This window comes from Phoxinus phoxinus (assembly GCF_949152265.1).
Source record: "Phoxinus phoxinus genome assembly, chromosome: 12".
Classification (NCBI taxonomy): domain Eukaryota; kingdom Metazoa; phylum Chordata; class Actinopteri; order Cypriniformes; family Leuciscidae; genus Phoxinus; species Phoxinus phoxinus.
This window is the reverse complement of record NC_136887.1, coordinates 5,580,779-5,841,027: the sequence shown is the minus strand read 5'-3', so window position 1 is coordinate 5,841,027 and position 260,249 is coordinate 5,580,779. Positions and strand designations below refer to the sequence as shown.

At 39.1% G+C, this 260,249-nt stretch overlaps 2 protein-coding genes across 7 annotated transcripts in view; one reads left to right on the top strand and one right to left on the bottom strand.

Moving 5' to 3' along the window:
* Nucleotides 1-12,260, top strand: part of thoc2 (THO complex 2) — a 119,606-nt gene extending 107,346 nt beyond the window's left edge. For both annotated transcript variants that reach the window (XM_079630205.1, XM_079630204.1), the window contains exons 34-39: nt 6,008-6,136; nt 6,291-6,357; nt 6,593-6,732; nt 9,495-9,565; nt 9,657-9,702; nt 11,532-12,260. In XM_079630205.1, the coding sequence (XP_079486331.1) occupies nt 6,008-6,136; nt 6,291-6,357; nt 6,593-6,732; nt 9,495-9,565; nt 9,657-9,684 (435 nt within the window). In that variant the 3' untranslated portion in view covers nt 9,685-9,702; nt 11,532-12,260. The remainder of the gene's footprint in view (nt 1-6,007; nt 6,137-6,290; nt 6,358-6,592; nt 6,733-9,494; nt 9,566-9,656; nt 9,703-11,531) is intronic.
* Nucleotides 12,261-17,808: 5,548 nt separating this feature from the next.
* gria3b (glutamate receptor, ionotropic, AMPA 3b) lies at nt 17,809-187,941 on the bottom strand. Of its 5 annotated transcripts, XR_013799696.1 has the most exons (17): nt 187,691-187,941; nt 187,096-187,254; nt 152,888-153,127; nt 111,401-111,588; nt 84,670-84,723; nt 83,421-83,582; nt 81,466-81,633; nt 75,969-76,073; nt 72,313-72,420; nt 69,024-69,230; nt 64,403-64,776; nt 56,959-57,157; nt 34,255-34,502; nt 33,384-33,498; nt 27,610-27,724; nt 26,273-26,520; nt 17,809-19,503 (listed from the first exon to the last, which is right to left on the bottom strand). XR_013799696.1 is itself a non-coding variant. In XM_079630206.1 (16 exons), exons 1-15 carry the CDS (start codon nt 187,767-187,769, stop codon nt 26,275-26,277), a joined length of 2,652 nt encoding a protein of 883 aa, XP_079486332.1. In that variant the 5' UTR covers nt 187,770-187,941; the 3' UTR covers nt 17,809-19,503; nt 26,273-26,274. The 5 variants fall into 5 exon arrangements, 4 of the variants coding, with proteins under 4 accessions (XP_079486332.1, XP_079486333.1, XP_079486334.1 ...); XM_079630206.1 differs by lacking the exon at nt 27,610-27,724; XM_079630207.1 differs by lacking the exon at nt 33,384-33,498.
* Nucleotides 187,942-260,249: the final 72,308 nt, after the last annotated feature.

The following is a 260,249-nucleotide window of genomic DNA, read 5'->3' as shown; positions in this document are numbered from 1 at the left end:
ATCACTATTTTTGTTGAATAGATTTTTGTACCTTAACTGGGTTCCTGAGGCAGTTTATAACTGTCGAGAAGCGGAGTTTGATCGGGAGATTATTCCATTACGCTGCATTATTGACATCTGCAGTAGGGTTGCCACCTTCAGTGTGGCAAAATAAGGGACACCCCCCCCCCCCCCCCAAAATGCCACTGTTTATGTGTGTTTTGCATTGTTTCTGATTTTGAGGATGAATTTTGTCAATCTTCTAAACAGGGTCCGACCTTGTCCATCTAAAGTGAGAAAAAATGGGCAAAAATCTTACACTAAACCATGTCAAATTATCCATATCCATGAACGTTAGAAATGTGGGTCTTTTATAAAGTGAATTTGACTTTTTTTTTTACTGTTTTTGTATAAAAAACATTTTATTTATTTATATAGCCTAAATTAAAAAATATATAATAAATCCTCCTAAAACTATATATCCTAAAATAAAAATATTATGTTGTTTCTAAATTACATTTTGTTGAAATAAAACAATTGTGACTTTTTCCCCCCACACTAACATAAAAAACAGATATTATTCAAATTTATTTAATTTTTTTTGTAGATCTAGAAAGTGTTGTCAACCGTGCAAATTCTCACACCATTTGGAAAAAGATAATTTTTTATTTATTTCAGCAAACGTCATTTGGGGAGACCCGACAATGGGTTAAAAAACGTGCAGGTTTACAGCGCATGTTCACGAGACTCAGTCGCTATAGAAACAAAGACGCTAAAATGCAATCACGCAATGAGCTTCTCTACTACGAAATTGATTTCTTTATATTTGCTATTAGTATTATCCATACTGCAAAATCCTTATGTTTTTATTCAACTATATGTGGGCCTAATGTAAAATACGGGACAAATCGCGTCCCTTATTGATTTGATACGGGACGCATCATCTTACTTGTAAATACGGGATGATTCCGTATTTTAATGGTGCGTTCACACCGGACGCGAATAGCGCGTCAGGCGCGAGTGATTTCAATGTTAAGTCGCGCGTGTAACGTGTCTTTGCATTGACTTAACATTGAAATCACTCGTGCCTGACGCGCTATTCGCGTCCGGTGTGAACGCACCATTAGGGACGGGTGGCAACCCTAGTCTGCAGTCGGGTGCTCTCATGCTCGCTGTTTACGTAACGTCAGCTGTTTAGCGCGGTAATTTAGACAATAGGCTGTCGCTGTTGACAGAGTAACGTTAACGTTCGGTTAAAAATGCTTGTGTAGTTGTGTCGAATTGTACGCACGTGTGGGAGTTATATGGTACGTTTAAGTTACTCTGTCTTTTGCAGACAGCAAGATGTAGGCTGTAGGCTTCACAATGTTCACAATGGTATTTTATTAGTTGTTGGTTTAACCATGGATGAGGTAGGTAATGGCTGTTATGTTATTTTCTTTTCAATGACGTTCCTTGTTTCATTGCTGGATTTATGGAAAAACATCAACCAATATTGCATATCCATAATTGTTATAATGGATATAATTAAAGAATACTTACACTATAACGTAAATTAGAAGTGTAACGCATTTTTTTTTTTTTACGCCTATTTTGAATTTTACTCAAATACAAATACAAATACTTTTCCCCCCTCAACAAATACAAATACAGATACAAATACCGACTGCTTTGCACACCCCTAATATATATATATATATATATATATATATATATATATATATGCAATAGAACAAAGAAACAAGATGTAAATGTAAAGTAATCTTCGAGAAATATACTGTATATATAATATATAATGTTTTTGAAAGAAGTTTCTTCTGCTCATCAAGGCTGTGTTTATTTGATCACAAATACAGAAAAACTTTAATATTGTGAAATATTACAATTCACTTTAAAATGTAATGTATTCCTGTGATCAAAGCTGAATTTTCAGTATCATTACTCCAGTCTTCAGTGTCACATGATCCTTCAGAAATCAGTATAATATGATTTATCAATGTTGGATACATAATGTGCTGCTTCATAAATGTTTATATCCTTTAATTCTTTTTTATAACCTTTGATAGAATCTTTGATCAATAAAAAGTTAAAGAGCAGCTTTTATTTATTTTTTATTTTTTTCTAACAATAGCCTATACACTACAGTTCAAAAGTTTAAGGTCAGTCATTTTTTTCTTTTTTTGTTGTTGAAAGAAATTAATAATTGTGTTCATCAAGGTTATTAAGCTGATAAAAATTGATAGTAAAGATTTATGTTAGAAAATATTTCGGTTTTGAATAAATGCCATTCTTTTTAACTTTTGTTAATCAATGAATCCTAAAAAAGGTTTCGAAAAACTAAATATTAAGTATAAATATTTAATATAAATACTAAGCAGCACCGCTTTTTGATAATAACTGAGTAAATCATCATATTAGAATGATCTCTGAGGGATCATGTGACACTGAAGACTGGAGTGATCATGATAAATTCATCATGTCTGATTAGTGATTGAATAATAACCGGTTGTGATCTGGATAGAGTAGTTATGTCTGTAAGTACACATGACTTCTACTGAAGGTGTTTTGAAAGTCTTCAGTCTGAGAGGTTCAGGAAACACACTCGCACCGGGCAGCTGAGCAGAGCTAACGTGAGTGCTCAGGTCATGTGACGAACAACCGTAACGGCTCCAGATTCCTCTCAGCGCCTGCAGCACACACACACACACACACACTTGTCAGCAGAGCATATTTATACCACACGTGCTTCACATAAAGTACTTTTTTATTTATTTTATTAATTTTATTCACTTTTGTTGGCAAGACTTGTTTTGAAGAAATGTTTGCGGTGATCCTCTATTGCTTTATTCTGCATCCTCGGCTCCAGCTGGAACATGGATATGCTGCTAATGATCAGCTTTACAGTATGTATTAGTATTATTATGATGTTATAAGCTGTTTTGAGGAGGAGTTGCGCCGAGCTGGACATGACGTGGGCAGTGCGGTTACGGTCTCATGCGGTTGGCAGCTTTTGTTGTCTTAAGGATAAAATTAGACTATATACTGTCTGCACCGCGTCCTCATTAATGCGCACAGACGCTCTTCACAGCACGCTTATTTATAACCTCCACCTGTCAGCAAACCACAGATCTGCTTTACATTTATGATTCTTAGTTTTATAACATGAAGTTAAGATTATTTTGACAACCAACTAATCTAATGATTACAACGATTTAACAAATATTAGGACAATTTATTCAATGGTTAATAAACGGCTCTTAAATCGACTATTCAGTTTTTTGCCAGTTAAGAGGCATGTACTAATTATAAGACAAAGAGCGGCTGTTTTGAAAATTTATTTAATGATTTTGGAAACGATAATTGAGTGCTTTTTGGAAATGTACATGTACTGTGTTAAGAATATAGGATATTTTACACTTTTTTTTCTCTCTCTCTCTCTTGCACACCGAGTCCCAAATTTGTGTTTTTTTTTTGTTTGTTTTTTTGTATTCGATAACCCTTAACATTCGTCACGCACAGAAATCTTGCACACTGAGTTAATTAATCCATTGAAAAAATTCATAAAACAACACAAAATGCAGTCTTCAAGCAGTGAGGATGATTTTGCTGTTCTCTCTCGTATTAAAAAGAGGAAATATTGGGTCCGTCCAATCCTGAGATTGCGAGTTCCTCCTCCTCATCAAGGAGCTGCGGGATTATCCCGAGAGATTCAAAGTTTACTTCAGGATGTCAGTGGCTCAGTTTGATGGTGATACTGGAGCCACATATTTAAGAACACAGATTTCCGTGAACCAATAGATCCTGAACGGTTCTGGATTTTGGCGTTCGCTTGTACGGTGGCTCTGAATGGTCAAAACGCTTCTCAAAATGCTACAGATGCAAAAAATGCAGAAGATCCAATGGGATTTGGAGGCAGTGTGTGAACGTGATTGACACAACGTGAGGTCATATTTATTTTAAACGTGCATAAATGTCGGACTCCGTGTGCAAGGACTATAATTCTTTGAACTTTGAGCAAAAAAAAAACACTTTTTTTGTAGGGTTGTGTATCGTCAGTTACCTCACTGTCTCTTTTTGGCTGTCATTGTGTATTTGTATTAAATGGAGCACTAATTCATTTTGTGATTACAGAAGTTTCCAGAAGAACTGCTTGTTCTTTAAGAAATTGTTCACTGAGGAAGGGGAAATATGATTTTTTTATTTTATTATTTAAATATATTAATTACTTGGTATGTTCACACTTTGCATGTTTGGTTGGATTAAAACAAACCCTGGTGCGATTGCTCTGTTAGTGCGGTTCATTTGAATGAGTGTGAACTCCCTGATGAAAAGATCTCGCTCCGCTTCCAAACCAACTCTGGTGCGGTTCAGATGAAATATATTAAATGAGATGAGTAATGATCAATCACATCGAAACATTTTACAATCCTACTAGCCCTTTATTTAGATTAAAAACCATTCTCATTCATTTGGTGAGGAACATCGTGTTTTGAGCAGGATTTGCCGACCCTGTCCTGCTGTAGGCCATCACTGCAGCATTAAAGGATTAGTTCACTTTAAAAAAAACTTTTGGTGATAATTTACTCACCCCGATGTCATCCAAGATGTCCATGTCTTTCTTTCTTCAGTCGAAAAGAAATTAAGGTTTTTGATGAAAACATTTCTCCATATAATGGACTTCACTGGCGACCAAACGGTTCAAGGTCCAGATGACAGTGTCAGCGCCGCTTCAACAGGCTTTAAACGACACCAGACGATGAATACGGGTCTTATCTAGCGAAGCGATCACTCATTTAAAAAATAAATAATTTATAAGCACAAACGCTCGCCTTGCTCTGTTCTGTCATGCGCGTTCGTGACGTCACGTAATACGCAATTACGTTGTAAAAGTTGCGCGTCTGTGAAAAGTAAAACATTTCTATCCGGACGAAAATGTTCTTTTAGGCTTTTTAATATTACAACACCCAGGATACGCACACGAGATGGGCATTTTAAACGATAAACTGACACAAAGACATTTGAATATGTGTGTATGGTCCTCCTTCCGCACATCTGTAAACACTGACTCGTCAAGCGTGACCTTTTCAACGTAAATTGCGTATTACGTGACGTCACGAACGCGCATCACAGAACAGAGCAAGGCGAGCGTTTGTGCTTATAAAACTTAAACTTTTGTATTAATTTTTGAAATGAGCGATCGTTTCGCTAGATAAGACCCGTATTCATCGTCTGGTGTCGTTTAAAGCCCGTTGAAGCGGCGCTGACACGGTCATCTGGACCTTGAACCGTTTGGTCGCCAGTGACGTCCATTATATGGAGAAATGTGTTCATCAAAAACCTTAATATCTTTTCGACTGAAGAAAGAAAGACATGGACATCTTGGATGACATCGGGGTGAGTAAATTATCAGCAAAAGTTTTTTTAAAAGTGAACTAATCCTTTAAGGCTAACGATTAATTGATCGTTAATTTAAACGACGATCGATCATGGGAATTTGTGAAAATTGACATCCCTAGTCACGACCCTTACGGCCTTTCACATGAGTCATGTAAACTTCTCCCAATGCATCAATCTGCGGTGTTACATGTATGTACAGGCCGAGCGTCAGTAGCGGTTTTACCTTTCATCCTCTCGTCCTCTGGCCACTGATTTCTAGACGGTATTAGCATGATGTATCGGTATGTGGTGGCTGTCGGTGTGCAAAATCAAAAGATGAACTTCTTCAACTGAGCGAGCTGGTGAAATCCCCCTCATAACACTCTTCACGGGGAGGATTGGCGCTTGTTTGTAGGTGCGCTGAAGCGAGGCCTGTGAAAGGGTTGCGTATACGAGTTCAGCGGGAACCTTGAGCTTTTAATCGAGTGCTTGGACTTCCTGTGGGTGTGTCTGAGAGGTGTGAAGGCTCATGGGAAGGCTGGCGCAGCTCTAATGGAGCATGCTAATGAAGTGGCAGCAAACCGCTGTGAGTGATGTAGCTCTCTTCCTTTGTGGCGTTAACCCCTCGTTTATCTTCTCCTCCAACCCTCAGCACCATCCTAACCACAGCACAGTCCTGTCCAAGAGCAAAGAGAAGGACGACGAGAAGAAAGAGTCTGACAAGTCCAGGGACCGCTCCAAAGAGAGGGAGAAGAAAGAAGACCGGAAGGAAAGAAAACGAGTAAGTGTTTCCGTCGGAAGTGTGTTTTATAAAGATGTTTTCACTCACAACACACACACACGGGTTTGAGTAAACCGCTGATATTGAATGCCTGGTGAAAGGTGAAAAGTCAAACCGACAAGTGTGTTTTCTTGATTTGTGCTTCTTCATCTAGGACTACGCGAACAGCGACCGCGAGATGAGCCAGGAAGCCAAGCGCCGCAAAGATGAGAATGGAATGAGTGAGTCGATAATGCCTATCTTTTAAATTTGTTTTGCCCACTGCCGAGAGCAGGAGAGGCGAGCTAGCGAACCAGAAAGCCCATCCCGTGGCGTCCCGACTCCTGTTATCTTCCTCACATGGCTGCTCTCTCTCTCTCTCTCTCTCTCTCTCTCTCTCTCTCTCTCTCTCTCTCTCTCTCTCTCTCTCTCTCTCTCTCTCTCTCTCTCGCTCTCGCTCTCTCGCTCTTTACACAGACTCCTCCAAACACAGCAAGAGCGCCAGCCCCTCCGAATCGCCTAACGCCAACGACAAGGACAACGGCAAACGCTCCAAGTCCACCAGCAAGGACAAGGGCGATCTGGCCAAACCCGAGAAGACCTCTGGGGGAAAGAAGGTCTGTTCCACCTCCACCTCCACATCTGTCCTGCGTCATTGTGCTTCTGCAAGCCCAGCATCACTGTTGCTGGAGATATTAATGCATTGAACATACCCTAGAATCTATTCAACTTGACTTATGAACAATACCCTCATATCACGATACTGAACTCACGATATGATATTAATATGATACTCCAAGATATATGATAAAAGTTAACAAAATATGTACTGTTGATTAAAACGCTAAATTTGGTTGGAATTTAAATTTTTTGGCTGGAAACCCAAAGCACAGGACAATAGAGACACCAGGATAACAATATTCATGATTCTGAAGATGAAAACACAGAATTATTTTAGATGAATATGCTTCTGTCACTGACTAGATACATTTAAAATAATGTCGGACACTTTTTACTGGTAACATCAGACATGTGGCATTATCAGGACCCACAAATATTCCCCCGTTGCATTATTATACATTATATTCAACATTATATATAGCAGTTTAATGTAGTGCTGACACTAAAACTTCTCAAACATGGGTGAACTGTACATATTGTTGCATTTTTGTATTGCGATACATTGTGATACGATATATTGTTACACCCTTACTTATGACTTATCCTGCATGTTTGTGCTGCAGACATTATTAAATTGTGCAAAAAAACATTCATTAAGTGACTGAGCCATACCTTGAGAGCAGAATATTAGGGCTGCATAACGATTAATCGCAACTAATCGTTTGCAGAATAAAAGTTTTTGTTTACTGTACAAAGTTTACAAGAATACAAAGTTTATGTGTGTACTGTGTATAATAATTATGTATATATAAATACACACATGCATGTATAATTTTAAGAAAAAAATCTAATTATATATTAAGTATTTATAATTATATATAATATAAATTAGATTTAAATATAAAATGTATATAAACATGTAAATATTTTTTCAATATATACAAGCGTGTGTGTATTTATAAATACATAATTATTTTACACAGTACACACACATATATGATGTAAACAAAAACTTTTATTCTGCAAACGATTAGTTGCGATTAATCGTATGCATCCCTAAAGAATATCATGCTCTGCGTTCGAGATCGGACAGCAGTGTTAAGGCGAGACATTTTTTTGTTTTATTAAAATGTCACAGAAATCAGGCCAGGAATGATTTATTAACAAATCCCTCTGAAAATATCTTCAGAATACTGCTAAGTGTATAGCTGGAAAGTTTGGTGTACATCGATGCTACATAGGCTGAGATGTTTCTACTGGAGGATGACAAAAAACTCATTTTGAGTAAAAGGCATTTAAAGATTTGTAACAACAATACAAACCACCTAAATCACATCTAAACTTATAAACACAGCATTTATGGCCTTCAACTGAGCCGAAAAACAGTCAAAAACACACATCTAAATGTCAGAGCGCGTCACGTGATGCATCTGAACCAATCACGTTGTCAGAAATTGACATCAGCCAATGAGATTTCGCTTTTAGAGTTAAATGCCCATTGTACTTTCACGATTGGTTGCTTATAAAAAGGAAATGACCATATTTGGATCTGGCAATATTGTACAGCAGAGAGAGAGAGAGCTTTCCAGCGGTGTGTGTGATTAAAGGAAGCAGACAGAGATCGCGGAGCAGCGCGTTGATTTATAACGCCAACTTTTGAATTTATGAGAAATCTACAGACACAAATAGACAGTGTAGTAAAATAAAGAAATTTTAAAATTATTTTAAATAAAATAAAGATCTGATGAATGACAAAGACTGACAGCCAATCAGAATCCATTCTGCTGTAAAGAGCACAAGCATTTAAAGCGGCAGATGATAAAACTCGCTTAGAATAAACAGAACAACGTTGTTCTTTGGTGTGGATGCTAAATATGGTTATGGTTATCTTTATAGACTGAACAACTATAAATAAATAACAGGGCTCATTAGTAGCTCAGTTTTTATGAATAGATTCTTATTGTTTAAATCTTTTTTTGTTGTTTGAACTTTTAAATGAATTGTTTATGCATTTCTTTTTATGTACAAAAGTGATGTCCGGATAATTGTTTTTAATGACCCTACGATTTCAATTAAACCATCAAAATATGAGGAAAAATATTTCAATTTTTTCATATATTAAATATGAAGGAAAAAACCCTAAACTTGGTTATGGAATTTATTTGGCAAAAAATGCAAACTACTGTTTTATTTTACTATTCAAAAAAATACATTGAAATACAAAAATCTCACAGGAAAAAGCATACATTGACTACAACATAATCAGTTATTAATATATCATTGTTATTATTATAGATAATATTGGTTCTCTCTTGGTTTTGCACTTGTTCATAATTTCTTGGTACAACAGCCTGGCCAAAAATTATGACGTTTCATTGTGTTGACTGAGAGCACTACAAATGCTTACAACATCTTTAATAATATTTAAATAAAGGGTCAAGATGTAAATATTTCCTAGACCACTACTGTAGTAAACTTAGTAAATATTGTATTCAACAAAAATTATACTCCATTTCAGTCATACTAAAATATACAAAAAATATCAAATGTTATAACAAAATATGTTGAGGACATTTTGATCAGGAGGTTCGAGAAAACCTTAGAAATGGTGTAGAAACACACACACAAAAAACTATTTTTAACACTAAAAGACTTCTTGCAGCATTAAAGTGTTAATTGGCGATCCATCATGAAGCGTTTCCTCACGTTCCCTCTGCTCTTGTGTGTCCTCTGGGTGTGTGGGGTTTGATGGGAACAGGAATCCAGACATGACAAGGAGAAATCCGAGAAGAAGAGAGACAGCACTGGCGCTAAAGAAGAGAAGAAACAATATCCTTTGATGCCTTGAGCACAAACTGCAGTGTGTGTACCTGTAGAGATGAGCCAATCAGCTCGCTGCGTTTGCCTTAACATTCACTACCCATAAATCATCAGAAAAGCACAGATAATGTATGCTGACACTCAAGGTGAGCGGATGATGCTTTAACAACACGTTCCTTTAGGGCTGCACGATATCGCGCTTTAGTTTAGCAGCGATATCGACCATGTGCGCAATCCGCGATCGTTACACTCTAAGAAATGCTGGGTCAAATATGGACAAACCCAAACTTTGGGTTAAAAATGTAATTAAAAAATGTAACCAAACGGCTGGGTTTGTCCATATTTGACCCAAAATTTGGTTAAAACAACCCAGGATTTTTTAGAGTGTACATATCAGGATGTGTGATGTCAAGTATAAGGGTCAAAGTTCATCCGTTAAGCGTATGAGCCAGCTGTGGAAAAAATGTAGCCATCATAGAGTGAAAGTTGATCATTTACATGTGTTTATAAGTCGCGTCAGGCAAGAGGACTCGCAGACAGACGGACAGACACGTGAAAGTGTCCTCGTAACACAGTCGGTTGTGTTGTGATCTGATGCGTATCGTTATATTGGATCTGTGCACTCGTCTTAAAGGGACAGCAGCCTAATGACCCCGCAGCTGGTGATCGAACAACAAAACAGAAAATTACATGTAGCTTTAACAAACATAAATTGTTTTAATTAATTAAACGAGTTTTATTTCATTTATACAGTGAAGACTTTTATTTTATATTTGTTTATTTAATATCTGTACCTGGATACTGTTAGGCCGTGTGTCCACCGAAGCGTTTTTAGCCAGCTGAAAACGGAGAGCTATGTGCGCTTGAGAACGTTTTGGCAGCACAGGTTTTTTTCAGTTGAAACGCTTCGTTGCTATGATACAGAATATCCGTTGGTCGGTGTGGTATTAGTCCCGCCCCTCCTCCACTGTGATTGGACGGTTGGGTAAAAAGTGACAGTGATGAGCGCTGCGTTTTACCCAAAGTTGAACATTCTTCAACTCTCGCCGACCTGTAAAAAATGCTCAGCGCTTCAGCGTGAAAAAGACACTCAGCACCTCGTTACGCTCCCATTAAAAACAACTGAAAAACACGCCAGCCGCGTGAAAAAAACGCTTTGGTGGACACACGCCTTAGATTTACCTGAAAAACATAAATCACTGCTTATTTCAGTTATTTCTTTCTATTTTATTTTTCTATGCTTCTAATTAGTTTATTATTGTCTATGCAGAATCACTCCAATTATTCTAGAATGATTAAGAGGGTCATGAACTGGGTTTAAAAAAAAATTATATTGTTGTCTGAGGTCAACTTATGACGTTCGCTTTGTTTTTACTTTCAAAAACATCCAAATGAAAAAGTAATCGGCTGTTTTCTACCCTGGTTTTGAGCCTAGCTCAGTTTTTATGGCCGTGCCGCGTTGAAGACTTGGAAGTGAACGCCCACTGCTGTGATTGGATAACAGTTTTGCATATTATTATGAGTTTCATGTAATGCGTGAATCGGTAGGCGGGGCTAAACAGGCGGTGTAGAAGTAGGCGTCGATCTTCTTCTGTGGAGGCGGGGTTTGAGACCCTGTGACGTCATAGATCCCCACTTTGAAGAACCTGTCGTTCGCTGTGCCTCGTGTCAATAAAAGCTTTAATTGGACTAACAAGGAAGTTTTCCGTTCTGAAACTCACAGGATATTCTTATAGCGTGATGACCTCTTATATGTCAAAAGCTCAAAGATTTCTCAGTTCATGACCGCTTTAAATCTTCTCAAATGGAGTTATTCAAATCATCTGCTGAAATAGTTTTATATCACAATATATATATATCGCAGAAACTTTCCAGTATCGTGCAGCCCTTCATTCCCTGTTATTAGCGGTGTCCCATCACGAGTTGAGAGAATATGAAAGCGCAAGTATTGATTCTCTGCTTCTCAATCATGCAGATGTTTTCCCGGGACCCGACGCTCCTCATCTTCCCGAGCTCTCTCCCGTCTCCGTCTGGGAAGAGGAAGCCCTCGCACACTCACGAGTCTCGCCTGCATCCACACTTCTGTTGTTTTGCCTAGAAACGTTGTAGCTCGTATTTTAATCTGCCATTTTTATTGTGATATTTTCAGTACTTCACTGAAAGTTTGTTTCCTTTAAATATTTAGCACAATGTGCTTCTTGCATCACAAACAGATTCAGGTTGAATTGGTGTCACTTTCAAATGCTTGCGTTTTTATGACCTCGCTCTATTACCTTCCTTTTCCTCGGTTTGTTTTTGCTTTTCTTCCTTTTAAGTGAAAAAACAAAACACGAAAGCTCTGGTTGCCGGAATACTACCTTTTTTTTTTTTTCTTTTTAATTCTCACGTGATATTTAGACTAGGTGTTTGAAGCAGTACAAATGCTCTATTTGTATATTATGTATACAGAAATAAAATGGTTCCGTGTAATAAGACATATTTCCTGTTACTTTCATTTCAACTGTACGCCTCCTGATTTCCTTTGTGTGTTCAATCACGTTTTTAAAAGATTTGTATAAAGAATGGCAAGCTGGAGTTCTCCGTAAATAAGTGGACTAAAAAAAAAAGGAAGCAATTCATGACTTTCCAAATTACTTCATGGAGTTTTTATCTGGCAAAATCTACAGTGTCTGCTTTTTCTAAATAAAATAGTTTTCTTAGTGTATCCCGTGTCTGGTGTTTTTTTATTGGAGACTTTGACTGCGAAAGATTATACATATTTTCTTGGGACATTGATTGATCACATGATTGATCACATGACTGATCTACAAAGCTCTCAGCGCCGCTGCTTTAGCTGTGAAACTCAGCGCTAGCATCTGTGGATGTGCCAGTTTTGATGACACTTGCTCAGTGAAGTGTGAATTTCACTTTGAATGTGTTGTGAATGGGCAGTTCATTATGAAATTTATGTGGGTGCTTATATATATTGCGTCTATGAGAGTAATTTAATTTTACTATTACGGTTGTTAAATATAAATGGCGGAGTATGTTTACATGCACAATTGCATTTTGGCATCCTAACCTCGTGCGAACAATTGAAGGGACAGATCAAACTAATGTGATTAAACTCATAATCGCTTATATATCAGACACATCATGGATCTGCACTTAAAAAGACATTTTCTATGTAATTTATTTCTATAATAAAAATGATACATCTCGCCTTACAAGAAACATGGAAGCAACTTTTAGTTTAATCTTTTTTTTTTTTTTTTTGCATTCAAAATTATTCACAGTAATAAAAAATTATAGATTAAAGATTAAACTATTAGATTAAAAAGTTTACATAACTGCCCAGTAGGTGGCGATATGCACTAACAATGAAAATCACCATTATATATATATATATTAAAAAAATGACTTCGCATCCGTTTCCATGTTGAAAACGGTTGTGTCCCAAATGACAATGCACTTATACACACCCAACTGTGTAGTGTATAAAGTTATTTAGTCATTGAACACCGGCATCTGTTAACCTCCTCCTCGCTGTGTCCCAAATCACCCCTATACCCTTAATCAGGGCACTATTTGAAGGGACAGCCATTTGTAGCGGTGTCTGAAACCATAGATATCATATAATAAAGGCTAGATGTCTCGTCCGCACTGCTGGCCAATGGAGGTCGACGTCCGCACACGGCGGCCATCTTGCCACAGTCAGCTCGCTCACTCGTAGCATTGTGTTTTAATGGGGCATGTACTTTTTAAATAACCATAACATGCTCAATTTTCTACCGATTTTCAAACGAGTTGGTTTGTTATAAACGTCAGAGATGTAGTTATGACACTGCACACTTATGAATAATTATAATGTTATATATTTCAACATGTTCAAGCATCCAGAATTATAGCCACGTTAATAACGTTTGTAAGAAACCAGACCGTTTGTAAATCCGTCAAGATTTCAGCGAGATAAGAGTATTTGTGTTGGTGCAGATCACTCACCTTACAGAAGGCTTCCCTGTAACAAGATGGCCGCCGGTGATGCCGTTCGAGACTCCGCCGTAAGACATCTAGCCTTTATTATATGATATCGATGTCTGAAACCACTTGTTATCGAGTGCACTCATTCAATCCCACAATGCACCGCAATAAGTCTACAACTGGGCTGCGTTCCAGTCCAAAATGGTCATGCCCTTCACTCGCTAACTTACATCCGAGTGAACGAGACGGAGGGATGTCATTGCTTACGTTGCAGGAGTGCCACTACTGGCGGAAACTGCAATGGGCCGAACTGGAACGTCCTACGCCCTTCATCACTTGAAATCAGCTGTGGAGTTGATGTATTATTATTATTTTTAAATCCCTTTAAGAATTTGTTTAATGCAGCATCCAAGTGTGTTTGGGTTGTTTTAAATAAAAAAATATATAATTAATATATCATAGAGTTGTATGTTGTGGTGATTAGACGAGATCTGTGGTGACGTCACAATCGTACTGCATTGTGGGACATATAGGTGCCTGAAGTGTACAAATGAAGTAGATTCGCTCCCTCTGTCAAAATCGAGCGAACGAGGGTCTGTCCATATAAACTTCACGAAGTGGGACGCACTTCAAAATGGCGGCGGGGATTCCCCCGAGGGGAAGTGCTTAGGGAAGTTTGCAAGTGCGTGTCTAAAAGTGGATTAGAACGCAGCCCTGGTGTACGCTCCACCACTAGAGAATACCCACAATGCACTGTGAGAGTCGACGAATGAATTCCTGTGTCTGGCCAGAAGATGGCGCCTGTAACTGAATCATCCATTTCCCAAACCCCGCGCGGGTCCAATGTGGGTACAGCGCATCACACAGGTATAAATTCATTTTTAATTGATTATTAAATTGGTTCATTAATTTATACATGACCGAGTTCAAGAAAAATATTATAGGGGGCGGTTTTGGCCTTCATTTTTTCAGCATTATCTGGGTATTTAAAATACACTTTCTTTTTGGAGGTTTCAGTGTGAACACACCGCTCGTACTATTCATACTACAAAACGTCACAGAATAAGTAGGAGAATTGTGATTCGGGTGAGAACGGGTTTCATACTCCGGGTCGACTGACTCCAGACTGCGGATCCAGCTTATTACCTCGAGTAAGAGTTCAGGGCTGTGTTTTCTGAAAAGCTGTTTTTTTAGTGGATGTATGAAGTCAGTTCTCCTTGAATATGCTCATAATCCACTAACATTTGCATTTCACAACCAATATTTGTGTCTTTGTTTTCACACGTAACAACCCACTTTTATTTCTGTTTTCCTTTGCTTGTGCTTTTGTTCTTTAAATGACGCTCACTCTGATATTACTAACATTTTAAGTGTGGCATTAGTGTCTAAATACATCAGGGTATATGTTGAAGAGATCATATTAATTCTGTTCAAATTCACTTTCCATATTATGAAATAGATTTTATTGTATGTGAATTGGTTATGCGGTCTTCTGAATAGCTCAAATGTTTCATTAAGGCAATAAAGGCTGTGCTACTGTGAGTACAGTCTCGGCTAAATGGTGTTTCATTGTGTTTAATCAGTGTTTTCCAAGTCTATTATCCAAGCGTTTAACAGAACACGAGCAGCACAAAGAGTAGCTTGTTTTAACACATATCAGACGTGGGAAAGTGTCCGGACTATCCAACAAACCATTCAGCCGTCTGTTCATTTTGACTGCAGAATTCATTTTCAATTAACTGCAGAAAAATATTCTTCTAATTCAAAGGTAGGGTAGGCAATGTTTTTCAGAAACACTTTTTGTTAAACTGGTTGAAATGCTCTTCTTCACATCCTGATAACAATCAATAATAGAAGTGGACTGAATGTTACTACTTCTTTTTTTTCTTTTTACATATTCTGTGAAAGTCTCAGGACCAGCGGTCATGTGAACCGAAGATTTTCCGTCATTGACAGATTTTTTTTTTAGCAGTGAAGGAAAAATCTGAAAGCTGTCAGACATTTTGACAGATTACATTTTGTGTGAGATGTATTGAAACTTGTAACTGTAATTCTCATCCTCTCCACTTGGTGGCGAGTGCGCTCTTGCTGACTATCAAGTTATGGTCAACGAATAGCTTTTCTGAGTTTACAAGCTATTTTATTGGCGTCTTTCTGCGGTTGAAACACTGATTGAACGATTACATGAGAGACATCCGGATTTCGGTAAGTCGGACTGTATATCTTTCAACATTTTCTTATGTTCATTTAGATAATTTCGTTCTGTCTTGAACTGTCGCTAGCGATATCTTGCGCCACATAAAGAGCGCCAAAAAGGTATTTATTGTTTGAATTTTGTTTTTAAATGGACATAATTTGAAAGCTGATACTTGTTTCATATCAAAGGTAACAAACTTATTGCGATTTATTGGACACACATTCATGATGAAACCTGAAAAGTGACTCAAGCTATCCAAGTCTGTGTTCAACTTTCTCTTCATAAATAAATGCACAACCTTGTCCTGAATACAAATAAAAATTTGAACAAAAACAGAGCCTATTAAATGTCTTATTATAATTAAAATATGGAAATTAAAATGACTGGTAATAATTATGGAATTTTTGACCCTGTCAATCAAAATGAATGACAATGCGGAAGTTATGACAAACTGTAGTCACCTTACCCTTCCTCAAAGCTCGAGGTATGTTCACGTTTTATTTCCACAACATAAAATACATCAGTAATACCCTCTTGTGTTTTTTTATTTTTATAAAGATTTTACTTGTCTTGTAAAAGGTGGTTGCTTTGTGTCTGAATGGGACGTCAACAGGTAAACTCATACACTTACAAATCTGCTTTCAAAGCCTTGTAGAGCTGCACGATTAAAAGATCACGAGCTCTATTCAAACATGCTCGAGATCATATCTGTGTCTATTAACCTTTGACAAGTAGATCACAGCGATTCACATCTGCGCCGACGCTGCCGTTGATCCAGAGAGAGCAGTTGTCACATGAAACGGTCTTCTCAACCACACGGTTTCATTGCTTCTGTGTTATAATAATTCAAATGATCACAGAAGTACTGGGATAAAAGTTTATAGTTTGGATATAAACACTGATGTCTACAGTAGTGATGAAAGCAGAGTAAATCACCTTTTAAAAGTAACTTGAATAAAGATTGTATCAATCACATGGTTACACCAGTAGGTGGATCATTCATTCAACAGATTTATTCAAAAACGCTGATTCATCCAGTAATGAGACATGAAGTATTAATGAGTGAGTCATTCAATGCTTTCTGATTGTTTAAACAACAAAAAAATAATAATTTTTAATGTACTGCAGCAACTATCATTATGTCAGAACCTCTAGCAAATTAGGCTTCGTGTTATTTTGTTTAGTTGACTATTCAGAATCGTGGGAAAATCATAAACGGCTCTCTCACAAACTATTAACTCGACCTTTCAGGGAAAACGTTTGTCAAGTTGTCGGAAGCTTAGCGAAGTCACGTGACCCGGTTATAGGTTATTTATAGCTTGCGTTTAGCTTTTTACTTCTGGCGATGATTTATTTTTTTTAAAGATTATCACAAATAAAATGTATTACTGTTCGTTCACACCGCTGGCGGCGAGAGCGTCAAATTGGCCGGAAGCCATTCATTTTCAATGAGAGCCGGCGGCGAGGGCGGCGCGGCGCGTCTTGGACGGCGAGAAGAGTTGAAATCAAGTCAACTTTATGGTAATAAGCTATGACGCGGTTCGGCGGCAACCAATCGGAATGTAGAAGTCCTCCGCCTGAGAGGATACCAGAGAACACAATCCTGTAAACTTTGGTTTCGACCACATTAGTTCCTAAGCAAAATAGAGGAAAAGTTCATTATTTCTGTTGCCGGTTTCCCGTTACTGTACGACAGGTCCCTGTTTACATACAGGGACATTAATAAAAAGAACGACGAATGGAAAAAGGTGTCTGAAATTGTTGGTGTTTTGTTACTTTCACATTTAAAAGATTTTAATAGGTTAACTTATACCCTACGTGTGGCCAGTATGTACAAAATAGGATACTGATTTATTTTTAGTTCTTATTTGCTTTGCGGCTCCTTTAAATCAAGTTTTTAAAAAAATCACACATTCTAAAATCTACGTCAGAGCGCCAGAGAGTCCCCGAATCTCACGGCGTCGATGTGAACGTTCGGTTAGAATCATAAGCTTTTGTTAGTCACAGATCTTATTTACGGCAGTAATCCAAAAGCCAATGGAAAATACTATTGAGTTGTTTTTCTCGAAGAAACGTACGAGTTAGCCTACGTCATGACTATAGCTAGCCTCTCTGAAATTGCCTACCCTACCTTTAATAGCCAAAATATCACATATTCCATAAATTTGTTTTATTTGTGTGTGTGATGCTGACTCCATTTGTTTGATTGTGACACATACAAATCCAGGAGTAGACGGAGAATGGCGTTGTTGTTGTGTGGTAATCCAAACCCTTCCCAGCAAAAAAAATAGCCTGCATTAATAATTTGAGAACCACATGAGAGAAAAAAAGCCCCCACACATTCTTCTATACAGTTTTTTTTTTTTTTTTTGGTCTTTATTTACAAAATGTATTAAAATTCTTTGTACAAGGCCTCACTATCAGGGCTGGGGAACGGACGCCCACGCATGCATGTCTTACATCAGCCTGTCGCCCGCTCATGTACTCTGGGCTGAAGAAGTGCAGTTTTACAGGAAGAAACAGGTCAAAATATCAACGCTGAAACCCACTTTCTACCGACCCTCTAGAATCTAATGGAAGTCGCAGGGCTTTACTTGGCAATCACAAGTTTTCGCATGCAGATAGAAAATTTGGGAATCCAGTCACTCGTTTTGTGAATCCTTCACTAGAAATGTACAGTTGGTTTTCGATTCGTTTTCCACGTTGATGTCTTTTTAAAAGCGTTTCGTTATAAAACTATCTGTCCAGGATCAGCGATATCCATGGAGTCACAGTTTGTTTTCCTTCTCTCCAACACAAAAAAATAATAATGTCACAGCAAAATGTAAATGTGCTAAGCTTTCCCGTTAGCTCCGTTTATAAATCTATTGTAAATGTTATTAATCCTAGTCTTGTTTTTCTAAATAATTCACCAAACACTAATAATGCTCATCAAATAAAGACTAAATCTCAAAAAGCTTGAGTTCATGTGCGAATTATATCCGGAGAACCGTGAGGTAATCAAATACTACATCATAAAAGCCATGTCCTTTTTTTTTTGTGGATTGCGGTTTATCTACATTAATGTGATCCGTTTGATAGCTTGGGTTTCTTGTACAGTGTGCCGTGATAATAACTACAAAAATCTTGGAAGTTCATGTCAAGCGTGTGCGAATGAATGAGATCGTGATTTTTTTTTGGTTTTTTGACGCTCACATTATTGAAGGTCAAATGGGGTTTATAGCTTCTGAACTTCTGAGAAATATAGATCATCAGACAAAAGAAAAGCACACGATATACCGCAACATATCCGACCGACTCACGAAGATCCCGATCCGTAATCCGAGAAATCAATACACCGATTGAATGAGTGTGAAAGCAAATTTACAGTAGTACAAGCTCGAGCACAATGTCCAGAGGAGACGTCTCGAGTCCGATCGGTGTGCTAAGATCGCAAGTGATGGCTTTATTTCTCGCTTTTAATTTCACAGATAAGATGATGGCATTGATTGGAGCGATGCAATGTTCCTGCGATGAGTTTGCATCAGTGTGTGAGACTCTGAATATTCCATAAGGCACTGAAGAAATCTATCCCAATTGTGTCGGCGCTCGGCGCGACCGAGGTCTTTGATTGGCTGTGGCGTCTGCGTGGGCGAGAGAGGCTGGAGCTGAGGTGTGTATGGAGAGAGAGAGAGAGAGAAAGAGAGAGAGAGAGAGAGTGGGCGAGAGAAGCATTGACCCCTCCTGTAGATCCAGCCGTCTCTGTAAGGTGTTTGTCGTAATCGTCACACCACGCTGCCAGGCTGTGAGTCTGAAAACACACACACACACACACACACACAATATTAATTAGGGCATTGCATTGACTTTCAATTAATTTTATATCAAAAACATTGAAAATTTGTTTGGTAACTCTTTACTTGAATGGTGTGTGCATAAGACTGACACCTTCATAATCATGACACAACACATGTAATTAATATGAAGGAGGTTTTATGCATGTTTATGACAACTGCCATTAAGTGTCAATCGCTCAATTATGACATTTTTAATGCAAATATGACATTGTCTGAGATGTCTTTATGACAACTTGACATAAACCAATACATCATAACCTGTCAGTGTTTTTGTCATGACAACTTGACATTACTAAGACAACACAACCTGTCATAAATGTCATAAACACGACATTAATTATCAAACTTAAGAAACCACTTAACTTTATGGGTTAACATTACATTAAACTGTCATGTGGTTGGTTTTGACATTGGCTGTCATAAAGCCATTACAACATTTTAATGACAAATTAAATGTGTAGCACTGTAGTTGAGGTCAAGAAAAATATTCATGACAGTTATAATGGCCGCATGACAGCCAATGTCAAAACCAACCACATGACAGATTAATGTAATGTTAACCCATAAAGCTAAGTGATTTTTTAAGTTTGATAATTAATGTCGTGTTTATGACATTTATGACAGGTTGTGTTGTCTTAGTAATGTCAAGCTGTCATGGCAAAGACACTGACAGGTTATGATGTCTTGGTTTATGTCAAGTTGTCATAACAAAGACATCTCAAACAATGTCATATTTGCATTAAAAATGTCATAATTGAGCGAATGACACTTAATGACAGTTGTCATAAACATGCATAAAACCTCCTTCATATTCATGACGTGTTGTGTCATGATTATGAAGGTGTCATGTCAGTCTTATGCGCACCCCTTCAAGTAAAGATTTAACATTTGTTTTACAGACCCCAGATGTAGTGTTATTATGTATGCATTATTTTAGTATCAGTTGGGCTGAATTTAAAAGAAAACAATAATGGTAACACTTTACAAGTTCATTAGTTAATAATAGTCCAGGTGATTTGTTCACTTTTTCATAAAAGCATGAAACTTGGCACTCTTGTAGAGTTTGGGGCCCTGAACATTTTCAGAACTGGAGCCATTGCAAAAAACGCCTCGTGGCGGCCATTTTACTTTCCGCCATAACCAAATTATGTATTTTGTATCATATCTCCTTAATCAAACATGATAACACATAAAATATGATGTCTACCCATATGTTTTGATGGTCGAGGATTACAATGATACCATATACAACATCATAAACTATTCAGGTCAATAGTTAATGGTGAATTCAGCGTTCGCATGTGCATACCGTCGCCATTTTCACAGATTCACGTTTTTAAAGTTTACGCAGAGATGAGAACAGTTTCATTTTCAAGAGCTTGCACTTTGAAACCTATTTCGGGGTTTGCGTTCTAGGGTCACCAGGGCACCATTGTCGTGTGGATGAATGGATTGAGTGCATTGAGGGTTTTCTGTCTTCAGTTGAGAACAGTGTTGTGTAAGTTAATACCTAATGATTTTTACAATGGAAATGAATAAAAAAAAAACTATTTAAGCTGGACAATGATTTTCTCCTAGAGCTGCTGTACGACCAAAACAATCTTTGTTGAATTAATTTTCTATCATCACTGTAAAGCTGCTTTAAATCAATCTATATTGTAAAAAGTGTTATATAAATGAAGGTGACTTGACTGCACCAGTGCATCCTTAGTTGGGGGGATTTGCTCCATTCCTCCTTCCTTTCTTTGTGAACAACTCAAGACGAGCTTGATTGAAGTTGAGTTCGCTGCTGATGCGATCGTAGAGCAGAATTGAGAAGAGCTCAACAATGGAAATGACTTCCTCTGGAATGCTTTTTGGAGCCTTTGACAGAGCCATGAACTGAAGGCCTATGTTGCCATTTCATCTGCATTCCAGGTATCCCATACTGCCTTCTTGCCCCTGGTTGCAAATCCAGAGACTGTGTCACAGCCAGTGAAGGCATGGAACACAGGAAGGGCCTTGGATTTGTCTGGACCCAGAGACTTGGCAATCTCATGGGCAGGTATGTATGCCAGCAGCCATATCACCCTGTAGTCCAAGACCGGTTGTCCACTGAAGCTAAGCAGGGCTGAGCCTGGTTAGTACCTGGATGGGAGACTCCTGGGAAATCCAGGTTGCTGTTGGTAGAGGTGTTAGTGAGGCCAGTAGGGGGCGCTCACCCTGTGGTCTGTGTGGGTCCTAACACCCCAGTATAGTGACGGGGACACTATACTGCAAAAGAGCACCGTCCTTCGGATGAGACGTTAAACCGAGGTCCTGACTCTCTGTGGTCATTAAAAATCCCAGGATGTCCTTCGAAACGAGTAGGGGTGTAACCCTGGCATCCTGGCCAAAATATGCCCAGTGGCTTCTGTCCATCATGGCCTCCTAATCATCCCCATACACTGATTGGCTTCATCACTGTCTCCTCTCCACCAGTAAGCTGGTGTGTGGTGGGCGTTCTGGCGCAATATGGCTGCCGTCGCATCATCCAAGTGGATGCTGCACATTGGTGGTGGTTGAGGAGATTCCCCCCCTTCTATGTAAAGCGCTTTGAGGTCTCAGAAAAAGCGCTATATAAATGTATCAAATTTAAAAAAAAAAATTATTATAATTATGTAGCCGAAGTTCTTGCCAGTCCTAAATGCCGCCCACAACTCCTCAATGTCCAGCTCTGACACATGTGCTATGGCTAGAACCACAAAAGTTGGTCCACAGTGCGCAGGGTGATCGTTTAAAATCCTTTTCTTGCAGCATCCACCGCCTGGAATAGCTTCCTTGTATGTGCCTCTTCATGTGTGCAATGTGTAATCTGATCTGATTCTTGTGGGTGAGATGATTGGGCCCGCATGTGTAAACAACTTGTTTGGTAGTCGACATTTCCTGGCCAGAAAGTTCTGCTCTGTTTTGTTTTTATCCACTCAGGAAGCCGTTGGTTTGTTAACTTGTCTTTTTCCATGCACTCTTGTTCTTGTCCCCTTTCCCCGCTTCTGGGACTTTAAGTGGGTAACTTCATAGCAGTCCCATACAACATCCACTCTGTTGACCATTTCAAGTTTCTCTTTAATATAAGGTATGAAGATCTTGCTGGAAAAGTCATTGAAGGTTTTAGCTTCGCCTGGTTTCAGCATGTTGATGACTGCTGGCCCATATAATATTTAGACCTCACTGTCTGGGGCACTGTTTCGTGAGGCACTGTCTGGGGCACTTCTTATACTGTTCTTTAGGCAGATCAGCCTTGTTTCCCAAGCGTAGTCCACCATGAAGTGAGAGTGATGGAGGGTAGGCCTGATTTCCGTTTTTGAAGAAGTTTTCTTGGTTCCCATCACGGGTCTGACAGGCAATGTAGAGTCTGCACAGTCATTTTTCAGCAAGTTTGGTCTTGGACTGTCCTCTTATCTGAGCTGTTTTAAAAAGAGGGAGCTTGTTCCTCTTCAAATGGGCAGTGATGTGTTTTATGCTCTGCATCCTCTCTGCAACAAAGAGTTTGTACAGCTCTTGTCTTGGCCCATCCTCTGCAACTCGAACAGCGTCCACAACAGCTTGGTCAGCTAATTCTCTTGAGTCCAGCTTCAGAAGGTTGTTGCTGTTCTCTGCGAAGAGGTTTCCCATTTCCTCAATCACGTCAACCAACTCAAATGTCTTGAATTTCAGCTGGACACTTTTGGCCTGTTCATGATGTCTGTTTTCAGAAACACCCTTACTGCTGAACTCCATGACATTCTCAAACGCACTACAAGATATTTGGGGTGATATTGAACCCATTTCACCCCTTCCGACAATGCCAGGTAAAGTCCCGATTATCTTGATGGTTCTACAAATGATCTTATCAGATTTTCCTCTGATGTGAGGTGTGTTAAGAGTGACCGAATCTGCTCGGAAGAACGTCGGAACCGCCACGATCTCGAATCGAATAAGAAATCCTGTTGTGCTGGGGTAACCACGAGGACAAACACGCACATACTCTGGAGATTATCACGTGAAAAAATACCCAATCAGAAAGCGAGCTGATGGAAGACTCACCTCCAGCTCATACTGTAACATGTAAAGTTCATGTTCACACCGTCTCCACGATACCATCTAAATCCAAAGGTGCAGAAAACACCGGAAAACCTAAAGCCCCATTCACAGCGACACGCAGCGACATGATCCTGTTCATTTCAATGGAGCACTGGCGACTTCCGGCAGCGCGAGCGACAGTGACCGTTGGCGACAGAATGTGGGCGTGTCAAGCGACGCGAGACACGTGACAAAAGTTCAGAAATTTCAACTTTATGCAAATGAGAAGCAATTTTCGTGAGCGACAACCAATAGGAAAGAAGACTTTCAGTGGAGCTCATGTCACCGTCTCGAGTGCAGGCGAGACAGAAGAGTTCGAGGGCGATTTCACGGTTTTATATGATTTGACTGTGACCACATACATGGATATAATAAAATGATGCTTGGAAATTAAACTGTCGACAGTCTCAGTGAGTTTAATTCATGTATGTATAGTTCGAGTGTTGTAATTTTATGATGAAATTTTAGCACTGCTGCAGTTCACTTTACAGTTTCACATTATGTTGACTATTAGGGACAAGGGTCAAATTCGAATGATGTTTTAGTAATTTATGACAGTATGAGTGAGTTTAATTTGTTGATTGATCGATCGGTAATCTAGTAAATGATTTAATCCACTGAAAACTGCTGTGGTGGTATATATAAAAACACTATCCCAACAGCATACTGTTTCTTTTGAGCCTAATTCCCAGTCAAATTAAAATGATATCACTTGTGATGATATTTTGTATAGATATGGCCAGATGTGCAGTCTACCAATAACATTAGAGCGATAGCACTACGAACGCCCACAAGCGACTTCACGGTACAGAGACTAGCGACATACAGCGTCAGGTGTGAACGAGGCATAAGTCGGCCGACGCTCAAAAACTGCCAGACCGCCGGCTTGGTGCTTGGCTTAAAAACCAATCTATACACTATTAGCACCATTTCTTCGTGCCAGTTGTCCGCCATGTTTGTTTACTTTAAACTCACGTTTGATGCAAGTGATTTTGCGTGATTTCCCGTGTTCACAGGCGGGACTCTGTTGTCTGTGACTGGAATCTGTTAGTGTGTGGTGTGCTAGTGCTTTTCTTACTATATAGAGGAACAAAACGGATAAATCTATGATTTTTTTTCGTCATGTTTGTGGTCTCTCACATTTATAAAATATTATAACATTTTTAAAATCTTTTAGTGTGGCGCCAGCTTCAGATGATATTCTCAAATACTGCGATTTCATTGTAATCCTTCTCACAACGTCACTGAAGTCACCATTAACTTTTCACCTGAACATTTTATGATGTATTGTAATCCATTTCTGAAAATGTCCAAGTCCGCAAACTGTACATGTGTACAAAGTTTCATGCTTTTATGAAACCGTGAACATAATTTTCACATATAATCTGGACTCATGAACTGACAATAAGCAATACATTAGTTACAGTATTTATTAATCTCTGTTAATGTTAGTTAATAAAAAATACAGCTGTTCGTTGTTTTTTCATGTTAGTTCACAGTGAATAAACTAATGTTAACAAATACAACCTTTGATTTAAATAACGTACTAGTAAATGTTGAAATTAATATTAACTAAGATTACTAAATGCTGTAGAAGTATTGTTAAGGTAGTTAACTAATGTTAACTAAGGAACCTTATTGTAAAGTGTTACCACAATAATAATTGTAATGTCCTGATTTGATTTTAGATGATAATGATAGCGGGTCTGTTCCTCCAATCTTCAACTGTATTGGTTTGGTTTGTCAAATTTTTTTTTTTTTGTCTGTGCCAAACGATACACATGTAGAACATGTATTTCTTTCATTATTTCCTGCCAGAGTACAAATATTAACAGAATGTGTTTCCATCGCAGTCTGACTGATGCAACCGTTTGAAAACAAGCCAGCGTTACGAGAGGAAAAAAATCAGCCAGAGAACGCTGCACTTCTCAATTGATTCCATTATCTGGAATTAATGACATTGCGAGGACAAACACAATCTCCGGCTTTGGCGCACACACACACACACACACACACACACACACACACACACACACACACACACACACACACACACACACACACACACACACACACACACACACACACACACACACACAGAGCCCCTATCCCTAAACCTACCCATCACAGGAAACATTCTGCATTTTTACATTTTTTATAAAACATAGTTTTTTATGTTTTTTAAGCTATTTGAATTATGAGGACTCATGAAATGTTGTAATACTAGTTGTAATACTAGTGTAATACACATGTCATTATACACATTTGTGTCCTCATAAATCACAAAAACAAGAGCACACACACACACACACCAAACACACACTTGTACATCGATCTTTATGAGGACATTCACTGACACAATGCAATCTCTAGCAGTTTAACTAACCTTACCCATCACAACTAAGTGCCTAACCCGAAACCTTACCCTAAACCGACCCTTAACCTCATTATAACCTTATCCCTAAAACAAAGTCTTGACCCTCAAACAGGGCTTTAAAGGGGTCTCCGAAAGTAAGGACCGGCCAAAATGTCCTCACTTTACTCTCTTTGTCCTCACTCCAATGGTCTAAAACTCAAACTGGTTCTCACAAAGATAGTTGTACACACACACACACACACACTCAGGCGGCGTAGAAGCATTACCGTTAGATCTTCACGCTCTCCGTCCCGTACACGTTGTATCCTTCTCGGTACGTGGCAAAGTTTTGTGTGTTGGCTGGCGGGGCCGGCTTATAGCTTTGTGCGTTCTTTTCAAGTTTCAACCGTTTGGCTTCGGCACGGGACTTATAACAGAACTCTATCAAAGCCACCATCATGGCCAGCCCTAGTCCACCAACCAGAATATAGAAGACACCAGCAACATTGCTCAGGCTCAGTGCACTTGTCTTGTCCTAAGAGAAGCGAGGCACATAGTTAGCAAATCTGACAGTGGAAATCATGTGACAAAACACACACTCTACAGCTCTTCTTCTATCAAGCAGGACTACTGACTATATCAAACACAGTTCTACTGCTAAAAGAGGAATCTAGATTCCAATGGAGAATTACATCTACGATACGGCTCGTCTAAAGCTCTAGCTCAATGTAAGTTAAAGTCAATCTGGACCATAACTGGTGAATGTAGATGTTTTCTCTAACCTGATCTTCTCATTGGCTTCTTCATGTATCTGAGGAAGCTGGTCAGTTACGTACAGGTCAGACCTCTGACTTAATAACCTTACTTTAAACAACTGCCTTTCCTTTAACCTTCAAATTAATATTTTGACATATTTTCTACACCAGAATACTGAGTTTAAGAATCAGTCGAACCATTCTGCTGCAGTTTACCCCCCAAACTTGTCCATTAAAAATTTGTCCATTAGTATTACACTATTTGCCGTTTATTATAGAGCTGCATTTCGACTCTTCTGGAAATTCACTTCCTTCTTCACTTTCTAAACAAGACGAGTCCACCTTCGCTCCTCTAATGACGGCGTTCGTGGTGAACGGATAATCGACTGGGCCTTTTTTCTTGAGTAAAAGACAAATAAGTAACAACACTAATACATCAAATTTTAAATTCGAAGTTTGGTGAGTAAGAACTGCAGCATAATGGTTATTGTGTCATTTATATCAAGTGAAAAATAAGCAAGAAAGACAATTGGTATGCAAAAAATCTGTTGATCAATTTGCACTTTTAACTAATTCCCCACCACAAGGTTTATCATTACGGCTTTATTTGAAGGCATTCATTGGATAAAATACAAAAAAACAAAAAAACAAACATAATTTTCATAATTTATCTGATAATGCATGGGGAATAGTGCAAAACTGTAAGCCACATGCCTTGTTTTATTTTTTTTCTTATCTGTGGCCATGAATTATTACATTTACACATGAGTTAAATCAAGCTATTGACTATTGGCTTGTTCTTTGCATATGAACAATATGTCAAAATGCAATTTTTTGTGAATCAGTACAAAAGACCTGCAGCGACTGACCTTACTTCCCGAGTCCTTGGTTCCACATTCACCCTTATCGTACCACCATTTGTTTTTCAGCTTGGCTAAGATGCCTTGTTCACTGAGTTTCAATACTGCAAGGTTTACAGGAGTTCTTCACGTGGGAAATAACATAAATAACATTATATTATGTTATTTTATGTTATTCAAGTCTTAACTACTTCATACTTTACAAAGCGATAAAGCAGGGCTCCTGGCCATTATCAACACACATGTGGCAGGCATTCTGACTAGTACCTTCCATTCACCAGGGCTAATCTAGTGTGCCAGGACCTACCCGTATCGCTTTGAGTAATCGGCATACACTGTTAAGAGAAGAGCGGGCAGGTTTCTGAAGAGATCGCTATAAAAGCAGAGAAGCTTCTTGGTTAATTTGATCATCTGAGAATGTGGATCTCCACTGGAACCCTCGACTGACTGACAGACCAACGAAAACTACCAGTAGTATTTTGCTCAGGCTGAGGAGAGTTGGCGTTAGGACTCTGTGAACGGATTATAGGCGGAGAGTACAAAGAAACCAAACAAGCAGACACACATACAAGAAGTAAACAAGACCGTACACACAAACAGTCAAAGCATTTACCAAGGAACACTTGTGTTCGGGAGTTTAACGCGGCATTAGCCCCCCAAACGCTGCCTGCTGCTACGTTTCGCTAATCGGTGGCTACGGGGAAAGACGTTAGCATTAGCGGCTAACGAAGCTGGGACTGTTGTAAAGAAACAAGTGATCAAAAATGGACGTTTTGGGGTAGTTATACACCGTTAGCATAACGCTAGCAGGTGTTTCAGAGGATTAAAGTCAACATGAAATCAAAATTTGCCTTCATCACAATGGAATAACTTGCTGCACTTCTGTCCACAGAATAAAATCAAAATAAAAAACTTAATTGTGACTTTTTATCTCACAATTCTGATTTATTTTTTCCCCTTGCAATTCTGAGTTTATATCTCAAAACTCTAAGAAATAAAATAAGAATTGTGAGATACAAACCATTTCGAGAAATAAAGTCAGAATTGTGAGAGAGAAAAAAGTAGCAATTACTTTTTTTTTTTTTTTTTTAATGGCGGAAAGAAGCTTCCATGCGGCACAATTGATTTTGGTATACCGTAATGTTGTAAATAAAGACTCAATTTCTTTGTTATTATTTGTGAAATTTACTAGCAATTTCTGAGTGAAAATTGTAAATCCTACACACACGCTCTTCCATAAAATGCAATCAGTTCTTGTTGAATGAAATAAAATAATTTTCTTGTTGAATATCACATTTATTACGGGTTGCGTAATAAACCCGTAGTCATTTCATGTTGACTTTAAGTGCATTGCTAACCTAAATATGAATCGCTACAGAACAACAACAAAAAAAAAAACGTATGTAAACTGCTATGATTGATTTCTTTTTAAACTATAGTAGACCATGTTTACTCTTTCTTAAAAAAAAAAAAACTATAATAGAAAGCCGTGCCATCACTCGTCTAGACATAATTAGTCGCTTAAATGTTCTTTACATTTCTCATGCCTGCTGCTGATTTAGCTTTGTGGTCCTAGCATTTCTTTTAGCTTGGGGAGAGACATTGATTAACAGCGTAATTATCCAGAGCGACTGCAGTGGGGAAGCTATCAGCCGAGAGGAGCACGGGTTGTGGGACTCGTGATGTCTGTTAGCTGCAGGTGGCTTAATGTGGATTTGTCTCCTGCTTTTCTCTCTGTTTGTTGTGTTTTTCCACAGCTGGGTCCAGACGCGCCACTGTAGACTCACTGCATTAGATCATTAGAGCTAGCCCATCCACTGCATGGCGACTAATGGGGGCTTCAAATCACTGCAAACTGCAAAAACAGAGAGCTGGAACAAAGAAGGTGATTATGAAAGCTCACATAACCTTTCACCTTCATCCACAGGCACAATGCTTTGGATCGCACTGAGAAACCTGCTCCCGTGTTGTTAAAAGAGACTTTAGGCCCCATTTTCAGGAATTAGAAAACTATGAAAAAGTTTCCAGAAATGACCATTTAAGTCAACATGAAATCATTATGTTTTCTGGCTGAATACACATTTCTGGTCTAATTGGGCACGGTTGTGTACACAATGTTGAAGACTTGCACGCCTCAGAAACGGCTTTTGTTTTTGGAAGATGTCACCTACAGGCCATACTTATGGAGGCTTGTTTCCGCCACAGAATAAAACATTTTAAAAGATAATTGCGACTTTATATCATGCAATTCTGACTTTATTTCTCAGAATAGTGAGAAATAAAGTCGCAATTGCGTGTTATTAAGTCAGGATTGAAGATATAAGATACCAGATACAGATATAAACTCGCAATTCTGACTTTATTTTTGCAATTGTGAGTTTATATCTCGCAATTCTGACTTTATAACACACAATTGCGACTTTATATCATGCAAATCTGAGATAAAAAGTCAGAATTGTTCAATAAAAAGTCGAAATTACCTTTTTTATTTTTTATTCTGTGGCGGAAAGAAGCTTCCATACACATTTGCTATGAAGGCATGAGCCTTTTTCCAATCCAGGCTCGTTGGGAAAACATGTCTGTTTCACAACACTTTCAAAGTGAAATATCCAGTGAGAGGCGCTGAAAGCGTGTTCAGTTTCATCTGAGATGAATGAATGTGAATCTGGCATCTTTATTATTTTGGTTTTTATATGTTTTTAGCTTTCCTGTGGCTCAAACAGTAGAGCATCGGTGCTTGCAACGCCAAGGGTTCAATTATAATATAATTATAACTGATAATAATGTAAATGTGTACCTTGAAATGCAATGTAAGTCGCTTTGGGTAAAGGCGTCAGCCAAATGCATAATTAAAATACATAAATATAATATATATTCAGAAATGAAATGTGGCGCTAAAAGTTAAAAGCTCTAAAAACTAGCGCTGTGAAATGATTAATCGTGTTTACATAATTTGTGTGTACTGTATATAATTATTTTATAAATATATAAATACACACACATGCATGTATACTGTATATTTAAGAAATATTTGCATGTATATACTGTATATATATATTTATAGATAATTTATATTATATATAAATATTTTTCTTAAATATATACAACATGCATGTGTGTGTATTTTTATATATATATATATATATATATATATATATATATATATATATATACAAAATAATTATACTCAGTACACACATATATTATGTAAACAACACAAACTTTTATTTTGTATGCGATTAATCGTTTCACAGCGCTAGATAATAAGGTATCACCGACATTATCCCGATCCTTAACATAACCAATAGTGTAAACGAAAGCAAACGTGAGATATATGTATGATAGTTTTGCAAATTTTTCCCAATGAGCCTGGGTTAACTTTTTCTGTTTTAAGTATTCCAGCCTTTCTAAAATCTTAGTATGCAATTTTAATTCTGGTAATGTTAAATATATACATATATATATATATATATATATATATATATATATATATATATATATATATATAGTATTAATAGCAAATAACAACAGCCCTACATAGTTGATTTGAACAATCACAAAATTTCACTCAGAAATGTCACATACATATAATGCGGCGAATGCCATTTCATGTTGACTTTAAATCAAATGAAAAACTTCCCAACATCCTCAAAACTGAGATTATACGACGTATTCAAGCACAAATGTTTTTTTTTCATATATTGTTTAGTGGTGAAAAAGCTAGCATTTACAATCCTAAATGTTATGCAAATGTGCACTGAACTATTTTGGTAGATTGCAAGAAATTTCACTTAAATTGAAATGCTTTTAGCGGTTACATAAATCCTTTTTACGTGTCGAGAAAATGTCTGCTCTATATTGCATTTATTATACAAACTACATCCGTGCTCCGGCAAAATTGAAGGTCCTGAAAATGAGGCTTTTAACGCTGCACACTTAAACAAGTCTGGGACACACGTGAACAAGCAGTTAGCCCTCATCATGTGCGTCCACATTTTTACTATTATTCTCAGAATAAACAACAACAGTTCCACAGAAAATGGCCGTCCCGTGTGATGTGACATGACCTGGAGAGTCTAAGAGCAGCACATCGGCTAACCTTCACCTGCACACGGGGAGAGAGTGAGACGCGTCCCCTGCGGTGTGGGTTAGCATGAGGAAAACAGCCGGGATCAGAGGGAGGAATGGATCTCTGATCCGGTGTTCAGATTAATGTGGAGATGGGAATGCTCTTGTACCTGTGCTATTCTTAGCCTCTCCAGACTCAGATCACACCGTGTGTGTCGGTGTTTTCTCTTACCAGCCTTGATGAGACTAAACCTACAGGTTTTTACTTTCTGGCAGACATTAAAGCCGAAGTGGATGTTACGATGGGTTTCCCTCTACATACTAGGGGTGTAACGATACACATCACGATACTGAACTCACGATATTATTGCGATACTCCAAGACATATGATAAAAGGTAATTTTTTTTTACGGTTGCTTAAAATGGTAAATTGGTTTTGTGTGTGTAAATGAATAGTCTTGGACTTGGTGCTGGAAACCCAAAGCACAGGACAATAGAGACGCCAGAATAACAATATTCATGATTCTGAAGATGAAAACACTGAATTATTTTAGATGAATATGCTTTACTGTGTCACTGACTAGATATATTTAAATAATATCGGCCACTTTTTACTGGTAACATCAGATATTTGTTATTATCGGGAGCCACAAATAGTCCCACCATTGCATTATTATACATGTGACACTCGAAAAATTTGAATATGGTGCAAAAGTTCATTTATTTCAGTAATTCAACTTAAAAGGTGAAACTAATATATTATATAGACTCATTACATGCAAAGTGAAATATTTCAAGCCTTTATTTGTTATAATTTTGATGATTATGGCTTACAGCTTATGAAAACCCCAAATTCAAAATTAGAATATTGTGAAAAGGTTTTCATAAGCTGTAAGCCATAATCATCAAAATTATAACAAATAAAGGCTTGAAATATCTCACTTTGCATGTAATGAGTCTATATAATATATTAGTTTCACCTTTCAAGTTGAATTACTGAAATAAATGAACTTTTGCACAATATTTTCGAGTCTCACCTGTACATTATATTTAGTAGTTTAATAAAGCGCTGACAGTAAAACTCATTTTGTGTGAACTATTCACAATACATATTGTTGCATTTTAATATTGCGATACATTGTGACACGATATATTATTATTACACCCCTAGTAGGTTGGAAAGGGCCTTTACACACTTCCACTTTAACGTCTGGCATAATTTGGTGATGAGTAGCACTGTCATTCTACCCGGGTTAAGAAAACTAACTAGCAAGACCAGGTTACCGTCCGCGGACATCCGCCTAGCAGAAGCGAAGCGAGAAGGCAATCTGAGATCTCTCTTCACTGTCTGCTAGGCGGACGTTTCCCCCGACTCCTAAAACACGAACAGTTCACCGGTCTCGGCGCTAATGCGGCTAATGAGCTAGCGCAGCTCCAGCTGCTAACTGACAGCGCTAACATCTGTGGCTGAGCGCTATGCTGAAGGAAGAGCAAAACAAGATCACTTCTCCTCAGTAGGACAAAATCATACTGGTCATTTTCTCTCCTCCGTTAGCCAAGTCAGGGTTCTGGTTTCCTCTCAGATGGCACATTAAAGTGTGGGGTCACTGAAAGCATGTGTTTGTCTTTGGATTTGGTTTGGCTCGGTTCAGGAATAACAGGCTTGCCGATTACTCTGCACTATGGTACCCGATTTCGGTGACATTGAGGCTGACCTTGGAGTCACCTCCCCCGCTGCCGCACTCTCCCTTGTCGTACCACCATTTGTTTTTCAATTTGTCCAACAGGCCTTGCTCATTCAGTTTTAAAACTGCCAGGTTAACAGCATTTCTTGAAACAATAAAACATAACTTGTAAGAAAATGCACAGGTCTGTGAGCAATCTACTGCATTAGCATAGTAGTAGTCATGGTAACGTTACTGAATACGGTGAGCTACTACTACTGAGAGTCAATTATAGATAATCAGAATGGTTGAAAGAGCACAATTTGGTTAAGAATTTCACCAATATGAAGGTAAGAGACGCTCAGAGCAAAGAAAGTGTTAAATAGTCAAGGTGGCATGGAGGGTTACGCTGTCTCAAACTGAAGTGTGCGGGATGGGGACATTGTCATTGAGAAGAGAAGTAACAACAACAAACATCATGCAATTAACATTCGTCACAAGTGACAGCGCAGCTTTTACAAGCTAAATTGAAAAACCGTTGAACTGTTAAATTAAAAGTGACAACACGACAGTCAGGAAGGACAGCCACACGAGAGAGATCGAAGGACAAGAAGGACAGCAGAGAGACGGGAAGGGACGCAGACACACACACACACAGATGAGAAATGATTGCCACTCGAAATGATAAAAATCTGCTTGAAAAACTGGAAAAGAAGACAAACATTTAAAGAAGAGAGCACTGATCAGAAGCATCATTGTGAATCAAATAACAATCAAAATGCATTATACCGTTACCTCTTGTTATAATAGAGGGGGATGGGGGGGGGAGGGAAGGGGGGGGAGAGGAAATGACAACACAGGACATCAGGGTAGGTGGAATACTATAACAACATGGAGAATATTGTTATATTATTCCACCCACCTTAATGCTGAGCCTTTGGGGGTCGCCACACCGTAGCCTTTGGAGTCCAGATTGCCGCCCACTTTCATGGTGTCGCAGGGCTTCCTCTGCTCGATGTATTCGTTCATGGTGGACTCCAGGAGAAAGGCGAATTTGCCCTTCGACTTTCGTACCCGTGCCACTCCGTCAGGCGTGGTCTTGGCGAAGACGGAGGGCTCGGCCGATTTCATGTACGACCACATTTTTTCGTACACCGCAATTTTGGAACGCTGTGCGAAGGAGACAAGAAAACACACACGGCCGTGTGTCATTACACATGAAGGGCACTGAGGTCATGTGACAGCAGAATCATACAGAGTTACAGACATCAGAGGTGGACAGTAACAAAGTACATTTACTTGAGTACTGTACTTAAGTACACTTTTGGAGTATCTACTTGAGTAAACTTTTACTTTAACTTCACTACATGTCATTACACATGAAGGGCACTGAGGTCATGTCACACAGCAGAATCATACAGAGTCAGTTTACTTGAGTACTGTACTTAAGTACACTTTTTGAGTATCTACTTTACTTGAGCATTATTTTTTTCTGGAAACTTTTACTTTAACTTCACTACATTTGAAAGACAAATATCGTACTTTTTACTCCACTACATTTCTGTCAAGGTCCTCGAGTAGAGAGTAGTAATGTCAGGGATGATTTTGGTTGTAAATGAAAGTCTGTTTGACGTCAGAAACCAACGTTGGAGATTAACGTCAATCTGACATTGGATTCTGACATCAACATGATTTTAATTTTCAACGTTGGGTTTGGTCTTCTAAATGTGAATTTTGTCATTGTTTTGGAGCACACTAGCTTATAGATAACAAGGCTAACATGTTCATACTAAAAGCCAAAAAACTGGGAACAGCCATTTGTGTGTCCGAAACCATTGTGGACGTTATTGAGTGACTTATTCAATCCCACGACTGGAACTGTGTTCTAGAAATACATGTGATATTGATATGAGGGAAGGCAGGCAGAGATTCAGAGGCATAAGGTACTGTAAATTGGCTATTACATGCAACAATAAAACATTTACATGTACAATGCATTGGCATTTACTTTTGATACTGAAGTACTTTTAAAAACGAGTTCTTTTACTTAAGTAAAAATCGGTCTTTACAACTTTTACTTGTAACAGAGTAGAATATATCTGTACTTTTACTCAAGTAAGGAAGTTGTGTACTTTGTCCAGCTCTGCTCAGGGTGTAACCCTCGTGAACCCTCACGATATTATTGCCGTACTCCAAGACAGGTTAACAAAAAAATGTACTGTTGATTTAAAATGGTAAATTTGGTTTTATATTGTGTGTGTGTGAATGAATAGACTTGGACTTGGTGCTGGATAATATTTGACACAGATAAACTATTACACAGAGAATATCCTGTATATTTATCTTATACACAAACACGTGTGTGACACACGCTATTATGTGGACACGGTGGCTCAATTTTCAAAATTCAAGCAATTTTGGTTTAATGCGGTATTTTTTATGAATAGTCCACAATTTTAGAGCAATTCCAATATATGATCTGCACAGACCACGGGTCTCAGATCGCCATGACAAAGATGATTCAATACAATGTACATATAAACTGGCAAAGATTTAATTCAAACAATAGTTTCACCGCATTGCTGCCACATGCAAGGGGTTATTCAAATATGTTGGAACGATTCATGGATATTATGAAATATTATGCTGTTTGTTTGCAGTCATGGTTTCAAAGCTTGCCTCTTACCCGCCTGATATATTCTATAATGTTTTAATCTGAGCCAAACAAAACACTGGCAAATTGTTACAATAGTAATGAATGAATTAAAACTAATTAATTAATTAATAAAAACCCTATTCCAAATTCTTATGGATCTGCGCAGTTGCAAAGGCATACTGTACAATTAAATATGCATGTTTTGGGACAATAGAGACACCAGAATAACAATATTCATGATTCTGAAGATGAAAATACAGAATTATTGTAGATGAATATGCTTCTGTCACTGACTAGATATATTTAAAATAATGTTGGACACTTTTTACTGGTAAAATCAGATATTTGGCATTATCAGGACACACACATATTCCCCCATTGCATTATTACTGACACTAAAACTCTGAAAACTTGAATTTCTTCTCACACAGAAATATTCAATGGTGAATTATACACAATATAAGATGTTGCGTAGAAACCGTCTTACATTTGATCTTGATCTCATTTCTCAAATGTGCGTACGTGAGTAATATTGCATTTTGCACACTGTTGGCTAGACGGCTGATACTAATGAACTGTCTACGGTCAGTGGGGTTTTCACATACGTGTTGCACTCACACTTGAAAAGATTAATTTTGGAGTTAGAATAAAACCCGATCTTTTCTTAAAATCTTGGAGCCCATGTTTAGATTACTTTAAGGGGACAAGCTCTGGATAAAACAATTTTAAACGCCACCTAATTAATATCATGAACACATAAAAGAGCTCCAGTCACCGCAAAGTGTGTACGACTTCCACGTAAAAGACTGTTTTTATAAATCAGAAAGCTGGTGTGGATTTTAGCATGCGCACACTGTAAGATATGCATGTTTAATAAGCGAGGCCCTGTGCGTTTAGTTCACAGTACGTTTTAGTAGTATGGTATACTAGCTCTGACTGTCTAGCTCTGAGGTTCATCGTGTTATTTTGTCATCCAGCATCAGATCTGTTTGCCCCAGCCGTTGGCTATGTAATTAAAGCTGTGACAGTTGAGTGTCCAACATTCACACTTTTTAATTAATTTGAAGTGCACTTTTTCTTGTGGGAATTTTCAGTGTGAACACACTACTCCCACTATTTATACTACAAAACGGCAAAGAACCGTGCATAAGTACGCAAACTAGGAAGCACATCCAGTGCATTAGCTTTGTATGCAAACCTCTAACAAATTCAATATGCAATTGTGCGAATGTGAAAAAGAAGTGGATCAAAACACTTTGCATTCATGATGAACACTAGTCTCGAACAGGGAAATCTGCACATGACGGGCATTTCTGGTCTCATGTGTGTTTCCAGTCAAATTAATGTCCCCTTAAAACTCACCTTTGATCACCAAAATGACATATTTAACTAATGTTGTGTTTAAATGTACTTTAGTTATCCAGAAATAGTGCTGAGGTCCGACCAAAGATATGCATGCTAAAGTGAAACTATTGCAAGTATGCTTTAGGTACACTTTAAATATCTTGCATTTAAAGACTGATAATATACAGAGATCATACCATCCTCTCTAATTGTGATATTAAAAACATTTTAGGCTTAATATTAAGAAATGTGCATTGTGCAATAAAGAAGTGCTCCAAATAAAGTTTAGTTATAACATTTATATCAGTAAGTGTCAAGCAATATGTCAGTATAAATATGGATTTGTTGTAGTATACTTAGTGTGAAATTATAATTTGAGTTTTTTTCCCACTCGGGCTGCCCTAATACAGATGCGTCCGGTTTCGAAGCGGAGAGTTTCATCGAGGCCAGACCGTTCCTGAACTGAAGGTGCAATAACTGCAGAATTATTTAATGCGTCAAGGGGAACATAAATAATGACAGCATGTGCCAACATAGACAACTGCATCAGCAGAAAAGTCCTTCCAGAGCACCACCGGGAGCAGATGGGCACTTCGCAGGACCGTTGCTAAATGGCACAATAATAGAGCCTTAAAAATCACCAAAGAACCAACGAAGTTTATGGCAGGGCTGTTTTTCAGAAAGCACTTGTGTTCGGTGCCAAGACACGAGCAAACACACATCTGGGGAATGGAGAATTAAACCTGCGCAACCGAAAGAAAAGTGTCCAATGGCGTTTCTTACATCTGGACTAGTTTGATGTTTAAATAAAGTCAAAGTATGCCTTCAACCCACTGAGTCTGTTGGAAACTGTTAAACGTGATCGTGGATGTGCAACATTATGTGCAGTTTTATCACGGGAGTCGTAATATCAAATGATTGTTATGTGCGGTCATACACCAGCTGAAGAATATGAGGCAGTTTTTACTGCTATTCCCTCATCATATTCCCATATTCCCTCGTATACACATCCGGACTATATATTAAAGACTACGATCTTCTTCATTATTATGTAATCACCGAACTCTTATGGGATTTTCTGGAGCTAAAGCAGAAAAGAAAAATTGCAACATATCAGAATCTGAATATGTTACATATTATCTTGGGTAACAGGGTTGAATGGCTGACATACCCAGTCAACACTACAATTTGTAGAAAAGGGAGCAAATTGTCACTTCTTGGGTTTCACAGTTTAAATTTTGCTAGCGTTCATGCTGTTTATTTCATAAAACATATCCCTCTCCAAAGAAAATAGTATTGTTTCGCTAATAATGGGACACTAGTTTGTAGCAGGTGCCTTCTGTTATACGTGTTCTCCCTGAAACAGATTCATTTAGAGGAAGATCTGAGGAAGATTTAGAGGAAGATCTGACGAAGATTTACAGGAAGATCTGACGAAGATTTAGAGGAAGATCTGACGAAGATTTAGAGGAAGATCTGACGAAGATTTAGAGGAAGATCTGAGGAAGACTTAGAGGAAGATCTGAGGAAGACTTAGAGGAAGATCTGACGAAGATTTAGAGGAAGATCTGACGAAGATTTAGAGGAAGATCTGACGAAGATTTAGAGGAAGATCTGACGAAGATTTAGAGGAAGATCTGACGAAGATTTAGAGGAAGATCTGAGGAAGACTTAGAGGAAGATCTGAGGAAGACTTAGAGGAAGATCTGACGAAGATTTAGAGGAAGATCTGAGGAAGACTTTGAGGAAGATCTGAGGAAGATTTAGAGGAAGATCTGAGGAAGATTTAGAGGAAGATCTGACGAAGATTTAGAGGAAGATCTGAGGAAGACTTAGAGGAAGATCTGAGGAAGACTTAGAGGAAGATCTGACGAAGATTTAGAGGAAGATCTGAGGAAGACTTTGAGGAAGATTTAGAGGAAGATCTGAGGAAGATCTGAGGAAGATTTAGAGGAAGATCTGAGGAAGACTTTGAGGAAGATTTAGAGGAAGATCTGAGGAAGACTTAGAGGAAGATCTGAGGAAGACTTTGAGGAAGATCTGAGGAAGATTTAGAGGAAGATCTGAGGAAGATTTAGAGGAAGATCTGACGAAGATTTAGAGGAAGATCTGACGAAGATTTAGAGGAAGATCTGACGAAGATTTAGAGGAAGATCTGACGAAGATTTAGAGGAAGATCTGACGAAGATTTAGAGGAAGATCTGAGGAAGACTTAGAGGAAGATTTAGAGGAAGATCTGAGGAAGATTTAGAGGAAGATCTGAGGAAGATTTAAAGGAAGATCTAAGGAAGATTTAAAGGAAGATCTGAGGAAGATTTAGAGGAAGATCTGACGAAGATTTAGAGGAAGATCTGACGAAGATTTAGAGGAAGATCTGACGAAGATTTAGAGGAAGATCTGAGGAAGACTTAGAGGAAGATCTGAGGAAGACTTTGAGGAAGATTTAGAGGAAGATCTGAGGAAGATTTAAAGGAAGATCTGAGGAAGATTTAGAGGAAGATCTGAGGAAGATTTAGAGGAAGATCTGACGAAGATTTAGAGGAAGATCTGACGAAGATTTAGAGGAAGATCTGAGGAAGATTTAAAGGAAGATCTGAGGAAGATTTAAAGGAAGATCTGAGGAAGATTTAGAGGAAGATCTGAGGAAGACTTAGAGGAAGATCTGACGAAGATTTAGAGGAAGATCTGACGAAGATTTAGAGGAAGATCTGACGAAGATTTAGAGGAAGATCTGAGGAAGATTTAGAGGAAGATCTGAGGAAGACTTAGAGGAAGATCTGAGGAAGATTTAGAGGAAGATCTGAGGAAGATTTAGAGGAAGATCTGAGGAAGATTTAAAGGAAGATCTGAGGAAGATTTAGAGGAAGATCTGAGGAAGATTTAGAGGAAGACCTGAGGAAGATTTAGAGGAAGATCTGAGGAAGACTTAGAGGAAGATCTGAGGAAGATTTAGAGGAAGATCTGAGGAAGATTTAAAGGAAGATCTGAGGAAGATTTAAAGGAAGATCTGAGGAAGTTTTAGAGGAAGATCTGTGTAAGATTTAGAGGAAGATCTGAGGAAGATTTAGAGGAAGATCTGAGGAAGATTTAAGGCAAGTGCACACTACAGGATTTTAAAACGTCGGGCTGAACTGTGCAGTTCACACTACATGACTTGCTCTCTGTGAAATCAGGAGTGTTCAAGTTGTTGAGCTGTTCACACCACACGACACAACGTGATTGATCCGCAACAGGAGGTAACTCACTACACGAGGTGACAACAACTCTGTCAGCCAACGATTCTATCTTGTCTACAAACCACGTTTTATCACGAAGAAATCACGCGATAAAACGAACCGGAAATGACGCGATACAGCACGCGCGCCACTACCCAGCAAAGAAGAACACAAGTACACAAAACGCGAGTCTATGTTTGAATATGGACGTCAGACAGAAATTAGTGCTGCAAACTGTTTGCGCGATGATTTGCTCTGGAAATAATAATAATAATTCCCATAGACAGTATATAAACGGTATTTTCCCAGTGACCTCAACCCATGCCTTGCTCTGATTGGCTGTAGCTCATGGCATCACATGTGGTTGAGTCGTGCGACAGCTCCAGATATCTAGCATGCTAGATATTTTTCTGGGCTCGGCGACGCGTCCGCGAGGCGTCTGCGAGCGTCTTTGATGCGTTGTTGGCTCTTTCATACTAACAGATTGGCGAGCGTTCATCGGCCGCTAATCCCCCGCGATTTGCACGCGATAACAACCCGACCTGTCGGCGAGCTCAACGATTTGCAAATCGGGCTTAAATCGGGCTTAAAATCCTGTAGTGTGAACTAGGCATTAGAGGAAGATCTGAGGAAGATTTAGAGGAAGATCTGAGGAAGATTTAGAGGAAGATCTGAGGAAGATCTGAGGAAGATCTGAGGAAGATTTAAAGGAAGATCTGAGGAAGATTTAGAGGAAGATCTGAGGAAGATTTAAAGAAAGATCTGAGGAAGATTTAAAGGAAGATCTGAGGAAGATTTAGAGGAAGATCTGAGGAAGATTTAGAGGAAGATTTAAAGGAAGATCTGAGGAAGATCTGAGGAAGATTTAGAGGAAGATTTAGAGGAAGATCTGAGGAAGACTTAGAGGAAGATCTGAGGAAGATTTAAAGGAAGATCTGAGGAAGATTTAAAGGAAGATCTGAGGAAGATTTAGAGGAAGATCTGAGGAAGATTTAAAGGAAGATCTGAGGAAGATTTAGAGGAAGATCTGAGGAAGATTTAGAGGAAGATCTGAGGAAGATTTAGAGGAAGATCTGAGGAAGATTTAGAGGAAGATCTGAGGAAGACTTTGAGGAAAATCTGAGGAAGATTTAAAGGAAGATCTGAGGAAGATTTAGAGGAAGATCTGAGGAAGATTTAGAGGAAGTTCTGACGAAGATTTAGAGGAAGATCTGACGAAGATTTAGAGGAAGATCTGAGGAAGATTTAGAGGAAGATTTAGAGGAAGATCTGAGGAAGATTTAGAGGAAGATCTGAGGAAGACTTAGAGGAAGATCTGAGGAAGATTTAAAGGAAGATCTGAGGAAGATTTAGAGGAAGATCTGAGGAAGATTTAAAGGAAGATCTGAGGAAGATTTAGAGGAAGATCTGAGGAAGATTTAGAGGAAGATCTGAGGAAGATTTAAAGGAAGATCTGAGGAAGATTTAGAGGAAGATCTGAGGAAGATTTAAAGGAAGATCTGAGGAAGATTTAGAGGAAGATCTGAGGAAGATTTAGAGGAAGATCTGAGGAAGATTTAAAGGAAGATCTGAGGAAGATCTGAGGAAGATTTAGAGGAAGATCTGAGGAAGATTTAGAGGAAGATTTAGAGGAAGATCTGAGGAAGATTTAGAGGAAGATCTGAGGAAGATTTAGAGGAAGATCTGAGGAAGATTTAGAGGAAGATCTGAGGAAGATTTAGAGGAAGATCTGAGGAAGATTTAGAGGAAGATCTGAGGAAGATTTAAAGGAAGATCTGAGGAAGATCTGAGGAAGATTTAGAGGAAGATCTGAGGAAGACTTTGAGGAAGATTTAGAGGAAGATTTAGAGGAAGATCTGAGGAAGATTTAAAGGAAGATCTGAGGAAGATCTGAGGAAGATTTAGAGGAAGATCTGACGAAGATTTAGAGGAAGATCTGAGGAAGATTTAGAGGAAGATCTGACGAAGATTTAGAGGAAGATCTGACGAAGATTTAGAGGAAGATCTGAGGGCCAAACCGAGTAAAACCCAACAAGGTCACAGCTGAGGACTCCAATGACATTAAATATAGTGGCTTTTTATCATTATAATTCACAATATGAGTGCTATTAACTGTCAATCAAGTGAACTGAACACAAAGCCCACAGTGTCCACCTCACTGTTTCTATTAATAATGGATACATATCTGTAATCAAACTGCTATTAAAGCCGCGTTTCCACCGAAATTACCCGGAACAATTTGTCCCAGGAACTTTTTTCCCAGGAACTTTTTTTGCCCCAGACCGGTTGCTTTCTGCGTTTACACCGCGGTCCAAAGTACCGGGAAGATTATAAACTGCGCGCGACTGCTGCTCCCAGTCTGCGACGCACAGTAAACAGTTTTGAGCGCCACATTTATAATAAGTATGGAGGAGATTCAAACTGTGCTGTAGTTGTATTTGTGATGTATTGCGGACATTGAATGTAAGACGGGTGGGACGAACGCGCAGAAAATTTCCTGTTAACGTTACACAAATACGCTTAATAAAGCCTGAACCTCGTCATCGTTCCAGCGGGTTTTTTTTTTTTTTATTGTTTTTTTAATTAAATTCCATATTTGCAGACAGACAACTCTTAATGCATGAAGCCACGAACCGCAATAGATTTTTAAAAATGCCGGTTAAAATAGAATGCTGCGTGGAGTCCTCCAGTCAAAATGCGGAGTGAACACAACCAATCAGCATCTTCAGCGCACAAGTCCCACCCCCGAAAGTTCCTGAACTTTGAAAAAGTACTACCTCGCCAGCAGGGACTTTCGGAGGGGGAAATATTTACCCGGAACTTCATTTAGACCCTGGTTCCTGCGGTGTAAACACACCGAGTACCACCCCAAAGTTCCTAGTTCCTGGGGAAAGTTCCCGCGGTGGAAACGCGGCTTAAGTGAGCCTAGCATCACGCTCGATAAACAACTGAATTATCATGAACACACTCAGAAACGTGTTATATATTGCGCTACCGGTAGAATAGCCGACAACTCAATAATTAGACCATATTAATAAACATCACATTTTACTATTAGCACGACACTTAAGCCGCGTTTCCACCGAAATTACCCGGAACAATTTGTCCCAGGAACTTTTTTCCCAGGAACTTTTTTTGCCCCAGACCGGTTGCTCTCTGTGTTTACACCGCGGTCTAAAGTACCGGGAAGATTATAAACTGCGCGCGTCTGCTGCTCCCAGTCTGCGACGCACAGTAATCAGTTTTGAGCGCCACATTTATAATAAGTATGGAGGAGATAAAAATTGTGCTGCAGTTGTGTTTGTGATGTATTGCGGACATTGAATGAGAGATGGCTGGGACGAACGCGCAGAAAATTTCCTGTTACACAAATACGTAACCTCGTCGTCGGTCCAGCTGTGTTTAAAAAAAATAATTAAATTCCATATTTGCAGACGGACAACTCTCGCGCATGAAGCCACGAACCGCAATAGATTTGAAAAAATGCCGGTTAAAATAGAATGCTGCGTGGAGTCATCCAGTCAAAATGCGGCGTGAACACAACCAATCAGCATGTTCAGCACACAAGTCCCACCCCCGAAAGTTCCTGAACTTTGAAAAAGTACTACCTCGCCAGCAGGGACTTTCTGAGGGGGAAATATTTACCCGGAACTTCATTTAGACCCTGGTTCCTGCGGTGTAAACACACCGAGTACCAGCCCAAAGTTCCTAGTTCCTGGGGAAAGTTCCCGCGGTGGAAACGCGGCTATATTGTATTAATGAGTAGCATGTCAATAGTGGTAATCCACTCTTCTAGACTGTTCTTCACTCATCTAAAGTTCAAAGACATTAAAAAAGATGATTTGCTGAAGAGCGGTTTCCCAATATTGATCCATTTCACAATATTACTGTTTTTGTTGTTGTATTTTTAATTAAATAAATGTAGCCTTGGTGAGCAGAAGAGACTTCTTTTAAAAACTTTATAAATCTTACCAATCCCAAACTTTTGACTGGTAGTGTATATGACAAAACTAGTTCTGCATCCCAACAGGCATTTCATCTCTCCTAAATAGTATGCAAGATGGATAATTAGTGCTTCATAAATCATAGTAGGCTACATTGAAAAAAGTTTCAAAGCTGCAGGATATGTCCCGAAACTGTCTTACTCAGAAGTGCACACTTCCCCATGGGTGCTACGAGGAATATAGCAGGAGTACACAGGTATTGTCTTCTTCTTTTTAAACTAGCCTATATCTTTCTGTGGTATACCATGTGTTTATTTATTTGTGTGGGGGACATTTATCATAAGAGTACCATTGCATTCTCTGATGTCCCTTGAGAAAAAGAAGCACACACTTTAAAAAAGTCATTTTAAAAAAAGTACTCTTAAAAAAAGTACTTATTTAGGGCTGTGAAACGATTAATCGCATCCAAAAAAAAAGAAGTTTGTGTTTACATAATAAATGTGTGTGTACTGTGTATAACTATTTTGTATATATAAATACACACACATGCTTGTATATATTTAAGAAATATTTGCATGTATATACTGTATATAGATTTATATATAATTTATTTTATATATAAATATTTTATATATACAAAAAAACACATTTTTCTTAAATATATACATGCACGTGTGTGTATTTATATATAAAAAATAATTATACAGTACACACACATTTATTATGTAAACACAAACTTTTATTTTGGATGCGATTAATCGTTTCACAGCCCTACTTATTATATAAATAATATATTTTAAGTGTGAATTTGATGTAATGTTTTCAGACACTTTATTGCATGTCGCTTTCAATTAAATTATAATGTATTATAGTTTAAGTTTATATTAAATGCAATTAAGTAAGACTTGTACAGCTTTAGTTGTCATTTTATAATTACTTAATGTCTTTGAAATATGGTAAAAGTGTATTGCCGAATGTACTGACAAGCATTGTTATGGTAAACTATAATTGAATGTAATTTCTAATGAAGCTTTTTATGTCATGTATTTAAATATAGGCTATTTACTTTTAATGTTGTATTGAAGAACACTACAGTTAAAATGACAATCAAGTACTTTTATGTTACTGCTTTAGTATGTTAGTTAGTCAACACATGAAAATAAGCATAGACAGAACGATTATTAAAACACAATGATTTAAAATGTACTTTGAAGGGAAACTTTTGCTTTGACATTATTACAAAGTGCACTTTCTGAACACACAAAGTTAAGAAACAGTAATGCAAGTCTATTTAAGTACATAAGCCTTTGACTTCAGTAACATATATTATCTCCAAGACAAGTACAGTTTGAAAAAAATCATTCGACACAAGCACACTTCTTTTTCACACGGGGTTCTTTGAAGGACCAAATAAATATACATTTTTGTACCATGACAAAGTGTTTCACTTGATACATGCTTACATCACGATGTGAGGTCAATCCCAAACTACTGCCTCAACTCTAATGGGAAGCGTTTAAACCTTCCTTCGGCGAGACAGTCCTACAATTGCAATTTGGGTCAAAAGAGAGTTGTTGCTCTGAAACTGTCTCCATTCTACTTCAATATGTCACTTCAGCTACTGAAGATGTGGGAATAAATACTGGGATAGAGGAGTAGAGACAGGGCGACTGCTCCTGACCGACTGCGAGAGTGACGTGAAGTCGAAAGCTCAACCGTCCTCTCCTCCCTTCAGTTTTGTGGAGCATTACCGGAGCCTACATTGTGCCGAGCTAGGGGTCATATCATTCAGCTCGCGAAATGAAAGTGTCACCGCACTGCAGACGCACAGCCTAGCATATAAACTTCACATTAGAGGCACTTGGAAGGGAAAAGAAAGTGTTTACCGCTGCTCTTGCTCTACAGGGCCATGAGAGGTTCAGGAAGACAGGTAGTTTTAGAGAGCAGAATTAAACAGCTCTCAGTGTGAAGACACGAATCTCTGTCTTACGCGGGACAAACCCGCTGCTAACGTCTGCTGTCGCCGGAGCCACTGATGCCCGACAGCTTGAGGATCTTCGTGTTAGGATATCACATTCTTCAACGGCTCTCTGCAGCACTTTACAAAGAACCAAGAACACTTTCCGGCTAAATAAGGTTCTCGAGTTGGTTATTCTGCAGGGTTCTCTAGAGAAAAGTTTTCCATTGAATAGGTGTCAGTTTTTTCATTAAAATTAATTAATGAACAAACTGACAGATAGATAGATTATTTTAAAGCCCCCCTGTGTTGAAAATCCAGCTTTTAATGTTGTTTATATATCTATGTGGTGTTTTTAATCTGCTTTAAGACAAACCATGTGTAAATTCATAAGTCGACAGCATTGCTGAGTATTTTCTGCTTAAAACTGCAGTGAACCAAAGACAGTCTCAAAAACACGGTTTGAAATCGCTGGTGTTTCTGACGTCATGCACTACCTTGTAACCAATCAGATCAACGTGTGATCGTCAACCGTAGCATTTTGAGAAGTGTTTTGACAATTCAGAGCCACCGTACAAGCAAACGGCAAAATCCAGAACTGTTCAGGATGAATTGGTTCACGGAAATTGATGTTCTTCTTTTTAATCTGTGGCTCCAGTATCACCAGCAAAGCATCAAACTGAGCCACTGACATCCTGAAGTAAACTTTGAATCTCTCGGGATAATCCCGCAGCTCCTTGATAAGGAGGAGGAACTCACAATCTCAGGATTGGACGGACCCAATATTTCCTCTTTTTAATACGAGAGAGAACAACAAAATCATCCTCACTGCTTGAAGACTGCATTTTGTATTGTTTTGTGCATTTTTTCACAACGGATTAATTAATACGCATCGGACTCAGTGTGCAATATTTCTGTGCGTGACGAATGTTTAGGATGACGAATACGAAATAACGCATATGAAAATTGCGAGTGGACCTTTACACTCAACCTATTTTAAGGCATGGAGGATTTTTTTCAAGAAATAAACTCTTAAATATGTCATTTTGGTGATCAAAGGTGAGTTTTAAAGGATAAAATCATTACCAAACTCGAAGCCAGGGCTAAAATCACTTGAACTGACCATGAGCCAAACCATGCAAAATGTAATATCACTTAATGTTTGTACATGTAACATGTTTGTAAGATATTTTTTGAACACACAATAATTAGAGTTCAGAATCATAACAACACGGCTCTAATACTGCTCTATTATTGGTGTATTCATCTATATACAGTAGCTGTATGTCCTGACTCCTGAGTGAACATGTTCCACACATTGCAGGCTGCTTTCATCATGCCCTCTCTCCTCATATCTCTGTCCTCACCACCAGCTTATTATGGTGCCGTTCACATCCACCTCATATCTCCCGCTCCATCTCACTCTCCACCACAGCTTTACTTCTGAATCATTTGGTTTGGAGACGGAAGATATTTCTCCCCAGTGCCCAATGCTTTTCTGCAGTGTACTGCGTGCGCTGTTCCTCACCGGGAAGCTTTCCTCCGTGTATGTGTGAATACCATTGCAGTAGATAACAAACTATTTGAAAACATTTCTGGTTAGAGTTATTTTATTTATTAACTCACAACTGTCAGACATATCGGTCTGTGTCTTCTGGAGTTTTTGCCTGAAAGTTCAACCCATGAGGTGCATTTCATTTCATGGCCAGGCATATTGTTCTGTATAATGTATAAGGTTTAGTTCCCCTATCCCATAATTCCTCAGCTGTGAAAGTGTTTTCATGCTTTGGGCAAACATTCTGGATGCAGCTTGTGGAGTTATGCATGATATATAGATTTGGATGCGAAATAATCTATATGCTCTGAGACTTACTGAGCCTTTGCACATTCAACATTAATTTAGCATTCAATTGTTGTAACGCGTATAAAAGTTTAAATACATGGACGGAAACACTGCATGACTAACAGCGCAGTGGACTGGACAGACCACCCAGAAAGGTCAGGCTGTAGATTGATTTATTGCAGCCAGATTTAGAGTTTCACAAGCTGAACCAGACAGCTCTTCCCAGACTCAACATGAACTCACTCGAGAGAGGAGAATAGAGGCTCGGGTGAAGGTGAAGAACACAAGCATAGCCTTTCTGTGTGGTCTGTCCAGTCCAGAGCACTGTTAGTCTTACAGTGTTTCCATATCATGCATTTTAAACGTTTATACGTTACAACAATTGCCGAGCCGCAGAGATAGTGTTCATTAGCAATACGGCACGTCCTAAAGGATGCTCTTCATTCTGGTGTTCAGTGAAGCGCTACTGGGAATCTGCCTCCTGCCATCACACTGTAATGTGCGTTTTCCAGTTTCTCTCAATAGTCACACTTTATTTTAGGTAGCCTAACTACTACTGTATGTACTAACAATAAATACCCACAAGACTGTGCACTCCTACATTTACTGCTAATGAGTTTGAGGTATGGTTGGGTTTAGGAGTAAAGGGTTAGGATTATAGGGGTTACGAGTTTGGTTTTGGGTTAATGGTTGTGTTACAGTCAGGGGTAGAGTTAACAGCGTAAGTACAACTGTTTATTAAATGCAAGAACTTTCTTCTAATGCACATCATTAGTAAGTATATTATATATAATGGTGAAGTGCATAGTAGTCAAGGCCATCTAATATAAAGTATAACCCACTTTATGTTAGGTTTATGTTTTCTTGTTTTCTGTGTTTTTTCCTTTGTTCTCGCTTCTCATTTGTTGTCATAGTTACTGATTTGGTTTCCCTCATTGATTCCGTTCACCTGTGTCTCATCTAGTTTCCTTTGTTAGCCCTGTGTTTAAGCCATGTGTGTTAGTCACTCCTGGTCGGTTCACATTTGAATTTAGTGTGGTTTGCTTTACCTGTGTTCCTACTATTTATTCTCCAGCAATCACATGTAAGTTAAGTTAATTTAAATAAAGACTATTTTTGTTGTTTTTTTTCCAAGTCTTTGTGTGTTGATTCTTCAGAAGTCTTCTTCAGAAGAAGAAGAACCGACCCAGATAAGAATATGGAGCTAGCAGCTATTCACCCACTCACCCAAAACAATAATATATTTAAATATATTTTAAAATGCACCTGCATTGTTTTGCATTTTGTGACTTTTAGTCGAGAAAGAAATGTCCATTCGTGTATGTCGTCGTCAACGTTTTCTTATAAAATATTGTTAAAATATGATCTTGTCTCGTGAGCTATAAGTGTATCGTCAAACCCCTACTTACTATCAATTGTCTAATAAAGGTTGGTGTAAAGCACCTAATTTAAAGTGAAAGCATTTTACTGTTTTAAAATAAGGTATATAGTCAACAAGTTAGATAGAAAGCTCGAACCGTAGAGCGCTGGCGCTTGCAACGCCAAGGTCACAGGTTCGATTCCCAGGGAAAGCAAGAACTGATAAGAATGTAAATGTGTACCTTGACATGCAATGTAAGTCGCTTACAAAGCGTCTGCCAAATGCATAAATGTAAATGTAGAAAGAATAGAAAAATGTTATTGAACTCTTTACATCTGAGCTAATTAAACAATATTAATTTGTTTATTAGTGACAATGAACACAGAAATCACTAGTTGTATATAGCCTATTAATGTATTAACAATGTTGCAATTGATGAACTAAAAGTTAACTAAAGTTTGCTACTTATTTTTAAGTGCTTTGTTTCTGTATACTTATCATAAAGTGTTACCTAGTCCTTCCCCCTCAACAGTTATAGCATGGTACCATGTCCAAAAATGTCATGGCATTCTCTGTTTGTGTGCCCTTGGGAAATCAATGACCTAAATGTCTAGATTAACACTGTGTGACAAAGAAAACACTCTTTTTTACACAGCTCGTTTAACAGATAAAGCAAAAGTAGAACAGTAGTAGTATTACACCTTTATAATGACAGTATTACACAAGTGAAATACTACTGTAGTAGTCAACATAAAATGAAGGGTTTCACTTTATTACGATTGTCTACTTTAAAAACACTCTACTTTGCAACTACATGTCAACTAACTCCCATTAGACTGTTAATAGGGTGTAAAGTTAGGGTTATGGGTTCGGGATAGTCTGTTGGGGAGCATCAAAATAAAGAGTTCAGATATTAAGCAGATAGTCTACTAATACTCTGATGACTGCTAGTTGACATGTAGTTGCAAAGATCATTCTAGTTAGTAGAATGCCTAAAGTGAACTATCAAAGTAAAGTGTCATCAAATGTGAAATTCTGTGTATGAGTGTTGAATGTGGTGAGGCGAAGGCATCTCCTGGGTGAGTCCGCTGCTTTTCTTTATGTGAGAAACAGATGTGAGCACCTTGAGAAGATATTGATCATGGATTACATGCGATCCACAACTGCACCTCACCGCCTGCACACTTTCAATAAAACTGTTTGTGTTTTAGAGGAGAATAAATATATATCAATGTCAAAAGAATCATCTCCATTGTCAGTAGGACAAACTGAATGACACTTCGCTGTTTGAGATTTTGACAAGCTCTCCATTGCTCTAAAAACTGTCAATGAAAAATGGCATTTTAACAGCATCAGCCAGCTCAGCGCAGGAATAACCTGAACCAACTCTCTCAATCATTACAGAGTCCTCAGGGCCAGAGGCACGGTGATGGTTTTAAATATTAAAAAAGAGTTCATGCACCATATCTGCTTTTAATAAATGTAATATTTCATCTCTTCAGGGAGACAGCTTTCAGTTTAATGTGACTCGACCATCCATTCTCGATAAGATAAGCCTGGAGTATCTGAGTGCTGTTCTGTTAAAGGGGCAGTACGTAGAGTAAAGAAACCCTTGTTATTAGCGACACCGGTGGCCGTTAAGTGAACTTAAAGCAGCGTATTGCTCGTGCTCGCACTCGTATTTGAGACTATATACTTTATAGATCTGGCTATGTGAGACTATAGCTTGAATGAATCCCTTTTTACATTAATATATGTTTAAAGGTAACAAACACAATGTACAGGTCATAATTATTTTCCATAAATATGCCAAAGATTAAAAAATACTAGGAAAGATAAATGATGTGTGGAATCGGTGGATTTTAAAAGAAAAAATTATAGAATTTTAGATTTTATTCTATACAAAATTAACATATTATTACAGTTATTATAATCAATAATTCCACAAGCAATTTATTGCATTGCATCATAATACATGTATCAGTACTTTGAGTGCAGAGTTGAGCTCAAAACACCATAATTTCCTGACAACTTTAATTGGAAATGTTGAGTAAACCAACTAAATAAATTAGGTAAATACATGCATATTTGGAAAGGAAATGATAAACTTGGGGGATGTGTCAAAGAGGATGACATATGTCTCGCTCCAAATGTTGCGGATGATTTGAAACATCCAGCTGTTCTCTGCCGTATGGCTCTAATTAAACAGGAATGTGTTTCCTGAAAACAGATCTAAAATAGAGCTTGAATCTCCATTAATCAGGCCCCCCCCCCCCCCTCCCCCTGTCAGGTCTCTATAATCTTAATTAAAAGTCCCTTGGAATAGCCGTTCACACATGTCACTGGAAATCTGAGAGCTGTAGAGTGTAACTAGGACACTCATTATATAGAATATTTGAGATCCCAAAACCCCTCGGTTGTCGTCTTGCAAACCTTTAATGACATCAAACACACACCGCCAAACAAACCTGCAACCGACGGGGTGGTAAACATCCCTCCCGGTGGATGTGTGTGTAGAGCGAGCTGTTTGAGTATTACAGTATCACGCAGATAGTTAATTTCAGCCCTAATTGCAATGTCAGTCTCGATGTGCTCATGGATGTATTGCTTACTTTATTCTCAATATCTTTCAAGTGTACTTTTTGACCCTCTGGGCCGCTTTTCATTACGCTCAATTTGCAGGCCCAGGTAAAGCCACTAATTAGGGTTTTTGAGCTGACCTCTATGGCTATACGTGGGCTTTGATTAGACGCCTGGCTTCAGTCTGACAGCTCAGGCTAACTCAAGGTTGCACAGCAATCATCTCCATTGACTTAATGACTGCTTCATCAAAAAAGGATGCATAACGCAGACCTAACTGATTTTGTTAGCTAAAAGAGAAGAATTTCCCTAACAAGCAGGTGTGGGGAAGAAATGGTTGCAGCTCTTGGCAGAGCTAATGTTCCTCTTTGTTTTTCCTCCAACAACAAGCTCCAGGTGGCCACCCTGCTGTAATGAATTTCCATGATCCAGGCTTACTTAACCGGTGAAGCTGGTAAAGCGACACTACTAAACTTGGAGAGTCCAAGGTACCAGCATCCAGAATGAAACATGGACGAATGTCATTAACAAGTCAATTAACAAGTCAATTTACAAGCCAGGCTCACTGGAAAAACAGTTTCGTTTTATCGAATACAGATAAACGGGATTCTGGCAGCGTTTATTACATCGGTTGTTGTATGCATCATGGCATCTTCGAAATGAAATTTCCGATGAGTGGTGCCAAAAAGTTAATGCTGTATCATGTTTGAAAATAATGCACCACCAATACGAGATGGCCCTCACTGCAGAACACAAAATCAAGGGGGAGGAGTTGGATCCAGATCCAACTCCTCCCACCTTACATATACCTAAACCTACCAATCTCCACCACCTGATCCCTAAACCTGCCAATCTCCACCCCCTGATCCCTAAACCTACCCCTAAACCTACCAATCCCCACCCCCTGATCCCTAAACCCACCCATCTCCACCCCGTGATCCCTAAACCTACCCATCTCCACCCCCTGATCCCTAAACCTACCCATCTCCACCCTGTGATCCCTAAACCTACCCATCTCCACCCCCTGATCCCTAAACCTACCCATCTCCACCCCCTGATCCCTAAACCTACCCCTAAACCTACCAATCCCCACCCCCTGATCCCTAAACCTACCCCTAAACCTACCCATCTCCACCCCCTGATCCCTAAACCTACCCCTAAACCTACCAATCCCCACCCCCTGATCCCTAAACCTACCCCTAAACCTACCCATCTCCACCCCCTGATCCCTAAACCTACCCATCTCCACCCCCTGATCCCTAAACCTACCCCTAAACCTACCAATCCCCACCCCCTGATCCCAAAACCTACCCCTAAACCTACCCATCTCCACCCCCTGATCCCTAAACCTACCCCTAAACCTACCCATCTCCACCCCGATCCCTAAACCTACCAATACCCACCCCCTGATCCCTAAACCTACCCCTAAACCTACCCATCTCCACCCCCTGATCCCTAAACCTACCCATCTCCACCCCCTGATCCCTAAACCTACCAATCCCCACTCCCTAATCCCTAAACCTACCCCTAAACCTACCCATCTCCACCCCCTGATCCCTAAACCTACCCCTCTCCACCCCCTGATCCCTAAACCTACCCCTAAACCTACCCATCTCCACCCCCTGATCCCTAAACCTACCCCTAAACCTACCCATCTCCACCCCCTGATCCCTAAACCTACCCCTAAACCTACCAATCCCCACCCCCTGATCCCTAAACCTACCCCTAAACCTACCCATCTCCACCCCCTGATCCCTAAACCTACCCATCTCCACCCCTTAGATCTGGATCCAACTCCGCCCCCTGGATCTCGTGTACTGCAGTGAGGTGCTACTGACCTTTACTAAACCCGACCCTAAACATAACCAATAGTGTACATAGTTCAATTAAAAATGTAAATTCTGTCATAATTTACTCCCTCAAGTTGTTTCAAACCTGTATGAATTTCTTTCTTCTGCTGAACACAAAAGAAGATATTTTGAAGAATGTTGGTAATCAAACAGTTGATGGTAAATGGTAAATGGACTGCATTTATATAGCGCTTTAACAGACCCATGGCCACCAAAGCGCTATACATTATTGCCACACATTCACCCATTCATTCACTCACTCATTCATACACCGACGGCGGTGTCAGCCATGCAAGGCGCCATCCAGCTCGTCGGGAGCAGCGGTGGTTAGGTGTCTTGCTCATTGACACCTTGGTCAGGTGGAGCCGGAGATAGAACCACCAACCTTCCGGTTTGTAGACAACCTACATGAACCACTGAGCCACTGCCGCCCCGTGGTCCGCATTGACTTCCATAGTTGGAAAAAAATACTACGGAAGTCCAACTGTCTGGTTACAGACCTTTTTCAAAATATCTTATTTTGTGTTCAGCAGAAGAAAGAGATTCATACAGGTTTAAAACAACTTAAAACAACAAAAGCAAACATGAGATAAAAACATATTTGCTGAAGGAACCATGCCATTTCAGCATTTTAGATCCTATTGTGACTCGTTCATGGGACTCGTGCCTGAGCGCTCCACATCTCTAGTGCACTGCTGTACCAGGTGAGCTTACCCAGCAAGTTTACTACAGTAGTACGTCTTGAACATTGTGCTGATTTGGAAATGTCAAAATGTATGAATAGATACGTTTTTTGAGTTTTGCAAAAATGTATTTGCTAAAATGTCCAGTGATGTATGAAATAAGTTTCCCCTAAAACTCACACAGGTAACCTAGCCAGTAAGTCAAGGTTTGGGGGGTTGGCATAGTCTAGATCAGGGGTGCCCAATCCTGCTCCAGCCGATCGACTGTCCTGCACAGTTCATCTCCAACCCTAATCAAACACACCTGCCTTCATTTTCAAGTGATCCTGAAGATCTTAATTGGTTGCTTCAGGTGTGTTTGATTAGGGTTGGAGATGACCTGTGCAGGACAGTCGATCGGCAGGAGCAGGATTGGGCACCCCTGGTCTAGATAGTGTAGACCTTGCTTTCTCTGTTGATGGTGTCGTAATTTGTGAGCTTGAGGATCTTTCTGTGGCGACTCAGAGGAAGGCAAACCAGAACAGCTTCTCTCAGATAGGTCGTTATAATTGGTTCACATAAATCAAAAACAAAAAGGAGGGTTCGTTCTTCTTGCAGTTCAAAAAAGTTATAGGCTCCGACGGCCTACAAAGGGCAAAGAAATACGCACTTCAACTGAGAAGAGTGGTTGCCTCTAAAATCACACACTGTCTCGAGTAGGTACTTATTTTGTAATTAAGTAATTACTTCCATGACTGCTAAAAAAGGATGGTCTAGTATGAAAGTAAACTGGATGTACTACATTCACCATGACTTACAGTGTTAGCAGCGTCATTTCACCGTCATTCAGAAATCCTCTCTTGTGGCCTCATGGGATAGTAAAGTGTCCATCAGATGCACACTTCAGAATCTCACTAGAAGTACTGTAGTAGGTCATCCGGGTACATTTTGCCAACTCCTTTAGGAGTACTGTGAATTCGAACATCCTTCATTTGTCACATACTTTTTTTGCCTACTGTATAGTAAGGAAGTTTGCGATTTTGGATACCAGGCATGGTGTCTCCTACATTGGCAGCACTTACAGTAGCCCCTGGTTAAGTGCCAGTTTGGGGATTGTAGTTCTCTATTGTCGGGGAGTTGTAGTTTAGGTGGAAGGCTGCCAACCACCTTGCTGGGACGTACCTCCCATCTAATATACGACCTCTGGTGATGGTGACAATAGCCAAATATATCATTATATTATGGCAAATGAGTTTTTGAGGGTCTTAAAAGTGTGAAAATGCCGAGCAGCTGCACAGAGATAAACAGCAGTGTTGAGCTGTAGTGTTGCTAAAATAAGGTAGCTTTAAATATAAATTAATTAGCAAGGTACCACTGGCAAACACTACAATTATCTTGCACTACTTCAACAATTATGTTGAAACTGTTCTGTCTGATGTGATGTCCATTTCGTGAATGAATCACTTCCTTGCAATGAATTGAGTTGGTTAGCAAAGTCTCAGTCAGTTTGTGATTCAGTGTGAATCATTCGGACAGCTCACTCACTCACTTGGAGTGGTTTCTCATGCTGTAAAACAACAGGATCCAAATGAGTGCTGGATGAAGTAGATATTTACCCTCAATCCGCTAATACAAAGTCTGCAAAAGTATCGACTCTCAGGAATGAGAGTCTTTATCAAGTTCAACCCCTGCATGTTCAGCTTGTTAATGACTCTTAAATTGAACTCTTGAACGTGTGAATCAAAATTTAGTACACAAAACCACTGCAAATTAATTTGTGAGTGCACTACTGTCATGTGAATTCAAACAAACATTTATTTTGGGGAAATGTTTTGCTTGTAAATTCTGCTTGTACTATGAGTCTTTAAAATAATAGTCACTTAGTTTGTCATTTCATCTAATGCAATGACATTTAGAAATGTTAAATGTGGGCTAAGTGTGTCTAAATCATTTTTTGTGCCACTGTATGCAATTCAACTGTCATGCTGGGATGTGAGCAAAAACAAACATGTAAATAATAATTAAAAGAAAGAAATTTTTGGCAAAGACTGAGTCACTACAAATGGAAATCTTTTTTCTTTGAGTTCTTTGTGATTACCGTAACTCAAAAAACACAGCGGCAACTAAAGGATGGATTCTGATCTGAAAGCTTGCACAGCCATTGACGATTGATGCATTTTAAATCAGCCGAAGATCAACGCAGAAGTGAACTCACCCTAAAGAACTCTTTGGTTGATCCTGAGTCCAAGGTCCCGTATGCGATCTCAGTTTGTTTGGCCAGATCTTCAGCGCTCTCTATGGGAGAGACCATCCTCTCCACTGTGAGGAAAGCAGCCAGGTTAGCCGTGTAGGACGAGATTATGATGAGGGTGAAGAACCACCAGACGCCTCCCACTATTCTGCCCGATAAGGACCTGATGCGCAAACACAAACAATCAGCCTTTGAATACTTTCCTGATGTTTCACACGATTGTAATCAATATATCAACTTCACAAACATGCATTTCTGTGTGTACATTGAAACGGTCACCGTGATTTTGCCAAGTAAGACGTATTTTGTTGATCCTGGAACAACATTCCTGTATGAAAATGTAGTCCTAGGCACTATCCCTACCCCTAAACCCAGCCCAACCCATCACTTCTCCCAAAATCAGAGGGAAATGATTAACAGTGAACAACACTGGTGTAGAAGAACCTAAGCCGGGTTGTAAACCTAAACTTGACATAAACTGTAATCTTGTCCCTCAAATCTGATTGGTTGATTGGAATATTGTTCCAGGATCAACAAAGATGTTGAACACAGATTAAACTAGTATGCATTTTCTTGTATTCATGATTGAAGCCTAGCTCAAGTTAAAGGGATATTCACCCCAAAATTCTGTCGTCATTATTCTCTCACCCTCATGTCATTCAAGTCAAGTCATCTTCATTTGTATAGCACTTTTAACAATGTAGATTGCCTCAAAGCGGCTTTACAGAGATAAACGGATGATTTAAGGTAACATAGATTGTTTTGGCTTTATAGCGGTTCTTGAATAATGATATTTTCCAGCTAAAGTTAGTTATTATTGATTCACTTCCGTCGCAACGATCATTAGTTATTAAATTAGAGGCCGCTAAGACGACACCGTTCTCTCTACACAGACTTTAAACACGAACCTGTGAGAAACGCTGATGGTGCTCATGTGCGCATCAAGAATTAATTCTATAGTTATGCGCATTTGAATATATGTGCGCAGGTTTGTAATTCCCTACAAACCAAGCCTTAACAAACTACTTGTCTGGCTTTAACATTTTTAGACAGAATTGTATCACTTCGGGGTAGATAGGCGAAACCGAAATTATCCCGACAGCGCTTTATCTGTAGAGTGGTAAAGGGTCCATTCCTAACCCATAAGACTTTGGTTAATCTTCGAAACACATTAATATATTATTTAATGAAACCTGAGAGGTTTCTGTCCCTCCATTGAAAGTATAGGTAACCAAAACTTAGAACATCCAAACATTTTGTTAGGCTTTTATTCACATCTAAATGCACATACATGGTGTGCATCATGGATATACCAACCAGGTTTGTTCTAGTGAGTGACACACACACACACACACACACACACACACACACACACACACACACACACACACACACACACACACACACACACACACACACACACACACACACACACACACACACACACACACACAAAAGCTTCTGTGTTTACTAAATGGATATGTATGATCATTGTTTAGATGTAAATAAAAGCCTAAATAAATCTGTTCATGTAAAGCGATAATGTCTCTTCAGAAGCCTTGGATTTGGTTCGTTTACCGGTGCCTTTATGAGCTTTTTGGATCTTTTCAATTTCGGTTAACTGGACTTTCAATGGATGAACAGAAACTTCTCTGGTTTCATTGAAATGTCTTAATTTGAAGATCAACCAAAGTCTTATGGGGTTTGGAACAATATGAGAGTGAATACATGATGAAATAATTATTATTTTTAGAGTAACTATCCCTTTAAGCCTAAAAAAAAACACATTAGATTAGGAAATTTGTAACAAATCATTTTAAAATGTTTTTGGTGAATTTGGTTATCATAGAGGACGAGATTGCAAAGTCAAAGCGTTGTGTCTCATTCTTTGTACAAGTGGTTGATCATCTCTATTCTGCACTATCAAATCAACTTGACATGTTTTATTTCTCACCAGCACCTTCTGCTGTATTTGTTCTACGTTCATCCACTTCGTTTAGATCTATGACTTGCATCCCGTGCTTCTATTTAGCTACATGGAGAAGCAATTTTTTGCAAATGCAAAATATTCAGATGTAAGTGTGGAGTTGTCTTGCCTTGGGCTGAATGTAGGGCAGTGGCCTTTAGAAGACTGCGTTCACTCGCAACCATGCAGGTTTGTGAAGTACACACACAGCATGCAAATAACAAGTAGAAAGTCTAGTGGACTTATGTAATATAATTATCGAATTTTTAAAATTAACACTACTTTTAATAACACTGTAGAGACATTTGAAAACTTGTCTGCAGCAATACAGTCATGTAAGATGTAATAACCAATCAATGCTCCACATAACCAGTGTTACAGACCAGGGCCGAATGTATGGGGTTATTATTGTTGCAATATTCCAAATAAATAGATTAATATTCACAAATAAATGTAAAGAGATTCACAAAAATGTATCGAATGCACAAATGAATAGATTAAGATCCACAAATAAATGTAAAGAGTTTCACAAAAAATTATAAAATTCACAAATAAATAAAATGAGATTTGCAAATAAATAAAACATTTACAAATGTTTTCTTATTTTCAAACACAACTCTGCCTGGCATTTATTTGTGAATCGGTTCCTGTGCATTTGTAAATCGCTGCACACATTTGTGAATCGGTTGCTGTGCATTTGTAAATCGCTGCACACATTTGTGAATCGGTTCCTGTGCATTTGTGAATCCCCTCACGCATTTGTGGATTTTGAAACACTTCTAGCGCAGACGTGCAGAGAAATCCACAAATAGGTGGACTCCACCCACCGCCTACTCAAGCCAATCAGATAACGGCCACATCGAGCTGGCCAATCGTAGCACGTTATCGCTTCAACCAATCACGTTAGGCTTTAAGCTCGGGGCGGGAAGTGGGAACTGACTGATTCTTGCATCAATGAAAGGAGCACTGGAGCGCAGTAGTAGCGCTGAACTGTGTGTGGTAAAAACACTCTGTTTTCAAAAGATTGTTGGAGTTTAAGGCCTCTTTATATTTCCATCAGGATACACTCAGGGAATTATGATAATCAGAGATCCCGAGCATCATGAACAGTCTCTACACCGGCAAGAGGCGCGACACAGCGCGTCAAAAGCAAATAGGCACTTGTCTGTTCACTGCTGCCGCTGCAGTTTCAAATCATGTAAAACTAGCATGTTTGAAATGTTAACACACATTCCCTATGTGACGTCTGCTTAGCTTTATATAATCGTGCTCTTAACGGCTCTGATCGTAGCCTGCTTATTGACTAGTGCTGGTTACTATCATATTTCGTGATAGTGTACTGGACGCGGGGCATTCATTGATAGTAAACGGATGCCCGCACTTCTGATGTAGCGGCTACTTCACGCAATTAGGACATATGTTTTTGCACATTCGCTTTGCCCAGTGTAGATTGCCTCGCACAGGGTAGACACGATGCATGACACTATACGATTTTGCCTTTTAAAGCACAATTGCAGTGACAAATAGCAATAGGATATAAATAAATGTAATGTAGAATACCAAATATAAGCCCAAATGTATAAATACAAAAACATTTGTCCTAATTGCGTGAAGTAGCCGCTACATCAGAAGTGCGGGCATCCGTTTACTATCAATGAATGCCCCGCGTCCAGTACACTATCACGAAATATGATAGTAACCAGCACTAGTCAATAAGCAGGCTACGATCAGAGCCGTTAAGAGCACGATTATGCATATAAAGCTAAGCAGACGTCACATAGGGAATGTGTGTTAACATTTCAAACATGCTAGTTTTACATGATTTAAACTGCAGTGGCAGCAGTGAACAGACTATTGCTAAAAGCACAGCTATTTGCTTTTGACGCGCTGTGTCGCGCCTCTTGCCGGTGTAGAGACTGTTCATGATGCTCGGGATCTCTGATTATCATAATTCCCTGAGTGTATCCTGATGGAAATATAAAGAGGCCTTAAACTCCAACAATCTTTTGAAAACAGAGTGTTTTTACCACACACAGTTCAGCGCTACTACTGCGCTCCAGTGCTCCTTTCATTGACGCAAGAATCAGTCAGTTCCCACTTCCCGCCCCGAGCGTAAAGCCTAACGTGATTGGTTGAAGCGATAACGTGCTACGATTGGCCAGCTCGATGTGGCCGTTATCTGATTGGCTTGAGTAGGCGGTGGGTGGAGTCCACCTATTTGTGGATTTCTCTGCACGTCTGCGCTAGAAGTGTTTCAAAATCCACAAATGCGTGAGGGGATTCACAAATGCACAGGAACCGATTCACAAATAAATGCCAGGCAGAGTTGTGTTTGAAAATAAGAAAACATTTGTAAATATTTTATTTATTTGCAAATCTCATTTTATTTATTTGTGAATTTTATAATTTTTTGTGAAACTCTTTACATTTATTTGTGGATCTTAATCTATTCATTTGTGCATTCGATACATTTTTGTGAATCTCTTTACATTTATTTGTGAATATGAATCTATTTATTTGGAATATTGCAACAATAATAACCCCATACGAATGCTGGTTAAAAGCTGCAGGCAGGATTGCACTGATGGGAAAAGAAACTTAAAATCTATCTAGAGCAAAAACTAAACATAAGTATGATGTGTAATATTGGATGTAATCACATTAATATGAAATTCAGATTCCGAGTATGGATTACTTTTCACCTCAAGTCACTTCAACTTAAATGTATACAAAATTCAAATTTCAATCAATTAATGCGTCACCGCAAATATGTCTTCTGTATGTTATTTATTGAGATATTTTGAATATCTTATATAATATCTGAAATTGAGAAACGATGAATCTTTTTTTATTTTTGAATACTCAATTGGCAGCCGGCAGTGGGGAATATAAGGCACTCTGAACAATGATCTATGACAGCGAGCCGCACAACGGAGTCATTATTAATCAACTTCCTGCTGTTAAACGGGGGAACAATGTGAATAATCATACATCTCCGTCACAGATGCCAACAAAAGTGCTGCAGTAGGACTTCTCAAACAAAAAAAGGAGGAATTCATAGAAAGAACCAAATGAGAATGTTGCTCAGCTAATCCTTTACAAAAGAACAAATTAAAACTAGAGCTGTGTCTGCATATTCTTTCAAACGTGAAATACTGGAATTAGCCTCAGAATTAGAGCTGTAATGTGTTTAATGTGTAAAGTCCCTTACAGAAACGTATTGTGGAGCTTGTGTCATTGATATACAGCACTGAACGACATGTTACTGAATCACCACAGTCATGTACCATGGTATGTGCATGAGTTATCACGGTAACACTTCACAATAAGTTAACATTAATGTATTAATGAACTAACAATGAGCAATACATTTGTTATAGAGTTGAACAATTTTGAAAGAAATCTAAAAAAGTGGTACAAACAAAAGCAGGTTTGTGAACACTGATGGTCTTACACGGTCTCAGCGTTATTTATTATAATAATTTTTTGGTTATTGTTTTATTGTCGTAAAAAAATGCACATTAGCCTTTGGCTTGAAGCCTGTATGTGGAGCATCGGCTGCTTTAAATAGTTTCTGCAGTGTCCCTGCTAAATAAACTAATAATAAAATACAAAATATAGTATTTATTCATTTTTGTTAATGTTAGGTCATAAAAATACAGCTGTTCATTGTTTGTTCATGTTAGTTCACAATGCTTTAAAGAGCACCTATTATGCAAAATTCACTTTTTGCATGGTGTTTTTCACATTGAACACAAATGTGTGTTGGCAGTGTGTGTACACAACCACCCTATAATGATAGAAATCCAACCAGTTTTTTTTTTTTTTTATCCCCATAATTCATAAGCACTGTCTCAGAACGAGCTGTTCTCAGAATCAATGCAATGTGACGTAGAATTGCACAGGCCCCGCCCACGACTGTTGATTGACACTGCAGTTTGAGCATAGACCCGCCCTGAGTGAGCTGGACACAGTCCGCCATTGTTTCGACGCTGTAGAATGTCTCTGAAAGCGATTGAGGTGTTTCGTTTTTTGGATGTTAGAATAAACATAGCCGTCTTCATTTACTCTCGTTGTTACTCGAGGATTGATCAGTACAACTGCTCTCGTGATCCAGCTTACAGTCTCCGGAGCGACAGAACTAAGTTAACGTTACTGATCACGGCAGAAATGAAAGTGAGAGCGAACACTTTATGACGAGTCGTTATACAGATATACAGTTTACCAGTTTATAAAGCACCCACTGAAAAGGTGTGTATATATTTGTTTACTGTTAGTTGTAACGAGTGTTTTGTGTACTTCGCTGTGTAACGTTATGTTCCATGATAATGAAAGGGAGAGAGAGAGAGTGAGTTTATGGATAAGACTTAATGCGCACTTCTTATACTGTGTTTATTCTCACAGTGATTTTCTGCAGTAAAACTAACGCTTCATCATTTGTGTGATGTACAATAAACTTAATTGAACTCATCAGTATATTTTGGTCATCATTCAGACGGGGTCTACCACAGCAGGCTTGTATTAATAGTGGAGCAGATGGCATATAAGTTATAAACGTAATTAAAATAAACATACCAGTTCTATCTCTATTCAGCATTTATTCTCTAGCTCTGTGGGCATTATTGTCCGACTCAAACACCATTACTGTGAGTTTCTGTTTTGATATTATCATCTTTCTGTGAGATGAGATTGTCCTGGCTCTGAGGCTGGTTAGGCTCCGCCCCCTGTGCGTGGAACCGCATCTCATTAACTTTTAAAGGAGACACACTAAAACGGTGCGTTTTTCTCAGCCCCCCAAAAATGACAATTTAAATATGCTGTAAAAAATTATCTGTGGGGTATTTTGAGCTAAAACTTCACATACACACTCTGGGGACATCAGAGACTTTTTTTACATCTTGTGAAAAGGGGCATAATACGTGCCCTTTAAGTAATGTTAACAAATACAACGGTCGATTTTAATTATGTATTAGTAAATGTTGAAATTAATATTAACAAAGATGAATAAATGCTGAAGAAGCTAAGGTAGTTAACTAATGAACCTTACTGTAAAGTGTTACCGTTATCACATATTTTGACTAATGAATTCCCATAGTCTTGTGATTGATGAATATGAAAATCCCAGATTTCCAATCTGGTCTGACGTCGTATTGAAAATCTGGGATGTTTTTCAGTCAGGACCCAAGTGTATCTAAGTATCTGTTCAAAGACACGGTCATTAAACGAGTGTCTGTTCATTGAACTGTGCAAACCGAATTAGTCCATACTGGGACAAAGCCATTTATGGCCGATACTGCGCCAATTTCAGACAATGCCAACATGGAAACCATGGACAAACCCATGTATGGCCCATTCCTCAAGCCCATATCATGCTACATTTGCTCCATCATGGCTGACTGGACAGCTTTTTATGACTATGAAGTGACAGGACGAGGCACCAACCTTGGTGAGATATCACAGCCCTGCTGCATGAAGGCCCCAAGAGAGAACCACAGGCTGTTAAAAATCCCAAAGTCATTAGGCGGGTCTGGAGGGGTCTGGGGGTCTTTGGCTTCATCAGTCTCATCCAGGTGCCACTCGTAGGGGCTAAAGCGGCTCACGAGGAACAGCACCACGCTGACGCCGATGTAGGCGAAAACGATACACATCCAGATCTCGTATGCCAGAGGGTCGAGGAAGGAGAACACACCCGGCTTGGACTTCTGCGGTTTCTTGATCATGATGGAGATGCCCAAGCTCATGAAGGGCTTAGAAAAGTCAATGACTTCCTCTCGCACAAGCGTGATTGTTAACGGTGCAACTGCTATATCTGCTCTCTGGAAAACGGGGACATGAACAAAACGTGTTAGTGCGGAACATGCACCAGTGCAATAAACAAGCAGTGCAATATTACTGTGTATTTACACATCAATTTCTCAGAAGGAAGGCTAGGATGCAGATTCACTTCAAGCTGTATACTGCAAAGGGTCATAACTCTTTCCCCACCATTGACTGAATTTATAAGGTAGGTGGCGCTGTTACGCAACTTCTGAAAGGGTAGAGAATTCCCGGATTAAAACACAGGCAAAAAAAGTAGCAGAAACAAGCGCTAAAAGCATTGTTTATGCACGTCATATACATGATTTTCTCAGCTTTTTGTTCCAAATGTTGCATTTTTTATTTGAAAATGACCCAAATTCAAGTGTTGATAAAAATGAATGCATGAAGCAAGAATACTTTTTTCTTTCTTTAAAGCAAAGGCTCTGTTCTTTCTTTTGATATGTTGCATTTTCAGACATTCAAAATGGGCCATGTAAGTTTTGTGAAAATTATAAAAAATGCTAACATAGACAACTAAAAAAAAAAAAAAACGCTGACGGGGAAAGAGTTTATGGAATATTCCGGTTTCAGAAAAACACTTTTGGTGGCTTGCTGTTGGTTACCACTGACAAACCTCAGTTTGTAAAAACAAGAACCACAGTCACAGCAACATAAAATATAATTTTACCGTCATTTTAGACCAAACTTATGTTATATATAACTTAAATTATGATTTTTTTGTTTTTACTTCAGCGGAATGTTATGAAACTTTTTTCTGAAAATCATTAGAAAACGATAGTTTTAAGATGGTCACATTTGTGATTTTCATGGCCAAAAATTCCTAAAATACAGAGCGATTTTTTTGGGGGTACAATCTTCAAATCAGTCACTATGGACGAAGTAGCATTTGATAATGTCTAAATATGTGTCCAATTGAAAAGCTATTTCCAGTTGCAAGTAATTATATCTTAAAATACTCTTAGAAGTTAATAGGGAACATACATCCCACATAAATTTATATGCAGGGCTATACAGGCATCTAGTGGCTACACCATGGTATTACATAGGATTTTCTTTATGTCTACCACCAGATGGCACCAATCTGCCTTCCATGAATTGGATTTTAAATACCTTTGCTGAAAAAAAATTGAGAAAAAATTGAGAATACATATTTTTTTTTCTCATTTTTGTATTATTTTATATATAAATAAATTGAATTTGAATTGAATTTGAATTGTCTAGCACCATGAAATCCGCTCAAAATACTAAATATTAACAAATAAATATTTGAAAACTAAATAAAGTAGATCCATCCATTCTCCAAAACGGGTATCCTCTGCAGGTCAGGTGCGCGTGGAGTCTATCTCAGAGTCTCAGGCCACAGTTGGGGAAACCCTGGACAGATCGTCCATCACAATATAGTGCATTCATTTCACTGAACAAAAAAGTTATGCGTAATGCCTTTGATCTGTGTTGGGTGCTGAGGGTGTGGACCCTCAATATACAATAGAAGTATTTTACAATGGAATATACAATGGAAGTATTAAGGTGGATTTATACACAGAAAAAAATAATACGTTTTTATCAGTTTTGCTCTAAAAAGTGCATTATTTGAGCTTTTCGAGGTAGAATGAATTTTTCCTTTTTTAATTAATTAAAAAAAATAAGCTTACGTAAAACAATTACCCATCATTTCGCAAGTGCAATCCACTTACATTTGTAAAATGCAGGATTAATTTATCTATATTTTGGGGGGACATATTAAGGTGCATATTTTGGCATTAACTAAAACTGTTTTTTTGAGGAAGATGAGACTAATGTCAAGATATATAACCGTTTAATATAATAATATAGCAGCATATATTTTTATTGATATAATATTAATATATTTTCACCATTATGCTGAAGTGTGGAGCTTTTGCTTAAGTTGAGAGCGGTTACAACAAGAATATGTTATTTGTAGCTTTACTCAACAAGAAATGAGGCTACTATTTAGCATTTAGCATGCTAATCTGATGTGCTTGATTAAATCATGTGTATAGAAAAGTCTGGTAATTCCTGTTGGTGGAGTTTGCTGTATCTCTGCACGTATCATGTTTCCATGTTTATATAGGCTAATCATCACATGATTTTGGAAAAATTGGATATAATTTGCAGAGACAAATCCATAAAGAGATGTTGCGACACTACTTTCAAAACAGTGATTGGTGCATTACTGTACAAGCACCATTTTTTGTTTTTACAAACTGAGAGACATATTCAATTATTTTCTGTAGATGTTGTCCACACTGTGTTGAACCGGGAATATTCTATGAGCATTGGTGTGAATCAATCATATCTGCCACAGAATATTACATCTAGAGCGAGAAAGGCGGACATTTTGTGTTTTCTCAGACTTTGGTGTTTGGAAGGAAACCAGGAAAAGGACTTTCACTGCCTCAGAGAAGCACATGATGCGAGGCGTAACAGAACAGGCTTTTGACCGTGTAGCGCAGAAGTGACAGCTGAGCGTTCACTTGACTAGATAGCAAGAGTCTTGCTAATTTCTGTGACCCCTACACCGCTGTATCTGGACACAGACAGAGCGTAATCGGAACGAGCAGGACACTTTGTTGGGAAATCTTTTTTCAACGCTTCCCTTCTCATGCTTCACATGATGTTGCTGTGGGAGCTGCAGATATGAGGCACAGCCGCTTTCCACTTCCCATAATCCTCAGAGGCACTCTAGCATGAGCATATAATAAAAAGGCAGTGAAAGATTTGATCTCACATGTGTCCTCAGCCAGGAGGACATTAGTTATGCAATCAGGAAGTATAAGGTCACGGAAACTCTGCAGGTGAACGCTGGTTATAAAAGCCTCTACAAATATTAATATCCTTTTATCTTGTGGTTGTAGTGAATGGAACTCCGGTGTATGGTCTCAATAAATCATATAATCATTTGCATATAAATAGCTAATTAAGAGTCTACCAGAAGTGATTTATCAGTGAGGAAGAAATATGCCTCAAAACTCTCAACGTCTACCGCACGCTAGATAAATAATCGCATCTAGCTTTGAAATTAGCCATGTATTGCACACACTTGCACAGGTAAATCCAATTGATATTTAAAAGCAGACCTGTTGATAAAACATGAAAGAAAGAAAAAAAGAGATGAAATAACACTTCCATGTCAACTAATCCACTTATTTCATTTAGAAGAATCCCAGAGGATTCATTTATTTTTTAATCTGCTTGTGGCGAGTAACGGAAAAACAAATCCACGAACGCTGTGTTTCTACATTCGCCTTATAAAAGCACTGAGCTGTCAATACTGTCTGCAAACTTTGAGTCTTGAGATGACAGGAGTGGATCATATGATTATAATTTGATTACATGATTATAGTATCAATCAGTGTTGGGGACGTTATTTGGAAAGTGTTAAAAGCTACTCATAACCCAAAGCGGTTAAACTACAGTCAAGCTATACGCTCTTGAAAAAGTAATTCGCTACACTACAAGCTATTAAGAAAAAGCTTAGCATGGATGACTATATATTGAAAGGCCATTCTGTGAGATAACCTTTGAAAGACTTGCAAAATCAGATAAATATATTTGTCAAAAGGTCAAACGTGGCTGAGAAACGTCGGTCTTGACTATCTGAGCTGAAAGGCGGCACTATTATGCTCGATGGTTCGTTGGTGGGGATATTTTTTCGTTTTATCTCCACATGCAATTTTTTTTTTTTCATTTTGAGAATAATTTGAGTATAATTTCCAACGTTAGCACATCAAAACCAGGCAATCTCTCTGGCTGATGGTAAGGAAATTGAACAGATGAGGTAGCCTAACCCTCATGCATTTTGTATATGGTCTTCATTCTTGAATGTCGGCTCGGGGAATTGGAAGTGATTTCTCTGGGTTTTCCTCCATTTATAGCAGGGGAGCGCTTTGACAAATGCAAAAATGGCGGGCTGCCTGGGCGCACTGTGAAAAGTGCCTTTGAGATCCAGCAGCATTGAGAGGAAATCAAAGCAGTGCATGCTGGGAAGGTGCATGTTTAAGACACAATGTCGCCACCCGCACTGTCTGGCTGCAGTTATAGTTGAATGACACCCAGACATTCCCAGTCAGTTTCCCCACGCTCTCTCCCATGAGCGGAAGACAAAAAGGCAATTGACTTCTTCCAACGCCTTATTTGACAGCAATTTCTCTAAATCATTTATGCAAGGTTCATGAATACAAGAGACAACTGCAGAAGGAAAGGTTAGTGTATCACTACTCACCCCATAGACTAGTTCACCCACCATCCCGTTCCAAGTCTTGGTCTCAGGGTCACGGGCGCCATACTTTCCGTCCATGACTATGGACAGTCTGTACTTAATCCCGACATGTTTGGCAATCTCAGAAGCTAAATCGACACAGTAGCCCTCATACTTGTCATTGCCATCCAGATGCATGTGGTTTTTCTTGTACATCACATATGGTGCTTCCTGTTAACCAAACACACACTCATTTATTACCATCTTTGCTTATTGCTTTAATTGTCTGGTGTCACAGGCACCAGAGCCCACCGACAGCTTATCAGTCACAGGCATGCAGGCATGCTGGGATATTCTTTCCCACCCATTCTCTCACACACATAATCCACCAAACTGGAACACGTACAAGAGGAACGACAGAAGCAGCAGACAGGGAATTGCGGGACATTGATCCACATGTGGCCGTAGTCAGAAAGCTAATCGCCCAGCTCCTTCTAAGGCCCTCTTTACACCTGATATTAACATCTGTCTCGGGTGATCCAATCACGAGTGGCCAACTGAGACGAATCGCTGTCTACACCTGGTGTAGAGTCTGGATCTTGCACTCTTAGTCTTGAGATCTCAAGAAATTGCATAAGCCGCGTTTCCACCGCGGGAACTTTCCACAGGAACTAGGAACTTTGGGCTGGTACTCGGTGTGTTTACACCGCAGGAATCAGGGTCTAAATGAAGTTCTGGGTAAATATTTCCCCCTCCTAAAGTCCCTGCTGGCGAGGTAGTGCTTTTACAAAGTTCAGGAACTTTCGGGGGCGGGACTTGTGCGCTGAACATGCTGATTGGTTGTTCACGCCGCATTTTGATTGGATGACTCCACGCAGCATTCTAATTTAACCGGCATTTTAAAAAATCTATTGCGGTTCGTGGCTTCATGCAATAAGAGTTGTGTGTCTGCAAATATGGAATTTAATTAAAAAAAACACACACAGCTGGACCGACAACGAGGTTCAGGCTTTATTAAGCGTATTTGTGTAACAGGAAATTTTCTGCCTGTTCGTCCCAGCCATCTCAGGGTCAATGTCCGCATCGTCTAATTTTATAGCATTACGAGCTTTCTGAACACGCTTTAGTATCAGTGCTCGTCTCTTTTCTGCCGTTTTGTTAATTACCTCGTTAGTAAACCAATACATCACAAACAACCTCAGCACAGTTTGAATCTTCTCCAAACTTATTATAAATGTGGCGCTCAAAACTGATTACTGTCCGCCGCAGACTGGGAGGAGCAGACGCGCGCAGTTTATAATCTTCCCGGTACTTTAGACCGCGGTGTAAACGCAGAAAGCAACCGGTCTGGGGCAAAAAAAGGTCCTGGGACAAATTGTTCCGGGTAATTCCGGTGGAAACGCGGCTATACATTCTGCATGGTCATGATCTGGGACTTGACTTGTGGCTGTCTGAGTTCCAGCGTTATCATTATAGATAACAATTACATAACTCTTAAGTTGGCACGGTATCTTTTAAAGTACTTACAGAAAAGTTGCAAGAAATTCATGGCCTTGGCTGACTTATATACAGTGGCACAGTGTTAGAAATTCACCTTTTTCTGTTTTGGTGCATTGACAACTGGAAGCCTAGTTCTTAGATGGCTGGGTCTTGGTTTGGGTTTGTGCTTTGAGAGGTTTAGTTTTGATCTTGGTCTTGGGATCAAAACCTTCGAGATGGATGATATCAGGTGTAAACGAGGTTTGAGACCACGAAGAGCATTGGAGACAAATAAAAGTTGGTTCGATTCTGCTTCTCTCTTTCACACGCACACATACACACGGCCGTGGTGCAATATCCCAAGGGTCTGAGATGCATTGGCTAAGTTGAGGGTGACAGGTGAGGTAGGTGAGGTAGGCAAGAACGTATGAAGTGAAAAGGAATCCGATTCATGAAGTAAATGGCAGTGACTGCAGAGGAATCATAGTGTTGATTCTGTTCAAGCACGTTGCACCTATATGCGCCAGAAGCCTTTATCATTCCAACAGAAATAACATTGACCAAAGCCCTGCTAAAAAGACCAGCTTACACCAGCATGAATTTCAGGCTGGTTTATGCCAGGTATTGCTGTTTCGTTCTAGCTGGTGGACCAGCACAGGTCGACTAGCATGGTCATTCTGGTGATGCTGGCTGACGAACTGGTTTAACTATTTACACCAGCACACCAGCGTGTCATGCTGGGGCCCAGCATCCAAAAACACAATATATGGTCTTTTCAGTAGGGAAGCAAAAAAACAAAGCCGTCGTTAGAATCCAAACTCAGAAGCACTTTGTCGACATACAGAATTGAACAAAGAAAATTGTGCAAGCTGGTTTTATCCTCTCTTTCGCCCCCATTTCAAACACTGCGGCAGCGGCTTGCTTTTTTTAAGCACATCATTATTACCAAACAATATGGCTTCTCGCAGAGAAAACGCATCCCATTAGAGTCAGAGACAATTAGGGTACCAGTGGGTTAGCGATGGTTTGTTTGTTCTGTGCTGAATGTATCCTCTCACCTCATCCTTTGTGCGATTGTTTTCCTCCTGAATCCCACTGATGGAATAACCGACAGCTGCTGGTTTAATTGCTCACATCCAAGTCATTTGAAAGACTGACCTTGGTTTTTGGTGAAACAAAACAATTACAAGCGATTGCTGTTTTACATGGGATGATGTTGTGAGCATTGATTTGAATTCCTCAGAGATGTGTATTCGCCTTGCCAATTGGAGGCTGATGCTAAAGCTAACGTTGTTAACTGCGGGAGATGAAGTGATACGTCAGCATTGAGCAGTCCTTCGGTCAATGTAAAGTGGATCTGTGCAAAGGCCTCATCCATGGCCTTGCTCAAATACGCTTGTACTTTGCCAGAGGCAAACCATCGAACCCTTCTTTGGTGCGGTAAGCGTTAGCTTGCTGTTCTAGCTCATGTGTCACTGACCATTTACTTGATGAGTGGAATCAAGTCTTACCTACATATGCATTGAATGTCTACTTTGATGATGTCAATGTAAAACCATCATACCTAATGCCGTTATTGTGATGTCACTGCTACGACAGGCCACTGATATATGGAAAATCAAAATGCTTTGACACCCACACGAATACAGTTGAAACACTCATGCGCCGCTTTTCCTTGCGTTCGACTGTTTCAACGTGTAATGAGTGGATGGAAAGCAACACAAAAGAAATGTACTTCTACCCGCCCAGGACAGAATGTATCAATCTAGGAGTCAACACCATGACCCTGATGGGCAGAAAATGCGACACGTTTAAAACGTCATGGAGCGTGTACCATAATAGTAGTGACCACAATTGTTCGGTTTTCCACTGAGGAGGAATCGTTGGTGAACTGCTGATCCATTATATTAACAAAGCGTTCAAACTCGTTCCAGTATCCGATCTGCAAAGGGAAAACGTTCATGTTATTATCAAACAGCAGATATGTTTACTGCACCAATGCTAACTAGCAACCCCCCAACCCTCCCTCAGCCCTTCTGCTCGGCTAAGGAGCTGTTGTGGATGTGTTCTCTCGTAAGATTGTGCTCATTAAAAAAGTATTAGGTCTCTGTGCTGCTGCGGTTATTGCCTGGAGTTAAACAAAAAAGGCAAATTCTTGGCTGACATTTGTTAAATAGAAAAAAAAAATGCTTATGGTGGAATTTCCAGGGATGCAAAAGCTGGAAGTTACTCTTGGATGTAATTCTCTTCAGCTAAAACTCAACTGGGTTTTGCTCAGCGCATTCTGTTATCAAAAGGTGCAGTGCGTTTTCTCTTTGTTATATGCTCGAGTTGTTTAGTGGTTGAGTGGCATGTGTCAGATCCGTTAGCATAGCACTAGCCACTAGGGCATCACTGAGGTGACACTGCACAGGGGTGCAACACAGTGTTGTACATCACTTCTGACAGTCACTGTCAATGTACGTCTCCTTACCGACCATGACCCCATCTAACCTTAGGCTAAACTACTCTTTTTCACAGAGATTGTTCCTGTGCTTTATAAAGGGCTGTTGCTATTAGCTCACAGGAAAGCTAATGCATACTGGTTATGTTGATTCAAGCTGCTGAAGGTCATTGGTTTGGTAAACTATCTTGTTTGGGAATAGTGGCCTTAAAGGAATAGTTCACCCAAAAAATTTAATTATCCCATCATTTACTCACCCTCAAGCCATCCTAGGTGTATATGACTTTCTTCTTTCAGCCGAACACAATTGGATTTATATTAAATAATATCTTGTCTCTTCCCAGCTTTTTAATGGCTTTAAATAGTGCCCGTGTTTTTGAAGCTCCAGAAAGAGCCTCCATCCAGCATAGATTTATTTAATGGATTATATAGGCGAAAGCCTCGAAAGCGGGCCAAGACCTAAAACTAGCCTCTCCCTATGGAGGATCCCTGTACCACTCTACAGATAAAGCGTTGTCGGGATAATTTCAGTTTCACGTATCTACCCCGAAGTGATACAACTCTGTTTAAAAATGTTTAAGGCAAGACAAATAGTTTGTTTAGGCTTGGTTTGTAGGGAATTACAAACCTGCGCACATATATTCAAATGCGCATAACTATAGAGTTACACTACATGTGAGCGCCATCAGTGTTTCTCACAGGTTCACGTTTAAAGTCTGTGTAGAGAGAACGGTGTCATCTTAGCGGTCTCTAATTTAATAACAAATGATCATTGCGACGGAAGTGAATCAATCAAAACTAACTTTAGCTGGAAAATATCTATATTCAAGATCCGCTATAAAGTCAAAACAATCTGTTACCTTAAATGATCCGTTTATCTCTGTAAAGCTGCTTTGAAACAATCTACATAGTTTAAAGCGCTATATAAATTAAGACTTGACTTGACCTCTCGCTTTACAATCACTAAAATGCTGTCAGTACATCGCGATCTCACAAAGTTCTGTTATAATCAATAAAGCTGCCAACAATTCACCTTAAACCTCTTACTTACATTGTGTAGTGTTGTCAAAAGTATCGACTTCGGTACCAAGTGGGTTCTGAAATGTTAAAAATGAGACGATACCAGCATTCCCCCGCAGTATTATGAGCGCTGTTGTACGGATTCTTTAACGCATCTGATTGGCCATTGTGTTCACGCGCTCCAAATATATGTCTGTGATTGGCCATTGCGTTTACGCGCTTAACATATATGTCTCTGATTGGCTACAATGATCAATGCTTCAAAAACATGTTGTCTTCCCCGAGCGCTTGCACAGATACACATGGGAGTGTTTGAAAGCAGGCGTCTATCAGTGGATGTATTAGGGGTCCGCAGATAGACACCTGCTTTCAAACACTCCTGTGTGTGTCTAAGCGCTCGGGGAAGAGCATCAAAGACAACATGTTTTTAAAGCGTTGATCATTGTAGCCGACTTGGTACCGAAATCGGTACTTGTGACAACACTAATTGTGTCTACACTTTGTTTGTTAATGAGAGGTTTCAAAGGCCAGGGTAACTCAGCGCTGAATAAAAATCACGTTTTGAGTCATAAACTTTGTGAGATCGCGATGTACTGACAAAGCGACAGCGTTTTAGTGATTGTAAAGCGAGAGGTTTGGCTTGCTTTCGAGGCTTCAGCCTATATCCATTAATATATGCTGGATGGAGGCTCTTTCTGGAGCTTCAAAAACTCAGGCACTATTCAACGCCATTACAAAGCTGGGAAGAGTGGATTCTGACTAACCTAAACACCTCTGATTGGTCATTGCGTTTAAGAGATCAACAACTATGTCTGTGAGTGGCTACATTGCTCACCGCTGCAAAAACACATTGTAAATCGATACGTTTGACATTCTTCAGAGCACTAACACAAATATGCACTGGATTATTACATGCACGTTATTAAAGTATCAAGTGAGGGCGCTCTTGATTGTGTTTGAGGGTGCTTAGCACCCCCGTAGAACCGGGCCTGGATGGATGGATGCGCTTTTTGGAGCTTCAAAAACTCGGGCGCTATTCAAAAAATTATATTATTTAATATAACTCTGATTTGTGTTCGGCTGAAATAAGAAAGTCATATACACCTAGGATGGCTTGACGGTGAGTAAATTATGGAGTAATTTTCATTTTTGGGTGAACTATTCCTTTAAATACCCCATGCATTGGTTTGATGAACTGTTTTTATGCATTTCTTGTTGAAACTGGAAGTTAGGACATATTGGAGGGCTTGTCCAAGCAACTTCTTTTGCAACCAGTTAAGGCAAGACACCACGGGCAAAAAGTAGCACTTTCATGCACCACATCTATATTCTGGTGAACATGGTGAAAATCTTTTTGATTTATGGAGTGATAAAAAGAGACATCCAAAATCACATCTGTAAAAAAAAATTACTCTAATATGCAAACAAAATGAAAAACAATTTGAGATTGCTTTATCCAATGTTCAGGTTTCTCTTCTGGAAATGTATGCATATTAGAGCATTTTTTTTATGAGATCATTTGCATATCAAAACGTATAATTTCTGAAAACTTATACAGAATGTAATGTCTTAATTTACTGTGGTGTACAGTATAAACTGGGGAAGTATGTGAAATCTATTTATACGTGGTGTCTAGCCTTAATGGTTGTGAAAATCAAATCAAACATGGGTGTCAAGTTCAATATGCTATTTCTACTTAGTAGCATGGAGTGCAAGTCATTAATATTTTTGGTCTATTTTCTCTGACTTTATTTCTATATATCTGTCAAAAGTTTATTTGGTCAGACTTTTATATTGATAACCTCAAACCTAAGAAACAGAAGCCATTTTTGGAGGGCAATTTTTATAACGAATCTGTTTCCCTTCCTAGATAAGTTCCCCGAAGTGTGCAGCTTTTCCCCCTTTACAACTATAACGCTATTAATCATAAATAATCAATTCGAGTGAATAGAAGTCTTGAAATGGACCATGATTTGAGTTCTTACACTGATCTCAGTGAGCTTACACAGCATTTACTGCTGACTTACCTTTCTTGGTCCCCCTGTTTTCATTTCATAAACATCAATAGTATAGTTTGATCTGCGACCAAAGCTGTCAAACTGGATATTGCCGGTCATCCCTGGCACCTGGACCTGCCAACAACAACAACAACAACAATAGGGTCATTCCTACAGTGTGGAGGATTTAATGTCCCCATGAAACAATACTGCTTATACTACAGGGCCGTTGAATGCTTGAATCTGATTGGTTGACGAACGTTCTGAGGTGTGCAATTATATTCAGGGAACCGCACGGCTAAAGTAGTTCCAGGCAGGTCTTGACCTCATTACAGTTCCATATCACTTCGCGTAGTCAACTGTAATAACGGACAATAGGATACAATTCATAACAAGAGAAACTGCAGCCCATGCGCTTGATCTGCAATTTTCAATGTCCTATATAATCAATAAAAAATTAAACTGAATATTTAAATAAATTGATAGTCCTGTTGCACGGGTTTTCGTAATTATTGAAGATAATATAACAAATAAATAAAATTGATAGGCCTATACTTGTTAAAAGGGCTTTGTGTTTCATTTAGTAGTCTTCTAGTCTACTGTCACTAATAGAAAAAAAGAATGAACGAATTAATTAAAACGAATTGAATTAATAAATAAATAATAATATTGACGCACATGCTTCTCTCTAAGGCCTGTTATGAATGTAATTTGATACTTATGAGTCATGACTAATCATGCACGCGTTTTCAGCGCGTTCAGTTGGTTCACAGCGCGGTGTTTAAAATCTGCTGCATTCACAGTCAGAGAATGTTTCTGGTTGTTAAGTGTGTGTCCAGCATTAGTCTGCTATCAGCGGCTCAAACCTCCGTTACTAACTCTAAAATGACGTTTTGGAATTAGCAACGGAGCATGGGTTTAGATGCGCAAGAAATTAGTCCTACATACAAGAGCGTTTTAATGACAAAAACTTTACAAACGTCTTGAAATACATCATGTGAACAATATTTCGCGGTGTGGTAACTGTAGTATAAGCGGAATAATTGACTCCAGACCGTTGAATTATTATAAAAATAATGCACACCCGAGGTGTAACGGCCACTCCGCTTCGCGTCGTGACCGCATTACCACCTCGGGTGTGCATTATTTTTATAATAATTCAACGGCCTGTCGTCAATTATTCCTTACATATTTTACATGAAATGTTAGTCAACTTTCATGCCACATGGTTTTTCATGTATAGATGTACCCCAATTAACACAACAAATCCCTAAAGATTAGTACATACTGTAAGAATACAAATATTAATTGAAGCACTTGACAAACTTCCCCTGTCCCCAATCATGTTTTCTCAGCTTCATGTTGAAATAAAGGTTACATATATATTTCTAAATAAGCAATTTTAAGTATTAGTATACACATTTACTGTATGTATTCTCTTCGACATACTTTTTTTTGGTGTGATACCTGTTTTTTTTATGTGTTAAAACTGTTAAATTAGTTTATTTCCTTCAAACTCCAGTCCACCTTGTTACATTGGTGCTATTTGCCCTAAATCACATTTGAAGTGACATAATTTCCTCGGTCTCATGGACTCGTGTGTGTGTCATTGCTTGTGTAGCACGAGCAGGGTTGGGGAGTAGCAGAATACATGTAACGGCGTTATGTAATCAGGATACAAAAATCCAGTAACTGTAATTCGTTCTAGTTACGTCAAAAAACTTAGTAATCAGATTATAGTTACATTTTGAAAAAAGGAGGAATACTTTCAGGATCACAATAGTTTCATGTAAAACGAAATAAATCAGTATTGGCATAATAACACTATATTAAGCGAGTTCCTGGTTCTGTTGCCAGTAATGACTCGCGTGTGCTGGTGCACCCGCTAATAACAGCCGTCTAAAAACGCTTTCGATTCATGGATGCTGGAATCTGTAGAAATTTGGAGAGTAGCTTTTTTTGTACCTAAAATGTCCTTTCTTAATCTATTCTCACTTAACGGGATGTTTGCTGTCACTGCCAAGTTCAGTCAGGCAAATTAAGAAAGATCACGGCTTTAGTCAACATGTAGGCCTATTGTAAAATAAACTAATATGTAGATTGTGTGTAGAATTTTTAAATGTTGTGTTTTTATTTTTTCCTTGTACATGTTAGTAAAAAAAAAAAAAAAAAAACTGTAATACCACACTGTAGCCACTAGATGTCTGTATAGTCCTTTACATAAATATATATTCGGGGCTGTGAAATTCTTAATAAATAAAAGTTTTTATTTTATTTTATAATATTTGACTGAAGTAATCCCAAAGTAATCAGATTACAATACTTTCATATTGCAGTACTTGGATTACGTTTCTGAATACTGTTTTTAGGAAGTAATTTGTAACTGTAATGGAATACATTTTTAAAGTAACCTGTGCACGAGTGCCCACTACTGGCAGAACTCGTGAATGAGGTTTAAATGAGATGTACTAAGCCCTTGAGCTGGTTTATTATTTAAATCCCCTTTTACCTTTACAAATTTGTTGCATGCACTGTTCTATATGCATATAAGTTGTTGGAGAATATAAATAAAATCCTATAGGTATATGAGCTTGGAGAAATATAAAATTACACAAACAAAACAAATATCAATAATATAAACTTTGACTATGAAAGCTACAAGTATTATGTGATTAATTCTCAACATTATTAATATATGATACACTATTATGTGATTAATTATCAAAATATTTAATTAACATATCATACACTATTGGCTGGATCCCACATGGCACACTCCTTCGAGTTCACACTTGGTGAGGTCAGCAAGTGCAGACCGACGGGGCGCTGGCCACGGGGGCACGTCACAGTGTATTTTGGGACAGGGACCCAAAGTCAAACAGCCACGAAACTCCTCCCCTCATTTATCTGATTGGCCGTTCGCAACTTCGCAATGATTCCTGGGTAGGTAAGTCGTGTAGAGGGTGTGAAAGTGCGGCCTTCGCCAAAGTCCGCATCGAGGGCACAGAGGCGGCGCTCGCGAGCACACTTCTGAGCGCTGAAATGACGAATGGGAAAGGCCACGAGTCCACATGAAGTGTGGACAGCCTTAGTTGAGCGCGATCTGCTGTGAAGTCACAATCAAGTTGAATTGTGGGATATAGAGCAGCTTGAAGTGTACATCAGAGTAGACTCGCTCCCTTGGTCAAAATCGAGGGGACGAGGGTCTGTCTAAATCATAGACAGTATATAAACTGGACACAGCGACCCCATAGGTTTCAACGGAGAGAAATGAAGTCAATTAGAAGCACTCACTTCCTGATCGCCAGGCGAACTGCGCAGGCTCAAACTGAGCTTGACGACGTATATGTGACGTGAGCAACCTGTAGGTCTTCTAGTAGCTGTGCGGAGAGAAATCTGAATCATTCCCTTCCGAATCTCGCAGAGACGGAGAGCGTGAGTATTAGCTGTCCATGAGCTAGCAGCGGGAGCAACTTTATCACTCTCTATGGGCTTCTCCTTGACTTTATGCCTCCACGTCCTCCTGATTGCTTGCGAGCTTCTCTGCCTGTCCATACGGTAATTTTTCGACTTGTGCGACAGAGTCGCGCGGTTATGACGCAATCGTTAGCCTATTTTTACAAAAACTGCTTCTACGGGGCCATAACGTAAGATACAGGGTAATGGAGCCTTTTATACATTTTCGTGTTTCTTTAGAAATAAACAATGGACAAACGGTGTCTTTAAACGCCTCAGATGTAAAGTTATTTGCTGTCAAAGTGACGCCAAAATGAATGGGAGTCAATGGAATGCTAACAGCAGGTGGGGGTCCGCTAGCCAATGGCGGCGCCCAGGTCGGCTTCAATGTCTTTCGGAACACTGCCCCCCTGGTCCAAATAAACTTCCCTCGAACGCACTTCAAAATGGCGGCGGGGAAGTTGGGGAAGTTTGCGAATGCGTGTCTAAAAGTGGAAAGGAACGCAGCCCATGAACAAAGTAAGAATCAGTCTGTTACACTTATTCAATTGTGTTTATTCTTAGTCTCCTTTTCATGGACTATTAGTTTGTTTTCATTAGTCACATGTGCTCCTTTGTTTGAGTTTCCCGCCAATCATCAGTTCCCATGGACACTAATCATCTTCACAGCTGTGCGTCATTTAGTTCCTCACCGTCACTCAGTGTTCGTCCGGTCTCGTTAGAGTTTGTGAATGGATTACCTGTTGAATTGTTATTATACTCTGCATTTGTTTAGTTTTTTTCCTGAGCATCATCTGTCTGTCTGCATGTGCCTAACACAGTCAAAACATTTTCTATATTTTCCTGATTTTTAGAAGACTTATATTATATTGCGTAAAACATAACATGTCTGCCCTGTTGTATCAATTAATACCGGACATGAAAATTGTTGTTGATATTTATATTAAATATTATATAAAAATATTAGGGCTGTCAAAATATTAATCGCGATTAATCACATCCAACATAAAAGTTTGTGTTTACATAATATATGTAAAGTGTATAATTATTTATATATATAAAAACACACACAATCATGTATATATTTAAGAAAAATTAGTTATATTTATATATAATATAAATTATATAAATGTATATACAGTATATAAATGCAATTATTCCTTAAATATATACGTGAATGTGTGTGTATTTATACATAATAATTCTACACAGTAGGCTATACACACATATATTATGTAAACACAAACTTTTATTTTGGATGTGATTAATAACGATTAATCTTTTGACAGCCCTAAAAAAATATATATTATACATCAAATTCACCCAAAATGTAACTCTTCTGCTAGCATGTTGTTCTAGCAGATAATGGGCTTCATCCACCCTGTAAAGTAAACATGTCATGTAACAGGGTGGACGGACTCCATAAAATGTAAATGTGAAGAAATATTTGGTCAGGATTATTTGGCTATACTAGCCTGAGTGTTTTCCAGTGTGTTTTCATGATAGACAGTCCAAAATCCACCAAACTGTAGGAATGACCCAAAAATAAAGAATCCCGTAAAATAACAATTCTGCTTTGAATCGTAAGAATACATTTGAAAGTTTTCAAGTAGCAGAACTGAATCATTTGGTCTACGATTGGAAATGGAAATGTTCATGTAAACCAGGGTTTCTCAAACTCGGTCCTGGAGGGCCACTGTCCGGCACAGTTTAGCTCCAACCCTGATCAAACACTCCTAGCTGTGAGTTTCTAGTGATCCTGAAGACATTGATGAGCTTGTTCAGGTGTGTTTGATCAGGGTTGGAGCTAAACTGTGCCGGACAGTGGCCCTCCAGGACCGGGTTTGAGAAACCCACTACGTTCGGATTCATCAGTCGTAATGAATTCAGTCCGATGGAAACAAAAGTTGTGCAACCCTGCTCGTGCTACACAAGCAATGACACACACACGAGTCCATGAGACCGAGGAAATTATGTCACTTCAAATGTGATTTAGGGTAAACGTAGCCATTGTCATTTTCATAAAAAAGAAAGACTCTTCCGAATCCTGCATGAGTAAAGGAAAGTTTACCATTTTGAGCGCTCGCTCGATGTCGATTCCTTGGCTCCAGGGGACGGCAGGGTTGGCCAGGCAGTCTCCAGCACTGCCTCGCCGGGACACGTCGACCCGCTGGCGGCGCAGGTACCGGAACGCCTCCGCGATCACCAGGATAGCGTCGTAAGACAGCGCTGAAGTGTACTGTACACAGCAACCGGTAAGCAGCTCACATTAACAGTTATTTGTGGGAGCACTTTCACATAAGCAAACACATTACCGATAAGTAAACACTTTGAAGAGGGTTAAAATAGGCTGCCCTCTTCCAGGGCCACATGCGTGTGTTGATGTACATAATGAAGGATAATTGCGATGCATTACTGCATGTAATCATAGTTGGCAAAGGGATGTAGCTTGCACATTGTTTCTTGCTATGTAAAGAGTGTTAACCAGGTTTCTAATTACAGAGATATGTAAAATGTTTAGTTATGTGAGACTCTACAGGGTTTTGCTGCTATTGTTGTGCAACCTGTAATTACATCCCATTTCAACCAAGAAAAGAGAACAAGCTGGCATCTGCTCATTTGCTGTGAGCTACACTGTTGCATTGTTTTGAATCTCTTCAAAGCGACTATAGCACGAAATTCAGCGACTAAAATAAATGCAATATAACAAAGGTAACATCAAAGGAGACATACATTACACATTTACATTCTCAATTCAAAATGCCTTCTGATGCCTTCATTAAAATACTGTCTCGGAAAAGACTTCACACAAGCAGAGTGTGTGTGGCTGCATGTGCACATTTCAACAGTACATTTTTTGTTGAATAAATGGTAACACCACTTAAAGGCTTTATGCATAATGCATTATAAATATATTCATAATTGATGTTATAATGCATTATATATTTTCATAAATAATTGTAACTAAAGTTAAAATGCATCATAATATTTGCAGATTCACTGTTACTTCTGAAATTGGTTGCTTGTCATGTGTTTTAATGCATTATACTAAACGCGTAACATAAGTATTATAACTGTGGTTACAATTATTCATGAGATCATACAATGCATTATCAGGTGCATTACAAGGCATGAGAGAAAATATTTTTTATAATGCATTATATATAAAGTGTTACAGAATAAATCAAAATGTAATAATAATAATAATAAAATGACCCATTGAGGTGAAATGTACTTAATTTCCATAAAAATAATGTCTAGAGGTCTACGGAAGAGGATTAGGGCCAAGCAATAATACAAAAATAAAACCATCTCGAGATTCAAGTCATTATAATGCAAAATTAAACGTTACATTTCGAGAGAAAAAAAGTCGAAATACAATCTTGAGAATAAACTCATTAAATTTCGAGAATAAAGTCGTTGTAATTCGAGAAAAAAACTCGTTCAATTTCGAGAAAAGTCGAAATAATCGTGAGAATAAAGTTGTTATTCTCGATATTTAATGAGTTTATTCTCAAGATTTTATTTCGACTTTCTTTTCTCTAGTTTAATATCGCATTATAATGACTTTAAATCTCGAGATGGTTTTATTTTTGTATTATTGCTTGGCCCTAATCCTCTTCCGTAGAGGTCCCCTAAAAAAAGCTTCATTTTATTTATGGAAAATATAATCTTTTGATTTTTGAGTGACTTTTTTCTTTCTTTCTTACATTCAGGTGTGTTTAAACGCTTCTTTGCCTGCTCACTGGTTCAATGAAAGCACAGTCATTTCTTACCCAGCCATCCATAATAAAACCTTAATTAAATGGCATTTGAAATCTATTCATCTCATGATCATTGTTTAATTAGATGTAAATTGAGCCTCAGCTTTAACAGAACCTCGGGCTGAATGTCAATATATCGACTGTTGCCAGGACGGGGAAAAATAAAGAAAACAGGCAAAGAAAGAGAAAGTCAAAGATCAGAAGAAGAAGAAGAGACCAAAAACAATGATTTTATGTTTTTTTTTTAAAAGTACTTTCAGACCTTCAGAGGTGTGTTTCTAGCTTCAGGAAACTCTCTTTCATCAAGACGGTCCCATCTCTGGAGAAACTGCTGTACCACTGAGTTTTCAGGATTGATGATCTGGAAGCCGCTAATGTTTGCTCCGCCGAGAAACACCTTGTCCAGACTGATGTTGGTGAAGCCCTGTGGAAAGAGATGAAGGGGAACAAAGGAGAGTTAGGATACATATAACAAAAAAATCATGTTTTTGTAGAAATTGAAGGTCTTCTGTGTATAGAGTGAGTGTAAGTGGTCAAATCTCTGGATTGACAACTTGATGTTTCTGGTTCAAAAACCCAAAAGGGGAAAAGCGTAATATGGCCAATCACTGGGGTTTCTGGAGTACAAACAGGTATTACATATATACATATATATCACTGTAAAAAAATATTTTCATGATTTGTTATCACAACTTTTTATCTTTTGTCAAATCAACTTCGATAACTAATGTGTTAAGATAACACTACTTTGAGTTTCTGTTTATTAAACCATTATTCTTCATTGTATTAACTCAAATTTATAATTACAACGAACTCAAAATTTTAAGGCAACAAGGTAACTTGCGTTTTTAAGTTAAACCAACATTTTTTTTTTACAGTGTGCATATTAGAAACATATAAGAAAACCATAAAACAATAATTAGTATCCTAATGTGACCCCCACATGTAAGTGAGTATCAGATAATGTCAAGGTTATTTCAAGGTTGCCCACAAAAACTGATATTAATGATTCAAAGTCATTACTTCAAAAAAATTGAAATGGAGAATAATGTTTTAAAACAATTATTGATAAGTTTAAATGCACTTGCATCTACGGTATGTTGAAAGATATGGTAACACTTTATTTTACAGTGTCCTTGTTACATGTTCTTACCATAGTAATAACAGTAAATTATGCATAATTACATGCAACTATCCCTCAACCAAATCCTATATCCTAACCCAAGAGTAAGTTGCTTAATATTACTCCGTACTTAAATATATAATTACACTGTAACAATGACACCTAAAAAAAAGTGTAACCAAATATATATAATTATATTTTACTTGATTATTACACCAATATTTTTGCATCAAACATTTTGTTGACAATCAAAAAAATTTATAATTCATGCTTTGCACTGGATGTTTAATAAATACTATCTTTTCATATTCTTGACCATTATTATTTGCCAATGAACTTGCATTATTTCTCTCTTCTTTAGTAAGTGTGTGAAGATGCTGAAACTCACCAGATTGGCAATAACGTAATGGTAACCCCGACTGTTCTTCCCGAGTGTCACAACCTACAGGAAAGAGAATCAATAACAGTTTACAATCCATGTAAGAAGAGCGCAGGGGCCGTATATCGTCCCTCAGGTGAGCTCCTCTCTCCATTTACTCTGTCTTAAGTGACAAAGACACTCCACATTGATGGATGTTTCCACATGAAGCGACTGACAGTCTTTGATGTGCTTCCTACTGTACGCTGGCCAACGGGAATCACACATGGGCAAATCCCAACATAACTCGGACCTCCTGTGCATCTCGGATGACTCTCTGGCCCAGCAACCTTCACCTCAGACCTCAGACTTAGTGGCCTTTAGTGAAGCGTGCACAGTGTTCACTTCAGGGACATCGTTTTCTCATTCATGATCCTCAGTGATGAGTCCTCGTGATTCACTTTAAAGAAAAATCTCACTCACTGTAAAAAAGAGATTTTTTTTAAGTTGTAAACGAAGCAAAGATTATTGTCGTACGCAAAATAGTAAAATACTATTCCAGTCTTTCTACTTAAAAATTTCATGTTCAGTTTAATGTGTCACTTGTTGTTAAAACTCATCTTTGATTATCAAAAATACATATATATATATATATATATATATATAAAATAAAATAAAAATCCCAATTTGAATGTAACCCTACTACACCCTTGCTTCATTTATTATACGCGGATGCATGAATATGCAAATCAGTGGCGCAAAAAGTGGGTATGCGTTATTTGCGGCGCATAGGGGCGCAGCACCAAGGGGAGCGCCAAACTAAGCGATGGTAAAAAAAATACATTATTTTTTTTTTTTTCTTAAAAAATGTATATGTGAGCTGCTGTTGTGCGTTTCTAAATAATTTCTGCATTTCCTCAATGTTATATAACCTTTTAAAGGACTAACAGGCTAGAGTGTGTGTACGGGGAGATTCCCGGTGCTTTTTGGGACGATACATCTAATCCTTTTTTTGTTGTTGAAAAAACGGCCCATAAAACTCGTACATCGGCGGCGCATTCATTTTTTTGGTTTTGTTTTTGCTTAAATCGGCAGCGCTGGGTTAGTGCTGGTGTAATCCATTGGTCAAAATAATAAAAAAAGTAAATTTTTTCCTGACATTTTTCATGAAATACGTAGATCAGCGGCCCATTGGTTCGTTTCTTGATTGACACTGGGCTGGCCCAATCACATCTTTCATGTAAAGTATAGAAATTAGTACAAAACTAATTATGAAATAATTTGTTGCTGCATACCCCTCAAACACTGGGTAGTTGCGCCCCTGATGCAAATTAGTCCCCGCCTCCACTCACTCACAGCAGCTCGATAGAAAATGGGGCAGTTTTTGAGAAAAAATTATTTAATTAATGCAAATTAAAAAGGCAAAAAAGATAGTCACCCTTTTCCCATGTGTGGGAATTGTATGCCTGCTTGCACACAATGATGATTCGCAAATTCAGATCATGCTATGAAATGGAAATAATATCACAGAGTTCCCGAGCAGAAGATCATGAAGGAACGTGCATGGCAAGAGCAGAGAACAAGTGAGCAATAACACTATTCTAGACAGAGCCACTTGTTCAGCCAAAAATGTAACTTCTGTCACCATTTATTAACCCTCATGTCTTCTGAAATGAGATGTTGTGCAGAACACCAGTCGACAGTGACTAGGCGCTGTCAAGCCCAAAAAAGAATGAAAAGAACCATAAAAGTAGTTTCCATGACTCATGCATTATGGTTTCTGCAGAGTTTTTTTTTTTTTGGAAAACAAAATTTCAGTTGTTAAAAAATATTCTAGTTATCAAAGGCCCTGCTTCCACTTGCTATTAAGATGCGTGTGCGTTTTTCAATCGTATCACAAGTAGATGAGGGAGACATTTCCATTTACTTAATCCATCTCTTTTGTCCACTTTTATCCACTTCTGTCCTGATTTCCTTGAGGGCAGGGTCTATGGACGGGTAAATGTGTGTTTTTTCAAATCTTTCAATCTAATGGACGATTAAACGTGCCCAGAAATGATGGCAATACACACGGAGAGAAGCATCTTCAGTTTCTGCTCTGGCAGCCGCGAGACCAGCCGAACGCTGCGAGTGTGTGTTAGAAATCAGGAAAGGTGAGAGAACATTGTGTTTGGTACGTTTCTCATCTTCAAACCAAACTTGGGTCTCCAGCCGATAGAGTTTAAACCCTGTCTGACTAGAGCTCTTCCCATAATGTTCACGCATTAGGTCAGTAGACGGAGAGCAGACGGTCTTCTGTGTCTGTTCGAACACATTCACATGAGCGTTTAGACTACGAAAGCAATCCGGTCGAATGAGTTTTCAACTACCTCTGGAAGTGGTGGAAACTGGACAAGCTCAAAACCTTTTAGACCCAGTTTACACCTGTATTTAGTGTCGTCCACTTGTGATCCGATCGACCAAAACACATCTTAACCCCTTATATTCCACAGCCATTACATATTTAAAACAGTAATATCCTAAACCTAAACTAATCTTGACAAACTATATATAATTTGAAAGCTTACAATCTCTAGTTTACATATTTGGTGACTGATTTTCAAAATAAATTACAGAGGAGCCGTAATTGATCAATTCGCAACAATAATATGTTGATACTCCTAAGGCGTGTTCAGACCTTTATTTTGAAATAGTGATGAACATGAAAAATCATGAAAGAATGGTAGAAACCTCAGTTTGTTTTCATGCCAAGAGTTCAAAAGATAGCATCCGTTCAATTATTTTAGAAAAAAAAGGTCTGAAAATGTTTTAAATATAAAGAAAAAAAATAATAGATTCAGCATTAGTGATGTGGCAGCGAGCTATAATGCACATATGTGGTGATCTTGTGTTTCTTAGAGGTTTAATTCATTTCAAAATCTGCCAAACTTTTGCCAAACCATCCTATACTTCTGAATAGGATGTTTACTTCATAAATTGTATGAAAATTGTAAAAATAATGGTTCAGATCACTTAAACAACATATGGAAATGGAGGCGCCCTTATATGGGCAGTAATGTCCACTAGTGGTGAAGTGTGGTACTGCGCCCAAACTAAATCTCACTGAACGCTTATTTTTTGAGATATCAACCTACAATTTGAAACACAACTTGTTCAGATTTTTGGCTTTTATTTTTTTGCATTTTTAGGGTCCTCCATGTTTTGAAAATATATATTTTATATAAAATATGAATAATAAAATGTTTAACATTGTACATTTTCATAAACTCTTTTCTGTTTCACTTCTGCAAAAATCTGCCAAATGTCTTCTTTAAAACAAGACCAATCTTCATCTATATTCCAAAGCATTCCTGAATTACAACCATTTAAGTTCAGAATGTGCATTTTCATGTCTATTAAAAAATAGGGGGTGCCGCTTAAGGGGTTAATACAGGTCTAAACCAATGTGCATTTTGATTGGTCACAAGACACATGAGAACCAATGCCATTTGGGTACTGTCAAACCAGGCATGACGCATGTTCAAGTTTTAATCTAACACATGGCTTCAGGTTACAGGGAATACAGCACAGTCAATGCTCATGGTCCTTTTAAGGACCCCTTTTGTCCTTTAAACTAAATGCTTTCTATAGTATAAACAGTAACAATTGTGTGTTGATAATGACAGAATTCTCATTGTTGGGTCAACCTTCAACGATCCCCCAAAACCTCGAAGACTGTGATATAACGATGCAGCCGTAGCTTTTGCCGTGGTGCCCTTGACTCTTGGCTCCACTGAAGGTTTCTGGAGCCAGTAAGGTCATCAGTCCTGTCCCACAAACAAACACAGCCACGGGCTCCTCACACCTGAGCGAGAGCTGGCGGAAGAACAGAGATCTCCGTGAACTTCACCGCCTGCGAGCCAGCAGGACGACTCTACAACCTTGATGGGGAAACAGCCAGAGCCTAATGACACGAATCCGTTCACAGGGTCCAGGCCAAGACCTGACGCAGAGCACATCACAGTTTACATGTGGACTGAACCAGTCCTTTAACTTCAAATAACCAGAGAAAAGGGATGCTCCCTTATTTTACCTTTCCTTTAGTGTGTAATATAATAGCTTGTGCTCTGCAAAGTTATAAATTTCACGCCAAAGGGAGTGAATCTCTTCAACAGAAAACAACTGCCTGAAACCGCTTGATTGTAGTCTTGCCATTATTTTCTTGACTTTGCTACATCAACATATTACACATTTGCATAATGCCCATCTACTAGCTGCTTTGACCCGCCCTCAAAGAGGTAAACGATATTTGAAAAACGCTGTTCGGAAGTTAGTCAGACCGACACACTAACAAACAACAACAAACGCGTGTAGCCAATCAGCATTTGGGGGCGTACGACAGTGGAGGAGAGAGAACGAGCAAGAGGGAGATTTGAAGAAAGACTGCAGAAATAGAGATGAGACACAATACAAAAGAGAAAAGCTTAGAAGAAATCACTGGAAAATGAAGGGTTATGACTGGGCAAGAGCTTTAGGACCCGTGTTAATATTAAAAGCTTTGCAGCGCTGGAGAGAGAGAAGTGGGAAGGCCTGAAAACAGACGCGGATGTTGCTTTGATTCGTAACACTGGGTTTGAGTGTCATTGTGTGTGTGGAGCTGCTGTGCTGTTGGCAACTAACAACCAACTCTTGTTTGCGAGTACTATTGTGTACTGTACGTTCAGATTTTGAGCTTTCTTGTCATTCGTTCATCATCTACGCTTTAATTTTCATGACGCATTTTTTTTTTGCACATCTGCTATGATAAACAAGGCAAGGCAAGGTTAGTTTATTAATATAGCACATTTCATACACAATGGTAATTCAAAGTGCTTTAAATAAATTAATCAAAAGAAATATGAATAATTAAAACCTGTTTAGAACAAAAATACAGTACAAATTGCTATCCTCTCTTGTATTTCGTGCATAACTGAGGCTAGTTAGTCAGAGTCGCGCTGACGACTGCTCGTGAATGCGATGTTTAGCATCATTGTTAGTGACGCTTGCAAGGGATCGGGGGGTCGAGACCGATTCGGAGCAGGTTAGGATTGGAGAGTGAGTTTTGGAGGTGGAGCAATGAAGAGAGGGTGTGTTTGTTAGGGTTGATTTCAAATATCAACAATGTTCAACAGCGTTTTTGAAATATCGCTTACTCCACCTTTAAGTGATTTTGCTATGTTGAAGAGACGCTATTTTTTTTTCCACTGCAAGGACAAATTTTTTTTCTGACTTTCAATAGCGACAGCATAGTTGTTAGCATAGATATCATACTGTTTACAGCGGCTCATGAAGCCTCGGGTTATGGTAAGATTCGGGTTATGGTAAGAGTGGTTTCAACACACGCTTTAATTGGTTGACTATTCGTGACCAATATTAACTTGGCCAGCTGGCCAATCAGAGTGGGAGTTTCGAAAAGTTGGGCAGCGTCCAAAATCACATACTATCTCGAGTAGGAACTTACTTTGCGATTGCTAAAAAAGTATGTTCTATATAGTATGAGTGTTTGTAGTATGAATCCGGACGTATGTCATGTGATCTACCAGCGTCAGTTCACTGCCATTCATAAATCCTCTCCTGTGGCCTCATGGGATTGTAAATCGAATGCACACTACAGAATCTCACCGAAAGTAGTAGGTCATCGGGGTACTTTTTGTCTACTCTACTCATAGTACTCTGAATTTGGACATACTTTTTTCGCCTACCTATATAGTAGCAATTTAAGTATGCAATTTCTGATCCTAAAACTGAACTAAAACTGATACTAGCTGTGTTCGAATTGACACACTTATGCACTTTTCTATGGTGTTTTGTAGTCTAAATAGGGCAAGTAGTGTGTTCACACTAAGGCAGCGTGTCCACCAAAGCATTTTTAGCCTATTTTAGCATGAAAATGCCTAGCTGTGAGCGCTTGAGCGTTTTGGCAGCGCAGTGTTTTTTTCAGTTGAGGCGCTTTGCTTGCTATGATACAGAATATCCGCGGAAGCGTTACTAGTATCTCATTTCACAGATAGTTTGTTTCTGTATTGTTTCTAAATAAAGATGTCTATTAGGGATGGGAAGATTAACCGATATGTATCGATACGCGGTCATGCGCGTGCACGATGCGAGTGCATCGGTAGAGCAGCAGAGGATGAATGAAATTTTGGAAGCAAATCGAGATGCATCGGTTTTTCCGAGATACAGCTTATCCTTTTAATACAGAATGTATTTCTTTATTTATTAGCAAGTGTTGTCAACTTGTTTTTGGCACATAATTGAATCGACCTACATAAAGTAGGCCTAAGCAACGGACTTGCGGATGTGTACACTACAACGCAATATATCAGCTGCGCGGATGAAGCCAGTGATGCGCCAAAAGGTAGTTGCCGGGAAGCGCGAGGAGTAAGCAAAACAAACATGTCGGATGCCAAATAATTTATCCTCCACTGAGTTTTAAAATGTGCCGCGCATCTGTAAAATATACGGGCAGTACGACTAATCTGATATCTCACTTGAAGCGTACCAACTGAAAGAGTTTTCAGCACAGCTGGAGACATAGTTAGCTCAGCGTAGCTTGCTTCACCCTGATCATGTTGATCAGTTGATATTTCTGAAGAAAAACCTTTCTGAAGAAACCTGACTGACCAATGTGCACTATTCTAAAAGGCTTTTTTATTTTTTTTATTTTATTTTTTTATTTAATTTTATTTTATTAGCCTGTTTACAGTGACAGTGATGTTTCAAAGTAAAAGCAGCATAACACTGCTAGTTCACAACGTTAAGTTTTTAATATTCAGTGGCAAAATATCTCTTTGTAAAACTTATTTTCATTGTTGAAAAGTAAAATCACAATTCTTGTTGTGCAATGGCCTTCTTTCTGTTGAAAGAGTGCAAATATTTTTTTTTAGTATATATTGCACTTATAACTTCTGTTTATCTTGGAAATACTTGAATAATATGTGCCATGTGTTCTAAAATGGCCCTGCTGTAAACCGACACTCTGAGAGAAAAGCCAGTTTGTAAAAAAGTCTTGGTTTTACTTGGTTAATAAATAATCAAACTCATTCAATGGCATCGCATCCTCTTTCACATCACCACATAAACTTGATATAATTAGCTAGAGCTGAATTATCGCATCGTATCGTGATATGACTGTGAATCGTATCGTATTGCATCGCAAAATGCCACACATGTATCGTTACTATATCGGATCGGATACTTTGTATCGAGATGCATATTGGATCGGCATTATACCTTAGATGCCCAACCCTAATGTCTATACAATGTAAAGTATTGGCTCTGGCTCTCGTCTTAAATTATTTTGTTCTGTTATTCTTCTTCTTGTTGTCATCTGTTGACGTTGTACAAGCAGAATGCGACGGTTGGTCGGTGTGGTACTTGTCCCGCCCCTCCTCCACTGTGATTGGACGGCTGGGTGAAAACAGTGACAGTGATGAATGCTGTGTTTTACCTAAAGTTGAACATTCTTCAACTCCCGTCGACCGGTAAAAAACGCAGAGTGCTTCAGCCTGAAATCAATGCTTAGCGTCTCATTACGCTCATGGCGTTTTAAAAACGCGGCGCTCCCATTGAAAACAATTGGAAAAATACGCCAGCCATGAGAAAACGTCTCAGGTTACAACTGTAACCTTTGTTCCCTGAGAACAGGGAACGAGACAATACGTCATCGACGCTTTGGGGAACGCCTCAGGCGTGACAGGTGTCTGAAATCACAATCAAATCACGGCAATCACATTGACCGGCGACAGCCCGTGAATCATTACGTGAATGATTAACGTGCGACCTGGAAGTATATAAGGGCGCCTTGCAAACATGACAAATCATCCTTCGTCTGAAGGGACTGTTTGGTAGGCAGGCCCCGAGGCATGGCAGGGAGACGTATTGTCTCGTTCCCTGTTCTCAGGGAACAAAGGTTACAGTTGTAACCTGAGACGTTCCCTTTCGAAGGGAACTCGACAATACGTCATCGACGCTTTGGGGAACGAAATACCCACTCCGCCATGCTGAGGGGAGTGCATGCCAGGAGGCAGTGACAACTGTCAGAACCAGCAAATTCAAATGAAACGCAAGAACCACTCACCCTCAGGTCACACTGGGCTGTCAGTGACAGCATTCCCTACGGTCATAGCCCAAGCTATAAGCCTAACAGGAGGAACTCCAAATATGTAATCCGAAGGCCTACCTGGGCCTGCTCAAAGGCCTAGGACCACAACTTCAATTTAGAAGGGGTCCCTTCTAGGGAATGTGGCTAGGGAACCCGAGGGAACCCCAGCCAGTCACTATTCGGGGGAATATACCACCCGAAATGCCACCAGGACGGCCTGACCTGGTGTCACTACGTCGGACACTTCAGTCTGGCCAAATTCCTGTCTGTCTGGAGACAGAGCCTCTGGACATTTGCCTTAGGTAAGGCATCCAACCCGAGGGACTGCGAAGCTGGCAGTGAACCCTCAGCCCGGATCTCAGAGACGGGATATCCCGGAGAGTATGACTCAGCATAGTGCTTTAAACCCTTGCTAGAGAGGGGAGTTTCTCTACTCGATCCACGGATCTACCCAGTGTTTGTGTTTGAAACACTGAGGAGGCCTGTGAAGGCCTAGGGGCTGATCTAACTGGGAGGCCTCACGAGAGGCCTACGACCGTCTGACCAGACTCAGGAGTCCAAACACTCATAGAGACCCTTAGTGAGGGGAGCAATGGACCGACTGGTAGGAACCAGGCTGTAGGCAGAGTAAGAAGTTCCCGGAGGGAACCAGAAGCAGAGGATGAACACTTTAGTTGAGCCAGGGCACGAGCTCGCTTTTAGCAACGGCCTAATAAGGCCAGCTGAACTGATAGCAGGCGGCCACTAGCTTCCAGAACCCAGCATGGTTGGGGAACCACTCACAGGGAGGCCTGGAGGCCTACTACCTGATAACCACAGTATGTGGGAGCTCATAACCAGGAAGGCCTGGTGAGGCCTGTAACCTGATAACCACAGTATGTGGGAGCTCATAACCAGGAAGGCCTGGTGAGGCCTGTAACCTGATAACCCCAGTATGTGGGAGCTCATAACCAGGAAGGCCTGGTGAGGCCTGTAACCTGATAACTCCAGTATGTGGGAGCTCTCATGACCAGGAAGGCCTAGTGAGGCCTGTAACCTGATAACCACAGTATGTGGGAGCTCATAACCAGGAAGGCCTGGTGAGGCCTGTAACCTGATAACCACAGTATGTGGGAGCTCATAACCAGGAAGGCCTGGTGAGGCCTGTCACCTGATAACCCCAGTATGTGGGAGCTCTCATGACCAGGAAGGCCTGGTGAGGCCTGTAACCTAGCGACCACAGTGTGTGGGAGCTCAAAACCAGGAAGGCCGGATGAGGCCTGTAACCTAATAACCACAATATGTGGGAGCCCACATTCAGGAAGGCCGAGTGAGGCCCGTAACCTGACATGTGGAGACTCATAACCAAGAAGGCCTGGTGAGGCCTGTAACCTGATAACCACAGTATGAGGGAACTCACCTTCAGGGAGGCCTGGTGAGGCCTACTACCTGATAACCCCAGCATGTGGGAGCTCATGACCAGGAAGGCCTGGTGAGGCCTGTAACCTGATAACCACAGTATGTGGGAACTACCTTCAGGGAGGCCTGGTGAGGCCTACTACCTGACAGCCACGATACTTGGGAGCTCACATTCAGGGAGGCCCGGTTAGCGGCCTACCACCTGATAATCACATTATGTGAGAACATGCCTTCAGGGAGGCCCGGTGAGGCCTACTACCTGATAGTAGGTCAGGCTAGCTGTCCAGTTGCCTGTCCTTTGGGCTTGCCTACAGGGAGGCCTGGTAAGGCCTACTACCTGATAGCCACCGTAAGTGGGAATTCACCTTCAGGGAGGCCTGAGGAGGCCTACTACCTGAAAGTAATCTTAAACAACTGGTAGCTAAGAGCCCTGAATCTGGGTGACGGTTCGAAGGCGGCCTGCTAAGGCCAGCCCACTGGGGACTCGCCTATCAGGGAGGCCTGGTTGGGCCTACTAGCTGACAGCAAGTCAATCTGCTCCAAAGGTACACTGTTGGGAATCATACCACACCAACAAGTAAGTCCCACAATGTTGGGACTCACTTCCGAGGAGGCCTGTTTAGGGCCTACTACCCATCAGTGAGTCAACTGCCCGAACCACCAAGGCCAGCAACACTTTTTTGAAGTGAGCTGGCCTACAGCGCCCACTTGGGGGCTGCCCATACAGGAGGCCTGCTGAGGCCTACTACCTAATGGCGCAGCCTTCGTTGGCAGATAAGCTGTTTACACAGCGCCTACAGCATTCTGGTACCTAATCACATTGCCCATGGCAGTGTACTCAGCAAAAGCGCTAGCACCCTTTGAGCAAGGGGAGTACAACATACGCCACTCTGCCTCAATGGAGGCCCCAGAGCCAGGGGCCTACCATCTGTAAGCATGGGCGTCAGCTCATGGCAATGCTCTGGCTTCAGGGGAGCGTACTTCGACCAAAAAAGAAGTGAAGGCTAGAACTTTCCGCTCAACCCGAGCCATAGTGGTGCGAGGTAGGATAATACAGAACTGAAAGTGAAGGACTCAGACCTGCCCTGTATCACAGGGGAATACTCTCCACCTCACCCTGAGGTTTACCAGGGTGCGGGCCCGCCAGTGGCTCTAGGGGTGACAGAAAAAGTATCTGTGCCCAACCTAGGGGAGTGGGGCTTGTTTGTGAGCCAACCACCTACAACCCGACGCTTGAGCAGTAGCTCAGCGAGGTGAGTAAAGCCTATACTGGCAGCCCATATCCGTATGCTAGTTCTGCACGGCAGGGTCGGGCAGACAGACCCAGCCTCTTCGTGAGGCGAAAGGCGGCCTAACCCTGCTCAATAAAGACACATTGTACCGGGGAGGCCTATTTGAGGCCTAACCCAGGATCTTTATAAACCATGCCTCTGCACCACGCTGCATTACACTTGTCGCCCCAGAATGCAGAGAAGGGGGCGGGCCTTGGCCTAACGACTCCCATTGGAGGAGGCTGTCATACAGGGATGCTAGGAACCTATATTCACACAGTGAAGGCTCAGAGGCAGAAATGCTTAAGCAGAGCGCCTCCACTATCCCTGGCACAGCCTAGGCCAGCTACAGAGGCGGCCCTGGTGAGGGCCAGCCTGCAAGCATAGATCTACCTGAGGGCTCGGAGGAGCCACAGCCTTACTAGAAAAATAGTTATTATTTCATACAACTGGCTGCAGAATCGCTCAGCCCAATGAAAACCCAAACAGAGCTCAAGGGGGCGATGTACTCAGGAAGGAAGTCAGACGGTCCCATGGACCGGACATAAGATCTATCTGAAGCACTAGCGTCAGTCTATACTCCAAGATGAAAATCCTATGGGAGGGAGACCAACTACTCTACCCTGAGGTGGCTAACAGCCCGAGGGCTAAGATAGTCGTTCTAGCCACCTAAAGGGGGACTTCAGGGCCCTAATAATCCAAAAATGTACCTTACATGACCCCATAGCTCTATACAGGGAACGAGGTCTGTAGAGAGATAAATTTTAGTGTTAGTTGCACACAAATTACTCTTAAAGAAGACCACTCAGCTCACCTGCGGCGTGCGAAGTGAAGACTTACCAGACAGTTCTTTATGAACATGGGGTCTACCACCTATACATGCCTGAAAGAGGCACTCTCCTAACCAAGCAGAGGCAGGCCAACAGAACATTGTTCTAACCATGAGCCCAGCCTCAGGCCTGATGTAGAAAGTGTCTGGGGAGTCGGGGAAGAGAGGAGAGGGCTAAGATATAATCACGCCCTCAGGGGGAGGTGATCCATGCCAATGCTGTGTGCAATCGTGCTGGATCACCTCCCTCAGATCCCTCTTCTTGCGGGAGTTGCACCTCTACAGCGATCTACTCCTCCACGGAGAAGGCGCACGAGAGGCGACACTGGCTCTCTGGCCCTGTCTAAGGTCCCCGGACCATGATGGGCCAGGCCCTCCCGTCTGTCTGGGTGTGGATACGGATCTCAGCGGTATGTATTTGTCCTAATACAGCTGAGCGCGCCCTCGCCTCTCTGAACTTTCCAGCCACCGCCTACACGGAGGTGCCAAAAAGCTCAGAGGGCGAGGGCGAATCGAGGAGAAAGACTTTCTCTCTTCTCCCCGATGTCGGCCAGGTTCACTCCGTGGCGCAGCTCAGTAACCGCCTCAGGGGCCCCACCCCCTGGACGAGATCCCCCAGCAGATTGGCCTGGTGTACCTGCAACACCACCATGATGTGCAGGGTAGCACCGGCCTGACCCGCTGGCGTGTATGCTCTGCCATTCAACTGGCAGGGTTTGAGCTCTCAGTGTAGACGCCTGTCCAGACACGAGATAGTTGCAAACGTCTCGTCAATGGGCGGCATCGACACATACCCATGCTCTCCTATCACCTCAACATCAGTGAGACTAGCCCGCTGATGTCGGTGGACACGGGCAGAGTATGGGTTCTTCCATGTCCTCTCGATCTCAGTATGAGATCGGGAAGAAATGAAAGGCTCACCTGAGCTAGTGGTTTTATGACTGAGGAAAAAACGCTCTCATAGTGAGCGACTTTCCCCCCACGTTACCATAAAACCACCAGTTCAGCATACACGGGGCAGGGTGGCTGAGAAGATTGATTATCACCACCCTCATCATCCATCTCCTGTTTGTCCGGAAAAGCACTCACTGCTTAATCTCGTCAGCCGCCGCATCGCTTGAGAGGATTATACCCCTCTCAAGGCGATCGGCGGGCTTCATCTGGGATCCCTTTTTTTTTTTTTTTTTTACACCCAGATGCTGAGCCCTCTTCTCTCAAGGAGAGGGTCAGACGAGATCGGAGCGTTCTCAAAGAAAAACGCTCGCAATTGTACAGGCAGTTCCCTCAAGAACTGCCTGTGCGCGCTCTTCCTCCAGACAGAAAAAGCACAGTTGAAAACACTCAGCCTTCTCAGTGCATTTCATAAATACCTGATTTTCAAAAGCGGTTACAGACAAAACAGTCCCTGAAGACGAAAAGATGATTTGTCATGTTTGCAAGGCGCCCTTATATACTTCCAGGTCGCACGTTAATCATTCACGTAATGATTCACGGGCTGTCGCCGGTCAATGTGATTGCCGTGATTTGATTGTGATTTCAGACACCTGTCACGCCTGAGGCGTTCCCCAAAGCGTCGATGACGTATTGTCGAGTTCCCTTCGAAAGGGAACTGCTTTGGTGGACACCTAAAAATTCAGACAAGAAAAAGTGCACTTCAAATACACACTTCAGATGCACTTAATTAACGGAAAGAAACAGACTGTAACAAAAGATGGACGACGCCCCTTCATTCTCTTCCATTGGTGAAAACTGAAGCCGCCAAAGTCTTAATATGGCGCTGACATCTTGCGCAGATTTGGGACCCGAGTCTGCGCAGATTTGGGACCCGAGTCTGCGCAGTAGTGAGCCGGAAGTAAAGCCGTGATATCAAGGTCCCACCCTCACTCGCGCAGAAACCGTTAGTACAGTTTACTGCAGAAATACTCGTCAGTGTGAAATAAACAGTTATGGACATGTAGAAATTAAAGCTGAAGCTCCAATCTCCTCCTGAAAATCGCCCAAAAAGTCTGTTGGTGCCTAAGTGACTACTTCGTTTAGAGAAGCTGTCAATCATGACGTCACATTCCCGTTTTTATAGCATCAAATAACTAACTAAGACCAATTAAAAAAAAAAAAAAAAAACGAACACTTACTGTAAATTTACCTCAGCATGCAAAGAACTACCTAAAATGACAGAAAACATTTTTGGAAAAAAATAATTTGAAGTGTAATTTGATTGTTTAGTTTCCATCGCGTTCATTAAACTTCATGGGGAGGCGGGGTTTATGACCTATACTGGGACCAGTTTCACTTTTCAGGACTTGTGCGTCACGGGTGCTTCAGGTGCTTCTCGTTTCTAATCTGTGCATCCTCGTTCCCTTTCCTCGCGCCTCAGCTCTGTAGGATGCGAAAGAAAGGAAAGAAATTGAGGATGGAGGAATCGAAGGAAAGCTTATTAGTACATTGGAAAATTCTTGATCACTCGAGCGTCACTTCACAGCGTACAGTACGCCATATGTTTCAGAGAATGAAAAGAGCTGCTGCAGCAATGTGCAAAATGAGAAAAATAATGAGAAAAATATGAACTTGTAAATGAACATAATACTGTATATGAGCACTATAAATGATAATATTCAACAGCTATCATATTTCACAGTAGCAGATTACTGAAATCCCAGCGTGTAACATAGACGGCTGAAGGTGGGCTGATTTCTGAGAGGCATTATGGGGCTGGATTACAGTTAATGTGAAGTAAATACCCGAAGATTCCTCGCTCACTTTGTAATATTCCTCCCCCGGCTGACACATCGATCCCACCTCTAGCACTGTCACCTTTGTCTTGGCCAGCCAGAAAGAGATTTGGTGTCCTTGAGGGAAGTTTTCACCCTCCCGCCGTGATGGGCAAAGACAGACCGGAGTGACCCAGCGCTCGCCCACAGGCAGAACCTATTACTCACATGGGTCTGACAGAGAGAGAGAGAGAGCGAGAGAGAGAGAGAGAGAGAGCCCTGTGCATGGGCAGGAATGAAAGCAATCGCAAAGCATTCAGTCCAGAGGTTCAATAAAAGCAGACTTCAGACTGCTGGGTCATTACAGCTCAGGCGTGACCTTTAGCTAAGACACGCAGAGCTGGGTTCGGGACTCGTGCGCCATAAACAGTTTGACTGTTTTAGGAAAATGATTTTAAATGGCATAGCAGGGATTATATAATTGCTCTTCCCTGCAGTGAGCGCTTAGGGTTTCATTTCTTGGGGGTTGATGAAGAAAAGGATATTGGATAGTGCCATTGGAAAAAAAGAAAAATGAATGAGAAAAAAATAAATAACTAGATTTGCATTTCCTAGAGGAAATATCAGCGCTTGCAAATGACTCGAGCAGTGTGAACATTTTAGGCAAAATAATAAAAAAAATATAGCAATAGATCGAGAAATGGAGAGAAAGAAATATGATATTAATATGCAAAATATGCCAAATGAATGGCTAAATATATGTAAGAAAGAAAAAAAAGCATTCACGATAACTCAACATTTAGCATAATATCAGTGTTGGTTAGAAACTTTCTTTCTTTCTTTCTTTCTTTCTTTCTTTCTTTCTTTCTTTCTTTCTTTCTTTCTTTCTTTCTTTCTTTCTTTCTTTCTTTCTTTCTTTCTTTCTTTCTTTCTTTCTTTCTCTAAAAAATGCCATGTTCACATGTCAAATAAGTTTGAGTTTGCTCTTTTGACTATGGGCCAGCGCAAACCCTCTTTTGGCATTTAAAAACTACTGTCAGGATTTACTAAAGACTTGCAGTGTAAAATTAGCGCTGAACATGTGTGGACGGTTTCCCTTTCAAATTTATGAGAGGAGAGTATTTAAATGATTCATGCAATATGATTTGCTAATGTTTGCACTCATCAAGTTACTGGTATTCACACCATTATTTACCGCCCAAAAAAGCACGTCTTAAACCAGATGCTAATTGGTATATTGCGTTGGTCATTGTGGATCTGTGTTCTTTAACGTGTGTGTCGTCAGTAGATCATGAGCAGAACTTTCCCATCGGCGCTTTTATAGGATTGTGCTCTCACACTAATTTGCCCCGTTTAGTAAATCAGGCCCAATGTGTTAAATTAGTCCAGAATGATATGGAATGAGGTTTATGATAGAATAGAATAGAATAAGGCATTTATATAGCGCTTTCATATGTACTACTGTACACCCAAAGCGCTTTACAATCCAGTCAGGGGGTCTCTCCTCAACTACCACCATTGTGAGCATCCACTGGGATGATGCGACGGCAGCCACAGTACAACGGCACCAGTGCGCTCACCACACACCAACTATAGTGGAGAGAGGAGAGAGAGTGATAGAGCCAGTTCAGTGGATGGGGATTATTAGGAGGTCATGATTGGTAAGGGCCAATGGAGGGAATGTGGCCAGGACACCGGAGTTACACCCTTACCTCCTTACTCTTTACGAGAAATGCCATGGGATTTTTAATGACCACAGAGAGTCAGGACCTCGGTTTTACGTCTCATCCAAAGGATGATACCAAACTTTGATCGGAAAAAGTTTAAATATCGATTTATTCATCTGTTTGATGTCACAGTTGTCATTTTTACAGCTCATTTTTGTGGACTGGGAAGGAAGTCTTGAGTTTTTAAAGTAATATGCTTTACAAGCTCTTTTATCTCAAAAGATGATTCCTCATATTTAAAGATTTATTATATATATATATATATATATATATATATATATATATATATATATATATATATATATATATATATATATATATATATATATATATATATATATATATATATATATATATATATATATATATATATATATATGTATAAAAGTATAAAGTTTATTTTAAAAAATGACACAACTAAGGCTGCAAAACAAAGACTGAATGCAGTTTGTAAAGAACGTTATGGAGAATAATAAAAGAAAGGTATGAGGTTGTTCAATGCAGTGTTCATAAGCACTGTAACTAAAACAAATAACAAACAGTAGAAAGCGGGTATAAATGCGAGTCTTGTCTTATCTTGCCCACAGCATGGGTGCAGCTCGGGTAACAAAAAAGCTGCAGCATCATCAATTCCTCCTCCAACACTTACCTCATGGCATGACCAATCAATAAGCGTTCTTCAAAACTCATTGAGGGTTGAGACTGGGGGAGGACAAATGGCCCCAAACGCGTTCCAAAAGCTCTCTCGAACACTCAGTTATCTTCATTTTTCCTCCCTCAGGCTAGCTTTTATGTGGGCAGGCCAGAAGCCGGAGTGATCCCGAGGGGATACATCCTAATTAACTGGCAGGAGCATCTGTACCTCTCCTGTCCTCTCGACTGCTTGGAATTTAAACCTCTGTGAGCTGAGCAGGTCTGGCTCTCTTCCAAAAGACAAACCAAATACACTAACCGATCTGAATCCAGGTATCATTCCTCTGAAACACCAGAACACTTTATAATATTGGTTTCCACTCAAATTACTATTGTTGCGTCGGCCTGATACAATGCAAAGCATATTCTTATGTGCATGCACCTTCCAGACCAGAACTGTAACACTTTAGAATAATGGTCTATAATTAATAGGTAACTATATGCAGGAATTAATGTAGGATAAATGAGTAGGTCTAAATGAACACTTCAGCTACTATTAGCTAATGGAAAGAAGGTTAACTAAACCGTAGGTAAAATCAGATTTACGACTGAGATATCCTTATTAGGTAATCAATAATTACTGAATGAGATTAGCCTCATTAAGAACTAATAACTATGACCAATTATAAAGAATTACCAATTATTTACTAATCACAAGATTAACATCTGATATGCGAGAAATTGTCAAACTGTAAACATGGTCATAAAATGCATTAGAATTCACTCAAGTGTGATGGATGGATGGATGGATGGATGGATGGATGGATGGATGGATGGATGGATGGATGGATGGATGGATGGATGGATGGATGGATGGATGGATGGATGGATGGATGGATGGATGGATGGATGGATGGATGGATGTTGTATGAGCTCTGTAGAAAAAAAGATTCAGGTTTCATATAAGAAAGTCAGGTGATGACTTCCCAGGTTTGATGGGAGTAAAGAAGGAATTGGCAAAACTCTAGGGTTATTAACTATAGTTTCTCGGTGGAAAGCCCTCAGAGGTCATAATTATTGATAGTTTAAACAAACTGAGGAAATATATAATAAGAAGAACACGCATCTTCAAAGGATCAAGTGGACCGACACTTTTCAACAGCAACCTGGCTTTTCATCTGAGACATATGCTTCGAAAAAGCTGTGAAAACGTTTCATTCTCAGAATCTCTCCGTATCAATGTTTTCCTGTTAAAGGTTGAAGAGTGAGATCCTGAGCTAAAAAAAAAAATCAATCCTGCTCTCTGGCTCTGTGATCATCTCGCCACCCCCCTTTGACCTGAGAGATGACCCGGCGAATGGTGTCCGGAGCAACATCACTAGGGTGAACATCGGACCAAAGTCAGCCAATACGCACCGGTATGCAGTCCCAGCACTACTGTTTAATCTGTAGTGGACCCTCACTTTTTCTTATGTACCGGCACTTCTCACATGTTGCCGGTACTCGGACCGCCCACAAGAAACATAGAATCAGGCTATTCATTAATTATATACATCGTGCACTCTGAGCTTTTATAAGTTGTATGAACTGTACGGATCAATTATCTGTGCAATATGACTGAAGCCCAATTGTTTAATTGTGCATAAGTGACTCCAAAGCCACAAAGCGCACTTCAAAAGCGTGACAAGGTTTGCGCGAGCCGTTCATATCGCGACGCGACGCTGATGTGCAACCCATTTTAATTATTTTGAGAATTTACCGCTTTCAAACATGATCTAGAACAGCCACTAGAAAAACTGATGAAAAGAGGAGAAAAACATCATCCTGCACCAACATTAAGCTTTTAAAACCCATGACGACTAGAATTGATCACGTTCTATTGTATTTATTGGGGTAGATTTGGACTACCTAGAATTTATAAAAGATAATCTGTTAAGAGATTTGATTTTTCACAAATAATTTATATTATAATTGTAGCATGTTGTAGCTATAGTTTCTAAATGTGTAGCTTGCTATTTTTCATAACAAATGCTGTAAATAAAAAAAGGTTAACATTGGCCTAAGCATGAGCCTTCAGTGGTCGTATCTGTAATTACATCTTTATTGTAACAAATGCTATGGTTAAACATTTACAAGAACTATGTTACTTTTTCATGAGGCCAAGTACAAGTTAGAATCAAGAGCTTAACATTCTGGACCTTCTTGAATTATTGATTCAACAATTGGATTTCCACATGAGTACATTTTGTTCTGCTAATAATGACACAGATATTCCAAGAAATGACAGGAAATTAACATTTTCAGTACAATAACATTTTAAAGTCCCCCTGTGGTAAAAAATCTAGTTTTAATGTTGTTTATATATATATGTGGTGTTTTTAATATTGCTTTAAGACAAACCATGTGCAAATTCATAAATCAACAGCATTGCTGAGTATTTTCTCCTTAAAACTGCAGTGAACCAAAGACAGTCTCAAAAACACGGTTTAAAATCGCTGGTGTTTCTGATGTCACAAACTACCTTGTAACCAATCAGATCAACGTGCCGGCGGGCTTTATCATTAACACCACACTAGCAGGGGAGTCTCGAGAGAAGCCAGGTTATCCCAGTATATTTTTCCGTTGATAGGAAAAATCAGGTACATTTATGAATTATGTAAATGATGTATATACGATGTTATGATGAACCATATGTCTTTCTCCACTGACGTTGTGTTGTTCAAAGCGTTTCTAATGGCGCTTATTTTTAGAAGGCAGCTGCCTAAAACATGGTTGTGTAACATTACCAACACATTATTAGCTGTTTGATAACATAGTCAAGCAAAAGGCTAATCATATTAATTACCATTATGTGTCCAACGTTGTAGAGAGTGATACATAAAAAAAAAAACTTTAATATGAGTTTTAAACAACAAAATGATTGACTACAGGGGGAGTTTAAGTAAAGAGAGTTTGATTTCCCAAGGCACCTGTTAAACGGGTCACACTTAAAACCCCCAGGGCCATATTTAACGATCAGAGCGCATGGTCTAAAGCGCAGGGCGCAAGTGCACTTAGGGTGTGTCCAGATCCACTTTTGCTAGTTTAACGCCGGGAAACATGGTCAGCACACGCGGCGCGTGATTAAAAGTGTTGTCCATAATTCTGAGTAATGAGTAATGGGTGTTTTTTGAGTGTAACGTGCAATAAACCAATCAGAGTCTTATCCTCTCACTCACTTTAAAAGACAGTTGTGCTCGCACCATGGCGGATTCGCTATTTACATGATATAATACATACATAATATTTTACTTTGCAATCCTTTTATTTTTAATAATTGGCATGTTTGTGTGCTACTGTCACTGTGCATCCCTGTGTGTGTAATAAGCAGAGTGTACGCGCTTTGTGCACCCGCCTATAGGCTCATCAAATTTTATTTTTTATTTTTTATCCTGTTCGTATAATCATAATGCTTCGAAAAAAGGATACTTGAGAACAAGACTTGTTGCTGTGTGTATGTTGTTTGTTGTTGTTGCTGTTTATTTATTCATTGTGTTTTTGTACTGCTGTGACATATACATTTCCCCCTGGAGATTAATAAAGTAAATCAAATCAAATCAAAAATATTACTAATGCGCCCTTTAAATAATAAAAAATTATACTGCGCGATTGACTTTAAACCAGGTTTCAGTTGGTCAATGGTGCAGTCTATTTCAGTTCCTCAAAATAGCATCCCGCCAACAATGCGCCCAAACACACCTCGGTTTCAGATCAGCAGCCCATGGGAGAGCAGATGGGCGCAAATGCATTTGCTATTTAAACAATGTGGCGCAGGACGTGAAAATGATAACTGCGTCGGGCTGAAGCTAGCAAAACACACTTGCGCCGTGCCTGGCACTGCATTGCTCCAGTTGTATGATAGGGCCCTTAATGTTCAAACCTTGCAACTAAGGGAGACAATCTTCCTAACACCCCTCCAGCACTGGGTCAGACAGTCTGGGTTTGCAGTACCATGTCCGCCCAACGGCGCAGTCTTAAGTAAGATGCTAATGTGTCCTCCTTTTAAGATTGTCCCTTTTTTTTAAATTAAGTGACGCACATTTTTAGACACAATATTGTTTTACTTTATTCTGGCAACGAAATGAGTTCTACATAGAAGAACAGTTCCATCTCTGATCAACACAGTGATGTTTCGTTCCTGAATGATTCAGTGTTTTTGAATGAATTGGGTGAGTCAATGATTCAATGATCCATTCACAAAGACAGTCACTTGCTTCATTCCTAAAACAATCAGCCATTTTGATTGAATCTGTTGAATTGACGAATCAATGACTGACTCATTAAGACAGTAAGTTTCACATTTGAAGTATAATTAATTTCATATTTTCGTCATCATTTCATATTTATATATATGTTTTTTTTTATTTAAGACATTAATCTCATAACATTATTTATAGAATTGTAGCTGCAGTGTAAATGCATTCATGACATCTCTGAGCTGCATCAAACAGTCTGTGTAAATACATCTAAAAATATCTTGGAAGTATATGACGAGAAATTGTGCGAGCTCATATAAAAATCACTGACTTTTGATTGCAGACTTTGATATCTTTGTGTATTAGAGCACAGTTTGAGGCCTTGTTGAGCTCTGGAGAAAACACATGAGATTATTTCTTATATGAGATTAGATATTGTCTTGGTAGGAAAGTCTCCATTGCTTTCCATCTAAAAGCATTACTGATTAGGAAAACAATAGAGGTATTAAATAGGTTTCATGTGCGTTTTCTCTTTACTTTTGCTGCACCTGCGGAGGCACCACAGGATCATTCATTCCTCTCTTAATGTGTATTATGCACAGCTGTCTTTGTTTCAATCTTGTCTAAATTCAATGTATATGATGTTCTATGTTATATTTTTCAGTTTGGGATCCCTGTGGTTGAAGCCTGAATAAAAAAACATGGCTGATTCGTAATTCAGCAGCCGCAATTCGAGCACATTTGACTATCAAAAGTAGAAACACAAAGAGTGTGTGGATTACTGTTAGTGTATTTTAATTAAGATTTTGGATTACCCTCTTTACTGTGTTTGACTATTGCCTGTTCCTGAATCCTGTTTCTTTCCGTCTCACTCTGTTTGCCTCCTGCAGTACAACTCAAACCCCCTAATCCCATTAGATTGTTAAAGTGACACGTTAAACGCTCTCCAGAGCCTGTGAGCTTTTAAGAGATTTTAAGGCCTCAGTCTTTAGGATTTACCTCAGATGACTCGAGCTTTGTTTTATTTTGAGTCTTACTTTTTCAGCCTGCTTCTGTTGCGGGTCTAATGGGGCAGTTTACTCAAAAACGACTTCTGTCATGACATGAGGGCGATAAAATGATGAGAAATGTTTCATTTTCGGATGAACTATCCCTGTTCATAAGTCTGTTATTAGCCATTTATACACTGACCTTCATTCAACATTCAACCCTGAAACATTTCTTTGTAAAACAAGGTAGGCAGAAATTATGTTTTAAATGAATAAAATGGGTCATGGATAATGATGCCTATCTTTAATTTTAATTTTAATGTGTGATCTATTACAAGTCAGACTAAAACGGAGTTATACTACCAGAATTTATGAATTAAAAGTAGCTGGATAGTATTCTGGGTTAGGCTGGTTTGTTTATCTACCAGATAAAGCTTTTCATTCAAAATTATTGATTTAATAAATGATTATAGGATCTTTACTATAAAGCAAACTGAAATTGAGGAGAGCTATGAGTACATTAGGAATAATAAGTGACAGACTAAGGGTATGTTTACACGATAACGATATGCTTAAAGTGGATACGTTTTTCCTTTGAGTTTTCCACATACATTTACATTTATTCATTTAGCAGATGCTTTTATCCAAACAAAGCGACTTACAAATGAGAACAATAGAAGCTGTTAAACTAACAGTAGGACAACAAATGCAAGTGCTATGACCCTTCTCAGTTTAATCTAACGCAGAACACGTACATTTATTTTATTTTTTTAAATAGAATAAAAGAGAAAGTGTTAGTATTACTGGATCAAGTGCTGCCGAAAAAGATGCGTCTTCAGCCGACGTCCAGACGACACCATTGTCAAAAACGATCCCCATTCACATCGATCCACAAAAACGACTAAAAACGCCGTATTCTGCTGCCAGGCCATTAGATGGCGATGAAACGCTATAGACTAACACGTAATATGCATGTGCATTTCGTCTTCGTATTCACGTTTTTGTTGTTTACACTGAGACCGTTTTCAAAAACTTGCACTCTGAAACCCGTTTTCAGGCACCCAAAACGGCGTTGTCGTGTAAACGAACGGCCAAAACACATAAAAAGTTTTACGTTCTTGGTTGAAAACGGTGTTGTGTAAACAGTCCCTAAATCTCCCTGTGTCCTCTGTCCTGGGTCAGTTTGTTGTCAATTGTTGCCCGGTAAATGGTGTCCTCCTGTAATGTCCTGACCTGCCGCTTCCCGTCCCATCCAGTCCTGCCATGCTGGTCTGTAATTATGTAAAACATGTAATTATAACGATTGGTTTACATATTCAGATTTACTTGATGGATTTTTTAAATATTTATATACTTATTTCCCGCTTGGCCTTCCAAAATAATTTTAGCCAGGCATATCGCCACAAAATTCAAGGACTGGATGAATTCAAAGGAGCAACTCCATCCTGAGAAGAGACCTATTCTTTATGCTCCATGGTGGCAGATCTAGCAAGGCTTCAGTGAAGCATTGGCTCTCAATGCATTTTAATATTTTTCCTCCCACGCTCCCGTCACATCCTGGCTCTCTGGTAAGTGCTGCATATTGTATCTTACAGTTAGTCCCAGATGTCATTTATGCATCCCACCATAACCCCCAGATTATGATGGACAGATTGATGACTTTACGCAAACGTTAGCACAGAAAGCGCAGGTAGAGCCAATGCCCCGCCAATGCCCCTCTGAGACTCATCACAGAATGTGTGCATTCATATGCAATCATAACAGAGAGACACAAATCCTCCTGGGAATTGCATCAAATCCTTTCCAAAGCAGATATTGGCTCTTTGTAGCACTGTTTACCATATTCACACATACAGTAGATTGACACATGAGATGTAGCACTGCCTCATGACAGGCCGTCACGCTCCCACGTGGTAAAATGACACATCCTGAGTGTAAACCCCAGATCACAAGCTAGTTTTCCTCTTGAAAAGGCACAAGCCCCTCCGTGCTCCCACTGCAAGGGCACTGCTTATAAATTATTGCGATGGGTTGACATACTCAGTATAGCAGGGCAGTAAAAGCTGTCACCATTGCTCTTCGCGAAGCTTAACTCAGCTGTTGAAACCCTCTGGAGGCCGGCTCCCATTCCCAGTCTGTGCCGAACAGCTCGAGATCACAAAATTCAGATGGATTACGGCGAGCAGAAGTCTATAGCGCGGTTCTCCTGTCTGGGATCAGCTCTCGTTCCTGGTCTCTGAAGAACCGCAGTCCAGAAACTTATCTCGGCTATCAGTGTCAGCTGGGCCGGGGAGATTAGTTCAATTAGATCCAGTTTAGCCAATACATGCAGAGGTCGGAACAGGGATTAAAAACATGTGCGCTCCAGGGGGCAATAACACGGGATTCCCACTGTAATTTCCCTAATTCCTCTCCTGCCTACACGTTTGCACCCTTAAATCAGCGGCAATATTTCGGAGAGGTAGATGGAGGCACAGACGAGGTAAAGCACAGCATTTCATTGGCTCTTTGTAAAGACAGATTACGTTTTGGAGGACAAATCTTGAATAAATGTAGATCATAAAGTGCTGCAGGGATGAGGTATTTTTCAGGCATGATTCAAACATAACCTTCTCCGCTATCAACAGCAATTTGGTCAATAACACAAAATGCATTTGAATTATAAATAATATATGCATACAAAACAGTAATGAAAGTTGCAAAATTTGGATTTGCCATCATACAGTCTGAGATATTGTTGTGTGTTGCTGTGGATTGCATCTTTCTGCAATAAAAAGCAACTGAAAGAAATCCTATTAGGTTTTTGTCGAGGAAACCAGGCTGATGTGACTTGCTGGCAACAGAGCGCAACAATAGCTTTCCAATCATTTCCTCAATGGAAAAATTAGCTACCATGAGGAGAGAAATGGTATTCTTTATGTTGATGCCACAGTGGGACAGTGGGATAGCTACGTATATATAATTATATAAATTGTCTCATTCAATTCGACATGAAAATATATGTAAGAATGTTTTTACGAAGGATGTACATAAGGAAATATAAATTCGCACGGTTCATGTTTTATGAATGTGGCCCAGTGTGATCCCAGTGAACAACAGCACAATCATGAAGAGAGAAACACCAATCAGAATAGTAATTATTACAATGGAAACAACAATCTTAAACCCCACAATTGCTGACAACAAGCCAAATGTCTTTACCTTTATGACTCCCCAAAATGATATAAACATGTTGGGGCTGAATAGAAACTGCCCTACATTTCTCAAATATGCGTACGTGTGATTCAGAGAACGAACATACGCAGAAAAAAAAATATGTGTCTGCCTCTCATCCAGATGTGAAATCTATAAATCGCAAATGAGCTTGAAATTGTGCGTAGCTGAATGGTTTCAGATCTCCGTTTTGTAAACGCCACCTAATTAATATCATTAACATATAAAAGAGCTCCAGTCAATGTCCAGTGCTTACTTGAGAACGACGAGCGGCGAGAATTCTCCGACTCTCAGCCATGAGGAAAAGTGTGTGTACGTCTGCTCACACACTGCAAATCACTTTACACGTCAACGCTCTATGAATATGAAAGCTGACGTGGATTTAGCGTACACACACTCTAAGATCACATCTGTGTGTATACACTTTTTACAAATGATGCCCGTGAACTTTGTTTTCATACTTTTTAACATATTTTATTACTTTATAAAAGTATATTTTGCACTATACTTAGATGCTATTTTACACTTATTATTATTAATGATAAATTCTAAATAGATCAATATGTATAAAACATAAAACACATGTTCACTGGCACTGCCTGGCCAAAAAAAAGCGACTCTTGCATTGCCAAAAAATCTTGAAATAACATTTATTTCCATTAATAGATGCAACACATTTTGGTTTAAGATCTTGTATTGTCAGTGCAAGAGTCCAGCACTCTGTAAAGTCTCCTCCAGCACATCCCAAAGACTCTCAATGAATTTAAGCTCTGGAAAATGTCTTCCTACATGGTTGTTTAAGAAATGAAAAGCTACACACTCCATCATTTAGGGTTAGAACTGTTGACAAACATATAACATGCTATAAACATAATAATCACTGCAATAATGATAGACTCTTAAGCATTTGCATGTTTAACTCCAAACAGTGACTTTTGTTTTTGACAGGGCAGTGTATGTTGCAGTGTTGCGATTCATCTCAAAACCAGCTGGTTTGGTTTGAGGCTTAGAGCTCTATTGAAAGATTGTCAGAAATCCCTATGGAGAAAATGAATGGGAAAAATACTTTCCGAACCCTGGCTGCTGAAAAAGTGGGTAGTTACTGTTGCACTCTATTGATTTATAGTAGCCATTTTGGTCTTTTTCAAAAACAAAATAGAGCAATGACAACATAAATTGTGCAATTTGCCGGAGTAAAGAAAACTGAATTATGCTGCCCATGGTAAATGAAAGCTAAATATATATTATGGATTAAATTTAGTGGCAGAACAGATTCATAAAAGCAAGCGAAACAAAGAAATTCAATGATGAGGTATTGTGCTACTGGAGCTAATACATTTAAATTAGCGCTAACGAGGACATTCCCATTCAGGGGCTGATTACCCTTCACAGACACACATCAAAGCCGCGCAGATCTGTTTGAGAACGGCACAGTTGTGCTTAAATATCCGCTTAGCCACAGATCTGACAGGTCATCCATGTGAAAAAGACACGGGTGGAGTGATGGACTTCAGGAATATTAATCAATCAGGGACTAGATCTATACAGAAGACTAGAGTCTTCGGATGCAGGGGTTTGTGGGTAGGGACGAGACGTCAAACCAGCCAGACCGAGCATGAAACAGAAAGGACTTTACCTGCTCCAAGATGACATTGATTCTGTCCACTTCACAGTCGATGAGGAAGCGCTTCTCCTGTCTCCTGTCCATTTCCTCAATGATGCGCCGAAACTCTTGGGGGTCGGTAATGCTGCCCACCGAGCGCGCCGTAACTTGCCAGTTGTTTGCCACTGCTGCCTCCATTATGGCTTGAAGAATGGAAAATCCTGGCAGGAAAACAATCATTTTTGTGTTAGCTCACACTCCAGAAGCTTCATGGGTGTTGACATGCTGCCACATAAAATACATTCAGAGTGCATAATCAATTTTACACAAATGAAGTGTTATGTATATACACAAAGAGAATTAATGTGACTTTGTCATTTTGGATTAGATCTCTAGGTTGTCCAACAGCAGTTTAAAAACAACTGTGCAAAGTGCAAAACATATTCGCAAAAAACATCTGCAATGCAACCTGAGTTGAATATAAAACAGATAGCATCGGTCCTGCATGATTATTGGTCGATACAGCATTCCAGCGGTGGTCAAATACACATATAGTAACAGCTGTGACACATCTGCATCATGCAGCACTCATAATACACAAAAAAATTGATAACCCAGAAATCGTATCATCTAAATTAACTTTAATCAAGTCAAAAAATGATTTAATATTGCTGAATCAAATTTATACAAAAAATAAATAGACCTTTTAAGGAGAAAATGCTGTCTACTTATGAATTTACACATGGTTTGTCTTAAAGCATATTAAAAACACCACATAGACATATAAACAACATTAAAAGCTTGATTTTCACCACAGGGCGACTTTAATCTCTTTTTGAGCACTTAAGCGTAACTGAGACTTCAGTTTTTTGTAGAAGTTAATGAGGCTGTTGAGTCGACCTTGATTAAGCCTTGCAATATTGAGGTGTTCAGCTTTATCTCAATTTTAGAAAAAAATCATCAACTGTTTCTTGTTTTTCACTGGCATGTCTCTCAGGTGTTGAGGGCTAAAGCATCTTTAATCCTACATTCAGTATGTTAAAACTCTCAGATTTTTACTCAAGCTGTATTGGAATTGGTGACTTGTAACTTGTGAAGGAGACATTTTTGCTGCACTGAAGTATGGTTTACTCTTTACACCTCTGGTTTCCTCTGGCTTACCCAAGCATTGGTGGGTGGAGTTATCATGAATAGCCTCTGATATCAAGGCAGGCTATTTGCACTTGGTCATTATGTAGAATAGCACCCCTGTTTTTTTTTTTATATACCAAATTGACATTGACCGGCGGTGACTGACAGGTCTAAATTGGTTTGTATTGGGTTTGCTAAAAGGATTAACTTAGTTCCTGTACACAGACCAGAACACATAATAAATAGCCATGAGCGCCAGCAAATACAGCTTAAGCATGTCATTATAAAGAAGACAAAATCCTTATTTGCAAATGCATTAGTGTGTTGTGATTAACTTTCGAAATAATATTGTTGTCACAGTTGTTGAAAAGACCAACTGTACATCGTGGCAGTGTTTTTTTCCCCGCAGATATAAACATGAATTTTAAAAAATGCTGATTTTAAAAGATGATATCCAGAGTAATTCACTGCGGATTATGCAAATGCGTTCATTCATGGTCGCAGTCGCCCCTCAAAAGCCTTATCTCAGGCGCTGAACACAGGCACGGATGCAACAAAGTCAACAGTTTTTGGCAACTCCTCTATACTGCAGATTGCTTGAACTTCTCCTTGGACTTCCTCTATTCAGGCTTTGCACGGCTCAGTTGCTCTGCCCGGCCCAGGTGGCGTGAAAAGCCCTGTGTCTGCTCTCCCAGCATGCAGCTGTCATCGTACCGCTCCGCACCACATTAAATGACTTTTCAGAAAAACGCTGTGCAAATGGCTGAAAAAAAAAAGCACTTTATGACCCGAAGAGCAAGACGCCCAAAGAAGAGACACGACAGGCATCACAGGAGCGCGCCGAACGAATCGATGTGATGCTCGGCACGTCTCGTCCCCATCTGAACAATGTGTCCAGTTCATAATATATGAGCGGCTGCACGTGTGTTTGCTCGGGGCCGGGATCGCGCTGCTTTCTCTGTGACTTGACAATGTCTTAGAAATTAAGAATTATGGTTTGTAATGTGCATTTACATGCACTCTCTAGCGCTCTGATGGGAGAATGAACTTGAGAAATGGGTTCTCAGCATTTCATTATTATTATTTTTTTACCTATACGCTACGGTAGGGAACTCTCAGTTCAGTTTAATTCATTTACAGTCAACATGATGTATGCTTGTGGAAGAGGCTTTAATATAAACTAAAATGGTCTTATGGCAGTGTATCGTGAGACCTCTAAAAGCCATGGGAATGTCTTTGAAGATTCTGTTATCCAGGTAATAGTAGAATGTTTTAGTACAGGGATTTTTAAACCATGGACCCCAAAATAAATAAAAAAACCTTCCTAAAATATATGGCAACATTTAAAAAAAACTATACTGTAGATACTGATTTAAAAAAAATCTTTAATCACATAATAATTGAATTAAAAAAAATGTGGTTTCCCCCCAAAAAAACTTGCAGTGACCAAATTTCTGTTGGTAACCAGACAGTTTTTGGACCCCAGTGACTTCAATAGTATTTTTTTTTATTACCATGGAAGTCAATGGGGTCCATCAACTGTCTGGTTACCGATATTCTTCAGAATATCTTCTTTTGTGTTCAGCAGAAGAAAGAAACTCATACAGGTTTGGAACAACTTGAGGGAGAGTAAATTATGACAGAATTTTCATTTTTGGGTGAAATATTTATTTAAAAGAACCATTTTTTCTTACTGTGAAGAACAGTTTAAAATGCTAAATAAATATTTTCCGCTATAAAAAAAAGGTTTATGGCCAGTAGGGGTGGAGCCGAACCCGAATACGGTATTCGGAAAGGCACAAATAACGTGTTTTTTACAAATACTTATTTCAAACAAATACTTTAAAAAATATTTGTATTCGGGAACAAAAAAAAACTTTATTTCAAAAAGCTACGTTTCCTCATGAGACCGCAGTGCACGACGCCCGGATGAGTGAGTGAGTGACGGACACAGGCTGCTCCACACAGCAACAGAGAGCGCTCGGCTGAGCGAAAAAACACTCAACTCCATCACTATTTTTGTTGAATAGATGTTTGTACCTTAACTGGGTTCCTGAGGCAGTTTATAACTTTCGAGAAGCGATCGGGAGATTATTCCATTACGCGGCATTATTGACGTCTGCAGTCGGGTGCTCTCATGTTCGCTCTGTTTACGTAACGTCAGCTGTTTAGCGCGGTAATATAGACAATAGGCTGTTGACAGAGTAACGTTAACGTTTGGTTAAAAAGTTTAAAAATGTTTGGGTAGTTTTGTCGAATTGTACGCACGTGTGGGAGTTATATGGTACGTAAGTTACTCTGTCTTTTGCAGACAGCAAGATGTAGGCTGTAGGCTTCATAATGTTCTCAATGGTATTTTATTAGTTGTTGGTTTAACCATGGATGAGGTAATGGCTGTTATGTTATTTTCTTTTCAATGACATTCCTTGTTTCATTGCTGGATTTATGGAAAAACATCAACCAATATTGCATATCCATAATTATTATAATGGATATAATTAAAGAATACTTACACATAACGTAAATTAGAAGTGTAACGCAATTTTTTTTTTTTTTATGATTACGATTTTTACGCCTATTTTGAATTTTACTCGAATACAAATACAAATACTTTTCCCCCCTCAACAAATACAAATACAGATACAAATAGCGGCTGCTTTGCACACCCCTAATGGCCAGCAATAAAAACGCCGAATGGCGCTGTCGATGTGTGCACACTCATAGAGAATAATGTGTTCGAATTTTAAATACGAGGAGCTGCGCTTCATGTCCGGTGTGCGATTGTAACGTTACGTTTTGAGTGGATGAATGATGAGCGCGAGACGCTGAAATGGATGCCAATAAGATTCTGAATGGAAAGTTTACTTTTTAAAAGTTGCCAAATGGTTCAATTGACAAGACCAACGTGATCTGTGTGTGAACTGAGCTATCATTGCAGCACGTCCAGTCTGAAATGCCACTTGATGGTCAAGCACACACAGCTGATGCGTTTCTACGCCCACTTGTCAATATCAGTAACGTTACCTCGTCAGTATTTCTTTCACCATTTTATTGATGGACAGTGTTACATTGAGTGAGAGATTATTTGCTCCAAGTGAGAATGGTAGAGTGAAATTGAACACAGTATATGCCAAGTTTGTTTTCAATAAAAAACATTTGCACAAAGCAAGCCGATCCACTTTTCCATGTTGATACGAGCATTAAAATTATTATTTTTTAAAGTAAAAAAATAATGGGACAAAAAGAAATCAAGAGACATTTAGAATAGATAAAAATGTGTGATTAATTAGTTAACTATGACATTAATGCAATTAATCGCGATTAAATATTTTCATCGTTCGACAGCCCTACTTTTTATACCATCTTTTGTGGAATGGAAAGTTTCCATTGTTTTTGAAAGGTTCTTCATTGAACCACAGATGCCAGTAAAGCTAAATATTTAAGAAAGTATCCAGGACCTTCAACAAACACAACATACACTTCAAACGGGCTAAAGCACTCATAAACCTGAAGAGCAAACCGAGTAACATCATACATGCAGCAGTGAGATGAGGACGATACACCAGCAAACAAACCACCACGGTGAGCGCATGTCAACACACAGAAGGCCAAAGCCCTCGGGACACACACAGCAGTGCATCTGCATCTAAAGGACAAGGACCGCACGTTTCAGGACAGTGAGATGAAGATTTTGGACAAAGCATGGTTTCAGGAAGGAGGCCACCTGTGTGAAAGTGGAACAGCCGACAGCGACACCGTTTCACAGAACGCACCCTGTCAGATTCATACCTGTGATCCTGTGACTCCACCATTAATAAGCCGTTATTTCATATCTTTGTGGTGACTATATATCAGTGGTGAGCGGTGACTTTTTTTAACCGGGTATGCTGGGTGAGCTTTATGTCAAACATGCACCTGGTGCAGATACATTGGATGGGGTTCGTGTTCGCTGCTTAATTGCTTACTCATGACACATAGCAAACCAGCTAAAGTTTTATATAATATATTAATACATTTGACCTTTAATTGAATGTAGCCCACATTTACCTGTTGATGCCTTCACAAGCACCCGTAAAAGCAGTTGAGTTGTGTTTGATTTGAGTCAGGCGCGAAGGGGACAAAATATGCTGTATTTTTGTAATTCTGCTATTGGTGGCACTAATGTCGCAGAAACGACATGCTTCAGCTTTAAAACGGTACATCGGCTGTGGACACGCATCTAAATCAGAGACTACAAATAAGAAATATCATGGCAGGTTTCAATTTAAATGTAGGCAAGAAGTGTTTTTTTTTATTGAGCTAAAAATAAACAAAAAAATACATTTTAGAATCCTATTATAAATTCAATTTAAGTAAAATATATTTAGAATAAATCTAAGTAGGACTAACCTATAGGCTAATAAAACATAAGTATTCTTTAAAAATATGTTGAAATAATGCAAACTGATGACTTTAACAAACGCATATACTACGATTAACAGTCTCAGATAGTTACGTCTACCTTTAACAGTTTATAAGTTTTCGTTAACAATAAATATTCTTAATGGAGAAATGAAAAAGGTTTCAGTTATCACTTTTTTCCCACTTGATTTAGTCTATTTAGTTTTGTATGAAATACAATGTGACTTTCGTGATCGAGATCTAGCAGCAACGGGACATTTTTCTCTCTTGGGTGAGCGATCCGGGGACAGCTTTCCCTGCGCATTAAATCCCCCATAGGCCAGCAAACCAATGAGAACGCGGGACAGTGATGACGACACATAACAACAGAGCGTACTGTGTTACACTGAGCATAACATAACAACAGAGCGTTCAAAGCTGCTGTGGATCGCTCAGAGGTTGAAAATGGAGTCACCGACCTGCAAGCATAGAACAATTTCGACAAATATTTCAAATGCCCCCTGTGCAAAGTGTCTTACATGGCCATTAGGCAACATGTAAAGAAATTACACAAAATTAGGAATGAAACTGAAGTTAATCTTCTGGTCTCATGTTCAACTGGTCTGCAAAGGAACAGCCCGTTCAAACTTTCCTGGAAAGGGCTTAAAATGCTCGTCCTCAAGAGCTTGAACATCTGAAGGCTCACCCAATCCTAGACAACAGCGTAAAGGTGTTTGGCCTCCTGGCTTGGTGTATTATTTGCCAAAATGTGACTGTCGAGGCAATGGCGAATCCACTCAGAAATAAAAAGGGACAGTGCCTAATCAAGGTCGATGACCACTAAACGGCCTCAACATTTGGTCAGGCACAAATCGCCTTGTACCCGAATGAGTACAAGTTCTTCCAGAGAATGCTGGAGCTTCACCCAAAGCTCCCTGGTTCTTCAAGTTTATTTTATTTTATTCAAGAGGTGGGCCCTATTGGGCTGCCTTCTGGAATCATTCCAGGAGTCCTGGAAAATGTGTGGCCTTCCAGGAGCACCGTCATTTTCAATCATAAGGACAAGTGTGAACACATTTGTGGGAAGGCAGTTAACAGAACGCCAAATGCTGTCTGTTCGGCGCCAAATGTGCCATAGCAAAAATAAAAGTCCGAGGCCTTTGATGAGGCTGACAGCAATTTAAGAGAGGCCTTTGAGGCACGGGACTACACCGAAATTGCACTACAAAAGAGCTTGCAGCATAACCGAAAATGCTTGAATGAGGAGTAGGATGTGGCAGTGCAGACTGAGGAGTCTGAGGACGAGCTGTCCTTTTCTTCAGCTGCTGCAGCACCACCACCACCAGTTCTGAAAAACCTATACAAAGACCTCTTGTGGTTGCAAAGAGAATTCGTTTAACAGAAACGGAAGATGGAGATGCCCCTGCCCAACCACTAGCTCCCAGGGCAAAAGAAAAAACTAATTATGCAGAACGGTCGTCACTGAAGCTTCGCCTTGCCAGCGAAAGAGGAAGGCACCAAAATGTTTTTAGATTATGTTTAATTTTTGCTGTTTTGTTTTGTTTTTGTGATGTCCAATTAGATTCTAATAAATGTTTTGGTTTTTTGATGTCCAAAAAAAACAAAAAGCTGCTGTGGATCAGCTTACCCGGAACTATCAGTGAGTGGCATTTGAAGAAAATTACCGTCGTTTGGCACATAAATAAATGACGAAAATTCTCTTCTGCTCACCAAGGCTGCATTTATTTGATAAAAAAAAAAAAACTTAACTTAATATATTTAATAACTTAAATAGTTAAATGTAATTTATACCTGTGATCAAAGCAGAATTTTCAGCATCATTACTCCAGTCTTCATGTCACATGATCCTTCAGAAATCATTCTAATATGATTTCATGATCAAGAAACATTTATGACTATTATCAATGTTGAAAACAGTCTTGTACATTTTTTTTCAGGAACAACATTCCAATCAACCAATCAGATTTGAGGGACAATATTACAGTTTGTGTCAAGTTCAGGTTTACCATCAGAGTTAGGTGCTTCTACATCAGTGTCATTCACGGTTAATTATTTCCCTCTGATTTTAGGAGAAGTTATGAGTAGGGTAGGGTTTATGGGTTGGTTTTAGGGTTAGGAATGAAATTTTCAGACAGGCATGTTGTTCCAGGATCGACAAAGTAGCTATGTTGATCCAGGAACATGTTTTATTTTGCAAAATCACGGTGACTTTCTTTATAAAACAATTTATTAAAAAACAAAACAACCTTGACCCTAAAGTTTGAACAGTGAGGTATATAAAGAAGTCTGCTTGACTACTTGTTCATCACTTAAAATAAATAATAATGGTTAATAAATCTAGGTGTGGGGTTTGACCTGAAAAAAAAACCTGTCTTGGTCACTTGCCCTGCACAATGTATTTCTATTCAAGTGCAATATGGCAGATCAAGTGAGATTTTTGAGAACTCTTGAAGAGTTGTTAAAACTCACTAGACTGTAAAAAAGCAACAGGAGGATTCAAGAGACGGTCACATTACAAGGGGAAGAAATTCTGCTGTCAGTCCCTGAGGAGATCTCCAAAAGATCAGTGCTGGAATACCATCAAATCCTCAAAGAAACAACAAAGAACCCTCGGGGAACCGCTAAGATCTCTTCTTCTATTGATAATGTCTTTGATCATGCGTCACCATCAGTGGCATTCATTGGTTTTGACTACAAAAATGCAGTCCATTTAAACACCACTGGTTTTTGCACAGCATTAACCGAACAGAAGCTTCAGAATTTTATAAAATAATGTTACACTATAGTGATGCTTTCCAAGGCTTAATCTTAACCCTATACACTGTAAGAAATCAATCCATATAAAAAGGGAAAAGGTACTGGTACTGTCACGGTTTGGGTTTTGTTTCTTGTTCCTGGTTCTTGTCACATTTCTGTCTCTTGTCATGTGATTCCCTATTTGTCATGTGATCCTGCCATGTGTCTTGTCATTGGTTAATCGTCTGATCATTGTTCACAAGTGTTCCTTGTCTTGTAATTAGTCTGTGTATTTAAGCCCTCATGTTTGCCCTTTGTCTTTATCTAGTAGGGCTGTAATCAACCAATTATATATAAAAATATATATATATATATTTGTTAAACAAACCAGATCAAGACGAGAGCAGAAACTAAATAAAGTGCACAACTGAAAAATAAAGTATAGGCTCAAAACAAATACAAACAGTGGGCACAGCGCAAAGACCCGCCCCCTTTAGTTACTGTTGCTATGTCTGTCCAACCGACAAACTACGCCGCTCTCACGCCACACCATGTTCTCACGCAGTGAAAAACACATCGCGGAGCAGAGAGGACACTGACAACACGCTGACAGACAGGACAGACCAGGTTACTTTTGATATTAAACAAAGTATCACCTTTCAAATTTGGTCATTTTTTAAAGAATTGTAAACAATAAATACCGTTTTGTGGCTCTTTATGTGTCTGACAGATCGCTGTAGAGCATCAGTTAAAGCTGCTCGTGAACCGATCATCTCTTCTTCTAGTTCATTTATAGCATCAAATAAACATGAATGAACATCAGAAGGAATGTTGTTTTAACCGCGGAAAGGCGTCATTACACTCCGCTTCTCAAGTTCAAATCCTCCCATGTTAATCTACTAACTCTCCTGACTGCTTTGTCGGACAAAATGGCGGATGGCGAAGTATGATTGGTCAGATCACCTGTCAATCAAGCTCGGTTGGGCTAATCCCAAAAAAATGAAAACAAGGGGGGTGTTCTGAAGGCAGACTGTTACCTGTGAAACAAGGGTGCTCTGAAAACACCCCCATTAGCAATTAGTGCTTTCCAACTGATGACATTAACACGGCAAAAAATCGACCAATCAGAATTTTGGTCGAGCCAGAACGTATTGACCAATAAATCGACTAGTCGACTGGGAGATTACAGCCCTATTGTCTAGTATTGAATGTTTCCTGTAATGTCCTTTAAGTTTATATTCTTGTTTTGAGTTCCATGCCTCATCATGCCTTTTATGTTTGATCACGTTTTGGAATAAATTGCATTTGGGTTCTCACTACTACTTGCCTCCAGGGGACTTCAATCATTACAGGTACTTTCTTCCAGGACATTGTCCATTAAGTGTACAGACATTTCCTTCAACACCAAAACATAATGTAATGTGTATGGGTGAAACAACTGTGCAAAATCAATAACAAACCTTCATTTAGGGAACTTCTTGAAGCATGCATGTGAAAAGTTGGATGTGTAGTGTTTGCTACATAAGACTTTCCTGACACCGTCAAATTAAAGTCAAATCAGATGTTAGGAGCCATTCATACTGAAAACCAGATAATTGTCACACAACTGTACCTCTTTTATTGTGAAAAACAGGATTAATAGGAGCACTATCTCTCATTGGCTGCCTGACAGAATCTGAATGAGTACAATGAAATTCACTGAAGATTCATCAAAAGATTCCATGCCGGTCTGGATCCACATTTGTATGGAAATTAAGAGATGAAATCTGACTAAACATTCTCCAAAGAATTAGTCGAATTGTACTTTTCACTTCTTCAAAGTCAGCACAAAAGTTTCCCGCAGACATTAAAACCCAAGACGGACAGACTTTGACAGGCCTGATAAAGCTGTCTGCACCTATAAACAGAGACCCAGCTGAGCAGAGCGCACACTTATCAACACACATAATGGCGTATTCGCTCTTTTAGCTGTTTTTGACAGTTAATTAGAGTGGCAAAGTTAATTGACTTTGAGACTGAATTGGAATGATTCTTTGACTCGCCTGCTGGATTTGCATATGCATCCTGTAGTGAGTCATTCCCCCAAAAAACCCAAAAAGAAAAAAAGTCCCTGTCCTTGCCAATGATAATTTGAAGCAGACGGGCCGTCCACCCTTGCCAGTCGCCATCCACAGAAGAACTGCATCTGCTCGAGCTGAACAGGCACTGGTGTCGTGTTTTATTGATATCTCTCTGACCTCTATCTGCACCCCCATAAACTGCATCCGCTTCTTTAGGTAAATAAGCCACAGCTGGGTGGGATTGCGGCATAAGTAATACTGGCGAGAACATAAATTCTGACGACAAGATTTCCGTATTGTGATCTATAAATTTGTTGCCTAGTGAAATGTGGGCGGTGTGGGCAGTTTCTGATTGCTCTGCTAAGTGCTAATCATTGCTTTGAGTCTGGTTCGTTTTAATACGCTGTAAAAACCCCGGGCAGTGGAGAGCAAACGGCCGTACGGCTGTCTGCTGATTCACAGGCCGAGGACTGAAACCTCTCACTCAAAGTTTGCCATTACTCAAATGTCTTCCCCAACAGGATTGAGCAGGTTTCACCTGATTTCTCCCTGATGTTAATGAGATTAAGTGGGAAACAGTCTATGATGAGGTCCTTTATCTCTATAGTTTCAGAAAGGGATCTCAACAATGGGTCAAACTGCCCTCAGATTTTCTAAATTCAAATTATTTCAATGTAAACATATTTCTTATCATATACTTCCAAGACCAAATAATCTCAGCTATGCTATTTACATTAATTTCAAAGAGTAATCAATCCAGTATTTTTAAATAGAATTTTACATAAAACACCAATTTTTTTTTTTTTTTTATATTAATTACGTTCTTGCTTTGGATTAAACTAATTATAATATAATTTAAAAGATTGTTGCCTTTTTAAGTATAAATTTACTGAAGTCTTGGATGATGAACTAATACTGCTTTACAGGGGAAAAAATACATGCATACATACAAGCATAAATAAATGTAAAAAAAAAAGTTGCTGTTTTGATTTAAATAGACAAAGATCTTGACCAAAAACTGATGCACCTCATGATGGAAATAAATGTTGTTATGTTATGGTGTGGTAATATTTTTCCTTGTAATTATGTATGGTTTGCAAAAATGGGAACTGCTGCGTCTGTGTAGATGAGAGAAGCAAAGTGTATGCGCGTTGTTCACACGCTACATCATGGCCAAGCACGCGCCCTTAAAATAGCATCTGAATAATGCGCCACTGACTTTAGACTGGGTTTTTCCTGGTCAGTGGCGGAATTGTTTTCTGAAACTGCAAAATAGCACCAGGGAACGTTTGCGCCAGAACACACTCCTCTTTTCACTGAAAGTTCAAGTTCATTCCCTAATTTACCGACGTGCGTCTGTAGAGGGAAAAGTCGGCTGTGCGTCGGGTGCAAAATAAGAATAATACATGCGTCGATGTACAAAGTCATTTGCGCTGGGTGCAAGATAGGGCCATTGTAGTGTTTATAGTAACTAAAGAGATTACAGTACTATAGTTCACTCTTCTGTGACTGAGAAACATTTGCATTGATTCTGATTCAGTTTCTAATCATGTTACTGTGCAATTTAACAGTTCCGTTAAAGAAAACAGTAGATAAAAGCGAATCCCAATGTCATAATTCATTCCAGTTCATGTTTTTACTATTTTAAGAGCACATTTAACTGAAAATCCCGAATAAAGCTTAGCCAAGGGCAGTGGAGATTAGCGAAGGGTCACTTGTCTCGAAATTCTCCTAAGGAGAAACTTCTGAGACAAAGTTATCTGAAAAGTCTTGTGAGCTGTGAAAGAGCAATAAAAGGGACAGGATTCAAACAGATGTGTTTGTTTTTTTAATGTTGTTTGTACTGAATACTATGCGTATTCATTGAAATCTCCCAGTAAACTGCGTGCTGTGACTCTGTGTAATGTCCTGATGTCTCACTATAGGACAGACGCAGAAATCCGAGTGCGGGAATCCAGCAGTAAGTAAGCGCCCTTTCCTCTGTACTCTTAACTAGATCTTAACAAGATGAAGTTTGAAGCCTTACCCATGGAGGCTTAGCTGTAATTGAATTTAGTTGTTTCTAATCTCTTCTCTGCTCTTGTGCTGCTCGCGGTGGCTAATTGAAACGCCACGGCCGGTATGGGCCGCTTGTGATGCGAGCCGTGACGGCTCTGCCACCTCCAGAGCGCCGTTTCAGAGAGGTTGCTTAGCATCCGTTCTGTGACGAGACAACTGAGAGATTTCGCTAGCGGCTCTGAATGCATGATGAAGATGAAATCATTCACGGCTCCAGGCTAGAGACATGACTGAACTGATCTGCCATGCTGCAGAAAGTGCTAGTTTTAACAATGCCATTTCCTGTTTGGTCAAACTTACTTAGCATAGATTCACAGTGATGAAAACCAATTTTTAAAGGTTTTGAGAAAAAAAAAATGAAGTTTTTTTATTGATGTATTTCTGGGTTTAAGCACTGATTAAGTGATTACATGAGAGATGAAGTTGTACTGTATATTTTAACATGCTTTCTGGTGTTCATTCTTAATAATTGTGTGATATAACTAGTAGTAAAGTGGAAGAGTAAACTGCTACAGTGATCTGCCACGCCGCATTTAAGAGTGTCATAACATTTATTGTTTGAATTTCATGATAAAATGGACAGAATTTGAAAGCTAAGACATGGCATCTATCACAATCAACAAAGCACAAAACTCCTTGTGATTATTGGATGGGAGTGAGGCTAAAAGGGAAGGGATACAATCGGCCCTGACCATCGGCTGATCCGACCGTTTCTTTCAGCCAATACCAATTATAAGCTGTTACATTGGTGCATCCCTAATATATATTACAATCATGACAATTCTCTAAATAATTTTAATGTTAATGTATTTGGCTTGGTGGACTAGATCTGCTAACAGATACAGACACGCTGCTGTGAGCATGTAACATTTGCTGCTGCATGAATAGACATATATCAATCCTGCAGCAGATCTAGGCAGGTGGAGCTGGGGAGGTGGAGGGGTTCAGAGCAACTCTGATAGTGCGCTGCAGAAAAAATGTTTACAGCAAACACTCAACCAGACTATTTAAATGTTAAGCAAGCAATCTCATTGGCTGCAGGATCAGCAGAGTTTGTGTCATGCGGTAATGATGTGATTGCTTCCAGACTGCATGTAAAGGACCATCAGCCGGCACCATCTAGAGTTTAATTACTAAACTATATACAGTACTGTGTAAAAGTCTTAGGCATTTTAGCATTTTCACCAAAAAATTTAGCCAGCCAGTTATTTAAATATTTAGCTGTAGTGTGTTAGTAGCAAATATCAGTTTACATTTCCAAACGTTCCTTTTGCCATTAATTGTAATAATCCAGTTATTGAGTCTGACAACAGCCGGTATGATTTGATCTCACCATTAGAGTCTGTGTTTACAGTACACGAAGAAACAGAAAAAAACTGAGACAGATTAAATCCAGAAGAACATCTCCCAGACACTTGAAGAAACCTTCCTGCAAAGCTACAGTACTGTGAAGAGATTTAGGCACTCTGGTAAAAAATATTTAAAGTGAGGATGCTTTCAAAAATAATGTCATAAATAGATTTTATTTATCAATACACTTCTGTTAACTAAATCAAAACAATATTTGGTGTGACCGCCCTTTGCGTTTAAAACAGAGTTTGTCCAGGTGCACTTGCACATAGTTTTTCAGGTAGCTTTGCAGGAATGTTTCTTCCTAACACGTTGCTACAGTTCTTCTGGATTTAGTCTCAGTTTTTTCTTTTACTCACAGTTTGTATACTCCTGCATACAAAAATCTCACTGGATTATTAGAATGAAGGAAAACAGGAATGTTTGGAAATGTAAACTGATCTTTCCCATTGACAAACTTCAGTAAAAAATATAAATAACTAGCTTAAAATATTTTTTGGGGGGTTAAAATACTAGTGTGCCTAAGACTTTTGCACAGTACTGTATATCCAGAATATCACTTGAAGATGTATTTAGCAACCCCCAAAACACCTACCAACCCCCTTGAATAATGGATACAAGTTTTGTACAGGCATAACATTTTCATCAGAAATAATATCAAAATAAAAGTCTAGTTATTTATGCGATTGCCATCATTAGTGTCATAGAAATGACAGACAACAGGCATAATTTAACATTAATTGGTTGTGTGGTTCATAATTTGTACGTTGCTCTGGATAAAAGCATCTGCTAAATGTGCAAATGTAAATGTCTGCCGCTGTCCGCGTCGCTGAATCACCACTCGAATGAACAGAATCCATCATGAAAAGAGCACTACAGATTTACAGTCGGATTTTATGCTCCACAAAATGGAAAGTTCCTGAATGCACCCCAGCTATCTCGTTGGATTTGTGAGAGAGATAGTTCTGGACACATCAAAGCGTGTTTCATTGATGTTCAGTTGCACCACACAAACACTGGAGGAACAGAAAAAGACAATGTCATTGACTTTCAGTTAGTTTACTCATACTTCATGTTTCATTAGGCAGATATTGCCTTCTCCCGAGAACACTCGCTCCCTGGGTTGTTGCTGGGAATGAGCGCACATTAATGAGCAACCGCTTCTTGGATACTTAATCTTCATAGTCCTCTGCCACAGCCAAAATAAATACCATTTCAACGTTTGATGAGTGTTTGCTTCTGCTCACCTCACGCTAAGAGCGGACGAGCGCGTCTTTAATAATGCACAGCTATCAGCACGAAATATCTCCGAAATTCCCCACCTCTCGGTGCATGTGTTGTATTGTGCAATAAAGAAGATAGATTGGAAGTGTCCTAAGTGTGCTTCGCAGAAACGGTTGAGGGGGAGCTTTGATGTGGCATGTTTATTCTAATTAAAACCATCTCGAGCCAAGTACAGTTCTAATCGGCCAGACAGCCGATGCGAAAATCAAAATGCAAAGCAGCATGTCAAGCATATCTATAAAAGAGCATGCATGCAGCGAGTGTAGGGGCTCTCAGCGCTGTTTTTCATTTGCACAGCCTACAGACTGCTGGAGCCAGTGGGTGCACACACACACACACGGTAAACACCTCCGCAAGAACACATAGCCCACACTTGTGGATGGATGCTATTCAATTATCTGTTACATCAGCCATATGACTCATACAATGATGTGAGCACACTTTTATTCTGGACAAGAAAAATATCAATAGTCAATATCTAATCCACCTTAGTGTACCTTTCGCCACCCCACAGACATGAAATCAGAAGTTAAAAGATGGACGAGACGAGGGAGTTTAAGGCCCCCCTGCAGCAACTGGAGCAAGATAATGCTTTTAATGTTTGATTTACATGATTCCTGGAGTGTAATGTTTCAAAAGGGTAATGGTAAAATATTCCATTAGGAAGGAACAAACATGACAAAACACACAAAACCAGCCTGAGCTCAACAAAATGTTAATATCATGCTGGGTTATCATTACCATCGCACTTCAGTGAGAAAAAAAAACCCATTAAAGAGGAACAACTTACAAATGATGGCCTTGTTTTCCGTTATCCAAGGCTTCGCTGGTCTAGCTTTAGCTCATATGAACGCAGACATATAAAGTCAGTGCTAATGTAGTCCTACTGTATAAGCGTGTATGAAGTCACACAGGTATCTTCGCAGAATCGGCACAGGAGAAGTTTATCGCATTAACAATGCTTTGAAATAAATGTCACTTGCTTTGCAATTTTGTTGTTGTCTAATGCAGTGACATTCATACTTGTTAAGTGTGACTATCCTGTTGCTATTAATAACCAATCAGAGCCTTATGATATAGATATGATCTGTAACTTAGGTAAATGGCATCCATTAAGCCACGATTAATAAATAAAGTCACATATTTGCTTATTTAAGTAAACCCCCATGCTGCACATGAATTATACAGTAACTAAATGTCATTGAAGGGAGTGTTTCGGGATCTAAAATACAAAACAAAATCGAATATAATAGTGTTTGCCCAGTGTGTGATGTGAGCAAATGTCAACACTAATTCAACCAACGTGTTTGTTCAGTCTCATTAATCTCTGGTTCTCATGTTAATTATGCCAGATTGATACATGTCTCCTCATGCTGATGTCATATTAAGCAGTCGCTCCTCATAATTTCAGCCATTACCTTATAATGTTCTCTGCATGTTTGCTTGTTACATACAGCAACATCACAGTGATCTATGAAAGCTTGTTTCCGCAACAAAATAAAAAATACATAAAAAAAAATTCTCAAGTCCCAATTGCGTGTTATAAAGTCAGAATTGTGAGAAATAAACTCTCAATTCTGTGGAAAAAAGTTTAGAATCCTTAGAATCGAACTTTATAACTCACAATTGCGAATTTATAACTCACAGTTCGGAGAAAAGATGTCAGAATTGCGAGATATAAACTCTTTTTCCGAGCCGCAATTCTGACTTAACACGCAATTGCAACTTTATTTCACGCAATTCTGAGAAAAAAAGTCAGAACTACGATATGTAAACTCGCAATTGGGAGAAAAAAAGTCGCAATTATCTTTTAAAACGATTTATATCCTGTGGCGGAAACAAGCTTCCGTGTTACTGGCTGTTTAAAGGTACAATATGTAAGAATTTTGTAATAAAATATCCAAAAATCACTTGCACAGTGTGATATATTTCCTGCAGTTGTGTACTTAAAATATCCCAAAAGTTCCCAAATTATTTTAAATTTAGAGAAATTCCATTTTTAAATAATTGTCTTTCCCATAATCTCTGTTCACTTGTCGCCTGTCAATGACGCAATATCCGCGTTATCTCTGGTTTCCACTCGCGCTGCCATAGTAACCATGGCGACATACATGAACAACAGCATTACGTCTAGCGGCACGCTCACGCTGTTGTGGTTTCGTTCAAACATTATGGATCATGGCAAGCAGACTTTGGGAAAAAAGGAGAACTAAAACAAGGATCAATATCAGCGTGGCGTTTTCGCAGCGTCTGTGACAAACATCGACTTGACAGAGACGCCGATCTTGTATGTACTTTATTAGACGGGTGAGCAAATGTACATAAAACTAATCAATGTTATATAGATGAATGATGAAATGTTAGAATATGATCTGTATGTTATTCTAATGTTGATCTAGCTTACTGCTAGTCTGATATAGCCAACAAACGAACACACAGAATAACATTATAACTTTCAACACACTCAAATGCAGTTTAGTGTGATAGTGTAGACCAGTGAAAAAGCGCTGCGTTACCGCACCAGTTTAATTAGTCTAATAAACTGACCTGTGAGTATTAATACAGCACTTGCGGGTCCTTATTCCTTTATATCCGCGGGACTTGCGAGACTCACGTGTGGCGCTGATATGTGTCTCTCATTAGCAATCGCGTCCTACTTTATCCCACAGTCATGATAAAAACATCAGTGTATACACTCATCCATAACATTATTAGATCCATTGCTTGACGACAAGTTCCATAATTCCACCTGAATTTTGCATCATCAACGTACGCCTTTGTTATTGTAAGAAGATTGCGACCCCAAGCGGTAAACAACAAAAAACATATTGTACCTTTAAAGCAAACAGAAGGTCATTTTGTCTTGTATAACATTTGTAATGAAATAAAAAAGCTCCCAGCAGTAATTTCCTGGCTGCCAGAGCTGGTAGTGTGTAGGTGAGCGAATGGCCTTATTCTAGGTTCAGTTAGCAGTGGACATTACAAAGCAATCCGGCTCTTTATAGTTACCACTATACATCTCTAAACATGCTTCTGACAAGAGACACATGCGCTCACCTTGGAATAGCTCTGAGCAGCTTTTCCACCTGGAAAGTAGAAAATGAGCTATTTGTCCTCGGAGGCGCTATAACACATCATTGCATTGAGTTGATCGGGACCGCTGTGGTGCCGCAGAGCAAAATAAAGGGCCTGTTTTTCTACAGTCCTTTTTAAAAATAAGCTTCTCTATGTCCTCAGGCCTAGTCTCAAGTGTCCTGAGCTGTCATTGTGTCACAGCTGATTAATTCCACCTCGTGCATAATTTATTCTCTGATGCAGTGAGACAGGAGATGCTGGTGTACAAGATCTACTGTACAGCTGATCATTTCTGGACTGTCACATCAGTGGACTCGACAATCAATTACAGACTTGGTCTTTAAGGGGTACTATCTGTAACTTTTTTTCAAAATTAACAAAATGTCAATACATCAATACATCTTCCGAAACCTTCGTTTTTGTCTTACCCTGTTCACTATGGCAAGCCAATTATAGAACGGGTGGGATTGTTTTGGCGGGAAATTGTGTACATGTGTCACTCGCCATATCCGTAAGGGGAGAAAAGCTGTTTTGGCTACTTGTATGGTGTGGGAGTGGCCAGCCTGTTCTCACGTAAATGCGTCTCTATAGCACGTGGTGTGTTTATCGTGCAATTTATACGCGAAAATTAGTTTTTACGTGCATATGATACGCAGTTTTCGCGTGCATTTGATACGCACTTCATTGCGTGTAATACACACGCACCCCACACCATTAATTCCACCCAAACGTATAATACACACGCACCCCACACCACTACTAAACCTACCCTAACCAATCATATACACGTAAAAACTAATTTTCGCTTATATATTACACGATAAACGCACTGCGTGCTATAGAGACGCATTTAGTGTGATCGGGTTGGAGTGGCAGAGGTTAGTTGTGTGTGTGTGTGTACAGCGGAGAATCTGAATATCAGAGCTCGTAATAAAACAAGAATCAACATTTCTGAGTGAAACAATGGATATAACACGAAGTGGCACTAGATTATATATGAATGTTTATTCCATGTGTTATGCTAGAAAGTAACACAAATCCGTTTTTTTTTTTAACTGTATTCAGATAGACAGTAACAGGGTATGTACCAATTTATTTGAGTCCAATTCAATAATATTTAATTTCTAAGAGAAAAGGGAACAGGAAGAAAAATGCTAGTTAATTCAGGGGAGTGCCAGAGCACTTTAGAGAAGCACATGTATGAACAGGGAAGGTAAAAATAGAAAGGGCAAGGGTTAAATAGGCTGTCCCTTTAAAAGCAGTTCATTGACCGTGTGAACATGATACAGCCATTTCCTCTTCCCGAGGTTGACTAATGAAATAGAGTGATGATCTAACTAAGTGTGGTCATCTAATCATCCCATTCACAGGCGCCTTGGCCCCTGTGCCGCCCATCTCTGCCAACTGTGCCAGGCGGCATTCATCCCCTGCGCTACACTGAAAGCCGCTAAACAGGCTCATTATTGTGAATTATGGTAGTTTAATGCAGAGCCAATGGCCGTCATTTAGAGCATCCTTTTGATATTCTTCAATGAGCTGCGGGGAAGGTCTCTGTGTGTCTCAACATTAAACCCATTCAACGGCTTCCTTCCATTCACAGCATTCACAAGCACGTTCATCACTCCGCATTGTGCCTTCCCATTGATTTTGTCCGACACTGGACGCACTATGAAGTGCATGAAGTGACTCAAGGGTACTGCGGCAGCACAACGCACATTAATGGAGGCTATAAAATATGCATCTTTATATGTAGTTCATGTGGGGGATGTCTGACCTGTCTCCACGGTAGGTCGCTAAACTTAGCACACATCAGGAATAATTCATTCGGAAACATTAGAAACTGTCAGTAAGAATGCAAATGAATGTTACTGTTACAACGGCTGACAATCATTTACTACCGTGGCATCTGCTGTTAAACAGGGTGCACTATGTCAAAGGTGTGTGAATGACTAATCCAGATGTGTGAACACAAATCACTTCCAAGAATAGTAAATTGCAATGCATACTATAGTTAACCGACTCTCCAGGGGTGTTCTGAGCAACTAAAACTATTACATTTTTTTTTTAGTAATTTGAATAATGCTGAAATAAAATAAAAATATCAGATTAAAAGTGTAAACTAATTTTTTTTTTTTACCTTGGCAACTAACTGAAATAAATTAAAGCATTAAAAGTAATATATGAAGTTTTAAAACATTCTTATGTCATCTTGAGGGAAGAAACTGGGCTTCCGCTGCTTCAGTACGGTAACCTGCACAGGTTTCTAAAAGATCTGAAGGGACTTTAATACTAGCTATCTCATTTGTAGGACATCGCTTTAAAATAATTTAAAATCTGTTCAAGCATGTGTACAAGATGAGGACTTTACGCCTTGGGTAATTGTTGGATTTCCACTTGAATTTTTCCTACCCAAATTTAAAGTAAATAATTTGTACAAATTTAAGCTCAAATCTGTGATATGTAGCTAGACCACCTCAATGTCCTTTTATCCACCCATGGTCACAATCAGTGACTGGATGGACTGCCGTGAACGGCGGAGGTGTGGGCGGAGGTCAGCTCCATCTTTAAAATAGAGATGAAGAATTGGCACAGCAGCATTGAGGTGGTAGTAGGTTGTAGGGCTCACAATCTGTAAACATGTATATAGTTTATACAATTTGAATCGACAAGACACTTGTTTTCTGTGTTGGCGTATGTGTTTATATGTATATGATCCATTTCTTATGTATGATGTATTTTTGTGTGTGTGTTTCATATACACATACATGTGTGTGTGTGTATTGTATCTGACCTCAGTGTGTTACCCTACTGTCTAGTCTGACCCTCAGTGTGTATGTGTGTGTGTGTGTGTGTGTGTGTGTATATATATATACAAACACACATACACTGCTTGTGATATTACCACCAATTAATGAATTAACAGAGATACACACACACATACATCTCTATTGATTCATTCATGTTATATATATTAATTATAATCAATTAATTAATTAAAATATTATATATATATATGTATATATATATAATTTTTTTTTTTTTTTTTTTATATATACATGTCCCAATAAAGCTGCATTTGGATCTTCAATCCAAGTCTAGGAGCAGTTTATAACAAAAATGTGCATATATAACTACCAGTAAATAAGCTCCTTTCTAGTGTTTTTCTAGAGCAAACTAACAAACTGTGAACATTGGCTAACTTCCCTGGGGCAAATGTAACATTACGTGACATTGTTCATAAGCTGTTTTATTGACATCTGTCCACTGTTGAAACACTGAGCGATTACATGTTACATGATACAGTACATTTCGCTACTGCATCTTTCAATGTACATTTAGCATCAACTCCATGATGCAATGCTGGGATCCACTTTGAAAGGGAACATCTCCGTTTAGACTGTAACCATGGTTCCCTGAGAAGGGGAACAAGACATTGCATCGCATTGCAATAGGGCTGCAACTAACGATTATTTTGATAATCGATTAATCGGTCGATTATTTTTTACGATTAATCGGTTTATGCACTTATATTTTAGTTTTTCCCATCCCCCCCCCCCCCCCCCCAATTAAATTATTAACAAAGGGTCTTTATCATTCAACATAGACTTTTTAGATATTTTAAACATTTTGCATTGTCATATCCTCATCAAAAACATACCTGGAGTTGTGTTTTATTATGTGTTAGTAATTCTTTGTCGAACTCTTCTGCAATCAAAACACTGACCCATACGTACTCTAGCAAATTTCACAAGGAGATTTCAAATAATGTTTTCACCATGGCAGTCCTTAGGGCTCCTAAAGTAGTTTAACATCCAGAGCAAACTTAAGGAATCTTTCAGAACATTTTTTCACGAAGAATCAGAATAAAACAGAATAAAATTGCAGTAAATTGCATTTTATATATTTTTTTCCTGAAAACACACAGCTGGGAAACAGCTTTATAGCTTATGCTGTAAAATTTTAAACAATCCTTTGAATAAAGTGCCAATGGCATGAAACCTCAATGGAACTCACATTTTAAAGTAAAATTCATCGGAAGGTTGTCCAGACAAAAATTGGACCATCTAGGGCTTAAATCAAACTTCATTCACGCACACATATATACTAAGTAGTCACGCATGCATGTATACTGCTGAATGCTCAAACAAATACATATGAAATCCACAACGACACACCTAAAGTCGCTCACGCACATACACACAAACTCTACACACAAGAGATGCGCGGAACTCTCCGCGCACATATTCATATGAGAGGCGCGCGCGCACAAACTCTCGACGCACATACTCAATGAGATGCGAGCACACACACACACACAAACTCGCGCACATACTCAATGAGACGCGAGCACACACACACAAACTCGCGCACATACTCAATGAGACGCGAGCACACACACACACAAACTCGCACACATACTCATGTGTTGGCTGCAAAGATGAAGATGACAATGCTAATTCGTTATCTCTGCTGTAACTTAATAGCGCGCGCGCCTATAGAGAGAAGGCCAGTTCAGTAGTGCAGAGTTTACAGGTTACTCTTCTTTTTTGAAGGCTCAAAGTAAAGTGCTCCCAGTCTTCCACACTTTCGGATGACTTCGTCCGATTAGTTTTATCTTCCGCTTTTTTCTTTCTCAAGCTTACTCCACTGCCGCTGCCTCCGCCATCTCGCTGAATGCTGCAGAGACGCTGTGCGGGAAGCACGTGACATAAAACGAGGCCAGCTATTGGCTATTCGCTACTTCTCCTGCTGTACTGGCGGAGTAAAACCTCCGGTGGCTCATTACTGCCACACTTTGGTCACCGCAGATTTAAAATATGCTCGAAATGAGCCGCTTACGGCAAATAAAAGTTATTTAGCAACTAATCGATGACTAAATTAGTTGACAACTACTTCATTCAGACAATACAAAGTGCTTCACACACTGACTGAAGAGACACTGAAGAGTTCCTATAGTCAACTCCATGACGCAGTGTCTCATTCCCCTTCTTAGGGAACCATGGTTACAGTCGTAAGACATTTTCCCAGCACCGTACTCAGCCTTCTGTAAATATTTATTCTGTGAGCAAATGTGCCCTAATATAGGTGGATTACTGAGAAAAAGCTAGTTATATTCACCTGGTCATGTGATCTCAACATGTCTTTGTTGAGAGAACAAACATGGAGAACAGATTGCTCATAGAAACAAACACAAAATCCACATGTTAACAAAACATAAGACGAGAACATGAGGACAATGAGAACCTCCACAGACCACGTGCTTAAAACAAATAAAAATACAACTTGAGAACACACGGCCAATGAGAGCTCCCACAGATTGTGTGTCCACACAAAACACCACAACATAAAAGCACACGGCTGTTGAAAGACACGAACCGCGTGCTATACAGAACATGACAAGAACGCTGGATGAAGCACGCGAGACACGAGCGCACGGTGAGGGAACAAAAACTTGGCCCAAGCGTTCACAATGAAAGACCAAACATGGAGCATGAATGTCGGAAGCCCGGCAACAAACCGAACTAGACAGAAGTGGCGGATCCGCACACAATGCTCCGCATACAACGTTTCATGTGGACAAGAGGTCGTACAACCCACGGACGCTGGAAGCCGCTCACTCACACGAAGACAAGACGTTCATGAGTGTCAGGGCTCGGCCAGACTAAGAATAAAGGCCCGTTCACAACAATGACGATAACTATAAATATATAGTTCTACTAATTTTTCTCAATATTAAAGAATGGCAGAGTTCACACCACACGTACAGTATAACGGCACAGAGGAATGATATCGTTGGAATCAGTTTCAGAGCGATTTTATCCTGCTGATGAACGATAAAAACATTGACAGCCAATCAGAATCCATCCTGCTGTGATAAGCTTGAGCATTTAAAGCGGCAGACAAGCACGCGCTTAAAATAAACAGAATGATATCGTGGTGTGGACGCTAATATAGTTATCTTGGTAACACTTTACAATACGGTTCATTAGTTAACATTAGTTAATGTACTAACATGAACTAAACATTAGCAATACTGGTACCGTATTTGTTAATATTTGTCAACGTTTGTCAATCAAAATGAATTCCAATCAATCAATTAATTGTTTGTTCATGTTAGTTCAAACTGCATTAACTAATGTTAACAATATTTTAATAATGTATTAGTAAACGTTGAAATTAACATTAACAATGATGAATAAATGTGGTATACTGTAAGTGCAGTTCATTATTAGTTCATACTAATTAATGTAGCTAAGGTAACTAATGCTAACTAATGAACCTTATTGTAAAGTGTTACCATTATCTTTTTTATAATTATAATTTTTTTGGTGTGAACGGGCCTTTAACTCGACTAAACTGACAGAAGTAATTTTCAAGATAATAGAGTTAGTTGACATGTAGTTGCAAAGTTACTTAAAGTTAGTAGAATGTCTAAACTGGACCATCGAATTAAAGTGTTACCAAAATGACTATTCATTTATTAAATATATTGAGTAGGTTTGCCACTTCAATGTAAGACAATAGAGGATATTCCTGCCATCACAGGACATCTGGTCTCGGGGGAGTGCAGACAATCACCAGACGCAATAACATTTGTGTCAAAAAATATGTGGCAAACTGTGTCCTGAAACGGACCAGTGACAAACCCAACCCCCAAAAGCTCTTCTATATGCAATGCAGCTCAGCTCTGCCATTGTTGTTGTTTTCCTTGTGAATAAATAAAGCTCTGCCATAGTCAGGTCATTGATTACACAGACTCAGGAATTGCACATGTATTGATTTGTGGCGTGTTGAAATCTTCACGGGTGGTTGGGTCATTTGAAGGACACGCCAATTCGGGGCCAATTCGTCTCTAATTATTATGCGCATATGAAACAAATCATATGCTGTTATATTGCTCGTGTCATTAGAGTACGAGAGTATCTTACCCCTGGTAAGAATAAAAGTGAATTCAAGAGTCCCACCAGTGAGACAAACACAAAGAAATATCATCTGCTTGATGTATTTCCCCTCTGTACATCTTTTTATATACAAAATAATGATTTGTTGTTCAACATTTGTGATGTTTTTTCTTCCCCAACTGTGAAATATGGATTTTAATTGTATGCTGCAGTGGGTGGAAAAAGCTCTCATGGTGGGAGGACTTGGCTTCTCTGTTTTATTTACCCTAATGAAAAGCTTTTAGTCAATAAAGGAAAGATATTGCTGGATTTAGTCTGACACACATCACAAACCATCTTCACTTACAAGTCCTGCCATGCAATATTGAGTGTTGTTGTCTTGGGCCTGGTAATGGTTCATCGCACAAGGCTTCTAAGGAAAACGCTGGCCATTTAAATGCAATTTCTCTCTGCCTGACCAGAATTGACATTTAAATCGTAGTGTTAAAGGAATATTTTACCAAAAACAAACAGCAAACCCGGAGAACATTTTGCCATCATGCACTTTTTGTTGCATCGGCCTACTGGTTTTCGCCTACTATATAGTAGGAAAGTATGCAATTTCGGATTCAGTCGTTGTGTCAGTATTTTCCTTAAGCTAATGCTGGGTACAAACCAAAATATTTTTTACATCTTACAATATAAGATTTTCAAAATGTAATAGACCACAAACATGAGGACAAAAAAATCCTAGATTTATCAGTTTTGCTCCTATAGTGTGTTTTGCTCCCACACACGAACAGATTTTCAACCAGAGTCTCGACTGTGAACACGGGAAATCTCGCAAAATCTCGCGAGACTTCAGAATAAGCAAGGCGGACGATATGCAGGAAGAAATTGCGATGATATTAGGTGTTTCTCAATGTCAAGGATACTTCCTTGGCAGGACGCGTCCTTCCAAGTCATTTCCTTCAGAGGCTAGGCGAGGATCCTCTTTAGGATTCGAGAGAACACGTAAATGGATTCTAGCAAGTGCACGTCATTGCGTCCGTCAGTGAAACCCCGCGAACTCTAACGCGAAGTGGAGGGGTCTTGAATAAACCTAAAAGGGTTGTATTCGCTGTAAAAACTGGCTCGCTATACATTATCCCACTTATTACATGGCTGCCTACCTAACAAAATATATCAATAATAATAAATCAATAATTTGAGACAACATATTGATTTAAAAAAGAGTTTATTGATTTAAAAATGATTGTATTGCTTGAGTGAACAGAACTGCGTCCATAGCAACATTCTAGCTGTTAAAACACATGCAATGGTAAAATATGTGAAATGCCGGTGATGGCAAACAAGCTAACAATTGTTAAAATGACAGGTTAACCATAACGTAATTTGTATAATTTGTAATATCAATACGGTAGTAATTTGTACTGGCATTTAAACGTTAAACTTTACTTATATGACGGTTATAACAAATGTATGGTTACGTAAATATACTTAAATTTAAAAGCATATTGCCCCGTTATTGCTCCGACTCCGCTAACGTCTGACTTTTTTATTTATTTTTTAAACAAGATAGCAAAGCTGCGCGCATAGGATTGTGGGCGATTTGAGAGCGCGAAGTCTACACATATGCACCCTTTCCATGGGATATTTTCCGAACGAAGGACTCCGCCCTTCGTTGAAATTCTGAGGATCCTCGACATTGGAACAGTCCTTCGATGGATGTCGATGACGTAGCATCCTCGAAATTCCGGCTTCCGAGGATCCTTCCTTGACATTGAGAAACGGCTATTGGTTGAAATTTTTTTTACAGAAAATTCACGGGAAAAATTTATTTTATTTTTTTAAAGGAAAAATATATCTGACCAACTCTTCTACTTGTCCAGTCTAGTAGGTTTTACACGACACGTTTTATAAACATTTGTGTTGTTGCCACAAATCAACAAGCTGATCCTCCATCTCTGCTGTCCACATCAATTTCACTTTGTGCTGCGCCACGACTGCGTTTGTTATGCTTCCGTCTTCCATCATCTCTTTCTGATTGGATATTGTTTCGTTTCACGTGATAATCTCCAGAGCGTGTGCGGGTTTGTGCTCGCGGGTCCCCCCACACACCAGGATTTCTGATCGTAAACATTCACCATGTTGATTCGCGATCAGGGCGTCTCCGACGTTCTTCCGAGCAGGTTCGGGCACTCTTAACACACCTCACACCAAGGGAAAATCTGATAAAATAATCTGTAGAACCATCAAGCTAATCGGGACATAGCTAGGATTGTCGGAAGGGGGGAAATCGGCCCAAAATCAGCCCGGTTATCTTTTGGTGTGTACCCAGCATAAGCTATTGTATGTGAAAGTCTTGTGGAATTTTTCTTTCGGATGTTCTTCAAAAATTTAACTTTTGTGTTATGGAACGACATGGTGGAAGGATGTCAGAATTCACAGTAACTCATAAAAGAGTTTGGCAAAAAGTACCCGGATGACCTACTACCCCCGGTGAGATTCTGAAGTGTGCATCTGATGGACAGTTTACTATCCCATGAGGCCACAGGAGAGGATTTATGAATGTTTCCATCCACACGTTTTATCCGAATTAAGTGATATCGAATGAAAAATGCCTTATGGATACAGTAAAATTCGATTGAATTTCATAAATATCGACTCAAATGAAATACGTTCGGTCTCATCGGATTTTATCTTGATCGATATACGGCTTATGCGATAAACGCTGATGGAAACATTATTTGCCGAATAAATAATGAATTGCATTTTGTCTAGCAAAACTTTGTTCGCAAATGTTGGCTTGAATGTTGTGCGATTCAGTGCGAAAATGAATGGAAACGCCTTAAAATGTCTCAAATCAATTCGATACAGCAATTTGATCGCAAAACAGCATGTGACGTCTTACACACAGGTTTTTATTCGATTTAAAGCCGTTGGATGGGAACACACTTTCACCAGCTTTATTGGCATGAGTTTTTTTTTACCGAACTTCAGATAATTCGATTGACAAGTGGATGGAAACTTGGCTATTGAAGCGATGCAACTAATGCTGGTATATGTCACATGATAATGACAACATTGCGAATGTAGTATGTCCAGATTGCATTCATGCTACACACATTTACTACATAACAAACTTTTTTTACTGCTCACGAAGTAAGAACTTATTTAAAATAAGTACCTTCTCCAGATAGTATGCGGTTTCAGATGCAGCCATCAAGTTGTTATGTTCTAGTTTGCAGCTTAATGGAGTGATAAAATGGCCTGCGCTAGTCATTCTGACTCGTTTATGATATCTTTTATTTTGCTTTTGCATTCCTTTTGAAGTTTGAAAGCTCCATCGTAACTGCATAGGAGGGAGAGACATTATCTAATGTGTCTTTTTATGTTTCATAAAATAATGAATTTACATTTTTGTTTGAACTATTCCTTTTAAAACAAAGCTAAACACTCTGTTCGACATCCATTCATTTCTGCGCAGATATACGTTCTAGAATATTTTGTATGTAAAGCTTCTAATTTATTCCCTTCGAAACAAACACAAATCCCCCAGCTCAGTGGATAATGTGGAGTGAATGATCGGTTTATCAAGACGTTTCACATTTGGTTGTGTGTGTATCAGTCATTTGTTTAACAGTTAATCAGTGTGGGCACGGTTTAGCACAGGCCAGTGAAATATTATTTCTCCATAGCTGCTGCAAAGGGAAAAATGATAAATTGTTTTTTTCATTGAACAAGCCTTGTATTGACAGTTGAGGCAGTGCACAGTAGTTGTGTATGTGGGCATTATGCAGATTAGTGTTTTCTTGCACATCACACACACACATTTAGTAATGGATTGCAGTCATTACACTGAAGATGTTCTCATGCCAGCTGTATCGCTCGCAAACACCACACAGCCTCATAACACAGACATTACGGGAGTTGTTTATGTGAGGGGTAGTGTAAATTCATTAAAAGTGAGAAAACAATCACATGAATTCATGACGGATGTTATATATAACCCGAATGTGGATATGCAGATCTTTCACATTTAGTATAACCAGAGGCGCAACTACCCATTTTATTGCAGACCCAAAATGGAAAAGACGCATCAAACTAGTTTAAAATATTATATATTATACTACAGTTTTGGGTCGGTATGTTATTTTTTTTTTATGCTTTTGAAAGAAGTCCCTTCTGCTATTCAGCATTTTTGAACATAAGACTACATATATCATTTTATGTGTCCATGTTCTTGAAATTATTGATAGTTATTTTTCAGGACTGAGCATGTAGTCATGCCCTGATTAGCCTGCATATCATTGATTGGACTGTATGGCACGCAAGCATTGATCAGGGCGTCTCTCCCTCACTACAGAGAGTAGCAGTCTGCAAAAAATGTCTTTCTTGAAACAAGCAGGATGCTCTTAAATCTAGGTAAAGTGCACTAAAATCAAGAAAAAAAAACTGCCAATGGGGTAAGCAAAACGTCTACAGTAGGTTACAACTGTAACCTCTGACACTGTGTTGATGACAGTATGGGGAACGCCCTCAACATGAACCGGTGTCTGAAAAACTATCCAATCACGGCAATCGAAATTGACCAGCAAGAGCCTATTACATCACTACTAGTGCGACCTGGAAGAATAAAAGGGGCGCCTTGAGAACATGTCATCCCCTTATTGTCTGAAGGGACTGCTCAGCAGGCATCCCGAGGCATAGCTAACGACACAGTGTCTCGTTCCCTGTTCTCAGGGAACTGAGGTTACAGTCGTAACCTAGACGTTTCCTTTAGAAAGGGAATTCGCACTGCGTCGATGACGCGGAGAACGATGTACAATCCCACCATGCTGACGGGAGTGCATGCCAATTGTGGCTCGTGGCAGAAACCTGAAATGCCAAGAAACACTCCCCCTTCGGGTCACATGATTAGCTGTCAGTGACATTATTCCCTACGATCAATGCCCAAGCTATGAGCCTCAAAGAGGCCTCCTAACAAGGAAAAGCCTTCCCAGGCCTGGAAGCAACAGCTTTCTTAGAAGGGAATTTCCTTTAAGGGAATATGGCCAGGGGGTCCGAAAGGAGTCCCGTCCAATCACTTTCTGAGGGGGGCATAAAGTCAACTAGCCTGGTTCTACCAGACTCTCGTACATTTCATTTGTACAGAGAGTCTGGCCTCTCTCCATTGACAAGCGTTAAAATCCTTGTAGGCGGGTACTCTGTTGAAGTTTAAAACTATTGGATCTGCCCAGAGCCACTCTGGATCTGCCACAACCAATCGCTAACATTTGGTCATGACGTTTGACGACTCAAACTAGCGCACAACCTCAACGTCATCGTTCTCAGCCACTCCCTCTGTTCGCTGATTGGACCTGCAAAAAATTGATCGGAGAAAACCCAAGAATATACCACAATCCCAGACCTACTGAAGGAAAATGAAAATTGTGCGGAAATACGCAGGAGGGCGGAGCCAGGCTAAAAGTCAACCCCACATGCCACCAGGGAGGCCGACCTGGTCAAATTTACTGACCTAGTCTTGCCAACAACCTTTCTGTTTCCTAAACAGAGTCTCTCACAAAAACCAAAGTGAAACCGGATCATAGAGATGGGCATCCTGGAGAGTAGAACTCAGCATAGGGCTTTATAATCCTTGCAAACGAGGGGAGTAACTCTACTTGATCCTGGATCTACACAGACCTGAACCACTGGGCCCAGATGCCTGTCCCTCTTCCATCGAGAAAAGGGCCAGACGAGATCAGAGTTTTCTTAGCGGAAAACATTCTGCACAATCATGTCTCTCAAGAGCTGATCGTGCGTGCTCTTCGCCCAAACAGTAAACGGACAAGTTGTGTGTGTCATCTGGTGTCAGATACCTAAGAAACGGATCCACACGCTTCTTGAAACGCTTATCACTTGCCATAATTGTTTCTTACCTTTTTCAGGTGATTGCAAATCAGACAAAACAGTGGATGACATGTTCTCTAGACCCCCCTTTTATACTTCCGGGTCGCACTAGTGACGTGATTGGATAGCTTTTCAGACACCGGTTCACGTTGAGGGCGTTGCCCATAGCATCATCCCCACAAGTCAAGTCAAGTCATCTTCATTTATATAGCGCTTTTAACAATGTAGATTGTTTCAAAGCAGCTTTACAGAGATAAATGTATAATTTAAGGTAACAGGTTGTTTTAATTTTCTGTTAAGTAACCGACACAGAGCGAGTTCCCTTTCGAAAGGGCACTAACTTGATATGAATTCTTGAACATAGCATAAATATCTAGTCTTAAATGTTATTGGATCTTAAAACTAGACATATGCTTTTTATAAGAATTGAATTATAAATAAATTAAGTGAAAATTGCTTTAAAACTAGAATATTTAATCTTAAATCCAGTCTATAAAAATATAGTTAGGTCTTAAAACTAGACAAACATGCTTAAAGCTATGCAGTTTTCACTTTTTATAAGCACTAAATAAGTAATTTAGTGAAGATTACATTAACTAGAATATTTAACCTTAAATTCAGCTTATTTAAATTATAAAAATGCTAAAAAATATATATAATTATATTGTACCTTTCTTAATTAAGATTCTTGAAATTAGAATTTTTAGGAGCAATATTATTCTTAAAATTACTATTCTTATTACAACAATCTAATTCAACATGCACAATAACTTGCACTTTATAGCTGTCCCTTGTTTCTGGTAAAAATCTACCCTTATTTTGAGCTAAAATTTACTTGATTAGACCAATTTTCATTATATATTTATAATCTAGCGTGCAATGTATTTTATAATACTTTTTTATCTTTCATGGCAAAAAAAACGACATATTTTTTAGAAATAAGATTTTTTTTCTTTCTTAGACTTCAGTCTTTGCCGTGCATGCAGTTGGCGAGGTCAAGATAGTCAAGGCCCTGCTGGGATAAGTGCTGTTCTGTATCTAAATAGATGGCTGGTGGGTCTCTTCCATGCAATGTCACTTCTTTTCAAAAATTGCCAGTCACAAATGTCAAATGAAAGAAAAAGTGCTCTCAAACAGCCAGAGTTGCACCCTGGGCTGCTTTTCTAGAAGAGATTCACAGTTTGTGAAATGGAACTGAATTTTAATTGAATTAGCCACAGGACAGAATGACAGGAAGAGGAATTTACTGATGTCAATTGAAAGAAATTTAGCATATTTTGTAAATGTTATTAAAGGGGCTGTTTACACAACACTGTTTTCAACTAACACATGAACAGTGTTGGGCAAGCTGCTTGGCAAAAAAAGAAGCGAGCTAAACTCTACATTAAATGTAGCTTCACTACATTGAAGCTACCACCCTGGGAAATGTAGCAAGCTAAGCTTAGTTAACTACATCTAAGCTATTTAAAAAAAAAATTTTTTTTACGGTATATTGAACCAACTTCATTGCAAGTCAATGCTATCTCAGCGATCAATAAAACTGTCAGTCAAACAGATAGGCAGGCATAATTTGTCAGTTCAATTGACCATTCGCAGGGAGCTTGATTGACAGGTGATCTGACCAATCATACTTCACCATCCGCCATTTTGTCCGACAAAGCAGTCAGGAGAGTTAGTAGATTAACATGGGAGGATTTGAACTTGAGAAGCGGAGTGTACTGACGCCTTTCCGCGGTTAAAACAACATTCCTCCTGATGTTCATTCATGTTTATTTGATGCTATAAATGAACTAGAAGGAAGAGATGATCGGTTCACGAGCAGCTTTAACTGATGCTCTACAGCGATCTGTCACGACACATAAACGGTATTTATTGTTTACATTTCTTTAAAAAAAAGACCAAATTTGAAAGGTGAGACTTTGTTTAATATGTAAATGTAATATGTAATATGTAACCTGGTCTGTCCTTGCAGTCAGTGTGTTGTCAGTGTCCTCTCTGCTCCGCTATGTATTTTTCACTGTCACAATCTAAAGTGACTGTTTAGATTAGAGAATCAAAGTGTATGCGTGTTGTTAACACGCTACATAATGGCCAAGCGCGCGCCCTTAAAATAGCAAATGAATAACGTGCAATGCTAAACTGTCTTTAGACTGGGTTTTTCCTGGTCAGTGGCGGAATTGTTTTCTGAAACTGCAAAATAGCACCGGGAAACTTTTGCGCCGGAACACGCTCCTCTTTTCGCCAAACCGCCCCCGCGAGCACAAGTTCAAGTGCGTCTGTGGAGGGAAAAGTCGGCTGTCCGCGGGTGCAAAATAGGAATGATACATACGTAAGCGTACAAAGTCAGTTGCGCTGGGTGCAAGATAGGTTCTATATAAAGAGACATCTCCATCTACTGGCCTGGGAGCAGAATACAGCATTTTTAATCGTTTTCATGGATCCATGTGAACACGGATAGTTTTGACCATGTTGTTGTTGAATTTATCAATCAAACGTATTCATTTTGAAAAAGTTTTTATTTCTGTTTTTATTTCAATATTAGTCAAGTTTTTATAACTTTGTAGTGTTGTTTGTCTATATAATTTGTATTAATTATTATTTCAGTTTTAGTTATTTTAATACCGACATTCTTCAAAATATCTTCTTTTGTGTTCAGCAGAAACAGAAACAATTTGGAGGTGAGTAAATGATGACAGATTTTTTTTTTAAGTGAACTATTCCTTTAAACTAAATAAAAATGAGAACTAAAAAAATTCTAGAAACTAAGAAAAAAAAAGAACTAAGAAATAAAAATGCCTTGGCAACTATCTGAAATAAAATCAAGTTAAAAGGTTTTTAGATTTTAAATGATTGAAGTTAATATGTCTTTTAAATCAAGTGGAAAGAGGTTGGTATGGTTTAGTTTTAGTTCATTATTTAGTTAACCCTACATGCAACCCAATCTCATGAGAATTCCTAATTATTGCACGGGTTGGCGATTTCATTTAAATTTGTATGACCTGACATGTACAAAGAAAAGTATGATGTCTAGGCAAACATCACAGATGTCCAAAACCCTTATGGCTAAGTTAATATCAAATCAGGCCTTGTGCATGACCCTGTGTCCAGCAGAGATGGACCAGATCGACAACGAGAAATACAGTGATGGAAAAGAGGAAGAAAGCGTATCGGAGAAGGAATTCAAGCAATATAGCGGCCATGATGAAGCCTGAGCGAGGGAGAGAGAGCCACCGAAGCCCATAAATCAAGTGGCAGTGAGTGTGCTGAATCAGGGACATGAGGTAAGGTTGATTGTGCCTGCGAGAGACAATAAACCCTGTAATCATCCGTCTCTGCTGCACAAGCCCCGCAATTATCTGCCCATACCTGACCGCCACTTCAGAAAGGGCAAAATCCATCTCACTTCTTCCCAGTGCTCCCACACACACAGCTTCTTCTCTTTTACTTGCATGCATACAGGGGATAAATGTATTCACTCCTCAACTTATGTCAAGGAGAAACTCAAAGTGTGCAGAAATAAAGAAGACTTCCACCGCCGTTTCTTTTAAAGGCCACAAACAGCATGCAGATGCTAACGTGAATGCCTGGCCAATGTATTGCAAGGCCATTGCAAAGCCATTCCTGGCATAAAGTCTTCTTTATATATATTATATAATACCAATATAGCCGACTATTTGGATATGAAGAGAGTTCATATGTTATAAGCAACCTGCCAGTTTGTTTAGGGGAGAGTTTATAGGAAATTCATGTAAAATAAATAATGAAAGAAAGAAAGATGATATATACTCAGTGAAACACCACCCTGCATCATATTTGCTTATTGAAATGTAATACTTGTTCTGACTCATTTTGAAATGCTTATTTCCTGATGTGATGCCATACTTTCTCATATGATGTGCATTTCGTAGTATTTTTGCTTTCGACACCCATTTGTAAGATGAAGAAGTCTTGATCATCAGATGAACTGCCACAGACACGATTCCCATCTTCCAGGACGCAACTTTGCTCAATTCTCAGCTGGTTTTCACATGTATGACATTATTTTTAGGCCTAATCCTGATTTCAAGGTTAGAATTATGACCAGTGACCGAAGAAATGCAAACATGACCCGATGTTTGTGGGTGTTTTACTGCATCCAATCAGAGACAGAAAATGACATAATTTGGGGTGAAAAAGCTTATAAACGTGTATGTATGTAAAGTTTTATTGATAGTGGAGATAGATGCTGCAATCCACTCACACACACCTCTCTTGAAAATTAATTCAAATAAATTATATAATTCATACATTTAAATAAATGTAATCTTGGCACATTACTTTATCTCTGTCTGATTCAAAAACTGGCAGACTATACTTCTTATTTTGTGACAAAAAATGTACATGATGGAAAGTTGTTATTGATATTTTTAACTCGGCATCATCAAATTATGTAATATTAGGCCTTTTTTTGCAAATCAACAGAATTACTTTTATTAATATGCAGGGATGTGTAATTTCTGTTCTGCCCAAAATTGGTATTATTTCAGGAGTACAGATTATTTCAGAGACATAACTCAAACAAAGCAGTTCTGCTCATCGGTATCTAGTTTACTGACTACTAAGGGCCAGATACAAAGCTAGAAAGTATTTTTCAAACCTGGCAAACAGTGATTAGTTCGACTTTCAGCTTAGGACCTTGTAAACATGACTTTGAACCGTTGCACAAGCATAACAGTGGTTCACCTGAAAGAGAAAAGCATTGAGCCAAGAACTGCAGAATCAAGCTGGCTCTGCTAGATGCATTATAGATGCATTTATCTGTCCTTTGCATGGGACAAATAATTGCTTTTATTGAGCTGATGGGTGCCGGGGGGCAGATAGGGGTTTGCTATTATCCTCCATGAATGGACTAGAAATGGTCCTGTAGCAGTAACACAGACACATTCCTTGCAGATTCAAAGCTAAAAGTAGATTTACAGAATTGAATATTTCAGAGTACAGACTCATAATATTGGGTTGACTAAGATCTTGTCAAGTACGACATGTTCAGTGCCATGGTCCACTCTCTGCCTCCCTCCTTTTTTATGTCAAATGTAAATTATTACTATAATATTCTTGTTTGTCTATATAAAAAATATTTTGTATGTTTTATATTAACACTATTTATTAAAACAAAGTAAGAATTGTATCAAGTTTGCACATTTTCAATGTCTTTACATTTGTCATGATGATCGCAGGCACAAAGTTGCAGCTTTCATTTAATAACTGGCTAAAAACATGCAGATCATCATTTCAAGTCATTTTAATAATAATAATAATAATAACTTTTTTATATATCTATATATAGCGCCTTTAAAGCAGCTTCTCAAGGCGCTTTACATAACAAACTAATTAAAATACAACACACACAAGAGAAGAAGAAAAAAGTAAAGTAAAAGCTAACCTTAAAAAAATGCGTTTTTAAATGAGATTTTATATGACTTGGAGTCAGTGCATCTCTGATATTTGGAGGTTGATCGATTTTAAGTTGATCGAAAGTTGTTTACTTGGTAATTAGTCTGTCCATCTCCACCAGTTTGACCCGTCCAGAACGATCTGTGGACCGAGAGTGCGCACGAGAAGTGGGCATTATCACATTGACAGGGTCGAGCAGAGATGTTCCTGAGTATCTGTATCTGGTCTTCCCCCCTCACACTCACTTAACACTGTGTGAGCTCAATGAGAACATAATGTGCTCAAGGGAGGTTTGGGTGTTTCACGTACTATCTGATCTCATGTTGTGTAATATTCCTTCCTTCCCCCGGTATCACAGACAAGGCTTAAGCTAGTTCCAGACTAAAATGCATGTTTGAGCAGTTTTAACTGAAAGCAAATTGCACTGACAGATCTTTAAATATATCACATCCATTGTTTTGTCTCAAGATGCACAGCAGTAATGTTTTTTTTTGTTTCTAAGGAGGCACGTTTATAAAAGCTACTTAATTGAACTAAGGCCTAATCCTGGCTTAATCTAAGCCCTGTCTGTGAAACCACGTCCTTGTGTTTTGTCTTTGCAAACTGTTTATTTTCTTTTTAGCAAGTGCCTTCCTTGCCTCCTCAAATAAAACATCCCTGAATGTGTTCCTGGATCAACATCTTTTGTTGGTATTGAGATAATATTTCTGTCAAACAAACACTACATCCTGCCCTGACTCCAGTGTTTCCCATTAATTGCCCAGACTCTGACGGCCCGTCGAATATGTGCAGCCACTCTTTCATTATGAACTGAAAATATTTGAAAACTTCTCATAATAACATAAAAGGTCTCTAGCGATGTTTTGGTGCATTGCTTTGGCAAAGTATCTTTAAAAAAAAATTGAAAGTGTGAAAGGGCTTTGCACCCTCGTCAAATCGCAAAAGACATGCGTTTTAATTTAACAAGTATATAGTCTGTTTGCGCTGCATGCTTTGAAAGCGAAATGATCAGCTTGTGATCCGGTGTTTTCCGCATCTCAGAACGGTTTAGATCACAATGAGTGAATGCAGTGAACTCCATCTCTGCATGTGCGGTGAGTTCAGTGTGCATTTGGGAACGTAATGGCCGCCATTTTGATTTATTTTTTGTATAATATTTAGCTATTACTGTCATAATAATATATATAATAATAATAATATAAAATGATTAGGTCCACCCCCCATAATCTCAAATCCTGTGGGAAACACTGTAACCCTAACAATAAACTAACAACAACAATCAAAATGACAGATTGATGAGAATAAGCACCCTAACGTTACCCCCAAATCAGTGACCCATGCCAAAAACCGAATAAACACTCTTGGCCAGCAACTCATTGCCACATCCGTCCATGTCGCGTCAGGGTCATGCCATTTGATGTACGTGTCCATGTGATGTGCCAAGTGTCAACTTGACTTAAGGTTCCTGATGAAGTGCTTTAATAAACTCAGTTAATCCTCTCCTGGGGTTCCAGTAATAAGGATTACATTTCACCGCTGCCTTTGAGGGAGGGATGCTGGACGGGCATGAGGCTTAAATCTGAGCCCATAATCTGAGCGAGAAGCTATAGTGTTTTAATGCAACATAATTGCTACATTATTTAGTTTGGCTGTCTTGCATTAGATGCATGTGTCTGGTGTAATTAGTAATAATTTGGGATGTCAATTTAACACATTCATTTAGTTAAAATATTAATGCATTTAATCATGCCCCTAACCTATTCATATGTTCCTTAATAAGCCATTGAGCAAATCCAACACCTAAACTCAACAATTTCAATTGAAATCTTTACTTGTCTGACATATTAATGTAATGTTTTCATAATTTTGGGGCTTGTTCAGCAAGTACTGTTATGTCAAATACTATTGACTGTTATTGGTCAATAGCTGTGTTTATTCACAATAAAACACCAACACGGCAATGATTGCTTCACCCAACGGTTCTAAGTATCACTCCACAACACCCCTAGCAACCACTCTTAGCAACGTAAACATATATTCTCATTGATATTGTTCATTGAAGCTTAGAGTATTGTGAGAGATTGGGTAAGAGATAGTACCTGCATTTACAGGAGATATAGGATTTTCCTTCAGCTCAGTCCTATATTCGTAAAAAAATCAGTTTGAATGTCCACTGCCATATCTCAAACTTTTAACAGTTAATGGGTTTTCCCGTGCCCTGACACGCTAGTCAGTTGTGTCTTGCTTCTCCGTGTTTCAATCCTTTCAATATAGAATCATTTCAATATAGAAGTCTTCTCTACTGACTGACTCGCTCATGAAGACAGTCACAGTCTTTGTCGCAATCTAACGACGTAAATAATGTAATGGAAAAACCTGTTGCAGTTCACAGTCTGGGACAATTTTTTTCAGCGGAAGGAGGGCTTTTAGTGATTTTACCTCATTAAAGTTGTATTGATAATTTTTTTTTGGCTTTAATATTTGTGTTGTGAGGTAACCGTTATATAAAATCAATAAGGTACTCGAGGCTAGCGCTGTATCGTGAATAAGTCACGGCTGAAGGGATTGCAGACACTCCGCTTTCAGCCTCGATTACCTTTTTGCTTACTTATATCATATTAGGGGTGTCTATTGTTTTTTAAATCCAGCAGCGTCTTTCTAAAACTCCACTTCCACTGATTCATTTTCCAAAAAAAGATTAAACAAAATCAACAAAGTTAACCTAATGCTGTGACAGCCCTACATGATATCATGTATGTTAATGTGATTTGATTAAAATGCCAGTCAATTTACATAGTGTCATTGGTTGCATGTCCTGGAGTTTGAGATATGCTAAAACTGCTCTTTGCATTGTCTTTTACTGAACTGAGAAGCTCCTTGGCAACTTACAGGAAAGTGACCTTTAAATCGCAGTGAAACAAATCCAGGCGGAAGCTGCTAGGAAGGACAGTTTGGGATGGGAAGGGGGAAAGACTCATTGAGCTTTTTGAGCTAGCTCTGTGTCTCATCTAATTAGAGATGCTTTTTTCAGGAAAAACCATTGTGAACTCAAGCGCAGGATGCTAGCAGGCTTTAATGGGACCCGAAAATGCCAGTGTCACCGCCTCAAGCTTGTGAGACGCTTTGACTCATCGCAGATATTCCTCAACAGAAAGCACTTGAGTTTAATTAATTGCTCAATCCGTCTGAGATGAGCGATGGGAAATGATGATTTCCTTGCGAGTAAATGAATGGTTAAATAGGACGAATAGTGGAACGGCAGCGCGGCGTCCACACCAAAACAACAGCACAGATGTCGTAACTAGACGAGTGCGGAAGAGAAGCCGACTGCAGTGCCATCTATACTATGATCATTGGCCAGGTGTCTTCTGGGTCAAACGGAGATTGTGACCTCTTGATGATTAGTAAACACAAACCATGGCCCAGGAACAGGTGCGCTCGGGGGAGGGAGGGTGATGAGGCATTGACGGTGTTGTGGCCCTGAATTTTAATTGGGTCACAAAGACATTTTAGGGTGCTATTATTTTACTGCCACTTCTCATATTATTCATTGCACAACATTAAACTAGTAAACATTAAATACTATTCAAAACCTGCACAGATTCCTTACTTCGGGGTAGTAAAAAAAGAAAGAAATGTTTGGCGGGATATACTCTGTTCTATACTAAAAGTGAATGAGAACAGATTCACTTCTAAAATGACAATTAAATAATAGTAAAGCACTATGAAAGTAGTCCATTTTATTACATTGTAACACCGTGTCCTAACCAGACTCGAGATAAAAGCGATCTTCTCCATGTTAAACAGAGTTTGGTCCTAAGTAGCCGTGACTGACAGGGGATTTCATCATCAGGAATTTTCTATTTCTGCAATGCTGTGGTTTACAGCTCAGTTACTGATTGTGTTTTGTATGATACTAAAATGGTTTCATTTGAATTTGTATATCATTGTGCATGACTTTAATTATCCACAATGAAAAATTTACATCAGATCTTGAGAGTAAAGAGAAGAAAAAAAATTGTTTAAACTGTGATCTTTGAGTAAACAAGTATATATCGTGACAAAACTGTTTTGTTGACTAATTATGTGTTTTGAATAAGTTTTTTGTGAATTTTGATTAAGTACCATCCATTTGGTTGCGAGTGCGAGACAGTAGAGAGCCCGCCCACACACTCTTCTGATTGGCTGTGATGTGTGATTCACTGAAATCTTTTCACATGGTGTCTGGTTAGGACAAGGTGTTAGTCTTCTGAAGCCAGCAGTATTTTTATTTTGAGTAGCTGATATTTAAGGCATTACTTTCTGATAATCTTGCTGTATCTCCTAAATATCAGTTGTACTTCCAGAATGGTGCGGCATACATTCATTTTCAATGAATATCAACTTATTTTTCTGTTCCTTACATAAACCTATTGTATGGCTTCAGAAATCTTTGAATATATAGGATGCAAGTTGTATGGACTACCTTTATGGTGTCTTATGGTCACTAACTCATGGCAATTCATTTCTATTGTACATTTTGGCGATTTGGTGGCTATTTTCTATGAATTCGAAGAATGTCATTTGTACGTTTTTCCAAAGTGATGCTTATGTTTACGGGTGGACCTCCTTCATGCTCACTCTTTTTTCTTTTCTAAAAATGATTTACATCATACAAATTCATACCGAATTGCACCTCGTAAAATAGTAATGATTTCCATTGAGGCAGTTCATTTGATACGTTCACTGTATGGACAAGAGCAATGTTAACCTTCTTTAGAACATCTCTTTTTCAAGTTCCTTTAGGAAAAGAGTGACTTGTGGGTGAGAAGGCACAGGTTTATCATTTTGGGTGAATCCTTCTTATAAATAACTTGATGTGTTTATATGAACTGTTTGAAATCAATATCCCTGTGCAGTGATAATGCAGACGAACTGTATTAAGAAAAGTAAGGTGAGCTATTTAATAAGTATTTTAGGGCCCCAAATTCGTCCACGCAGCTCAGAACTGGGGCACATCAGTTCTAAATTCATCATGTATCCAGAGATATCTGGACCTTTGCACCAGTACTGCAGGCGGTCTCTCCAGACCCTAAGGACCCAAATGGGGCATCCATCCTCCATCACGCCCTGCTCCTTATGTGCTACAAACCCAGCAAAGACAATACAAATCAGCACAAACTCATGTAGGCCAGGCATTTTGCTTGGAGATCCAGAGGTAACTTAAGAGGACTTACCTCTGTCTGTGTCATAGAGGTAGACAAACTTGTCCCACTTGTAGTGAGACAGGAGACTCAGGACGGCGCCCTTTAGAGGAGGGCGCATCTGGATGACGAACTGCACGTCTGAGTCGATGGGGTAGCTGGGAGTGACGAAGGAGGTGTGGAGAGCCCCGCAGAAGGAGGTCAACGTGTTCATGGACTTCTTGTCATAGAAGCCGAAGATGGCGTACACCCCTCTGGAGAACTGCGAACAAACTGCAATCAAAACAAGACGAGTTTTAGTTTGTTTATGACCAAGTTAAAGTACAAACAACTTCATAATTCTATATCAATCCTACAAAATGGAATCGGATGATCTTGGCATGTGAGTAATTGCAATAATAGGAAAATCTGTACAAACATGGAAATTTGTTTTGACTGCATGAATATGAGCAGAGAAATAATTGCATTATTTCCAGCAGATGAAAGTGCTGCGTTGCGTCTGACAGTGAGAACCCATCAATACACTCTTGCCTTAAACAAAACACAGTCTGATTGGCTGTTCCTTATTCTCCCAAAACACTTGAAGCAAATGAAGCATAATTATGCACATCTCTACGAACCAAGAACAATCTCATTACTGACACGGGTACAAAGCGGTTTGCGGAAAACCTCTGCTCATCTGGGTAACAATATTTAGCCAAGGGCAACAACATGAGTAGTTTTGTATGCAAGAAATAAAATTAATTTATGATCGATATATAACCCTTAAATGATATTTACAAATGTTCACTGTAACAACAGATTTAGACTTTTATAAACAAATCGTGAAATCTGTGGCTAAACTAACAACGTTATAAAGACATTTTCAAGATAGTGAAGAACTCTGGAGAGGAAACCAGCATCCAAACTGGTTGACCAGCAATATCGATCTTTTCAGCATTTCTATGCTCATACTTCACTGTTGGCTGGTCTTAAAACTCTAATATCTCTGCACACTGCTTACTTAAACAATGGTATGATTGGTAATGTTGTAAAAGTACCTCTAAAAAGCCTATTAAACAATTTCTAATGATAGCAGTTAAAGGTGTTTTAAGCAATTTCAGCCATTTAGCTGACTCCCACCAGACTGAACTTCTGAATTAGACCGCTATCATTCTTTCAACCTCTCTCTAAAGCCCCGCTCTCCACAGACATGTCAGCCAACCAGAATGCGCAAAATTATTCACGAGTGTTTCAGAATTGGTTTTCTCTCTCTCTCTCTCTCTCTCTCTCTCTCTCTCTCTCTCTCTCTCTCTCTCTCTCTCTCTCTCTCTCTCTCTCATTTTGAAGGGGCTTTTAATATAGCAGAGACATTGTACATGTTTCATTTCAATTAAGAAAATACTGACCTATGAATGCCATATTGGAAGTAGACATTACTTTTAAAAGCCATGAAAAGTATGTATATATTACTGACGTTAAATATAAATATTTTGTAATTGATTTGTTAGCCATTTGAAGAGATGTGAAACGTTCTTATGTTCTCCTAACTATTTGGACGTGTGACTAAACTCTCTGAACAGGGGAGCTCTGATGTCTTGGTAATGGTTGTGGGGAGTAGTGCTTGATCTCAGACAGACCCCTCACTGCTGTTCAATGGCTGTCTGACACATGCTGCACTCAAAAGCTTAAGCTCCAACCTGATTGGTCCATTAGAATCAGATGGTGTAGTTGAGGGATCAGCCATCAGGAGCTAACAGGCTCACCAGTCAAACCGAGACCAGCATGCCAATCACTCTATTAAGGATTTCATATTTACCCAAAGCCCAAACATAACATATAAACTGCCTGTTCTTGGCTTGAATAAGCTGGAACAGATCTTATGCTGATGTCAAAAGGCTAACTAGGCCAGAGTCCAAAATCCCTGTCTGGTCTATTGCTCTAGAAGATGGCATCTCAACAGCTGGACATCCATGCAGCTGCATTACTCTGGCATGTGTGTGAGATAACAGGCCTGCAGCGGAGTGACAATTACCCTTTGAAGGGTCTAGGTAAGTTGCCCGTCTCCTCACTGGCTCTGCTGGTTTGCAGGATTTCCTTTAGTTTACTCCTAATTTGGGCCAGTTCTGACACAGCCTTTGTCCTCAGGGATAGGAGCTGGCTGCTTCCCTTCCATCAGTTGTCCTGGACTTATTAGGACAGGCTTTGAACAAACTCAAACCAAATACATAAATTATGTCAGATGCCTTTGCTTGCAATCGTCTCTCAAACCCTAAGCTTACTCGTTTCAGGCATGGCACCTTTCACTTCCTGAATATCTCAATATCAGTTGGTTTTAAGACTAAGGCTGCTTTTTTCCAAAGCACACAAGTAGTTTAATCTCTAAATCGCTTTGCCAAAAGCAACATTATCTAAGCAGTACATAAATTGTGCTACTTAAATCAGCAGCATTGGACTCCACATTAAACCACATTACTTGCAATTTAATCCAGTTTCACAGTTAAACAGCGAAAAAAGACAAAATAACCAGTTGGACAATATGTATGTGGTCGACAATATTAATGCAGCTAAATTAATGCAAGACAACTCTATGCTATATTCCAGAATTAAACGTTTTTCATGTGCACGCTTCATGATAGGTTTGAATTTACATAACAATGATTATTGACAATAATTGACTTATAATTGATTATAACTATGAATATGAGACCTTGCATGAACTTTCTGAGGTGGAAAAGACGTTTTGATAGGATATACTTTTAATGGAGGGACATAAATCTCTCAGGTTTTATTAAAATATATCTTCATTTGCCTTTTGAAGATGAACAAATGTCTTATGGGTTTGGAATGATTTAAAGGGTGGGTGAGAATTTAAATGATTAGGTGAACTGTCCCTTTAGGATTATCCAAAGGGAAGGGTTTGCAAAATGTGAGTGTACAGGTCCTTGCACACTTTCTCGTCCGAATTCGTCTGTATTCGGATCGGGTTTGATTTTAGCAAAGGTGTTTTGACAATTCACAGCCACCGTACAAGCAAACGCCAAAATCCAGAACTGTTCAGGATCTATTGGTTCACTGAAATTGGTGTTCTTCTTTTTAATCTGTGGCTCCAGTATCGCTCGCAAAGCATCAAACTGAGCCACTGACATCCTGAAGTAAACTTTAAATCTCTCAGGAGAATCCCGCAGCAAACTCTCTTTCCTCTCTACGCAAGCTCAGGATTGGATGGACCCAATATTTCCTCTTTCTTTTCCTTTTTTTAAGAAGAGAGAGGACAACAACATCTTCCTCACTGCTTGAAGACTTTTTAGGACTGAAGAATTTTTAGGATGACGAATACGAAAAAATGCATAAGAAAATGTTGGACTCAGTGTTCAAGGACCTTAAGAGTTGAGTGATTGAGGCCTTTCTTGAACATTATTGAACATTTTGTTTTATCAACGTGAAGTAAAATGTTTGTACTACTGGTCTTGCCAAATTCCTTAAAGTAATTCCATGAGATTAAGACGAATCTCAGTGCTTGGAGTCACTATAAACCCTGTTTTGAAGTGCGAGCATCGCCTCATTGCTTTTCATTACGCAGAGAGTCCTAGCATGTCACGTCACATCTTGATAACATGTTTACTCTGGTGCGCGCGGGGCATTCAGCTCAGGGAACAGTGCTGAGATATGTTAACCACGGCTCGCTCAATGGCTGAAGGATCCTTCCTCAGTCCCTCCATCTTTACCTTCTCACCCCCGAGCAACTAGCGGTCTCATTACCGGGTATTCGTCAAAACGTGCCTTCGTTCTGCTAATCAGGGTGCTCTCTGCACTGCAGCAGGAACAATGCATTTCCACATGCCTGGCTGCTCCGAATGGCCGTGAGGCCACTGGTGTTGAAACGATAAGAGCCATTAGAAAAGGCTCCGTCCCGACGGCTGCGTTTCGGACTGAAATAATGTAATCGCAGTGTCATGCACTTGAAGCCATCTTTCACCACCATGATTGTACATGGCCCAGAGACCTAGAACACATCGCTGCAAATGTCAGAGTCGATCATCCAGCTTTCGGTATTCACTGTCCTCTTCTGTCCTTAGTCCTCTCTCTCTCTCTTCTCGTTCCGCCGCTTCTGCTATTCCAGCCACCCCTACAAACACCTCCCCCCAAACACAACGCTCTCACAGGATGATAGTCCTCTGGGGGTTTGAGCAAAGTAATTGTATCTGCTCTTGTGAGGAGACATGTTAAGTCCTTCAAACTGTTTCTGAAAACAAGAATCCCCGCCTCCTAAAGAAGAGTGTAATAGTGATGTGTCTATGAAAGGCAAATACTTTCAGATTCCACGTCCTCTTGCACGCACAGACATGTATTTTTGAGCCGAATTTATCGAACTGACTACAAAACACAAACTGACTGTTGCCTCCTATAAGCAGAAAATAGAGTGTGCATCTCTGTTGCTTAAAAAAATAATTCTTGAAAAAGTGAAAAAATCATCTGTGGGATATTTATGCTGCAAAGCTTGTAAATAATTACTACTTATCTTCTAAATATTTCATTGTTCTATTCTGACCCCCTACAACAATACAACACTGCTTAGGGCACTCATTTGGCCAGCAGCGGCCCTGCATAAAACTAATGGCCATTTCATAATGTATCCTCTGTCCTTTGGCCATTTCAGATCTGGAGCATCAGTTAGCCTTCAGATGGCATTGTGGCTGTTTATGGGTTACAAACTGGCTCACTACAATACATGAGTAGCAATTTGCACTGCATACTGTACATAGGCAGTATTCCAGCCAAAATAAAACCCCATACTTGACGGATTTATAATGTATACATAGGAAAATCTGAAACTCAAAAGAACATAGGAACTCCTTATGGCCACTCACGCACAGGACACAGACAGTAGGGTAAGATGGGGTAAGAAGATATTTCTTGTGTATGGAGGACCAGGACCACAAGTAATGGGGTAAGAAAGCCTCTTTGAATCATTTTATATTTTGTGCTATGACAACGGAATTAGCAAATGGTTTTGTTTATTTCCCTTAATAACACTTTGGCTGATGTAACATCAACCTGCACGTGCTTAACTCATTAACTCATCTTCCCCCGTATTACTCTGTTTCTCATAGCAGACTACTGCTTACAGCTGTATGCAACAAAGTTTAACGTTAGTACATATTGCACAAAAATATATAGCCAAAAATCATGGTCTTAGAATTTGGCCAAAACAATATGTAGTTTACATTTAATTGTTTTCAACAGCCTCTGCGTCAGGAGTGTGCCTAGTTGAACAATGCTATGAAGGAATGCATCTCACCAAGGTTTAGAATACAGTCATCATGTCTTGCTCCCCTGTCCAAGGGTCATGACTCACCGCACCAATACCCCCCCCCCCCAAAAACACACACAATGTACCATAACTCTTCTCTAGACCCTTCAACCTCACATGACATCAGCAGTTGGTGTAGTCCACGACTAATCAGCTGGTCAATATCATGGTTATGTCTACTGATCTTCGTAAAAAAAATCACATTTACAATTTCATAACCCAAATGCAATCATTTCAGCCTTTGTGTGTTTCAGAGAGAGACCACATTTTTACATTATTCAAATGTGTGGTGAATTAATTACAACTGCTTCAGATAGCAGTTGTTGGAGACCTTTAGTATGACAACTACATTGCAAATTCCATAAAAAAGCCATTTGACATATGAAGTATACAAAAATACAACATTTAAGAAAATGATTTCCATAATGTTTTTTAAACTCACACATTAAAAAAAAATCTGTAATTATGTATTCATGTCATTCCAAACTCAGATGACTTCCTTCCTTCTGTGACACACTAAAATATATGTTTTTAATAATTCTCACGCTGTTATTTTTCATTCAATGAAAGTGAATGGTTACTTGGGGCTATCAAGCTTAACAAATGGCAAAGCATCATAAAAGTACTAAACTGCCCTTCAAAACATGACAGCTAATGCAGCTTGATGGTAACATAAATCTGAATCCAATTATTAAAGGTGAACTGCGTAATTTCACCCCAAGCTTGTGGTTAATCCAGAGGTCGAGAGGTCGACATGTCGAGCCACTCAAGCAAAACAGAGCAATGTTTTGAAAGAATAGATCCATAGTGCCACAGTGTCTACACTCTTAAGTCAACTTACACTTACTTACAGTTGTCTCTGCACTTTAAACAAGGATAGAACAAAGTATTCTGACTTCCAAAGACTGCATACATAACTGATATCTTTCCCTGTTAGAAAGAAAACAGTCTCTACATAAAATAACATAGAAGTAATGACCACCTATTCCAGCAAATAAGAATTGTGAACAAACTGTTAATTCACTTAAGCATTTTCTGCAATCCACTGTTGTCGCAGTATTTTGCTGTTCCTGCTAGAATATCCAACAAATCATCCATTCTCCACAGAGGAAATGTATTACAAGGGCAATGGTTGCAACAATCTCCTTCTACTTCTTCTCCCCCTTGGGGGTTTATGACTGGGGTTGATGCATGTACAGCTTATGATATTCTGTAATTGGATTTTCAGAAAGCTGTTGACAAAGTCTCCCACAACTGCCTAATCCCCAATCAGCAGTGCAGCACTGAGCATGTTCCTATAGCTGGGTAGAGAGCAATGGAAGCATGCAGCCCAGAGATGCCATTGTAATATGGCATGAGGGGGTGCTGTGGATTTACTGTAGCATTTGACAAAACACAGCACATTTTACAGGGCATGCAATAAAAACAGCTAATCTCAAGGAAGCGCTAGAGAGAACATGCTATCATGTAACCTAGATAGTGTATCAGGTAATGAAGCCAGTGAAAGTCCACTGACATTGAGAACCAATTACTCTTTCCCATAGACCGATGATAATTATCAGGAAGCTATACTAAACTTACCCTACAAAACACATGTTAGTAGTATCATGGTATCAGATGGCAATATTATGGTACTGAATAATGTACCATGGTATTTACAGTATATGGTAATCCAAGGTACTTTAAATTGTATTAAATAATTGCACATTTAAATAATTAAATAATTTACTATGTAGCTATATACCAAACAATGTCCTAATTCACTCATAAACAGAATCATAAACAGTTACAGAGCTTGACATAAACACCCGCCAACCCGCCAAATGCAGGTGGATTACATGCAGTGGCGTGTAATGCAGTCACTGCTACAAGCCACTTAGGCTTATTTTAAAAAGACATCTGAAATTATAAACTAAGTGCTTTTAGTGTTTTTTAAAATATAGATTTTTCGATACATATTGATCCTGAAATATCTGAAATGCTTCCAATACTCATTTTCTCTCAGTAGTAAATTGAGTTCTTCCTTGGCAAGTATTAACATAAACACAGTCAGTTATGTTTTAAGTGAATGTAAACAGTTGAGAAAGAAAACGCACGTGTAACAGTATAATGTATCCGTGTGTCAGGCATTAAAGTGACAGCAGCCTAAAATACCTGCCGCCAAATTATGAGATACTATTAAAATATCTACGGCATCGGTTCCCAACAGGGGGGTCGCGGCCCACAAGGGGGCCTCAGCGAGCTCTGTGGGGAGTCGCGTCATATTTTGAAAAGTTTGGAGCAATGATGAGCATTAAATAAAAGTCCTTAACTTTTTTATGTTCAAAATTTTAAAAAAAATTATATAATGAGCGAGTTCATCATGAATCCATTTTCCAATCCGTTTTTTTGTCTTATCCTGAACTACTATGGTACTCCTATAACAAGTGTTTACATTGGGACTATTTTACACAGGTTCGGATCGCTGCCGCTGTGGAGTAGTCCAGTGCCTGCGTGACTCGTCATAGACGTACACAGAGAGAAGTAGTTCCGGCTACAATGTTCTTCCGAAAGACGCATTATTCTGTTAATAAACTCAAGTTTATTATCGCTCGCTATAGCACCAAAAGCCTCAAAAATAAATCCTCACATTGATAAAGCCTCACAAATAACATGCAGGTATTGAGGTCCCAGACAGCAGTCATTTAGTAATAGCCTATATTCTTTCTTTATTTTAACCTACACATCAATGTGAATATTTTTGTTATTGCATTTCAAATAGGGCCAATTTATAGGATACTCCTAAGCTTACGTTTTTAAATTACAACGGGCCTACTGATGTTTTTGTTATTTTATTTTCAATAGTATATGCTAGGCTATATATTATTTGTGCATAAACATATCTGGTTATAGTAAACCTACTATAGGTTAGGAAAAAAAGATTTCTGTCACATACACAAGACCTTGAACTCAGTATTTCTAGCATATCATGCTAGTCGCCCCCATAGCAGGAGCTGGAGTGGGCAGCGAGCCTCGTTGAGGAGAGAGAGCTCAGGGGAAGTCGTCAAGGAGGCCATTTGCAAATCGCCTCTTCCGCTGGGTAACTTAGCTGCAGCTTCCAAGAGAGGCCATTTTCAAAGGGGAGAGACGAGAACTGTGGGTGGTATGTGTTTCAACTGGGTTTCTTGTAAAGCAGGATGAAAAAAATGGCAGCTCAGATGCACAATTCAGTCTCTCTCTTTCTGTGCTTTTCTCTTTTTCAGCCTCTCTGAATTCTTCGAGTCAGCTCACTCACTCATATCACCCACATATCTATCCATCACGGCCTCCTCCACATCACCGATACTAACCTGCAAACCACTGACCAGCTCTTGTAATATAGCTTTCACCATAGAGGTGTTTTCAAATGATATATAGGAATTCATGACAAGTAGTGCCTGATAAAAACTCAATCCCAGCAAGAAAGGGATTTGCATTGTTTGCTTGATTACTGGCATGAATTTAAAGCAAGTCTCCCAAGGCACTCTCTTTCAGCTCTGGCGTTACTGTCCAGAATAACTAAACAGGCCACGGGTGGGAGGGGAGAGGACTCTTTAACCTTGAAGCTATCATGTAAAGAACGCTCTATGCTCCTCTCTGCCTCGCTCTCAAGCCTACTTTCGGTCTTAAAGAGTGAAGAGTCCACTTTCCTATCTCAGTTTTCAGGAGTCCTTGCTGAGGTTGTAATGCTAGAGCAAAGAGGGCCTACTTCATTACAGGCTGAGCCTCAGAATCCCTTTATTTCAGAGCTTGGCAGTATGAATATATCTCGGCATTTCTTATGCCTCGCCTGCAGGCAGCCCGCAGATGTGTCTTCTAGGAGCGGATCAGTGACTTGAGGTAAAGTACCCAAATACCATGAAAGAGATGTGGGCAGCATCCCAATTCGCATACCACTACTACACACTAAAGTGCTTTGCTGATGATGGGAACGTACATGTTCTACCCTGACCGTTAACTAGCCCTAAATTTGAGAGACAGACTCCAGCCCTAATCCAACCAATCAGAACCAACGAGGATGTCCTACTTGTTGAAAACTACAGCAAGCAGAAATTCACACTCTTTGAAACATTTCTCCCAGCCAATCCCCTTCACTCTCCTCCAAATCTATCTCAGTGCTATATAGCACTAATAGTATGTAAATTGGGAAGTCGAAGTCATCGGTGGGGTGAGGATGCAGTCGGCAGAGCTCTGAATCCTCTCATCACTGACACTGGCCTTCATTAAACGCTCGCACATCCAGCAGATCCTAGCGCCTGTGATACCAGTGGGCTGCACAGGGAGGAACGAAAGACAGTAATAGAGATAGAGGAGGCGGTGTGTTCACAAGAAGCTGCAGTCCAGCGTGAACAGCATTGGAGATGTGAGCGATGAGGAATGAAACACACAATGCCTGGCCCAACTATTACCAGAGGGGCCGCCGGGTTAACACAGAGCCAGGGTCAGGGCCACAAAAAGGGAGAAGTGACGGAAGTGGCGGCTGTGACTCAGAGTTTCAGAGCCGCTGACTTAAACAGAAGGGAGAGTCTGTGCTGCTTATTTTGCGCAACCAAGTTTCCAGGTCGCCCAAGCCAGCACAAAAGCACAATGACAGGCTTAGGAGCCATTGTCCCTTTTAAAATGTCTTTAAACAGTACTTCACTTCTGACAGATCACATTTTCCCCCTTTCTTTTGCTTATCCAAAAAGAGGACATCTGAGGCAAACGCACCATCGGGAGGTTCAAGCATGGAATCGCTCCAGATTGTCTTTTCAGTCTGCAGCTGGACGGGATTAGGGATCATCTCTGCCTGGGGTGAACTTTCTGATCCACATGCAAGCCTAACAAGAAAACAATCCAGCTGAGGAACTTGGGGAAAAAGCAGCGAGAGCCCACACAAAGGAAGAGAGACAGAGTTATAAATAGGAGCCATGTGTCAGGCCTTGCATTTGCAGATTGACTTGAGAGTGACTTAATATTTCATTGCTTGTCACACAAACAGCCACGGACACACAACGGCAAGCTGAGAAGTCTTTCTATTGAATCTACCCACAGCTTTTGCTTGCTGATGCGTGAACTAGCGAGAACAACTGCTCAAATGAACCATTTCCAAAGTAACATGGAAAGAACATGGATGAGAGAGCAGAAATCATGATTGTTTAACTCACAGAATTGGTTAGGGTCAGTGCAGCAAATCCACAAACTCCAACGAGCAGTAAGAAAAGGATAATGTACAGTCAGCCGGACATTATAGCAAAATAAACCTAGACGCCGGGGATCTGGAAGTAGCACCATCATGTAATCAAACATGTTCTTTGTTATATTCAGCTAGATAACTGCCTACAATAATGCAACACTGTTGTAGGCAGTATTATTCCACTCCATTTCTTCAACTGACACAGGAATCAATAGAAATGTTATCAAAATTACAACACAGTTGGGTTGGGGGTTCTATAATTGTGAAAATGTCAATAAAGAGCTAGAATATCAAAACGCTGGATGTTATTGATGTTCTGCTTTCTATTTTTTTTTTTTTTTTTTGAAAGCAGACTTTAGCTAGCGAATCTTGATCAATTTGACCAGTCTATATGACACCTTAGTTAAAGATCAATGTGAAACGATGATACCCCTACACTTGGATTACACTCCTCTGTCCAGCCCTACTCTGAGTCAAACTACTGCCGGCTGCATTAACCTGTGTTATTGTGCTTGCTGGTGCTTTAAACCAATTAAACATTTTATGGTTTGCAGTATGTACGGTAACTGAGAACAGTGGGGGCACTGCATCTTAAAGAAAGACTTCAGAGAATCTTAGCATAAAAGGATAAACATCAACAGCTTCTTTGAATTACAGTATATGTCTTTGCACAAACCAGAGCTATTTGGCATTGACGGTGCTCCGAAGGTAAACTAAAAGCTTGGAATGATAAAATATACATTTAGGCCCGGTTTCACAGACAAGGCTTAGATTTAGCCAGGATTAGGCCTTTGTTTAATTAGGACATTTAGGCATCTTTCATAAACATGTCTTAGAATAAAACATTACTGCTGTGCACATTTTACTCTAAATTGTAATGTGCACTCATGCATTTTCTGTAAAGCTGCTTTGAAACTATGTGTATTGTGAAAAGCACTATACAAATAAATGTGAATGTGAATTGAAGTGAATTGAATATTGAAACAAAACAACCCAGACAGCAACATAGTGTCGGCCGATGCTGTCCACATCTGGTACACATGGATTTCAGATGTGGGCCGGATCTGGGCTGACACTATGTTGCTGTCTGGGAATGGCGCTGATCAATTTTAAGATATGTCAGTGCAAGTTGCTTTCAGTTAAAACAGCTCAAACATGCATTTAGGTCTGGGACTAGCTTAAGCCTTGTCTGTGAAACCAGGGGTTTATGTTTTATTTGTAGTTAGCTGGTGGAAGGCTGCCTTCTGTGCATGGGTCATGAATTATCGTACATCATATTTCTGGCCTCTATTTGAACGATCTTGGCAGGTGTTGCTGCAGACACAGGACATGTGCTAATCTTGTCCATTTCAGCACATTATATCCTTGGAAAGCTAGTAGATTTATATGGTTACGCTAGACCAAATGTTCACTTCCTCCCTAATGATGTCATCTTTCCTGGAGGGCAATGGTTTAAATGCTCTCAATGGCCTTGGGATCGGTGGGATCAGTTCTCAATCCGGGATCTTCATTAATCTTGACAGGGTCTGGAGACGTATGCGTGTTCTCCACACTGAGGCTGCTCTGAAAGCTTGCCAAAATCATCTTCCATAATAAACTTGGGATGGGAACCATCTGAAAAGCCTGTGCTAGTTCTGCACGCTCCATTCAAATGAGACTTTTGTCATCTTTTGTGCCTTTCCTCTGCCTCCTAAATACATGCTCCACAAAGCCATAGCAATGAACAATAGAGGGGTCCTGGTGCACCAGAGTAGATTATAGCAAAATATGCACACAGCTAACTGATTTCCATTATTCCTGGAGAGCAGCTGAAGGCCACAGAGTGTTAAATGTAGTTGAAGACATCACTCTGACCTTCAGAAGCACAACAGAGCCGAGACACCGGCCTAACAGGTTGCTGGGAGAGAAAAAAAGATGTGCACAATAGTATAGAAATCCCCAATTCTCTAATCACTGATATTATAAAGTATGGGAATGTCTCAAACGAATCACAGACTAGGAATAGGAAACTGTTTTGAAGTAGTCAGGTGAGAGTCGGGAATGCTTGAATCTGTCCAAACATTAAAGTTTGAAATACATAATATATCCCTAAACTGTGTAAATTAGTGCCAAGTACAAAGAGTGCTGTTGTCACAGCCGAACAACAGCAGGAGAAGTTATAACATCAAAACATTGATTTTTAAAAATTTGTGCACGATTTTACTTAACAATTATACTTATTACACCGTCTCTGTGGAAGACTTCCGTCCAGCGGTATGTTATTATACCGCAATAAAACTGTTAAAAACTGATAACGCAGGCTCATCAGGATAACTCACAGAAGTCAGCGCTTTAAGGTTGCTATAGGAACAGTTTTTCTCTGTGGAAGTTTTGCGTTTGGTGAGCTAATAAAATATTAAAACTCAAATCAATATTTTGAGTACAGTTGTTTAATTAAGTCATTTCTTGTTTCATACTAACACAGCTGCTGCCATTTTGCAATGACTGTTTTGTACACCGAAATGGATTATAAGATAACAAACAGGAAATATATATATATATATATATATAAATTCAGTTGGTAAATATCAAATTTTAAGTTGTAGAGATAATCACATAATATATATATAAATTAAAACAACAATTACTTATGTGGTGAAATGCTGTTTAATAAGTTTTATCACTGTACCGTTAAATGACCGTCTAGTTTGAACTTGCCGCTTACTAGCAACTGCTCTCTCCATTTAAAGAGCTAATAAAATATTTCAACTCAAGTCAATATTTTGTGTCTAATTATTTACTTGTGACAAGTAGCTGTGCAATAATCAGGATCCCCCTGTCTGGGTTTATTCTGCGATAAATACCAGCTGGATGTACATTATCCCTTACTTAATGTTGTGCCAACATCACCCCGTTTTAACCAAAACTGTATTCATCTAGTAAACATTGAACTCAAAAGAGCAAATAAAATGTGAATTGTCATGCTGGATCACTCAGAAACGAGAGCCAGAGGATCCAACTGCAGTTTTTAATTAACATAATAGCAAACACAAACAACACATGGAAACCAGAAAACCATGGAATAGAACGGAGTAAACCGACAAAACACACCAAAGAAGGACAAGACCTGTTAAACACCACAAAGGCTTACACACACACTAATAAGGGTAAAATGGAGGAATAGGGGAATCACGTGGGAATAACATGACAGAAATGCATACATAAAGCAATTTATGTCTCTTTACATTTAGATGAAAAGATGTGTGTGTGGGTAGAGTACAACAGGGCTAAAGGACACCTTCAGAAGAAATGCTTTTCACTACTCCCATAGTGTATGATTGCAGAAAAAAAATGTATGTTTTTGAGCAACTGCGAAAATAAATCATAAAAGTGATGGGTTAAAACCAGCACGGGGCAAAAAACACACAGTATTGAAACAAAAACTTTAGCTTGAATAATATGTTTTTAAAACAATAATACTTGTTCAAAACAATTGTTTTGTAAGAAAGTTTGTACTATTTTCTGTTTATTTGAATAAATAAAATAATTAATTTGTGTTCAATAAATATACTGTCATTAAAATATGTTAATATAAAAATATATTTAAAATTATTTTGAAAAGTAAAGATTCTGAAAACATTGAAGGAAATCCTAACTTAATATAGATTTACAGTAGTAAGAATAAATTATATTTTATTATATGATATGATGATTAATATCATGTTTTTTTAAACATGATGGTTTCATTATAAATATGGTAATTATCTCTAAGGTGGACACCCAACTTAATATATGATATTTACCAACTGAATCTAAACATGTCAACAAATGGAAAAGTCAGATGGCTGTTTACTGTTAATTATTTTGCCTTTTACCCCAGATATCATACTTGCACATATTCTTCCGTTATTGAAAAACTGTTGCTTTAATTACCTTGAACAAAAAATGAATAAAAAATGAACAAGACCTTATATCATTTTAGCAATTCTCATTTGCTACTAAATTTACAAAACATCAAATATCTTTGTGCTGCTGCCCACGATCACGTCAAGCTGTTGTTTAGGAAAGTGTGCGGCAAGTTTTTGTTCAGAGGAAAATCAAATCACAGGCGCCGTTCACCCCGGTGCGCCTTTAGCCCTGTTGTACCCTACAAATGAAACAAACAAATCTGCTGATTCACTTCTGTCATTTAACATTCAGAAGTAAAAACCAAATTCTCCTTCAAATCCATTCCAACTCTTGAGTCACTTGAGGAGCTTTGAGCTCAAGTATGATACAGATTTTTCCCCCGTAGCTCATTTTGAAATGGTTCAGCTGATGAATAGGTTGAAGACTCCCCGGTCTCGACTTCTGTTTACTCTCTCTGAACCGTTCTATGAATCTTTGAAAGAACACCGTATCCTGTTTTTCGCATCACTGTTTGTCCTAACCCTACTGCTGGTTTGTCACAATCACAAAGGCCATTTTTCCCTCCACAGCTGCGACGCATGAGTGATAAGCAGTCCATAATAACAAGTCATTTTCATTTGTGTGATTGTGCACACCAGGAGCGTGTCATAAGGTTGGCCATAAACCATCTGCAGCTTTGTGCTGCAGATAAACGTTTTCAAAGCATAAATGAGATTTTATGAGTGTGTGGGAATATTTACTCTTATACTTATTTCCCCCTTCTGTTTACCGGTGATGTTTTATGGTCAGCTGTGCATTCTTGTCAAATCATCATGCTGATATCATCTTCAATAACAACAAGGGCAAGATCTGTTGATTTCTGCCTCAAAGTGATTTATGGGGAAAGAACGTCTGGAAATATGGTCCCAAGAAAACAACAGGCAGATAAGAACAGCGCTCTGTCTAATAAGAGCTCAACGCCAGACCGGCGCCATCGTTGTCAAAACGTCCCCTTGGTTTTGAAAACGGTCAAAGCGCTACTTCAGCGGGATGGATAGCATACGCAGCACCTGACACAACTAGAGACTTGAAAGCTACAGTTAAATCAAACAACATCTGCGAGCACCAGTGATACCAGGATAAATAAGACATCGCTACTATACTTCTCAGGTTCCCTTTGATATTCCCATTAAAAATGCATTGTGTTTTATTTGCCTTCAAGTGAGTGAAGTGTTTGTTGCCCCCTGTCTTCCCCAAGCTATCTCGCAGGATCTCTCCGGAGCTCGATTCTGGCCGTGTTTTGTAGAGAAATAAAGCCTTAATTAAACTGGATTTCATAACACTGCCCACCACCACAGGATGATGTCATTGTTCTGGTGTAACGGCGAGGCCTGTGGGATCAAGTCTCTTTGGCAAGGGCAGTCGTTCAGGAGCAAGGACAGACACAACACAACAATGCTGAAAGTGTATTGTGGGAGGGATAGGGCATGGAGTAATGCAAGGCTTGACTGCTGTGCCCTTTACTGACAAGAATCACACGGGTCCATCCCACACCATGTGACCGCCCCGCTGCCTCTTTGGGACCTAAAATCCGAACCTGCCTGTATAGCATGAAAATGGCCTTGGAAACCCCCAACAAATTAACTGACTGACCACCCCCCCCTGATGACTGCGAACTATGACCGTCTCTATGGGACCTTTTCAGCATAATGCTCTGCATATATCTGCATATATTTCTTGCCACATGGTGCCAGCATATTGATTAAATTTTTTATTTATTTATTTAAATTTTGCTGAATTTTCTTTATCCCATGAGGTAAATACAATGAAAAACTAGATCCCCGGTACTTGAGCGAGCTCTTAACGCATTATAGTCCTTCACGTCTATTGAGATCTCAAAACTTTAGAATATCATTTATATATCATACCTAGAATACCAAAATGAACGTCTGGCGTTAGATCATTTTCCTATTTAGCACCTACACTCTGGAACAGTCTTCCTAACATTGTCCGGGAAGCAGACACACTCAGTTTAAATCTAGACTAAAAACCCATCTCTTTAACCGGGCATTCACATAGAAAATTATACATTTCTATTATTCAAATCAGTTAAATGATTATTAGGCTGCATAAACTAGGTCAAAACCGGAACCAGGAACACTTCTTATAACACCCGATGTACCCGTTACATCATAAGAAGAATGGCATCTATGCTAATGCTAGTCTTTTTGCTTATTCCGAGGTTTACTGTAATCAACCGGATCCGGGCCGTATCCAGACCAGATGGAGGACCTGCACCTAGACACGACCACAACACATAATGTAGTCAACCGGATCCGGGCCGGATCCAGACCAGATGGAGGACCTGCGCCTAGACACGACCACAACGCATGATGTAGTCAACCGGATCCGGGCCGGATCCAGACCAGATGGAGGACCTGAGCCTAGACACGACCACAACGCATGATGTAGTCAACCGGATCCGGGCCGGATCCAGACCAGATGGAGGACCTGAGCCTAGACACGACCACAACGCATCCCTGAAGTGTCAGCAGAGATTGTGTCAACTAGACTATCCCCTGTGAAGGTCTCATCGACACGACAGCCATCGGCACTGATCCTCAACAAACCCTGTAATATTATTACTGAAATCTTATTAGTAATTAGTTAAGCTACTAGTAAAGGTAATGTTCTTATGGTAACACGTTACAAGTAAAGCATTAGTGCCCAACACTGATTGACATTGTTTTTAAAAGTAAAACTCTAAAATTGTTTTCTAAAATCTAAATCTAATAGTTTTGTGAAATATTATGGAAATAAATTTGAATTCAATTGGAAATCTTTCATTTAAATACATCTAAAATGAACAATGAGCAGAATTAAAATACATGTCAATGAAAACCATTAAAATATAATATGGACAATATATAATTCTGTGAGAAAGTAATCTGTATACATCAACATTGTCATGATTCCCTGTATCTCTGTGTTAAAGGACTTTTATTTTGATGTGCTTTTGTCTTGAAGTATCTGGTTTCAGTTCCTGTGATTTAGTTCCTGTTTTCATATCAACTAATTACCAAGACTGCATCTGAAACTATCTAGTAGGCGAAAAATGGTGTGTGAAAAAATAAGTATGTCTGAATTCAGAGTACTTATAAAAGAGTGGGAAAAAGTACCCGGATGAGCTACTACTTCCGGTGAGATTCTGAAGTGTGCATCTGATGGACAGTTTACTATCCCATGTAGAGAGGATTTCTGAATGATAGTGAAGCGATGCAACTAATGCTGGTAGGTCACATGATAATGACAACATTGGTGAATGTAGTATTCAAAATATTTGAATAGTAGGTACTTCTTCAAAATAATGTGATTTCGGACACAGCCATCACTGTCCTTCATTCAGCCTATTGTCATCTTGTGCATTTAAAAAACTCTCAGTCATCGCCTGTTCATTGTCTTGTGTTGAAGTTTCATGCTGGTGTCTCTATGTATGGTTCCTGATGTTTATTAAATGTGATTTCATTGTTCATCTGATCTGCGCCAAGCAACTTTTGTGGATTACCACGTCTAGCCAGTGCGTGACAAACATACAGATGCCGTTATATTTTTGGAGGAAGCTCCCTTGCATGGGGATCATCATAACTGGGCATCCTTGGTATATAAAAAAACAAAACCTTTGAAAACCCTTGACTTAGAAACACCTTTCATCAGCACGACACTTGTTCATCCACGTCTGTGTCACGAATGATTCAGAACAAGTTCTGTGTGGAAGTATGAGGAGTAGAAATAATAATACTGATGCTTGCCATTTAAATCATTCAATAATTAGTGGATGTAGAGCTATATTAAACAGTTGATTTACTATCATGTTATGCGTTCAGTCTTCATATACAGCTTTTTTAAATTTCCCCTTTCAAGGCACATTATTTGTACCCTTGACCGTTCTGTGTTGAAGATTTCATCCCTCTTAAAGCATACAAATGAATTGCCAATCGCCCTGGGCTCTTGATCCATCCTGTTTTCTTTCTGCTGAATATTAAATGCACTTGTCTGCATAGCCTTCTTTCAAATCTCTTCAAGCACATCCATGGAGATGAGGACGGATGAAGGTCTTTTCTATCATCTCCTGATGGCTATGATTTGATCAGCACATGTAAGATTGAATGAAGCCTCAATACACAGGTAAGCAAGTGTGATGTGATTATTGTGGAAAAATAATCTCACTGAATGCACTCACTTTGCTTTGTTTGTTGTTGATATGAAACGGTTAATTTATTGCCACCAATAATAGGATATTCAAAGATAATGTGGTAACAATTTTTTTTGTTATGAAGACAATGCTTATAATAAATTATAGCTCCATTTATACTTATTTATAAGTAAATGTATAAAGACTAGGGCTGCTGGGCAACAATTAATCGCATCCAAAATAAAAGTTTGTGTTTACATAATAATATTTGAATAATCATAATAAATAATAATACAAACTTTTATTTTGGATGCGATTAATCGTTGCCCATGCATTATAAAAACAGTTATAGTTACATTTATATAATTTTTATAATTACCTGTAAGTCACTAATTTAGTTGTTCAATGTGCATGCTCATAGTCCATTATACACTGGTTTATAAGTATTAATAGTCAGTCGTATGGTTTCATGAATATATTTATAAAGATGCAGCTTACATTGCTATAATGTTATTATATTATGGTTACAATGACTTTTTAGTGATTTAAGATTTATTTCTGTCAAATAAGTGAATATATTGTTATTAATAGCCTTGTTGTGATCTTGAAAATACTTATTGTGAGTGAACGTCTCTATGCATCATTGATGGCTTTAAGTGAAGTGAAAACATAGGATGCAATTTTCTGAAAGCAAATGTTAAGAAATCATGAAGATGTGCTCATTATACATTACGTTTATTACGTTAACACTTTCTTTTACAGTGTCCTTGTTACATATGTAACATGTACTTACCATAGTTACAGTAAATTATGCATAATTGCAACTAACCCTCAACCAAATCCTAATGCTACCCTAACCCTATAAGTACATGTTGTTAATTATTATTACTCAGTCCTTAAATTTACAATTACACTGTAACAGTGACGCCTCAAAATAAAGTGTGACCTTTTTTTACCTGTAAATGTAACTAATTAACAATAATTCCTGTAATGATGAAAAACCTGAAATCATTAATACAAATAGTTGTAAAAATTTTTTTTTTTTAAATGTTACAATCTAGCAAAACACTGCAGCAATATTTTTTTAATTAAAATTCTAAGCTGCTATAAGCAATACTATGCATATGGCCGAAGAGATATTGATTTAACAAATCAAAATGACCATTTATGACCTCTAATGCATAATTGATAACTAATTGGTACAGCAAATGTAACGACCAACGCAATCTACCAAGAGCAGAGCAAATTAGCGTCTGGTTTAAGAAGTGCTTTTTTGTGGTGGTAAATAATGGCGCAAACACCAGTAAATTGACGAGTGCAAACCTTAGTGAATAATCTTGCATGAATCATTTAGAGCGTCTGAAAGAGAAACTCCTACAAATGCATATGCAATAAGATCAGCCGCAGAACTAACCCTGTACACACCTTTTCAGCGCTAATGTTACGCTGCGTGTCTTTCCCGACAGTCGCTCTTTAACGCTAAAAGTAAAATCTGGCCCTTAGTATCATAATACATGCCTGCCGAATCCACGCGCATGATGTGGTCAATTTTAATATATCATGCTCACTTTACGACTTAAAATAGTGTAGAAAATCCGAAAAATATTTGTTGCAGAATGCTGAATACAATGTATTATTATTTCAGTGTAGGCTCTGCCTCCCTTTGCCCTTACAGACGAGTGCACATCTTACTGTGAGATCTATATTTTAAGTAGATGCATGGGCCAGACAGGGTTTTCAACAAAAAAGGAGCTGAGGAGAAACTTTTTCCCAAGTAGATGAACAGTATTATGTTTGAGAAGCATCCACTGTCCTTATAGAGTAGCTCTTCCTTCATAATGCTGTTGATCCATGGTGGGACAGCAACTGTCCACTTGCCCTGAAGACATCCTCCCTCTCGTTTGACAGATCTCCCCCGACTCCTGCAATGCTGGACACCACCATTCTGACGGCAGACCCAGGCAGAAGTAGCTTTTTTTGGCTTTAGATTGCGAGGGGCAGAATGACCTGACAAAACGCCTCCAGTGGACCGATGCTCTGGCTAATGAGAACAGTGCCTGGCCAAGACCATACCATGAACTGTCAAGGGCATCTGTCAGAGAAAGTCATACATGACTTCACAATTTCATGTAAAAGCGAGAGACAGTTAGAAAGAAAAAGGCAGAACAAGTCGAGTCTTTCATCTCTCAACCTGTCATTACATATGCTCTTTGCAGCTGAGAGTTTGATCATAGTACAAGCTGTGCTGTCCTGCCGACTGACAGTGAAGGAAAATCTTGCCACTCATGAGAGATTAAGAGTTTGTCAAACATTCTAAAAAATCACACTTTTCACACCACAAATAATGTGTGTTCCTGTAGCGCTACCGGCGGAGCATGGCACTGGCAACCGTTTGATTTCCAGGAAACATGCAAGCTAACAAAAATATTTAGTTTCATATCACTTGAAATACACAGCAGAGCTATACCGCACAACGTTTTGCTCAGACTCGCCCCTGCAGGTACATACTGTAACTACACCATCTGCTTCCAAAAAGCAGATTTAGGTAAAAAAGCAGAGTTATTGCAGAATGAGGAGGGAAAATGGCCGTCACTCCACTAACATACACTGTTCCGGACTGGCTTTCAGAGTGTGTGTTACTTGGTAACACAAAGCTTTATGCATTTTATTTTTGTTAAATAGTAGCATTCTCATGTATTTCACACTTGTAGTTTGATTCTCTTGGTTCGACCAAAAAAGAAAAATGATACGCTTAGTTCTGTAACACTTTACAATAATGTTTTGTTAGTTAACATTAGTTAAATACTAGTGCTGGGCAACGATTAATCGCGATTAATCGCATCCAAAATAAAAGTTTGTGTTTCCATAATATGTGTGTGTGTACTGTGGATAATTATTTTGTATATATAAATACACACACATGCTTCTATATATTTAATAAATATTTGCATGTATATACTGTATAGATTTAAATATAATTTATATTATATATAAATATTGTATATGTAAATAACACATTTTTCTTAAATATATACACACACGTGTGTGTATTTATATGTACAAAATAATTATCCACAGTACACAAACACATATTATGGAAACATAAACTTTTATTTTGGATGCGATTAAACGTTGCCCAGCACTATGAAATACATTAGTTAACTTGAACTAAGAATGAACAATAATTCTACAGCATTTATTAATCTTAGTTATTGTTAGTCTCAACATTTACTAATACATTATTAAAATCAAAACTTGTATTTGTTAACTTTAATTAAAGGGGTGGTTGATTATGATTTCACGTTTCTAACTGTAGTTAGTGTGTGATGTTGCTGTTTGATCATAAACAACATCTGCAAAGTTACAACGCTCAAAGTTCAAAGCAAAGGAAGATATTTGCTTTTACAGAAAAGGACTACAACAAACGGCTGGTAGGAACTACACGACATTCCTCCCGGGTTAGTGACATCACCAACCCTAGAATTTACATAAACCCCGCCCCTGGAAACGTGATTTATAGATTATCAAGACAGAAAATGCTAATCAATGACTAGAAGATAACTACACATAAGCTACATAAATTCATCAACTAACCATTCAGAAATGTCCTGTTGCTTCTACATGTTGTCACTTCTTCTTGAGTCTCTCCATTATTGTCTGACTGGTTTGTTTTTGAAATTTTCAGTGCATGTCTGTATGAGTGCAAGCTCTTGAAGCTCCGCCCCCTGTGCCGATAGCAGCAGCTCATTTGCATTTAAAGGAACAGACACAAAACGTTGCATTTTTGCTCACCCTCAAAAAGTGACAACTTTAACATCCTATATACAAATATCAGTGGGGTATTTTGAGCTAAAACTTCACACACACACTCTGGGGACATCAGAGACTTATTTTACATCTTGTGAAAAGGGCATTTTACCACCCCTTTAATGCATTGTGAACTAACATGAACAAACCATATCCAGCTGTATTTTTATTAACTAACATTACCAAAGATTAATAAAAACTGTAACAAAGTATTGCTCATTGTTAGTTCTTGTTAGTTAATACATTAACTAATGTTATCGAAAGAAACCTTAATGTAAAGTGTTACCCTTAATTCTGGTTCGCTTAGTATTCACACTGTCATTATTAACACTGTCATTATTAACACCAGGCCTAAAGCTATAAAAAACGGTTATATGATGTAATTTTGCAGCAGAACTTACAGAACATCCAAATGCTGTGTGCTGGGCTAAATACGCTAGTTGTTTGCGTGTATATGATGGTATTTTTTAGAGAACTCCACAAAGGCTTGTAAAATGTCTACATCTTTATTGGCATTGATGGTTGCATGAAGAACCTTTAACATCCATTGAACATTTCTATTGTACAAAGGGTTCTTTATAGTGAAAAAGTTAATTAGAATATATATATGCAAAAAAAACTAATCACTGAAAGGTTCTTTGGGTAACCAAAATTGGTTCTTCAATGCAGTCACCGTGAAAACCAGCAGGTATTTGTCCTTTTTATCCGTGGTCTGCTGCATTTATATATCATTCAAACCTTACCAGAGTTCCTTTCAAAATGGTCCATTTGTTTGATGCGCACCAAGGTTGGAATGGCAGCATGTATACTTCTTCAAATGAACGAGCAATCGCAATCGAGTTTGTTTTAATCGAACCAAACCTGAAAAATGCCGGTAGGTATACATGAGGTATGTTCAGATGCTGGTTTCTGGTTTTCTGGTCCCCAGCATGGGAAGCAGGAGCGCTGGAGAGTTTTGCTTGAGAACAGCGTGACTTTGCTGGTCCACCAGCTAGACCAGCATAAACCAGCATAACCCAGCCTGGACCAACATGGAATTCATACTGGTTTATGCTGGATTTTTCAGGAAGGAAGTGTGAACACTCCCTTAAACGTTGAGAAGCTAATGTGAATAATATAAAACCAAGCTTTGTTGTAGCTTTTTTTTCTTTTCGAAAAGTAAAACAGCAGACTGCAAAGCGACGTGGCCAAATAACCCATCTGCTAGCAGGGTGTGTGTACGAAACTGGTGGGTCCCATAAAAAAAGGGTCTAGGCACATGTAAAATCTTGGCAGAGGAGATGCACAACATTAGCCTAATGACAGAATGAAAGATGGGCAACTTTGTGCAGACAGAGAGACGAGATTAAAGGGCCTAGGAATGCAAATTCTTTCTTCAACAAAAATCAAGAAAAGTAAGCTTTTCGAAGAGAACAAAAACCTGCATTGGTCTCGCTGTTCTATCGTGCTGCGAGGAGGAAGACATACTCAGCTTTAATTCAGCTGTGGCCATCAGAAAAGAAACGCTGCACCCACGGTCTTTTCATGTTGCTTCTTTGGCTTTGAACTGCTCGTCTAAATGTACCTGCGACTTCAAGCCTTGAATGGCATAATGGGAAAACAGAAGTAATTAGGGAGCTACCACCATCCCCTCCCCTTTCACCCCAACCAAACTTCAAAGTATAGCACATCTGTCATAGTCCTGGGCAAGAAAATGTATCGAACATTCAAAGCCCTGCCTGGAGGATTAGCATGCTCAAATATTGTTTAGCTTGTGTCACTAATTAATTTAACAGAGTGGCTTCAAAATCACTTTAACGTGCAAAGTCGCAGTAATGCAGGGAAGAAGGAATAAACTTCTAAAGACCGATGTTCTGAAATTAATTGAAGTGTGAAATTTCTGTGCATCCCCAAAACAGAACTGCCAAATTCATTTTCAAACAAAAATATTTGCAAATAGGATTGCAAATATTTCGTCCATTGGACGCACTACAGTCACAGGCTACATCCGAAATCTCATACTTCCCTACTATATACAGTAGTAGACGAAAAACAGTATGAGACTAAATAAGTATGTGTGAATTCACAGTAGTTATGACATTTTGATTAAAATTTATCATAGATTAATCATTCCATAGGGTCAGTTTTGATTTGATGCTGGCTTTAAGAAAAAATATTTTAGCATAAAAAAAATTACATACTACAGCTTTAATAACTTGTGGAGTAAACCAAGTGCAGTTTATTATCCCACAGAACATATGCAAACATAAAAAAAGACTTGACTTGGCAAACAAGAGACTCGCCGACAGCAGCGTGACACAAACAAAGCTAGACAAGGCACTAAGGAAACACGAGGGCTATAATGCTGCGTCCACGCCATGCCGTAGTTACCGTTATTTCGAGATGACATCATGTGATGTTCTACTCAGAACGGTTCACGTTCTTCGACTGGGAATTATGCCTTTCTATGCCAACACTATCAATGTATCAATCACAATAGAGTATGTGATTTCGGACACAGCCAATAACTAATGCCTAACAAGATACACCTGAGGGGTAATCAAGATGATAAACCAATGACAAGACAGAACGGAGAATCACCTGACAAGACAAACCAATGAAAACATAACACATGAAACAAAGGAACCACTTGAGGGAAACAGGGAATCACATGACATGAACATTCACCAATAAACAGGAACTAAAACCTAAACAGACATGACAAAGGAATGCCTATTTTTTTCCTGCAAAATACCACAAGTTTAGCTAGGCTAATTGACTAAACAAAACTCAAATGGACTTTGACTCAGTCAAACGTACCGGAGGCTATTAGCTCCGTCTTATCACAAGCAGTGCTGGCCCAGACATGATAAGCAAAACATGTTTGCCAAATATAAAATGCACATCTCATAAAATTCCAATCTCAGTGAACCTGTGCTTATTTATTCAGAGAAGAACAAGGCATAACAAGGCACAGCAATTTGATATCAGTTTGGCTGTATTGATCCCATCACAGAATGGCAATTTTATAAGCAGTGGTAGGACAACTTGATTCATATTCCAATCAAGAGAATGGATTCCGCCTCATGATTTAGCTACATGTCTAATTTCAAGCTAAAAGAGTTTTCTGAGGTAGTGCCGCTGTTAACAATGCCCTGCTACACAACGAGAAATCGAAATAGCATTCAGAGTTGGTTTTAAATGATCAGACAAGTTCATCATTTTTGGAGGGTAAAAATCTCTCTTTATCTGACGTGTAAACACATTTTTAAAGCGATTTCTACTAAATATACCACAGTTGAAACCCAAAAGCACTGCACAAAACCTACGAGGTACAAAAGCAAAACCCTGTCCCAAACACAAATCCGTGGGCTGGGAGGAAAATGCATGCGTCTTGGCAGATACATCCACCACGAGTAACACAAAACAAAGCAAAACACTCAAAACTTCTCTATAGCTCCGCTGCAAAACTGAGGCTTGCCTAAGACTCAAATTGGCAGCAAACAAACAAAGGATTAGATTCACCGTGGCAAAACAAACACAAACTTGTGACTGTCCAAACCACGAGAAGATAAAATCTAAGACAAAATGTAAACATGTGCAATTGCAACAGATGTGGTCTATTAAAGTGCAATATGTTAAAATCTCAAATATGCTGCATTCTGCAACTATAAAGACGTTCCGCTCTCCCGGAAATAATGTATGCTGTCTGGGAAGATTCATATCTCATTACCGGGAGGAGTGACAGAATGCGGAATGTACTCGGGTACTGAATTAATGCAAACAAAACATGCTTAAATGTGCTGTTTGCTTTGCCGTCGCAGTTGCCATACTGCGCATACTGTCTTCACAGTACACATCACAGCTGATTCCCTATGGCAAATATAGCTCTTATCTCGGGCTCGAGCAATCTCTGTACTTTGTTGTGCTCAACGTACTTCAGTGACTCAGAAATCTGTCTCCGTCAATAGGCGGTAGAGGTGAAATGTCATTTTGAGTCTATTTATTCTATTATTTTTGTGAGTTCTGCATTTCTGCCAGAAGATTTTGCAGCGGATGGCCATTTCATTGTGCTTGTGTGGCAGACAGTTCTGACAGTGCTGTCTTTGGTGTGCGAGCAGCTCTATTTGACCATTACGTTGCTGGTTCAAATGTAGATTCTTCTGTACGTGTATAATAACACTGTCACAAGGACACCTTCATATAATGTGTCAAATAAGATACAAGAGAGGAATGGACAGTCACAATGAATGCCAGTGTCTTTCGGTGTCAATCTGTTTTAGAAGTTCAGGTTTCACTACAAATAAACTATATATATACATTGCCCAGCCAAAAAAAAAAAAGTGTCTGGATTTAAATAGGCACATGCTTAAAGGATAATTCCGGTATTTAACACCTTGAGTCTATATTGTAGTTTGTTTTGGATGAACAAGAGTGGTGGACAACATTTTTTTGACAATGGTTCCTCTCTCTCGAGTTTTTGACTATAAAAGAATTGGCCATGGACCCATTTAACATTGGAGTCAATGGGCATGTCCGAAAATGTCATTAAAACAGCCAATAATGTTCGTTTACAAAACTGTTAAACTCACCGAGTGGTTAGTGGTGTTCGTTGATGATTATAAACAATATATCGTCGCAATATATGATTCCAATCCGTTTATTTTGCTATAGTGGAACTATTTTTTTCAACAATGGGATTTTACAAAATGACGAATAAAACACGACAGAAACTGTATTTCGCAACACTTTTTGTTTCTGGAACATCAACTAACATCACTAATCACTCGGTGAGTTGCACAGTTTTGTAAACGAACATTATTGGCTGTTTTAATGACATTTTCGGACATGCCCATTGACTCCAATGTTAAATGGGTCCATGGCCAATTCTTTTATATTCAAAAACTCGAGAGAGGAACCATTGTCAAAAAAATGTTGTCCACCACTCTTGTTCATCCAAAACAAACTACAATATAGACTCAAGGTGTTAAATACCGGAATTATCCTTTAAGAGTTTATGATTGGATCATCATTGCAGTGATTATTGTGTTTTTAGCATGTTTGGCAACAGTTCTTCTAACTCTAATTGATGGAGTGTGTAGCTTTTCATTTCTTAATCAGCCATAGGAAGACACATCATGGCCATATTCAAGGATGACAATATCAATATTCATCAAGAATGGTTGTGAGGAGCATGAATAATAATTTTCACACATGAAGTCCTGAGCTTAAATTCATTGAGAGTCTTTGGGATGTGCTGGAGGAGACTTTACAGAGTGCTGGACTCTTGCACTGACAATACAAGATCTTGACCGAAAACTGATGAACCTCTTGATGGAAATAAATGTTATAAGGTGCATCAGTTTTTGGTCTAGATCTCGTATTGACAAAGCTACACACTCCATCAATTAGGGTTAGAAGAACTACTGCCAAACATATAACAAGCTATAAATTTAATAGTCACTGCAATAATGACCCAATCATAGACTCTTAAGCATTTTTTTATTTTAAATCCAAACAGACAGTTTTTTTGGCTGGGCAGTGTGTATGCCACTTTCAAAGTCACTTGAATCACCTTTCATCCCCGTTCTGATGCTCAGTCTGAACTTCAGGAGATGTTATTGATCATGTCTACATGCCTAGATGCATTGAGTTGCTGCCATGGGATTGTCTGATTAGATATTTGCATTAACGAGCAGTTGAATTGGTGTACCTAACAAAGTGGCCGGTGAGTATATATATCTTTTTTTTTTGTTTGTTTGTTTTTTACTAATGAGAATTTGGGGAGACATGCACTTATGTCAGTCATAACAGTCATAATACCAAAATATCAAGGGTACTAAAAATGCACTTTATATATTGCACAATCATTTTATTATGCACAATAATTTTCTTTTGGTTTTGTGGTGAAAGATGACCTATCCCAGAATGATATTTCTTCCAGGATAAAGAAACTGGAAATCTCATCAAAACGTCCCCAGACTATATATAACTTCAACATCATTAGAAACAAAACCAATTGTACGGCCAAAAAATGTAATCTCAGAGTACAATCAACTAGAACAGTTTGAGAAGCAGTCTCATTACTTTGCTCAGTCATTCATAAACGTTGGTTTCCTTCATTGTCACTTTGTAAACAGTAATTACCTAAATGATTGATTGATAACCTGACAGCGAAGCAGTTGAACAACAAAATTGCTTTTCAATGCCAGTACTCATATCAGATAGACAAAAAAAGAATAATTGATAAAACCAAAAACAACAACTTGCTAACCGACTTCTTCCCATGCATTCCTTCTCCACTTTGATTGTCCAAGTGACAGTAAAGAGAAGCTCTTTGGGGCGACGTCCGATCAACCGAATAGGCAGAACGACGCTGATAAGGTCTTGTTTACTTGATTCCTAGCTAGTAACAAGGAAAGAAGAAATGATTTTGTGTTGAAAGTTTGTTTGCGTTCCAGGCCTGCTGTGAATGTGGGCTGCTGGGCTGCTGTTCCTAATGAAGGTTTACAGGGAGAGACATGTGACGCTTCTCCAGCCTTGGAGGAACATCGCTTCCCTTAAATAGATTCACCTTAAAAGACATCTACTCCCATGTGACGAAATTAAATTAATATGCGCTGATTTTATATAGAGCAACCAGCACGAGAAGCAAGGCGAAAAATGAAATATTGAAACATGTTTCATGGAGTCTAAAGAAATGTTCCACTGATTTGCTATTCATAAAGCTTTATGTCTCACTTTGGATCTTTATTACTCATATTTCCAATTCAGTTTCACATTAAAGACAAGTGAACCAAGAAATTATACTGGGAACCTATTATGCATGATTCTAGGTAAGGTATTTTTTGAGAAGACTAGATGGTGAAGACATTGCAAGCTTCTGCTCCTCATGTGAAGGCAAGAGCAAAAATAATTTACACTGATAATTAGTTAAAGCAAATATTACTGCAGCTCATATAACACGAGGGCCTCGTAGCTTACCACCTAGTTACCACCCAGAACACCCTAGCAACTGCATACTAATGCATTTTTCTTTGAAAAGGTACGAATCTAGTTGCCATTGCACTAATTCAGCTGAATATGACACATTTTGGAAGCAGCATTTCAACTTTTCCCATCCATAAAGGGCCATTTCTCCGTGCTTCCTCTGTGCTTTTTTGATTTGCTGTTAAACAAATCTCCACAAGGGTAAAAGGAAAACACTTAGAAACGACTGTGACAACTTTAGCACATGGCGTCATCTAAACACACTCACTGCCGCAACGATTTGAAGATTTTATTCAGCGTGCTTCAGATCTTTCATGCCGCTTTTGAAATGCAAAACGAAAAGTGTAGCTGTCACGTTTGAGGAGTAATGGAAACACTTCTTCACTTTGCACAGTTTCTCAGTGCTTGTAGAAAATCATTTGGGTAGCACTTTATTTCGATGGTCCTCTTCACACATTCTTCTAACTGTAAGTAATTTTGATCAACTATCAGTCATTAGAGTGTTAGTCTGTCTTCTTAAAGGAAACCTATTATGCCCCTTTTTACAAGATGTAATATCGGTCTCAGGAGTCCCCAGAATGTGTCTGTGAAGTTTCGGGTCAAAATTCCCCACAGATCATTTATGTTGTTAATGTTAACCTTTGTTAACCTTTTTGTGTGGGCGGAAAAACAAGCTGTTTTCGTGCTTGTATCTTTAAATGCAAATGAGCCGCTGCGCCCCGCCCCCATATCCAGAAGAGGGCGGAGCCTGTACAGCTCGTGCCTTGGATACTCCACGCCAAAAACTAAACATCAGTTTAGTTTTGATCATCATCTCTATCGCGGTCACGCTCACGTGACATTGCAGTTCTTCATCGCCGTGAAAGTTTATTATCTGTATGTGTTTTTAAGCCATATCAGTCTAAACTTCTGATATATGGATTTCAGAGCTCTGAAGCGAGTATTTAACTAAGTTCTCATTCACGTCTTATTGTGCTTAAACTATCAAATACACACAAGGTTATTTAAAAAACACACACAGTTCACATAAACACAGTCGGTTATATCTGTAAATGTAAACACCAAGTACAGAAATCGGATGTGTATATTAAATCTGTGTATTAAAGTGACAGCAGAGTAATATACAGTACCTATTGCTATATATGCTGTTAATATGAATCAAACAACAAAAGAAAAACAGAAAATCACTCATTGTTTGATTAAATAATTTTAGTAGCATTAGTAATAATAGATTTCTTATGTAAATGCTGCTGTTAAATGCTCTGGCGAGGAGATAAACATGGCGGACTGTGTACAGCTCACTGAGGGCGGGGTCTATGCTAATAGGGCGGAGTCTGTCAGCAGTTGTGGGCGGGGCCTAAGCATGTGTGAGGTCGCATAGAATCTGCAAACGCTTATTCTGAGACACTACTTGTGATTTATGGGGATTAAAGAAAGAAAGGAGTGGATTTTTATCACTAAAGAGTGGTTGTGTAAAGGCGCCATGTAAAAGTGAATTCTGCATAATAGATCTCCTATAATCTGCTAACACTTTATTTTTATGCTCCCCAACAGACTGACTATAAGTCACTTTGCATCTACATGTCAACTTATTCTACTAACTGTAACCCTAACCTAACAGTCTACTAATACTCTAATGAGAGTTAGTTGACATGTAGTTGAAAAATGACTTATAGTTAGTAGAATGTCTAAAGGAAACTATCAAAATAAACTGTAACCATTAGTTGTTGTAGTATTAAATGAGAATTTGCGTTAGATTTTTCCGTATAAAATGTCATCATGGATACCTCTAATTAAGAGCACTGGCATTTACAAAAACACAACTACTAACATTTGCAGTGGCTACAGGGCATGTGCTTTTGTATGAGGCTAATAATCATTAACCAAACAAAGTTAATGATTATCCAATATGTCAACTGTTCACATGAACTTTTCATGGCATATGTAAAAGTGATTTTTTTTGGTGGGGAAAAAGTAAGATGCTGTGCTGCACCAATTGATATTCAAACAAAACAATGCCAGCCTAAAAAAAGAGAACATCTAAATTATTTGGTTTTAAGTCATTGCTAAATCAACCAAAATACATTAGTTTATAACAACAAAACCCATCTTTTTTGAGAAGTTTTTTTTTTTTGTAAAATCAAAATGGCAGCTAACACCTTTACATGTTTGAAAATGACACCGGCATTTGCGTCAGACATTATAGACCGTCTTGAATCCTTTTCCAGATGCTTTGTAAGGGATTCTCTTAGGACTACTGTGCCCCTCGATTTATTAGGATTGCTAAAATCCATCTTCCTTCTCCCCCAACACTGTGCATCTTCAGTGCAGGGACATGTACTATTGCTAGAACAATGTTATCTATTATTTATTCACTCATTTTCGTAACGCCTGTGCTCTTATCAGTGCAGACACCTCATTAGTACGTGATCGCCGCTCAAAACACAGTAACGCAGAGATTCGCGCCTCCTTTCCCACAAACCCACCCCACCTTGACACTTGGGTTTGATTGGCTGCCTATGTGTAGATCCCAATGGCAGTCAGTGCAGTGAAGCAATATGAGGTCTGTTTGTTAATGAGAGCACACTGCAGAGGTTGAGGAGCGCTCTGGAAATCCACACGGCTGCTGAGGTTACCACATCACAACAGCACTGAAGCCAACGCATGAGTAGAGCAACTGCTGGACTGAGTGTATGTGCTCAGACAAGTACACATTATACATATATACATTCACAGTATAAGGGCTTGCTGGGTATCACGGTCAGTTGTCAGGCAGCTGTATTTCTTATACTTAGTTCACCCAAAAATTAAAATTATGTCATAACTTCTGTACCTTACATACTTAGTTCACCCAAAACTGAAAATTATGTCATAATTTACTAACCATCAAGCTGTTCCAAACCTGTATTCATTTAAACACAAATGAAGATATTTTGAAGAATGTCAGAAACCAAACAGTTGATGGACCCATAGTATGGACAAAAAATACTATGGAAGTCAATGGGGTCCAACTGTTTGGTTTCCGACATTCTTCAACATATCATATTTTGTGTTCAGCAGAAAAAAGAAACTCATGCAGATTTGAAACAACTTGAGGGTGAATAAGTGATGACAAAAGTTTCATTTTTGGGTGATCTGTTCCTTTAAAGCTCATATACCACAAAGTGTGATTTTGGCCGATCTGACATCTGTAGGCCTTGGGTTGTGTATGTATTGGGCAACATGATAAATCTGCCTATGTACATATATTTCCAAATGTATTAGCCAACGGAAATGACTAACCATTGGAAATGGTCATTTAACGTATAAGGGTGGCCATTTGTCCTCCTTTTAAGATCATCACAACTTTATCCAATGGTATATAATTAATAAATATGTAGGCTAATATTAAGTAATGTAAATTATATACACAATATTGTCGATGCAACTGTTTTTGCTCTATTTTGCCCACAAAACAATAGTTGCCTATCCGATCAACAGACGTGTGTTTTGTTCCTCAATGAATCAGCCGTTTTGAACAAATCAATCGAATGAACAAATCAATGACTCAACAGTGGCTTGCTGCCACTTACTGGTGGTTTTAGTTTCATATTTAAAGAATCTTTTCTTTTTAAGTTTAATATTTTCCAACAGTTCATATTTCTATATTAAATATATTTAAAAACTTAATTGCGTAACATTATTTATGCGGCTGTAATTGCTCTGTAAATGCATTCATAGTTAAACAACAGTCTGTGTAAATACATCTAAATATCATCCCTTAATGGACAGGTTAATTTCCGTCACTGCTTATGTTTTGGGGATTATTTTTAGCGTCTTCCTTTTTGGTGTTATAGAAACGCCCATTCTATCCAAAAACCACCAACCACTTTGCCAGTGGATAATTCTGTGCATACTGCACACACACACATACATATTCTTAGATATCAATATTAGTCAACCACTATTTAAGCAAAAAAGTAGAATAGTGAGTGTTGAAAGTCTGGTAGGAAATATTCAAGTCTCAAATAACAACATATTTAGTTTCTGTCTCTCCAACAATTCCATGAAAGTCTCAGGTTGTGTAATCTTGCATGCCATCTCTCTCACACCTATCTGTACTTCTACAGTGCTGGGGTTATTCAGCGTTGCCAAGGGAACTTGCTTTTGAATTCAAAGTGATTTTGACTCAGAAATACCGACAGACTGTGCCCACAAAGCACTTCTATCACCGAATGCTCATCCTCTTATTGCAACACTTTCACTTGCAAATCAGACTGGACAAGCATGGACGCCGCAAAAGAACTGTCATAATTACAAAGCGATTCGAGCACAAACACATCAAAGCAGAAACACAAAACGACTTGTCATGTACTAAGCAAGCGTAACGGTGAAGCCATCCACGGCGGCTGAAGGGAAAAGCTAGAATCTTGATAAATATCACAAGTTTCTGTTCTGTTGATATATGATCCTGAAACTATGAAATCCTCTCCTTGACCTCTCCACCCTATCCCAACTCCAAACCCCATCTCTGAGGGTTATAACTCTGGCTTCTGAATCTAACCCTGTCTGGTCGTGGTTTTGCTCTTATATTGTCTGTCACTGTATGCCTCGTCATTATTGAGCTACTCAATCAGTACCAACACATTTCATTTGAGCTCCACAGTGAGGCATGATGTTAGTAGGTTGTGCACTAACTGGATCATTACAGTAAAGATTATGAGATAATATATGGGGTAATAGAAACTCTTCCCTGCAGAACACCCCATTAGATACAGTGGTTCTCCAGTTCTACAGCTGCATTGAGCTGACATCTATCACAGTAGAGACTGGTTTATCACCAACGGACAAGCATGATAATTAACACAGAACACAATTATTCCTCCGTCTCGTTCAGTTGTATGAAGCAGCGTTGAAGCAATAAAGCTCATAGTACTCACATGCATGAGTGACAGAGAAACTGTTGGATGACTCCAGGTTATCTACGTTGTAATTGAGATGGAAGGGTTTCTCAGTCGTGTTCTGGTTGGTGTTGTAGAGCTGCACGGCGAATCTGAAAGCGCTGTGTTCCTGCACGGTGGATCGCATGAAGAGCCCACCTTTATGAAGACCAAACAGCAACGAGTCAAAGATGATGCACAGATTTCATGAATATAAAACAACCGGCTTTAATCAGCACTATAGAGAGTCAAACCCTTTCAGACACATTCATGGACTCAGTTTGATTCGCATCCATTCGTAGGAAGGAACTTTCTCTCAAGTTTATGAAAAGAGATTGACAGCTGACATGCATGCAGATTAATATAAACCTAAACATTTTGCATAAACAATCATAATCGTTTTATTAGTAATGCATGTGTTTAGTTACGTATCGTGTGTGATGATTCCTTAGATTGTATTAGTGGTGCACTTAACACAGCAAGCAATACGTCTTCGTGTAACCCATATATACATGCATATACGCATATGCATCGAAACCAGACATCGACACACAAATAGCGATAAAAGAAGGCAAGCATATCCGGACGGACTCACCGATGTTGATCTGATTGGGAAAGCCAGCGAGAGATGTGCCGAATAGCCATAATAAAAAAAGCAGCGCGCTTTGAGCCATTTTCTCTCCTGCCTCAAAAAAAACCAAGCCTCATAAAACGAACTGTTTGAGGAGAATCATAAACGCAAAAATCCAGCCGTGAGTGAAGCGGAGCGACTCATGGAGAACAATTCTTCTGCATGTGGGGGAGAGAGAGAGAGAAAGACAGACTGAGAGAAAGAGAGGGGGAGATGAGGAGAGAGAGAGAGAGAGAGAGAGAGAGAGAGAGAGAGAGAGAGAGAGAGAGAGAGAGAGAGAGAGAGAGAGAGAGAGACTGGTGCTGAAGATGGTCGAGGCGACTGAGAGCATCATATTCCGAGTGAGCGCGAGCGGCTCCTCCAATTGGACCAGCAGGGCGATATTGATCAAACTTGAACTGACGTTGAAGAAGAAGGAGATTTGGTAACACTTTCTATGAAGCCTGTATATTATTAATGCATGCATTATAGAGCTTATCAAAATACATGATAATACGATTTTTTACGACAACATTTATAATGCATTTTAAACATTAATAAAATAAAGGGAATGCGTATTAATGCGCATTATACACAATTTCAAAAACGTGAACCGTAAGGTGTGTTATTGGCAATACCGTTTACTCTACTCACCGACTGACGCAAACTTTTAAAGAATATGATGTATTATGATGTAACCCATCTGGTGTTGGTCATGTTGCAGAATTATGCTGTACTGTTTAAAGATAAAACCATGACTAGGTAAGAAATGTAATACATTCTACCTGAGGTTATTCTCACTATTCATGAGAATATGCTTCATGATCATGAAATTATCAAAAGAAAGCGGTGGAAAACCACTAGCCTCAAGGCGACCAATGTCACGATAAATGACCTCAGCAGCTGCATGTCACGGGTTCATGCAGTTTATTTAACACATGTAATTACCTTAATTAAAAACTCAACCCTTTGATGTATTAGGTGTGTTCATTTACTAACGCTCAATGTACTAATAGCCAGTGACGCGACCAAACCTGTTCTGCGCTCTCGCGAAATCAAAGTTTGTTTCGTTTAACTGCAGATCCGGTGTCACGTGGCTGTATACTATTGGTTTTTGTTTTGTAACATGAAGCCCCTTTAATTGATCTCCATCGATCGCTTTGTTAGGAATAGCGTCACTGAAAGCGATTGGATATCGGCGTGAGGTCATATTTGATTCGCACGCGTTATTCTGTTTAAATAAATAATTACGCGGTTTCAATAAGTGTTTTTAAAAGTTGAGCTATGAACACGCCGTCTAAAAACGCGACACCAACGCGCAAAATACAAAGACGCGACGCAGCGGCCGTTTGACGCGTGTTTGCACAGATCACTAGTTTCTTTCAACCTCAATTAAAACATGACAGACGCGTAACGCCACCTTAGGAGGAACTACTAAACATAACAATCGCGAATTAAGTGAATGAACGACTGCATATATGGACTCAGCAGAGGCAGAGAGAGAGAGAGAGAGAGAGAGAGAGACGTATATTGTTACGTTGACCCTTTTACACCGCAGCTGTTATTGAGACGGTGCTGTCCATGGTGCTGAATCTTGTACTGTGAAAATGTGATTTCGTATATTGTAGATTAATGAAGTGAAACAGTTCCCCTACTTTATATATTACTGTGTTCAATACTGTGTATTTACTTGAGTGAGTGACTGCTTTGTAAGTCTGTGTAACTGCATGCAACTTTGCCCTGTCCCACCTATAAAAAAAGAAAAGCTATATTTACACATTAATCTATAATATAGAATTACAATATAATTTATATCCTATAAACATTATTTGAGATTTTTAACTACGGCACGTATAGCCTTGCATTGCCTATCCTCCGTGTATTTTTGTCAGTCGGAAGAACAATTCAAGGATGACAGTTCCATTTATCGTGGGCTGCAAAGCTCTACCAAAATTGAGTTTTTAATTGCACTGCAGACAGACAAGGCTTTAGCTATTGATACTAAAATTGGCTTGTGCCCCCAGTGCAGCATTGCAAAGGGAAACGTCATTGCAAGTTCCCTTCAACAGCAGTTCTGCAATCAATGTGCTCACCAAAATGAGTAATAAAGATGTACTAGTTAATTTCAAAGCAGAGAAGTTAATTCCCCAACATCTCCTAAGACCATGTACAGTTTTACAAAATGGTTATGTAAAACTAATAAACAAACAAATAACATACAGTATGTAGAGATTCTTGTGTCTGTGAAAACAAACCGTGAAGCTTCTGCACCTGCTGGTTGTTTATTGAATGCGACGCATTTGACAGGTGATGTCTTGTGTGGTCATGAAGGTGAGGGTCCAGCACACACTCTTCCATACATGAATGTGTCGCGTGGAGAAGCAAGCGAGACCCCTGCATTGATTTTTCTGGGACTGTCATCATTGTCATCTACTTAATGAACACTTAGGTCATCCGCCTTACCATCCTCATCATATAAAAACTGATCCCATAATCATTAAAGGTTAGAGTTTCATTGCTGCACGAAGGCAATAAAGACAATTGATTCGATTTGAAGATATAATACATGTGTTTTATGAGTTATTTACGGTATAATGAAAAGAACTGAGAATCGTAAAATAAAGTTCGGTCGACCAATGAAGAATATTTGTTATTCATCTATCTAGTGTGCAATGCTATTTTATTATGCTATTTTAAAGATTCCTGATTTAGTTTTGGAGGTCTCCTACAACAGGTTTACATGCATTGACTCTTTTCTCACAGTTTCTGAAACGGTTCAGTCAAGGATTTGGTTTCTCTTAACCCCTCCTTTCAAGGAGGCCCAGTCTGTTGTGATTGGTCTGCTCTGCTCTGATTGGTTGGATAGCCCAGTCTGTTGTGATTGGTCTACTCTGCTCTGAGTGGTCAGGTGGCCCAGTTTGTTGTGATTGGTCTGCTGTGCTCTGATTGGTCAGATGGCCCAGTTTGTTGTGATTGGTCTTCTCTGCTCTGATTGGTCAGGTGGCCCAGTCTGTTGTGATTGGTCTGCTGTGCTCTGATTGGTCAGATGGCCCAGTTTGTTGTGATTGGTTTACTCAGCTCTGATTGGTCAGGTGGCCCAATCTGTTGTGATTGGTCTGCTGTGCTCTGATTGGTCAGATGGTCCAGTCTGTTGTGAATAGTCTACTCTGCTCTGATTGGTCAGATGGCCCAGTCTGTTGTGAATGGTCTACTCTGCTCTGATTGGTCAGATGGCCCAGTCTGTTGTGATTGGTCTACTCTGCTCTGATTGGTCAGATGGCCCAATCTGTTGTGATTGGTTTACTCAGCTCTGATTGGTCAGGTGGCCCAATCTGTTGTGATTGGTCTGCTGTGCTCTGATTGGTCAGATGGTCCAGTCTGTTGTGAATAGTCTACTCTGCTCTGATTGGTCAGATGGTCCAGTCTGTTGTGATTGGTTTACTCTGCTCTGATTGGTCAGATGGCCCAGTCTGTTGTGATTGTGATACACAGTGACACAAACATTAACGATGGCGTCGGTTTTACCGTTTCAATTCCAGCGCAAATCCTCATCCTTTTGAAGTGCATGCAAAATAGATTTGCCCTCGCAGCGCAGAAAACAGCATCTTCTTGACATGATCAACATGAACCAAACTCTTCCAGTTTCAGCAACAACTGCAGTGTTTGAGGATCAAAAGTAGACGTTGTTCACGGACAGCCATAAAAACTATAAGCAGCCATTATGCAATTTTTTTACAAACCTACATATGTTTGTAACAGGAAGTGAGACTGGCATTGCTGATGACGCGTTTCATGCAGATCAGAATCAATTCTTTAAGTTGGGAGACAATAACTCCATTTAACTGTACTTTAATCTTTAAATCTTTGCTGACATTTTACCTTTGCAAACAGCTATTGCACACTGCATGAAAGCTAATATCTGAAAAAGCAGAATACAATTTACAATTCACATTGTTTCAAAGCAGCTTCGCAGACTTAGTGAAGCAAATAGTGATAATGGACAGTGTACATTTGGAAATTATCTAAACAATCAACCAGTGGAGATTTTCTAAAAGTCTTTACCCCTTTATGCTTGATAAGATTATTTCACCAAAACATGATGCTGAATTAACCTGTACATTCAGTCAGGTTCAAAGATGAAGAAGATTATGAGTTTCCAAAACAAAAGTATTTAATAATCAATTTAATCCACAGAGACGATGGCAATGTAACAGCGTGTCTAGCACAAGCTCAAACACAAATAATAACCGACTCTGAAGGCAGGGAAATGAGGAACTTACAGTACATATACACAGATAACAAACTAAAGGACTAACAGGTGTCATGATCACATCAATTACCATAGTAACTAATGATAGTGGAAACAGAGACAACAGTAAACCAAGAGGAGCAAACTAAATGTCCATGAAACTAAACAAACAAATAAAGAAAAAAGAAAAGAAAAAAAGAAATTCCCTAATTTCTATCTATGGTGTTTATGGACCAATGTGGTTGGGTTGGATGATAGAAAGTAACACCGATGTTTATGTTGCCAACATCCTCTGAAAAGGTGAGACTTTTTAATCTTTGCTTGTCATGGTGATGGCCCAGATGTGTCAGGACCATTCATTCACATTACCCCACATCTTGAGTTGAAAAACATGCTCTGGAAAACTGTGGGATGTAATGACAGGGGCAAAACAGCATCATTCAAAGAGACAGTTGGCTCAAGCCCCTCTACATCAGCGGAGCCCAGTGACATTTAAACGGGGAAAGAGCCAATTACTCCTTTTTCCCCCTTCCAGGCCGGTAAGGTTGATGTCAAGTGCTCGGCTACACAAGAGCAAGTTTCCTTAAGAGTTTGTTTACCCATGACATCGAAAGCCATGCAATTGCACACCATCAACTAAATTGCAACTTTCATGAAGTGAGCACTGAACTTCCTAAATCGTGTTGTGTTATCTGCTGCATACAAAATGGCATTATTGAGAAATACTGTGAGATTATAGTTATTGAAATATGTCAGGACGCTGGAGTAGCCGTGACACACTTACAGAAATAACCACTTGGACAGTCTTTAAACGCCATGCCGAGGTCTGTCACAACGCTCCTCATGCGATTTGGTTTCATTGCAAACGCTCTTTGCAGAAGTGTGACAGAGGCTTCTGTGTTATCAGCTGAGCAGACTGACACACTTACAGGCCCCCAGGGCCAGCATGTCACGTGACTGCACTCCACAGTATGACAGCATGAATCTCCTGATCAAGGGAATGGTGGGTACACACACATGCTTTGCGTATCATACTGTACGAGGGAGGGGTACAGTTTGAAGTCTATGTGAAACTGCGTTCACAACTCTATATATGTCAGAGTGAAATTGAATATTCAGCAAGGAAACTTGTAGGGTGGGACTTAATTTTATCCAATGAGAATGATTGGGATTCTGAAAACTGGGTGTTGCACACTAGAATAGAGCCACTTAAACAAGTTTTTTGGGAGGGATTAAAGCCTTTGTCACTTTAACAACACAATTTAACCTTGATTCACATGATTCAGTAAAGTGCTAAATGACATTTCCTTTAGAGAGTGACTTAAAAAACAATGCCTGATATTCACTTCGCTCAACTTTACACAACTGTGCAGAAAAAAAAGTTCCCAAATGAGGGAACATTGATGCTATATCATTGTGTTGACACTATGGGAACGCCTTCAGCGTGAACCGGTGACATCACTCCACTCTAATTGGACTACAGATGTCAGGTGACGAAGCACATCAACAAGACCATAAAAGGGCACCTATACGTCACAGAATCCCCAGCTTATTTGTCTTCAGAGCTTTCACAATAAGGAAGCTCTGCTCGCGTCTGGCTCTCTTCTCGAAGAGTCAGACATCTGTGCCTTATGGTTCGGGTTCCACATTTGCTTAAGGCAGTGTGGTAGTTTTGATCATGGGGACTGCAGGCTGAGTTGATAAAGGCCCTGTCCCAAATGACACACTAAGCACTCGTGGTCTTCCTACGCGTCCGCACTTTCGTGATGTAACGCTGCTTTGACTGTTGGGAAGAAGTCTGCTGTGGAGCTCACATCAGTGTGGGCTCGGCAAAAGTGCGCATCGAGGGCGCATATCGACCGCAAAGGGGGGCGCACGCGAGCACCCTTCTAAAACCTAAAATGACAATTGGGACACCCTACGGTCTCATACACTTAACGGACATGCGTACGCGGCAGTCATTGTAAGTCCACAAGACCGAAAGTGCATATGAAGGGTCTATGTGGAGCTTGAGATGGGTGTTGATGACTTTGTGACCCATTTTGGATCTATAAGCTCGCTCTGCTAATTTTCCTGATCCAAATAGACCTATAAATAAAGTGAATAAATCAATGTAAGATGTGTATCTTCGCTATATATTTATGTTGCCCCCCTTACAGAGTAGTGTAGTCTTAAAGGGCTTTCCAGCTCATGGCTACAGGAAGGCAACCACGTGCTGGTGTGGCAGACAACACTAGAATAGTCTCTTGTATATTCTGAATTCCAGATATAGACCATTTTAAATGGCGGCTTGCTCAAGAGCACAGGTTTCACTCTCATGCCCCTCTGCAAACCATAAGGGTTGCGCGCAGATGCTTTGCGTGTTGGTCTGGTTGGACAATATATTGGTAATCTCAAGGCTAGGCTGTGTTTGTGCCCCCAGATCCTGCTCTAGATCCAGCAAGAACAGACTGCTCTTATTGGGTGCAGTCTATATTCCAGGCTGTTTTGAATATGCAGTGCAATTGAATTGGCAGAGGTACGACATACCAGACGTGGACCTGATCGCCTCAGTAGAGTCGATCTACTATCCCCTCTGGTTCACCCTCACACCTCCATCTCCATTTGGGCTGGATGCCTTTGTAAAAATGCAAATCTATATGCTTTTCCCTGATCACTCTGCCTCTGGGAGTTTTAGTGAGGGTTCGTCAGGACGAAGGTCACCTGTTATTAGAATCTCCATTCTGGCTGGCCTGGTTATTGGATTTAATGTCTCTCTTGGAAGGTTCTCCTTTGGAGAATCCAACCAGGAGGGACCTTTTGTCCCAGGCGTGGGGGTGAATCTCCACCTGGCTCGAGATTTGTAAGCTGTGTGTCTGACCCCTATAGGGTACCAGCTCATAGATTCCAGTCTCTCAACTAAGGTTGTTGAGCCCATCCTAAATGCTAGAGCTCCAGGAGTTGCAGGAGCATCTTTCAGCAGGACTATCACCTGCTACTCTTAATGTGTACACGACCAGTGTTTTGACTTGTCGTATTCACATTGATGGAACTTCTGGTGGGAGGCATCCCCTAGTAGTTTGTTTTCTATGCGGTGACAGATATTGCGGTTTTCTATTGCGGTTTCTATCTGTAGACCGCAAGTTCCTTCTTGGGATTGGTTCCTTCAAGTTAGTTTGGTATGCTTCGCCTCCATCAGTGTGCTGATTCTTAGGCGCTAGCTAAGGTGCACCTTTGCAAGATGTTTCTGCTGCGGCAGACAGGTCCTCTCTGCACTCATTCATCAGGTTTTATAATGTGGACGTGGGCTCAACCCCAGGATCTCAAGTTTTTTCGGGTTGAGTCATTTCTGCATTTACAGCTTTGTGCTTTTTGTATACTTTTCACAACCAGGGGTGAAGGCATCCTCTCATTATGGTGGCGTGGGTATTGTGTTCCCATAGCATCAACACAATAATGCAGCATCTCATTCCCATCTCAGGGAACCGGGTTACATGCGTAACCCTGAGACGTTTTTTGTTGCATCAGGAGAGAAAAAGATGGATGTTGCCTCAAACAGGAACATCTCAGGGTTAACCCGGTTCCCTGAAATGGGAACGAGACACTTCAAGTATGCCAGCGCGGTTTCTTCAGACAATTATAATCTGGGGATTCTATGAAGTAGGTGCCCTTTAATGTCTTGATGACACACTATTCTTTGTCACCTGACCTCCGTCGTCCAAAAGGACTGGAGTGATTTCACAGTGCTTCAGACACTGATCTCATAGCATCAACTTAATGACACAGCGTCTCGTTCTCATCTCAGGGAACAGGGTTACATGTGTAAATAAATACATACATACATAACAAAGATAAGAAAAGAAAGACAGCACATATGTAACCTGGGGGGGGGGGGGGGGGGGGGCAATAATTATTATTAGGGGCAATAATAAGGACTAGATGTTACAATCCCAACAGATTTAGTCCGTTACCTGTTTTGAGTGGGTTTTGAGGCATGATCTTAGTTGGGGGGTTTCGTTAGTGACCACTTGGTGATGTTTCTTCCTATACGACACATCTTCAGTTGTGCACCTTGGCTTCTTTGGGTGTTTCGCCCATTTAGCACAAGATACCCTCCACCAAGGCAGGCCCAGCACAGGCTGATCAGACCTGGGTGTGTGTCGCAAGGGGACCGAGTGGTCATTTGATTCCCCACGCTGTCTACTTTCTTCTCAACCACAGCCAGTGACTGTTCCTTTCGGCAGCTGTGGCAAGTTTGCTGATGGTCTTCCCCTAGGCCTGCCCTCTAATGTCCACTTCTTTCAAAAGCCTTGCAGTAGAATTGGCAAGAAAGCTCCTGCAGCCCACCATCGCACATACAATATATACGGATACCTGACCCATACTGTTACATTATGACACTGGCCCTTTAATATTTTCGGTGAGTAAGATCTCATCTGAGAGGCATGCGAGATTGTGATCGTTAACCGAGTGTAAAATTTGTTTGATTTTCAGAGGTGTAAAGGCCACTACCATTGTCCTGTTGTGATTTTGCAATCCCAAAAATACCAGATTGACAGGTTTTTTCTGTTTGGTACTTTTATAATTTCCCAGATTTAAGAATGGAAACCAGTTCCCCTATCAACACAAAAAAAGGAAAAAAAAGCCAAAGCTATTTTTAATGCTGTGTCCCTGTGATCACAGTCGGAAATAAATAAATAAATAAACTAATTTAAGTTTGTCCGTGTTTTGGACCTTCTTTCCTCTGACAGTAGGCTGTTAGTAGGCAACACATAAATAACACCACTATAATATAATATAATATAATATAATATAATATAATATAATATAAATGTAGTTGATTCAGGCTAATTAATGTCTAATTATTACTATTACTAATTATTTCTTGTTTATACCAACACCCTATCATTTAAGCATTATTGTGGAGATGCAATAGGTGTGCTAAGATCAGCCCCTTTATTTTATTGTAAAAACAAATTTCTCATATTCACCTGGTCAGTGCCACAAAACGCTCATTTAATATCCAGTCTGATGGCAAATTCTGCTAAATAGTTTGATCATTTGCATTGATTCAGCTTTACACAGTTGGTCACGATTTGGCTGGTTAGCTTTAGCTCTCAGTCTTTACTGGAAGATGCTGTAACCAGGGGATGAAATAATGTTGATGAGTTTACTGAGGTTCTCTATCTCTCTCTCATTAACCATTACAGTCGTATCCGACTCTTAGTGATTCTATGCGCTAGAGACTGTCCATGAATTTTCTTGGCAATGTTTTTTTCTGGGGTTGGTTGCCAGGACTTTTCCCAAACCTCCCCATTACATGGTTTGCTACTCTCTCTCACACACACATTTACACCTACAGCCAATTTGGCATGTCCAATCCAGCTAACATGCATGTGTTTAGACTGTGTGGGGGAAACACACACTGACATGAGCAGAGCATGCAAACCCCACGGTGAAAGCACTCGAACTGGGAACCTTTCTGCCTTGAGGAGAGCCACCATACCAGTGACCAGTTTAGTTGGAGGAAAACGAAAACTTTCCCCTGTCTACTGTCATTGCTGTCCTTAGCTCATTTGCTAGCCTAGAGCGACGAGTTGTAACACAGCAGCAGCGGAGGGGTTTTGGCTGTGCTCATTCTTTAGTGCCATCAGCCAATCAGCATTGTCAGGACATAATTTCCCTGCGACTTCAGAGAGATGAGTCACATGCCTCAAAAAAAGTGTTGAGTGCCAATCTACTGTATATTCAATACTTCAAGGCCTGAATGCACCAGACAGACAACTACTGCGGAGATGAATAGGAACGCTAACGGATATCCTTTGTCCATGGTTTTAGATTGTATTATATTTCAGTTCTTGTAGCTAAACCTTTGTGCTAGATCCTTCTGATTGATTCAACATGATTCATCAGACACTTGTGATCTCCACTATTTCACCATTCAAATGGACCTGTCTGTGTAAAGCAGCAGTGCTCTGACCCTTCTCCTCTGCTCCTTGCTCTCTATTACAATCAATTATTCATCTGAGTCATCCCTTCAAAACAGATCAAGCCAGCCGCCATGATCTAAGATTAGTATTATGAGCATTACACCTCCATCTGATCACCATGGATATCACACCTACAGGCTGGCTGGTTCTGTGGGCAGAGTCGAGCGCCTGCGAGGTGACAAGCACTCATGTGTTCTCCGCGGGCCCTCGGCTCCGTCCGGCGACGTGGGTATTGTTAGATCCGGCGTGGCTAATTGAGGGGAAGAAAGAGGTTGTCATGGCTAATGAAAGAGGTGAGGTGGTATGTCATTTAGACGTCGCTTCTTTTCAATCATCGCTCGTTCGCATGTGTCGTCAGGGGATGTAATCTCTCCACTACAAGTAGAACCGCCAGGGAGTATTAAACTAAAGCACTGCATTATTACAATTTTAAATGCTTTTAATTGTTTGTAGAATAAATATGACTCTAGTGACATAGTTGTTTGCATAACCTAACTTTGTAATTATAAAGGCCTAAATATGGTCAGATATGTAGCAGTTTGCGTCTTAGTGCCAATTAGAAATTGTACTGTGTGTCCCTTCAGTCTGATTGGCACACGTTACTCCAAACCTATTAGCAAATCAGCATTCAACAGACAGCTCGAAAATAGCTGCATACATCTTGCAAAGGCAGTTAATGATATTGGATTCTTACATACAGCTTATGTGTGACAAGGTTTGATACAATGGCCATGTGTTGTATTTAATGACCAAAAAAAAAAAAAAACAGGAGTGGAAGAGATGGATTGTTATGCTTGGATGAACAAAAATATGTATCCACACTATTCCTGCGCCCCATGACGCTTTGCGTGAATTATGGGTGTAACTTCCGTTAAGCTGTAAACAATCAGTGAAAAGGCTCACTCTATGAACGCAATTTAAGAAAGTGTCACCATAAGACGACGTTAATCTACTCACCATTCAAACATCGAACATTAAAAGGAAATTTAAAAGTGTAAAAGCATCAACAAGGTACTTTCAACTGACCAAATAACCCCAAAAGCACGAGTCTTTGGTCGTATATATCTGTAACTTACGTTGCTTTAATCAAAAATGTTCATTAACTTCAGCATTACGTGATACTATTTCAAAATGATTTCCGTCATTTTGACAGATTATAAATTGCATTTACCTGTGAAAACAAACCTGGAAAGAGACATGAGGATTTGATGAGAATAACGAGAGAGATTATTCGCGCATTTCAGTGAATTATTAATGGAATATATCGTGAATTAAAATCGGGAAACAGACCATAAATGCACAGTATATGTTGTCCTTTTTTATACTTTTACAGCGGATTGCAAAGGGAAAAAAGAAAATGATCACGAGGAGAAGAAAGCAGCGACTGAAGAGAGCTCTTGCCGTAGATATTCTTGTTATAACGTGTCACGTTAAATTGACAGCTCATCCAGTCAAACTAACGGATACGCTTTATTTGTTTGGCAAACTTATGATTTGAAATGATTAGTTTCAGCCTTTTTGAATGGAAGTTCCCCAAACCGGAAGTGCCGCCCATAATTCAAAACGCAGTGAGATCGTCAGGAATAAGGTGGATAGGAACAATGTGTTGATAAATGCTGGATGTATATATTCATTTATCAGGAGCGCTCTCTATAAATATGGGGCAATTCTTGGCACACCTATCACATCTCTGACATATATAATGGTTTGCCAAGAATTGCCCCATTTGTATAGAGAACGCTCTGATGTAAAGACCGCGTTGGATGCAAGCAAGCTTGGTTTGAGTGATTGAACCATGAGTAAATCACTTTTTGTCATGCGAGAAACAACGGCTGGTATTGTGTGCACGCTGGAGCTGTAGGTTTGGTCACTGCTGTCATCTTATAACTTGGCCTGATGGGAGTCACACAATCGCTGCTGGATCCATATGGCTTTCTGGTATATTATATGCATTATAAAGGTACGCATTATTCCTTAAAATGCATATTGCGATACATTATGTTTCTTCATGAATACAAAGTTGTAACAACAGCAATAATCAGGGTTATACCTTGCTTTAAAGATTATGACGCATTATTGTAGGATATAGAACATGAAATGTAATGTTGTGTATAACCAATAACATGCATTATGAGATAAGATATTCATGCAGGAAACCTTCACCCACTCAATTGGATTCTATTGTTGAGGCAGTAGGTGGTTCTTACACACATTGCAGGAAAGACAAATGTGTTGTCCTGTACATTCTGACTTGATGTGATGCATTGATGTTGATGCACACAAGCACTTCATTTACCCGAATCAATGTCTGGGTTTAGTCATTCCTTAACCACTTCTGCACACACAGATTTGCTGTAACGGAGGGCCCTGTGGGTGTTTCTGTAGTTGTGTTGTTGTGAGGTGCTGTGGCACGCTGGGTAATGCATGAATCTGGTGACCGACAGGTTTAGATCGTCTTAAGTGAGCTTGTGTTTGAGCCTTTATTGCTCGAACCCCCACAATGGACAAAACAAAGTTTGTTTGCGCGGTTAAATGTTACACTTTTTGAAATCTTTATATTGCATAAGAAAGAATAAGGAATATTTCACGTTTTTGGGGATTATTTCATTCATGTTGTAATGATTCCTGTCTTGTGTGGACTTTTGTTATTTCCTGTTCTGTGCCATGTTTTGTAGTCCTTTGTAGTTTTTCTTGTTTGTTAGTCTCCCAGGTGTTTCTAATTAGCCACGCCCCCTTGTTATCTTGTTAAGCTTGTTTGCCTGTGCATTTAAGCCCTGTGTTTAGTCTTGGTGAGTTCTTGATTTTGATTTCGATGTTGCTTGTTCTTTTTCCGAGTCCTGTTCCTTAGTCTGAGTCGGTCTAGTTTTGAGTAGGTTTAAATAAATTACCGCTGCATGTGGATTCTGCTTCCTCTTGTTTCATCTAGTGGTGGGCAGATCGAGGCTTCGTGCAACAATGAAACCGTTGAAGCAAATGTGCCATATTGTGTCGAGGCTTCGAAACAATCTGACACCCGTCTCAATGGTGACACCTAGTGGTCACTTGCAGGTGTTGATCTGAAAACAACATTGACAACGAGCCATCACATTTTTTTTATTATTGTATTTTTCTAATATGTGAAGCTTGTAACCTGTAGGCTCCTCAATGTGCATAATGTTATTTTGGTCATGAAAAATGAATATTAATAAAAGAAATCAAGCTGCACTTTTATACAGATGTGCGATTGTGTGGTCTGTTCCCGACCCTGTCAATCAAACGCTGATTCTGCAGACCTGTCGAAACACTGTGAAACACTCCGAAGCTTCATTTAGCCGTAGTCACGTGACATGGGTGTTTTGAATCACGCTTCGGATCAGTGTTTCGAAACATCTGCGCTTCGGGATCTCGAAAAGCTTCGGAATGTCAATTTCGCGTCAGCCATCCCTAGTTTCAACTGCATCATAACAGTTGCAGTATTTTTTTTTTCATAGCAGTCTTACACTACTGGTAAAATGTTTACAATAAATATATTTTTATTTATTTGATGAACTATTATTAAAATATCAAGCGGCAAAAACTGTTTACAACATTGATAATAATAAGAAATATTCTAAACAATTTAACACCAATAATACTTGCTAATAACTAAGCAGCAAATTATCATATCAGAATGGTTTCTGAAGGATCATGTGACACTGAAGACTGATGCTAAAAAATCAGCTTTGATCACAGGAATAAATTACGTTTTTTAATAATATATTCAAAGAGAGAACAGTTATTTTTAATTGTAATAATATTTCACACTATTATATTTTTCATCAAATAAATGCATCCTTAGTCAGCAGAAGAAAAATAATCTGGTACTATACAATTAGTTAACATTATTTAATACACTAACTAACACAAACAAACAATGCACAATCTTTTTTTTCCAGTATCCAGTTGTTTCAGTCCCGTCATCCAGTCAAAGAATTTATTTCCCAGCATCCCTCGTGTTCATCACCCGCACCTGTTTCCCATCAGAAGTCCAATCTGCACACACACCTCCCAGTTACTCTTGTTCTGGTCTTCAATGTGGTTAACACACTCCACACTAGCTCTACTATCTGAGAAATCTCCTGAGACTCCAGCGATCTCCAGTTGATCCTCACCACACTCCACTGAGAGATGTGTGTGTTTACTCCGTCACTCTCCAGTCCTCCGATACACTCCTGCACGCTGATAAAGGAAGAGAAGACTCAGTTCTTCAGTGTTCATCTGCTCCACATCGACCTGACTTCTGAATCACTCACCTGCTTTGTTGTTGTTCACCTATGTGCCAATAAACACCTGTTAGGGTTCAACTAACTCTCTGTCTCCGAGTCTGCTATTCCCTGAGAGCTAGTTCATAAAAACACACCGGTTTCTGCTAGTGCAGGTCCATCAAACAATATTAGCAGATGCAGTAAAGCCCAAGTTTAATAATCTGGACTCCAGCTGCAGAATATTAGAGGTGAGCTCTGGATGTTTGCGCCTGTGGTCTCACGCTACGGCTACATTCATCCGGATGCATTTGAAAATGCCGTTTTCGTTTAAAAAACGCTCTCCATCCACACTAGCGTTTTCCAAAAGTTTCAGTGTGGATGAGAAACTTTTGGAAAACGCCTGGCAACACTAAATTCACCTTGTGTGAAACCTCAATGAGATGAGACAGACGGAAAAATAAATAATAAAGTTATCGCGCAATTCTTCTGACAGGATCATTTTATTTAGCAAAATATCTCAGCATTCACTGACGTGTCGAGGTCGCACTCACTCACTGACACGCTGAGATATTTTGCTAAATAAAATTATCCTGACAGAAGAATTCGATGTTGCTCTCACTCACCATTATATGTTTAATCTAAAACGCTAAAACTGCTCTCATGTTTTTACCGCAGGACAGCAAATGTGAACTCTCGGTCATCTTTGCAGGACTGTGATAATGTATGTTCAGTCAGTCTTTGTCCGATCTACGTTGTGTATAGTGTGTGTTGCTGCCTGTCCTGCTATCCTTTGTATTACCATTAAACCCTCGTGTTGTTCTGCCTTCCTGCAACCACACGTGACAGATATGAAGAGTGTGCAAAGTAACATATTTTAGTGTGAAAGTGAATCGCACATATCAGGCACATTACTGCATAAACATGAATATCTATTGGTACAATATGCGTCACATGATTAAACTTATGTCATCGGTTTTAATTACCTCTGGTTTCACAGTCCACACTACAATACAAAAAAATGTTTATCCACTTTGGAGAGCGTTTTCAAAAGTCTCAGTGTGGACGGAAGGACAAACCGGAGAGAAAAATATGCGTTTTCAAACGAAAACGTGTCAGTGTGGACAAGGCCTCAGTTTGCATTTGTGCTCTCCTTTCTGCTACTCTACACATTATGACGACTTTAAATCTGTTGCAAACATTTGAAAATCAAAGCAGCGACAGCAGTTAGAGTTGTAATCCTAGTGTTCACACTATCCTAATGAAATTGCTGGTCAAAGATATCAGGGTATTTTGACGCTCAGGTGCTTTCAGGGTCCATCTGGCACTGCACACAGATCTCCGCAGTCAGCAGGTTTGTTTAGAGCTTGACTTGTGCATATTCAGCAATAATGACGGTGAGCGTTTGACACAAGGCTGCCTATGATGGCAGGGGACGGGATCTAGGCCATGATGTTCCTAATGTCCCCGACACTTGTAAACGCTTCCCTCTCAGGTTAATGCAATGACTGGCAGAACCCGGAGAGATGTGCGGTCGGCCTGCTGTTTAATAAAAGTGTGCGGAGAAGATCCTCGGCAGTGGAAGTAGGACAAATGCTGTCTTAATGTGGATGTTCTGAGTTTCTGGACAGGACTGGAAATGAGGCCAGCTGAATTTGGAAAAATCAAAAGTTCATGATCATTCTTGAGACACCCAAAGCTCCCGAAACGCAAGGTCCCCAAGCAACGGGGGTGTCTTACAGTTTGTATTAAATGGTTTTACATTTTACTATGGTACCATACTATATAATTTGTGACAAATTGATGACATTTGTGCCATTTTTAAATATAGTTTCTTTTAATAGGGTTTAACAGAATTTTCAAAAAAAAAAAAAATATATATATATATATAGCCTATATATATATACTGTACACATATTTATATTTAAATATTTTTTTATATACATATTTACATTTAAATATTTGTGTATATATTCATTTATTTATTTAGATATTATTTATAATTTATTAAATTACAATTCGGCTGGTTACATGCATGTTTTCTGACTTTTTTCTGATTTTTACTTCTTCTGTTCTAATGTATTGTTTTGTTCTTTTTTGGGATTACACTAATTGATCTAGCAACGAGACTAAATCCAGTAATTTAGCCATAGTAAGTCATAAGGACACACATATAGCACACAATGCCACCATCTCACTGCCAGCTTTGCTTTCAGCGAACATTTTCAGAATTACAAAATACATGGTAAAATTCAAGGCAACCCTTTTCAAAGCATTATAAAACAGAATCCAATAAAAATGTATATAGTTCTGCCACTAACCGTACAAAAATTCTGCTGCTGGTGTATTAAAAAAGAGCTGGGCTTGTATTTAGCATGTGCATCTATCATCCAGTCACCTCTGTGCTCGAGTTTGTGACTAATAAAATCACAAACAAGCCTTTGGCCAAATGACAAGGTTCATTTTTCAGCTTGTGTGTGAGTTAAGTAGCCTCTAATATGTGAGTGTATAAAGAGAGGGGAAGGGACCACTGACAGATGTCTAGCCATAACCGTCATGAGAGGGAAACGGTGGGGTTTGGAGAGGTGATATCTCACTGCCGATGCTGGATGAGAGGTCTTATTGACACTTGAGCAGGTGGCCTGACCCAAGTAACGTCTGTAACAGAGTTGCAATATATCTCTCGGAATAACGTCGATACGTGATCCCAGCCTGTTCAGTCGTTGTCAAGCTTGGCCAATTACGTTGTGAGTGTGGTCCTGCACCTCTCATATCCCTGAGCGGTCACATATGAACAACGGTTCAATTGTCGGGCGATCACGCACCTCGCATTTCCGTGCGGTGGATGAGAGCGGCTGCAAGTGTTGAAATGCCAGAAATTAACCAATTGTTTTGCATTCAATCAATACAAATCTACTATTTGCTAATTCTTTAGCATATAAGTAGGGCAAAATACTTCTTTTTAAAGGGATACTTCACCGCTGGAAAGATGAATGTGTATTTAAATTGGGTCATTTATGAATTATTTTAGAAGTTGGTGCGTTCTAGACTGAGAAAAGCCAGAAAATGTATGCGGATGAAAGACAACAACTCCCAGAATGCACTTGCTTCATTGCCCTACGAAGCCACGCCTATCGGTCACAGAGGCCAGTATAGAAATCATTGATATAAATAGGCTACTAGTTGACTCGAAACTGAAAAGACGCCGAGTCTGCCCGGGCTCTTCCCCCTGACCGCCGGGCAGGTCTCGCTCCTCTGCTGCGAGCGTCGGATTCGCGCGCTGGATGTCCGGGATTCGCGCGCCGGATTTCCGGGATTCGCGCGCCGGATTTCCGGGATTCGGCTTTTGCTTTCTGCAGTCGCCGTTCATCATGTCTGCATGCACACCTTTTGTTTCAATCGGACTGAATTCATTCCGATTGGTGAATCTGAATGTAGTGTTTACATCTACGCTAAACAAGCGATCAGTTGATGTGCGTTTTAGCATTGCTAAGAAAATTCCTGTGTTTTCGTCTCGTCCGGGATCCGTGTGAAGCAGAATGCATGACCTGCAAAGCTAGCACGTACATGTCAGTGTCAAATAATGTAGGCGTAGTGAATGATGACTGTGGAAAACAGCCGAGTCCAGGACATTTTGGGCGATCTCGAGGTCTGGTGCGCGGGTCCGATGCTCGTGGCTGCCTGTGCGGACCGCAGCCGGAGGAGCGAGACCTGCTTGGCGGTCGGGAGAAAGAGCCCGGTAAGCCCTACTACTCAGCTTTTTCCACAAGCAAGAGCCTGTTAGCTTAAAATAAAAAAGATGGCCGGCACTATTTGTGCATTCTGTGAGTGAGATCCAATCCTCTATGGGCGGGTTGAAAACATGCGGCACTAGCGCCTACTACTGGCTGTAGTTTTTAGCCTCTGGCCAGGAAAGCCTCCAATGACGCAAAATGACAATTTTTGTGTCATCTGAGGATTTTTTCTAGACAAAAAATACATAAATCTCTCGTCTCAGGAGGATATAAGGGAGGGCATTAGCGGTTTTAGGCACGGGCGAACCGGGCAGTTGCCCGGGGTGGCATTTTTTCATGTCACATGGGGGGCGGCATGCGGTTTTCTGTTTTCTATAATTTCAATTATTGGCAAATTGGCGCCCCTGCTTGCTGAGAAGGTACCGTGCACATATCGCGTCTTTTGCACGCTCGAGGTCATTATTTCAGCTACATTAAATCTTGTAGCTGAGCTTCAGCAAGCATTTTTCGTTGGTGGAAATCCATTAGTTACTAAAACTTCTTAGTCGTTGTGGAGAGCACAGATCATTACATAGCAACGACAGACGCCACGGGAAAATTGGGAAAATTGCCATGGGCGCTCGAAGGGGGTCTTGCCCAGGGTGTAATTCAATGTAGACCCACCACTGAGGGAGGGAAGCACGGTCATTCAAAAAATACTACCGGGTTTCTACTGATACAAAGCTTAATGCTAATCGGTGAAGTATCTCTTTAAGTTACTGTAAAATGTTATTTATATATATATATATATATATATATATATAAACCATAACCTTGTATTTAAAGTATGGAGGGCTTGACATTAACACCTGCCATTTCAGCAGTGGCGTGTAACGCAGTCACTATCCACTTTGGAGGGGTTAAACTTTATATATAATATATACATTTTTCAATTGTAGTCTTTTAAAAAAGCATCTGAAATAATAAACTATGTGCAATGTAGTGTTGTCAAAAATATATATATATTTTTTATACATATCGATACTAAAATATCTGAATATCTCTCTGACAGCGAGTGACACACAGCCCGCCTCTCCTCACTCACTCCATTCATTTGCTCCGGATGAATATTGTTGCTGTTACAGGGCTTGAATTTCTGTGTGAGATTGCGCATATTGAGCATAATTGTACACATTCCTGCAGATTTTGTGCTGACACCCAAAGGGCGGCATATAAAGCCATCTTGAGTTATTTGTTTCGCTGCGTTGCACTTAATCAGTCAAATACACACAAAACACTCAAAGGATGTCAAAATGCTGGTCTTGGCGAGTATTCATGTAAACACAGTCAGTTATGTTTTAAGTGAACGTAAACAGTTGAGAAAGAAAACACGTTTATCAGTATAATGATCTGTGCGTCAGGTCTTAAAGTGACAGCAGTCTGATAAACCTGCTGCCATATGAGATAACATTAAGTGAATAGGAGTTTTCAGTAGTTCATAAGATCATTTAGAAAGTGCAAGTAAATGATTAATAACTTTTTAAAGGTACATTTATGCATCTGTTTATTTAGACATATAGTAATAGTTTGCAGGAAAACACACACAGAGGTGTGTTAATAAATGTTTTATTAGCATGTATTCTTACTGTAATTCATGATTTAGTCAGGTAGATATAAAACAGTTGTCAGTTAACTATTTGTGACTATTTATGCCTCGTAAAGCTTTTTTAAAGGAGATGTAAATGCTCAGTTATCTTCTGCACTGCTGTTCTCCTATGTTTTAAAGTTAGTGCTGAGGTGGTTTTGACACTTTCAAATATTGTATTACATTATTATTATTGTTTTATATATATAAAACAATTGTATTTTGGCACTCCTGTAATCCAGTGTTGGCACTGGCAAATATTTATTCAGCAATGTTTACACTTTACAGAAATGTATGTTTTAAATCAGATTGCACAGCCTTGGTTTCATTTTATTGCACAGTTATGTTTTCTGGAGGTGTGCATGAATTCTTATTTTCTATGACATTGAAGAGGTTTATTTTTCATTTTATATCAAGTTACCAGTTGTACAGTTTCATTTTTTTTGCATCTTGAAATAAATACTAATATGTTCTGTATCACTCTGTGTTGTTTGTTTTCTTTTCTGTTTAGAAGATAACAGCCTTTAAATCTCTTTTGTAAAAAGCTTTACGAGGCATAAATAGTCCTCACTTTAGATGAGCTCACAAACATAATTATCTAAATGTTTTATAACTGCCTGAATTAATCATAAATTACAGTAAGAATACATGTTAATAAAGTATGTGTGAACACACTTAGTAACTATTACTAGATAATATACATTTAAATAGTTTATAAATAATTTACTTGCACTTATGAACAACTGAAAACTTTGTAAATAATGTAATTCGTTATTAATGTTCAATTTATTATTTTTAATTTATGAAAATACAACTATTGAACACATACCAGATATGCTTATAAATCAAGAATAGCGCATGTATAGCTGTATTTATAAACTGCTTATTAATGTCTATTAATGCTTTATAAATGATTAATTAACTATTCTAATGCTTAACTAATGATTCATAGCATGCAGTTATTGTAAAGTGTTACCAAAACAATGTGGAAATATTGAGTGGCCAGTAACTTTGTAAAACTAATTGCCACAGTGGCTGGTGTGCAAACAAGTTAATGTCAAGTCCTGCTATTATGTATGTATCAAGAAGGTCAAAAAAACCTGTAAATCTCTCCATTCGCATTCCCGTTCGTCTCAATGTCAGTTGTTCAGCCGGTGCAGGAGACAATCTGCTCTCTGCCATCTTTCACTCAGTTTCAGGTCCTTTTGTTTTCAGCAATCACCTGTGAATCTGTGATGTAAATGCCGTGCAACTAATCACTCTGGAGAAGCAGGAAAATTATGTCACGATGATTCTGATTGGCCGATGGCACCACAAGCTAACTCAGTGTGTGCTATCAAGTCCCAAACCTTTAAAGGATTAGTTCACTTTTAAAATGGAAATTCTGTCATCATATACTCACCCTTAAGTTGTTTCAAACCTGTATGAATTTCTTTCCTCTGCTGAACACAAAGGAAGATATTTAGAAGAATGTCAGTAACCAGACAGTTTTTGGTTCCCATTGACTTCCATGGAAAAAAATATACTATGGAAGTCAATGGGAACCAAAAACTGTCTGGTCACTGACATTCTTCTAAATATCTTCCTTTGTGTTCAGCAGAGGAAAGAAATTCATACAGGTTTGAAACAACTTAAGGGTGAGTATATGATGACAGAATTTCCATTTTAAAAGTGAACTAATCCTTTAACAATTGGCTATAGCGCGTACGTATGTGAATTGGGCTTATTATCATGAGTTCAAGTGTGTAATTTCTCCAGCACTAGTGGAACCACACAGAATTGCAAAAATAACTCTGAAGGAAATGTGAGTGTTGCTTGCCAAACGCACCGCCGCAGTGATAGGGTGTTGCGGGTGGGTGGCAAGACATTGCTTTACATCTGCTGAGGTGTTCTGAGCATCCTGTGTGTTTAATACTTAGCATTATGGGTTTGCTCAAATTTCTAATCTTAAGCAAGATGATGAACAAACACGAAGTCCAGCTACACTATAGGCACGAAATTCAATTCAGTTACTCATACTGTCTAATAATTGTCTTTAATCTGCAGAAATCTAATAAACAAACTCAGGTAACAATGAAGTCCTTTCTGTCCCAGAATACTCCTCAGTACGATCACACAATTATCTTCACATTCGTCGCCAACAGCAAGCCTGTTATCTGCACGGGTTGGGATCTGCCATGGCTCCCAATTAAAGCAAACATAGCATTAATAATGAGCTTTTAATCAATTCCTCACCCTTCATGCTGTGAATGCCCTGACTGGCGCAATCAAGATAGAGATTGTTCCAGCTGACACAAGAGAGTGTTTTCGAGAGAAGTTCTGCATAATGCGAGCGGGGCTTCACATCTGCATCTTACGGGAGTTAAAAGCACCTGGGGAAGTGGTGCGGAGGTCCACGCTGATGTTCTCGGCGAGATGTGTGGGAGGAGGTGCCGCGGTTATTTGTGTTTTCGGAGGTACAGCGTTCGGGATGGAGTAGCCTGGATAGTCAGCATGAGCGCTGGCCTTGAGGTGCAGGAGTGTATTGTAAATAAAAGAGCCCTTGTGTAGCTTGCAGACAGAAAGTGTGCACTCGCTGGAGAAGAGATGTTCTGAATAACCTTTTGATGCTGTCAAAAGAGAGGCAGGAGAGAGCTGTGTGCTCCAAGGCATGAGTGGGTGTTTCGATGAGGCAGTCGGAATACATTTCTGTCCTTTTTCTCTCATTTTAAGCTGCACATATATACCATTTGCAGATTTAGTTCAGTGTTTACTTACCCGGGCACTAATAGTTGAATCATGCTAATGAGAATCTTACTTAAGGGAGTGCTTACTTCTTGATAGCAATAATATGCATGCATTAAATATAAGAAGTAGGGATGCTAATGATTAATCTGTGATTGATTAATTGTGTATAATCATTTAATCAATAAAACTGTGGTCGAATAAGCAAGGTCATCAATAGAGTGTGTAGGTTTGAGGTGCGTGCGGCTCATGCGCAAAACATGCAGCAGACACGCAAGGAAAAATGAAGCGAGCACGCCGTACTTACATAGTCTCTTGAAATGTATTAAAGGGGTCATATAATGCCATTTTTGTACAAGCTAATATGATTATTTAGGGTCTAAATTAAAAGTTTGTAATATACTTTAATTAAAAATTCTCATTAGTATTGTAAGAAAACACAAATTTTACCTGGTCAACAACAGCTCTGTTTTCAGCACGCCGTTTTAGTGCATATGTCTTTAAATGATAATGAGCTTTGCTAGCCCCGCCCCTCTGTTCTTGACAACAGTTGAGGCTATATTTTGAAGAATGGCAGCGGGAGTCTCTGAGGATAATATAATAACTATAACGCATTGTTCAGTATAAACGTGGAATTATTAATTATATTGAGAACATCGTAAAAACATGCCGTAATGTAACGTTACCCTGAGTGAAAACATTAAGTTAGCCGCATTCATCGTGAAGCATGCTAGCGATTTGCAAAGATTAATATAAGGATTAATATAAAGGTTAATAAAACCTTACACTCACTTCTTCTGGAGGTTCAGCAGGAACACGAATAGTTGTACAGATCCTTTTTTCAGGAGCAGCTTCTTAGCAAAACCAGCTTTATATTGACCCTCATTTGTAAAGCAGTCTGGTGAAAAATGATTTGCGCAAACAAAAAAACATTTGTCCTGGGGAATATTCCCTTCTAAAGCAAAACTCAGCCACTGCGTCTTCAGCGGTTCTGATCTATGAACATTACAATGACGGCTGTGTTCCTTATTGCACCCAAGAACAGAACACCACAATCGCTTGGACGCCATTCTGCTCATAGACAGTGCTCCAGCGTATATCAACAATGACGCGCGGACTATGATTGACAGCTCGCTCATGAGCGAGGCGGGTCTGTGTTGAAACGCTGCTGTCAATCAACAATCGTGGGAAGGGCGTCGATTTTGTGACGTCACAAAATCGAACAGCTCAATTTGAGACAGGGTAAAACATATAAGGAGATTTAAAAAAAAACACTGGATGGATTTTTAGCATTTTATGATGGTTGTGTACAGGCACTGCCAACACACATTTCAGTGCAATCAACTTGTAAAAGTGCATGTACCATTATATGACCCCTTTAATGTCTTCAAGCCATGCCATGGATTAGGCTAGCCGTTTATTTCAAAACATAATTAAACAAGGGTTCAAAAAACCCTTCAAACAAGAGATTTTACCGAACAAAAGGACCACTTGTGTAAACGCCACAATATAAGCGATATTCAGCGGTGCGCTCCTATTCTGTGGCACATGGTAAATCAATACTTGTCAATCTGGGGTGCGTTTACCGTAAAACGCTGTAACTCGCAGCTTCACTACCACAGTACGACGCACCGACTAGCTAGTCACGACTGTTTCTCGAAGCCGTACTGTTGCAAATGGGTCGTTCAACCACGTTGGTTAATGATGTCACGCAGGTGGTGGAGTAATAACTACTTTTAATGAATCTGTTTGAGATCAAATTAATGCTAGATGTTTTACTATAAATACAGACATGGCATCTGAGGACTATTTCTAATTTTTTCAGTTATTTCGCTTTATTTCCAGATTCAATCTTAGGCTCGTTCTTACGCATTAACCCTTTATATTGGCACCGCGGCCATTACATATTTAAAACAGTAATATCCTATACTAAACCTAAACCAATCTTGACACACTATATATCATTTGACAGCTTACAATCTCTAGTTCTCATATTTGGTGACTGATTTTTTAAATACATTACAGAGGAGCCGTAATTTATCAATTTGCATCAAGAATATTTTCATACTCCTAAGGCGTGTTCAGACCTTTATTTTGAAATAGTGATGAACATGAAAAATCATGAAAGAATGGTAGAAACCTGAGAACAAACAAATGTGATGTGGCAGCGAGCTATAATGCACATACGTGTTCTTTTTGTGTTTCTTAGAGGTTGAATTCTTTTTAAAATCTGCCAAACTTCAAACTACTACTTCTGAATAGGATGTTTACTTCATAAATTGTATGAAAATTGTAAAAATAATGGTTCAGATGAGATCACTCAAACAACTTATGGAAATGGAGGCGCCTTATATGGGCAGTAATGTCAATGTAAATCTCACTGAAAGCTTATTTTTTGAGATATCAACCTAAAAATTGAAACACAACTTGTTCAGATTTTTGCCTTTGACTCTTTTGCAGTTTTAGACTCCACCAGGTTTGAAAATATATATTTTATATAAAATATGAATAATTATATTTTTAACGTTGTACATTTTCATAAACTCAAACTTCTATAACTTTTTTTCCGTTTAACTGTCTTAATTTATTTCACTTCTACAAAAATCTGCCAAGTGTCTTCTTTAAAACAAGATCTTACATTTAAGTTCGGAATGTGCATTTTCATGTCTATTAAAAAAAAGGGGGGCGCTTGAAAGCACGTTCACATGCACACTCTTCAAAAACGGTGCTTTAAATCTCTTGACATTTGTATGTATTCTAAATAAAAGATACAGATTGTACTGAATGTCAGCTTGCTCATCTGGCTCAAGATAAGGATTTATTGAGTCCACATGTCATGCAAACAAGAAACTCTGCTTCTAATCACACAACTTTGCGATGCTGTTTGTGAATGTTCGTTAAAACTACATGTATGGTTTCGGAAAACACAGACTCGTTGAATTATGCTGATAACGACGGAACTTGCGACCGTAATTGGCTAACGTTGCTTTTGGGAAACACACCCCTGAGCGATCACACCAATGCAAGAACGCTTCAGCTTCTGATTGGTCTCTACACATCATGCTTACCCACTATACCCACACACCTAAGATCCAGTGTCCTTTGGTTGAACTTTTACGTGAGGTTGGAAAACACTGCGTCAAGATCGCGACGCAATCGCATTGTGTTGTTTTGCTCAATCAAGACCATCTGCTCTAAATTAAGATATGCGATCTACAATGGTTACATGACGCAAAAGCATCATGTCTAATACTGTTGACACGTTCATCTGCAGCGCATTTCCATACACATCCTTGGTATGTAGTTTCATCTCTAATTGAAATAAATGTCCTTGTTGTATTCTACTAGTTGAGAACTAGAAGAGAAGAAGTCTGTTATGTAGGCTAGGTTTTTTAAGGACTACAACAAACGAGTGGTAGGGACTACAATTAGCTTCTTCCTGGGTTAGTGACATCACTAACCATACAATTTACATAAACCCGCCCCCGAGAACGCAATTGATAGATTATCATGATAGAATATGCTAATCAATGACTAGAAGATAGTTAACTCCACATCAGCAACATACATTCATCAACAAACCATTCAGAGACGTCCTGTTGCTTCTGTTGTCACTTCTTCTTGAGTCTCTCCATCATTGTCTGACTCCGGTTTGAACATAAAAGGCTAAAAGTTTTTGAAATTCTTAGTGTGTGTCTGCACAAGGTAATACAATACAATACAATAGAATACAATACAATACAATGTTTATTTATAAAGCACAATTTAAAAACAACCGAGGTTGACCAAAGTGCTGTACACACAAGAGAAGAAAATTATTTAAAAAAGAGTAATAATAATAAGATGTAAAGGTAAACAATTTTACAATTTACAGACAAACACCAGTTGTAAAATGGGTATAACACACAAAAGTAAAATCATAAAATAAAGAGTCAAGGTAAGTTAAACGCCAAAGAAAAGAGATAAGTCTTGAGAGTAGACTTAAAGGTCAGTAGGGTTGGGGCAGTTCTGATATGGACCGGGATACTATTCCATAATTTAGGGCCAATGGCAGAGAAGGCACGATCTCCTCTATTTTTTAATCTAGTCCTCGGAACTTGCAACAGACCAGAGTTAGCTGATCTGAGTGACCTTGACTGAGAGTAAGGGTGTAACAGGTCAGACAAGTACTGTGGTGCCTCATATGAACGGATTTAAAAACAAACAATAGAATTTTAAAATCAATTCTATATTTGACCGGCAGCCAATGTAGAGAGATCAAGGTCGGTGTGATAGGTTCATATTTACGCTTCCCAAAAAGAAGCCGAGCCGCTGCATTCTGAACTAACTGTAAACGTGCAACACAGGCCTGTGAAGCACCAATGTACAGTGAGTTACAATAATCGAGTCGTGATGTAACAAAAGCATGCATGACCGTTTCGATTTTCTTAAGGGAAAGAAAAGGCTTCACCTTTGACAGAAGACGAAGATGATAAAAACACGACTTAATCACAGTGCTTATCTGCTTATCAAATTTAAGATTAGTATCAAACCAAACACCCAAGTTTCTGACACACGTGGTACTATAAAGCGACAAAGATGCAAAATCAGGATCCTGTAAATATTGTCCATTTGAACCAAACACAATAAATTCGGGTTTACTCTCATTCAGACTCAGGAAGTTAGACGCAAGCCAGAGTTTTAGCTCTTTCAAACAATCCATGATAGGCTGTAATGCCTGCCTATCATCACGCTTCAGAGGGATATAAATCTGGGTGTCATCAGCATACAAGTGAAAGGAGACCCCATACTTATTAAAAATAGACCCTAGTGGAAGCATAAATAGGGAGAACAGTACAGGACCAAGAATTGAACCCTGGGGGACACCGGAATTTAAAGTTGTTTCAGAGGAAGAATGGTGTCCAATATTGACAACATACCTCCTGTCAGAGAGGTACGACCGAAACCACTGTAGTACTGTGCCACGAAGACCAACACATGTTTCAAGGCGTGATATAAGAATGTCATGGTTAACTAAATCGAAGGCAGAGCTAAGGTCTAACAAAACCAGCGCCATAGACTGCCCAGAGTCAGTGGTTAGCATGATATCATTTAAAACTCTTAAGAGCGCTGTCTCAGTACTATGGCGGGATTTAAAGCCAGATTGAAATTTTTCATGAATAGAACTGATGGTCAGATAAGACTGAAGTTGATTTAAAACAGTTTTCTCTAGAATCTTGGATAAAAAGGGTGGATTTGAAATAGGTCGAAAGTTAGCCAGTAGTTTTGAGTCCAGACTAGATTTTTTAAGATGGGGTCGCACTGTGGCCAGTTTAAAATCAAAAGGTAATCTGAGCTTCTAACACACCAGCTGTTGAAGCTCCGCCCTCTGAGCAGCAGCTCATTTGCATTTAAAGGGACACACACAAAAATGGCGCATTTTTGCTCACTCTCAAAAAGTGACAATTTTAACATGCTATAAAAATGGTATTTTGAGCTAAAACTTTTTTTTTTTTTTTTTACATCTTGTGAAAAGGGAATTCAATTCTTTTAAATTCTGCAGCGTTGCACTTAGGCATGTTCTGGGTGTTTTTTAAGTATACTATAATGGAAACTGTGACTGCTGCACTTTCAGTTCTTATACGAGTCCTTTAACCGACTGTCACTTCAAATATGAACTGAGTTGTGCCTGCTTTTCATTTTCTCTCTGTCTTTTTTACCTTCAGACAACGCTCACCCAAACCACAGAGCGCCTATTGTTTTGTGGGCTGTAATGAGCTCTTTTTGCTCAGTGGACTGTGTGAATATGCAGTTTTATATTTAGCAGCACACCCCCACCACAGCGCTTTTCAAAGATGCTTGTGGCTAACCCTGAGTCCCCTATCGAGCCTTAAAGAAACATAAAGAGGCGAGATACAAAGGCCTCAGTGCTGGAGAATGAATTTGCACGCATGCAGCTGGAGAAAGTCACAAAATGTTGACTGGCCTTGCAAAAACAGGAGGAATCATGGCAAAATCACGTCAGAGGGTGGGATATGCTCCATTACCCAGCTGAGTACAGAGAAGATGAGATATGTTTGTTTGGTTTTGACCAATATTTTCTGGAAAGTGCATGCGGGAGTCAATTTTCATGATGCAAATATTTTTTTTGTTCTTCAAATTGGACTGTAATTCTCTGTCATTTTAATGTTAGCCTGCAGCTTATACATTTCATTCTGTTTCATCTTGCACTAAATATCCAAATCAATATGATAGCCTACTAATTTCAACAACATTATATAACGAACATTGAATGCAACATGTTCATATTTAATATACAGTTACATTTCAGTTTTAATAAATAATCTCTATGAAAGTTTCAGACCTCTGATGTATGGCTCCACATTGCACTTTGATTATGACATAGCATGGAGATATTAATGCTAGACATTTTAATTTCCATATAAAAATGATTTAGAATAAAGCTGCAGCATTTCTGTAGGTTTTACAATACTCCAAAATTAGATCTTAAGACAAGGAACTCTCATTACTGACATTTTCACAGCTGTACCAACAATGATTTTATTCACAGCTTAATTTAATTATTATTTTATTGTGCAGTATCTCTACATATTATTTGAAAATGTATTTTATTTAACAGCAAACAGTTATACAGTTGTGTGTGTGGGGTTCAGTGTAGGGGTTACGTAATCAGATTACTTTTTTCAAGTAACTAGTAAAGTAACACATTACTTTTAAACTTACAATACAATATCTGAGTTACTTTTTAAAATTAGTAAGTTACTTTGTTATGTCATGCATTTACAGACAGCTCTCCTGTCCTCATGTGGAGAGGAATCATGGGTCAGTGCAGAGGCGTTGTGTGCGCTGTGTGTGTGTGTGAACATGATGCTTATTGTAGATAGACTAAACGTGAGCATTTACTCAGTTGCACAAAAACACATTCAGTATTCCTCATAATGAATAAAAACAGTGAAACGCAAACTCTGAATATTACACAAACCTGCAATAGTTAGTTGTTTTAAATTACACAATTATACTTTAATCTCACTTTATTAACCAATGCATGTGCTGACCTTCGATGATCAGATTCAGCCATACTAGTAAGGAAAAATGACTTTTTTCATTGCTAAAGTGTTGGACTGTCTTTTCCTGAGTATTATTCAGCAATCCAGAACAGCAGCACAACTGAAAGCTTTGTTTGAGATGCACTGTGCAGATTTGAATTTGCATTTCATTTTGCATTTGCACTTTTGGTGTGAAAGGGCCTTTACATTTGCCAAAAATATAACTTTTTTTAATGTTTTATTATAAGAAACAAGCATGCCCAGCCCAGGTGAGAAAAAGTAATGTAACTAATTAATTTTCATTCAAGATTAAACATTTTTATATAGACTGCAGCAATTAACATTTTGACAGAACCTCTAGTAAATTATATTTTATTTTGTTTAGTTGTCTGTTCAGAATCGTGATGTCTGTTTGAAACCACAAAATCAGGAATCTCAATTTATCCAGATTCATGCATTAGCTTAAATTATTAAAACTCTGACTCTTAAAGGGATAGTTCACAAAAACAAAAAATTAAATTCTGTCATAATTTACTCACCCTCAAGTTCCAAAACTGTATAACTGCCTTTGTTCTGCCGAACACAGATAGATATTAAAGAATGTTTGTAACCAAACTGGGGCACCATTGACTTATATATTGTTATTGTTTTTCATACTATGGAAGTCAATGGTATAGTACCTGACAATTTAAAAATTAAAATACTTTATTACACATTATGTTGTCAGTCCATTCCATCCATGTCAGAGAATCTGAACATGAGAAACTACCTAATAGTAAAATTATAAAAATGTTTTGAGACAAAATGATTATACTTATAATTAGTTTATTTTTATTAATATCATTGGATGAAGTGATGCTTTAAAACACATTGCATATGCATACACTATAAACTGATTTTATAATTACAAAATGAAAACAGAATTGTCTGATTAAATAAACAGTAATTCTCTATTCATTTCCATAATCCCCTTCCAGTGACATTCCAATATCTTGACCATTCCAATTGATTTTTTGTTTGTTTGTTTGTTTCTTATCCTGAGTAAAAGTTGTTCAAAAAAAATGAAATGTCCTTTTTTTTTAAATATGTTTTTAGTATCAACCTGTTTTAACGAAGCACAAAAGTGCTATTTGTAATGTTATCTCATATAGCTATATATATATATATATATATATATATATAATATTTGTTTTGCAGAGGCTCTTAAGAAGACTGCACTGATGTCAAAGATCAACCAGCGAGAAGCTGAGAGGGAACTCTCCAAAAGGTTCACACAGGATAAGAGACGGAGGAGGACTGAGGCTGTATAGAATGCACAAATGACTGTCTGCAGTGTAAGCAGTGCTGGAACTTGTCTAGTGGCTGCTGCTTCTAACTGTCCCCAATTTATTTCTTGTGCAAAGCTTTTAGTAAAGTTTAGTTCAAATACAGATTCAAAATATGTTAACTTCATAAATTAAATTAATTTGAACAATTGGGTATATCATTTTGAAGAAATACTCTTTAATCTGTTGTTAATCTGCTTCTTTAAATATTTTATCTGGAAATGTCAGAATATAGCATAAAATGATGGGTAGTTGCAATAAACGATTGAAAAGATGTCAATCTCACCGTGTGCTGTTTTGCTTTAAAAAACATTTGAGTGGCGTTGCTACTCGTTTAGAATGAAAACCTGCAGTTGAACTGGACCCCTGATTTTTTTTTCTTTTTCAGATAGGCCGTATAAGCATATTTTCTAGTTGGGCCTGCCCTAACACCCGGTGTAATCCTGCTTGAAATCCATGTGGGCAGTTTCATGGATGCATTAAGGAAAATTTACACAATCCCACTTGCAACCCGGATTTGATCCCATGTAGTCCCCACATAGAGTTTGAAGATGGGATCCAGATTTTCCAGTTTTGCGTATGTTTCCTAGTTGGGCCTCACCTTTCATTCTCAAATAAAACCCACATGTGCAATTGACATGGGACCAACATGGACCCCGAGGAAAAACAAATTTACAACCTGTATTTAGATGGAACCCAGAGGGGTTTTGCATATGATCCCTAGTTGGGCCCCACCTAAAGCCCAGTTAAATCTTGCATGAAACCCACATGTGTATGTTGCATGGGGCCAACATGGAACCGGTGGACAAACCTACTTACAACCCATATTTCAGCCCATGTAGTAATCTTGTAGTACCCACATAAAACCTAAATCTGGGGCCAAGATGAGTCTCGCACATGTTGCCCAGTTGGGGCTCACCTGTTGGCAAGTGCCATCCTGCATGAAATCCATGTGGTCAATTGGCTTGGAGCCATTATGGAACCAATGGACAATATAGGGCCCATATAGGACCCATTTTCAGCCCATTTCAAATCCAAATAGGTCCCGTATACAAAATAATGCTGGCTGGGTTAAAGCTGACTTGGGCCTCGTGGCAAGTGCAATCCTACATGAAATCCACATGGGCAATTGGCATGGGGCCATTATGGAACCCAATCCTGTGTGGGGCTCAGTTTTTCAGCCCATTTCATACCCATATGTCAACTATGTCGATTAGCAGTGCATTATAAATATACTTTATTCTTATAAAAATACCTAAGATGTCTAGAATACTACAGATAAACCATACATTGTATGTTTATTGTCTTCATGTTTCATCAGTCACTACGTCTCTATCTGTGTTTTATTCTGCTACTGTGATAGCTGGATGCCTTTGTCTATTCACCTTTTATCTGAGCACAGAAGTCTCGCCCGACTCATTTAGACTCAAGTAACGTAATCGTCTGGTTTTAGCCAGGTTATCTAGGTTATGATCTGTAACCATATCGGTTACAAAAAGTGCTTTTGTAGAAAAAAAAGGATCTAATATGTAGCAAGCCGAGCTTTATTATTTATTATCTCTGTTGTTGTTTTTTGCACATCAATTAAATTATTACCGTTTAATTGGTTCGGGAGTTTTTTTGTATTTCCTAATTCGGGGAACAGACATGGTCTCTATATGATGATATCTAGGTGAAAGTGTCTCTATGTGATGGGATGTATCTGACTTCTGTGATGTGAGACAGCTAGCAGACTTGACAGGTTGGTTTAGCCAGTCTGTCTGCTTCCTGACCTGAGCCCCAATTTGTCACATTTGAGCTATGAGACTATGTGCCATTTTACTAGAGAGAAGAGCAGGAGGGATCCCAGGAGGGATCTCCTTTTAACAGGTCAGGTCTTCCCCAAAAACTTGTCCAATTGTCTATGAACCCTATATTATTTTGCGGACACCACTTAGACAGCCAGCCATTGAGTGAGGACAGTCTATTAAGTATCTCATCACTCCGGTGAACAGGAAGGGGTCCAGAGCATATTACAGTGTCTGACATCATATTTGTGTGACTATGCCATCTCACAGCCACCCAGCTGCCCTGTTGCGTGGGCTCTGCAACCGGAACTGTACGGGTTCAATAAGCTAGTAGGATCCAAAGCTGTATCTAAAGATTTCCAGACAAAATTTACCGTCACAGATTTTGATCATACACTCTAAAAATGCATGGGTTGTTTCAACCCATGGTTGGGTTAAATATGGACAAACCCAATCGTTGGTTTACATTTTTAATTTGGGTTGGGGTTGGGTTTATCCATATTTGACCCAAACATGGGTTGAAACATATCTGCATTTTTTTTAGAGTGTAATAATTTAACATTTTATTATAAAAGTTAAGAAATTAAGCAGTATTTTCAAGTGCTCAACCAAACCACATGGATGTTGTTTGAATGGTGATTAGTGATATTGGGCTATATAAACAAAATTGTGTTCTGTTCCTGCTGCCATAAAGAAAATGTTTGTCTGAAAACATTTATTTTTTAGGTTTGTATTTTGTATGCTCTGTATGGAACATCGATGCCTTTTGTCAGTCACGGGTCTGTTCAAATAATAAACTGCAGTACTTGTGGTTGTTTTCAGAGATGATAACAGACATTTTATACTTGCGCTACAAAACAAAGTCCAGTTCTGGGGACATTTGTGGGTCCCAGTGTGTGTGTGTGTGTGTGTGTGTGTGTGTGTGTGTGTGTGTGTGTGTGTGTGTGTGTGTGTGTGTGTGTGTGTGTGTGTGTGTGTGTGTGTGTGTGTGTGTGTGTGTGTGTGTGTGTGTGTGTGCAAAATTACCCCAAAAAACTGACTGAACATTTAAGTATATTTCCAAGAGAGAGAAACAAATGAAACTCAAATTGAAGTCAGTACACTTGCAATTTAGATTGGTGGGGAAAAAAAATCATTTAGTAAACTATAAATTAAAATGTGCAAATATTGTTGTGGATTAAATTAACATTAGGCAGAATGTTAATGCAGACATAATTGAACAGTCAGTATTATTTTAGACATTAAAAGACTTCTAAGGTTTAGTGGCAGTCTGATAAGCCTTGCTTTGTTTTCCACATCAGTGAGAAATATTGTTTCATCAGTAAGGGTAATTTGCTGCACACCTCGATAAGTATGTGCTGAAAAAAAGACTCAGCTTTATAGTTTTATTAACGTGCACAATGTGTATCTCACACTCACTTTCAAAACAAAAGCAAAACAGTTCTGACTTCAGTCCTAATGTAATTAGTGTGCTTAATATCTGTCCCTCTCTGAAGTCCATGGAGAGAAAACACTGTATTTCCCATGAGTGCTTTCACTGAAGTACTGTGGCTCAACCTGTGCTGTGTCCTCTGGGGAACGTGTCTATTAATGATCCTTATCTTTAATCAACACGGCACCGGTACTGAACATAAACACTAGCAGAATACACACAAATACATTAAACAATACATTAAACAATACATTAAAGGGATAGTTCCCTTTAAGATTAAAATTCTGTCATCATTTACTCACCCTCAAGTTGTTTCAAACCTGTATTAATTTATTTCTTCTGCTGAACACAAAGGAAGATATTTTGAAGAATGTCAGTAACCAAACAGTTAACTGTTCCCATTGACTTCCATAGTATTTTTTTTTCCTACTATGGAAGTCAATGGGTACAGACTACTGTTTGGTTACTGACATTCTTCAAAATATCTTTCTTTGTGTTCAGCAGAAGAAATAAATTAATACAGGTTTGAAACAACTTGAGGGTGAGTAAATGATGACATAATTTAAATTTTAAAGTAAACTATCCCTTTAAGCTTATGTTAAACTTTTACTGATAGATCAATAAAAAATAAAAAGTCTGTAATCATTTACAGTCATTTACTCACCCTCAGGTTGTACCAAATCTGTATTACTTCCTTGGAAAAAAAAACAAAAGGAAGGTTTTAGCAGAAAGTCAAAGTTGATCTTTACCATACATTGAAGGCAGTCACCAGATACGTCACGTCATAACAGGGCAAAGAACTCCAGAAAAATAGATCTTAGACTTATTTGTCATTATGTATTCACCATAGCTCTCGAATCTCATTTACACTTGTTCACATTTAGACAAAGCGCCTCAAAACGCTCAATTCATGTCAGTATGGATAGTAGCAGATATGAATCTTTTCACAGCAATAGTAATGGGTTAAATAGACGGCATGTCTAATTCATGACCCTTTTAAAATCAGTCAGTTATGCAGCGCTGTAACAACCATCCCACCATTGTTTAATTTAATGATTGTACAGTTCTATTCAAACCGTAATCCCAGAGTGCACATAGAAAGCAGCGCATTGTGTATCACTAGAGCCCATTTAGGCCTACACATTACTGGAAAAGACAAGAATTAAAGGATTGCTGTTCTCAGTACAGGCTAATGACTGGATTGGACAGCTATAAATATTATATGAGCGATTATTTGGGAAGAAGAGCGCCGACAGTTATTGTGACAAAGCTTTACTGTAAATTTATATTTACATGACAAGCAGTGCAGGATTTGAATATTTAGGCTCAAAATCCCTCAATTTGCAGCCAGTCATTTTGTTATCCTGTCCCACAGCTTTCAAATAATTTACAGGACTTTGAGTGGCTACACAAAGACGTCTTCCAGATTTAAACCTCTAACACGCCATTTGAAATTCAAAAGAGAAGGAATGAATTAGGCCTCTCCTCCCGTTCCTGGGTAGGACAACAGCTGCTGTAGTCGTAGCGCTGATTGAAGATGAGGACGCAGGATCCTCCAGGGCACGGGACAGCCATGTCTCAAGTATGTTCAGGATGGAGACAGCGGTTTATGATACATCTCTCATCTGACTGCATTCAGTTGTGCCATGAAGCTGTCTGATAGCGGCACTAAAATTCCTGTCTTTGCAAATGAGATTTTAATCTGTGTTTCCCCAGGGATGTGCTGAAGTACTTCCGCTCACGCTGTGGCTCCCAGCAGCACTCTTGTCTGCCACAGACAGATTGCACTGCTTGAAACAATCTTACACCTAAGAAACACAGGGGTTCTACGCCTGCTCTTCAGCAATGCGGTCTGCTACGCAAAGGGTGCTTAAAAAAACAACTTAATTTCTAATACACAAATACTAAAACCTTATGGAGGTACATACACACGTAGTTTTATGTTACTTACACTGGGCAGAAACTGTGAAATACACCAGCAGGATTGTGTTCACATTATAAATTGGGTGTTTGCAAGAGTAGGAGAACATTATACACTTTAGGCTCCATTAGTTGGTCTATATCAGGGTCTCCAGCCATGTTCCTGGAGAGCTACCATCCTGCCGAGTTCAGCTACCCTGATCAAACACACCTTAACCAGCTAAACAAGGTCTTCAGGGTTACTTGAATATAACAGGCAGGTTTGTTGGAGCAGGTAGACTTCAGGAAGATAGATCTCCAGGAACAGGGTTGGAGACTGATGTACAGTTTTCAAGAAGTTCTCTTTCATGTATTCTTGTAGCCTGGCTAACGCCAGACCCAATTCTCGTTGAGACTTGGGTCTGGGAACCACATGTGCATTTTCTCGTATTTGAGGCGTGGTTTACGAATGCCCGGCGCCGTTTATTGGGTGCTAAGAATGTCTATCAAATGCGCCTGTACGTAGCTCATAGCCAATCGTTTCCATTATACCAGACGACGTATGTAGAGACGCCAAAAGCTGCTCTTTTTTCAAAATAAACTTGCGTTCTAAACTACTTAGAACAATATCTAAGGCTGCATCAAAAGGTAGCTTCGCGCGAATCGCATCTGCTGCCATGTTGAATCCATAGATATAAACAAACTGCTTAGTTGTGTCGCATGTCGTCATCGCCTTGCTGCTTCCTCCCCGTTCTGTGATTGGTTCCCTAAACGAGGCGAAAATCTGGTCCATGGTCTCCAGACTGCCTTTCAGCGTGAATAAAATCGCGCTGCGCAAAGGCAGTATGGGGAAACCCAGGCTAGTATTCTTGCACTTTGACAGACAAATTCATACAAAATCATGTAAATACGCCTGTGTATGCAAGTTTCCGTGTGAAACATAGTCGTTATATCTTAAGTGAACGTAACAGTATGTTGGATATGTGCAGCTCTTAAAGTGACAGCAGCCTAATAAACATACCGCTGTCTTTGCTCAATGTTATTCTAACATCAAAAGACAGAGAAAATCACTCACTGGTCTTGACTAGTTGAGTCCTGCTGGATCAGCTCTAAATATTATACATTATAAATAAATAATACACGACGACAATAAACATAACATTTCTCAAGAATAATTTTTGAAGGGGACACTGACAATACAGGCAAAACTGTACTTGCATGGATATGTGTACACAGAGGAAAGCCTTACTACTATTATTAGTGTATTAGTGGAGACAGTGCTATACCCTTCCTCTCAAAGTTTCTCTCTGGTTCATTGAAAAAGCTGACTAAATTGACCAAAATATTTTTAATTGGAGTGCGATATTGACAAAAAAACATCTCTATATTTTCTGGGATTTTATCGATAACAATAATTAGACAATATTTTGCTGAGTGTGTTATTGTGCTGGTACCTTGGCAGGTTTAGGACTGCCGTGGACAGCTGACTCCTAAAGTTTTTAGTATTCTTCATATTCTGTGTGACGGTCAGTTCACAGCAGTTACAGAAAAAATCCACATTTTACAGAAAAAAAAAAATCCATTAAGTTTAAATTGATTTTTACCTTTTATTGACATTTTTACCTTTAAACATTTTATTTAAACCTAATTATATGCATGCATCATCTTTTGTGTCAATTTCATACATGTAATCAAATCAAATTATAATAATAAGACACAATAGGGCTGTTACCAATCAAAGTATCAACAAAATATTTGCAATGGAGAGGAAACAGAAGCTGAATTTGAAATGGCATTTAGATGCTTATACACAGACATAAATAATGTGTTGATGTTTTAAACATAAAACGTTGAATAATTATATTTTAAATGGTTTAAAACATGAAAAGATACTTTAAATGTGAAATTAAAACCGCCAGTAGGTGGCAGCAAGTCACTGTTAATGAGTGAGTCATTGAGATTCAACTGATTCGTTCAAAAAGCTGATTCATGAAACACCTCGGTGTGTTTCTCAGAGACGCAGATACAGCTGTGGCTTTAGCTTTGGCATAGTGGCTTTAATATTTCCGTTGGCGAAATAGAGCTAAAACATGCAATATGGTGTCTAAAATGTAAGTCACTCAATATTAACTTCTTGTTTATTAAACTTGTATAAAATCAAAATCACATTTGTTATCATGCTAACATCTGGAAAAAAAGGGCACTTAAATTAGATTAGCAATATTAAATTATATAAACCGACTAAATCACTGTGAGCGTGAACATCTAACTGTGCACCCACACTAGTCTAATCTAAAAGACTACATCACGTAACATTACATGCGTAACGTTACACGATATGGGTGTGTGTGAGGCATACTACTACGGCGTTAAACAAGGTAAACGCATAGAACTGTATAAAACAAGAGTAAACATTATTATCGCTAACATAGCGGACTACATTGGTGACAAAAGTAGCTACATTTATCATAATTTTTTCGTCATGATTTATTAATGACTCCGCATCATCTGTATTAAAGAGAAAATAATAACTTCATCCGATGTCTAAAATGAATAAAATAGCCTTGACTTTACTGGAGTAACAAGACTGAAAAACATTGTTCTCTCCCTCCGGACTTTGCGTGTGTAGTGGAGAGGTAAAAGGGGAGCAGACAGCGGACCAAAGCACTGTGAGGCAAGGGAGGGCGACTCAAAATGGTTAAAGGTTTTTTTTTTTTTTTTTGTTTTTTTTGCCCCGTTTGCATTTGCATTGTTTTACTACTTACACATTACATTATTTTAAGTATATATCATTATATTATTTACAATACACATATATTAATGATATTTTTTTTGAGGGAGGGACAACCCTCAGATGGGGGGGGACCCAACCCCCCCACGATTAGTAACAGTAGCTCCTACAATACATTTAAACAGTCATAATTAGTCATGAAAATAACTGAAGGAAATATCTATTTGCTAATCCAGCTAATTTGATTCATATTCTTTAGGTTTCTCAACCCAATATTTAAAACAATTAAATGCAATGAAAATACAGGTATCGGTACTCTGTATCGGCAAGTATTAAAAATAAAAGTATTGGTATCGGATTCGTTCAGGAAAATGTGGTATCCGTGCATCCTGAAGACCTTGATTATAGTGTGTTCAGGTGTGTTTGGTTAGGTTTGGAGCTAAACTCAGCAGGAAAGTGGATCTTGAGGTCCAAGACCAGCCCTGATTTAAAATGGTCATTTTCTGCAGATATTTAGGAGGAGAATCTGTATTTACATTTACAGCACAGGTGACTGGCTCAAAAACGTCCTGGCCATAGGTCCTCAACCCTGCTCCTGGAGACCCATTATCATGCTAAGTTTAGTTCCAACCTGCTCCAATACACCTGCCTGTAATTTTAAACAATCCTTGCCATTTTAGGCTGAGACAAATGCCCCATCACAGGACTGATATAGGTACTTCTTCTTGGACATATAACCAGAAGTTTAAACAGGTACAATAGACATCTTCACAGTACCATGTCCTCCTGCTGTCAGTGGATACATTGTGAGAAGTTGCACTGTGGCATAAGCAGCATAATCAGCAGGAGACCTTTTCCTTGACATAAACTGATTACCGTTTCCCTATTCCAATAGCTACGGGACAATCAAACATCTCTTTGAACTTATCATCAAATGACTTGAAAATCAAATGTAAGCATGTGTTCCTTTGAACCGCAAGAGGGAAATGTTCAATTCGCCATGATGTCTGCTCTAGAACGGTACGTTTTCTGTGTTCAAGTGTAGGACAAAATTATTCTTCATGCAGGGGTCACTCAATTTAATACTCTCCCAGTTGGAAAGAAAGTAAATGGCATACGCATAAACAAATCCAGAAGGTTTCAGTGCACAATTAATAGAAAATATTTTACCTGGTTAAGGTAAGCTTTGTGCATCTTATAGTAGGTAAAATGAGGCCTGTCTCAACTGAACTAATTGTTGTTTTAGGTATTTGGATTTTATTTCTAAAGTTTGATCATGAATGGTGATGACCATACCAAAAATGATATGTAGCTACAGTATAGTGGATAAGAGACTTGCTAATCTAAATTCAGTGCAGTTGTCCAATTGGTTAGCAAATGAAGAAAAACTAGGGATAGGGATTGTGTGCAGAATTTATGAAAACCCATTAATAATAATAAACTAGCCCATTTTAGACAAACAGAGCAGAGATGTTTTTCACAATTTAATGCCAAAAAAGCAAAGATTAACTAGACAAAGAGCCTTAAAGAACAGGTTCATTTGTCATGTTTGTATGGAAACACATGATCAGTATATTGTGACAGAAGCACGTGGTCAACCAGCGTAGTTTAAGACCGAAACACTGATGAGACAAACACTCTGCCCTTTACCTTTCTAAACCCTTTCACCTTTGTGATTTCAGCTACTACAGTTTCTGGAAAAATAAATCTATATTATTTTCCAGGAAAATATTAGAGGGTGGCTTACTCTAAAGACCTTAGGAAGAACATACAGGAAGGAGCTAGATGTCAGCAGTGCAAAGGAGATTAGATCATCGTCAGATCTTGTGACAATAACTGCACAGAAGTATGTTGAAGTATACGCACAGTTCTCCCAAATGTCTAAAAAGCAACTCCTAATTCTTGTTCAAAACATGTAGCTTCTTTGTCGAATGTTACCGAAACAGTAATGTATATGTTCCTTGCTAAAAGACTCCATGCTCCATGCAAACAACCCCTTCAGGTCAATGCACTTAAAAGTCAACCCCCTGGGTACGACTGGATTTTATAAGTGATAGTTCAAAAAAAATTAAAGGTTGGACTTTGGAAACCTGCCATGAACCTCATTTCTCTCTGTTTTGGGTTTCCCTTGGCTATTCTACTCTAATCCCACAATCTCCCGAGGAGCTGGAGAATTAGTCCTGAAAATCCTTTTGATGTGTAGTCAAACAAATATTCCTACTGGGTATAGTGATCTATCTACAGCATGCAGTAAAGTTAAAGCCCCCTGTGTGCCTCCACATAGACCCTGGGACTGTGTGATCGATTATCTCCATGCTGTGACTTCCCCTGGGAATAGATCCAGCCACCGTCTATTCCTGAGTCACTGACTGTGAAGGATTATATTAGGAAGGCATTAGAATAAGGCCTGCATTTTATTGATCACCAAAGTTTTAACAAAGCAGCTGTAAACACTGCTAGTTTCTTCTATTACCTCCTGTTTCCTTCGAGTAGAAAAAAACTATAAAAAATAGAGGAAACAATATTCACTGATCTAGTTACTTTTAGTGCCTACTAACAATGGCCTTTATGAATACTTGGTGATGCTGAATGGACTGATGAATGTTCCTGGTTCTGAATAATGATTTATACTTAACTATTTATCTTCCCAATGAAATACTTAATTTACTAATAGATTAAATAATGAATAAACAATTATTAGTATTATAATTTCTCAATCTCTTTGGCCAATTTTTCGAAACAGTCTTAACATTCATTAAATTTTCACAACTGTTTGCTTGAAAATCAGAACTCGTGCATGTCTGCAAAACGTAGTAACCCAAAACATTTAATTAAATCTTCAAAATCTAGTTATTGTGTCACTAAATTGGCCAATGCCACCAAAATAAAAATTGTTTTTGTCATCGTGTGAGCCACACTGGACAAAATGTTTAGATGTTTTTTCACCATGGGAATCGTTTTATATACTGTAAATTAAAAAAAAATATATTTTCTTTTCTATACTACACAAGAATGACAGTTGTGTCAAGCTGAATGCTCTTGTGTATCACACTGAACTTTTTAAATACAGATTCAGACAGTTTGTACAAATTGACTGTGAAAAAAAATCAATACTGTAGTACACAAAAAGAAAATAAACATTTGTATTTATAAAGTCAATTTATTTTTGCCGAAATGCATTACATGTAAACTGAAAATTCCCAGTTGCTTGTTAATTTTTACACACTCTATTATGTCTTTCCTTTACATATCTTTCTATTGCTCTTCCATGTTCTTCCAACAATTTTCAGTTTTCATGTAACACATTTCTACAAAAGTAATTTTTAAGTAAATAAAAACATTAAAAAATTAAAAGTAAATATATATACACACATCCAAGCTTGATTGATACGATTGTGATTCCTATTTAATTACAACAGCAAGCCATTTGCCAATTTACATTACAAGATTACAAACAATTATTATTCCATGTCATAAATATATTTATGGAATATATCATGTCTGACAGATTTTGATCACTGAATGGATCATTTTGCATTTGAAGAGTTGACAGTTTCACTGAGAATCAACTAATCAGTTTTGATCAACAAGCCATGTGCATTAGTCATTGTGCAAATTGTACATATTTTAACTAAACTAATGCAATTTGCCTAAATCTAAAGTTCAAATCTGATATGAACAATAAACTAATTGTTCAGAGATCTGAACTAATTGCTTTGAGAGAAAAAAAAAGTCTCATTTGAGAATTGAGCAAAAGCGATTGAGAAAAACTGTAAACATCTTATATAAGTAAACCGTCTGTGTATACCAGGGGGGCCCAATCCTGTTCCTGGAGATCTACCTACCTGCAGGGTTAAGATCCAACCCTGATCCAACACACCTGTCTGTGATTATCAAGTGCTCTGGTTCAGTTGTGTAACGATCAGCCTGTTATGCTGGGTTACAATAGTTAAAATGGGGTCAGATTTTACTGTGTGAGGAAACAGGTGTTGTAAGAATGAGATATAAAACAGAGGTTTAAAGTGGATAAGAAAGGTGTATTTACTAGTAATTGGACGATTCATAACGGGGATCCAATGCTCAGACTCAGTTTTCAAAGCATTATTGTATCACACACTGTGCCGATGCTTGTATCAAAATGGCAATACCACGTGATTGATAACGTTTGAAGCTTCGAACGTCATGCAGTATCCGAAGGTCGGGATAGCTGGTTTAAAAAAAATTGGCACTTCACGACCTCATCTGATGCATAAAAAGGGAAATGATTATGGAGGAGGCATTATTTATTTAAATCATTTAACACTACGCTTCCCTACAGCATCATTTATATATTTTTTTAAACCGAACACCAAAAAAAATTTTTTCTATTACAATTAGCCTATTAAAGGCCTAATTATGATCATATATTATATATTTTATATTAATGATTAATATGTGAATCCATTGACCAGGTTACACATGACATGAGTTGTGGTCTCATTGGCACACATTAATTTAGATGAGATTAGATAGAACTGTATTGATCCCACAATTCACAGACTTACTGTACGAAGCTTTGTTTGGTCACATGCTTTTTCTGCTCTGCAGTGATTTGTTAGATATGGTGGAGAAAACACGTGTGACCACCAGATGTCACTAATGTGCATTATGTTAAAAGCTTTGAGTAATTAACCTTTTTTCGGCACAATTTGATTAAATCTTTTTGAGCCTTTCTGCTTCAGAAAGCCTCAGTTTCCCATCACTAGTATTTACAATCTTCACATGAGACTTTAAAACAACATAATAAAACCAGGTAAACTCAGGCTGTTAAAAACATAGATTCCATATACTAAAAGAGTCCATAAAAATCCTATTCCAAATGAAATGTTAATGCAAAAGACTTTGGGCTTTTGTGACTGGAAGGGATAGAAGAAGAAGAAACTCCTCAATCCAGTTTTGGTGATCCTCAATGCAGTGGGTACATTTTGTGACTGTTCCTTTATTTGCCATGCTGCTCTCTTTATACCATAGACAGTATATAAAATGGACACAGCGACCTCATAGGTTTCAACTGAGAAAAGTGAAGCCAATTAGAAGCACTCGCTTCCTGATGGTTGAGCGTACTGCGCAGGCTCAAACTGAGCTTGATGACGTAGATGTGACGTGAGCCTGTCTGACAGCTGTAAGTCTTCTAGTAGCTCTGCCGAGAGAAATAATCTGAATAATTCCCTTCCGAATCTCGCAGAGACAGAGAGCGTGAGTATTAGCTGTCCATGAACTAGGAGCAGGATCAACTTTATAACTCTCTATGGGCTTCTCCCTTGACTTTATCGGACTTTATGCCTCCACGTCCCCCCGATTGCTTGCGAGCTTCTCCGCCGGTCTATACGGTAATTTCTCGACTGTGCGACAGAGAGTCCAGTGGTTATGACGCAATCGTTAGCCTATTTTTACAAAGAACAGAGTCAGTAACGCAAAGCTTACGCAGAGTAATCTCTCTAAGTTTGTTAATGGTGTTCATCAGTCGGTGTAGGAGGACCAGGGCCAGGAGTAGGGATGTCCAGATCCGATCACATGATCGGAAATCGTGCCCGATCACGTGGTTTCAGACTCGATCGGAATCGGACGTTACCTCCCGATCAGGACTCGGATATATATGTAATGTAGGGCTGAACGATATTCGATTTTAACGTCGACATCGCGATGTGCGAGTGAGCGATAGTCACATCGCCGGAACATGCGATGTGAAGGGTAGTAGCACAGTAGCACCAGCGGGAGATATTACGCGCTTCATGAGGCACGCGCGCGGTCTCTTGCTCGCTCTCCCTCTCTGCCATGCACGCGCTGCGCGGTTTGGAGCACAGTCTCTGTCTCGCGGGCGCGCTCGCTCTAGATTCCGGAAATTTTAACTAATTCGCGGGCATCAGTGAGCCGCTATCAATATGCGGGAGACTCCCGGAACTTGGGATGTCTGTATCTATAATAATATCGGCATTAGAATTATTGATTTTTCATTAGGCTATTTTTTTGGTGCTCCCTCAGCTCTTGATGCGCGTGGTGGGAGCGGCGACGCTGACAGAGGCGGTAAAGCTGCTGTTTAAATGTGTTCGGCTTTTCTGTTACAGAAACATGTTCTCTAATCTGTTTAGAAGATTTAATACAAAATATATTAAAGTTTTATATCATTTTGTTTATTTCATATGATTATGATGACCAACACCAACACTGTTTTACTTTGGCACTTTGGCTAAGAAAAGTTGACTTAAAAGATTGTGAACCAAAATTTATAAAAAATATATTTATTTTAAATTATATTGTTGTAAACCAATCAGGGGGTTGGTGTAAAGCTGCTGTTTTATTTAAAAATGGGTTCTGCTTTTGTGTTTACAGAAATGTTCTAATTTTGGAATAAAAGATTAAGTGACCTTTTTGTCACTTGTAATGAAGCAATGGAATGGTAATTATTGTCTTTAGCCTGGAGTTATGGCTCTCAATATCGCAATATATATCGTTGGGGAAAAAATATCGCAATGTATTTTTTTTCCAATATCGTGCAGCCCTATGTAATGTATATATATTCTCATTATTTTTTAACACATCTATAGTTATGCGATGGCACAGAGTTAGACCCTTTTGACTTTGTTGACATCACCAAAAGTGAAGAATTTGTTTTATTTATTACTTGATTGTTTAAGCTACCTCACAGAAGTGCTCTGTTTGTTAACAGAGTTGTTGAATGTTAAAATAAGGTGAATTAAATAAAAAATAAGGAACATCCTGGATCTGTTTTTTCGCTCTTCTTTATTCTTTTTTTATGTAGCCCACGTATTATAGAAGTATCGGATCGGGACTCGGTATCGGTAGATACTCAAAATCAAATGAATCGGACTCTGACTCGAGGGCAAAAAAACCAGATCGGGACATCCCTAGCCAGGAGGCAAACCACAGTGCTCCAGACCTCCCTGCTCAACCTACCCAGAGCACAGGAAGAATCGGTGAACCTGAAAGTCCAAAAGACTTCGAGAGGAAACCAAGCTTGAACTTCCCACCAGCAGCAGACCGCATATGGGCCCAACTGGATGACGATCTAAATACCATCCTGGAAAACACTCTGAAAGGTGATGCAGCGAAGAAGATCAAGATCATGGTTGAAGTTGTGTACCAGGCGTGCCACGACACCTTTGGAGCGGCCCTGGATGAGTTCAGCAGGAAAAGGCTAGTCCGGCATCAGAGAGCTGAGACCACAGGAGGGAGAAGCGCAGAAAGAGGGAAGCCTTTTTTAACAACCCTTTCCAATTCACTGCGGACCTACTAGGAAAGCTTAAGGGTTGGACCCTATCATGTGCAAAGGAGGAAATAGAAAACAGTGTGGCGGCTGCACACAGAGACTCCTCCAGAGGTATTCCCCTGGGTGAATGTCCTTTCCAACTGCCGATTCTTATACCACACACCCCTTTTAACATGGCAGACTTCACCATGGATGAATTGAGGGCAGTGGTGACAAAAGCACGGGTGAGATCAACCCCAGGACCATCAGGCACCACCTATAAAATCTACAAATGCTGCCCACTGCTGCTGAAGAGGCTCTCAAAGCTCCTACGGACATTGTGGAAGAAGCTGGAACCGGGGCTCTGGACTCTCACTGAGGGCTGCTTTGTGCCAAAAGAGCTAAATTCCATTTCCTGGTGGACGTAGAGGGGAAACTCTTCTGGTCCATCATCGCCAAAAGGCTAACAACATACCTACTTGCCAATGAGTTCATCGATCCCAGTGTCCAAAAAGGAGGAGTACCGGGATATTCCGGCTGCCTGGAGCATACATTAGTGATTAGCCAGCTCATCAACAAAGCCAAGAGTAATGACAACACACTCTCTGTCGTTTGGCTGGACCTCGCCAAAGCCTACCCAAGCATCCCACAACAGCTGATCTGAAAGGCATTGGATCACTAGGATATCATGGCAGGATGCACGATTTCCGTGGCCCTGTTCATAGCGGCTATGAATCTGTTGCTAAAGGCAGGAGGAAAGCAGTGCAGAGGCCGAAAGCAGACGACGGCACAAGTCATCCCGCTTGTCGAGCTTTCATGGACGACGTGATGGATCTTGAGCGCAAAAGATGGCAACATGGTCATGCCTGCAGTTTAAACCGGAAAAGTCTAGGAGCCTCAGTTTCTTGAAGGGGAAGCTAACAGGAAACATATTCAACATCCAAGGCGCTGAGATCCCAACAATCCAAGATCAAAGGATCCGATGCCTCGGAAAGCAGTATGGCAGCTCCCTAAAGGACAGGGGCAATTTCACTAATACAAAGGCCCAGCTGAACACCTGGCTTACGACAATTGAGCACAGCCAACTGCTCGGGAGGTTCAAAGTCTGGTGCTTTCAGTATGGCATCATACCCCGGCTGCAATGGCCCTTCCTACTTTACGACTTCCCCATGTACCAGGTGGAAGGAATGGAAAGACTGTGCAGCAAGTTCTTACGGAAATGATCAACCTGTACAGCAAGACGTCCAAGCTTCCCTTGCCAGTCTCAACGGTGGTCGAGGAGTTTAAGCTACCAGGGCAAGGGCTGGCAGTATACTCCTCTCGTCTGAAGACGGGAAAGTAAGACACGCAAGCAAGACCATCAAATGCGGCAGAAAGTGGAAGCCCCAGCAAGCCATGATGGAAGCAGAATCCCACTGGAAACACCAGGAAATCGTGCCAGGGACGCCTGGGCCTTGAACACTACAGTGAGAAGAGGTGGAGCAGGGCTGATGCCAGAGCCAGATGAGGCCTTGTGATACAAAGAGTCCGCAAGGCAACAGAGGAGGAGCGTCAGGTGAAAGCGATCAGACTTGCCTCTCAGGGTTGATGGATGCAGTGGGACCAGGCACAGGAGCGGCCGCTGTCGTGGAAGGAACTGTGAAACACCAAGAACTGTGAAACATAAAGATCTGGGGTGGAGAGGAAGACCCATCCTGCAACCAATGTGAAGCAGCTTCCTGTACACTGAACCACATCCTGACCGATTGTCCAGGGGCATTGGCAGAAGGGCGGTACAGATGGAGGCACGACAAGGTCCTCACGGAAATTGCTAAGTGGGTGGAACAGTGACAAGTCAAAGGCAACAACAAGGAGGCCCATTCACCCGAAGCCATGACCTTCGTGAGGGAAGGAGACAAGGCTCCTAAGACCGGCACTGAGGCCAAGAACCCACCCTCTATCTTGCAACGAGCCTCTGACTGGGAGTTGAGAGTGGACCTGAAGAGGAAGCTTGTCTTCATACAGGACGTGGTAGTGACCTCCCTCCGACCAGATATGGTCCTGCTATGCAGGAGCATAAAAATAATCATAGTTGTTGCGCTCACGGTGCCCTGGGAAGAGAGGCTAGCCACGTCCCACCAACTGAAAAAAGCCAAGTATCAAGACATGGTCGACAAAGTTGTTTTTAAGGGGTGGCATGCAACAAGCCACCCCATTGAAGTCGGCTGCCGCTGGTTCCCAGCAAAATCAGTGCGCTACTTCCTCCAGAGGGTGGGCCTGGAGTCTAAACAGCTGAAGAAAGCCACCAGGGACATAGCTGCAGCAGCCGAGTCCAGCTCAAGGTGACTGTAGCTGAAGAGAGCAGGTGAAGGCTAGTCAGTCTTCGCTGCCCCCCTCAGGCGAGGTGTTCAGGTTAAGGGGTGAAACACCTGATACCCTGAGATCCCTGCTGACGATGCGGAAGGGTTCCAACAACATGGATACTCCAAGGAGTATCATCTCGGAAGAAGATACGCATCACCATAGTTAGTGTAGTTCCTACAGCTTGTTGCAAAGCATCTCAGATGTTTACTTTACCTCTCTATCTATTAAAATAAACCTACCATAAAAATTATAGACCCTTCATTTCTTTGTAAGTGGGCGAAATTACAAAATCAACAGGGGATCAAATAATTATTTATCTTACTGTAGATCTCTAAGATATTTTATTATTTTATTTTAAGTTGTCTTTCCAGAAAAAGGATGGTTTCACTGCAGAGTCTCCACTGTCAGAGTCTTTTTTGTCACGTATTTTTAATCGAAAGTGTAATAAAACATACATCTGGTGGGAATCATAAGCTTTTTAAATGTTTTAATACTATAAAAGGTTAACATGACATTTTTAGTTAATGGCTTCACCATTCATGTCTTTGCTGAATTAGTCTCACTGCAACTCGCACTGTAGAAGCTACCTGAACTTTCACTGATTTTCAACAACGCTTTTCCACCGTAGCTGATGCAAGATTAACATTGCATTTCTATAGAGTAATCACACCTGACTCCTTAGATTTTCCAAATGAAACTAATCCATCAGATTTTAGAATTATGTGGCAGTATTAAAAATCAAACTAGCTGACAATATGCATCAGACAGTCTCTGAACAGTTCATTTTGTCTAAAGCTGAGACTAATGCCACATTAGGATCAGGGACAGGCTGATCGTGACTTGCATGAAGGTGACCATGTTAACCACAAGGCATCAAGATTGCATTAGAAATATATTAGAATAAGGCTTGCATTGCATTAGTCGCTTTAAAATACTGTCAAATTCTATTAGATCATACTGCATTCGAATGGGTGAAATATACACTGAACCTGTCCTTCATAGTGCCTACAACCTGTTTCAGTTTTTTTTTTTTTTTTTTTTACTTTAGAGTTGATGGAATCCATCATCCATGTCTTGTACAGATTGGCACAGACAGAGAAACCTAGAGTACATCCACTCACCCAGAGGCTGAACACATGGCAGGTCTGTTGGATTTTTTTTCTTCTCCGTGTTTTGGTTCTGAGGATACCAAAAGTTGGTTCTTTATTTCAAGCAAGACAGCATAGATCACATCCAACAGTGTCCATGTTCTATGTTTTAGGCTGTTTTCAGGCTCATTTGGAGCTTTTGTTTTGGAACCGGGCAAGTTTTCTCCCTTAGCTTGGCTTGTTTCGGCATATATGAACATGCTGATCGTGCTTGGACCTACACCAAAAGAATTGGTCCGAGATTGCCTGAACGAGGGAACTGATCAATTGCCAACATTTTCTTTAATTAGTTCTCTCTACTTTTTCTTCTTCCTAAACACATTCTTAGAACAATGTTAATATCTTGCATTTTCTCGAAAATTTGGCAGTAGTTTTAATAACCATCACAATGCATCTTTTTCATCTTTGTTAACAATGATATAATATATTTAAAAATGATACTTGTCAACAAATGTTTATATCTGTAATTCTGTTGACTGGTTCAGGCAATATCACACCTAAGGCTCTCCCTCTACACTGCGTATAGTGGATTCAGTATCTATTTAAATTCTGTCCCAGTTTAAGGTAAGTATCTGTACTCCAGCCTATGCACTGCACTGACCCTCTCACATAGTCATACATTTTTTAACACACCTGGATCCGTCATAGGAATATCACCATTCTGGCATTCATAGGAATCAGCTCCTACCATGAATGGAGGATCAGCAGAATCAGCTTCCTCGTCAGCTTTTCCATCATTGTGACAACCATCCTAGGCGATCAACACATGGTCAGAAGTATATTCTGATGTTCCAGCTGTTGAGGATGTGTCATAGCAAAGCGCTCTGGCAAGATGCCCTTATCAGACGTGCCATCTGCCACCAAAAGACTCATGCAGGCGTTCAATGTCATCCAGTGCACCAATTTGGACCATATAGGAGATCATAGACAACTAGGGCCAGCAGGCAGTATATTCTGACCAGTACACCCATAATGCTCTTCCTCACCTGCAATTTAGCCAAACCTATGGCATTTACTTAGAAAGCTATATTTGTAACTGACTTGTATCTTCATTTTTCTAGTGTGAGCCATTTTTGATTACTTATTGTTAGTGCACTTGTCTACTATATTCATTCGGTTTCAGAAACTCAAAGTATTTTTTTTCCAGCTTTTGCTGTCAAACCATTGAAGATGTTCGACTGTATGTTAAAAACACAATGCTATCAGAAAATCTACAGGATAGGACAGCAAACAAACAGGCACAAACATGTCCAATGTATCTGGTTTATAGAATTTGAAATATACTATTCACTAGAGTGGATTGTCAGATAGATAACTAGCTCAGACTGCATGTCAAAACATAAAATATGCTTCTGATTCCAGAAACATGACCATCTCTTTTACAGTAATGTTACTTTGCATTTAGTTAGTGACTTGCTAAACCAAATTACAGTTCTCAAGGATACAAAAAAAAGGATATATATATATTATTATTATTATGATTTTTTTTTAAAAGTCTGTTAGAACCATTTAATAAATATTCATTAAGTAACACTGCAAGGAAATTGTAAAAATTGTATCATGTTAAAAATACATTTGTGGAAATTCCTTGAAAAAATCACTTGGCTGCAGTGACATTTTATATGCAAACTTGAATCACTGCAAATCTATAATCGGCTGCCCATCAGTTTTACCAGAAACTGGTTCCCCCCCTAGAAACTTCAAAACAAGGTTATTTTTGTGTTCTGTCATTTATACATGACATTTGATTTGTATCACATATGGTAAATAGTTCACAGAAAACCTATGGTAAATAGTCGCCACAAACCTAATCCTATGAAAATTTATTTCCACAGGGAAGAATGTATTTTGTGCCATTTGGACAGATGGGTTTCATTTCACGGTTCACACTCTCAATGTGATTAAAAAGTTAAATGCTGTTGAGAAAAGAGAAAAAAGGCATCACACACACACACATTCTGCCAATGAAGTATGTAAGGACATGGCTGCTCAGAGCATATGTGGCAGCTGCCAATCCAATTGACACAATGCTCTCTCTCTCTCTCTCTCTCTCTCTCTCTCTCTCTCTCTCTCTCTCTCTCAGCCGGACTAAATCTGGACTAAGTCGCATTTTTAAATAAGACCACACAGTTTACATACACAGTTTATTTTATGAATAGTAATGAAAGAATATTTTAATGGCGATAAAATATATATATATATATATATATATATATATATATATATATATATATATATATATATATATATATATATATATACAGTATATATATTGAATGATGATTGAAGAATGTTTTGTTATATACTCATATAAATATATTGTAAAATACAAGTATAAGACACAGAGTTGGCATATACTGCCTTGGCTTCAAAACATCATCTTTCAATTAAAGTTTCAAGGACAATCAGAATGCCTTACGGTTCATATTTTATGCAAAACCATGGGCTGACCAGACAAGCAATGAAAACCTGGCCTGCTGTCCTTTATCACCTCTTATTGCAAGGCATTTGTTTGTCAGAGTTTGTCTCCTGAGTGCACATCCCCATATTACCAATGGAAACTGGCAAACTCTCTTTATTTCCCAGCCCTCATCGCTGCTTAATACTGTATGTCTGCTGATACCTGGAGGAGTCTGCGATGCGGTACGCAGACCATTATTCACTCTTGTATGTAGTTTTGTGTGTTGATTCTGTGAATCGTACAATTTCCTCCAGGCATCACAGAATGTTTGTCAGTGAAAAATGAGCTCACTGCATTGAACGAGGCCACTTTCCCAGGGAAAATAAATGCTCACCATATAGCATGTATCCGAAGGGCCAATAGATCTGATAAAATATAGCTGAGAGAATTATATCCATCTTGTTTCACAAGGTGGCCTCCATCACTCCATATTGTTATTCCTAACTGAGGAGGATGTCCTGTCATTTTCCTGTCACCTTTAAAGTCGGGATTGAAGTGCTACAAGATTTATGAAATTAAATTACAATTTTAACACTGGGACAGTTGAGGGCTGTGCAAACAGGCCCTCCCAAAGACCTTCACCCTGTCAATAACAAGTCCCATCTGTGAAGAGCGCCTGTTGCTAGTGCTCTTAAGCTAATGCAAATGGTTAATATATATATATATATATATATATATATATATATATATATATATAGTGTGCAAGTGTTGCTACACTGATATCTATACTATCAGAAATGACTGCATTAGGCCAATCAAGCATATCAATGGCAATCAAAATGTGAAGTGTATAGGATTCAAAGGCCTCATCGTGATACATTTTCCATCTTTAATAAACTGATGTGACTATGTGGTCATGTGTTCCCAATTGTGGTCACAATCCTGGATCACAGGGAACAGTGCCTTCTGAATATGGTTGCCATGGAAATGTTGTTGACTGTTATTCTTCAAGTTGGCCCATCCAGAACCACAACTCTCAAACAGTCTCTGTTCTTTTATTTTATTTTATTTTTTTAAGTCTGAATATTGCCCTGCATCCCAACGTCCATACTATCCATCCTAAATAGCATGTGAGTGTCACTTGTTTTGGTTCTGTTTCATGTCAGTCATGTTTTATGTCTTTGTCATGTGATTCCCTGTTAGTCATGTGATCCTGCCATGTGTTCCCTTGTCTTATGTATCATGTTGTCATTGGTTGATTGTCTTGAGTATGTTCACAGGTGTCCCTTGTCTAGTCATTAGTCTTGTGTGTATTTAAGCCTTCATGTTTGCCATGTGTCTTTGTCAAGTATTGTTTTCTGCTCTGTTTGGTCCATGTCCAGTTTTCTATTTATCACGTTTTGGTAAAAAATAAATAAAAATCTGCACTTGGGTTCTCAACATGCTCGCCTTCAGTGGACTACTTTACATAATACTTGACCCACCATGAACCAAGCAGTTTGTCTGCTGCGCTTCTGTCAAGGTGACCAGGCCATTGAAAATTATGTTGAGGACTTTTGTAAACTTTGTTTTAATTACGTGGCTTTAAAATACATTTTTCGTAATTAACTTACTGGACCTGTTTGATTCAAGCTACCTGGGGGAGAAATTAATTGGTCCTTGGCCCAAAACATCGACCATGCCCTTCTGCTTAGTGGTTCAAGTTTCATGGTGGGGAGACAGAGGACTATGATTTGTGAGTCTCTATGAGTATGATTCTCTTCACATCATGTCTGCCAAGTCTGAGTCTCTTCACGTCATGCCTGCTACACCTGAGTCTCTTCACGTCATGCCTGCTACACCTGAGCTTCTTCACGTCATGCCTGCTACACCTGAGCTTCTTCACGTCATGCCTGTCGAGCAAGAGACTGTTCACGTCATGCCAGCCGTGCCTGTGTCTTCGGAAAATATGGCTGCCGTGCCTGTGTCTTTGGACAAGATGGCTGCCGCGCCTGAGTCAGCTCCCGAAGATACAGAACTCCTAGTCGCCACAGCTATTTTAAGTGTGTGAGCAGCACACACATTGGCTCCAGCCTTGCCCAAGATGGTCGCCAACACGCCAGAGTTTTGTCCCAAAATGGCCGGCGTTCCAGTGTCTCGTCTCAGGATTGCCACCGCCGTTCCAGAGTTTTGTTTTGTTTCATGTCTTTTGTCATGTGATTCACTGTTAGTCATGTGATCCTGCCATGTGTTCCCTTAGGCTTGTTCGACTTGAACCGGTGTTGCACAGATCTCTTGATTCTTTTAGTTTGGACTAAGAGAAGAAACAAGCAGCGAAGAAGAAGAAATAAGCGATATCATATGTAAGCAGAGGCATATGTAAAATAATGTGCACATTAACATTAAACAAATATAAATCAAAACTGCCGTATGTTACTGTCGACTCAGGATGAGCTACAGGACTGTGAAGTCTTGAGGGTGTTGATGGACTCGATCTACTTCATCTGTGTTTTGATCATCGTTCTGAATCCCATACAGATATGGTCTTTAACAAAAAAGTGATTTTCTCAGCTTTTTGCTTTTTTTTATTAAACTTATCCACATTCAAGTGTTTATAAACAAATGCGTGAGGCTAGATGAAAAGGGTTGTTTTGTTTAAAGTGTTTTCTTTTGCTATAACATTGCATGTTCAGATATTCATACAACAAAATATTCTGGGGGCCATGAAACTTTTGTAAAAAATATTTAAAATGCTGGTAGGGAAGGAGTTAACACTGAACCTAAATGCTGTATGCTGGGCTAAATGCATTTGTTGTTTGTATGATAAGCAAAGAGCTGAGAAAATGTGTAAAGGAGTCAAAACAGCGGCAGGATTTCGTCCGTTGCTCAGAAAATGAAGATCTGCGTACCGAACTGTGATGGGCAACGTGGCATCTATGACAAGAAGAACCAGGTACAGCTTGAGTATTCTGTCCTTTTCAGGGTCTCATCTTGTAACATCCCCTCCGGTTTTTGGTTTGTATAGGTGTCTTTGGTCCGTGTTTTGTTCATATTTCAAAGCAATTGCTCTAGACTTCGTTTTAATCAAATCAAACCTGCGAACACACCCTTAAATGAGAAAAAAAGTCAGCGTGATAAGACACAGCTCTGTAGAAATGTGCTCTATCCCAAAGTGCTCTTCAAAAGATAAAGTTATTAAAGAATAGTGTTATTAAAGGGGGGGTAAAATACTTAGTTTCAGTCAATCTCATGTTAATCTTGAGTACCTATAGAGTAATAGTGTGTCCTTCATATCTCCAAAAAGTCTTTAGTTTCATCATATTTATAAAATAAAAATACAGCTTTCCGATTCTATCCGGAAAAAGCCGAGGTCATTGATTCTGGGCGTGTGCGGAGCTATAGAGTCAAGCGGGAGCGCGTGATACCGTTGTACTTACATGAATGGGGTGTTTTATCACTGGGACCGCGCCAGGTTTTAATTGCAACCGGTTTGCAAATCCAGCGACGACCTTGTTAATAAAACATTCGTCACTGAAATGACCAGAACACAAAACCGCACTTGCCACACTCCTTTGCTGTCCCGGAAATACAAACTGCATCCACTGTTCCAGTAACACTGGGTTCTTTGGGAAGCTGAACAAGGTAAACTTTCCCTCACATCCCAAAACACACTTTTTTGGAGACATTCTTGACATCAACCATTCCTATTTAGCGCTGATGATGATGATTTCCGGTAGTAGCGCGTAGATATGCGCTTGGGTCTTTCCATAGACAGTATATAAGAGGGTCTTTCTCTCCTCTGGTCGACGTGTGCGTGAACGCGCTTTTCCGAGAGCAATGCTCATATAAGGAGTTCCACTCTGGTCTACGTCATTAGATCTACGATAGAAAAAAACCAGCCGAAACGTGTTGCAACCCGGAAGTATGATTTTCAGCACAGAAATTCTCTGTTATTCGTTCAAAATAACTTTTCAAACTTTGGCCATTATTAGCATGAGAATCCATCTCTTTAACACTGTAAACAACTCTGAATACATGAAACACGATTGTACCCCCCCTTTAAAGGTATAAATCTTTGTCTTTAACCTGTCTCTGTCCCTTTAAGTTCAATATGGTACCAAAAGAAATGTGGATGGATGGATGGATAGATTACTGTCAATTAATGGAGATTATAATAAATGGAAATTAAAGATGGGTTATACATCACTTTCTCTCCTCTTGGTAGAGTAATTTATTAAACATTTCAAAATCATATCATCTTACTGATGCACAACACAAAGAACTGTATAATGGGGTTTCTCTCACTGGTGAGCGGGGAGATAGAAATGAAAAACCTGGAGTGGAGTTCGGAGTGATTACAGGATGTTTTTTATCGGGAAGGGAAATGGTCCACTTACATAGTTTCTCAAAGATATGAGTGAAAGAGAGGCTTCACGGTTTATACATGTTGACATCTCCACTGCCTCCATTGCGGTTTTCATCTGTCCCAACTGCGCACATTGCCACAGGCTTCCGGAATATTGCTGTATTTCCTTTGGGAGACGGAGAGTGGACAGGTCCAACTTAGGCCACCATTAAATGTATACCACAAAACATGCCACAGTCTCTCAATATGATAGCAGGAAGTAAATGTTATTGGTTAGAGCACCACAAGGTATGAGCCATGAGCTTTTATCATTGTGGCCTTGAGCGAGGCACTTAACCCCAGGTTGCTCTAGGGGGATCGTCCCTGTAAATGTACTATACGTCACTTTGAGTGAAGCTTCTGCTAAATGGCTACTAACAATTGACTAAATACGTGCAAAATGCAAGAAACTCTCCATACATTCAAGCTTTTTGACCAAAATAAATGACATTTTTGTAGCAACCTGAAATTAAGTAGCTTACCCAATAGAGGTACAGTAGCCTATGATAGGTTGCACAATAACTTATTTAGTTATTATATAGACTTACAATGACCAACATCGAGAGTTTCAGTTCAGAGGTTTAACTACTGGACCACCAACCCTTTATAAAATGTTAAGTCAACACATATTGTACCAATAAACCGAGACTCAAAAATCAAATATTTTAAGCATAGTTGCTGAAAGTCAAGTGGTATATAGTGGATCAGTAATTAAATAACTGATCCAATTTACTAGTTTTCAAAATATTTGTAGCAAAAATATTGTAGAGTTTTGCAAAATTGGAGGTAACAACATGTTTTTCCAATGAGCCTATAGCTTGATCTTCAGTCAGCAATGTTAGCACTTACAATGTGATCTCACAAGAAAACAAAGCTATTTTACGAGAAGTCTATCATTTTGTGTGAATTCGTATGATGTGAATCATTCGTATGATGCGAAATGTGTATTTTTTATGAAGAGTTGACATGAAAGTCCACCCCTAAACGGAAATGTACTATTGAGTTTGTATGAATTCATATGAATTAGCAACCAATTACCCACAACATAAAATGGTTTTGAATTTCCACAAGATTGTGTTGCAACTGAGTGTATCAAACTATGTTTCATAAGGGTACCTTAACTGTCGTTTAATTTGAGTTTTTTAATTGGCAAAACTCACAGAAGTGTAAAATTACAGCTCAACTGCCATTTTGTGTTTCAGTATCTTTCAGCATTTCAGATCAGTCTCCTTGAAATTCCATCAAAAGTGAGTTATTTAAGAAAATTAATTTTAAGATTAAAAGATATTGGATGTAATGGCTTCATGATTGCCTGTATACATAAATATCGTGTTTTCAGTTATCAAAGTATAATTTAAAGCATGTGACGTGTTACAGTGAGACAGACACCGAGTGCTTAATGAAACAGTGGCAGGCCAAGGCCAGACCAGAGATCTTAGTGTAAATGTCAGCATGCCTTCCAGCACCTCCCAAGGAGACTAACTGGAAATGGCGTTTAGACGCTGTTGACCATATGGCTTGTGTAATTAATGGCAGAGATTATATTTTGGCTTGCAACCAAAGTTGTTCCAGTCACTTATGTAATGACCCAATCCAGAGCAAACAAGAATTGCCTCCAGCATTCCAGCAGTTAATATTTCTCTCTTAACTCAATTGCACTCTAAATGTTCAGTCTTTTCCTCATGTAACTACATCCAAAAACGGTTACTTGCAGTAATGCTGGCTATGCATCTTCTGAACATGACATTACAGTGACTAGATTGATTATTTTACTTTGAGGATTACGGAACGATCCCTGATGTATTATGAATAAAATGTGGTGAACATTTTTACTTAATATTATTTTAGAAAAAAAAGTGTATCAAGGCCAGTAATACATATACTACAACTTATTGGCTTCAATAGTGTTAACGTTCTAGTGTTTTTGTTGTTGTTGTTGTGTTTTTGAGTGAGCTAGTGAGTGAAATATAAATCTGTTTAAATGGCTGAAAGGTTAGGCTAACCTTTATTTACTGTAAGCAAATGAGTGATTTGAATGAAATGAGCATAATATTTGATTCAGTTACCTGTAATTGACTCGTTACTCTGAGAAGAACTATTAGCATGTATAGTGATTGCTTTACACCCAATTTCACATTTCACACAATTCCTTAATCTTCAGGATAAAGTTGAGACACAGCAATCCACAGTTATATGAAGTTATTAAATGTAAACTTGAAAGGAGTACACCCATCTGATCTTCCAAATTATTACCAGGATATAAAAGCAACTTCTTTCCGGCGTCAAATCGGCATCATGTCTGACTTTCAGGAAATTGAGCTTTTTCCCTCCAACTATGAACTCTCCAATCTTCCAGAAATACCAACTCCTTCTTCCTCAAGCAGGTTGGATTCCACCCCCCACTGAACCGCCGAAGCGAACCGTAACACAGACTAGGCGGTCCGCCTCTAACCCCCTACAACCGCTTCCTCATCCACCGTTCACCCCAGAGAGCAGTCTATTGCGATCGCTGGCAATAGGCAAACTTTTTCCTGTCCAGATGCAACACAGGCCTCCTTTTCAAATGCAGTGTGAGCTTCGCATTATATACAGTGAGCTCTGCTGTTCGGCAGTGAGCTCTGCTGTGGGTCCTCTCTTTCGATTGCAGTGAGAAACTACCATCGGTTACAGTTGGGTCTCTTCCATTTGAAATCGCAAACCCTTTCGTCCGAGCGTTTCACGACTGGAGGTGCCAGAATATCCCCACCTGGAAGGGATGGCCTGCGCATCCTAGCATAGTTCAGGCCCTCAGGTTAGGAGGGAATGGCAATGCCCTGTGAGTTATTTTAGGGTTTCCTTTTCCGCCATCTGCAGGGACAAATTCTGAGGGTCGTCGGGCCTGTTCTCCCTGGGTGAGAAGCGTCTGCCCCTTCTGCAACATGTGTGAGCCTCATGCTCTATAATCCCTAGGCTCCATGTCATCGATGCAATGATGGGAAACTCCAACCTCAGCGGCAAACCTCCAGTCCGAATACAGCTCCCGCAGGAGCTCGATAATGCCACCGCAGTGCCCCACCATGCATTGTTTTGGGTGGGACTTCCGGACCTCTGATTCTAATTACACATGCCAATTTCACTTAAATAGCTATGAGCATTTTGATCTGGGTTATCCTGCTTGCTGTCCTAATTTTTATTTTGCAATGTTGGGTGAAAAATCGAATCTCGAGTAGAAAACCCTCAAGAGCCCCTCATAGCGGACGGCGAAACTGTTGACCATTTACGCTAAGATTACATGGGCACACAAACACGTGAATTGAAGTTCGGGTGAAATACACCCATCTGATCATCTAATTATTACCAGGATATAAAAGCAGCCTCTTAATTTTTGCAATCTTTTTGCATCTCTCCTGCTACCCTTCTTCTCCTTTAGGTATTTCCTCTATGTAATGATCAGTAGTAGTCCGGGTAATGTCCTCCTGAGCATTTGTGTGTATATATAATATCAAACATTTACATTAAAGATCAATGAATGCATAATGTATGGACCCTTAATAATGCATACAAATATAATAAATAATAAACAGAACAATTCCAAGAGGGTCCTTGCACCATCTAGGATCAAATAAATCATTGCAAGATGTTACATGTCAGTGATTTAGATTTTCAGTCTTTAGTTGAACTAAAATCCATGAAGGCGTTTCCAAGGCAAGGACGTTTTCTTGGAATATCATGAGATGGGATTAGTGGTGCTCTGTTGTGTCTTAAGACTCCTTCCTCCTATTTCTTGGGGATGAGAGAAACCTGTGGTTGCCAGGCTCTCAAGGGACCTCAGATGTGTCAGATGGCTGGACAGATTGATATCAGATGGCAGCCCAGAGAAAAACAAGATTCGCCTTTGAAAGCCCTCCTGTGCACTTCGCTCAATGACAGTCATTTGCCTGAGACGTCCTTAGACATCAGAGGGAAACAACATAAGAGCGCATAAGGAACTGAGGCTCATTCAAAGACCTTCAGCAACCTACATGACTAGACAGTCCAAATTTATTTTAAGTAGACTACACTGTGTAAATATTAAATAAACAAACAACAGAAATAATATGCACATCAGTACCACTATCAATGTTTCTACCCTAAAATGATATTATTGTCCAATTTTCTAACCTATGACTTTTGAATTTTCTAATAGTGATGGCTTGAACCACCGAGACACAAGAGATACTGCTTATAACAGAAGAATACAAATGAAATGGCTTTTTATGGACAATCAAGTTGTATAATACTCGGGCAGAGCTTTCTGTTGGCATGTATATTCACCTTAATGGCAGCTGTATATGAAATTGTTGCACAACTATTTTTACAAACATCTTATTGTAAGAGTTGTGAATGGAGAAAACCGCACCAACAGTTGATGGTTATAGCCCTGTCCTTCTCTGATTAAAAGTTAGTCCAGCTGTACTGAATTTCCACTCGCTCGCTTTAGTAACAAACCCGAACCAAACCTGAAGCTATTCATGAATAATTAACTCAAACCTGACCTAAAACCTGTGAACCTTTTGGGACCCGTCAGGCTTGGGTCAGGTAGCAGATTTCTAGTGTGGTTACAGCATCTACCAGCAGTGGATCACGAGGCCACCCTAACCAGCCAAACCTTGACCGTTTGTTTATAATTTACCAGTAGAGAGATACACCGATTACAGTTCTCTTGGCGGATTCCGATTTTTCATTGAGTTTGACCTGCCGATACCGATTTTAGCCGGTTCTGATTTCATTTCTTCTAACCACTATACAGTACAGCACACACAAATATTTTTCTATATATTTTTTCTATAAATATTTTTGAGTCATTTTCTTTTCTGACATATCCTACTCTAGTTCTTGTTAAAACACACTAGTAATGCAAATCTGTGCATTTTAGGCACTTTTTGTGTGAAATCATATTTATTTTGTCCATCAAACGTGTGCTTTCACTTTAATTGAGCGTGAGCAGCGCAGCAAAAATAGACTCGGCACCGAAACCCGCTTCACTGCTGCTCACGCGACACTCCTGCTTTACGTTCACGCACTGCTCCTGCTCGCGGTGTAAACGCACATTGATTAACATGCACGCCGGAAAAAAAATGCGCTGCTCATGCGGCGCTCACGCTTGCGGTGTGAAACGCCCGTAATTCACGAGGTTTTCTACATGTGCGTTGTGTGTGCACGTGTGATGCTGATTTTGCGCGATGTTAATCATGCGCTGCCCGAGTGCATTTGACCGGCATAAAATCAGCATATGTCAGACTGACACTGGTCGCCGGTCATGGCTGATCACGTGAAAATCGGCCAATACCGGTCACCATCTCTAGTAGTGACTAAACCAGCCTGGTGTTTTCCCCACCTTGTTCCTGGACCAACAGTACACATTTTGAATGTCTTACTTATCTGACCCATACATTTCAGGTCTCAAACACAACTATTAAAAAAGATATTTACTGATGCTCCAGAAGGAAATACAATGTATTAAGAGCTGGGGGGTCAAAACTTCTGAACAGGATGAAAATGTCCACATTTTTCTTATTTCGTTCATCTATCCATCCATCCATCCATCCATCCATCCATCCATCCATCCATCCATCCATCCACCCATCAATCTATTTATATATATATATATAATATATATTTAGTGTTGCCCTACGGAAGCAACAGAATATATTTACCCTTCTCCCGGAAAACAAATTAAGTACAATATACCGTGATCTTTAAATTCAAAAAAGTGTTCACTCCCCGACTCTTAATGCATCATGTTTCCCTCTGGAGCATCAGTGAATTTTTTAACCATTTTAATAGTTGAGTTTGAGCCCCCCAATTTTCCTCAGTGTGAAAAGATGGATCTCAAAGTCATACAGTCACTGCTGGAAAGGGTTCAAATATACAAAAGATGCTGGAAAACTGAAGAATATGCGGGACTGAAGGATTTTTCTGAAGAACGTTGCTCAATTTAACTGATCAGGACAAACAAGGGACTAAAGAACAACCATCTCAAAAAAATAAAAAATTTAAAACCAGTATAAATAATCAAGCGTCTGTAAACTTTTGAACGGGGTCATTTTTATAAATTCAGCTATTTATTTTTTGTCTTGTGGACTTTATACAACAATCTTTTATGTAAAATATCGTATTCAGGACAGTACTAAATAAAAAATAACATAAATTTTGTATGATCCCTCTTTTTTTAATTATTCACATTTTGCAGATTCTGCAAGGTGTATGTCAACTTTTGAGCACGACTGTACATTAAATAATTTAATATATTGCTTGTTCATAATATATTAAGGACATACATTAAGCAACTATATATTTTTCAATATAAGAAAAGCAGCAATTCCTTATGTATTATTCAATATATTGTAATATATTAACCAGCCTGTTCTCACCCAAATGCGTCTCTATAGCACGCAGTGTGTTTATCGTGCAATTTATACGCGAAAATGAGTTTTTACGTGGATATGATACGCAGTTTTGCGCGTGCATATGATACGCACTTAATTTCGTGATATACACACGCACCCCACACCACTAATCCTACCCAAGCGTATAATACACACGCACCCTACCCCACCCTAAACCCAACCATGTGCTATCCATGCGTATACTATGCACGTAAAAACTCATTTTCGCGTATATATTACACGATAAACACACTGCGTGCTATATAGACGCATTTGGTGAGATCGGGTTGTATTAACACAATATTATTGTGTTTATTTTCCATATGTGGTGAATAATTTAATATAATGATTGATTCATATAAGGAAATTTATGTTATTTGCATAAGTAAAAAAAAAAAAGGGAAGGGATTGATGTGCCACACAGAATTCACGGAACCCTCTTCAAGCAAATGATGGGTGATATCACACACCAGTTGTTTGGAAAGCCACACTAAGCCCAGAGTTGTCTCAAGAGATTAATGGTCGTTTCTGAATTAGTCGGCTGAGTGGGAAACATTTTCACCTCTTTGAATGCAAATGAACAAACACAAGAAAGTGCTGTTTGTCTGTATCAGAGTCATCATAAATGCATTTCCAGCTTCCCATTTGGTCCAGGACAAAAGATGTGCACCAGCAGACTTGTTGAGTTAATTCACATGGGTTGCAGTTATTTAGATGAATATCGTAGTCAAGCCCAGACCACCAAACTAATTTGGTGATAACTAATAACTACAGCCCTGATAACACTCTGCCTCCCAGACACGTGCAGAGTTCCTCGGGGGCAGGGGCTCAAATGTAAAAAATGGGCATATATATATATATATATATATATATATATGAAGACCTCCGATGCAAAAGCCTCTAACAGCCACCTCTGTCAAAAATGAGATAATAATATTGAGTGAATGCTCTCCACACATAGTATACGTCCATCAAATACTTTCACTTCAAACTCACTTAATCCCAGCCTCAGCCCACTCAGAAATGCCGGTACTTGGGTAGCAACCTACACATAGGAGCCTGATAAAAATGTCAATATTAAATAAAAACTTTAGATGGACCTAGAGGCTTTTGCATCTGAAGTCTTCATATACAGTATATGAATATATGTATAGTAGTATTATAAGTATATAAGTATAATAGTATATAAGTATCATACTGGCCAAAAGTTTGGACACTATATTTGTAATGTTTTTGAAAGAAGCCTTTTATGCTCATCAAGGATGCATTTATTTGATCTAAAATACAGAAAAAAAACAGTAATATTGTGAAATATTATTACAATTTGAAATAATTGTTTTTTATAACCTTTGATACTTTTTTAAGGATTCTTAGTTAAAAAAAGAAGAGCATCTTAAAATAGAAATATTTTGTACCAATACACTACTGTTCAAAAGTTTGGGCTCAGTCATTTTCTTTTGTTTTTAAAGAAATGAATACTTGAATACTTATGTTCAGCAAGGATGTGCTAAATTGATCAAAAAGTGACAGTAAAGACAGTAAAGACTTATATTTTAATTTAATGTTGTTCTATTTAACTTTTTATGCATCAATGAATCCTGAAAAAAGTATCACATAAATAAATTATATGTTTTTTTAAAAGTACATTAACATAGAAAACTATTATTTTAAATTGTAATAATTGTTTCTGTATTTTTTATCAAAGAAATGAGTTGATGCGAGAAAATTTACTTTTTAAAAAAATATATATTAGTGTCCACATTTTTTACCAGTAGTACTGTACTATTATACTATTGCTGCATAATTATCTATGCTAGCATGATTATGTTTACTGCATCATACTAAACAGTGTATCAATATACATAGACAAAATACAAGTGACTTTAATACTACTTACCATTAATGCTATTTTTGGTGCTGGTTTTGTGCAGTGCTTTATAGTGAATGAACATCCATTGTTTCAACGACGCAGATTTAGATTGCTTCATGCATTTTTATTGTAGTGTCTAAAAAAGTATGCACCCCTATGGGACTCTGTTTTTCAGCACTGAATCACAGTGGATTCAATTTGGCCATTTTTATTTATTTACTATGGATAAAAAAAATAAAAATAAAAAGGTTATTTAATGTCAAAGAGAAAACAAATCTCTACAAAGTACTTCCAAATATTATTTTGAAAAATGATTTATATCATAAGTAACCAAATGCATCACTGGTCATTTAACGGTTATTCAATTCAAATGCAGCAGCTTGGCTTTTATCTGGGATGAGAAAAACGGACCATATTACTCCCGTTTAAGCATCTTTACACTGGCTTCCTGTGAAATTTAGAATTTATTTCAAAGTTCTCATGTATGTTTATAAGGCACTAGCAGGCCATATTATATTAAATGTATATTAGTGATCTCCTCTTCCTTCACTCTCCTTCTAGAGCACTTATAGGTCTTCTGATAAACTGCTTTAAAAGGTTCCTTGTTGTAATTATGTCAAGATGTGACCGTGCTTTTTCTGAAATAGGTCCTAAACTTTGGAATGGAGTTTCGGAAAGGTTAGCACCATCAATTGCCGCTTTTAAATAATACTTTGAAAACATATTTTTATTCTCTAGCTTTTGAAGTCTTTCTAATATGCTGAGATGGTGTATACTCTTTTGTTCTTTTTATATGCTGTGATGGATTTTTCAATTTTTTTTATCTCTCTTTGTTGTTTAGTTTTTCTCAACGTTTGTTGTTTTTAAATGTGCTATATAAATAAAATGAATTGATTGATTGTTTGACTGAATTCAATTTGATGGAAACTTACTATAAAATTGAAGCCAGTTGAAAGAAGGAAGGTTGTGAGCTTGTCTGACAAACACAGCATCAGAAAAAGGCTGTTGGGATGCTTCCCTGCAGCAGACCCTGGAAGACTTATGTGGGTGGAAGGTACAAAAAAGGCAGCAAGGGAAATCCTGGAGAAAAAGTCAGTAAGACACAATAAGATGGCCAAGACAGTGACCTCAAACATGAAGCCAAAGCTCTGCAGTAATGACTGACAATAACAGTGTGAATGTCCTGAAGTGGCAAAGTCAGAGTCCATATTTCATGAGAATTTATGGGTAGACCTCAGAAAAGGCTTGTAATCTCCATGCAAACTGACTGAGCTTGAATAGTTCTGCAAAGAAAAACAGAGAAAGAAATTGCAGTGTAAATACTGACTTGAAGGAAGTGAATCCTCTTCAAAAGATTCGTGTGCACTGACAGTAATAAATTGACACATTTGTAGAAATTTGTTTTTCACTTTGAATTGAGATTTTTTTTTTCCTGTTGATCAATGTCAGACAAGACAAATAAAATCCTCTGTAGTTCAATGTTGTAGAGTGATGAACAGTAGGAACGCTAAATTGTAGAGACCAAATCCATTTGGCATCAGCTTGCATTTAAGATGATGGAGGGGATGCATCCGACCCGTGAGATTGGCAACAAACGTTCCATAGCAATTTATCTGACCTGGGAATGATCTTAGCTCTTAAATCCTATCAACTGCCTCTCCAATCCCGCTCTCCGAGGACATTTCTCTCAACCTGAGAAAAACCTCTGTTCTCAACCAGATGAGCCACCTCCTCTACTGTGTCAAGCATTGGGGACTTTGGAGCCACAGATCCTTTCATATCCATCTCTAAACAGTTTTTTCTGTTTGTCTATTATTTCAGAGAGGGATGAATTTCCCACTGGCTTCTCTTTCAGGCTACCGATTTCCACCACAGCCCTAGCTGAGCAGGTCAATCAATGGAAGTGTCCACTGTCCTTTGTACTTCACCGGGACCTGGAGTTCACCCAATACTGGGATTTAGTTCCCAGCATATGATGTGAGGTGAATTGATGTGGCCTGAGAAACTGAGCCTCTCTGGTTGTCGTTGTATATATATATTCAGGGACCAAAGGGGGGGGAAACTCCCGTGTCTACCCATATAGTAACATCCTTTCTATTCATCTGTAGATCAATGCAGATAGAATGAGCGTTATCTGGGGCTGAATATAGAGTAAATAGCTCAGTTCACTGTCCCCTGTGCATTTTCCCTGGCATACACAATCTGTCGCATACTGAGCCTGCCTGTGTACCGTAAAACTCCTACATACTCCTACAAGCAAATGTCTTGTTTAACCACAAATACAGCATGTCTCATTGCTGTATTAACTGGTGGTTACTCCACCATTCCGGTAGCAGGTGTTTGTTTGTGGTACCAGTGTGGAAACTTCCACATCCTAATACAGTGCTTTTCCTTTATTCAACACTTTATGTATTCCAGTTTTATGTACAGTTCCCCTATCTGCGAGTTGTATGTAGTGTGCTAATTTCCATTGAAAGGGCAGCGTCGCAGGCTTTCTATAAGTCATATCTTTGTCTGATAGGGCCGACTGTGATAAGCTCCCACTGCAAGTGTGTCATCTAAAAATGTCCTAAACCCACATGAATCTGTGAGCAGTTCAGAAAAAAAGAGAAATCTTTGAATTAATGTAACAATAAGAAGAGATCTTCTTGTATGTTAATGTGTTTAAAAACTGCAAATGAATAAGGCTTGGATTCCACTGTGGACAGAAATGAGTCAATAAGTGAACTTGTTCCCATGGAGTATTGATGAAAATTTAATCCAGTCTTTCTTTCTTCCTTACAAAATATTGTGAAACAGTTTGTAAATATTTGAGAATTATATGGATTCCTGCATGAATGGCCCATAAAATAAATCTGGCAGGTATAATACAAAAGGATAAATAAATCTAGATTTTCTGGAGAAAATTTGGACAGTATTGTGGGTGGTAACTAGGGCATTGCTTTATGGCTGACATTGTAACCCCATTACCACATGGTTGCTAGTGTAGCACCAAGCAGGTTTCTAACCGGCGTTTCCGGCATGTGAGCCTGCCATGCTAACAAAGCCCTCAGCCTCTATAGACCGCAGCCTCTAGCGTTAGTCGCTAGTGCGCCTCTTAAAGGAATAGTTCACTTAAAAATTAAAACTATGTCAACATTTACTCACCTTCAAGTTGTTTCAAACCTCTATGAATTTCTTTATTCTGCTGAACACAAAATAAGTTATTTTAAAGAATGTGGGTAACAATGACAGTTGATGTATACCCCGTTGACTTCCATAATAGGGAAAAGAATACTATGGAAATCAATGGGGTCCAACTGTCTGGTTACCCACATTCTTCAAAACATCTTCCTTTGTGTTCAGCAGAATAAATAAATTCATACAGGTTTGAAACAACTTGAGGGTGAGTAAATGATGGCAGAATTGAAATTTTTTTTGTGAACTATTTCTTTAAGGCTAGGGGAGTAAGGTTTACTCACAAAGGGCAATAACAAATAAACCAATAAAGATATAGTTTTATATTTCTCATTTCTCAATATTAAAGAATAGCAGAGTTCACACCACAGCTATAATGATAACGGTACAGAGAAACGATATCGTTGGAATCACTTTCAGAGCGATTTTATCCAGCTGATGAACAACAAAAATTTTGACTGCAAATCAGAATCCATCCTGCTGTAACGGGCTTGAGCATTTAAAGTGACAGACAAGCATGCGCTTAGAATAAACAGAACGATATCGTCTGCTGGTGTGGACGCTAATAGTTATCTTTATAGTTATTGTTCTTGTTGTGATGGGGCCTTTACACTCACACCCCTAAACCTGACTCCCATCCGGGTCACGGCACCAATGTAACCCCTCCAGTTCTACTGCATTTCATTTTAAGCGTAGGGTCAGTTCTGGCTGGACATGTTAGTCAAGCTCGCATCAGCTGACTCTCAGCTGATACACATCTACCTATAGGAATACTACGCCTATCATTGTATACATAAGCTCATTCAGTATTATCAGCAGCTATCGCGTTTCTCAGGAGCTAATTACCATCCTCCATCCCCAGCTCCTCCTCTCATGCAGTCAGTATGGCATTCTGATTCCCCCTGAATCAGAATAAATTATCAAATTATGTTATACTTTAAAATCTTGAATTAATGATATCTGCATTACATTCATGTTGGTTCTGTTCTGTTTACCCTAAGGGGGGTTATCGCTGCTCTCCCTGCTCTTATCCATGCTAGACTGCATGGATGTTTAGGGAGTTCTTGCCCAGAAAAGAACCATTCCGCCAATCCTAACTGTATGCTAATTGTCAATCTTATTTGACGATAGTGTTCCTGACAGAAACGGTATTACTGGCATGTGAGGCGGGCGCGCTAACAAGGATGCTAAAGACCGCATCCTCTTGTATCAGTCGCTAGTGCACTTCTTGAGGCCAGGGGAGTGAGTTTTATAGCACAGCTCTGGCTAGCTGGCCTTCGTTACACCCCCCCATTTTTGCATTTTTGTTCTGTGAAGATTGAGCTTTTTGAAGACACTATCCAAGTGGATAAATATGTGAAGATTAGCGAGATAACTTTATTATAGCTGGTCTCTCTGCATCATCGCAGTGAGCTTTTATTATGTTTTACGCATGTGCAGTAAGGTGATTTAAGCATTTTCCAATGTTTGAATGTGCACAAGCAACGTTTGAAAAATGCTTGAAAACAGTAGTGTGAATGGAGAGTGTTTTTAAATTAAAATGCCATTTTCCAACATGTCTGGATAAATGTAGCCACTGTGTTCTGGGGGATAGCTACATTTTACTTAAAAAGTTAAAAGAGTCCACTACCAAGTCTTGATTTTTCGTGACCAAAAATATGGCTCTAGTCTCTCCATGGAATATGTTTGAGGGATTTTTGCACATTTTAACATTCTTCAGCCACAAAAATGATGGCTGGACATGTTAGTCAAGCTGTGTTCAGCAGAAGAAATAACTAAATGCTGCATGATCTGAAAATGAATAGCACCGTTCTCTCAACAAGCTGCACAATATCATTCAATTCAAAAACTGACTTGTTATGCACCAAAGGTAAATACTTAGAGTATGGACAATAGTAATAGGGACACTTACCTTAGTAAACATATGGGAATGTGAAACTATAAAATGTTGTTGGAGCTGTGGCAGGTTGTCTTGAGCCTGACACTCATATGGGTAAAATACTTTCAAGTCTGATCTATGACATGCCATGATCCTATTCCCCCTTCTGATGGCTGTATCCATTTGTACTTCTGGTAAATCAATAGATACTAAACTAACATGTACTTTGAATAGTCAGCATGTTATATACTGCCTAAGCAGTTTCAATCAGAGAATACAGGTGAATATAGGATTGCACTTTACATTTTGTCAGGACCACTATCGTCAAATACGATTGACAATTAGCATACAGTTAGGATTGGCGGGATGGTTCTGTTCTGGGCAAGAACTCCCTGCGCATCCATGCAGTCTAGCACGGATAAGAGCAGCAATAGAACAGAACCAACATGAATGTAATGCAGGTATCATTAATTAATTTTAATGTACAACATAATTCGAGAATTTATTCTGATTCAAGGGGAATCAGAATACCATACTGACTGGATGAGAGGAGGAGCTGGGGAGGGAGGAGGGTAAATAGTTCCTGAGAAACGTGATAACTGCTGATAATACTGAAGGAGTATTATCTATGTATACAGTGACAGGGGTCATATTCATATAGGTAGACGTGGATCCGCTGAGAGTCAGCTTGACTTACGTGACCTGCCAGAACTGACCCTACGCTTAATTTATATTATCACAAAGAAATGCAGATAATTTTCCATTTTTGGCCCCTCAATCATACTTCTTACATTGCTTATTCAAAGACTTCACCTTATAGAATGCCAAGTCTGGCTTTGTTTTATTTATTTTAGACACTGCACAAAGTACACACTAGCACACGAGTCTTAAAGAGGCAAACCCAGATGGGAACAGCAGCCTAAGGGCCTGCACTGACCTACATTCACACATGTGCTCAGACTCTGCCTGTCTGCTCTCTCATTGCTATGCATGCGTCCATTAAACGGCCACTATCACCACTTACGTCCCATGGTGCATTGCTAATCATCCTTGGGAGGATGGCAGGGTTGGCGATTATGCTGTCTCTGTCTTTTTTGATGGGAGCTAAAGGTCAGAGCTTCAAAAATGGTAATGGAGGTGTCAGGGAGAGGTGAGGCAAAGGAGAAGTCGCGAGAAAGTGCAGCGGCGAAACTCGAGGCAACCCCCCGCTACAGCTTCACATATGCACAGCTTGATCGATAATATCTCCTTTTTGTGCTGCACGTTCCTCTCAATACATGGAAATATGCTTGCACTCAAACCTGACATCAGGCTGTTATCTATTCAATTCAAGCAGAGCTCATGAACGCGTGTATCGTAATACCGAGCAGCCAGAGAGAAGTGACGCAGGGGAGTGGAGGAGTCGAGATATTACAGAGAGAGAGAGAGTGCATGCGACGAGATAAGTGTTATGTTTGTACTTCAAATGTTCAAACTAAATAAAAGGAGCTCTTCTTGAACAGTTTCTTTGCTTACATTGGAAAACTTCAAATTAAGAAATTTTAAAACAGTTGTAAGAAGTTTGTAAGAACAGAATATGTACAGATTATGCGCTTGTTAGCTGTTAATTCATGGAACATTTAAAAAAGTGTCTGGAATATGCCATACAAATAACTAATGTGGTGATACCATTATGGTATCACATGGTAATACCATGGTATGTAATACCAATACAATACCAGGTAATACCAAGGTACTTATTCTAATACTGTGACCAAATATTATATTATAATAAGTGTAATAGTTTAAGAATCTGCTACTGAAAAACCCATATTCATACCCATTGTCAAAAATGATCTGAACATTATTGCGACATAGTCAAGTCAAGTCAAGTCAAGAATATTTGTATAGCGCTTTTCACAATACAGATTGTATCAAAGCAGCTTCACAGTATTAAATTAAAATAATAATAAAACGTCCATGTTTGGTAATGCTAATCAATAGTAATATTGATTGATTCATTAAATTGAATATCCCCAACTGAGCAAGCCAAAGGCAACAGTGGCAAAGAAACGAAAAACTCCATCAGGTGACCTAATGGAGAAAAAAAAAACCTTGGGAGAACCCAGGCTCAGTCGGGGGCCAGTTCTCCTCTGGCGGTTATGAACTAGAGGCCGGATTTAACTGTAAGATTAAAACATTTATATGAATGCCTGGTTAAAGAGATGCGTCTTTAATCTAGTTTTGAACTGGGAGAGCGAGTCTGAGCAACGAACAGTATCAGGAAGGCTATTCCATAGTTTTGGAGCTAAATGTGAGAATGCTCTCCCTCCTTTGGTGGACTTAGATATCCTAGGTATAACCAAAAGGCTCGAATTTAGCGATCTTAAAGAGCGCGATGGATTATAGGGCGATAGAAGATCCGTTAAATAAACTGGAGCTAAGCCGTTTAGGGCTTTATAAGTCAGTAACAATACCTTATAATTAATACGGAACTTTATAGGTAACCAGTGTAGAGATGATAAGATCGGTGTTATATGATCATATTTTCTTGATCTGGTAAGAACTCTAGCAGCTGCATTTTGGACTAACTGTAGCTTGTTTATTGAGGATGCAGGACAACCAGCTAATAGAGCATTACAGTAATCTAGTCTCGAGGTCATGAATGCATGAACTAACTTTTCTGCATCAGAAACTGACAGCATATTACGTAGCTTAGCAATGTTTCTAAGGTGGAAAAATGCCGTTTTTGTAACATATGAAATATGATTTTTAAAAGACAGGTCGCAGTCTAGTATGACACCCAGGTCTTTTACTGTAGAGGATAAAGTAGCAGGACATCCTACTATGTTAAAGTTGTATTGTGAGAGGTTTTGTGGGCGGTTTTTTGAACCGATGAGTAGTACCTCCGTCTTGTCTGGATTTAATAGAAGAAAATTACGCGTCATCCAATCTTTTATATCTTTAACA

Excerpts from the sequence above, each read along its gene's own strand:
- gria3b (XM_079630206.1), bottom strand. The coding sequence starts at position 187,769 with ATGGCTCAAAGCGCGCTGCTTTTTTTATTATGGCTATTCGGCACATCT. Across the intron at positions 84,724-111,400 it reads TCAATGTCATCTTGGAGCAG|GTTGTGACACTCGGGAAGAA; the intron begins GTAAAGTCCTTT and ends TCTTTCCTGTAG. Across the intron at positions 72,421-75,968 it reads AAACAGGGGGACCAAGAAAG|ATCGGATACTGGAACGAGTT; the intron begins GTAAGTCAGCAG and ends TTCCCTTTGCAG.